Raw genomic sequence first — 276,032 nt, forward strand, 5'->3', positions numbered from 1 at the left:
CAATCAAGCCTTCCACTAGTACAAACAACTCCCCCACAGTAGTAAAGCACATGTTAGGCACACATTTAACCCTTTGAGCGCCCCCTGATGTTAACCCCATCCTTGCCAGTGGCATTAGTACAGTGAAAGTGCATATTTTTTAGCACTGATCACTGTATTGGTGTCACTGGTCCCCAAAAAGTGTCAGTTATTGTCCTGACTGTCCGTGGCAATATCACAGTCATGCTATGAGTCGCTGATCGCAGCCATTACTAGTAAAAAATAAATAAATAAAAATATCCCATAGTTTGCTGGTGCTATAACTTTTGCGCAAACCACGCTTATTGGGATTTTTTTTTTACAAAAAAATATATAGCAAAATACACATTGGCCTACATTTATGAAGAAATTTGTTTTTTTTTTTTTTCAATGTTTTTAATTGGATATGTTTAAGGCTCCATTCACATGTAGGCGTTTTGGGGCGTTTTTGGGGCGTTTTTCTGCTCTAGGATCAGCTCTCAAAACGCCCAACAAGACAAATCCTATTCATTTCAATGGCCCCTGTTCACATCTGAGCGTTTTGAGGCTGTATACAAAACGCCCAACGCTCAAAAAAGTACATGAGCTTCTTTTTGGGCAGATTACAGGCGTTTTCCATTGATCTCTATTCAATCTAAAAACGCCTGCACAAAAATCGCGGTAAAAATCGCGGTAAAATCGCGGTAAAAAACGCCGCAAAAATCGCGGTAAAATCGCGGTAAAAAACGCGCGAAAAACGCTACGCTCAGGTGTGAATGTAGCCTTATAGCAGAAAGTAAAAAATATTGTTTTTTTTTTTTTCAAAATTGTCAGCCTATATTTGTTTATAGCCCCCAAAAAAACGCAGAGGTGATAAAATACCACCAAAAGAAAGCTCTGTTTGTGGGAACAAAATGACATAAATTTTGTTTGGGTACAGCATCGCACAACAGCGCATTTGACAGTTAAAATAATGCAGTGCGGTATCACAAAAAATGGCCTGGTCATGCAGGGGAGTAAACCTTCCAGAGCTAAAGTGGTTAAAAAAAAACGAGGGTTTAATGTCACTTTAATACTCATGCTTCCATCGCTTCATATGTCCCTTCCTGCTTCCCACATCGGCGGTCCTCATCTGTTTTAGAGCTACAGTTGTAATGGGGTGTTAGGATCCTTTAGGGCAGGGGTGAGGAACCTTTTTTCTGCCAAGGGCCATTTGGATATTTATAATATCAATCAGGGGCCATACAAAATTATCAACTTAAAAATTAGCCTGTTTTATTTGTTCAAACATTTATTTAACCCTTAATGTGATGGCTGGAACTGCTTCTCTTTAGTGAGGTGTGTGATGTAAACTGGTATTGATGATGTTGCTACTCGCAACTTGTTTTCCAGGTTTGCATCGGTCAGTCTGGAGTGCAGTCGATTCTTTGCGGTGGTAAGTTTTAAAAAGTACTGCTGGTGGGTACTGTTGGCTGGTACTGCTGACGGGTACTGCTGGTGGGTATTGCTGGGGGGTATTTCTGGCTGGTACTGCTGGCTGGTACTACTGGTGGGTACAGCTGGCTGGTACTGCTGTGTGGTACTGCTGGTGGGTACTGCTGGCTGGTACTGTTGGTGTGTACTGCTGGCTGGTACTACTGGAGGGTACTGCTGGCTGGTACTGCTGGTGGGTACAGCTGGCTGGTACTGCTGGTAGTTACTGCTGTGGGTACTGCTGGTGGGAAATGCTGGCTGCTACAGCTGTGAGTACTGCTGGCTGGTATTGCTGACTGGTACTGCTGTAGGTACTGCTGGCTCTGGCTGATACTGCTGGCTGGTACTGCGGTGGGTACTGCAAGCTGGTACTGCTGTAAGTACTGCTGGCTCAGGCTGGTACTGTTGGCTGGTATTGTGCTGTGGGTACTTCTGGCTGGTACTGCTGTGGGTACTGCTGGCTGGTACTGTTGGCTTGTACTGCTGGCTCAGGGTGGTACTGCTGGTGGGTACTGCTGTGGGTATTGCTGGCTGGTGCTGCTGTGGGTACTGCTGGCTCAGGCTGGTAGTACTGGCTGGTACTGCTGTGGGTATTGCTGGCTCAGGCTGGTAGTGCTGGCTGGTACTGCTTTGGGTACTGCTGGCTCAGGCTGGTATGGCTGGCTGGTACTGCTGTAGGTACTGCTGGTGGGAAATGATGGCTAGAGACTCAGGAGTTGCGCCATGCTGGAGGAAGATAGAGGCGATGCTTCCTGTATTGGTCAGTCTCCTCACAGGCGGAGTACATTTGATTTTACTCCACCTGTGACTCACTCAGGACTGTCAGGACTTCTTTAGGGGTTGCTGGCTTATGATATTAGGCCCCTAAGGATAGCAAATAAATAGTCATGTTAGTAGAGTTAATGCAGGAGAGTTTGACCCATGGAGTGAGCTGAGAGGGGTTCCCGTATTCCCATGTTCATGAGTAAACTTTTTGAAGGAAATCCCCCTTTTGATTGGGAAGAGATAAAAAGGGTAATAAGAAAGTGCTCTATTAATGGGAAAGAAGAGAACGTATTTCAGCACGTTAAAGCGGAGTTCCGGCCTTGGGGGTGAAATTTAGATAAAAATACCCCCGGGATAGTCAGAGCTAGTACATTCCACAATGGATAGCCTCTGAACTGTCCTGAGTTGCACTTACCTTTTAGAAGAAATACTTACCTTGAAAATTTCTTCTCCAGCGCTGCCATGTCAGATGTGGGCAGCTGAAGCCAGCGCATCCTCTTCTGCGTCCTCTTCCATGTCCTCTTCTCCCAGAATGCACCTGCACCAGCCCCGCTCGTCACTTCCGGTGTGGGCGCGTCATCCCTCCACAGCTTCTGGGCATGATGGCCCAGGCTGCGGCTGCAGAGGGAGGAAGTGGAAGAAAGGTGAGTATATTTTCTTCAATAACAAGGTAAGTAAACAAAAAAAAATCGTAATTATCAACTTGTAACTGAGGAGAACCCTGTAATTTCAGAACTTGAAGTTTTGTTTCGCAGCCCTGACATTAGAGGAAGTAGGCCTTATACTTTGCTTCATGGAAGTTCAAAATTTTTCAGCATCCAACACACTTCTGGAAGAGTCAGATGCCTGGATTTCTGGTGTTCTGTATGTTCCATTCACCCACCCCTACGTCACCAGGTCACCAGGTACCCAACACACCCAAAAATGTCAGATGCAGAAGATTCTTCTGCGCTAAAACTCTACAACACAGCACTATGATCAGTGGTGCAGGCATCATTCACAACATATAACTTAACAGTACTCTTTAAATGATGGCAGTACTCTTTAAATGATTTTCAATAGTGACAGAATTGCTTTAAAAGAAGGCTGTCCTAAAAAAAAAAATACTGTTGATTGTATGTAGGCTGCTGTTGCTCCTTCTGAAATTGCCCATAATATGACTTCTAAGGTCAAGTTATTATTATTATGTTTAAATGTTTTATTCATTAATGAAATAATACAAAACGTAAAAGTACATGTCAAGTTCCAGTGAATGTACAAATATGCAAGGTAAAAGTGATATAATGCAAGACTTCACGGTGGTTGTAATAACAATAATGGTCACTCATTATCATTATTATTATAATTAATATTATTATTATTATTATTATTACAAGGGGTCTTTAAAAAGTTTCCGCAATTTTTATATATGTAGTTAAAAAAAAGTGGGTAACCTTTTTGAAGAACCCTCGCATTATTTTCAGGATGTATTTAGTGCCAACAGTTTGCGCAGAATTTTACAATATAAAGGGAGACAGTACAGCAACAATACAATTCAATACAAGAGGGTTAGGATGGCCCTGCTCCTGAGAGTTTAAAATCTAACGAAGAAGGGTAAGTGGAACGAGAAGAACTGATGGGAGAACTAAAAGATACTGGTGTTAGTTGAAGGCGGGTTAGGCTCTCCGGAAGAGAGGAGTTTTTAGGGATCATCTAAAAGTGGACAGAGTAGAAGATAGCCGAAGAGATTGGGGTAGAGAGTTCCAGAGGGTGGGAGAGACTCTGGAGAAGTCCTGGAGGTGAGCATGGGAGGAGACAAGAGAGCTTGAGAGCAGGAGGTCTTGGGAGGAGCAGAGAAGATAGTTTGAGTGATATATCGAGACAAGATTAGTGATATAGCTTGGGACATAGTTGTAAATGGCTTTGTGTTTTGTTATTTTTTACATTTTGATAATTTTTTGAATATTGAAAAACAAGCGCTATGCTATGTACAGTGTTATGCACAGAATAGGTTAAGAGGTTCAAATCAACATTCATCAATAATTTATTCACCACTCCTTCATCTTATGTGTGGTTATTCGTATTCAATGCCAGTGTTTGTCGTTTATTTCAGGTTTTCAGTGAAAATAGGACACGCTATGGGTGCATATGCCAGTAACTTTCACAAGAGCGGAGGCAAAGTTCTCTTAGAGGAAATTGATCCTTCCCACCCCAGTTGGATTACTGCACATGCTGAAACCTGCAAAAGTGAGTAGTATATTTATATATATTCTATTTTTTTATTTATTTTTTATTTTTTTTGTAAACTGGACAATTTATATGGGTGATTAGTATTGCCGTAATAAAAAAATTTAAAAGATGTATACATGCATACCTTGTGTAAATACAATCTGGCCACTGTACAAATAAATAAATAATAACCTCTTGAGGAGCAGTTGCCATAAAAAATATTTTAATAATTGGACTCTTTACAATATGACCAGTCAGATTAGTCACTTTGCATCACAGAATAATTCTGGAAATGAAGATGAAGATCTTGTGGGCGACCGTGACTTAATTCGAAGTATTAAAGCGTTTGTTACCCCAAAACCTCATAGGACGATATGTGCCTGCTGTACCATGTACTTGTTTAAGAAAGTATTCTGTTCTCTTTGTATTGCTTCCTTTATGTGAAATCACTGGTGTCCTCTGCTTTCCTATTAAAAACTGGCCACACTAAGCAGGAGAGCACACTTTGTTCAGTTCTGTAGCTGTGCTGGGAACTCAGTTTGCTCTCCTCCAATAATCAGACTTGTCCTGACACACCCCTGCTGCACAGCCATTCACTGGGAAGCTCAGTGTACTGCTGCTTCTCCTCCCCCCAGCTCTTAGATACATTATTATGCATACATGTGCAAAAAGGAGGATCCCTCAGGGACTTTAAGGCAACTCAAAAACAAGATTAAGTAAAGTTTAAAAGGCAAATACAAATGTATTTGTATACAGTAATAAAACGGAAATTAGTCCAAAACAAATAGCAATATAACAAACAATAATACAAAACATTTATAGAGTACCCTGAACTTTAATATACAACCCGCAATAGCTGCCAGCATTTACTAAACTAGCTAGGGGGAAAACAAAGCGCGTGCAGCTCTTCTGGAGTGGATACCAGAGGAAATGTGATCACGTATAAAAAAAAAAAAAAAAATAGTAATAAAATGTATTTATATGTATTTTTATATCTATACACAAATGTTTTGCCTTTCATTTCTATTTTGAACCGAATGGGTTGTTTTACAAGGTGATCATTAACAATTACTTTAGTTAGAGATTTAACCGGTTGCCGACCGCCGCACGACTATATACTGCGGCGGTCAGCCCCGGCCAGGCAGAGTGACGTATCGGTACGTCACTCGCCTGTCACTGACTTGCGAGCCTATCGCGGGCGGGCGCGCGCCCGCCGAGGCGCGCGCCCGCCGCGGCTCGTTCACAGGCAAGTCAGTGCGTGTGACCGGCGGACTCGATGTCCGCCAGTCACACTGCGATCGCTCCTGTGAAGGGAGAAAGACAGAGCAGCTTGTGTAAACAAGCTGCCTGTCAGTTCTCCCTGTGTAAAAGTGAAGATCTGACCGTTCTACTATGTAGAACGGTTGATCTTTGCTTTTACACCAATAGGAATGTCCCTGCACAGTAGAAAGCACGCCCCTAGGACACACTTAACCCCTCCCTGTCCAATAAAGTTAACCCCTTCCCTGCCAGTGTCATTTTTGCAGTAACAGTGCATATGTATAGCACTGATTACTGCAGTAATGTCACTGGTACCCCCAAAAGTGTCAAAAATGTCAGTCAAGGGTCCGATCTGTCCGCCGCAATGTCGCAGTACCGAAAAAAAAATCGCAGATCGCCGCCATTATGCGTTAAAAAAAAAAACACCAAAAATGACAAAAATCTTTCCCTTTGTTAGTAAACGCGATAACTTTTGCGCAAACCAATCAAAATACGCTTTTTGCGATTTTTTTTACCAAACATAGGTAGCATAAAACAAATTGGCCGAAAAATGTTAAAAAATTTTGATTTTTACTTTTTTTTTGGGGGAATTTCATATAAAAAAATGTGAAAAATATTGTTATTTTTGCAAAATTTACGCTCTTTTTTTGTTTATAGCGCGTGATCAAAAAATTGCACAGGTGATCAAATACCACCAAAAGAAAGCTCTGTTTGTGGGAAAACTTAAGTGGTTTAAGTGGTTAATATGATATTCTAACATAAAGACAAGCCTCTAAACTAAGGGTGGCCAGACACCATGTGTCTTATTTTCACAGCCTTTTGACTTTGTCACTTTGAAAAGTGTTGGGAGGACAGGTAGAATGTCCAATTGCTATTCATTTAAATGAGAGAGATGTCTGCCTATAAGAAGCTTAAAGCTGAAGTCTGAGCATTAAAAAAATGTCATCAAAATGTATTCTGTAAAACCCACAATAATTTAAATCTATTTTCAGTGCGCACAATGTCTTTGCAAATCAAGATACCACATAATCAATGTGCTGAGCATAACATATGGAGAGAGTAGTGCTGAGGGAGGGACCCAGCAGGCTCACAAATCATAGACTACCTGCATAAAACTACAGGGGGGGGGGGGGGGCAAGTACAAGACCAGTCACCCTGAACAAGCAGAGAGAGAGTGAAACAGCAGCAGTGACTGGTCTTCATTACGGGAAACTCCTGTAAAGAAACAACAATTTACACTGAATTACTGCGCAAATATGAAAGAAGTACACACAGCACATCAAGTACGGAGTTCAGCTTTAAATTACACCGGTCCCATGTATAAAAGTGTTCTTATTAATATCTGTTATTATTTTCTCACATCTACTGCTCAGAATAAATGTAAACCATGGCACTTACCTTATTTCAATTTATCTTCCTTCATCCTAACCTTTTTTTAAAAAAAAATGAGTTAAAGTGATAACCTTTATTGGCTTACTTAAAGAGGAACTACAGTCTGCTCACAAAATCTGCTTCCCTCCAACCACTTTGCATATTATTTTATATATACTGTAATTCTGTACTTGCCAAATATGCTGGAGAAATCTGCCTCCACTAAGTCTGGCTGCAGCCATTTTAACTGTGGGCAGCTGAAACTGCTTCCTGTTCACTTCCTGGATTTACACAGACACACACAGCCATACAGACACACACACATATATACAGTACCTCACAAAAGTGAGTACACCCCTCACATTTTTGTAAATATTTTATTATATCTTTTCATGTGACAACACTGAAGAAATGACACTTTGCTGCAACTTAAAGTGGACATTGTCACTTGGGGTGTACTCACTTTATTTCGCAGTGTTTTAGACATTAATGGCTGTGTGTTGAGTTATTTTGAGGGGACATTAAATGTACACTGTTATACAAGATGTACACTAACTACTTTACATTGTAGCAAAGTGTAATTTCTTGCTATGGGGGGCAATGGTCAAGGGGGAGGAGCCAGGACCCAAAAAGAAGAGGATCGGGCTGCTTTGCACTAAACCAAAGCACAGAGCAGGTAAGTATGACATGTTTGTTATTTTAAAAAAAAAAAAACATTTAACCTCCCTGGCGGTATTCCCCAGTGTGGCTCAGGGTGGAATTTCACTGCCATTAGTGGTAACGCCAGGGAGAAATCCCTGGATCCTGGAAGAGGTTACTTACCTTGTCCCTATGATCCCGCGATGTATTCTGGCAGTGTACGGCGGCCGGATCTTCCCCCTGATGCTGTGTGCCCCGGCTTCTGTTCCCTGCGAGCGTTGCGTCACAGGGGGGGTGGAACCGGCGGCAAATTCAAAAAGTAAAACACACAAACACCCTGATATATTTTAATCCTATTGGATTACATTACTATATAAAATAAGTTAACCTTAGTTTGCCCCCCAGTGCCCTTGCCTGCAGTTTTACTGTACTTTATATATATATATTATATATACCGGTTCAAAAGTAGTCTTATACGCCAGAAAATACAGTATGTATATATATATAAATGTGTATACTGTATATATATATATATATATATATATATATATATATATATATATATACAGTATATATAACTTATTTATAGTTATTTATTATATTATAATTTATGATTTTGTGTTTCAAACTTTATCATATCCGAGATGTTATAAAGAAGAACGCACAGTAAAAAAAAAAATCATATGTAAATAGTTGGTTTGGGCTGCTCATTCTTAATAATTACATGTAAAATAATGGTACCGCTTTCAGCTCCTAAAATCTGAAATAATCATACCGCCAGGGAGGTTAATATCACTTTAGACATGACAATGTAATTTATTTTCTTTTACAACATAATAAATCTTAGTTTTCCAGTGTAGATGGAAAATATACATACAGTGTGACATATAACTTGGTATAATAACAGAGGTTCCACCAGCAGTTTACACAACACGTATCATAGTACATATAAAAATCAGCAAAATTCTCAATCTTAGATTACAATGGTATATATCTATATAATATATATGGGGTCTAATAGTAATTGGCAAAGACAAAATATAGCTATAATGTAAAGATATATTTCTTCCTCCAGGGCATGCATGTGTAGAAACCCTGTGTAGTAATTTTAGGGGTAAATAAAAGTGCTGTTCATTTGTCACTTGTAATGGTACATGTTGCATTAGTATGTGATGCTCCCCAGGGCAGTGCCCATCCCCCGCTATTTTTTGACATCCTCTTGCCTTTTAGCTCAGAAAATGGGCATTTTTTTTTTTGGAGATTTAACTACCATTTATTTCAATGGGGTTTGGGTTCAGCATCCAAACATCTTTGAAGTTTGCCAAACCCTGTTCCATTCAAACCCAGGACAGTTCAGCTTATCTCAAGCAAACCGGAAGGTGCTAGGAACAGGGAGAATATGGAATTGTAAAAGAGTCAAGAGACCAAACTTTGAACTGGTGTCTTGAATTGAACTGTGTGACCAAAGACTAGCCAGTACATGGGATAACATGGAGCTGCCTGGGCAGGGAGGCCCCTTAATGTTACATAATTACTTTGATCATAATATCAGTGATTGTTTAGGATATATTTTTGATATTTGTGTAAAGGGAAGTAATAAAAGAGCAATGTAATAGGTATGTGCATATTGTGCACAAGAGGATTTAAAGATCATGTAAAGACAACACTGAGGTGGTCTATCCAAGGTTATTTCGAAGCGTCAGGAGAATGGTGTAGGACAAAATCCCAAATTAAACTTTAGTAGCAGTAATGTAAACAACTCTTTGCAAACAAAATGTAGCACATTAGGAATACATTGTGATGCTGTTCTGTGACCTGATACCTTTCTTGATCTATTAATGGATACATTGGGTCCACAGAGAGACAGACATAACTCCGTCCAAGCCATGACAATAAAGGCCACAAGATGAAGACCCGTGACTCCCACTGACATTCCCCACATATCTAGGGAAAGGATAGTCTGCCTAACAATGCAACCTCCTAAAGTGTTAAATCAAGACCTCTGTTTAATACATAGTCTGCTTAGGAAAATGTTTACAATTGTATATAAACTCCACGACTTTCTTCATGTAGCAGTCATACTCAGTGCAATCAAAGTGAATACAGCACTGTTAGAATTCAGTAAAGCCATGAAAGATGCAATAGGCTAGATGTTCATGCTGCAAGCTCCAAATGGTACAGTAATTGCCACGCTTACAGGCAATTATACTTACTTTGGGATGGCCCAATTGCGAACATTTACAGAGTACAAGAAAATTGCAAGGCATTTTAAGGAAGCAGAACAATCATGTCATAGACTTCCTTAAGGGTTGAGTTGCAATTACAGTGCAAAAGCATATTGCAGCATGCACAGTAGATATACTTATCTATTGTTCTTGAAAAAGAGGAAACCCTAACAAGAGATATTGTCATGCCTAGATTCATGAGAAGGTGGTAGTAAATAACCTCACAGTATGTAAAAAAGGTAGTACAGTGGAAGATTATAGTCCTAATAACTGGGTTATTGAATCCAAGCAGACCAGTAGATAATCATGTTTGTATCTCTATGATAGCTATATTCCAGGCTGCGAGAGTGAGGGAACATCAATAACAGCCCACAAGATTCAAAGTACCTAGTAGTGATATAGCATGTGTGGGCCACCCGCGATCAAGAGTCACAGTCAACATACAACACAATTCCAAAAAAAATGGGACACTGTACAAATTGTGAGTAAAAAAGGAATGGACTAATTTACAAATCTCATAAACGTATATTTTATTCACAATATAATATAGATAACATTACAAATGTTGAAAGTGAGACATTTTGAAATGTCATGCCAAATATTGGCTCATTTTGGATTTTATGAGAGCTACACATTCCAAAAAAGTTGGGACAGGTAGCAATAAGGGGCCGTAAAAGTTAAATGTACATATAAGGAACAGCTGGAGGACCAATTTGCAACCTATTAGGTCAATTGGCAACATGATTGGGTATAAAAATAGCATCTCAGAGTGGCAGTGTCTCCCAGAAGTCAAGATGGGCAGAGGATCACCAATTCCCCCAATGCTGCGGCGAAAAATAGTGGAGCAATATCAGAAAGGAGTTTCTCAGAGAAAAATTGCAAACAGTTTAAAGTTATCATCATCTACAGTGCATAATATCATCCAAAGATTCAGAGAATCTGGAACAATCTCTGTGCGTAAGGGTCAAGGCCGGAAAAACATACTGGATGCCCGCAATCTTCGGGCCCTTAGCCGGCACTGGATCACATACAGGAATGCTACTGTAATGGAAATCACAACATGGGCTCAGGAATACTTCCAGCAAACATTGCCGGTGAACACAATCCACCTTGCCATTCGCCGTTGCCGGCTAAAACTCTATAGGCCAAAAAAGAAGCCATATCTGAACATGATCCGGAAGCGCAGGCATTTTCTCTGGGTCAAGGCTCATTTAAAATGGACTGTGGCAAATTGGAAAACTGTTCTGTGGTCCGACGAATCAAAATTTGAAGATCTTTTTGGAAAACTGGGACGCCATGTCATCTGGACTAAAGAGGACAAGGACAACCCAAGTTTTTATCAGCGCTCAGTTCAGAAGCCTGCATCACTGATGATATAGGGTTGCATGAGTGTGTGTGGCATGGGCAGCTTACACATCTGGAAAGGCACCATCAATGCTGAAAGGTATATCCAAGTTCTAGAACAACATATGCTCCCATCCAGACGTCGTCTCTTTCAGGGAAAGCCTTGCATTTTCCAACATGACGATGCCAGACCACATACTGCATCAATTACAACATCATGGCTGCGTAGAAGAAGGATCCGGGTACTGAAATAGTCAGCCTGCAGTCCAGATCTTTCAGCCATAGAAAACATTTGGTGCATCATAAAGAGGAAGATGCGACAAAGAAGACCTAAGTCAGTTGAGCAACTAGAAGCCTACATTAGACAGGAATGGGACAACATTCCTATTTCTAAGCTTGGGCAACTTGTCTCCTCAGTCCCCAGACGTTTGCAGACTATTATAAAAAGAAGAGGGGATGCCACACAGTGGTAAACATGGCCTTGTCCCAACTTTTTTGAGATGTGTTGATGCCATGAAATTTAAAATCAACTTATTTTTCCCTTAAAATTATTCATTTTCTCAGTTTAACCATTTTATACATCATCTATGTTGTATTCTGAATAAAATATTGAAATTTGAAACTTCCAAATAATTGCATTCTGTTTTTATTCACAATTTGCACATTGTCCCAACTTTTTTTGAATCTGGCTTGTAGAAACTGTAATTGATTAGACAGAATAACGGAATGAACAGCTGCATAGGTTACTCTACATAATTGGGCTTTTGTCTACTCGGTTCTTTTAGTCAGATTTAGATGGCTCAGGGTGATAGGAAGAGAATAAGGTAATCCAAGGATTTGGATTTTAGGGTTACTAAAAATGTCAAGTATAGTAGTGTGTATTGATGAAATAGCTGGCCCTAGATTTGGTGGTAAAGTAACAATGAGGGTAAAGAAAAGGGCAGACTCATATGTCATTAGCTGAAAAATACTCTTAAGCAGAGTAGTCATGAAGCCCTATGTAAAGTAGAGAAGATGGTGGACTAAAAGAGATTATGAATATCCATTCTACTACAAAAGGGTCGCAAACTTTCCTCCCCAGCCAGGTTTGGAGCCACTTTGGATTATGCTGTTGGTGTTTTTGAGACCATGGCTATCAAATGATGCCTTTGGGGCCAATGGTATAGCAGAAGATTGTTGTGTGAGTATTCAAGGTGAATATTGCTCCAAAACGAGGCATAGTTGTCCGGGTGGTGCAGAATGGAGTTAAGATTGTCCATTTACTCCTGCTGTGTCCAAATTAACATAGCTTTAAAAACTGCATTGCAAAACCCTACAGCTTTTATTACAAAAATATCTGGCTCTCATCCATGTTCAGGCACTTTAAGTTTTAGGGTGTCAGTTCTTTCCCCCTCTCCAAAATATACTCCTGCATTGTCATGATTTACACATGCTTCCTGATAAGGAACTTGTTACTAGTTACTGTTTTAAACACATTATGCAGGTATGGTTCACTGTTGCAATCAGTAAGAAACACACAATGAGGAATCCCCTGCAGCCCTTGCTGGAATGTATACATGTAGACTGGAAGCGGTTGCAAAAGGCGCTGGAGAGGCTCAGTAGCACCAAAAGGCAACAAAGCATTAAAGGTAAAGACAAGTACTTTTTTGAAGGAAATTGCCCCCTTTCAATGCAGAATGACTAGCGTGCCCCCTTTCAATGTAGAATGACCAGCGTGCCCCCTTTCAATGAAGAATGACCAGCGTGCCCCCTTTCAATGCAGAATGACCAGCGTGCCTCCTTTCAATGTAGAATGACCAGCGTGCCCCCTTTCAATGCAGAATGACCAGCGTGCCGTGTCCCCATCAATGCAGAGAGATCATCGTGCCCCCTTTCAATGCAGAGAGACCAGGGTGCCCCCTTTCAATGCAGAATGACCATTGGAAAACGAAATGTCATTCAGTTAGGGTTTACCTTAAAGTGGAACTAGACCCTCCTATCCTTTTCAGCTAGGGAAGCTGCCATCTTAGGCTCTGTTTGATCTTCAACTGCCATGGTGCTGCCCATGTGATCAGTTACAACACCATTTGATGGCTTGACAGTTTTGGTTGACATTACAAACAAATGTGACAGTTTGAAATCCTGGCATGCCAGGAATTTAACTGTTTCTTTAAACTGTTAAATCGATGGGTTTAGTTCCACTATGCAGTGGAACTTTAGCCATAACAACTTGATAAAAAATAATGTTCTCTAGCAAGGAACATACATTTCACAATAATAAATATGCTACCAAAATGAGTGTGTGCTGTACATTGCCTCCAGCATGGTTCATGTTTCTTCTTGCTGGAGGCTGCCATTTTACTGACGCTCAGAACCACTGAACAGTAGTAAATCCTAAAGCAGGAATAAACCCATTGATTTAACAGTTTCAAAAGGTTACATCCCTGGAATGAAAGGATTGTTTAACTATCACATTTTCTTCTTTCCTTAATCAAACTGTCAAACCATTAAATGGCTGGTGTTATAACGGATCACATGTGCAGCACCATGGCAGTTGCAGATCAAACAGAAGCAGCTCCCTTGGCTGTAAAGAATAAGAGGGTTTAATTCTGCTTTAAGGCTTTAAGCAGATTGGCCTCTACAAACTCAACAGTGCCTAAATATGCCTAAAAATGGAGAGCAGCTGAGCATGTGCAGAGCAGGTGTATTACTGGGTTTTAAACAGTATAGGCAACTATTTGTAATGTTTTGCATTGCTATACCTGCAAAAGGAGACCAGCCTGATGTGATCTAGCAGGACTTCATTTTCTGACCAAAGTTCCACAAGCATTTTTCATAAGCTCAATAAAGCTAGAAAAAAATGCTGGATGAAAAATGTTGATAATAGCATTTTTGTGCCAGCTTCTAGTAGCATTTTAGTAGCATTTAGGAGCATTAGAATTTTATTAGCATGTTGGCTATACATGAAGAAAATAATAAAAATAATAATAAAAAAAAAAGCTGTTAGTAGCATTTAGAAACAGTTAGGAGCATTTTAGGAGCCATTAGGTGCATTCAGCTGTTTTTTTTCTGCTGAAAAAATGCTCCAAAAGCTCTACAAACATTTTTTTTTCTGCTCCTAGACGCTGAAGATTAAAAAAATTTAAAGTAGTGTGCAAAGTAGTGTGCATGGACACAGAGGAAACACTATTTAGCTTCTAGGAGCAGAAAAAATGCTAAAAACAGCTTCTAGGAGCTAAAAAAAACAATGTGTGCTGCTTCACCACTCGGCTGCTACATTTGCGTTACAGTAAACCCCTGTTATCTCACGGTTCAGTTTTCGCGGTCCCCGTATTTTGCGTTTTAAGACCTATTACTATTGTTTTATTAAATAAATCATTGTTAATTCAATATTTTTGTGTTTTCCATTGCTCTTGCTCTGTCTCTCAGTATCTTCTATGTGTTTAATCACTTAAGCCCCGGAAGATTTAACCCCCTTCCTGACCAGGGCCTATTTTGCGATTCGGCACTGCGTGACTTTAACGGACAATTGCGCGGTCGTGCGACACTGTAACCAAATGAAATTGACGTCCTTTTTTTCCCACAAACAGAGATTTCTTTTGGAGGTATTTGATCACCTGTGCGATTTTTTGATCATGCGCTATAAACAAAGAAAGTGCGACAATTTTGCAAAAATAACAATATTTTTCACATTTTTTTATATGAAATTCTCAAAAAAAATGTAAAAATCAAAATGTTTTAACATTTTAGGCCAATTTGTTTTCTGCTTCATATGTTTGGTAAAAAAAATCGCAATAAGCGTATTTTGATTGGTTTGCGCAAAAGTTATTGCGTTTACTAACTAAGGGAAATATTTTTGTCATTTTAATTTTTTTTTTTAACGAGTAATGGCGGCGATCTGCGATTTTTTTGCGGGACTGCGACATTGCGGCGGACAGATCGGACCCTTGACTGACATTTTTGACACTTTTGGGAGTACCAGTGACATTACTACAGTAATCAGTGCTAAAAATATGCACTGTTACTGTAAAAATGACACTGGCAGGGAAGGGGTTAACTTTATTGGAGAAGGAGTGGTTAAGTGTGTCCCTAGGGGCGTGTGAAGGGATGTGGCTGTTTGTGTAACAACAGAGAAATACGATCCTACATAGCAGGACCGTATGATCTCTGTTCTTACACAGGGGAGAATGACAGGCGGCTTTGTTTACATTAGTCGCCTGCCTTTCTCTCTCTCCACCCGACTATCGCGAGTGACCGGCGGACATCGGGTCCGCCGGTCACACTCGCGGGGGGGTCCGCGAACGAGCGGGGGCGGGAGCGCTCGCCTCCTAGAGCCTCACAGGCTAGTGATGTACCCCTACATCACTTTGCCTGTGAGGGGCTGACTGCCGCCGTATATAGTCGTGCGGCAGTCGGCAAGAGGTTAAATGTGTTTCTCTTGCTTTAAAAGTGGATTTAAAGACCTTAAAATGCTTTTAAAAGTACTGTAAGTTATAAAAACATGCCTAGGATGTATTTAAATAGGGTATTTCTATTTTGCATATTTTCACTTATTGCGAGTGGATCTGGAACGTAACCCCCGCGATGGAGGGGGGTTTACTGTATACCTTTGCCCAGAAATGTTTGTAAGGGCTTCTTTCACACGGCCGCTCCGTGTGAAAGCTCCGCTGCAGGATTTTTATTTTTTTTTTTTCACGGAGCGGATGACATTTGTGTCATCCGCTCCGTATGTCCGCATATCATCCCATCCGTTTACGGATGATATGTGGACATAATGTAAGTCTATGGGCATTGCGGATGTCAGCGGATGACACCGCTGACATCCGATTTTCCTTCCTTTCCGTTTTTTGAACGGATGAAAAAATAGGGTTCTGTTCCGTTCCAAAAAACGGAACAGAACTGAAAGGAAGAAAATCGGATGTCAGCGGATGGTATTCCGCTGACATCCGCAATGCCATAGACTTACATTATGTCCGCAAATCATCCGCAAAAAAATAGGATGATTTGCGGACACACGGAGCGGCCGTGTGAAAGAGCCCTAAATCCTTTCTTTGTTAAAAAGTAACATACTCTGCGCACATTGTACATAGGAACATATGGAGCAACGTGTAATAATGTTCAGGCTGCTCTTTTCTGTTGGCATGGCCCTCTGTCCTTTCTGATAAATAACCTTGTGCATTATTTGACAGAAATGTACATTCTTCCAAATAGAGCTATAGCATCAAACATTGCTCTAGCTGATTCCCTGCGATAAATAATGATTTGACAGTGAATGAGGATGCACTTAGGAAAGAAGGTTTTTCAGCCTCACATTTATCACTTTGAGAGAGGAATGACTAATCAAATGCTTAATTACCAAGTAACAAGGGGACATTAAAAAAGTGATAAATGTGAACATTTTCCCGAGAAACCTGTTCCTCTCTGTTTAACTGTCCAATAACACGAGCTTAAAAAAGGAAAAATTGCAATTGTATTCATGTGCTAAGTTGTAAACTAGTGCTTTTATAGACAAAATCCTTCTCTTTCTGGTGATGCACTTCACTGATATCAAATTAGACGTCTCTCTAAACCAATAAACTGTGAAGGGGAATGAAGGTCCTGTATAGCTCTGGAACATCAGTTACAAAGTGGGGAAAAGTCAACACTTTATCAAGCACCTTTAATGTCCAGAATCATTAGCTGCAGCTACAAAAGAATGAAGTACCTTTAAATCAATGTGCGCACACACACACACACATACATACACAGAAAAGGGAAAAGTGCTGCAATAGGCTTTTCCTGCAAAGTGTGCAGTTTTTGGGAAAAATGCTTACTCAGACAGATTCAGTGAACATGACCAGTTTCTAAAAAAAAAAAAAAAATGTAGAATCACTGAATATAAGAAAAGTTGTTAGAAGTTTGAAACAAAACGCGATTGTTTTAGATACAATCTATCCGCTAGTGAATTAATTGTTTCATGAAAAATGTGGCCAAATGTATGATAGGGAGCTCTAAAAACAAATTTTAGTATCCTGCTTTTAAAGTATTTTAATATATATTACCAGGATTTATAATTAGTACTAGATATTTTGTAATGTATTAACCACTTGCCGACCGCCGCAAGTAAATATACTGCGGCGGTCAGCCCCGGCCAGGCAAAGTGACGTACCGGTACGTCACTAGCCTGTCACCGGCTTGTGAGCCAATAGCGGGCGAGCGCGCACCCGCTGAGGCGCACGCCTGCCGCGGCTCGTTCACTGAGGAGTCAGTGCGTGTGACCGGCAGACCCAATGTCCACCGGTCACTCGGCGATCGTCGGTAGAGGGGGAGAAAGGCAGGCGGCTAATGTAAACAAGCCGCCTGTCATTCTCCCCTGTGTAAAAATGGAGATCAGACGGTTCTACTATGTAGAACCGTTGATCTCTGTTTTTACAATAGTAGACCTGTCCCATCACAGTTAGAAACACTCCCCTAGGACACACTTAACCCCTCTCTCTCCAATACAGTTAACCCCCTCCCTGCCAGTGTAATTTTTAAAGTAGCAGTGCATATGTATAGCACTGATTACTGCAGTAATGTCACTGGTAACCCCAAAAGTGTCAAAAATGTCAGTCAAGGGTCCGATCTGTCCGCCGCAATGTCGAAAAAATGACAAAAATCTTTCCCTTTGTTAGTAAACGCGATAACTTTTGCTTAAACCAATCAAAATACGCTTTTTGCGATTTTTTTTACCAAACATATGTAGCATGAAACAAATTGGCAAAATTTTGATTTTTACATTTTTTTGGGGGAATTTCATATAAAAAAATGTGAAAAATATTGTTATATTTGCAAAATTTACGCTCTTTTTTTGTTAATAGCGCATGATCAAAAAATCGCACAGGTGATCAAATACCACCAAAAGAAAGCTCTGTTTGTGGGGAAAAAAGGACATCAAATTCGTTTAGGTACAGCGTCGCACGACCACGCAATTGTCCGTTAAAGACACGCAGTAAAAAAATCGCAAAAAAAACCCTGGTCAGGAAGGGGGTAAAATCTTCCGGGACTTAAGTGGTTAACCACCTCAGCTCTGTATGATTTTACCCCCTGCATGACCAGGCCATTTTTTTGCTCTTTAGCACTGCACTATTTTAACTGGTAGTTGCGTGGTCATGCAGCACTGTGCTCAAATGCAATTGATATTGTTTTTTTTCGCACAAATAGAGCTTTCTTTTGGTAGTATTTGATCACCATAAAAAAAAAGTAATAAAGATAAAGAAAAAAATAAATGAAAATGTTGAAAAAAATATATATTTTTTTTACTTTCTGCTATAAAATACAGTATATTTTAAATATAGAGTATCTCACAAAATGTACTAGAGAAGGGCTGTCTAAGGCAACTTAGTAATAATACCTTACATATTGAATCCAGTTATTGACTTACTAATATTAGTTCATGTACAGTATCTCACAAAAGTGAGTACACCCCTCACATTTTTGTAAATATTTTATTATATCTTTTCATGTGACAACACTGAAGAAATTACACTTTGCTACAATGTAAAGTAGTGAGTGTACAGCTTGTATAACAGTGTAAATCTGCTGTCCCCTCAAAATAACTCAACACACAGCAATTAATGTCTAAACCGCTGGCAACAAAAGTTAGTACACCCCCTAGGTCAAAATGTCCAAATTGGTCCCAAAGTGTCAATATTTTGTGTGGCCACCATTATTTTCCAGCACTGCATTAACCCTCCTGGGCATGAAGTTCACCAAAGCTTCACAGGTTGCCACTGGAATCCTCTTCCACTCCTCAATGACGAGCTCTTGGTGGAACCTGTCCTGGTAAACCACTGCATGGTCTTGGCCACCATGCTACATCCTAGTTTTAGGTTCTTGGCAAACTTCTTATAGCCTAGGCCATCTTTACAAAGAGCAACAATTCTTTTTTCAGATCCTCAGAGAGTTTTTTTCCATTAGGTACCATGTTGAACTTCCAGTAACCAGTATGAGAGAGTGAGAGCGATAACACCAAATTTAACACACCTGCTCCCCATTTACACCTGAGACCTTGAAACACTATTGAGTCACATGACAACGGGGAGGGAAAATGGCTAATTGGGCCCAATTTGGACATTTTCAGTTAGGGGTGTACACACTTTTGTTGTCAGCAGTTTAGACATTAATGGATGTGTGTTGAGTTATTTTGAGGGGGCAGCAAATTTACACTGTTATACAAGCTGTACACAAAGATATAATAAAATATTTACAAAAATGTGAGGGGTGTACTCACTTTTGGGAAATACTGTATATATATTATTTTATTTTAAAAAATTATAAAATCTAGTTTCTTCAAACATTTTGGCCAAAATGTATTCTGCTACATGTCTTTGGCAAAAAAAAGTCCCAAAAAGTGTATATTGATTGGTTTGCGTGAAAATTATAGCGTCTACAAATGATGGTATATATATATACTAAATTTTTTTTTTTTTTACACTACTAATGGCAGTGATCAGAAACTTATAATCAGGACTGCGATAGTGCGGCAGGCAATCTGACAACAACTGACACTGAGTGGGAACCGGCTAACTGCCACTGAGATCACCAGTGACACAGTGATCAGTGATAATACTATACATTGTCAATGTACTAATGACCATGGCTTGGAAGGGGTTGTTAGCTCAGGTAATCAAGGGGTTAAATGTGTGTCTAACAAGTATTAATGTGAATAATGTGTGCTGCTTTTTACTAAATATATCTTTGTTTCTTATCCCTGCTTAGCAGGATAAGAAACAGAGAGATGGTTCCCTGAGTACAGAGCCTTGTGTTGATCATAAACACAGGATTCTGGGCTGTGATTGGACACATAAATCATTGGCCAATACATTGCAGACAGTGGGTGCTGAAGTAGTTTAAGACTAAGTTCACCTTTAGGTAAAAAAATTATAAATGCACTTATTTTTGCAAGAAAACATTTTTTGATTTATAATTTTTTTTACACAGCAGCCTGCAAAGTATTGCACCCCTCAATCAAAGTCAGATTCCTGTACATTCTCCCTCTACGGGCTATCTGGTGGATCTTCTGTGACAGCAGCTGTAGGGGAAAAGAACCCCCTGCCAGCATTCACAGGGGTGTAAGGTGCTCTGGAGGTGAGGGGAACATACGTTGGAACATGTTATAAGTTACTTCCAAAATACGGGTGTAACGTGTTCAAAGGGTAAACTTATCTTTTAAACCGATGGATCACTCAACCCACTTAACCAATTCCATACCGGGCTATAGTAAAATTACGCTGGCAGGAAGGGCTCTCGCCGCTATTGTGCGCCCCCGGGGACACGCAGTGCGGCGATCAGGGATGAGGCTCGTCCCTCGGACTGAAATTGGCTGTTTACCACACGATCGGCTGTGTCTAATCACAGCCGAGCACATGAGCGGCTCCAGCGCGAGACGCTCGTTCTCTCTGCAATGCGCGGCAATAGGGGATGAGGCTCGTCCCTCGGACAGAGCCCATCCCCGATCTAGGTAAAGAGCTAATGAAATTGGCTTTTTACCACGTGACCAGCTGTCAATCACAGCCGGTCACAGAATGTCAACAGAGAACACGGTAACTAGCTGTCACCGTGTTCTCCTCCTCACACACTGCTCCTGTTTGAGGAGGAGATTGCGGTAACAGCTAGTTACCGATCATAGTGCACCACAAAACACACTGATTGCCCCCCCCCAATAAAGAGGACCTGTCACTAGCCCATCAAAGTACCTGTCACCAGCCCATCAGAGTACCCGAGTACCTGTCACCAGCCCATCAGGTACTCTGATGACAGGTACTCGGGTACTCTGATGGGCTGGTTACAGGTACTCAGGTACTCTGATGGGCTGGTGATAGGTACTTGGGTACTCTGATGACATGTACTCGGGTACTCTGATGACAGGTACTCGAGTACTCTGATGACAGGTACTCGGGCACTTTGAGTACCTGTCATCGGAGTACCCGAGTACCTGTCATCGGAGTACCCGAGTACCTCTCCCCAGCTTATCAGGTACTCTGATGACAGGTACTCTGGTACTCTGATGGGCTTGTGACATGTACTCAGGTACACTGATGGGCTGGTGACAGGTATTCGGGTACTCTGATGACAGGTACTTGGGTACTCTGATGGGCTGGTGACAGGTACTCGGGTACTCTGATGGGCTGGTGACAGGTACTCGGGTACTCTGATGACAGGTACTTGGGTACTTTGAGTACCTGTCATCGGAGTACCCGAGTACCTGTCGTCGGAGTACCCGAGTACCTGTCTCTAGCCCAGAGTGTCCGAGTACCTATCTGCACCCCATCAGATTACCCGAGTACCTGTCTGCAGCCCATCAGAGTACCTGAGTACCTATCTGCAGCCCATGCCTCCTAGATTATGTGTTGGGGTGTTTTCTTTCCAAAATGGGGTCATTTTGTGGGGGTTTCCATTGTCCTGGGGTTCCAGGGCCTTCAAAAGTGTGATAGGTTGTAATGAAATTATATGTGTAATTTATGCTCCTAGAACACCTGACGGTGCTCCTTGGGCCTCTGTATGTGGCTATGCTGTGACAAAGTCCCACATATGTGGTATCGCCATACTCAGGAGGAGTAGCAGAATGTATTTTGGGGTGTAATTTTTGCTATGTACATGCTATGTGTTAGAAATATCTTATAAATTGACAACTTTGTGTAAAAAAAAAAAATGCGTTTTTATTTTCTTTCCACATTTTCCAAAAACTTGTGGGAAAAAAATGACATGTTCAAAAGACTCATTATGCCTCATAGAATATAAATTGGGGTGTTTGCTTTCCAAAATTGGGTCATTTTGTGGGTTATTCCATTGTCCTGGTGCTCCAGGGCCTTCAAAAGTGTGATAGGTCGTTAGGAAATTATATGTGTAATTTATGCTCCTAGAACACCTGACGGTGCTCCTTGAATGTTGGGCCTCTGTATGTGGCCAGGCTGTATGAAAAGTCTCACACATGTGGTATTGACATACTCAGGAGGAGTAGTAGAATGTATTTTGGGGTGTAATTGCAAGTATGCATGTACTGTGTGTGAGAAATAACTTGTAATTATGACAATTTTGTGTAAAAAAAAAAAACAAATAAATAAATTATTTCTTAATTTTCCCAAGAATTGTGGGAAAAAATTACAACCTCAAAAACCTCACCATGCCTCTTACTAAATACCCTGGAATGTCTACTTTCCAAAAAGGGGTCATTTGGGGGGTATTTGTACTGTCCTGACATTTCAGGGCCTCAAGAAATGAGATAGGCCGTCGGTACATCAGGTGTGATCAATTTTCAATGATTGGCACCATAGCTTGTAGACTCTATAACTTTCACACAGACTAAATAATAACCACTAATTTGGGTTATTTTTACCAAAGATATGTAGAAGTATACATTTTGGCCCAAATTTATGAAAAAAAATACTTATTTGCAAAATTTTATAATAGAAACTAAAACAAAATGTGTTTTTTTCAAAATTTTCGCTCTTTTTTCACTTATATTGCAAAAAATAAAAAAACCCAGTGGTGATTAAATACTACAAAAAAAAAGCTATATTTGTGTGAAAAAAATGATAAAAAAATTGATTAGGTACAGCATTGTAATTATCATTCAAAGTGTGAGAGCTCTGAAAGCCGAAAATTGGTCTGGGCAGGAAGGGGGTGTAACTGATCTGTATCTGTGTGGTTAAAATCTATTGGTTTGTTTAAGCGGAAGTGAATAAGAAAGTTTTATTTTTTTCTTCATTTTAGATAGCATAGGGGTGGGTTTTAACCCAGTCAGGTTTTTTTGCCATCTGCGTTCCATTGGGGATATTTTCCTTCACTTCCTGTCCCATAATTAAACAGGAAGTCAGAGAGAAATCCCTGGGTCATCAGGGTCACCAGAACTGGTGTTCCATTGGAAAATTTTATTTTATTTTCCTGCTCTTGTGAACACTTAAAATTGGAGGGTTTTTTTTTTTTTTTCACTTTTGTGGATAATGGTAACCAGGACGAATAGAGAGGGCAAATCTCCCTAACTGGGGCACAGACAGCAATAAAAACCTGACAATGGTTCTACTTCCTCTCCATCTAAAATAAAAAAATAATTAGAAAAAGTTTTGCCTTCAGTTACACTGTAAAGACTGCATTTTAATATACATATTTCCTACCTCCCAGATCTTAAATCGTTTCTCTACACTGTTTTAGTTTTGTAATGTATACATTAGCCAAAAAATACAAATTGTGAGCCAGTATAGGATATATATATATTGCAAAATTAGATGCAATATACTTGTAGACAACATCTTTTTTCTTAACCTTAAAATTTAGTAAACGTTTTTCCAGCATATTGGCTGTTGGCTGTTACTGTCACTACATGAAGGAAACACACAGGCAGTGACTCTAAAAGGGAAATCAGTAGATCTCAGAAGGCAAGATTATATTACAAACACATCTTTGCTTTCCCTGACTACCCTTCATCCCTCCAAAAAGTCTTGGGTTAACCTAAATGTCAAGCACTAGCCCAGGAAGCCAGATATTTCTATTGTACTTCGTGCTTTCTTCAACCAGCTTTTCAATTACCGTTTTTCACTTATCGCTTAGATGCCATCTTCTGATTTATGCAGCCTCCAAAAGCTTTCCAAACTACAGGCATTATACATTCCTTTACATATAGTTTCTTCACTCTACATCTGATGTATAAAAAATATGGCAGGCTTCATTTGTATATTTTGCTCTAAATAATTAGCAAATAATTTTGTAACATTATCTACAGTACCTTGAAAAAGTATTTATACTCCTTGAAATTTTCCACATTTTGTCATGTTACAACCAAAAACGTAAATGTATTTTATTAGGATTTTATGTGATAGACCAACACAACGTGGCACATCATTGTGAAGTGGAAGGAAAATGACAAATGATTTTCCAATTTTTTTACAAATAAATATCTGAAAAGTGTGGCATGCATTTGTATTCAATTATTTAAATAGTGAAATGACATATATGGCAATATGTATATAAATGCACCCGTGCTTCAACACCTATGAGAGGATGTGAAAATAAATTTCTGATTATAAAACAATGTAAAAAGTGAAAGTGCAAAAAAAAACTATACATAAAAAAGTAGTGAACACCATCCAACAAATAAATGATGAATCCAAGTCCCAAAAATAAATAATATAAATGTAAAGTACTTAGAAAAACAAAAATGAAAAAAGACACGTGCAAATGCAATGTTCAATGGTAATAAATAACCAGCAAAAATATCTATTTTATGGAAATCGTTGGCTGAAGAGGTTCATTCCATTGCAGGTAAATCTCAGCTTTTATAAAATAAAATAGGGGTCTCCAAAGTGTAATTTGTAAATTTCAACTTTAATTAAAAATAGTAGTAACTTAAAATCAAGTGGACTCATGCAAGTGTAGCAAAGAAACTGGACCGAGGGGTCCCAGGAATGATAGCAGTGTGATAAAATCCCAAACTTTCGGTCTCGGCCATAGACGGAAAGTGACGTTACCCAGCTCCTTCCGATGCATTGCGTAACAATCACATTACTTTTAAGGGTAATCACGTAATTGTGACGCAACGCATCAGGAGGAGTCAGGTGACGTCTCTTCCAGTCTGCGGCCAAAAGACCCATGGTAACTCTGGAGGAGCTGCAGAGATCCATTTATTATTATTCTTAATTATTATTTATTGTTATATTATTGTAGCACCCTCCTAGATAGGTGCTAGGCAGGGGAATAGCAGGTAAAGCATAGTCTGCTCCATATACTTATCAGGGGAGCCTGATCAGTAGTTAGGCCTGTTACATGTGTCCAGGGTGTGATTCATCTGGGCTGAGGGAGTGTCCCCACTGTGTCCAATAGGGGAGCCTGTTGGACAGGGGAGGAAACCCAGCCAGTGACACACAAGCTTTTGTAGCTATCCCAGTGGGTTGGCAAAAACAGTGGTGCATCCTGGGATATGTTATAAAAGCCAAAGGCACATGTGACAGGGGGTCTTTGGGCGGGAAGCCAGGTCCCAGGAGGAGGGTGACGGCTGTCTCTCCTCCTGTCTGATGTGGAAGGTGGTCACAGGCGGTCGGCCTAGTGAACCAGGAGTGTGGTGCTGAGCCAGGAGGTCCAGGAAGCTGACAAGTGGAGTTTGAGGCAGAAGCAACCTTGGGAAAAACAGTGTTCGTGAGTACCGGGAAGCTTGCCAGGGGTCTGCCCAGGAAGGGGGACCGCTCCAGTGGAGTGTCAGTGGACAGGAGTTCAGCACACACAGCAAGTGAGAATGGGGGTGCCAAGTTAGACCCTGAAGAGTAACATAAACACGATCATACTTTCTATCTTCACGTCAGTAGCAAGGTGAAGCAGCGGCCTTGCCGCACACATTGCAGCTAGTGTTGTGCATAGTTCATAGTTGGTGTATCCCACTCATCCCTTCTCCTACCCCAGTTCTAAATAAACTACAACAAACCAACATCCCCTGGATTGATTAGTGACTGAGCCAAGGACTTTAAATGCTATTTGTCTGCTATCAGTTGCTAAGGGTAACCCAGGGGAATCCAAAAAGTGCAATTCTCAGCAGTCCTCTAGGGGGCAGTGCTACATTATTTATTTTTATTATTATTATTTATTATTGAAAGGAAGCCACAACAAGTCCTGTTTTCAGTTTGTGGGAAGCCATGTGTGGGGACACAGCAAACATGTGGAAGAAGGTGCTCTGGTAAGATAAGTCCAAAATTGAACTTTTTGGCCTAAAAGCAAAATGCTATGTGTGGCGGAAAACTAACACTGCATATCACTCTGAACATACCATCCCCACTGTGAAACATGGTGGTGGCAGCATCAAGTTGTGGGGATGCTTTTCTTAAGCAGGGACAGGGAAGCTGGTCAGAGTTGATGGGAAGATGGATGGAGCCAAGTACAGGGCAATCTTAGAAGAAAACGTGTTAGAGACTGAAAAGACTTGAGACTGGGGCGTAGGTTCACCTTCCAGCAGGACAACAACCCTAAACATACAGCCAGAGCTACAATTGAATGGTTTAGATGAAAGCAAATTCTCATGTTAGAATGGCCCAGTAAAAGTCCAGACCAAAATCCCATTGAGAATCTGTGGCAAGAGTTGAAAATTGCTGTCCATAAATGCTCTCTATCCAACCTGACAGAGCTTGAGCTATTTTGCAAAAGAAGAGTGGGCAAAAATGTAATTCTCTAGATGTGCAAAGCTGCTAGAGACCTACCCAAAAAGACTTGCAGCTGTAATTGCAGGGAAAGGTGGTTCTACAAAGTATTGACTCAGGGGGGCAGAAAACAAATGCACGCCAGACTTTTCAGATATTTATTTGTTAAAAAATTTGAAAACAATTTATCATTTTCCTTCCACTTCACTACTATGTGCCACTTTGTGTTGATTAATCTCATAAAATCCTAATAGAATACATTTACCTTTTTGGTTGTAACATGACAAAATGTGAAATACTTTTTCAAGTCACTGTAACATTATTGGAACTATGTATTTTAATGGGCCGACAGTAAAAACAGTGAAGATTACTTATACTTTCTATATGGATTAAAACAGTAGATGTGAAAACTCCATGCATGTGAAAAGGGATGCTGAAGCTGAAAATTTGCTTATTGGAATCCTCACCTATTCATAAAGTCTCAAATTGGCTTTTTCTCAGATTTTTTTCTCCAAATTTAACACCTCAATAATTCAACTTATCTATAAAGCTATTTTTGGCATTAATGTTCCACTTTCTTTGCATTCCTCCTATATTTTTATTTCCTCAATCTTTTCTAAAAGTAATTTCTTTGGAGAACAATATGTCCATTTCGTTCTACTTTAAGCTAGGAGAATGACTGTGAAAATGGATAGAACTGGATAAAACATGACAGGGTTAGCACCGCTGAAAGGTTGTTTTGCTACCTGTTCCCCCACTGAGGAGATAATCTCACAGATGGCCGTGGTGTTATTTGTCTTAATTACAAAATGGGCAATGGAGACAATGAACACCAAAACCAACTGGCAGGCTTTTGTTAATTTCAGCAAGTTTATGGGAATATAAATCATACTTACAGCAGGTCAAAGGCAGGTCAGGAGGTCAATTGCAGGTCAAATTCAACTGTCAATGAATTCTGAATGATCTCAGAAATGTTCTAAACTGATGTGAAACCGATGCCATTATCACAAACCTAAGGCCATCAACACAGGCCCAAAGTCAAGGGAAACCCAAAATGTATGAGTTGCCACAAGAACAGTAAAAGCAGGAACCTTCAGAGGGTATCATGCCTTTATAGGGAAGCAACCAACATCCCTTATTAAAAATTCCAAAGAATCTTGTTCATGAAAACTTTAAGACTGGCACCAATATATGTTATATTGTATAGCATGATTATGTTTTATTCCCTCTATAGTATTCCTTCTTAGGAATATATCTCCCCGGACAATATCCCCCGGGAAACATCCCCCCCTGGACATAATCCCCCCTGGACAACATCCCCCCGGACAATATCCTCCCTGGACAATATCCCCCTAGACAATATCCCCCCTCTAACCCTAACCCTCTAACCCTAACCCTATGTCCAGGGGGATGTTTTCCGGGGGGATATTGTCCCGGGGGATATTGCCCGGGGGATGTTGTCCCGGGGGATATTATCCGGGAGGATGTTGTCCCGGGGGATTATGTCCAGGGGGATGTTGTCCCGGGGGATATTGCCCAGGGGATAATTTCCTGATACCCTTATAATCAACATATATTACAAACCTATAATATATGTCATGATAATGTCCTAGGAAGAGTAAAAGAGGGAACATATTGTATTCTAATGAGGAAGTAAAGGAAAATCTCCTTTACGAGAGCAGCAAAATAAAAAAAACCTGATAGGGGTGTTAACTATTCCATATTCTTTTCGAAACTAAGAACCAAAGAAGCTTTACATACACTTTAAAGGAAAACTGCCACTATTTAGATCGATATAAGAGTTTGAGATTATCTTCTTACTGTTTTACACGTAGTTCACTTGCAAAGCAATAGAGATGTCATACTCTACTCAAAGGGAACCAGAATAGGAGAAGAAACATGGGCCTTCAGGAATCAGCATGATGCCCTGTATCATGGTTTGTTATGTATCCCTAACTATTATACAAACATACAAATCAAAAAGCAGTGCAACACATGCTGCATTTCCTGGGATGGTTTGCCATTTGAAAACCTTTGCGGGTCTACTGCATACAGTATTATATGATTTCTAAAAGACTTATCCTGCTTAGGGTCCCATGTGGGGTGGGCTCTAAGTGTGGTATTGCTGCAGTGGAGACTTAACTTTTTAGCTGATTAAACCTATTATGCATGGGAAAGCATCTTGAAAAACACGGCAGTGTTTCTGTTTTTTTATTCTTTCCACCACCAGGCTAGAGTAAGCAGTCTATCATCATTATGGGTTTGTTAAATTAAAAAAAAAAGAAAAAACATGAAATAATGGTCCTTTAGGAAATGGTTTCTGTTGCTGTAATTAGTTGACAGCTTTACTGGACTGATTTACTCATGGAATGAATCTGATTGCCATATATGATTTCAGGAAGGTTTTGTTTCTCCCAAAGTGGTTACATTTGGAACTTGATAGACTTTTGTCTTTATTTTTTCTACCTTTGTATCTAAGCAACTATGTAATGCATTTAACAGGAACTTGAGAACAAGAATATGCATTGTGTATCCAGATTCTTTTTGTTGTCTCCTTTTTATTTGAATTCCTGGGTCAATGACACTTAGTAAGTAACTGAAATTTTTAGAGGTAATAGTACAAACAGAGGAAGCATGGCACAACCACGCTGTCATGATGTCACTTTCCATGGTTCTTCTGACGTATTACAATCAACTATGTAAACAACATAATTACTTTAATTACAATTCAAAAAGCCCACATTATTCTGAACTGGTGGTCTAATAACAAGCACATTTAAAATGGTATAATTTAATGCAGTAAAACAGTGAATGTACAGTATACAGTATAAACATATATAATTCAGACAATTGAAGAAGAGTAGGAAGCAGGTAAAGCGACTCTGTTGCTGGAATAAGAACTTTTAAATAAAGCCCCGTACACACGTACCGATCGTCGGCCGTCCGATCGGCCGTCTTTTGTCCCCGGGCTGTCGTGTCCGCTGAAAAGTGCAAAAGACTGCACACGAATTTTGTCCGCCGACTGCAGAAGTGATGTCATGTGATGGTTAACTTTCCGTGTGTTTTTTCTTTTCTGAGCATGCCCAGTCTTGCAAATCTGCTGTCTGTTGGCCGAATTCTGTACTGACTGGCGAACAATCGGCCGTTCTGGTGTCGGCCTACAAAAATTTTAATGCTTGCACGACAGATTCTGTTCGGCCGAAAGTGCGCTGTCTGGTGTCGGAAGCATCATACTAACAAGCCGAAAATCGGCCGATCGTTCGGCGGCCGAATCTTTTCGGCCGACAATCTGCACGTGTGTACGGGCCTTAAGCCTAGTCTTTAAAGAAAAGCTTTAATACTCACCTATCCCACTATGCACTTATTTATGGATGCTAGAATAATTGTAAGATATGTTGTTGTATTACTAAAAAAAACGCCTTTTCTCTCATCCCAACATCAGTCAGTTGGGAGAAACATATATGGAATAATCCATACTCCCATCCCACACATTCGTGTAGAAAGCTCCAGGATAATGGGTGCTGCAGCAACCACCAGCTGGAGACTGGATCATGAAAGCCACAATGAAGATAGTTGCCAGCACACCACAGATTTTCAAGATGAGTCCAAGTGTTTTTTTATTAAAGCATGATCACATCACAAAAAAGAGAGTGCAACGTTTCGGAGTCACGCAGGACCCCTTCGTTATTTGTGATGTGATCATGCTTTAATAAAAAAAATGTTTAGATTCAACTTGAGGATCTGTGGTGTGCTGGAAAATATCTTCAAAGAAACATTTACGGGACTTTCAATGTGCCTTCCAGAGAAAATACAATTCATATATTTTTCACGAAAAATAGTCTTTATTACAGAGAATCACCAATAAAAACATAAATCTTAGTTAAAATGATCATAAAATGTGATTAAACATCCGAATACAATAAATTGTTATGTATGCAATTGTACTCTTTGAGGCTTGAAGCATTGCTTCCACAGGATCCACGCCTCACAGATACAAGATGATCAATTTCTACAAGATAAATGTACTATATAATCATACCAACATGTGACCCAAAATAGAGAAAAACAGAAAAATCAATAATATTCAATATGATCATACAATTTATGCCTAGAAAAAAATATTTATATACACACATCCTTTAATACATCCTGATGAAACAAATTAAATATTCCCTGGCCAAATAATTCCCAACATTTGGGTGGGGGGGGGGGAGGGGATACAAGAAGAGTGGCACCGACCACTCCCAGCACACAGAGAAGAGCAGAATTACCATTCCTCATGTGGACAAATGTGTGTAGCAAGAGGGCACCAACTGGGTGTAAACTTACAGATCACCAATAAGAAGGGCATATGGACAGACACCCTCCTAGGCTTCAAACACATAGGAATGCTCAAATTATTACACATGCTCTCATTTAATAAATCATATGCTGTGTCATCTGTACTGTATATAGAGAGTACATACCCATAAAGGATTAACAACCAGCCAAATTATCTATATCAAAATGGAAGGTCCAAATGTGATAAAATCTGCAATATAAAATAACCGTTTGTAATGCTATGATCCCCATATTTATATTTTCAAAAACCTATACCAATATACCAATACTATATATGCTTGTAATAACCAGCTTGTAAATTATGTTCTATGCCATTAATACAATGATGATAAAACATTATAAAGGAATATACTGGATCCCCTAGTGTAATAAAGATGTACCACTGTTCCAATCTACATGCCCATTAAGCTCATACAACCTCAAAATAGTATAGATTCCAGAAAAATGATAATCGGTCTAATAGTATCAAGATGGCACCACAGCGTGTGTAAGCATCAGTTCTCTCCTTTAAATATGTTGGCAATGACAACGGTCCCTCCTCCAATAACAAATGGCCACTCTGAGCCATGCTGGACCATTCTCTCCCATATCAATGTCACCTCAGGCAGAAGTAACTGCCAAAAGTGATGTCAACTTCTGGCAGTTACTTCTGCCAGAAGTTGAGATCACCCAGAACAGGAAGTGATGACAATGGACTCACCCCACATATCTCTATAGCCAGATAAAAATAATATACATGGCCCGACCTCATAATAAGTAACAAATGTGCTTAGTAATAAGTAAGCAAACAGTTATATCCCTCTGAGACACATAAAAAACTCCCATCTGGTTAACCATAACTCAACCCCAACTTCAGAAAAAATAATCATGCGTACATAAAAATAAAACGGACCCAAAAATCTATGGGGGAGACACATATCAAGACTACAAGGAACAAACCCAAGGAACAGACCCAAGGAACAAAAAACAAAAAAAGCAAAAAAGAAAGAAAATATTTAATATTTACCCATTCCACTGATCCTCGCTCTGTTGCAGACACAGCTAAAGCTTGCTGAATAACACAAAATCACACTTTTGGGAGTGCCAGGATTCCCTCTGTATTTTGTGGTTCAATCCGTAAGCCTCTGTAAAGCAACAACTGAAATTTTCAGATGCTGAAGGTTTGCCACCCCATCGTAGACCAACAACTGATTACTAATAATTAAAATTATTATCAATTTGGCCAGCAAGGGAACAAATACCTTTAGGTAAAGTGGCAGAAGCACCCAATGATTCTTCTGCTGGCAACACTTTCCCTGGCCAGTGTTACAGAGGCCTTATTGTTAACTTCTGTAAAAGTCTGTGGCAGAATGTACAATGGTGATGTTATTTAAATTTTGCTGAACAAAGTCAGACTTCTGCTTTTTTCTTTCTGTCTCTTCATTTACCCGTAATTGGAACAATCTGATTGACCTAATGGTAACAACGAGAAGACTTATGTCTTAATCCAAAAGAGATTTGCTACAGTTGTCAAAAAATGTAACCAGACAATGTTGTTATATTAGTCCATTAGCTTAATATTTGTTTGACCAACAAATTTCTTACCACATGGGTTAAAAAAAATCATGAGTGACCTTTCGTGTGCAATAACTAATATATTTAAGAATCTTATATTGCTTCAACTGACTGCTGTCCTGAATAGTTTATTTGGGTGCCATGTGATTATAAACTGAACAAGATTCACGGCCCAATACAGTTTGCTTAACCTTGGAACTACCGTACTCTGGAACCTGTCCATTTCTTTCTGTTACTGTTTAAAACCTTCAGGGACTGGAGTTTATTTTTTCCCTTACTTTGGAGAGATTTCCTATCACTTCCTGTTGTGAAATCTCTCTATTGGTGCAGGCAACACAGCAATAAATAAATTGAAATAAAAAAGTGGTTTAAGCCATTCTCTGTCTACACTGTCCAAATTAAAAAAAAAAAAAAAAAAAAACTGGCTTTAAATGCACTATAAAATATAAGGAGATGCTAAATTAAACCACGTTTAAAACAGTGCATCCCCACTTGCATCCCTACTTCTCTTATATGTGATGCATATAGTTTGAAAACAAAACTCTGTGTAAATATCTCTTATTAAAGAGGATCCCCAGTATTACCAAAAAAAATGCTTACTAAGGGAAGCTTACTGTGACTCCTTGCAGCCTTCTAGCACCTGTGACATGTCCCAGAATGTTGTAGGCATGGAGGCGGGGGGGGGGGGGACTTTGCTCCGACGGCCTGGATGAGAGAGAGTTGGTTTGGTACCTGCTAAAACTAGGTACCTGCTCCCCTCCTTACTACAAAAAAAAAGCCTCCAAAAGAGGGAGAGGAGCTTGGCAGGAGATGTTAAAGCAGAACTTCCCTTTTAGGGTCATGTGACTGCAAAACTCTGACTCCTTATTAATGTAAATGGGTGACTTCTGCAGTTGATGGGAGAGAACTCTAACCACCGCCTACAATGGCTAAAACAGTGGAAAGCCAATGGGTGACATCACGACTACTGTGTAATTTAGCCCCATTGTCGGATCGCACAATTACATAGAGGATCCAGAGCCTTACGGTCATGTGACAACTCACAAAAAAAGTTTAAAACAAGGTGTTTACTCTGGGATTTCTTACAAACTGTATAGAGCATGTATAAGATTAGTGAGAAGGCGATGTCTTAAACGGAGGTCATTTTAGCCATTTTAAGTGTAAATGAAATGCAGCTGAACTTTTTCATTATTAAAAAGTTACTTTTTTGATGCATCCCCCATCTCTGTTTAGGGAAGATTATACCAGTTTTGATCAGATTGTACTTATCTTTGATCGGATTATCTTATCTTTGATTATCTTCGATTAGACCTATCCTATCTATCTACCTAAATTTGTCAGTTTTCTTGCAGTAAAATACATGGATTGTACAGTTTAAATTGCATACTGTTCCTGTCTTCAAAATAGTGATACATTTTACTCTTTTCCAAACAGCACATTTGGAAAGAGATAACTCGAAGGACTTATGCCTTTAGGCGAGCAATGTAATGTGTTTTTATTGGTATCATTTTACCCACAGCTATAGGGGAAAGGGCAAAGATACCATTCAGATTGCCTTGCTACAATGATTAGCCTATGCCCTGGCCTGATTTACTATCTATGGTTATATTTAGTATATTTAGGGGGGGTGCTGGAGTTAGTTGAAATACTTACCTTTTTTTCTCTGCTTCCATGCTGCAGCAACATCCTTTCAAAAAGATCCTAGGAAATGGTGAGAAGCCAAGATCTTGTGAGAAGACGCTCCTGTACACTCCAGGATTGTCTTCACCCGAGATTTGAGCTACTCAACATTCCATGGGATCTTGCTGGAGAGGTAAGTATATAAGTATATAGTATGCTGTTTGAATCTCTGTTAGGAAAATTAATTTCCTCTGTTTGTCCTGTGACCATCTTCACTAGAATTGAAAGTGAAGGCAAAGTGGCTGTAAACTTCTGACATAACTTCTGAAAAATAAACTATGCATATCCTTCTATACTGCATACTTACTTCAATTCCAAACACTGAATGTGATTCTGTCTGCATGGTCATTTCTGACAGGTTGGGCTAACTCCAAGTAATAGAGGGGGGGAGCGGATCTCAAGCATACATCCTGTGATTTAGCTTTGAGAAAGGAGCCATGAGCGGCTCTGAAATGCATTAGCCATGCCCAGCCTTCCCACCCCCAGTGCTGATGTTACGCCCGACCAGGGACTCAGCGGTTTGTGTACACTGGTTCGTAAAGTGCCTGGCTGGAAGCCTCCTGCATTGTTTGCTATCCGCATGGATACATCTGGTTCCACACATCCTCCCTGTGTCACAGCCTCACTGACCCCTGGAGGGTCTGACATGCGCTCTATTGTCCATCATCTTGTAAGTTGCCAATTGTCTAATAAATTTACAGACTTTTTATGCAAACTGCACTTAGAGTGGTGCTGCTTTATATTTGTGTTTTACACACCTTGTGATTGACTGCCTCAATTGTGCATGTTTCCCTATAAGAATATGTAGGGGAGGGTGTGTCCATTCCCTTCACTCAGGTCACAGATTACACTCAGATCTCCTCTCTGAGCTGTGCAGTGTGTGAAATCAGGTCCCCACTCCTGCCTATGGAGGCTCAGAAAAACTGTGTAAATGCTGGACTTTGAATTGATGTAGAGGAGAAATTGCCGAAGATAAACAGGGTCAACATATGTGGGAGAATTTGTTTTATTTCTGTGTATCACCTGAGGCTAGTCACTTTACTGGATATATGAGCCAATGAGGAGCGAGAGAGCCGAATCTCGTGCACATCGCTGGATCAAGATCAGGCTTAGGTATGTATTTGGAGAGGCTGCTGGGGGAGCTGCATGCAGAAGGTTTTTTTTTTCTTACTGCATAGAATACATTATGGTAAAAAAAATGTGCCTTTACAACCGCTTTAAATTGCAGAGTAATTAAAGGGTCAAATGTAAGTGTTGGGGAGTTTTTTTAAAATCTAATATAAGGTTAGATAAAGTTTAAGGGTTCAGATGCAGGAAAGGTTAACTGATCAATTCAAATATTTGCCCTTAAAACCAACGTACCAGCATTAGACATATCTATATTTCTTTGGACTTACGTATTTCCTTTTTTTGTTTGCATTTCATAAAGAGGGATTTTCTCTGCCTTCATTTTGGCTACAAGCATGCATAACACATTTTTTTTTTTTTATATGTTTTTTTATTGAAATATTTATATATATATTGACAAAGCACAAAGAAAAAGAGAAAGAGGAGAACCTCCGTAAGCAAAACAAAATACAGGTATGAAATCCATACATTAATATACAAACTTGAATAACTCCCATACACAAACAGCTAAATATTCTTGAGTGCTCAGAATTTCAGGGGTTGTTAAAGCACATCAAACTAAGTGTTTAAACGGAGGCGCTCAAGAGGCACAAGAGAGAAAGGGCTGAAGAAGAAAAAAGAAAGAAAGAAAAAAGAAGAGAACAAGAAAAAAAAGGGGGGGGGGACAAAATTGGGAAGGAAAGCAGGGGGGATGGGGGAGGGGGTTCCCTTGGTGTTACACCAGCCTTAGTTTTAGTTTTCTAGCTTGAAGGGACATTCGCCATATACGAGGCGTATGTACTAGAGTGGGTGAATGTTAACCAACAAGAACAAATCTTGCGGGCCAGGAATGCCTGACCACGGAAGTCCATGGTCATGTCCTCCAAGTGATAAGTACGATCAACCGCACACAGCCATTGAGGTATCGAAGTAACAGCTGGCTGCTTCCAATATTTCGGAATTAATGCTTTAGCCGCATTTAAAAGGTGAGGGGTAATAGATTTACGGTACTGTGCAGGGTGAAGTTTGGTATTATGAAACAATGCATAACACATTGAAGTTATTTGGATGCTGCAATCCACAGGTTAAAATATCTTTAGGTCTCCTGTACACTAGCACTCCTGCATTTAGCATTTCTAAATGCAGGATTTATCTAGGAAGTAAAGACAATTTTTTTAATCTCCCTGTGACTCCCCTGCAGCATCCAAAGCCAATGGGAGGAGGAGAAGCCATCAGCTGCAGGGGAGCCACAGGGGATCCGTTTTGCATGGGATCAACTGGATTACTCCCAGCATGCAGTGTGTTACAGGGCACAGTGGGGCCTCCTACCTACATGATAATACACCACTGTAATCAAAATCTGGTATTGCGCAGTTCCTATGTGAATAAATGTGGAATAGGTGGTTCAAAGCATCACATAAAATATAAACAACTGTGAACAAATAAACATTTTGTGAATCCAAAGTGCATCACTAAAGCAAATATAATCTGCTAAGTGACTGAGCAAATGTCCCAGTGCTCTTAGATAATCCACTCAAGTGCTCTGTTCTCCTTGATGTATGGAAAGTGAACCTCTGTGCTTCTACCAGTCACCTCAGTGCTCACAGAACTCTCATCTCATTCCCATAGCCTCATACAGGTATTCCAATATATATCAGATTATCCTTCCATGGGGAATCCTCCTCCTATGTCTCCTCTACACTTGGCTAGAGAGTTTGCACTCCTGGGAAATCACTGGCTGGACTGGTCCATATATCAGAATAATACATGACGTAACGCGTAGTGTGTGCCCGGAGCAGACAATGGACCGGAAGTTATGTGAGATTACGTGAGATAGTGTCTGTGTTTTTACACATTCCAATGTGGTTTTAACTTGTTTTGGATGTAAGTGTAAATTTGTCTTTTAATAAATGGTGAGCTTTTAAAACTTTTTACAATATGGAAGGCATATTGTTTATTTTATTCTAATATATGAACTGGTGCGGACAGTGATATCCCAGGAGTGCAAACTCTGTAGAGGAGACATAAGAGGAGGATTCCCCATGGGAGGATAATCAGATATATATTGGAATCCTTGTTTGAGGCTTTTACCCTATGGGAGTGAGGTGAGAGTTCTGTGAGCACTGAGGTGACTGGTGGAACAACAGAGGTTCACTTTCCATATGTCAAGGAGAACAGAGAACTTGAGGGGTTTATCTAACAGCACTGGGACATTTGCTCAGTCACTTAGCACCTTATATTTGCTTTAGTGATGCACTTTGGATTCACAATATGTTTATTTGTTCACGTTTATTTATATTTTATGTGATACTTTGAACCACCTATTCCACATTTATTCACATAGAAACTGCGCAATACCACCAATATTTTAACTATTTCTTGTAAGTGTAGTTGTGAACATTATTAGGTGTTGCAGTAATTCCCTTCTTTACAATTTTGGTTTTGGTTTTCAACATTTATTAGCAATATTTTATTTAGCTATATATCATCAGGTAGCGTGGAAGGGTAACACTGAGTTAATAGATACATCACTGTACCTTACTGAATATTCCAATATTTGTCCCAGATTTTATTCTTGTAAAGCCTTTAGTACTGGTCTAGTCATTAATGCAAGTAGCCACTGTAGTCAGCTTGATCAAGTCAAATTAACTTAACTGTTAGGAAATAACAGTTTGAAGACTGTATTATTTATGTGCCTCCGAACAGCTACTGGTTAGGGTTTGAGATGAGCACCAGAATTATAGAAGCAATCATATCTGAGAATAAATGTCTTTTTGAAATTCCTCTTTGCATGTATTAGCCTTATTGCTTTATTTGTGTCAAAATGCTTCCATGTTCTCAGTATATTTATAATGATTCAACTCCAATTCTTATTTTTAAGTTATTATAACAGCAGCGAGGAGATTGATAACATCAATCAGATGTCAGTGAGACTGACAATAATATTAATTTAATATATCATTTCCACATTTATTTGACTGTTTATTTGGCTTACTCCCTATTCTAAAAATAAATTCTATAAATGCAACTATGTAATATTTTTTAGCCTACATAAAGAAAAGTAGAAACGCTTATATAGCAATAAAATAATGACTTCCTGGGACCCATGTATATTTTAGGTACAAAGTGCCCATACTAGGCATAAAATCTATCTAGTTATGATTTACAGCATAAAACAACTGAATTCATATTAAGAAAAAACTGCTGGTAGAGAATACACTTAATGTCAGCTCTTTGAATGCAGTATAACTTATAAAGAAAATGTTGTTATTCAGATTCTAATTTTGGCTACATGCAACAGTACAGCATATTTAAAATAAACTTGCTTCAGTATCATATTAGGTAAACTAAAGAAAACTGTGATGACGGAAACACCAAGGAAGCAATTGCTGATGTCTCCTGCAAATGTTAGTTCCCAGGCTGTCATACTTACCCTCCTACTTCAATACTTTGTGTTATGGACCCTGAACATATGTAGTAAGGACCAATGACCTTTCTTTAACCTTCCATAACTGCGTAATGTTCTAGGTTAGTGACACAGAAAGTATTATAGACGGGCAGTCAACATAATACAAATGCAACTAGCATTTGTAGATGAAGGTCAGCAATGCCATCTTGCATGATTTCCCCATGACAGGTTTACTTTTTTTTTCCTTATAAGTTCTATATTATTGAATTTTTCAAAATAGAAGAACCAATACAGTCCACAGATACACACTCATCAACAATCATGACAGGTTAACATTAAAAAGATGCCCAAAGTGCAGATGAATCAATGTTGTGTGTGTTAGACTTAGGTTGTCAATGGTCTCTTCTATTTGTCTTAGTCCATCTGCATGGAGCCCAGGGTCTGCTGCCACTATGCAAGCACTGTCCAGTAGAGTGTCTGCAAAGTTCTGATAACCAGCTCCATTCAATATAGTCAGTAGTATGAGATATAGAGTGTCTCTCTATCAAATAAGCAAATTTTGAATGCCAATGACATTTGTCAAAAGTATTGGGATGCCTGCCTTTACACTTTAATGGCATCCAATTCTTAGTCCGTTGGGTCCATTATTGAGTTTGCCCACCCTTTACAGCTATAATAGCTTCAAATCTTGTAGGAAGGCTGTCCACAAGGTTTAGGAGTGTATCTATGGGAATGTTTGACCATTCTTCCATTTGTGAGGTCAGGCACTGATATTGGAGGAGAAGGCCTGGCTTGCAGTTTCCGCTCTAATTTATCCCGAAGGTGTTCTATTGGGGTGAGGTCAGGACTTTGTGCAGGCCAGTCAAGTTCCTCCACCCCAAACTCACTCATCCATTTCTTTAGGGACCTTGCTTTGGGCACTGGTCCAAATCATTCGGTGGAAGAGATGGTGTGGGGTTTCAGGCGTTGGGCTTGGCCCTTTAGTTCCAGTAAAGGGAGCTCTTAAAGTGTCAGCATACTAAGACATTTTGGACAATTTCATGCTCCCATCTTTGTGGGAACCATTTAGGGATGCAGTAGACATTGCACATCTAGATTTTAGTAAGGCTTTTGACACTGTCCCACATAGAAGACTTATCAATAAACTGCAGTCATTGAGCATGGACTCCCATATTGTTGAGTGGAATAGGCAGTGGCTGAGTGACAGACAACAGAGGGTTGTAGTCAATGGAGAACATTCAGAACAAGGTCATGTTACCAGTGGGGTACCTCAGGGATCTGTACTGGGACCAATTTTGTTTAATATCTTCATAAGTGATATTGCAAAAAGCCTCGGTGGTAAGGTTTGTCTTTTTGCTGATGACACAAAGATATGTAACAGGGTTGATGTTCCTGGAGGGAAACGCCAAATGGAAAAGGATTTAGGAAAACTAGAAGAATGGTCAGAACTCTGGCAACTGAAATTTAATGTGGATAAGTGCAAGATAATGCACCTGGGGCGTAAAAACCCAAGGGCAGAATATAGAATATTTGACACAGTCCTGACCTCAGTATCTGAGGAAAGGGATTTAGGAGTAATTATTTCAGAAGACTTAAAGGTGGGAAGACAATGTAATAGAGCAGCACGAAATGCCAGCAGAATGCTTGGATGTTTAGGGAGAGGTATAAGCAGTAGAAAGAGAGAAGTGCTTATGCCGCTGTACAGAACACTGGTGAGACCTCACTTGGAGTATTGTGCGTAGTACTGGAGGCCATATCTCCAGAAGGATATAGATACTCTAGAGAGAGTTCAGAGAAGAGCTACTAAACTAGTACATGGATTGCAGGAAAAAACTTACCAGGAAAGGTTAAAGGACCTTAACATGTATAGCTTGGAAGAAAGAAGAGACAGAGGGGATATGATAGAAACTTTTAAATACATAAAGGGAATCAACTCGGTAAAGGAGGAGAGCATATTTAAAAGAAGAAAAACTACCACAAGAGGACACCGTTTTAAATTAGAGGGGCAAAGGTTTAAAAGTAATATGAGGAAGTATTACTTTACTGAGAGAGTAGTGGATGCATGGAATAACCTTCCTGCAGAAGTGGTAGCTGCAAATACAGTGAAGGAGTTTAAGCATGCATGGGATAGGCATAAGGCTATCCTTCATATAAGATAGGGCCAGGGACTATTCATAGGATTCAGATATATTGGGCAGACTAGATGGGCCAAATGGTTCTTATCTGCCGACACATTCTATGTTTCTATAGGGATGGCCCCTTCCTGTCTCAATATGCCTGCGCGCCAGTGCACAAAGCAAGGTCCATAAAGACATGGATGAGTGAGTTTGGAGTGGAGGAACTTAGCTGGCCTGCAAAGAGTCCTGACCCCAACCCGATAGAACATCTTTCGGATGAATTAGAGCTGAGACTGCAAGTCAGACCTTCTCGTCGAACATCAGTGCCTGACCTCACAAATGCGCTTCTGGAAGAATGATCAAACATTCCCATAGACAAACTCATAAACCTTGTGGACAGCCTTCCCAGAAGAGTTGAAGCTGTTAAAGCTGCAAAGAGTGGGCCAACTCAATATTGAACCATACAGACTAAGACTGGGATGCCATTAAAGTGCGTGTTAAAGCAGTTTCCCAATAATTTTGACAATATAGTGTATTTCACCTCCATTGACTCCTGAAACCAGTCAAACGGGGGGCACTTAAAGTGATTGTAAAGTCTCCACAATAAACTTCCATGATAGCTTTTCTTATGAAGCAATAATAATGGTAGTGTGTTTTTTTTTCCAGCAATATAATCTCTAAATACCTTCTCCCAGTAGTGCTACTGTGCAATCACATGGTTTTCTTGTATCTTTCTCCTAAGCAGAGAGACTCAGGTGGGAGTGGCTCACATTCTTCCGCTGGTTTAATTTCAAGAGGGGAGGGGCGGCGAGAGGATCAGTTTCACACAGGCCACAGAAATGACAGGAAGGTGGGGGAGAGAGGGAGATACGGATGCTGCAGAGAGAGCAGGATCATGGAAAGTCAATTTACTGACTGAACAGGAACAGGAACACAGGAACAGGCAGGGTCAACCAGGTATTATACTATATGGAAAAGGATAAAAAAAACATTGCAAGAAATTACTTGCACAAAAAAAGGAAGAAAGGATTAAAGGTAGGAAGGATCGGTCGAACAATCCTGGGAAGGATTGTTCAATCTATCGCAGATAGCACTAGTTGATCAAAAAAAAGGATAAAAGTATCGGTCGATCAAAAGAAGGATCAATCGATCACAGAAAGCATTGGTCGATTGAAAAAAGGATTGGTCAGTTGATCGCAGAAAGGATCAGTTGGTCGATCGCAGGAAGGATCAGTCGGTCGATCACAGGAAGGATCGGTCAATCGATCGCAGGAAGGATCGTTAGATTGGTTGCAGGTGGGATCAGTCAATCAACCACAGGAAGGAACGGTCGATCGATCGATGACAGGTTTGGTTGAAGGAAGGATCAGTCGGTCGATCGCAGAAAGGATCGGTCAGGCGATTGCAGGAAAGATTGGTTGGTTGATCGTTCATTCCTTATTAAAGCAATAAAGCTAATAAAAAAAAGTTAGAGACAGTGTAAAAAAAAAGTTTTGAATAAAATAAATAATAAAAATAATAATTAAAAAAATTAAACCACCCCCTTTCCCACTGCTTACGTGTAAACGCGAATGCATACGTAAGTTGTGCACACATATGTAAACGGTGATCGCACCTCACATGTGAGGTATCGCTGCCAACATCACAGTGAGAGAAATAATTCTAGCACCAGACCTCCTGTGTAACTCTAAAGTGCAAAAAAATTAATTAAAGTGTTTTTTTTCCAAAAAATTGCATTTGTAAAATCGTTGTGCACATACCATGTGACATATAAATTTGCAACACCCACCATTTATATAATGTTTATATTATATATAATGTTTGGGAGTTATAAGGGATTTTGTAATTTTATAGAAAAAATATACAGATTTTTACATGTGGCAGAGAAATGTCAGAATTGGCCTGGGTGGGAACTAGTTAACAAGGAGGAGGGGAGGAGTAGCTTTAGGGAAACAGTATTGGTCAATGAAGGCTGGAGAAAAGGAGATGGGCGGGGAGGAGATTGTGTTCTAGCACAGACTGCAGACTACGGAACTGACAGGGAGAGAGGGAGAGAGGGAGAGGGGGGATGCAGAGACCCACAGGAGAGAGCTGGAATAATAAAGGCATGTAAACATACTAAGGTATCAAATATTAGCAGCCATGATAAATGTGGGCAGCTCAGAGATGGGAAGACAGGAACAGGCAGGATCAACCAGGTACTGTAGAAAATGGAAAGTGACAATTGACATGGCAAAATCACAATGCTATAGCTTGTGCCTTAAAGGGACTGGAGCATGAATTTTTTTAGGGTTACAACCTCTTAATCAGTTCTAAATTGTAGGGATAGTAAAACTCTGGAATTCTCAGCGAAACCATTATAATAATTAGTTTCCTTTATGCACTTCAGTAGAACTCTCATATAGAAATCTGTAGAAGGTTGTACAAGTTTGACTAAAAAATCTGGACTATCGCAGTCGTCATGGAGGGCAAAGCATGAATATTTTGTTCCATATAATGAAAATCTGTCCATATACTGTAGGTCAAGCCATAGTGGTGGCCAGGCATCAAGAGAAATCTTAGTAGAGGCAATTTTCTTATTTTAAGAAAAGGGAAGAATATTTAAATTGCTTTTTTCTTCAGTTGCCTTGTTTAAAAGTAACAAATGAGCTTTGATATCTAGGAAAACAAACTTGATGTTAAGATAAAATTTCCCAAGGGCGTAAATGATGTAGCAGTTTATGTCTGCTTAAAATGAATAGAAAGTTTGCAAGGTATTCATTGTGAACTTACTTTTTTTAGTAACTATAATGTGTTCTTCACAATTAAATTAAAATTACAAGTTCATTTCACCCCTCACCTGAACATTTGTATCTTTAGTTTCACTAATGTTTTTCCATTACTGACCATAGGCTTATTGTCATCGTGGAGTGTTTGTGTTGCCAGCAGGAGGTCCATAACTCTAACCTCAATGAAGCTCTAGTGCAGTGATGGTGAACCTCGGCACCCCAGATGTTTTGAAACTACATTTCCCATGATGCTCAAGTACACTGCAGAGTGCATGAGCATCATGGGAAATGTAGTTCCAAAACATCTGGGGTGCCAAGGTTTGCCATCACTGCTCTAGTGTGTCAGGTCTTCACCACAGTCAGTGATGGTGACACACCAGAGTACATCCGTTAGGAAGCCCAGGCAGCCAAATTGCAGATGAAACCAAGCGTAGCAGAAAGAGAAAAAATCTGAGACAGACTGAAATCAAGGCAGGTGTAATTAAAAAAAAACATGGTCAGAGCAGGTAGCAGCAGAACCTGTGGACTGTGGTCCACAAACACTGTTACAAATGTGCACACTATATTAATTGACCTCACTTTAAAGCCTTTCAATTGGGACTAGCGTACAGGTCTAGGAGAAGAGGGAAGGTGAGTGATCAACTGTGACCCATAATTACTGTACAGCAGCAGGTGGTTTGGTAAACACAAGGATAGATGTAATTTAGCCACCTTAACAATTTTGGAAATTAAGTAGCCTTATCACAGCACAGGGTAATACTAAATATTAATATGTGATAGAAATAGCATTAGCTCACATAGCCACTTGCACAAAACTGAGCTCATACTTTGTTTCCAGGTTCACAATGCCAACTATGACATCCACATTGTTTCTCCGTAGAATGATACTTTACTAGGAGAATCAAGGTCATTCAAATATTTGGCCAACTGCCTTGATCTCATTTCATAGCTGCAATTCCCAAATCATTTTGGAAGCTTTCATACTGAGATACTAAATACCAATGCAGGCCAAATGACTCAAATCTGACAGTAAATTGGGGCCACGGTCTTTATTACTGATAAATGGGATTTATTACAATAAAAAATATTGCTTGCAACTTCTGAACTTGCCTATAACTTCTAAAGAGCGGAAATGTTTGTTTTAAAAGCAGACACCAGAGAACAGAGCAAAAAAACTAGTAAGAAAATATAACTGCAACATATTTGTTAAAGAACAAAAAAGGGTGCAGACAAGGAAATCTGCATGTCTACGAGTTCAAAACAGATAAATGAACATCAATTTCCTTGTGCAGTCGACCCCGTGAAATGCCACCTGCTCTGGTTTATAGTCCAACAAATGCAGAGTAGAACAAAAGAACAAAGGGTCTTAACTCCTGTTTCACCAGAATAAAATGCATGAAACTAACACTAGCAATAATAGTTTGAGTTTTTTATGTACTGTATTTACTTTTAGGGAAAGTATATTAAAGCTTAAAGTGGTTGTAAAGGCACAAGGTTTTTTTACCTTCATGCATTCTATGCATGAAGGTAAAAAACCTTGTGTGCACCAGCCCCCCAGCCCCACAAATACTAACCTAAGACCCCTCTCGATCTAGCGATATCCATGAGAGCCTTGCCTCCATGAGAACTCGCATTCCTGTTTGCTCTTGGCAGCAATCAATCACAGCCAGTGAGCCAATCAGGAGATGGAGGGGGCGGGCTGAGTCGCAACTCTGTGTGCAAACAGACACACAGAGCCGCGACTTGTGAGCACGCTTAGTTGGGTGCCCCCACAGCAAGGTGCTTGCTGTGGGGGCAACCGGCAGGGGAGAGGAGCCAGGAGCACTGGCGTGGGACCCGAGAAGAGGAGGATCAGGGCTGCTCTGTCCAAAACCATTCATAGCAGGTAAGTATAATATGTTTGTTATTTAAAGAAAAAAAAATAAGGCTTTAATATCACTTTAAATGTTCTACAATAAGCACATGACAAAAATATTTAAGTAATATTTATATATTTATATTCAAGTAACTATAAGGGCTTATTTACACTTTCTTCGACTTTAACACACATTCAATCACCTATCGCTTCAACATGCTTCATTGGTGTGTTTTTGATGCTTCAGCAAAGCTTTGGCGAAGATTCTGTGATGCTTTTATGAAGCTTTAAATAAAGAAGCTTGACTATTGCCCTGTGTGTTGATTTTCTATATGTTTTAAATGGGCCCAGTAGAACCCCAGGTCATTAGTACCCCTGGTCAGCAGATCCTCAGCATATTAGTATCCCCATTTTTTTGGGCATTTTTTGTGGGTCTTTGGAGGCAGGCAAAACATCTGAACTTCTGTATAGGGGTATATATACACACACACTTATATGTATTTATACAGATACACACATATAGGTGTGATAGGAGAGAAGCCATATGGGTGTTAATTATTTCATTAGCGCAAGCATAGGTTTCTGCTATTTTCACACCTATATATGTGTATGTGTATAAATACATACATGTGTGTGTGTGTATATATACCTCTACACAGAAGTTCTGATGTTATGCCTGCCTCCAAAGTCCCCCAAAAAATGCCCAAAAAAACGCTCGCTACAAAACCGGCAAGGTGTGAAAATAGCGGAGCCATATCCCTGTTCTATATTAATTCTAATACAAACTAACTTTTTTTTCTGGTTCTGGACATGATACAGAGCTGAAACTTCACAGGTACACTTTTTAGACCCCCCAGACACTAAATCCAAAGAAATCTCATTTTTTTTTCAATAATTTTTTCAATAATTGTCTCTCTATCAAAAATGACAATTTTTAAAAACTTTTTTTTTGTGTGATTAATAGTCCCTGGGGCATGACCCTGAACCCTAGGCACTTTTTAGGGGCATTTATTGGGTTTTAGGGCTTCAAAATTTGTGTTTTTTTATTCCAGAAGTTCGGGTCCCATTGATTTCAATGGGGTTCTGGAATCCGAACCGAACTTTCAGGAAATTTGGGTGTTCTGGTCGAACCAAACTTTTCAAAAGTTCGATCATCCCTACTCAGTAGTAGCCATAGCCCTGCTGATGCCCCACTCAGTAGTATTCCCAGCTTTGCTAATCCCCCAATCAGTAGTAAAACCCAGCTCTGCTGATCCCCTGCTCAGTAATAACACCCAGCTCTGCTGATCCCCCACTCAGTAGGACCCCCAGCTCTGCTAAACATCTGGTTTTATAATCCTCCTCTCTCTCTGGTCCCCACTTACCTCCTGCTATGTTGCTCCCATGCTGCACACCACGTGTGGCATCTGCTAGTTTCTCCTGCTCTGGTCCCCCAGCTTAGCTGATCCTCCGGGCCCAGTCCTCACTCTCCAGTCTTGGTCACCTTGTGCTATAGTGTACCCATGTTGCACACCACACGTGTCACCTGCTAGTTGCTCCACTCCAATCCGGACTGTGCTAACCTTGCTGCCCAATGCTGCACACCAGATGTGACATCTGCACCAGACGCTTCCAGAAAATATTCACATGAACCCGAAATGACTGCTGCTAATGTCTTTCTGTTTTGCTTGTTGGTTTCCCACTGCATCCTGGGATATCTCATACTTGCAATACCTCCAAACCAAAGTGAAGCTAAAGCCGAATAAAAGCCTCCCAGAAGCTTTAAGTGCTGTAAATGAGCTTTGTCATAGACTTCTATGGAGGCTTTGAAGATGCTTTGAAGCACCAAGAAAGAGACAAGAGGTATAATTTTTGAAGCAAAGAGAAACAAAGCAAACACAACATGTGAACCGGACTGTAGGATAACTATTTTATTTAGTGACAGGGGTTTCATTGGCATTCAGAGTGCTTTATAAAAGCCTATCTGGTGTCATACTTTGAAGCAAGTGTAAATAAGCCCAAAAACTTGGTGCAGTGACACCGATATTGAAGCTTTCCCTGCCCCCTGCCCCAGCTCGTCAAATTTTCTGAGCCAGGCCTGCACATGCGGTTTATTTTCTACATTTTATTTAGGTGACTGCTTACTAGGAGGATTTACTATCATATTCCCTGCGTAGGAAAAAAAAAACCTCTGAAGCCTCTGCATCTATCTAGTTTGAAAGCATCTGACCAAAAATGTAATTCCTATTGCTGTGGTGGCCTGTAATTTGACATCAAGAAAAGACTCATGAAGACTTTTAGAAAATACGAACACATGAGCAGTAGGAGATTTCTGGGGGCATTTTATACAAAACAGAGTAATATCCCTAGTTACTATGGTGGAAATACTTTGATTTTTTTGGCTGTTTTAGAAAATTATAGCAAGCTGTGTCACAAGTATGCAAGAATTATAGATATACCTAGGCAAAAATTGGTACAAATAATTTTCCTGCATAAAAAAAACAAAAGGGGGAGATTTACTAAAACAGGAGGACACAAAATCTGATGTAGCTGTGCATGGTAGCCAATCAGCTTCTAATTCAGCTAGTTCAATATAGCTTGGACAATAAAACCTGGAAGCTGATTGCTTTCTATGCAGAGCTGCACCAGATTTTGCATGCTCCAGTTTTAGTAATCCCCCCCAATAATGTCTGATGTTTTTTATTAAACCATCCACTCACTGCATAAACCAGTCACTGCAGGACACAATGGCAAAAAGAAACCTAAGAGCACAGTGGGAGTCAACATGCATTCAACTGCAGCACCCTCCTAGATAGGTGCTAGGTAGGGATTTTTAGTCAGGCCTGTTGCATGTGTCTATGTGTGATTCATCTGGTCTGAGGGAGTGTCCCCACTGTGTCCAATAGGGGAGCCTGTTGGACAGTGGCGGAAACCAAGCCAGTGATGCACAAGCTTTGTAACTGTCCCAGTGGGTTGGCACAAACAGTGGTGCATCCTGGGATACATTATAAAAGCCAAGGGCACATGTGACAGAGTGTCTTTGGGTGGGAAGCCAGGTCCCAGAAGGAGAGTGACAGCTGTCTCTCCTCCTGTTTGCTGAGGAAGGTGGTCACAGGCAGTCGGCCTAGTGAACCAGCGGTGTGGCTGAACCCAGAGGTCCAGTTAAACTGACTGTGGAGGTGAAGGCAGAGCAACTCTGGAAAAACAGTGTCCGTAAGTACAGGGGAGCTTACCAAAGGGTCTGCCCAGGAAGGGAACCACTCCAGTGGCTAGAGTCAGCGGATGGGTGTCAGCACACAGGCAGTGTAATTCTCGGCAGCTCCCTAGGGGGCAGTGCTACACAACATTATCAGAAATGTGCCAGATGCAAACCATTCTTTAGCAACCTTCTCATATCAACACAGCAAAGTAAAGTATATTGGCAACGTGATGAATTGTTTGCATTGTTTTAAGAATGAAAAGGTTGTAACTAGGAAACCATAGACTAGTAAGCTTGGGATCTGTTATAAAAAAAAAAATGATTTCAAAGGTTGTCAATGATTGGTTTGTAAAAATATACAGTAAGAAACAGTCTAAAAGCATAGTTTCTTTAGAGGTTCATAAAAGACTGGTCCTGTCTAACACAGTCAGGTTTCACAAGGCTTTACCTTCAAATCTGGATAATGGAAATTCCACTGATATGATTCATCTGGCTTCTGCAAATATATTTGAAAAGGTCCTACATAAAAGCAAATTTCTTCTAAAAAAAAAAACATGTTGCTTCATGTTCCTCTATAGGAACTGGGCAAAAACTAGGGAGACTTTTTGTCCAAAAAAAAAAAAGAAAACTTAATCGAAGAACAGAATCCAAAGGGTATTTGCCATTGGGACATAATAAAGCTAGACTAAAATAGCAGTGTAGAATTTGCATTAATGCCAGTTCTTTTTCATTCTTTTTCTTAATAGCTAATGTCTGGAAACGACAGTAATGTTGTAATTTTTGCTGATGACACAAAATGATCTGGAATTCTTTTAAAACTCAGCATTTTATTGACATATAACAGAGGGATCTTGACATAAAAGCAACATAAGCAGTTAAATAATAGAACTTTATATGAAATGTAAATGATACATGTAAGATTATGCACCTAGACAAAAGGATATAGCTATGCCCCTAGACACTGGGGTTGATTTTCTTTTTTTAAATCAAAGGAAAATTTTATTTAGAAAACTCACACCATAACAACAGGTAAATGTACAATTCGTTTCCACATTTAGGCTTTTATACAGAGTACAAATCTCAACTCTTCAGCAAAATAAAAGTGCACAATCCGAACCACAATACCTATATTCATCCAAACAAGTATACCCGTCCCCTACCCCCTTGCCTCTATTCCATTACAAGGGCCCTTGAGACACTCTTATAAGTTATATTAACAAAACGTTCCATAATCAGGTCAGTGGGGGGGTTGATTTTCTAAAGGAACAAAGAATATTCACTTCACATAGTGAATAAACTGAAGAATTATGCAAGGCAAAACAAATGTTTTTAAACTTACCCTAGCCATGATTGGGTAATAAAATACCCAATCACTAAGTGAACATTTGTTTCACTACTCTTTTAGTAAATCAACCCCATTGAATCTGGTACAGCTCAGCAGAAGATGCTTGGCTCGTGACAGACTTTAGAATACTGGCAAACAATAAGCTAAGCAGCATCATGATTCAATATTCTGTAAAGACTGGAAAAGCAAATAAAATAAGGAATAATGGGCTCCATTCACAAAGTCGTATCTACCTCTGTAAGAAATGCAGTAAAGTACCACAAATAGTTTTTCCAAATTTTTTTTTTGCTTTCACTAAAAACATATCTAAAATACCACATGCGATATTTTTCCAAAATATGCGGTGTTTATCTCATGAAACCATTCTGTATGTGGGATGGACACAGTGGAGAAGAATTACCCCTGTCAGTTTTTATTCCTACAGCATATGTATGAATACGAAAGAAAAAGGTGACTAGAATACCAAAGGGAAGCTACTTTCACAGGACACACATGGTGTATCAAAAACAACGAATTAAATGAGGTAAATACAAAATATCTTTATTAATGTCAAATATTGAATGAAAATAGTAATCACACACATATATAAATACCTTCCTTCTACCAACAAAAAATACAGTGTTGTCTTTTTTATTGGTGGAAGAGGGGTATTTACTGTATATATATATATATATATATATATATATATATATATATATATATATATATATATATATATGTGATTTTTGGTACTATTTTCTTTCAGTATTTGACATTTATAAAGATATTTTGTATATACTGAAAGTATTACTGTAGGAAACACTTGTTTTTATTTTTGGATATGGTGGAGAGGTATTAGAACATCTATTAGGTTTTAACTGATGTCTATGCACTCATTAGGGAGATTCATTCTCTCTATTTATCCTGTTTACCATCATCATTAAAAGTGAATTAAAAAGAAAATCCCAAATTTCAGGTTGTCCACTGAAAAGTAATAGAGGGAAAAATTTTCAATGGGAACACTAGTTCTGGTGGCCTGGGGCACCCAAAAGGGTTTCCCATAATAACCCTCCATCACTTTAACCAAAATGAAAAAGAAAGGGACTCAAAATGCAAGGAGCACCTTTAGGCTTTCTAGAGGCATAAATTATGTAACTAATTTCCTGTCACATTTTTGGAGGCCCTGGGACCCCAGGACAGTGGAAATACCTAGGAAAATGATCACATTTGGAAATAAAATACCACAAAGTATTTTGTAAAAGGTATAGTGAATATTTTGAAGACTTCATTTTTTTGTAACAAGTCTTTGTAAAATGCGAAATTAAAATGAAAGTTACATTTTTTACACAAAGTTGTCAATTTATTAATATATTTCTCACACACAGCATGGACATACTTAGAATTACACCAGAACACATTCTGCTACTCCTTTTGAGTATGGGGATACCACATGTGTGAGACTTTTTCAATGTTTGCACTGAACATTGACCGGACATTGTAATTTGTGTATTGCACAAACCAACCATTGTATCAAAACCAATTTACTTGAATTATTGCCTCTATACAAGTGGGTCAGAGAATATAGCGTACTGTAGTGTCCCCTATAGCAGTCCCTGTTCCTATAAGCCACGCAAGCCTAGACTACTTGTAGGCAGGTTGAATTGTGTTCAGCTATAGTGATTGAGCAGCTGACTCAGTTTGGGGAAAGACTTAAAAGTTCTAGCTCAGTTCCTGGGCTTTTAGTCCTAGCCAGCCCACCCGTGCTTTAAAAAGAAGGACACCTGAGGCCCAAGAGTTCCAGGTTCCCAGGGTCCGGTGTGTTTCAGATTACCTGTGAGTGGAATAATTTGATGCTGCTAAAGACACCAGGGTTTTTAGACATCAGCCACTAATGGACAATGCCATTATGTACTCTCGCCTCACTGAGGCATGCCTGGGCCACTTCACTCTTCCCCTGCTCTTTTTTCTTTCATCGAGTGGCACTGAGTCCATGGTGCCGCAGCATCTTGTGATTTGGAGAGTGTAAAAATGCACCACATTTGCTAAAGCATGGGGGTGCCATAAAGGATTAATGGCACCTTCATGGGTGTGCTAAATAGAAGTGCGTTTTGCCTGCGGTTCAGGGACGCACATGATTTTACAAGCATTCCCAAACCCCACAAGTGTGAACCTAGCCCTAGAGAAGACCTAAATTGTAAAGTACAGTATGTGTTTATATAGCCAAAGTTTGTGTTTACATTTATAAAATTAACTTTTTTTTCAAAGAAAGATACAAAAAATGTGGTCAAATGTATAGGAAAGGGTCCTTTACAGTAAGAAAAAAAAAAAGGTTAAGCTAGTGTTTCCTAACTTTTAAACTACGTATCCCTCTATTAAAGATAGAATTTTCCAGGTAACTCTTAGCGTGTATCACTTTATTTCAAGTACTCATACTTAACATCAGTATATGTATCATACCCTTCTAATCTAATCATTAAATACACTATATGGCCAAGAGTTTGGGACACCTGGTTAACACATTTTTATGCGCTTGTTGGGTATCCTATTTCAAAACCATGAGCATTAAAGTGGACCTTCACCCATCTGCAGCACTCTATTCCCCAGCACAAATATCAGGTTATTTGTTTTTTTTTTCCTACTTACTTTTCCCGCTGTAAAAGTCCATCTTCCGGCATTCACTTAGGCGAATGATGCTGGTTCCCCTGTGCCTCCTGGGATGCATGATGTGCGAATGTCCATCGAAATTAACTTTGCTTGGGCTTCTCATCACTAGTGCCCACTCATCTATAAGAACATTTGTGAGGTTAGGTACAGTACTAATGTCATACAAGGAGATCTGGCTTGCAAATTTAATTTCATTTAATTCCAAAGGCGTTCAATAGGCTTGAGATCAGGGCTGCAATTTACTCCACTTCATCCATACTAAACTCCGAAAACCATGTCTTTATTATTATTATTATACAGGATTTATATAGCGCAAACAGTTTGCACAGTGCTTTACAAAATGAATGCAGGCATTGAAGTTATGATACAATTTGGTACAAGAGGAATCAGAGGGCCCTGCTCGTTAAAGCTTACACTCTATGGATCTGGTTTTGGGCACAGGGGCACAGGGGCACAGTGATGCTGGAACAGAAAAGGGCCATCTCCATAATGTTGCCACAAAGTTGGAAGCATATAATTGCCTAAAATGTCTTTGTATGCTGCAGCATTAAAAGTATTCTTCACTGCAAACATCTGAATTCAATAATGTGGATGGGTGTCCACATACTTTTGGCCAAATAGTGTAGCTAAAACACTTATTCAGATTCAACTGATATGTGATTTATAGCCTGCTAAAACTCTAAATTGTTATGATAAATTCAGTTTAACAAGCAGGAGTAACCCATGAGCCTGTGAGAAGTACCTGCTGGGGTACACGGGCCACTGGTTAAGAACCTGGACATATAACATGTGATATTCTTAACAAATCTAATACTTTCAAAATGGACTGCATGCTATTCATACAATTAGGATAATAGTACAATTACTGTAGAATAGTATGGAGAATGCCTTGATCCAGGAAATGAATTGATGTTTAGGAGATCAGGAGTGATTTACTTATCTCAATGTGAAGCAAACAGCATCAGTGACATTGTGATTTCTGTTTTACCTTGCTCTGCAGCAACAATGAGGGAAAAGCTGAACCTAATGGACATATGTTTTTAACTTACTTAAAATATAGACATAGCTCATGGGAACAATGCAATTACTGAAGGTTGTTCTCAAAACAGATGTATATAGTAAGATGTAAAGTTATTACAGTTCACTCTATTTTTGGGTAGATTGAGACCTGGGTCTGACTGTGGGGGCAGTTATTGTCATTTATGTGGTGTAGGCAGAGCTGATCCTAGGGTAACAGACCCATGGGTGCAGAAATATTTATGACGCCCCCACGTTGGAGTGGTCATCTTACTAACTCCTCCCCTTTTCCTAATGGGACCTGGAGGAGGGTCTCTCCAAGGAACACAGAGAGGGCCTCTATTAGAGAGTCTGTTAGAAAGAGCCCCCACCAGAGGTCATCTCTGTGTGAATTTTAAAGTCTATGTTAGAAAGACCCCCCACCTGGCCCCATTAGAGACTACAATGGAGTCTAATGGGACCTGGAGGGGGGTTTATCTTACAGAGGCCCTCTCTGTGACTATTGGAGAGTCTCTAAAAGAAAGAGTCCCCTCGAGCCCCCATGAGAGACTACATTAGAGTGTCACTGAACAATAGAAAAATAAACCATAATATATGAATTAATAGCACTTTGATGCCCAGACTAGAAGACTTCACTTACCTTAAATAATGGGTACTGGGGCTGGCTGCTGGTCCTGGGGCCTGGCTGCTGGTCCTCCTGATTCCTGGCTGCTGGTCCTGATTCCTGACTGCTGGTCCTGATTCCCGGCCGCTGGTCCTGATTCCCGGCTGCTGGTCCTGGTTTTTGGGGCTGGGTTGCTGGTCCTGTATTCTGGCTGGCTCTGTGGTGTCGGGCTCTGTGTCGCTGGTTTCTGTGTGGCTGGTTTCTATGGTGCTGGCTCTGCGGTGCCGGGCTTTATGGTGCCGGGCTCTGTGGTGGCGGGCTCTGTGGTGCCGGGCTCTGTGCGGCTGTCACTGTAAGAACCGAGTCTCTGTATGGCTCCTCCTCTCACAGGCGGAGTGCATTTGATACCACTCCACCTGTGAGCCGGGACTACAAAGGATGTAGCGTGGGATGGTGGGTACTGCTGATGGGTACTGTTGGTGGGAAATGCGGTCAGTAATACTGGTCTCAGTGTGGGTATATAATTATATGCTGGTCTCTGTGCTATGCTGGCTTCCATGGTATGCTGGTCTCTGTGGTGAGCCGGTCTCTGTGGTGCCTGGCTCTGTGGTGCCGGGTTCTGTGGTGCTGGCTTTGTGGTGCTGGGTTCTGTGGTGCTGGGCTCTGTGGTGCCGGGCTCTGTGGTGCTGGTTTCTGTGGTGCCAGGCTCTGTGGTGCCGGGCTCTGTGGTGCCAGGCTCTGTGGTGCTGGCTCTGTGGTGCCAGGCTCTGTGGTGCCGGGCTCTATGGTGCCGGGCTCTGTGGTGTTGGGCTCTGTGGTGCCAGGCTCTGTGGTGCTGGCTCTGTGATGCTGGTTTCTGTGGTGCCGGGCTCTGTGGTGCCGGTTTCTGTGGTGCTGGCTCTGTGGTGCGGGCTTCTGTGGTGCTGGCTCTGTGGTGCTTGCTCTGTGGTGCAAGGCTCTGTGGTGCTGGGCTCTGTGGTGCTGGCTCTGTGGTGCCGGACTCTGTGGTGCCGGGCTCTGTGGTGCTTGCTCTGTGGTGCTGGCTCTGTGGTGCTTGCTCTGTGGTGCTGGGCTCTGTGGTGCGGGCTCTGTGGTGTGCTGGCTCTGTGGTGCCGGGCTCTGTGGTGCTGGCTCTGTGGTTCGGGCTCTGTGGTGCCAGGCTCTGTGGTGCCGGACTCTGTGGTACTGGGCTCTGTGGTGCTGGTTTCTGTGGTGCTGGGCTCTGTTGTGCTGGCACTGTGGTGCTGGTTTCTGTGGTGCTTGCTCTGTGGTGCTTGCTCTGTGGTGCTGGGCTCTGTGGTGCGGGCTCTGTGGTGCTGGTTTCTGTGGTGCTTGCTCTGTGGTGCCGGTTTCTGTGGTGCCGGGCTCTTGTGCCATATCCTTTATTTGCTCTATAGTCTCGGCTCACAGGCAGAGTGATATCAAATGCACTCCGCCTGTGAGAGGAGGCGCCATACAGAGAAAGCACATGGCTGCAGTAGAGAGCAGAACCACTGCTCACTCTGTACGGCTCCTCCTCTCACAGACAGAGTGCATTTGACATCACTCCGCCTGTGAGCCGGAACTAGAAAGGATGTAGCGGCTCCATTCTCTCACTGCAGCCTCACTGTGTGAGAGGCTCCCGCGAGTTGCGGGAGATCATTCAGGATTATGTGCCCCCCCCCCCTAATGCGGCACTCCACGCACCCGCCCAGGATCGGCCCTCGGTGTAGGTTAATACCATAATGTTTTGGGGCATGGCTTAATTCACTAAGCTATCGTACATGTGTTATTTCTATAATGATCATCCATCATAATAAGTAATTTTCAGCTCTCATTGGCACTCTGAAAATTAGGGTCTTCCATTTTTTTCCCCTTTCCCATACATAAAAGTAAAGTATCAGGCACTTGACCTCCTGATCCATTTCAATGAGCCATGCTGTGCTGTCTGTGGGATGAGTGGAGCAACACTGATTTGTGACTTGTGCAGGCTCTCTGGGATTTAAACACCCTGAATGCCATCAGAGCTCATCAGATTAAAACTGCCCATAGATGAGTTTTCTACATACAAAAATCTAAAAGAAAAAATCAAAAGGTTCTTTCAATCTAATATTTAATGGCCCAATCATTATATCAGAAATTTTCCAGGGAACCCCTACTGCTCATTCGCATTTCATATAATTTTTTTTTTTTTTTTTTTTTTTTTTCAATTTTGGCCTACAAATGATTAGAAAACAGTTTGTACTAAAAATATTTTCCAACATGTTTTTTTATTCATTTTCGATCTCGAAATGGAAATCGACTGTCACAATTAGCACCGTAACTACACGAAAAAGGAAAGCTTGGACTATTGTTTTGGTTTATGTTCCATTTTCTAACAATGTGTGGCCAGGTTACGATAACTGGATTTTATTAAAAATAAAAATTCAGCGCTTAATGTAACAAAATGAAAATACAGTGGTCAGCAGCAGTGTATAATTGCCACAATACAGCAAATTATACTATTTTCATCACAGCACGTAAAGGAGAGTAAGTGGAGCAGTAAATTTGCTTCTAGAATATTTGCATGAATAAAGGAATGAAAAAGGAGTACAATAGTTGAGGCTAGAGTTATGATTTTATTTTTCAGGCAGCTTTTTTCGGGCAAAGTTTTTTGAAAACGGCAGAGTTGCTTTAACGTTGTTTAATACAAAAAAGTATATTAATTTTTAATAGAGTAGTGCACTATTATTGAATGCTATCAGTTTGAATTTTTAGCCCAGCCTTACTGTTTTTTTGTTTTTTTTTTAATCCTGCCATGGACTTTCGATATACTCACTAAAGTATTAAACGTCTCTCCCTTTATGCAACATTCCCCATGACACACAATAACTGGAAAATTCGATGAGAGACCCCTGGAAATAGTAATTCAGGTCTCAACACTGGAAGACATATGAAAAGCTAGTTGGTGATTTAATTTGTGGACATCTAGCCAAGACTGAAATGTCAGTTTCAGATGGATTGATCATTTATATCAGAGAAAGAATTAATACTAGGTTTTCTTTGTAGTTTGTAGCTGGCAATAAAAATATCTCCAACATTTTATTAAAATAATGCAGAATTTATTAGTTTACTTTCTGTCTTCAGTTTCAAATAAGTTCCTTTTTTATTAGGTATCTTATTGTAACACTGAGGATAAAATCAGTTATCGTTCCTTCAATAAATAAGTCTCAGCAAAAGTCATTATTCACAGATATTGGCTTTTCATGCCTATGCAATTTTGTCCTCTTTTTTTGCCAACAGTACAGGAAACTAAAGCAAAGTTGTTAAGGAAAGGGGAAGTAGGGGAATAGGCCTTGCGCTTTCATCGAAGGCAAAAATCAGAGAGGCTAAAATCATTATAATCATTTTATGTCTAGATTTGACCTGTGTTTTCAGTATGCTAAAATTACAATAGTGGGGTTGACTTACAAAAGGATTGGTCCTTTGAGTCTGTTCAAATAGCAAAGGGCATGCTCGCTTACTGAACAAGTTCATATGCAAGATAAACTTTTCTTTTTATAGTTTCCAGCACATGTTTAGGTTTTTACAGTTAACATAGCTTTTTCTCATTGACTAGTATTCATTCTGCAAAGCGACATTCAGTTTTCTAGCTAAGCAGACTTTACTCCTTCAGTAGATCAACTATATTGTTGAAGTTGGAAAATGTATAAGTATTTATTTTCATTTTTAATTACTATGAGCATTAACCACTTTACCACCGGAGGATTTTGCTGTCTTACGTCCAGGCCACTTTTTGCGATTCGGCACTGTGCGACTTTAACTGACAATTGCGCGGTCGTGCGACGCCGTACCCAAACGAAATTTACGTCCTTTTTTTCCCACAAACAGAGCTTTCTTTTGGTGGTATTTGATTACTTGTGTGATTTTTACTTTTTGCTCTATAAACAAAAAAAAGCGTAAATTTTGAAAAAATAACAATATTTTTCACATTTTTTTATATGAAATTCCCCCCCCCCCCCCCCCCAAAATGTAAAAATCTAAATTTTTTTAAATTTTTGGCCAATTTGTTTTCTGCTACCTATGTTTGGTAAAAAAAATCACAATAAGCATATTTTGATTGGTTTACGCAAAAGTTATTGCGTTTACTAACTAAGGGAACGATTTCTGTCATTTTTGGTGTTTTTTTTTAACGAGTAATGGCGGCGATCTGCGTTTTTTTTTGCGGGACTGCGACATTGCGGCGTACAGATCGGACCCTTGACTGACATTTTTGACACTTTTTGGGGTACCAGTGACATTACTACAGTAATCAGTGCTATAAATATGCACTGTTACTGTAAAAATGACACTGGCAGGGAAGGGGTTAATTTTATTGGAGAGGGAGGGGTTAATGTATGCCTGGTGCTTACTAACGTGTGTGGGGGGAGGTGACTGAGTGATACAGGGACAGATCGCAGGTTCAGCTATGCTGAACCCTGCAATCTGTCCATGTCTGTCACTTAGGAGATCCGCCCGCTTTGTTTACACAAGCGGGCGGATCTCCAAACTCGATTCCCCGAAGATCGGGGAAGATCAGGGAAGACCGGCGGTGATCACCGCCGCTCCTCCCCTGGCCCGACTCCCGCTGTGACTGAATACAGAGGGAGCGAGCCTCCGCGGTGCGCGTGCGCTACCCACAAGGGGAGGAGTCCAGTGACATAGGTCTACGTCGCTGGACGGGAACTAACCATTTTGCCGCAGTAGAGCTCCAGTGAGTGGTCGGCAAGTGGTTAAAAAAATCTACACTTTTGTAACATCTAAGCCGCTTATTCTAGTGTATAATTTACTATATTGAAATTTAAAGCAATGGGGTAGATTTAGTAAGGACAAATAGACTAATCACTTTGCAGGGGAAGTTGCACTTTGCAGAGGGATTTTCCCCAGAGGTTAGTAAATGAGGTAAAGCTCTGCTGACTTTCCTCATTAAATCATGTGTGGGCACGAATGCTGTTTTTATTATTTTCCTTGCATGTGATTGGGTATTTTTGCAAAGTGAAATTTCTCCACATCCACTAAGCTCTGGGGAAAACGTGAACAGCTTTTTTTGCCATATTTGAAATCAACCCCAGTGTATGCTGTCTTGTCTGACCCTATTTAAATAGAAGATACTAGACTGCATTAGCCAACTTATAAAACATGGATGCAGCCAAGAATGAATATATGTAGGAAATAGCTCAATTAATATTTTACAGATTTAATTACAGCCTTAAACCATAAGACTCAATATCTACGACACATTTGTTTCCCATGCATGGACACTACTACAAATCAGTCAATGCAAATGAATGCAATGTTGTGCTGTTTAGTATGCATGATTGTGCATGAGCATAGAGGATATCTATGGTTTACATTCTAATATTCGCACTGAATGTTTGAAAAATATAAATATGGTGTGCATAAGCACACAAAAATATTTTTTTGAAGAGCCTGGATTATTGAAAGCAGTGTAGCTGGGAGCTGGTATGGAAACCCATCTTTAACCTCAACCGTCCTAGGAGGTGAGCAATCAGATTGGTTGATGTGGGATAATGCAGTTTGCTTGTATGTAGCCATATTGTTATCACAGATAGAAATAAACCAGATGACTACTAGAATTTCTGCAGCTTTGTAGTAACTAAAGACTAAGCCTCTGCCTGTTAGGAGGAATGGGGGATTCTGTAAACGTATCCAGATATTCCTCCAAATGGGTGAGCTTTGTAAATGCAGTTGAGACTGCCAGTTGAAAGCAAGCATGTACCTTGTCCTCTGGAAATTTAACTTAAGTTCTTAACCACTTCAATACTGGACATGTTCACCCCCTTCCTGCCTAGGCCAATTTCCAGGTTTCAGCACTGTCTCACTTTGAATGACGATGCGTGGTCATTCAACACTTTTTAGACAGATTGAGCTTTCTTTTGGTGGTATTTATTCACCACCGGGTTTTGTATTTTTTGCTCACCAAATGAACAAATAGCAAAATATTTTTTTTAAAAATGTTTTTCTTCGTTTCTGTTAAAAAGTTTTGTAAACAAGTACGTTTTCTCCTTCACTGATGGTGCAGTGAGGAGGCTGCACTGACGGCACTGATGAGGCAGTACTGATGGGCACTGATGAGGAGGCACTAATATGCAGCACTTATGGGCACTGATATGCAGCACTGATGGGCACTAATAGGTGGCACTGATAGGCAGCCTTTATGGGCAATGATGGGCACTGATAGGCAACACTCATGGGCACTGATGGGTGGCACTGATAGGTAATGGTGGGCACTGGTTGGTGGCAATGATGGGCACCAATAGATGGCACTGAAAGGTGGCACTGATGAGGAGGCACAGACAGGCATCACTGATGGGCACTGAAAGGCATCACTGATGGGCACTGATTGGCATAACTGGTGGGCACTGATTGGTATCACTAGTGGGCACTGGTGTGCATCACTGGTGCGCTCTGGTGGGTGGTCGCTGATGGGGCTGCACTGATAATCACTGCACTGAATATCAGTGCAGACCCCCCTGTTAGGAGAGCCACTTATCCGCTCTCCTCTACTCACGCCCTGTCAGCATGAATAGAGGAATGCCGACAACCGGTACTACCTAGTTACGCTGTGATTAGCTGTGATTAGACACCGCTGATCACATGGTAAAGAGCCTACCTCATGGGCTCTTTAACATGATCGGAGATACGGTGTGTCACAAATGTTCGGTGCTAATTTCCCCTCAGGCTTCATTGTAAATTTCCAAACCAGCTATTTAGTGGTTCAGCTGCATTTTTTAGATATGGTTCAGATGCAAATTTTTGGAGCCGGCGGCCATTGGCGTCTTTAACAATACCTGGCTGTTAGGGAGTGGGCTGAGAAGCCAGCCACTGCATCCTTAACAACTGATGATGACTCATCAGCTGTCAGCGGGTTCCCCAATGACAGATGAATGTAAAAAAGAGAAGAATTGACAGAAATGAAAAATTAAGAAAAAAAAGGCATGCCGACCCCCGTTCATACCAGGCCCTTCTCATGCCCATTCTCCATCAACATGCCCCAAACGAAACATGTTGGTATAGATTGGGGGGGACCTACACACTGTTTTTTTCCTATTTTGTGTTTAAAACTGATGACATGTGTGATTCAGATGCTTTCCCATAGAAGTCAATGAGCCTGGAATTCATATCTGAACCACACTGCAGTGCTCAGAAACGCACAGGAGTAGTTTCAAATTCACAGTAAAATCGCACTGCAGCTGCACCATAGATACGTGAACTGGCTCCATAGAAAGCAGGTTTGGTTCACATGTCATGCAAATTGGATGCGGTTAAAAATGCATCCAATTTGCATATATGTGAGCGGAGCCCTGGTTTTTAATAAATGCAGCGCAGTCATTGGATGATTTTTTTATTTCTTTTGTAGTATTGTAGTGGAAAATAGATAAAATACCCAAATAAGTTAAATAAGTTAGGATCTTAGGCTAACCACTAATTACTATCTAATTGTACAATTTCCTTTATTTCTATCCACAACTATAAAGAACCTGACTGGATACAGATTAAATTGATAGTAAAAGGTAGGACCTCATATTCCAAAGATGTAGTAAATCTAAAAGACACTATAGTAAGAATGTAAATTGTATGGTGAGCTTTAGTTTTTCTTAGCTAACAGTTAGCTGATGGTAACTCACCACAGCGAAAAGTAGCTTTGACAAGGAGTTTCCTCTCTATTCTGTACACCACGTATGTGAATGGAGATTTAGACCAGTGGAATTTAGAATGTTAAACCAAATTTCCCAGCTGTACTATCCTTGACTTAAAACAGCATATGTTAGCTTCCAAAAGCTTCAAGCGCTCTTTCTCACTGGTGGTGGAGGGGGGTAAAGACATATGGCTGAACCATGATTTTTCAACCCCTTTAGCCACCCACCAGAATTCTAACATAATAGCCTGACAGGGCTGTACACATGCCATAGCCACAATCCTTAGCTTCATGGCTGCAGCAATTTTAACCTGGCCTGCCAAGTTTGACAAGCGACACCACCTTTCAAACCTCCCACATTGAAATCAGTGGGGCCACACAGCAATTGCAAGCCAATCCCTTTAGTATCAAATTGTATTGTAACTATACTGTCTCCCTCCATTTTAAAAAAGTGCTGCAAAAATGATTGGTGTTATCTAAATCCTGTATACTAATGTTAAATTAGTGATTTGTGGAAGAGGACCCGTCACCTTGTCTTTGCCTAGGCACAACACCATTTCCAAAACAGGCCATTCTATGATAGATCACAAAAGAATTCAATTCTATATGATTTGTATTATTATGTTACAGTAGTCTTTTTGAGATCTCTTTTGAGAAAAGTGGAGAGTAAAAACAATGTAGTTGCAGTAACTTAAATTACACAATAAACATAATACAGGACTTTTTTTTACTATGCTTCTTTTAGATTTACATATCCCAAACAATCTAACTGCCTGCATGGGTAAGCATCATTGTTATCATGTGCTATGCAAACAGATATCTGTAGCCCTTACTTAAAGTTGTTGTAAAAGCCTTAAGGTTTTTCACTTTAATGGAGCAGCATATAAGGGTCTTACATCCTGTCAAGCACATTATTTAATTGCAGCTCTAGATTGCATCAGCAGATTGACAAGTTTGTGCGCTTTTTGAGCCATCCAAGTTCTCAGGAATCAGGTTGCTATACACTTACAATCTTAAAGTGGTTGTAAAGCAGCCCTCAAATTTTCCACTCGCCTGCTCGCATTTTGCGAGTAAAAAATGATTGCGGGCGAGGATGAGAGAGGAGAGGAAGAAGAAAGGCGGCCGGATAATCAGAGCGGGGATCGCTGCACTCTAACATCTTTCATTTGAATTGCCGGGCGCTCAGCTTTACACCCGCCTTCTGGCTCGGCTCCTTTGATAGACAGAACACCGCCGGTACGTGTGACATCTATCATAGGAGCCGAGCCAGGAGACGGGACTACGTGTGAAGCTGAGCGCCCGGCAATTCAAATGAAAGATGTTACAGTGCAACGATCCCCGCTCTGATTATCCGGCCGCCTTTCCTCTTCCTCTCTCTCCTCCTGCACAGGTGAGGCTGCAATCCATATTTATGGTCACATGGATGGGGGGGTCTAATATAGGATTACAAGGCTCAGCATGTCTTATTTATGGTCACATGGTTGGGGGGGGCGTCTCCTATAGGACTACAAGGCTCAGCATTTCATATTTCTATTCACATGTCTAAGGGGGGGTCTCATATAGGACTACAAGGCACAGCATGTCTTATTTATGGTTACATGATGGGGGGGCGTCTCCTATAAGACTACAAGGCTCAGCATTCCATATTTCTAGTCACATGGCTAAAGGGGGGGGGGGTCTCATATAGGACTACAAGGCACAGCATGTCTTATGGTCACATGATGGGGGGTCTCATATAGGACTACAAGGCACAGAATGTCTTATGGTCACATGATGGGGGAGGGTCTCATATAGGACTACAAGGCTCAGCACTCCATATTTCTAGTCACATGGCTAAGGGGGGGGTCTCATATAGGACTACAAGGCACAGCATGTCTTATTTATGGTCACATGATGGGGGGGCGTCTCCTATAGGACTACAAGGCTCAGCATTCCATATTCTAGTCACATGGCTAAGGGGGGGGTTCTCATATAGGACTACAAGGCACAGCATGTCTTATGGTCACATGGTGGGGGGGGTCTCATATAGGACTACAAGGCACAGAATGTATTATGGTCACATGAAGGGGTGATCTCATATAGGACTACAAGGCACAGCATGTCTTATGGTCACATGGCTAAGGGGGGGGGGGTCTCATATAGGACTACAAGGCACAGCATGTCTTATGGTCACATGAAGGGGTGATCTCATATAGGACTACAAGGCACAGCATGTCTTATGGTCACATGAAGGGGTGATCTCATATAGGACTACAAGGCACAGCATGTCTTATTTATGGTCACATGATGGGAGGGGGGGTCTCATATAGCAGGTGTCTTCAAACTATGGCCCTCCAGTTATTCAGGAACTACAATTCCCATCATGCCTAGTCATGTCTGTGAATGTCAGAGTTTTACAATGCCTCATGGGATGTGTAGTTCCACAACAGCTGGAGGGCCGTAGTTTGGGGATCCCTGTCATATAGAACTACAAGGCACAGCATGTCTTATTTATGGTCACATGATGGGGGGTCTCATATAGGACTACAAGGCACAACATGTCTTATTTATGGTCACATGATGGGGGGGGGTCTCATATAGGACTACAAGGCACAACATGTCTTATTTATGGTCATATGATGGGGGGGGGGGGGCGGGGAGGCGTCTCCTATAGGTCGGGCAACTGGTGGCGAGTAGCCCTTAAGGCCTGGCTAGTAGCTCAGGACTTGAAATTTCGAGCCCTGTTGTAAAGCCTTAAGGTTTTTCACCTTAATGTATTCTATGTATTAAAGTGAAAAACCTTCTCTGCTGCAGCTCACTCCCAGACCCCCCCCCCTTTTTCTTACCTGAGCCCAACCTGATCCAGCAATGTGCACAAGCTCAACAGCTCCAGCCGCTGTTGCTCTCCTCATTGGACAGATTAATAGCAGCAGCAGCCATTGGCTCCCACTGCTGTCAATCAAAAGCTGTGACTCGGGAGAGGGGGGAAGGGCTGAGTCCTGCTGTCTGTGTCAATGGACGCAGCAGCAGGCCTCAGGAGCAAACTGGCACTGGTGCCTCCATGAAAAGCAACTCTCCGTGGGGGCACCCAATGAAGAGGAGGGTCCTGGAGTGCTGGCTGGGCACCCCAGAAGCAGATCAGAACAGGTAAGTATAACATGTTTGCTATTTTTATTTTTAAAAATCGAGGGTTAACAAACACTAAAAAAGGGAAGGTAACCCCATTTAAGGCTAGTGATAACATAAAAAAAACAATGATGTACCTTTTATTAAATGATTCAAAGATGGCTAGGAAAAATGTGTCGTTAGTCAATAGACCTGAAAGATGACTTAATTTACATTGCTTTGGAATACAATTGTTTTCATTTCTTTTAAAACATAATCACTACCTTTAAAAGGTTAACATGCCACATGACATCATTGTGGTTTCTGGGCCAGTGTCCAGAACACTCCATAACTGTGCAGTGTTACATATATTTTTTGAAGAGAAAAAAGCATGTTTAGTTTCTTGGATGTCGTATCTGCATGTACTCATGGGAGTCATTAAATATCAGCTAAAAACCTCCATTGTAACAATAACTACAGCTGCTAATGGATCAGACCCAAAATGTATTGGCCTGAGAAAACATGATAGGACTTTCTCATTGGAAAACTGTTTTCTTTTTTGCATTGTTCCTTTTAAACAAATTTAAAATGTTCAGGGTTTTTTTTAGAAAAATGATTTCTACCAAATATACTTAAGCAATCAGGTATTCTGTAATGGATTGCATATTGACAATATGGATGGTGTTTCCTGGGATTCAGGGCAATTGCAGGGCTATAAAAGTTCTTATACACGCTAATGCTATAAGAAATCCATTAAAAAGGAACTTTGAGCACTCCGATGATGAAGACAAGCCTCAAAGCCCAATGCCAGCCCCAAATTTTCCTAGTTTTATATAGAGACAGAATGGTGATTGCATAGAAGCTCTATTGCATTGTAAGTTCCCTGCTAGGGAGATTTCTGCACAGGTATTGTGCAGATTATACTGTAATGTTACCTAGTTACATAGTTACATAGTTAGTGAGGTTGAAAAAAAACACCAGTCAATCCAGTTCAACCTATGATGTGTGTGTGTTTTCTGGTAACCGTACATTGTATACCCCTGTATGTTGTGGTCTTTAAGGTGCCCATCTAATAGTTTTTTGAAACTATTGATACTCCTTGCTGATACCACTGCTTGTGGAAGAGAATTCCACATCCTTACCACTCTGACAGTAAAGAACTCCTTACGTAGTTTAGCCACTTTACCACCGGAGGATTTTGCTGTCTTACGTCCAGGCCACTTTTTGCGATTCGGCACTGTGCGACTTTAACTGACAATTGCCCGGTCATGCAACACCGTATCCAAACAAAATTTACGTCCTTTTTTTCCCACAAACAGAGCTTTCTTTTGGTGGTATTTGATCACCTGTGTGATTTTCATTTTTTGCGATATTAATTAAAAAATGCGACAATTTTGAAAAAAATAACAATATTTTTCTACTTTGACAGTTAAAAAATATCCAATATATTATATTTTTGTCATATATTTAGGCCAAAATGTATTTAGCTACATGTCTTTGACAAAAAAATTCTCAATGAGCGCATTTTTAACCGCTTTATGACCGGAAGGTTTTACCCCATTCCTGACCAGGCCATATTTTGCGATTCGGCACTACGTTATTTTAACGGACAATTGCGTGGTCGTGCAACGCTATACCCAAATTAATTGTATGTCCTTTTTTTCCCCACAAATAGAGCTTTCTTTTTGTGGTATTTGATCACCTCTACGATTTTTACTTTTTGCGCTATAAACAAAAAAAAGAGCGTCAATTTTGAAAAAACAACAATATTTTTCACATTTTTTATATGAAATTCCCCCCCAAAAAATGTAAAAATCAAAATTTTTTATCATTTTAGACCAATTTGTTTTCTGCTACAAATTTTTGGTAAAAAAAATCGCAATAAGCGTATTTTGATTGGTTTGCGCAAAAGTTATTGCGTTTACTAACTAAGGGAAAGATTTCTGTCATTTTTGTTGTTTTTTTTTTAACGAGTAATGGCGGCGATCTGCGATTTTTTTTGCGGGACTGCGACATTGCGGCGGACAGATTGGACCCTTGACTGATATTTTTGACACTTTTGGGGGTACCAGTGACATTACTACAGTAATCAGTGCTATACATATGCACTGTTACTGTAAAAATAACACTGGCATGGAAGGGGTTCATTTTTATTGGAGAGGGAGGGGTTAATGTATGCCTGGTGCTTACTAACGTGTGTGGGGGGAGGTGACTGAGTGACACAGGGACAGATCGCAGGTTCAGCTATGCTGAACCCTGCAATGTGACCCTGCCTATCACTTAGGAGATCCGCCCGCTTTGTTTACACAAGCGGGCGGATTTCCACACTAGATCCCCGACGACACAGGCATGGCACAGGTCATGGTACAGGCATGGCACAGGCATGGCACAGGTCATGGTCCAAGCATGACACAGGCATGGCACAGGTCAGGGTCCAGGCATGTCACAGGCATGGCACAGGTCATGGTCCAGGCATGTCAAAGTCATGTTACAGTTGTCACTTACCTGCTCTTGGGCTGGTTCACTCGACCGGACCGGCTGCTGTGCTGTGGGCAGGTTCAGGCCATGAGAGGACGACACTGGACACCCCAAATTCTATGGGCAGCTCCTCTTCTGCCGATCCCTCTCTGATCGCAGATTATCTCTGCAGGATCCGATCCCGATTAATCACAACGTGAGGCCGCAACCCCCCCCCCCCGCTGGCCCGCCGGCTGATGGCACAGTCTAGACTGGAGGAAGTCTGCGCTCTGCAGGGTCATTTCACCTGCTCTTCTGTACTGCGCTCTGCTTTGCGACATTATACAACGATCCTCTCTATAACAAAGCGGCGGCTTCTCCGGCGGGCGAGTCCTCAGTCCTCCCGGCTCCCACCTCCATTCTCCCCAGCCAATGGCATGGGGGTTTGCCATTCGGCAAATCAGGAAGCGCGTATCGGACGCGCTTCCTGATTGGCCATGAGGAGGATCCGTGTGACAATAGCGAATTTTCATTCGCTATTATCACACAATGGGTGGGCTCGGGACGCACTGCTCTGCGCCCCGGGTCCACCCTTTTTTTTAGCCTGTGAGAGCCTCTGGCTCTAATCACATGGCTAGAAAAAAAATCCCATTGAACTCCATGCGTCTGGCGCCCTGCATGTAGATTAGGGGGCCGGACGCATGGATAGGGGGGGCGGCGCCCCTGTGCCCCTAACACACCGGCCGCCACTGGGTATGATTAGAGTCTAGAAGTATATTTGCTTATTTTTTTGTTTTCCCTGGTATCTCAATTTTGTAAATGAAACGTTTCTATTTTCACTTTATTTTAAAACCTAGTGCTTCTCTTTGTAATGCAAGCAGATCATGTCTGGTTGCAGGATGCTGTATTTAGATTCCTGAAAACATCACAGCACCCTGCCTCAGTACTCCTCTCAAAAACTCTCAGCCCTGATTCAAGCAAGGAGTTGGCTCTTGGGAGAAGTTATTTAACCACTTAAGCCTCTGAGGATTTGGCTGCTTTTGCAATTCAGAACTTCGTGACTTTAACAGACAATTGCATGGTCGTGAGACGCTGTACCCAAATTAAATTGACGTCCTTTTTTTCCCAGAAACAGAGCTTTCTTTTGGTGGTATTTGATCACCTATGCGATTTTTATTTTTCGCGCTATAAACAAAAAAAGAGCGACAATTTTGAAAAAATAATAATATTTTTCACATTTTTTTTATGACATTCTCAAAAACAAAATGTAAAAATCAAATTTTTTAAACATTTTAGGCCAATTTGTTTTCTGCTACATATTTTTGGTAAAAAAATCACAATAAGCATATTTTGATTGGTTTGCGCAAAAGTTATTGCATTTACTAACTACGGGAGAAATGTATGTCATTTTTATTGTTTTTATTTTTAACTAGTAATAGCGGCGATCTGCGATTTCTTTTGTGGATTGCGACATTGTGGCGAACAGATCGGACCCCTGACTGACATTTTTGACACTTTTGGGGGTACCAGTGACATTACTATAGTAATCAGTGTTATAAATATGCACTGTTACTGTAAAAATGACACTGGCAGGGAAGGGGTTAACTTTATTGGTGATCAAGGGGTTAAGTGTGTCCCTAGGGGCGTGATTCTAACTGTCAAGGGGCATGGCTTGTTAGATCATCACAGAGACATACGATCCTACATAGCAGGATCGCATAGCCTCTGTGATGATCTAAGGGAGAATGTGTTTACATCAGCCGTCTGTCTTTCTCCCTCTCCTGAGGGAGATCGCGAGTGGCTGGCAGACATCGCGCTTGCCCCCTACAGGCTCGTGGGCGAGTGACGTACCCATGCGTCACTTTGCCTGTAGGGGGCTGACTGCCGCAGTATATAGTCGTCCTTTCCCTCATAAATTTTAAAATCGTATGTGTAACCGGTGGCCCTGTAGCATGCCTTGTAGTTTTATATATTTTTTTGGTCTTTATGTAGTCTATCTACAGGTAACCAGCAGCATTTTTTTATTGATCCAACTTATATGTAAATTGATCTTATATGTGAATGATCCTTAATTTTGTCCAAAGCTAACATCCAAGGAGGTTGATTACATATTTTCCTAATCATTTGGAATCATTAGTAAACCTCTAAGGGGTTGTCTGGTCTTCTGTTACTGGATATGCGATTATGTGGCATATATCTGGTGAGTGAATAACCAATAGGGAGCGGTGACACTTATTCATATGGTGTGGTGGAAAGCCGAGTTCAGAAGTTCAGAATTATCTCACATATGAACTTTTCAGTTTTTATCTATTTATTTATATGGACTTGTACGATGTTAATTATTCTATCAGTTTTGTTCACGGGTGATCTTTGTGATGCGCCACTGTTCACTTTCATTAATTTTATTTCAAGGAGGTAGCCATGTTTTAATTATAATGTGATGCTGGTGCTAATATGAGCTTTGGTTTTACCATACTTTTTTTATTTTCATACAGTGTCTGTTCCAGAGGTAATGAGATGTTGGAGTAGATTCCTTATGCTTGATCCGGATTCCAATGGGAATGTTAAAAGAAGTCAAGTTTTCATGAAGGATCCATATAGTGAAAAGGTACATGAACGTTTTGATCTAACCATATTTGGAATCAGGCACAATAAGCTACCTGAAACGGTTGACTTACTAAAGGCAAATAGACTGTTTGTTTACTTTGGAAGGAAAGTTGCATTTTGGAAGGAAATTTTCTCCAGAGCTTAGTGAATGACGTGAAGCTCTGCTGGTTTCCATTATTCAATCAAATGCAAGCAAAAATACTGTTTTTTTATTTCCCTTGCCTCTGATTGGGTATTCTTTGCAAAGCAAATTTTACCACATTCACTAGGCTCTGGAGAAAATTATTTTGCAAAGTCCAACTGCCCTTGTTAAGTAAATTTATCAACCTTATATAGAAATGCATTCGTTGTGTTATCCCTTTTAACTTAAAAAATGAATGACAATTCCAAAGTAAGAATTATTCTCAAAAATAAAATATTTATCCAACACTATATTTAATATTACTGTAAGCAGTGAGCAAAGTTATGCCTGGCTAATAATTCTGATTCTTTGTGGCTGCACATGAATTAAATTATGGCATAAAGGTATGATGTTTGCATAGCCAGGCAAGAATTAATTATACCTCCCAAACAATATTTCTCGTTCATTCTACATAAGCAAATAAAGTGCATGTAAGACACGTTTTATACACATTCTATTTGTCCAACTAAAAAGAAGGAAATTGTGAGCTTTTGCAATCAATATTTATATAAGAGTCCTTTAAGGTATTCGTCTTGATCCTGGAAATCTATTCCCTTTCTACCTGGCTAAATAAAGACATTGCTTTGATGGGGTAGTTAAATGCAAATCAGGGATCGGTTTCAAGGAGGAAATTTAAAACGTTACATCAGCAAGGTTGCCAAGCAGAATTTCCGAAAAAAAAAAAAAAAACAGTCTCAAAAGTAGACCCACAATTTAAAATCGATAAAAGGCATCAAATACATTTGCGGCATTTCTGTATGATTATTTAAAGTGGTATAACACCTAAATTTAAAATGTCATATATTGCAGCTTACCAATCCTTAGATGTGGCGGCTGCATTTGTTTTATTTTTTTAGTCTTTTCCCCTCTGTTTTCACCTGATGATCTGTCCAGTAACACACTTCCTGTTTTAGTTAGCCACAGCCCTGGAGGAATGATAAGAGGAGGCACAGCAAACAGCAGCATTGTCAGTCTGGGAGGAGGGGAGTGTTAAATGTGTTTGCAGATTTAGATACCCTAACAAATTGAAGTCAAATTTTAGCTCACACTTTATAATCATTTACAGAAAATAGTTTTGTTCCTTTTGGGGTAAAAGTTTTGCATGAATAAATAAGAGCTGATCATTTTAACCACCCCTGTTAGTGTTAGAGTGGAACTATACTCTCCCAATCAACATTGATTATCTTTAATCCTCATGTTGCTAGCATTAGTAAATAGATAGAAAAGTATATCAAAATTACTTTTTTAAACTTTTTATTTACATTTCTTCAGTTACTTCCTGGTTTCCATGCCTAGGCAAATGATGTCATACATCCCTGGAGTCCTCGGGAGGGGAGGAGAGGAGGAGGGTTTCCTCAGCTAAGCACACTCTCCTAAATGCATACTTGAGTTAAGGGCAGGAAGTAAATGCTTGAAGATTCATTTGCCATTATTCAAGATGGCCACAACCAGAAATGCTATGGGTGTTTTTCATTGAGATTTCTAACCAAAATAACGCATAAAGACATGGATGCATGGGGGAGTTTGCTTTGATTATTAAAAATGAATTAAATAATGTTTTTGGCTTCTGGTGCTCATATGCAGTGAATATCTGCTTTAAGTGGTTTGTCTCGTCCATGTAAAATGATACGTTTTGCTCTTTGTGCTGTGAAAAAGAAACAGACTTGCTGGCTGGATTACCATGTGAAAATAGGAGAAAAAAAGCACAAATACAGTCATCACATTTAAGAATTGGTAAGCTGCAATCTAATAAATGTTTGCTTTTAGGTTTAATACTGCTTTAATCTAATCTTAGAAACAAACATTTAATATTTTGCAGAACCCCTGTCCTTAGTTGTGGTGGCTGCATTTGTTTTTACTTTTTAGCAAATATAGTAAATCCTGTCGCTATTTCTAGAAATTAAATGTCCCTGTATCTCCTTGTGATCTGAATAGAAAGCACACAGAACCGTGTCTTTTTTGTTTAAACTACTAGTCACATCAATCCATTATGTAATGCAAATTAAAAAAATTAGACACGTTTGGAGTCCTACCTGTGTGACAAACATGATGTCCTTTATATAGTGGTAGACATGAGGGGAAAAAACCTCAGAAAGGAAAACCAATGCAGCCACTGAATTAAAGACTGGTAAGCTACACTATTGTATATTAAATGTTTGTGGGTTGAGATACACTTTCAAATCCTGGTGTCCAACCTGCGGCCCATGGGCTGCATGCTGCTCCTTGGTATATGATGTGTGGCCCTCTGACTTTGATTAGGGTAATATAATCGATCTGTACTAGCCTCATGTAACATGTTTCAAGTTTCATATAGTCTAGTGCAGCATATCACCATCCAGCAATGTCTACATTCTCTGACCCTCATTTCCTCTATTAGGTCTGCAGTTTTGGACAGTCCTCTTAAGCATAACTCCCAACTGTCCCTGATTTTGAGGCACTGTCCCTCATTTAGAACAAAGTCCCTCTGTCCCTCTTTCCTCCTCATATGTCCCTCATTTTAGTCTGATCTGTATAGTTGTATATAAAATTAACTATGTATCTTTTATAAAGTGTTTCCCAGTGCTAAGCCTTTCGTCCAATTTCTAAATAGTTGCAATTGTAAACGTCAAAAGCCAGTATAAAGGAATAGTAGCGGTTAAAAAAATATAAAAAACTTGTGGGTTTAACTAATCTTTTTTTAGTGTATAATTCTCCTTCTCCTTCAATGGGGTGTGACAGGGGGTGTCCTATGCCTGCATACTTTTAATATAAAAATATTAATAATATATTAATAGGTGCCCCTTGTTCCCATTTTAAAAAGGTGGGAGGTATGCTCTCAAGTATTACATACACTGAACAAAATTATAAATGCAACACTTTTGTTTTTGCCCCCATTTTTCATGAGGTGCATTTTATTGATGGCAATTTGAATGCACAGAGATACCGTGATGAGATCCTGAGACCCATTGTTGTGCAAGTCTTAGATCTTTGAGCTCAGCCCATGAAAAATGGGGGCAAAAACAAAAGTGTTGCGTTTATCATTTTGTTCAGTGTATATTGAACATTACGTGCAGCCCTTTGGTTACCTGACCATCTCTATGGGGACTTACTCTGCTCTAGCATCTGTCCTGCCTGCTTTTAGCTGTTACCTCCTGCAATACAGAGGGTCTTTCAATGTGTATAAATATGGCGCAAATGGTCATCTGAAATAGTTTTTTCATGAACGAGGGACACGGATGTTGCCATATTGTGTCTGGTGCCGTTCATCTGATTGAGGGAGCTTCTTCCCAGAAATTTGGATTCTGTTTCCAATTGTTAAACAAAATGAATGCGACCTACCTTATTAGGGCGTCACTACATTAGGGTCGGCGTGTTGTGAAATTAAAAACTGGTGGCATCTTTGCAAGTCTTTCATCACTTTTCACGGATTGAGGGATTTCCTTATCTTTCTCAGTGTTTAATGGGACTGTTTACATGAACTTTCATTACATTTATTTATTTATTCATCACTAATTGTGCTGCGCTTTTTTGATTTGAGCCTTTTGGCAATGTCAGGAGCTGCATTTGAGGCCCCCTTTAGCTCATGTTGACAACCACTGCTTTAAAGGAACACTAAATTATTATATTTTGATAACACTAATAATGCAGTTGATACATGTACTGACATAAGCACCCCTGTCACATTTGCTGAACACTTGTCTAAGTGTAAATATGGAGAAAATACATAAAGCTAATCCATTCAAAAAAGAAAGGACTTTCTAGACATGAGCATGAACACAAAATGTATTTTGTTTGTTTAGATTCCTTAATCTATTTAGTTAGTTTAGTTAAATTTGGCTTGTTCATTGAATTCGTTTTTGGAATTCATTTTTGGAATTAGTTTCCTTTATTGTTTTTCGAAATTTCTTGGATTCTGCAGATTTTTTTTCGATTCAAGACTATCGAGCTGAAAAATTTTAAATCAGCCGAATAAAAAAAGTTCAAATTTTTTTATTAGAATGCGGCTGCTGAAATGGTTTCCTACATAAATAACATTTACAATTGAGGCAAAAAAGTTCTATATTTCTTTCTTCAGACCACAGATTTTTCTTGTTCCTCACAGTCTAAGAGCCCTTCAGGTGCTTTTTTGAAGACTTTTATGTGTTTTGCAATGAGAGGCTTCCATCTTCATCTAGCCACTCTGCCATTATAAAAGTAACATCAGTGGAGGCCTGCAGTGATGGTTGTCATTCTTAAAAATTGTCCTATCTCCACACAGGATCTCTGGAGCCAAAATGACCAAACATTTGGTTGTTATTTATACACGTTGATCTTGTTTTTTATTAATAATAAGTTGATTCAAAATATGTGAGATGTTCTAAATAATAAAAGTAATGTTTTATTTAAAATGCTACTATGTACAATACTGTGCAGAAGAAGTTTTAGCGAGCTGAGAAAAAAAATGTCAAGTACAAATGATTTCAAATATATTGTGACAGGAAGTCAGGTAAATCTGGGAATGTAGTCACTGAGAGGAGACACATTCCCACCTGCTTTGAAAAGTTCACTAATTATTATAGGGTGTCGGCTGCCAAAGGCAGCAGGAAGGTGTAAAGAAGTTGAAAGGCCTTCAGCTGTTCAGAATGAGGAAATTAAGGCCTCTATAATTTGTCCAAAGAAAGTCTATGCATTGCTGCCTCCTGTCGCCGTGTGGGCTGGGAGAGGAAGGCAGACAAACTGCTGCATCCTGACGCCATGTGGGTAGAGGACAGTCCTGTGTGCCCCCTGAAAGCTGAGTGAGCATGGGGTAAAAACGAGTGAAGACGTCTCAAAGGTGAGAAGACGAAGTGTTTCTGTGTGAAAGAAAACAAAGGGACATGTTCAATGGACAATGTTTATATGTGAAAAGAAAACAAATGGACATTTGAGTGTCTGCTGTAGGATCAGCAGTGTCGGCCCAACAGTAGGTTGGGAAGACTTCTTAGGTAGGTTCCAGCTGTGAGAAGGTAGACGCCCACAGCGGCCAGGATTTATTTTGTGTTTTATTTTATTTTGATGTTTTTGCTGCATGCACTTGTTTGAAGAAATTGGAAGAATAAACCAAAAACTATTGTTTTCAACCACTCCTCGGCTATCTCCCTGTGTGCCGACCCCCCCAAAGGGGTCACCCATACGCCTACCACCGAGCTAATCCCTCACAATATATATATATATATATACAGTAAAACCTTGGATTGCGAGCATAATTTGTTCCGGAAACATGCTTGTAATCCAAAGCACTCTTATATCAAAGCGAATTTCCCCATAAGAAAAAATGGAAACTCAGAGGATTCGTTCCACAACCATTTATTCATAAGTCCATCAGTTTATAGTCCATATAAAAAGATTATAGCATTAAGATAGGTTATATAACCATAAAATGTCCATCCACAAATAGCCGCTTCCACAAGGGGATTGGAAGCAAAATCCAGCAGGAGCTACAGAGTATCAAAGAGAAGAGAGGCGCCTCTAAGTGTAGCAATATGGTTATATTTAATGAAGGTACATTTAGCAACTCACATGGTTGATGAATAAAACAGGCACATCTAAGTATGCAGGCATCCGGGGTAAAGCTGTCCACATAGACCATCTTCTGCACCGCCGGCTGCCAGTCTGTAATCCTGACCGGGAAGACCATCCTGCAGTAAAGCGATCTGAAAGCGAGGGGCAGCATGGAAGGGATGACGTAGATGGCAGTGCGGAGGATGGTCTATGTGGACAGCTTTAGCCTGGATGCCGGCATTCCTTAGATGTGCCTGTTCCAATCAACCATGTGAAATGCTTGCTAAATGTTGTACCTTCATTAAATTTAACCATATTGCTACACCTAGAGGCGCCTCTCTTCTCTTTTATACTCAGTTGTGACTTGAGGCTACTTGTATATCAAGACATCGCTTGTATATCAAGTCAAAATTTATTTGAAAATTTTACTTGTCTTGCAAAGCGCTCTTAAACCAAGTTACTCTCAAACCAAGGTTTTACTATATATATATATATATATATATATATATATATATATATATATATATATATATATATTTTTTTTTTTTTTTATTGGTTTCTTTTTATAAATTTTACACATGCAAAGTCAACAAACAATTCCGTATTAGAAGTATCACAGCATATGAGTATCTATTCGCCAAGTTCCAGGACTGTACACGAATAGATACTCATATGCTGTGATACTTCTAATACGGAATTACTACTCCTTTTCTACACATGACCCTCTGTCATTATATTTGTTTCAAAATCTCACAGGTTTATTACAAATTACTCAGATTACACAAGTGAGATCCTCCCTTGAGGTGGTCCTTCTGAGCTACTCGTCTGATCTTCGTGGTCCCCGATGGTCCCCCAGGGCAACTACTATACCTCTTATCTTCTTCCTCATTTTTGCCTCTAACTGGCTCATTGGAACTTGGGCATTCCTCCCCACGGTACTTAGTTACCGTTTTTAAACGACAGATCATTCCAATCCTTCGTATAGACGTCAAGGGCATATTAGGTACTTTTTGAACTTTGGGTGACCCCTGAGGAAGGGCTGTTTTTACGCCCAAAACGCGTAGGGTCGTGTTTCCGGTTCAAGGCTACCATGTGCACCTGAGCGTCTTCAAATGTGGTCTGATATATGGTCTGTCAATTGCATGCGATTTTTATATGCCCCATTTTTCTCGTGAAGTTCATGTTCGTGTTATTCTTATTTGTATAACTGTGTTTGTTTTGATTAATAAAATTTGACATTTTAATTATGATATACAGTGTCTAGTGGCATTCATAGTCCCACACCATTGGGGAGTCTTTCTTGTATACAATTATTTTTCCATTAGGGATAGAGATATAAGCAGTGATAAGGGTTACTTTTTGTTTTCCCTCAACTACTGCTTTAAATACCTTCCCTTTCAACTAGCATCATGTTCTCCCATTCTCAAACATTGATATGTACAAAATAAGTATCAATTCCCCTACTTGACAGTTGTTTAGTACTGAGCCCTCTACAATTATTATTACAGTTTTATTTTTGTTATTATTATACAGGATTTAAATACTGTAGTGGCAAAAATATGTGCAGTATTTTACAATGTAAAGATAAATAGTACAGCTACAATATAATCCAACACAAAAGGATTGGGAGAGCTTTGCTCCTGAGATAGGGGCAAGTGATGCAAAAAGTAATAACTGTGAAGGATGAGTTGATGGTGCATATATAAGTACTGTTTTTAAGAGGAGACAGGATTGGTTTCCTTGAAGAGGTGTATGGTCCGATATCGCCTAAAGGCGGACAGAGGATAAGGTACCTGGACAGAATAGGGAATGGAGGTCCAGAGGATAGAAGAGGCTCTGAAGAAGTCCTGAAGGTGATCATGGGGGGAGGTGAAGAGGGAGCTAGAGAGAAAGATGTCCTGGGAGGAACAGAGTGGACAGTTTCTGTGATATTCTGAGTGAAGTTGGTGTTGAAGCTGGGGGAGTGAGTGAAGGGACTGATAGTTGTGCTATTGGTCTTGAAAAAGTCAGGGAAAGGGACAAGTGAGAAGGCGGTTGGGGAGTTAGGGAGCATAGATTAAAGCAAGAAGTAAGCTGTAGTAATTTCATGAGAATAGGGTTCAGGGGGCAGGTAGTTAGGTGGCAAACTATGATGTGGTAACAGGGTCAAAATAAAAAAGTATTGCATGTGGTTATGGACATGGTATGTAAGTGGGGGAGGTATCTGGACACAGCAGATCTCATTATGAATTACGTCAATCCCATATTTAAAATGACTGCCAATCTTCTGGGCAGTGGGGGAGTAAGTTAGTGGAGGCAGTGGGTAATAAAGTAAAGTGAAGGCAGAAAAAAAATTGATAATGATAACTAGAAGAGTTAATGAAAGTGGAAGAATCTGTTTTTTTGGGTAGAACAGAAGCAGTAATTGTATTTTAGGAGAGAAAATTTGTAAACAGACCTGCAGGGATTTAGTTTTACACCACAGTCAGTCCAGAGCACGGTGGCTATATATCTTTTGTTGCCTGTTTGCCAAGGTTGTAGCAGTCAGTGCCTAATTCTGCGCGTGGTGAGGGAAGCAAATGTGTTCAGAGAGAATGAGAGCAAGTTGTTGTAGACAGAGGAGGGCAGGTCAGTGCAGGACAGGGGTGGGGTTTTGTAATAGAGGTAGTCATTAGTAGAATTGAGAGGAGATGGTTTAAAATGGTGAAAGTTTCTATGGTTGACTGTTTTCTAGCTGACGTGATAGGGGGTTGACGACAAGGAGGGGGCAATACTGATAAGGTTGTGATCTCAAGGAAACAAGAAAAAAAAAAGACAAATTCAGTGAGCTTTTAAATAGAAGAAGGGCAAGAATGGAGGTGTGGGAAGCACTTTAAAGGTGCTTTGGGGGGGGGGGGGATATCCCTCCCTTTAATCCACTAGGTCTAGGTGGGTGAGTTCAGTGGAGGCGACCACAGGAGAGGGCAGCTGGAGAGGCAAAATCCTGAAGCAAGTTACAGTAAGTAGGTTAATGAAGTTAAAGATAAAAAGGTTATTAACAAAGGAGAGCTTGTTACAGACTGAATAGGGCATTCCAGAGAGCATATGAAAAAGGGAAAGCTGGGCAGGGAAATTGTAATTAGAGAAAGAGTTGCAGCTACTGCTAGTTGTGGGCTTGAAAGTTAGACGATAGAGGGCCAGGGTTATGGACAATAACCCCAGAATTTAGGGGAAGAAAGAGGGTGAGCGTGGTAAGATGGGAGCAAGATGCCCAAGTGCGTTGGATTTTTTGATGTTGTGTGTGTTCAGAAACAGCAAGAGGTGGTAGGTAGGTAGAGTGTAGGGTGGGGAGGAGGGCGAAATATATAAGCTGTGTGGTGGAGGTAGCCGCTGAAGGAGAGCACTGTTGTTTGTATTTGCTTTTTTTGGTTTTGCCCTAGTCAAATTGTGGAATGGCCCCTTAGGCAAGAATGCCTATACCTGCACCTAATTATGCTGCCCCCATATATTGGACTAAATGTATACTCAGATGAGGGGGGAGGGGGTTGTCAGTTAATCAATTAGAGGAATTAAAAGACAAATGGTTACTAGAAAAACCTTTCCACACTAAACAGAATGTAAGGCATATAGTCATTAAAATAAGATCAGTACTTTGCTCAGGCAAGGCACCAGTAAGGTAGGCCTGCCGCACTATAGATAAGGTTTGCAGCAGTTACGATAAAAAATAGCAATACAGATGCAGCCAGCTGTAGTGTTAACCATACCCTGTTAAAACTTGTTGGAGAAGTTATTGAAAGTTGGTTACCATAGCAAATAGCAAAGCATATGTAGTTTGGTTCCATTCATGCACAGCACATACAGTATATGTTGAGAGTGAGAGAGTAAGAGAGAGAGACATAAAGTAGCAACGGCAACAGTCTCAACATTCCCAGTCCTCATCATTAATCATCAAGTCTTCACTTGGCAAGATGCTTATGTCAATAAAACATCTCAGCTATAGATAACTGGAGCAAATCTAGATAATATGAATTAAGAAGAAAATGACCACATTTAAATGGTAAGCTACGGTATATTCTAATCATAAAAAATAAGCAGGACATAATTCTGATTTAATCAATTGTGGGTCAATGTACCCAACGTATGTATCCAAAACACCTTAGGTTTTTTTTTTTTTTATCTGTACTCTATGGGCATCTGTTGGAAGCCTTGAAGTTGCATTTGTACTTTTCGTAATACTGTATTTGGTTGGTTCCTCAAGCCAAAAGAATTGGGATTGTGTAGGCAGTAGCATAGGTTAAAAAATATATTTATTTAATACAATAAGCATATAAGTACAGTAAAGATAACAGTATTTAATAGCTGTCGCTAGTTTTACTTATTACATAAATTCTATTGAGGTGATCCGTCGTTTGAGCTGTGAAGACATCCGGGTTGGATGTGAGCCAAACTGAACGGTTTCCGACGCATTTCGGCTCTAGAGATATAGCCTTTATCAAGGTATCACCAAAAATTTTCTAGAAAAGTAAATAATTTCAATATTAGTGATTTTATACAATGAAAACAAGATATAGAAAAAATATTTACATTCTTAAACAAATATTCATGCGTTTTTGCTAATGCTTCTGAGCAGATCAGGAAAAAGGACTGGGTTTACCTTGCGAGACTGGAGTGAAGAGATGGGGTCTGTGTAACCACATGGACACCCTCGGGTGCAGCGAGATCCTGTTTCTGAGTAATTCCTGAACATAGGGAATTGTGTCTATTAAATATTGGTAGGTTGATGTGTTCATATCAACTACATTGGGACATATTATTATGTCTTACGTTTTCTTAGTAGGGTTTCAGGGCCTGCTGGAGTATATTTCGGGTGTTTATCCAGGGAAGAGATCCCCGGTGGACGTCTGAATGATGAGCTATGTGGAAAAAAGGGGGTGGGTTTAAATGTTTATCAAAATAGGTGGATGCCAACATATTGTAGGATAGTGTTTTTCCAATGGGGTAGATTGCAGTAAAAAGGCTACCTGTTATACTGTGTAGAGTAGCCTCAATCTTCCAGGAGGTATATATGGGAAAGCTGAGCCTATGTTCTAGATGGGAAGGCCCCCTAGTGTGGTCTCTGTTCAACAGAAAAATAATAATAAAAATAACAATGTAATTTTTGTTATTTTACCATATAGATTACTGTTTGAATAGCCTTAAAGTATGATATCACTTACATTAGTTGAGGATGGGGAATCACCGAATTATTGATCTAGGGGGAAAAGTGTATTATTTTAATACCTTAGAAATCCCTCATTATGAAGCAGTATAATGATTCGGTGTTTAAACAACCCCATTAAAATTGAAGTATGAGAAGTTTCAGGGGGGTACTTACTTTTGCCTAGGTGGCTAGTAGGGTTGAATCCCTGGTGGCTAGCAGAGAGGCTGTTCCAAAAATCCCTGGTGGCTAGAGAATAGGCTGTTCCTCAAATTCCTGGTGGCTAGTGGAGCCAAGATCAGACATCTGCTGGAGATTAATTATAAAATTCCCTGGTGGCTAGTGAAGATGAAGCGACTGATTTTGTATTCCCTGGTGGCTAGGGGAGCCTCAGTCAGGCATCAGATCCTGTTGCAGTCCGTGCAGTTCTCTCCTCTGCCTCGAGGAGAATGGCACTGGACTGTGATCCCCGGCGTCCTTTTGTACACATCGCGCATGCGCGGGACCGCGCATCGCGATGTGCGGCATCCCCAGGGTACCTCCGGACGTGCATAGCTATGCCAGTAGGCATAGTCTGTGCATCAGTCCAGTAGTGTGGAGAGGCTCTTCCAGCGGGTACGCCGCCGACACGGAAGCAGAGTGGTGACCAGCCGGTCACTGACCCTGATGGATGGAGGGATTAGTTCTGCTGAAAAAAAAAAACCCATATGGGGCTTACCGTGCCGGGTGCACTAGGGGGCGGCCACGAACGGAAACCAGTACCTGCCAGCCTGTTCACCCACAGAAGCAAGGCTGTTCCAGAGATCTCCTTCACAATCGCCCAGAAAGCATATAATGCAGCAAATAAATCGCAACTAGCATATTATTTGGTATGAAGATCTACCATTTAGGTATATTCAAACACACGATATTTAAGACATTTCACAATATAATTTATATGCAATAATCAATTTTACCCAAATTAGAAGACAGAAGAGATTTAGGCATTTCAACAATGGGGGGATCCTACATGTCTGTTGTAGGTGGTTAATTGTTTGATAAATATTTGATAAGTACATCAGTTGGGACATCTGTCAAGTTTAAGATGCATGTGATGTTGAGTCGGGGGGTTTTTTTAGTCCGTTTTCCCGGAGGAAAAGCCCTCCAGGAACGGGCGATAACTTTCATGATCGTTTAAACCTGGGAGTACAGTTGCATTCAGTCTTTTGATCCATCGCATCTCGATTTGAAGGAGGACTTTGTTCCAGTCCCCCCCTCGAGAAGGTATGTGGACACGATCCAAAGCAGAGAAGGTAACTTTGGGCATCCTGTTGTTATGCATGGTTTTAACATGCCTGCCGAGTGGAAGATAGAAGTTGGCGATGGACATACTTTGCACATGTTTGTTAACTCGATCGCCAAATTGTTGGCGAGTCTTTCCGATATAAAAACTTCCACACTCGCATTCCATGATATATACGACACCCTTCGTCTTACAATTGACGAAATGTTTGGGATGAAATAGTTCTCCATTGGGGAGTATTTTGGATTTGCTTTTACAAATTACACTGCATTGTTTGCAGCTGCCGCAAGGGTATGTTCCCTTGTCTCGGCAGGGGTCTTTTCTCGGGGCATCATGATATTCACTTTGAACAAGAGAATCCTTTATTGAGCCCGCTTTCCTGAATGTGATGGCTGGTACTTGAGATATAAGTTCCTTGGTGGTATTGTCCTGTGTCAGGATGTTCCAATTTTTCTGTATAATTTTTCTGATTTGTTGGTGTTTGTCGGTATATCTGAGTATGATACGAGGAGTCTCTTTCTCCACATCTTGGGAGGGTTTAATTTTGGACTTAAAAAGTATGTCCAGTCTTTCCTGTGTTCTCACCCGGTTAAAGGCTCTTCTGAGGCATGATTTAGTATATCCTCTTTTTAACAATCGTTCAGTTAGGGCATCCGAAGCTTTTTGAAAATCCTCATATTTAGTGTAGTTACGTTTTATTCGAAGAAATTGACTGTATGGTATCGATTGTATCAAGGGTGCTGGGTGGAAGCTATCAGCATGTAGAATGGTATTTCCAGCTGTGTCCTTTCTGTATAAGCTGGTCTGTATTCTTCCTGATCTGTCTTTTTGAACTTCAGTGTCAAGAAAGGTTACCTTTTGTATATCGTATGACATGGTAAAGAAGAGATTAAAGTTGTTCTTATTCATTTGTTGGATACAGTTTTTGAGTTTTTGTTCAGGACCATTCCAAATGATGAAGAGGTCGTCTATGAACCTGAGCCACAACATAATATGTTGTGAAAAGTCAATGTTATCTTCATTGGATAAGAAGTTTTGTTCCCAAGCCCCCAGGTATAGGTTGGCGTAGGAGGGGGCACAACTGGTCCCCATCGCTACGCCACAGATTTGCAAGTAGTAAGAGCCTGAAAAGGAGAAATAGTTGTATGAGAGTATGTGCTCCAACATTGATAAAATAAAATCGTTAAAGGCTTGGTCCTTGAGGCTCTGTTGTTCTAATACATGTTTGATGACTTTAATACCCTTTTCATGGGGGATATTATTATAAAGTGACTCGGCATCGATAGTCACTAGATAGGCGTCTTCTGGAACTTCCAATCCTTCCACAATCTGTAAGAAGTGGATTGTATCTTTTATGTGGGATGAGAGGTTAGTCACATGAGGTCTGAGGTAAGAGTCTATGACCTGGCTAATTTTTTCGGTGATGTTGCCGTTCCCCGATACTATTGGTCTTCCCGGTGGGTCCTGCGCATTCTTGTGTACCTTTGGCAGTGCATAAAAGGTTGGAGTACGTGGATGTGGTGTGCGAATATATTCCCAGAGGGTTTTGGAGATCGTACCATTATTGAACGATCGGTCTATTTTTCTATAGAATTCCTCATTATAAGTTTTTATGAGGATGTGTGAGATAGGTTTGTAGCATTGCCTGTTTTCGAGTAATTTCAAGCACATAAGTTTATAGTGGGATTTGTCCATCACCACTATGTTCCCTCCTTTACCAGCCTCTTTTATGATTATCGATTAGTTTTTTTGTAGATTTAAGAGGGAGGTTCTTTGTAATTTAGTTAGATTGTCAGTTTTGTGTTGTTTTTTGCCAAGTTTCTCTATGTCCTGGCTAGTTTGTCTCACAAAAAGTGATATTGCAGGGTTAAGGCTTAGTGCAGGAAATTTGCTTGATTTTTTCCGAAAAACTGGCATACTGCTAGTTCCTTCCTCATTTTCCTCCTCACTGTCTTTTTCATGTATGGTTGTATCCTCTTCATCTACCCAATCCTCTAGTCCTCCTTCCTCCAAAAGAATGTTTAGGTCCCTAATAGCGCGGAACTCTGCGGCTGAAAGTCCTGGGTTTTGTGTAGTCTCCGAGGTTGGTTTGTTATAGAGACTTTTAAGTAACAGTTTCCTTGCAAAAAGGTGAATATCTTTTATTGTTTCAAAATTGTCTGTCTGTTTGTTTGGGCAAAAAGAGAGCCCCAAACTTAGAACTTCCTTTTCACCTTCCGATAGATTATACGATGAAAGATTTATAATGGATTTAGTGTCTGAATTTGGACTGATTACTCTTGTTGGTTCTGTGGGTTGGTTAGAGGTTTTTCTTTCCCTAAAAAAGCTTTCGGTTTTTTAGGGGGATTTGTTTTTTCTTTAGTTTTAGAGCGAGTGAAGATGTCGTGGTGTTTTATTGGACCTTGTCTTGCCCTGACATCGTGGTCCTGCTCTTGATCTCTGTCTTCCTCGTCATTGGTTGCATCTCTTGATGATTCGTCTCTAGGTTTAGTGTGCTGGTTTCCTTCTCCTTTTTGTTTAGAGAAGGGTCCCCGTCTTCTGAATCCTGTTCTTTCTGAGCCTGAGGCTTGGGAAAAAGAGGATGAATCAGAAGAATAGTTGTTAATAGTATTGTAGGCTCCTGATTTAGATTGATTTCTGTTTTGTCTTTTATATTTGTTCCATCTATATGCCCTGCCCTGTGTAAAGGCATTTTTGTCTCTCCAATATTTCTTTTCCTTGTTCCTCAAAATGTTCTGACTGTGTTCTTCAATATGAGCTTTCAATTTTGATTCCTGCTCACTGTAAAGAGGGGTGCTGTTAAGCGGTTTTAGTTGTAAGTAGAGAGATTTTATTTCTTCTTCCAATACCAGTGTCTGTTTTCTATATTCCTCCTGTAGCAAACGCATAAGGTTCTTTGAACATGTATTTAATATATCCTCCCAGTCAGTTTTAAGGCTGCTAGTTATATTGTCTAGGGTGGGGAATATCTGGATTCTTAGGCCCATTGGGTTTATATTTTCCTTAATGTAGCGTTCGAATGAGTGAATGTGCCAATATAGAGCAGATTTCTTTTCCATGGTTCTTCTTAAGGTGGAGAAGAGGGCTAAGATGTCAGATTGTTGCTGTCTTAAATATCGTGTGTTTGAATATACCTAAATGGTAGATCTTCATACCAAATAATATGCTAGTTGCGATTTATTTGCTGCATTATATGCTTTCTGGGCGATTGTGAAGGAGATCTCTGGAACAGCCTTGCTTCTGTGGGGGAACAGGCTGGCAGGTACTGGTTTCCGTTCGTGGCCGCCCCCTAGTGCACCCGGCACGGTAAGCCCCATATGGGGTTTTTTTTTTCAGCAGAACTAATCCCTCCATCCATCAGGGTCAGTGACCGGCTGGTCACCACTCTGCTTCCGTGTCGGCGGCGTACCCGCTGGAAGAGCCTCTCCACACTACTGGACTGATGCACAGACTATGCCTACTGGCATAGCTGTGCACGTCCGGAGGTACCCTGGGGATGCCGCACATCGCGATGCGCGGTCCCGCGCATGCGCGATGTGTACAAAAGGACGCCGGGGATCACAGTCCAGTGCCATTCTCCTTGAGGCAGAGGAGAGAACTGCACGGACTGCAACAGGATCTGATGCCTGACTGAGGCTCCCCTAGCCACCAGGGAATACAAAATCAGTCGCTTCATCTTCACTAGCCACCAGGGAATTTTATAATTAATCTCCAGCAGATGTCTGATCTTGGCTCCACTAGCCACCAGGAATTTGAGGAACAGCCTATTCTCTAGCCACCAGGGATTTTTGGAACAGCCTCTCTGCTAGCCACCAGGGATTCAACCCTACTAGCCACCTAGGCAAAAGTAAGTACCCCCCCTGAAACTTCTCATACTTCAATTTTAATGGGGTTGTTTAAACACCGAATCATTATACTGCTTCATAATGAGGGATTTCTAAGGTATTAAAATAATACACTTTTCCCCCTAGATCAATAATTCGGTGATTCCCCATCCTCAACTAATGTAAGTGATATCATACTTTAAGGCTATTCAAACAGTAATCTATATGGTAAAATAACAAAAATTACATTGTTATTTTTATTATTATTTTTCTGTTGAACAGAGACCACACTAGGGGGCCTTCCCATCTAGAACATAGGCTCAGCTTTCCCATATATACCTCCTGGAAGATTGAGGCTACTCTACACAGTATAACAGGTAGCCTTTTTACTGCAATCTACCCCATTGGAAAAACACTATCCTACAATATGTTGGCATCCACCTATTTTGATAAACATTTAAACCCACCCCCTTTTTTCCACATAGCTCATCATTCAGACGTCCACCGGGGATCTCTTCCCTGGATAAACACCCGAAATATACTCCAGCAGGCCCTGAAACCCTACTAAGAAAACGTAAGACATAATAATATGTCCCAATGTAGTTGATATGAACACATCAACCTACCAATATTTAATAGACACAATTCCCTATGTTCAGGAATTACTCAGAACCAGGATCTCGCTGCACCCGAGGGTGTCCATGTGGTTACACAGACCCCATCTCTTCACTCCAGTCTCGCAAGGTAAACCCAGTCCTTTTTCCTGATCTGCTCAGAAGCATTAGCAAAAACTCATGAATATTTGTTTAAGAATGTAAATATTTTTTCTATATCTTGTTTTCATTGTATAAAATCACTAATATTGAAATTATTTACTTTTCTAGAAAATTTTTGGTGATACCTTGATAAAGGCTATATCTCTAGAGCCGAAACGCGTCGGAAACCGTTCAGTTTGGCTCACATCCAACCCGGATGTCTTCACAGCTCAAACGACGGATCACCTCAATAGAATTTATGTAATAAGTAAAACTAGCGACAGCTATTAAATACTGTTATCTTTACTGTACTTATATGCTTATTGTATTAAATAAATATATTTTTTAACCTATGCTACTGCCTACACAATCCCAATTCTTTTGGCTTGAGGAACCAACCAAATACAGTATTACTCATTCAGGGATGATGGCAACCACCTTTACTCTTTAGTAACTCCATAGACACCTAACAAAGCATTTGTACTTTTCTACTTCCCCTTCAGACTATATGTTTTTACTTATTTTTTCTCCCCACCAGAGTCTTGTAATGAAGACTCCTGTGAGAGCTGACTAGTGGTTTAATAACATCAATTTTGTATCTAAAAATGAAAACAAACCACTTACTGTTGCTACATTACAGATTTACTTCTAGTGATAATAGTTAAGGAATCCTTTTACATCCAGTGAGTACCAAACTAATGCAGCCAAGTTCTCAGTGAGTTCAATTAGGTTAACATTTATGAGTAAACATAATAAATGCCTTGTATGGGCATTTAAAAGACCCCTCACATTGTAGACTTTTGGCCATTTTGATGTGCTTTATAAAGAGTATGTATATTCAGCACTATCCCACTGAAATATGTTTGCAGCTAAGCAAAGCCATTGCAGTAACAGTTTTGCTCCTGGAGGAGCCTAAGACATAAATGGACTAGTGCTCTTTGGGTATCCTGAGAACAGGACATCTAAATCATTTACAAGTGATCCTTTGGATGGTATTGTGGTGATGTGAATGATTGGCAGAAACTCCTGGGACCATTGTTATAGTGCATTAAAGGAAAGTTAAGAACCACAAATCACTTATGAAAATTGTAAACAGACATAGGAATCTTTATAAATGACTTGGCTATTTGATATTAAGCCTTAACAGTTATGTTTTTTGTTCCCTAAATTCTTAATAACTTTGAAGGAACCAGTTAGACTCCATTCACACAGGTGTTTAGGCATGCTACAAATCCAAACTGTACAGTTCAGACAGGCTGTCAATGGCCACAGCTATTCAGGACTATGCAAATAGCTACCAGCAGCCTCTCAGTGCAGTGTACGGGCTCAGTGGCTACAGCTATCCGCATGCAGCTGTCAATCGCAATCACAGGAATCTGTAGATTTTTGCTGCTGGAATTCACAGCTTGGCTAAAAGCACTTGCAAATGAAGCCTTAACCTACTTGTATATCTTTAGAATAATTCAAAAAGAGTCCCACTGCTACAAGGGAGAAGTACTAAGTACCAAACCACGGTGCTGCCCCAAGATAATAAATATATATTTTTTAAGACAGATCTGCATTGTGATGCGCATGGGCATGGGCATGGTTTGCATAAATTGTTATGATAATATTAGGATAACATTGAAGTGGGTCAGTGAGAATGGAAATTGGCATAATGGGGACACTTTCATTGGTTTGCAATCACTATAATTTCTGAATGGCATTCTGTTTGTCTATGTGAAGCATTTGACATTCGTACAGTAAAAGCAAATGTAATCCAGATTATCTGGCATTATTGTTGAGACATAGGAATAAATCCGGGGGGAGGGGTGTAATATTTTAAAATATTTTTACCTCTATATACTATGTAACATATCCCTCCTCTACAGCCTAGACATCTGTTTGGTCCATAGAAAGTGTTGGTTTGTTTGTTAGTAGAGAATTTTTCTCCTTTCTTCTCCGCTCTTGGCCAAGGCACTCCTGGTTCCTATATTTTTCACTTCCTTATTACTTTAATCAAGCCCACCATGCTTGGGGTCAGTCAATATGTTTTTACATAGACATGCATCCTAGATACCCTTTGGCATTTCAGTCATCTTTTTAATATAACCAGATCATGTTATGCAAGCATGGGATAGTATTACTGATAGTCTATCATTCTTTTATTTGTATATACTGAATAAGATCAGCCTACTTACTTATAAAGCCCTAAGTAACTTCGGCCCCACATATCCGACAGAACTTTTGAATACCCACATGCATCCTTCAGTCCTCAGCAGTGGCGTACCTAGGGGTGTGTGGCTTGCACTAGGTAGGTACCACAATTCTGAAGGTGCCACCACCAAGTCAAAGTAAGTAAGTAAGTTTCCTGAGTGCATATTGAGGCTGAGCTACACTACATTGGGGGGGGGGGGATACCAGCCTGGGTGTCAAATCTATTCACCCAGGCTTATAGAAGATCTTAAAATGATTCTCTTTGAAGATCCCAATAACAATTTGACCAGAGCTTGGGGTCCACAGGAAGAAAAGTGCTATAGGACCACTATTATTATTTTTATTTTTTTTATAAGCTCCTTATTGTATCTTCATCTCATCACACTATGGTCAAGTACACCTCTATATATTCTATTAACCATCCCTCTTTCAAATACTTCAAGTCTTTCCATATCCATATATGCTTGCAGTCCAAAATGCAGAACCATATGTTTTTATAAGAGTTTCATTAGCTAAACAAATTGTTGTACTTAACAGAATAAGGAATATGAACTGTTATTGAGTGATACAATAAATATACACTGCATAGTCAATATACACTGATGTAAAAATCAAGATAATCAATTTGTTTTGAGCATTTTGCAAATTATTGAGTCTACTGGTTTGATTAAAACCATCATTACATCAAGTCTACTTAAGGTCTTTATAGGCTGTAGTTCTGTGCTTCGTGGCCCAGTTAAACGCAGCAATTTTTTAAAAAGTATTGTATCATTATATAAAATTATCTAAAACTGCCAAACCTCTTTATGTCAGTTTTTAGACATTTTTTTCTTGGGCATTTCTTTGTGTTCTGTGGTGTGTTAAGCAGCAATTCTTAAACTTCAAGATGTTAGCAAGACCTTGAGATCTTGCAAAGCATTTTACAAATTTCAAGCAGACTTTTTTAATCCTAAAATGGGACTTGTCAGGGTAGAATATGGGTACTGTCACTGATGAGGCAATCAAAGGGTCAAAGGTCATCCAAAATCCAAAAATTGCTGGCCTGTTAACTACCTGACCTAACACATGTGCAATTTAACCTCTTCTGTGAGGACTGTCAACAAGTGGTTACCTCTCTCACTAGCAAAATAATAAAATCATCAGTGTAGACCTAGCCCTAAACAAGCTTTTGGTTGCTTCCAGCAAACTTTGGCACTGCACCTGCTCATACCTGTGAGGAGCTTTTTCTAACACTTCTATTTAGAACTGTATTGAGCTTGCTTTAAAGTGAATACAGTCTTTGTCAATATTGGGCAGTGTATCAGGTTCACTTTATTGTGGAGACCTTTGTGAGGATTTTTTCAATATCCACTTGTTCAAATTCCACACTAATCTATAAGATCTTTTGCCGTGGTAGTAATACATTAAATTAAAACATAACAAATTCCAGAAAAATCTAGGTTATATAACCCAAAAAGTGAGCCCCATGTGATAAAACAGTTTTTTATATCCCAGTATGGAAATTGCAAGTGTAAAGGTTCAAAGTTTGTTAAAGCCCAGTAGATGTGTCCAATATATATATGAAAATAGCAATCTGAAACGTGAATCACCCAAGTGCACCTCCACCTTTGGGTAAAAAGTGGCTTCTTACCAGAAATTGTGGACTCTTTATTTGAAAAGAGTTATAAACACTGTATCAACAGAACATCATCTGAGATGGACACCTACCACTCCTCTCCATCATCTGTGGTAAAGCGGTCTCCCAAGTAATGATAAAGAGTGCTCCATTATAACATATAGGGGAAATAAAATCTGATGACGCCAATTGTGATGAAACGCATAGGGTGGAGTTTATGCTTGTGATGTCACTACGCACGCCAAAGCCAGTATTCTTTTAACTTCATGCTTGCTTTATGACTTACCTTGTGAGTGACTAGTATTCTGCTTTGTTTATAATAAACCTATTATACAGTTTCACACTATGTGGTTTTTCTGATTTTATTTCTCCCATATGTTATGATGTAGCACTCTTTACCATTACTAGGGAGACTGCATTAACCACAGATGATGGAAAGGAGCAATAGGTTTCCATCTCAGATTATATTCTATCGATACAGTGTTTATGACTCTTTTCAAATAAATTCCACGATTTCTGGTAAGAAGCCACTTTTTTACCCTAGCGTAGAGGTGCACTTTGGTGATTCACATTTCGGATTGCTATTTTCGTTTATATATTGGACACATCTACTGGGCTCAAAAAACTTGGAACCTTTACACTTGGAATTTCCATACTGGGATTTAATAGACTGTTCTATGACATGGGAGTTTTTGGATTATAGCCACTAGATTTTTCTGGAATTTGTTATGTTTTAATTGAATTTATTACTAGCATGGAAAAAAATCTTATACATACTGTTTACTATCTAATCCAATTGTTTCCTTGCCAGCTGCTCTCTTCTTTTGATCTTCCAGTGCAATAATTTTTGTTCTCAGCCACACTAATCTACTGTTGGAGATCAGAGAGATAGCTGGCACTTAAAACAAGTGACACTACCTTGCATTCCCCCAATAAGGTTTTAGCTGCAGTTGGCCTACACAGTGATACATGTTAGAACCAGAGTATTTATTTTGTTGAGTTTTGGGATACCGGTACATTTTTTAGAGTTTTGGATTTAATATCTAAAACTTAACTAAGCCTCTAGTCTTTTCTTCTACCTTTTTGCGATAGTCAACATGTGTATCACATTAGGTTCAGTTTAGTGAATGTCCTCACATACCGCATGGGTATAATATTGCTAATTGACAGCCTCCCCAGAGAGCAGCTGAACAAGCCTAAAAAAATAATCAATTAGAACTTCCATACATCTGTAGCACAGACATAGGATTCTACTATTTTTTCTATATGTTTTGTCATGTTGCAGAAAATAGAAACAAATTTGAAGGTTTGTCAATAGCTACTGGTGATTTATCAGTAGCTCTGTGAACACAATGCTATAAAATAATCAGCAGTAATGCACTTCTGTGTTTTCACATCCTTCAATACCATTACTTAAATGAAATACTCCAATTTTAGATTGTAAGTGGATTTGCAGATGTTCAGTCGATTGGGTTGTAGCCATAACTGGGACAGGGGGCAGCCAGATGTTCTGGAGCATGCAGTGTTTCATAATGTTGTGCATTGCTCATTAGTGCTGATTCATATATTCCTGATATATGGCACATTTGAAAGTGTGCTAAATCTCACATACTGTGTACAGCTTTAGGGTGACGCACATTGCTCCAGCACTGCTTCTCTGTAAGGTCAGGTTACCTCACTTGGTGTCCAATGTAGAAACACATTTTAGACTATCATTGATAAACTGAAATTTTTTTTCCCACGTGTACATGTAAGACTTTTCCAAAATCATCTTTTTTATTCCTGTAGCACATATTTTATTGCAGTTGTATTGGAAGATTGTACATAGACAAGGGATATGTAGGGGATGGTTAAATCATTTAGAAATAAGATGTCTTCTACAGGTGTGGAAAGATTTAAAGACATAATAGGAATAGATTTTGTTTTTTTATATTTTTATGCATTAATGCTTTTATTATGGCTAGGACTAAAAATAAAAATTATTAACCTGAATTGGGAAGCTTGCATAGGAATGTTTGCATCCAATGCTGTTCTTTTTTCATATGTTTTACAGACTCTCTATCTCTCCTCTGTGAAAATGCTTTACAGAGCTCAGTAATTTAAGTTGAAATGTACCCATTCAGGAGAATGAGTCAGACTATTGACCCATCCCTCCTTTCAGATAACTGTGTATAAAGTTCAGTCAAAGACAGAGAGCCTCAAAGGAAACAGCTTCTGCAGTTTCATGGGTGCATCATCTAGTAATTATTTATGTGTAATACTCATATATACATTTTTATTCCATTATAACAAAATTGTCCTGTCTCCACAGTAAAACAGTGGTTGACGTGTGGTTGATCACATATACCATATGGAAGATTTTACATATGAGATTTAACTTCAGTAGCGCATAAAATATGGGCATGCTGGTTTGCCTGTATGCATAGTAGGTGTTCAAAGGATCATTAACATGTTACGTAATAAAACCAAAAAACACTAACAGCGCTATAAAACAAGGGACATTTGTGCACTCGCACAAGTCCGTAGAACAGTCTATTCAAAGTTCCACATGGAGACTCCTGTATCACCCTGAGTCTCTTGTTCAAGGGAAAGGTGTGAGGGACCTGGATTGAAAGCACCACACTTCCACCACCGCCAAGTGCTCCCCCCCTGTAATGGGAACTCACCAGATAACCGGTGTGAAGAGCGTGTGTGCGCGGTCGCCATTACATCATACTACATACGCCGGACACCGTCCTCAGCACCGTGAGTGGTCTATTTGGAATTGGTGGTCATTAAGCGTACTACATGCCTTCATTAAGTCTAGCTTCTTGTGAGTAGACATCTTGAGGGGAGAGGGGCTCTTTTTGTGTGATTTTAATAAAATTATATTTGCAGAATTACACTATTGTTTGCCCCCACTCTGTTCATTTCTATATGTTTGGGTGGACGGAGTACCATTGTGTTAAGAAGGCAAAGAGATTCGGTTCTGGAGACGTGTATCCTGAGAGAGGTGGTTTATTCTGAAGGGCTCATTCACACCGGTTATCTGGTGAGTTCCCATTACAGGGGGGGAGCACTTGGCGGTGGTGGAAGTGTGGTGCTTTCAATTCAGGTCCCTCACACCTTTCCCTTGAACAAGAGACTCAGGGTGATACAGGAGTCTCCATGTGGAACTTTGAATAGACTGTTCTATGGACTTGTGCGAGTGCACAAATGTCCCTTGTTTTATAGCGCTGTTAGTGTTTTTTGGTTTTTTTTTACGTAACATGTTAATGATCCTTTGAACACCTACTATGCATTTTATTTATTTATAACAGCTGCTTAGACTTTGTGTCAGTTTTTGCATTAAGTTGTCTATCCATGTTCTTGTATAGAGCGCAGGGTGAGTGAATATATGTCCATAGGATACCTTGGCTAGACACATATCTTTCACTCTTATTGTATATGGTTTGCCTGTATGTTCTCGGCTAATTATGCTGATCTTATGTCTAAGGCTCCATGTACATGGGACGCTGGAAATGGTCGTTTAGGAGCAGTTGGGCGTTTTTTTTCAGAAGCCCCTGAACCCATATACATTTTATCTTATCTGTCCATGTACACCAGGTCGTTTACAGTAATTTGCAGGCAGTTGCGTTCAGGGACTTTTTTTAGAACGCAATTATTTGCGTTCAAACGTGTGTTTCCCGGCGTTTCAAACGCACAAACACGTCCGAACGCGTCTGACGCGATGACCCGCGTTTAGCGTTCGCGTTTTTCCATTTTAAAGGGGAATCATTTTTTTGACCTCTAGGAATGCTTCTAAACACAAACGCTCGCAAACGCCGCTAAACGCGGGTACAAACGCGACCGAACGGACATTTCAAACGTCCTAAAAATTCCAGCATTCAAAGGGACTTTTCACAACGTCCCGTGTACATGGAGCCTAAAAACAACTGAAAATTGCTTTTCAGTTGACATTGCTCACTCTGAGAGCAGCATTATCTCATACCCTTTCCTCCTTTTCCTCCCCCATATTTCTCCCCTCTCTTTCCTCCTGTGCCTTTGGGGGGGCGACCCCTCCTTTTCTATGTTTCTTTTTTCTCTGAGCATTCCTCTTGTCCCCCTCCCAAGGTTTTCCTTCTCTACCCATTATAATACCATATGACTGGATGCTGTTTTGTACTTTTGTTAGGTTACTACTGACACACAATATTACTTCATTCGATGCTTACTTTGGTATTACATCTGATGTCCAGCAATTTGTGTTGACAAATTGTTTTACGTTCTTTTCAATAAAAAATGATTGAACAAAAAAAATTGTCCCCAATTTATTAAAGATTCTACTTCAAGGAACAAGACAGAATATTAAACCTCAACTTGGATACAGGTAGCATACCTGCTCCATGTTTCAGTTTTTCATCCAGGCATTGCTGTAATGCACAAGTCTACCATGGCCCCTGTAGCTGGTGGTATGTCTGTAATCTACTGGTCTTGAAACCCTTTTATGTAGCTGTTTACAGGACATATGTTTTAGGGCTCTTTCACACGGGCTTTCCGTATGTCCGCAAATCATCCTATTTTTTTGCGGATGATTTGCGGACATAATGTAAGTCTATGGCATTGCGGATGTCAGCGGAATACCATCCGCTGACATACGATTTCCTTCCTTTCAGTTCTGTTCCGTTTTTTCGAACGGAACAGAACCCTATTTTTGTTCCGTTCAAAAAACGGAAAGGAAGGAAAATCGGATGTCAGCGGTGTCATCCGCTGACATCCGCAATCCCCATAGACTTACATTAGGTCCGCATATCATCCGCAAACGGATGGGATGATATGCGGACCTACGGAGCGGATGACAGAAATGTCATCCGCTCCGTGAAAAAAAAAAAAAAAAAGGACCGCAGCGGACCTTTCACACGGAAAGCCCGCGTGAAAGAGCCCATAGACACACATCTACTGTAGTCTTATTTCTGTTCTGTTCCCATACAGATATCCTTATTAGTGATAAAGGGAGTGATGTAATAAAATTGGAGCAGTCAGAATCTGGTGCAGCTGTGCATGGTAGCCAATCATCCTCTAACTTCAGCATGCTCAATTAATCACTGGAAGATTTACCCCCCTTCACCAGGCCATTTCTTGCAATATGTCACTGCGTTACGCTAACTGACAATTGCTTGGTCATGCAACACTGTACCCAAATAAAAAAATGTTCTATTTGCCACACAAATAGAGCTTTCTTTTGGTGGTATTTGATAACCTCTGTGTTTTTATATTTTGCTCTATAAACAAAAAAAATAATTACAATTTAAAAAAAACAAAAAAAAAACAATACTTTTTACCTTTTGCTATTAAAACATATCCAATAAAAAGATTTAAAAAATCAAATGTCTTCATTAACCACTTCAGCTCCGGAAGGATTTTCCCCCTCAATGACCAGGCCATTTTTTTGCAATTCAGCACTGCTTTCTTTTTTCTTTTTTTTTTTACTGCATTAGTTTTAACTAATAATTCTGCAGTCGTGTGACCATGTACCCAAATAAAATCTATGTTCTTTTTTTCCCCACAAATAGAGCTTTCTTTTGGCGCTATTTGATCACCTCTGCAGTTTTTAGATTTTGCGCTATAAACAAAAATAGAGCGACAATTTTGAAAAAAAACACAATATTTTTTACTTTCTGCTATAAAAAATTCCCAATAAAAAAATGTAAAAAATCGAATTTTTTATCAATTTAGGCCAATTTTTATTCTGCTACATCGTTTTGGTAAAAACAAAAACCCAAAAAGCGTAGTTTAATTGCTTTGCATAAAAGTTATAGCGTTTACAAACTATGGGATAGATTTTTGGACTTTTTATTCATTTTTTTGTTTTTATTAGTAATGGCGGCGATCAGCGATTTTTTAGCGGGACTGCGACATTGCGGCGGAAAAATCTGAGACTAATTGACACTTTTTGGGGACCAGTGACATTAATACAATAATCAGTGCTAAGTAATATGCACTGTTACTGTATAAATGACACTGGCAGGGAAGGGGTTAATACTGGGAGTGATCAAGGGGTTAAATGTAAGCCTAATTGTGCTTGCTATCTGTGGGGGGGGGCTCTGTGAAAGGCACACAGAGATCGTTTTTTCAGCTTAGCTAAGACACACAATCTCACTGTGCCTGTCTGACTGGAGAGCCGCCTGCTTTGTTTACATAAGATCGCAGGAGGCCTACGGCGATCAGGCTTGCTGCTCCTGCAGTCTGGCTCCCGCTGTGTCTAATCACAGCAGGAGCGTGGCTCCGGCGGTGCACATGTGTCCCTGAGACCGCGAGCACATAATCACGTAGATCTACGTGATACTCATACTGCCCCCTGTAGTGCACACTGATGAGTATGAAGAGGCGGAGTGTCTCCATTACTGGGAATGTCCCTCGCGTGATTGTAGTGTGCGTAATAATGTCAGACATCAGCACACTCCATGTCACACAGGGCAGGCTGGATCTTCTAGGGCGGTGGCCACGGCAGATACAGGAGTGACAGGAGGACTGAGGACAGACAGGGGGTGTTTGGTGGACCAGTCCAGTGGTGAGTTATGGAAGAAGATAAAAGTATATATAATATTTTCTACATTTTATATTTAATAAAGTTATTGCTGTTTTTTTTATTGATATTTTTTGTCCCTATAGCCCACAAAGCAGCCCCCTAACCCCCCTCACACACACACGCACACACACACAAAGCAGTCTTTCACAAATTTTGCATATAGACAAGGTGCTGTTGCATGAAAATCTGACTTCCTGATAAATTTAATTTTAGGTTTAATTATCGTGATATAAAATAATTTATGTGGGGGCCTTTTTGTGGATGTGGTTGTTTTTTTTTTGGGGGGGGGGGGCAGCATTTTATTCTTGGACCCAGGCAGCACAATGTTTTGAGCCAGCCCTTGATCCGGTGCACAGGTGCCAGCCTGTAGCAGTTAAAATGCTATAGGGCGGACCTTAAGTGGTTAAGCCTTGACAAAAAAAAAAACTGAAAGCTGATTGGTTTCTATGCCGAACTGCACCAGATTTTGCACATCACAGTTTTAGTAAACCAATGCCACTGATACTTCAGAAGAGTCTGAGAACCCCAATAACGTTCAAACCTAACTAGAGGAAGGGTTACTATGACTGGAGCAAACAGAATCTGGTGCAGCTGTGAATTCTAGCCTTTATTGTCAAAGCTTAATTGAACAAGCTGAAGTTAGAAGCTGATTGGTTACTATGCACCAGATTCAGTGTGCAAAAATTTTAGTAAATCATCCCCTTAGTAAGTTCAAATCTGACTGATCTTAGGAAGCAGACTCATGCTTGTCTCTTGTGAAGAGCAGCCTGATTTTAGCTGCAGTAAAACTTGCAGTCCACTTGTTCCCTAGAATTGCCCTGTTTAAATAATTTTAAGGTATTCTTTTCTCTTAGGGTCTATCAGATAGTCCACTAAAATGTTTTAACAGATGGGAAAGTGTGAGGTGTAATAAAGATTTGGCTCTAAGTTATACCTTAGTCCAGTATATAGTCCTGCCGGGCTGATGGGCCGACTCTGTAACACAGCAACTGCACCCTAATCTGAATAACATAAATAGATTATAATAGGGCCAGATATGTCACCCAGCCAATCCTCTTTGCTTCAGAGCTTTCCAGCATCCTCCATCTGCCCTCTCTTTTATTTAGACAGGTAATCATTTCCACCTGTTATATTATTACACGAACCAAAACCATCCCTTATTCCATTTTTATAACCACATGCGCAATTCATTCCTCTAGTACCTGACTTGCCAATGCAAAGGAACTTCTGATGTGCTGTCAGCATGACTACAAAGTAGCTTTATTTGCTTTAGGCACCAAAATAAGAAGCATAATGACCTAGGATGTCTGAAATGCAGAACTTTCCAACTCTATCATTGGAAAATGTCTTTGTATATATGTAGCATGCCCTATTAAATAAATTTGAAGGCGTTTACACATATTTGCAGGTATAATAACCTATTATCCCTTACATAAAGATAGACTAAATTTGCTCCTCCACAATCCTCAATATATTATTAGCAATATATGTTACCGGTATATGCTGGAACTTGTTGCTTTGTTACCAATGTCTCTTCTGCATTACTGATTTGAATCTGTCCTTCATGTAGCATGCCAACAGTTAGGCCAGCCATGCAATAAGGTGAAATGTGCTGCAGCTCCCTTTTCCTTACCTGAGCCCATCCGATCCAGCAATGGGCATGAGCCCAGCGGTTCACGCCACTGTCTCTCTCTTCACTGGACAGATTGATAGCAGCAGAAAGGATTGGCTTCCACTGCTGTCAATTCAATTTAGTGACACGCTGTCTTTTCCAATAGACACAGCAGTGAGAGCACTCACGGATGCCCCCAGAGAAAGTTGCTTTCCCTGGGAGCACCCGATGAAAATGGGGGGAGCCTGGATTGCCAGCTGGGGACCCCAGAAGCAGAGGATCTGGGCTGCTCTGTGCAAAACCAGAGCAGGTAAGTATAGAGATGTTTGTTATTTTTATTTTTTTTAAAAACAAAGTTTTATAACGACTTTAAGTTGATCTATCAATCGACTTGTGTACAACCAGCCTCTTGGAAAATGTTCTATCGATCAGCAACAATGGCTATAGCCTGCAGTGTATTCTGATGGCAGGGAAGTCTCCCCACAGTCAAAATAAAATAGCAAATAGTGCAGCGGGGGGGATTCCCCTATCCACATCCAGTGTGTGGATGGGGTAATCAGGACATTTTCTTTCATTCCAACCTGCTGGTCACATATATGGTCAAGCTTAAGGCAAAGTTTATTATCCACCCATTGTCTTTGTTTAGTGGACCTAAGAAAAGTTTACATAGTTCCTTTGGCAAAGTCTGTAATGAGCATAGTGTGTATTGAACAGGTGGCACTGAAGATACAGTACTATTTAGTCAACCTATTAGAGTCAGACGAAGTCATTGCCATGTGGTGGGTCTTCTTTAACCACTTAAGCCCCGGAAGATTTTACCCCCTTCCTGACCAGGGCCTATTTTGCGATTCGGCACTGCGTGACTTTAACGGACAATTGCACGGTCAGACGACGATGTACCCAAACGAATTTGACGTCCTTTTTTTCCCCACAAACAGAGCTTTCTTTTGGTGGTATTTGATCACCTGTGTGATTTTTTGATAATGCGCTAAAAACAAAAAAAGAGCGACAATTTTGCAAAAATAACAATATTTTTCACATTTTTTTTATATGAAATTCCCCCCAAAAATTTAAAAATCAAAATTTGTTAACATTTTAGGCCAATTTGCTTTCTGCTACATATGTTTGGTAAAAAAAAACACAAAAAGAGTATTTTGATTGGTTTGCGCAAAAGTTATTGCGTTTACTAACTAAGGGAAACGATTTTTGTCATTTTTATTGTTTTTTTTTTTTTAACGAGTAATGACGGCGATCTGAGATGTGTGACGGACAGATCGGACCCTTGACTGACATTTTTGACACTTTTGGGGGTACCAGTGACATTACTACAGTAATCAGTGCTATACATATGCACTGTTACTGTAAAAATTACACTGGCAGGGAAGGGGTTAACTTTATTTGAGAAGGAGGGGTTAAGTGTGTCCCTAGGGGCGTGATTCTTACTGTGATTGGATGTGGTTTGTGATGTAACAGCACAGATCAACGGTCCTACATAGCAGGACCGTATGATCTGTGCTGTTACACAGGGGAGAATGGCAGGCGGCTTAGTTTACATTTGCCGCCTGCCTTTCTCCCGGTGTAACCGACGATCGCGAGTGACCGGCGGACATCGGGTCCGCCGGTCACTGGCGCATGGGGGTCCGTGAGCGAGCGTGAGCGAGCGGGAGCCCCGTCACTTTGCCTGTGAGGGGCTGACCGCCTCAGTAAATAGTCGTGCGGCGGTCGGCAAGTGGTTAACTATCTTCTCCCCTTTCAGAATTATGATCACAGTATGTCAGAGTGAAGTCTTCCAGCAATTACTTATTTTGTGGGTTTGAGATTGCATGTAACTGAATTCCAAGAGCAACAAAAAAGTAAATGCTGTAAGATGTATTAAGGTGTGTCATAATAAATTAGGTCCTTTAAGAACATCTATCCATTCTTTACATGCCCTTCAATCACTGCAGGACCTTGTCACATTAGCCTACAAAAACTTGTGGAAGGGCAACTTGGTTGTATTTGTCCTGCTTGACCAAAATCCCCTTGCCCTCCCCTAAACATCTGTTACAAGAACTGCTTTTCACATGCAAAAGGTACTAAGATGTAGAGGGAGAGATTGTTTGGAGTTATTGGTGTAATGGTCAGATAGGAAGCACTTAAACTACTACAGCAGGGTCTATACAAATAAGCCTGTCGTTTTTAAAAAAGCTCTTCCTATTTTTTTAGCCTCTCAATGCATTGTTTAAAGCTGGCCATAACTAGTTCAATCCTGAGTGTCAGATCATGCTTTTTTGGGGTACCCCTAGAAGATAACAATGAGTATTTCCAACAACCTGTTGGAAAATCCTTGTGAAATATGCCTGACCCCTTTCCTATTTTCAGCATGAAGGGGGGGGAGGAAAGTGATAATTATGTGTAGCATTTAAGATCACTGAGTAAGTTGCATAATTACCAACAGTAGGTTCCAGCAGTACAACTGACTATAGTTGAAAGATGTGTCCTCCACCTGTTCTCCTTGGAGACATACTTCCTGCCTATTTTAGAAGCTGTCAAATGTGTAAAAGGTCAGTGACAATTTAGGATTTGCATCAACAGGCTTTGGCCTTCTATTGATGGCATTCGTTTGAGATACTTCTGAGGTTGATCAAAATGAAATGACAGGTGCATTTTCCTGCAGTTGACCTCCTTCTGGCCTGCATTTGACCTGCTCCAAGAGTGTTTTGCATTCCTTTATACAAAAAGCTCATCAACACAGGCTCTAGAGGCATTGTCACTAAATTAAAGCGTAACTCCATTTTTATTGAGAAAAAACATTCCCTTCTGGGGGATCTTTGTACATTACAAGGATTATAACAAACTTTGTTGCAGATTCCTACCTTTTGTTATTCTGAAGAAATCATTGTTTGTTCCTCTGTGCTGAGTGGCTCAAATGGGAGTGGTTTCATAATTATCAATCAGCTGTGGCAGCTGCGAAGCACTAATCAGGAAATCTGCTGGGTCTGCATCCCTTTAGACGTGTTCCTATTGGGAGTATCTCCCCAAAAATGACATTTTTGTTGCAGGGGATGCCAGAAATCTGACTTGTATCTTAGGCAGACTTCTGGGAAAATTGGTGAGCCAATCACACAAGCAGGAAATTATATTTCTGGGGTGTGGTCAGTACACATTCTGTGTACAGAACAGCTCCAGGTAGCCATATTGCATTGCATTTTCAGAAAATTACAACAGCTGCAGATTAAAAAGGAAAGGTAATTTTTAATAACATTCAATTACAATATGATTTGTGTCGCAATTCTATACGCTATATTGTTTTTTCTTTATTTGCTATATGTTTCCCCATGAAAGTGGAAATACCCTTTAACCTCCTACCACCTGGCCACTGTATATAAACGGCCGGTTGGGAGCTCTGTCGTTCTGAGTGGACATACCCATGCATCCCTCAGAGCGTGCGCCTTCTCGCGGCCATGAAGCCACACAGCGACGCAATCCCTTGAAGGCTGTGATCATTTTTTATTTATTGCGCTATAAACAAAAAATTGCGACAATTCTGAGAAAAAAAAAACAATATTTTTCACTTTCTGCTATATAACATTCCCCAAAAAATAAAATTAAAAAATATTTTTTTTCATCCTTTTAGGTCAATTAGTACATATTCTGCTACATATTTTTGGTAAAAAAAATCCCAATAAGCGTATTTTAATTGGTTTGCGCAAAAGTTATCGCGTCTACAAACTAGGGGAAAGATTTATGTAATTTTTCTTTTTCTTTTTTTTACTAGTAATGGCGGTGATCTGCAATTTTTAGAGGGACTGCGACATTGCGGAGGACAGGTTGGACCCCTAACTGGCATTTTTTGACACTTTTTGGGGGGGGACCAGTGACATTACTACTGTAATCAGTGCTAAAAATATGCACTGTTACTGTAATAATGACACTGGTAGGGAAGGGGTTAACCCAGGGGCGATCAAAGGGTTAAGTGTGAGCCTTAGGGGGTGTTTTCTATCTGTATGGGGGAGGAACTTGTGGAATCAACACAGAGACCCGTGATCCTAAATAGGAGGTTCACAGGCACTCTGTGTTCATTCCAGAGAGAACAACAGTCTGCTGTGTTTACAACTGCAGACCGTCGTTCTCTCTCCATGAGGATCGGCTACCCCACTGCCTAATGGGGGCGGGCAAGCACCCCCAGGAGCACTCCCACAAACAGGTACGACGCTTCACGCAGCTGAACTAGCCTGCCGCAGTATATCTGCGGTGGGCGGTCGGCAAGTGGTTAATATGACATTTTTGTGAAAAAAAATTATAATAATAATTTCTTAAATTTCCTAAGAATTGTGGGAAAAATTACAACTTCAAAAACCATGCCTCTTACTCTATACCCTGGACTGTCTACTTTCCAAAAGGGGGTAATTTGGGGGGTATTTGTACTGTCTTGACATGTCAAGTCCTTAATCCTCCCAGCGGTAACCCCGAGCGTAACTCGGGGTGGATTTTCTGTGCTAGGATCGGTATCCCCGAGTCACGCTCGGGGTGGATGGGCAGAGCGCGCAGCGTCTCTTACCTTCTCCTGGGGATCCAGCGATGATCTCCCATTGCTGAGATCGCCAGCCGTCTGAGATCCCCGCCGCTCGTCCGTCCTCCGTCGGTGTGATGACTTCCTAGTTCCGTTCCCTGCAGCAGCAATGCTGCATGGGAGCGGAACTAGGGAGGGAAATTCAAACATTGAACGTTGCACAAAACACAAACACACACATAACATTTATATTATATATATATATATATATATATATATATATATGTATATATATATATATATATATATATATATATACATATATATACACACATATACACTTATGTATATATATATATATATATAAAATATAACGCATGAATTATAATCTAATCAATAATATAATTTTATTATATAATATATATATATATATATATATATATATATTATATAATAAAATTATATTATTGATTCGATTATAATTCATGCGTTTGTGTTTCAAATTTATCACATCTGGGATGTCTACTAGAGTCTTGTTTTGGTCAGGTTTAAGAAATGATATAGGCTGTCAGTACATCAGGTGTGATCAATTTGATTGGTACCATAGCTTCTAGACTATAACTTTCACACAGACCAAATAATATACCCTGATTTGGGTTATTTTTACCAAACAAATGTAGCACTATAAATTTTGGTCAAAATTTATGAAGAGATATTACTTATTTGCAAAATTTTTTAACAGCAATTTTCGGTCTTTTTGTATTTGTAGCGCAAAAAATAAAAACCCCAGTGGTGAATAAATACCACCAAAAGAAAGCTCTATTTGTGTGAAAAAAAAATGATAAAAATTTAATTTGGGTAATTTAAATTGTAAGAGTGCTAAAAGCTGAAAATTGGTCTGGGAAGGAAGGGGGTAAAAGTGCCCAGTATTGAGGTGGTTAAACATAAAAAGGTTTCCTACAAAGAAACAGTAACCTATGTTAAAATAGGTCTGACCTACTGTGCCTCTATTGTATACAGTGGATGCCATTTTAATTTTGCCACGTGTACAGCCCTGGCTGGAAGCATCTCCTTGTTTAGGTGGGTGGTTGGGACACTAAAACTGCAGCTCGACTGCCTGTTTTTACCTCCCTCCCATCTGTGTGAATGAGCCCTATGGCCTTGCTTAAACTTGTGCTGGGGGTGGGGGCATAAATTTAGGTGGTGGAGCTGCAGTTTTACTGTCTCCATCCCTGTAAGCTTCACAGACAGCCATATGGGGGTATGCACATGATGCAGCTGTGATGCTATGCATCTAAAAAAAAATTATCCCCACATCACATACTGCCCACTGAACGTGACCCATTTAAGTAAAGTCGATGTTAATAGAATCATTACAGACTGCACTGAATTATGTGGTCAGTTTAGAAAAACACAGAAAGGTGGCTGGCAGGATCAACCAGGTACTTCAGATGGAAGAAGAAAATGAAAATGATAGAGACTATGATTTATAAAAATTGTCACTCACGAGTAAACACACACAAAGAGAATAAAGCCTTTAGAATACCATATACTTTAACTATTGAAATATATATTTTTTAAAGGGAGTTATCTATAAAAAGAACAAAAAATGTAATTCGTTAAGTTTATTTATACTGTATGTATCACTGAAAACATGCCAAGGCATTGCATGGCACTTTTAATTAGCTAAAAACTTGATGTTAGCTATAGTTAAAGATCTTCTTTAAATACATGGTAATTCTGGTCCTGAATTCCTAGTCACTGGCACTCTCTATTGTTAGTGAAGAAAAACTATGATTTATGAGATATCTCCCCCAACATCTGGACCCCTTACATTTATCTTGACCCCTACGAGTTTGCCATCCTCACAGCTAAACCTAAAGCCTAAGGTTACATTAACCACTCAACGACTGCCCGCTGCAGTTTTTGTGTGGCAAGTCGGCTCTGTCCCACGAAACGACATAACTGTATGCCGCTTCATGGGACCGCTAGCGGGGGTGCACACCCATTCGCCACAGGGGAAGCCCATCAGCTGGTCTTGCAGTCGCAACTGCTGCCGGGCACCTGCGATCGCTCCCCATGGTGACAGAACGGGGATCTGCTGTTGTAAACACGGCAGACCACTGTTCCATCAGTTATGAACACAAGAATCCTGTGTTCCACCTATTTAGGAACACAAGTCTCTGTGTTCATGCAGTGAGTCCATCCCCCACACAGTTAGAAAGCACCCCCTAAGCACACATTTTGATGCCCCCTGGTGTTAACCCCTTCCCTGCCAGTGTCATTAATACAGCAACAGTGCAAAATTTGTAGCACTGATTACTGTAGTAATTTCACTGGTCCCCCCAAAAGTTAGGTGTCCGATCTGTCTGCTGCAATGTCGTAGTCCCGCTAAAAATCACTGATCGCCGCCATTACTAGTAAAAAAAATAAAACAAATAAAAATGACCTAAATCTTTCCCCTAGTTTGTAGCCGCGATAACTTTTGCGCAAACCAATCAATATACACTCATTGGGATTGTTTTTACCAAAAACACGTAGCAGAATACAAATTGGCCTAAATGTAAAAAAAAAAATTTGATTTTTACATTTGTTTTATTGGGAATGTTATATAGCAGAAAGTACAAAATACTGTTTTAGTTTTTTGTTTTTTTTCAGAAATGTCGCTCTTTTTTGGTTTATAGTGCAAAATATAAAAACCGTACAGGTTATCAAATACCACCAAAAGAAAGCTCTATTTGGGGGGGAAAAAAGGACATCGATTTTATTTGGGTACAGCGCTGCACAACTGCGCAATTGTCAGTTAAAGTAAGGCAGTGTCGTATTTCAAAAAATGGCCTGGTCATTAAAGGGGTAAATCCTTCCAGTTCAGAAGTGCTTAAACAAAATATTCAGCCCAGCAGTGCTTAAAATACAAAGAAAAAAAACACAATTTTTGCTGTAATACGCACTCTCTCTCTCTGGTGCTGCCCCCTAAAGAATACCCATTTGTGCCAATGGTGTTCTAGGTAAAATACCACCCATTATCACTGAACTGTGAGCCTGGGGCATCAAAGACCTGACACAGCTGTAATACAGAAATGGAAAAAATTGGAAAAAAAATGCAGGTGAGGGGGGCAAGAGAGCATGATTGCAAAGCTTTGTGCCCAACCTGTAGTTAGTTAAACTGAATCCATATGTTGTCCCTGCAGCTTTTGCCATCACATACACAGCATACTTACACGTTATAGTAGACTTATCGTTTAAGAACAAATACTTCTTTTGGGCGACAGGCGCCCCACGATTCTATTTGCGTGATTTTACTGCAATTCATCGGGCAAAAATCGCTGCAAAATTGCGCTACGTTTGGGGTGCCATTGGAAGTGACAGAAATCGTGCGGGCGTCCCACGATCTGTCATGATTCGGGATCGTCGATGATCCGGGACACCAATATGTGAATTGAGCCTAAGTGTTCCCCCTTGATGACATTAAAAATATATTCTTACAATATGTGATAAAGAAAACCAGTAAACCCCCATGACACGAGGAATAATGAGCAAAGTCTAGCACTGCATCAAACTTTCCAACCACCCACTCAGTCTGGCAGCACACAATACATAGAATTATTTAACCTTTCACAGAGAAAAATAAACAAATCTACAATTTCATTTAGTTTCATTCATAAGAGTATATTTCACCAGAACCTTATCATTTTCTGATAAAAGCAATTATTATAGCCCATATATTGACTGCATTGTAATGTTAATAAAGCAATAAAAGCTTAAAAGGCAAGACAAGTATGTGTAATGCTGTTTCTGGAAGTGGACTTTCAAACTCACAAAATCCTAGCAGACAGCTCTGTCTTGCCAAAAATTACCGAAAGTCATCATCTGTCAAGAATGTCAGTGTGTATTTTATTAATACCAATTTCCAAAGTCCAGTATCTTGTTACATTCATTTAGAAATGTCCTTTCAGCAGGTAGATTACCCTCAGGTTTATTTAAAAAGCTAATACAAAGTACAATAACTATGTGCAACCTGAATTAACTCCTAATGAATGTTTCTTTACTGAGCTGATTGGTTGTTATAGTTTATTACATGTTTCACATAGTTTATTTCACTTTTTGCTATACTATTAAATAAAGCCAGTACTTCAGTTATAGACTCCAGAGTCCCTACCCTTAACAGGAATGACTCTAATTTAGTGCTAGTAGGCTGTAATCAACCTGGACATTTTGTCTGCCCGAAGCCTAGTTTTATTTATTGTTTGTTTCTGCCTAATTCTGGGGTGCATCAAGATAAAATAATACTGGGTTATGAAAATTGTATCCCTGGTCAACCACTTTGTTTATTGCCAATGGTGTAGACTAGGAGAGGTTTTAAATATTTGGATGTGACCTTGTGCAGATTACTTCTCCCAGGCTTCTGCCTGGAGGAGGGTGCGTGGTGGAAATCCTGCTGCCTAGTGAGGGCACCCATGTGTTCGTGAGAAAAGGCCAGAGTCTGGGGCCTAGGCTCTCATGTCGGTTTTCCCAGAAGGAGTGGAGCCAATCCTGGAAAGGAGCTCCAGGGAAAAACTTCCACTGGAGCTACCTAGACTGCTGGAATTTGGCTTGGACCGTACGTGTAGTCTGATATCTTCCACAGGGGGTCTGTGCTCGAGAATCACAGCATACCAGTCTGGCTAAAAGGTTCTTTTGCTTGTGAAGGCAGTGAGTATGTTTTTTTTTTCCTGGTGGCTGTCATGTTTTTTGGGTGTCTACGTTCTAACCCTCTTCTTGCTGAGTTTATCCCCTTGACACTTTTCTATTACATTGCCTATTGTCTATTCTGACACTTTTTGTTTATAAGTAAAAATGCTAGAACTTTAGAACCCTATTGAGCATCTGTGGGGCATCCTCAAATGGAAGGTGGAGGAGCGCAAGGTCTCTAACATCCACCATCTCCGTGATGTTGTCATGGAGGATTGGAAGAGGACTCCAGTGGCAACCAATAAAGCTCTGGTGAACTCCATGCCCAAGAGCGTTAAGGCAGTGCTGGAAAAAAATTATGACCGACCACACAAAATATTGACACTTTGGGCCCAGTTTGGACATTTTGACCTAGGGGTGTACTCCCTTTTGTTGCCAGCAGTTTAGACATTAATGACCGTGTGTTGAGTTATGTTGAGGAGACAGCAAATTTACACTGTTTTACAAGCTGTATACTCACTACTTTACATTGTAGCAAAGTGTCATTTCTTCAGTGTTGTCACATCAAAAGATATATTAAAATATCAACAAAAATGCGAGGGGTGTACTCACTTTTGTGAGTTACTGTATATATACAGTATCTCACAAAAGTGAGTACATCCCTCACATTTTTGTTTCCTGTAGATCTGTGAGTGTATTGGATTGCTCTTACCTTGTACCAGGAAGCCGATACATGCTGACAGGAAGAATGAATTAACTACCAAAGCACTCACAGCCGCAAAGGCTGCCGGACCTTGTAGTTTTCCATTCACAGAGAGCTGTAAATGAGTGACGTGCCCAAGTAGGTAGAGCCCCGCACCGCCACATTTTTTTTGTACATTTTGACAGCTAGCGGGGAGGAGAAGGTTCCCCGCTAGCTGTCACAGCCGGGAGCGGAAAGGTTTTTTAAAAGGTTTAAAATGAGAATCCTTAGGGAGCTCTAAAATATTTGTTTGTACTATAGGGTTACATACCCTAGATTTTTCCATTTTTTACTACTTTTTTCTTTATATCTTAAGGTTATTGTTTATTTGTTTTAAATTGCATTGCATATCTAACAAATATATGAAAAGGTTGTGTAAAAATTATAGAATCTACAAACTATAGTACTGTATATATATTTGAGAATTAATCATTTCTGATGTACTGAATGCTTACTTCATTTCTTGAGGCCTTAAACTTCCAGGAAAATACAAATATCCCCCAAATTACCACTTGGAATGTTTTTGGACAGTTTAAGGTGAATAGAAACGAAGGATGGCTGCATCATGGATCTGACTAAGCACGCGAGTTGTGTGAAACGCATCACCTTGCTCCCCCCTGCCTGTACACCATATATATATATATATATATATATATATATATATATATATATATATATATATATATATATATATATATATATATAATCTAACTGCATCGTCTATGGGATTGCAGCTATCCTTCATTTCTATTCACACGTTTCTGTAGCAGTGGCAGGGAGTGCACCCCATCCTACGAGCTGTTCACCTGGATTGCAGCCTCGCCTACCCACTTGAAGCAGCTAAATTAGTTTGCTTAGACAGTCCAAGGTATTCAGTAAGAGGCATGGTGATTTTTTTAAAGTTGTAATTTTTTGTCAAAGCTGTCATTATTTCTCACACACAACATACTTTCAATTTCACAGCCAAAACACTCTGCTCAAAGGCAGACGCAAATGCACATGCATGATTCCACAAGGGCCCATCGTGTCAGGCACACAAATGTGCGCATGCGCACAAATATTCGCAAACGCGTGCGCCAATAGACAATGGTCAAGTGCCATATATAAGTGCAGCAGTTGCACTAATGCTTTGCTGTCTGATCTGCAGCTGTACCTGTGTTCCTGAAACTGATCCCGTTACTCCTGTGTTTGACACGGCTTGCCTTTGACTCTGTTGAATCTCTCCTACCTTGACCTTGGCCTGTATCTGGACTTTGCTGTTGTCTTTTGCTCATCTGCCTGAACTCACATTACCAATCTCTGCCTGTACCCTGACTATTCTTTGCCTACTGTCTATGCCTGCATCTGATAGTCTTTTACCAACCTGGCTTGTCTGACCACGCACCCTGTGTCTCTTCTGCTCTACATGCACCTGCCTGATCCCTGCTGCCACCAGCCCAGAATCTGCTGATCTGCCTATGCCTGCCATTTTACCTTCTGGTCCACCCTGGTGATATATCCACCACACAGAAGACGATCCAGACACCCATACACCACCACGGTCTCATGGCCACTGGTACAACATTGGTGGTCCCTGAGCTGGGGTTGTATGAGAGGTCTTCCCTCTGCACGTCAGGCTCAGCCATCAGGTATGTGACAGGGATAATACAGCCTAGACACGTAGAGGGACCCCAAAATTCAAGGAGCACCTTTGAGCTTTTAAGGAGAATAAATTACTCACCTAATTTCCTTTATATTTCTTGAGTCCATAAAGTGCCAGGACAGGAGAAGCCCACACAAAATGGCCCCATCTTGAAAAGCAAGCACTCCAAGGCATGACGAGTATTTTGAAAAAAGTTTTTGAAAAATGCAGAAAATAAAATGAAAAAGCATTTTTTTTATAAATTTGTCAACTAATAAAATATTTTTAACACACAGCATAGGCATACTCCTCCTCCCAAGTATGGGATACCACATGTGTGAGACTTTTTCACAGCCTAGCCACATAGAGGGATCCAAAAGCCAAGGAGCACCTTTAGGTGTTTTGGGACATAAAATATACATCTAATTTCCTGACAACCTCACATTTTTTGAGATTTTGGAGCACCAGGACAGTGGAAACACACATAAAAGTGACCCCAATTTAGATAGCAAAAACCCCAAGGTATTTGGCCCAGTGAGTCTTTTGAAGACTATATTTTTTTTTCCACAAGTTTTTGGAAAATGCGGAATGAAAAGTATTTTCCACAAAGTTTTCAATGAACAAGATATTTAAAAAAAAAAATACTTACATGTTTCTAACAAATAGGCATACTTACAATTATACCCCAAAACACATTGCTACTCCTCTTGAGTATGGCGATACTGTGATGTGTGGAATTTTTTCAATGTTTAGATTGATTATTTACTGGACATAGTATCTTGTGTATCACTCAAAACAACCAGTTGTATCAAAAACAATGTACTGAGGGAAACTCAATTCACATTGATGCATAAGGCCTTTATCCCATTTCTTCCTTCAAAATCTTCCTCACAATTTTCTACATGCCCACAATGTGGATCTGATGAACCTTCACTAATGCATCCCTTCTGGCATTGCCCCCTGATTTCCAAGTTTTGGGATCAAACCATCGATTTCATCTTCAACATCACAGGACAGTGTCCCTGTGTTCTTTTGCTATTCAGCTATGACCAGTCAGGAATGCCGCAGAGAGATGACAACAGAAGTAAAACCTTTACCCCTCAATGGACACACCTCTGTCTATTGGCAGCCCGCAAATCCATTCTAAGGGTATGGACAGTCTTCTCACCACCAACAATCACCACAGTTAAACATGACCTTGCAACACTCTTCTACAGAGAATAAATGTTGAAATGCAAAAATATACCCCCACTAAACACTTCTTTACCAGATGAAAATTGTTTATTAAGCTTAACATTTAGTCATCTGAAATAGCTTCACCAATGGCTTCCTTCCAATATAACGAGTGGTGCTCTGAAGCAAATCTGACTAATTCCTTGAGCAAATTAAAAATATATACTTAAAGCGGAGTTCTGGCCTGAAAAAAAAAAATTTAGATAAAAATACCCCTGGGGCAGTCAGCAACAATAGCCTCTAAACTGTCCCCGGTTTCACTTACCTTTTAGACAAAATACTTACCTTGAAAATGTCTTGTCCAGCTCTGCCATCTCAGGTGTGGGCAGCTGAAGCCAGAGCATCATCTTCGGTGTCCTCTTCGGTGATCTCGGAGTCCCAGAATGCCCTGCACCGGCCCTGCTCATCACTTCCGGGGCAGGCGCGTCATCCCTGCACAGCTTCTGGGCATGCCCAGAACCTGTTTAGCAGGGAATGACGTGCCTGCATCGGAAGTGATGAGCAGAGCCGATGCAGGCCCATTGACTCCTGGGAGCGATGACGCTCGGCTCCCAGGAGTCAATGCAAGCAGGAAGTGACGGTGGCAGCCGTGTCCGCAGAGGAAGGAAGAGGAAGGAAGGTAAGTATATTTTCTTTAAAAACAAGGTAAGGGAATCAAAAAAAAATTTAATTATCCAATTCTTTTTCAGGTAATTTAGAGCAAGCGGATGGCAAAATTTTGTTTTTATGCTGGAATTCCACTTTAATATGGTCAGCATCAAGGGGCTCTCATGACGTCCATGTGTATATTCCATTTCCCTAGACCCGTGCCCCCCCATTCCTGTTTTGTTTTGCCTTCTTAGTGCATTATTGTTTATCAACACTTTTAAGGGTATGTATTACTCTTTCTAGATGAATATACACAGTATATGTCTTGCCATGTCATTTCACTTCATTTTTTGCAGCAATCTGATTTTAGATTTGACATATCATTGTCATCCAAGCCTCCAGTTAGTGTTCTCCCCAGATTGATTTGGTTGGACAGTTTGCACCGTTTCTTGTTGCAGGGTTTGCTTCCATTATCTGTGACTTAATAATAGCATAAAAACATAATCAGAATGAAGTTTCGTGTTGATTAGTTTATGTCTGAGGTTGGGTGGTTGTCTGAAAGCCAGTATCGGGTTTTATTGGAATATTTCTTTCAGAGTTTCATCCTCTGTTATGATGGGTTGTAAATCTTTGATTGTCTTTCATATCCCTTCTAGTGCTGATCTGTATGTGGTTACTAGAAGTGTACAATTATTTGTTTTTTTTTATCTCTTTGTATTGGAGGAGATTTTCTAATACATTGAAGACAGATGTCATCATTGACAGTGAAGTAGTTGTGTGTAAGAAGGAATTCAATGAGCTGTGTAACATCCTTAGTGCTGTATTTGTGGTTTGGTGAGGATGATAAGTATCTGTGACATGCAGCCAACCCATCCTTGCGAGGGATGTTACAGTACAGAGATTCTACTTCCATAGTGAATAGAAGTGTATTTGATGGTATTTGCTGTTGTGGCACCCTACAGGTAGGTGCTAGGTAAAGGTATAGTGGGCCTTTTCTGCCTAACAGCAGAGCTGTGATTTAATAGTCAGGGTGTCATGGTTTCCAAGTGTGCCTGCTGAAGGGGGAGTCTCCCCACTGGCTCCTGTGAGAGGCTTCTCATAGGGCGGTGGAGGAAACCCAATCAGGGGACACATCCAGGCTTGTAACTACCCCAGGAGGCAGATTGTGCTGCAAAGGATTCTGGGAGTGGGTATAAGTTTGGGGGTGGCACATGACACGATGTCTTTGGCAGGAGCAGAGTCCCAGGAAGGAGAGTGCGGCTGTCTCTCCTCCTGTCTGAGGAAGGTGGATGTCTCGGGGTGTCGCCTGAGTGTCCAGAGCGTGCTGAGTGAGCTTAGGGGATCCGGTGGAGAGAGAGAGGGGTCCAGTCCCAGTAAAGCCTACACAGGTCGTGAGTACTGAGGATGGTCCCTAGGGGTCTGCCTGAAGTCAGAGGGGACCACTCCGGAAGAGGTTCTGGGATCCAGTGCCAAAGGGGGGTACCTAGGTTAAGGACCCTGAAGCTACAGAGGGGGTACCTAGGTTGAGGACCCTGAAGCTACAAAGGGGTTACCTAGACAGTGGACCCTGAAGAGTTCAAGTTAATGGGGGCACCTGCAGTTGGGCCCTGAATTGTACAGAATGTGTCAGTTGCAAGTACAGCTATACAGAGTTCTACTTCCTACTACCTCAAGCTGGTCAAAGCGGGGGACAGTATTCAGTGACTTATACAGGACAACAGTGTCAGCAGTTCTACAGTTCTCAGTCCTGGATCTTCTGGACTAATAGTCGAGGATTCAGCACTTCTGTGTTCTACAGGATATTCACAGCGTTAGTGAGCGCTGGCTGGCATCAAGGAAGCGCCAACGGCATTTTCAGGAGTAAAGTCCCACTTTTATATATAGCTGTATTCAGTTTTGTTTTTATATGTTTGCTGTTTATATTTAATGATAAAATGTTGGGAGGTAGGTTATCTGACCAGGCTAGATGACCCCTACAGCCACACTTGTATAAAGTACTCAAAACCCATAATTGAGTAAAAGTACAAGTGCTCGATCAAAAAGTGACTTGAGTAGAAGTGGAAGGGCTCTTTCAAAAAGTGACTTGAGTAGAAGTACTAAAGTATTCAACATTTTTTGTACTTAAGTATTGCAAGTAGTTTTTTTTTTAATTTTATACTCAAGTACTGAAAGTAAAAGTACCAGTAGTTTTTAAAAAAAATACAGTGCCTTGCGAAACTTGAACTTTGCGACCTTTTGCCACATTTCAGGCTTCAAACATAAAGATATAAAACTGTAATTTTTTGTGAAGAATCAACAAGTGAGACACAATCATGATAAAGATATAAAACTGTAATTTTTTGTGAAGAATCAACAACAAGTGAGACACAATCATGAAGTGGAACGAAATTTATTGGATATTTCAAACTTTTTTAACAAAAAAAAACTGAAAAATTGGGCGTGCAAAATGATTCAGCCCCCCTAAGTTAATACTTTGTAGCGCCACCTTTTGCTGTGATTACAGCTGTAAGTCGCTTGGGATATGTCTCTATCAGTTTTGCACATCAAGAGACTGAAATTTTTGCCCATTCCTCCTTGCAAAACAGCTCGAGCTCAGTGAGGTTGGATGGAGAGCGTTTGTGAACAGCAGTTTTCAGTTCTTTCCACAGATTTTCGATTGAATTTAGGTCTGGACTGTGACTTGGCCATTCTAACACCTGGATATGTTTATTTGTGAACCATTCCATTGTAGATTTTGCTTTATGTTTTGGATCATTGTCTTGTTGGAAGACAAATCTCCGTCCCAGTCTCAGGTCTTTTGCAGACTCCATCAGGTTTTCTTCCAGAATGGTCTTGTATTTGGCTCCATCCATCTTCCCATCAATTTTAACCATCTTCCCTGTCCTGCTGAAGAAAAGCAGGCCCAAACCATGATGCTGCCACCACCATGTTTGACAGTGGGGATGGTGTGTTCAGGGTGATGAGCTGTGTTGCTTTTACGCCAAACATAACATTTTGCATTGTTGCCAAAAAGTTTGATTTTGGTTTCATCTGACCAGAGCACCTTCTTCCACATGTTTGGTGTGTCTCCCAGGTAGCTTGTGGCAAACTTTAAACTACACTTTTAATGGATATCTTTAAGAAATGGCTTTCTTCTTGCCACTCTTCCATAAAGGCCAGATTTGTGCAGTATACGACTGATTGTTGTCCTATGGACAGAGTCTCCCACCTCAGCTGTAGATCTCTGCAGTTCATCCAGAGTGATCATGGGCCTCTTGGCTGCATCTCTGATCAGTCTCCTCCTTGTATGAGCTGAAAGTTTAGAGGGACGGCCAGGTCTTAGTAGATTTGCAGTTGTCCGATACTCCTTCCATTTCAATATTATTGCTTGCACAGTGCTCCTTTGGATGTTTAAAGCTTGGGAAATCTTTTTGTATCCAAATCCGGCTTTAAACTTCTCCACAACAGTATCTCGGACCTCCCTGGTGTGTTCCTTGTTCTTCATGATGCTCTCTGTGCTTTAAACGGACCTCTGAGACTATTACAGTGCAGGTGCATTTATACAGAGACTTGATTACACACAGGTGGATTCTATTTATCATCATTAGTCATTTAGGTCAACATTGGATCATTCAGAGATCCTCACTGAACTTCTGGAGAGAGTTTGCTGCACTGAAAGTAAAGGGGCTGAATAATTTTGCACGCCCAATTTTTCAGTTTTTTTTTGTTAACAAAGTTTGAAATATCCAATAAATTTAGTTCCACTCCATGATTATGTCCCACTTGTTGTTGATTCTTCACAAAAAATTACAGTTTTATATCTTTATGTTTGAAGCCTGAAATATGGCAAAAGGTCGCAAAGTTCAAGGGGGCCGAATACTTTCGCAAGGCACTGTATTTGCTACTCAAGTACTGAAAGTAAAAGTACAAGTACTGTGTTATGTAGTTATTAAAGAAAGAAGTCAAAAGTTTGAACATCATATTGTTTTTTATTATTTCAAATGATTAACCTAAAGGACAATCACAATTCCTTTGGCTGTAACTTTTTGTAAACAAAAACAGATAAAGTATGTCCCTTCCCTCCCCCTTTAAAGCATCCCTCCTTCTCTTCCCTGCATGTTTTTTTTTCTCCACAGCTTATTGGTGCGCAAAATCATATATAAACCAATGTGATATACAAGAATATATTCCAATAATGAAATAAAGGAAGAGTGTATGAAATCAAAGTCAATAAAAAGTCCATATATATAATGCCATAATACCATATATATGTGACATAACAAGATGAATATATTTTCAAAGGTGCAGGAATCAAACAGGTGCTATTCCAAATAATAGGTGCCGAATCCCACCACCTTGTGGATTTCCCCCTTACCCGGCGGATGAAGGTAAGGGCAAAATAATATCCAAATAGACTCTTCCAATGAAACAAAACTGCAAAACCTGTGCTCTCAACTTCCAGTGAAAAAAGCAAAATCAGCCTCTTACCAGAAAAAAGGTCTATGTACGCTTGTGACTCTCCTTGGTTGGGGGAGGTTCTCTTTCCCCTTAACAGCAGATATGTAGACCATTTTATTTATACATACAGTAGCATTTATTTTTGTATGCACTGATTTACACATGACATTATACACATTTTTTTGAACTTCATGAAACCTGCCATCTACTGTTCTGGCAGTGGTAATTTTTATAATTGTAACGAGTAACTATAAAGCACAAAAAAAAAATATCGGAGTAGAAGTATTGAAATTATCGAAAAAAATGTAGTGAAGTAAAAGTGGAAGTAGGAGAAAAAAATTCTACTCCAGGAAAGTACAGATACCGCCTTTCGGTACTTAAGTAAAGTAGTGAAGTAGTTCTACTTAGTTACTATACATCTCTGCCTACAGCAGCTGTGATGGCAAGGATTGGAGACACTGGTACTGTACAAAACTGCCCCATGACTTCATTGGTTTGCAATGCCATAGTAGACAGAGACCATCCTGTTGTGAAATAACTGAACCCTAACTAATGTAGCGCCCAGAGCGGATTGGTCTGGTTGTTTGATATTGGGTTCTATTCCCTGATAGGCACGATGCAGCAAGGCACATGTCATTTCCCATTCACTCGAGTCAGAGAACAGGCTGTGCATGCCTTTTTTGGGGGGGATTTTGGTTTAGGTAGAACTTGGATAGGGTGAGGGTGAGCCTAGGGATACTCCAGTAACTGTAACTTGACAATGAGGACTCTAATGGCACTTTTCCACTGCAAGTACCGGCTAGTACCGGCTCGGCTCTACTCGGCCCTGCTTGGCCCGGTTTGCTTTTCCACTGCGTTACCGCATGGTATAGTGTTGGAACGGTTCGGTACGGTACGGTATAGGTTTGCTTTTCCACTAAAGTAGTACTAAAGTTAAGTGGGTGGGATAACAACGGGGTGGGTGTGATTCTCTGACCAATCAGTGGCTAGTAGTGACTGCATGCAAAGGATTGTGGGATATGGTACCAGTTTGGTACCTGTTGGAACCACAATCGAGTAGGTACTGTTTTTTCAGAGCCGTACCGTACCGTACCGTTCGGTTCCATGCAGTGGAAAAGCAAACCTATACCGTACCGTACCGAACCGTTCCGACCCTATACCATGCGGTACCGCAGTAGAAAAGCACAAAAGCGGGCCGAACCGGTACGGTTCCATGCAGTGGAAAAGCGCCAAAATTCTGCACTAGGACTTCAGAGTGAAGGCACCCCTGTTGATGTGTAAAACTGAACAGCATCAAACAGAAATCCCTCAACAGGAATGCAGTCCTGAATGTAGAGAGTAGTAACTAATGATCTCCCAGGAGAGCTAAGGAAAGTCTTTAGATCAGTCAATGTCAGTACTCCGGCAGCCTGTGTCCTAGATCTTTGGGAGACTTTCTAGGAAAGCCTCAGGAGGACAGAACAAAGGTCCTCCATTCAAGCTATAGGTGGGACCCCACAATAGTGCTTGCAGTTCCAGGTGAATTTCCAAGGGATGCCACAGCCCTCAGGCTGGATTTTTACTCCCCCAGGAATAAAAGTCTTCTGCTCTGGACTTTGACCTGTTTATACCCCTCCCATCCCCCAGCTGATCACCTTATATATAAACCAGAGATTGGCTGGGGACATATTAACATGCAGGCTGGTATCATTGTTCTCCCACCCACTATGTCCCAGGGTCTCCTGGGAGACAGGGGGAAGTATTTGAGCCCATATCTATAGAGCCCAGAGCAGACCTAACCAATCAAATAATGCTCTCCCTGGTTACAGGGAGGCCAAAACTGGATTTAACAGAATATTAGCTCTATGGGGTGCTACACTAGAAATCTATCAGAGATTAAAAGTTACGGTTGAGGATTTAGGGTCCTGTGACCTAGCATTATAATGAATGTGGTGCCCATAGCAACAATCCTGGCGTGCCAATTCATATGTTTGACCCTGGTTACGTTTTTGTATTCATGGCCAGTCCTGCTTTACTTTTTCTGAATAATAACAGATCAATAGCTAGCATACATCATATACTCTATGTAATATACTGTGTATTTGGAATTTTATTTTCTTCTTTCTGTCTAATCAAATCTACACAGCAGTATACATGTCTACATCGTAAATGTGTTACATTAGAGATTTCTGCCAATATGCTTATCAGTTCACACTCCTAGATGCTAAGCATGGGTCTGTCTCTGTGGTGTCTGCACACATCTGGCTTTTACATTATCGCAGCATTCTGGTAAGAAAATGTTTTGGTTCATTTGGATATGAACACTTGAAAGTGATGGTTTACCAGTGACATCATTATATTTATTAAAGCAGAAAAACGGCGCCAAATGTACCATAAACACCTTTAAAATGATGCAAAGAGGACACCTAAACACACCTCATATTATACATGATAGAAGTCATCACAAAAAAAATACTTATGTGTTAAAAAGAATCAAAAAGCTCTGTCTTTATAGCCGAAAAACAATCTCTACAAACACAAATCAGTTTTCTGGGCAACAGTGTTGCAACTTTATATTTGCCTAATAACCTATTGTGTCCAGGCAGAGTTAAACATGGTTTATGATTTTTCACTACGTCTTTTGTTAGTGTGGTGCAAAGTAAACCTAGAACACATGTGGAAGTCAAAATTGTTTATGCAACAATTCCAGAATAAATCGAACAGTTATAGATTTTACTGTAATATTTAAAGCACCCTTTCCTTTGCCAGTGTTTACAGAAACCATTGCCAAATGTGAACTTTTCAGCTTTTAAAGAATTCATTGACACCTAATCAGCAAACAAAAACTCTGCTCCATTCTGTCCTCCAAGATCTAGTTACTACCCTGTTGGGCACCAGTTTACAGCAAATTATCAGGGCACCACTGCGTTACATGCTTGGGAGATGGAGAAGTTCACTTTAAGGACAACTTAAAGTTGTCCTTTAATAAACCTCCCCAACCTCTGAGTACAGCCTACCTGGGATAATATCTCCGTCCCTTATCCAGCGATCTTTCCTCTGACAAGGTCCCCATTGGCTGCTCCTTATATTAACCACTTAAGCCCCGGAAGATTTTACCGTTCCTGACCAGGCCCTATTTTGCGATTCAGCACTATGAGACTTTAACGGACAATTGCACGTACGGCGCTGTACCCAAATGAAATTGATGTCCTTTTTTCCCACAAACAGAGCTTTCTTTTGGTGGTATTTGATTACCTGTGAGATTTTTACTTTTTGCGATATAAACAAAAAAAGAGCGACAATTTTGAAAAAATAACAATATTTTTCACTTTTTTTTTATATGAAATTCCCCCAAAAAAATGTAAAAATCAAAATTTTTTAACATTTTAGGCCAATTTGTTTTCTGCTATATATGTTTGGTAAAAAAAATCGCAATAAGCGTATTTTGATTGGTTTGCGCAAAAGTTATTGCGTTTAATAACTAAGGGAAAGATTTTTGTCATTTTTATTGTTTTTTTTTTATAACGAGTAATGGCGGCGATCTGCGATTTTTTTTTTGCGGGACTGCGACATTGCGGCGGACAGATCGGACCCCTGACTAACATTTTTGACACTATTGGGGGTACCAGTGACATTACTACAGTAATCTGTGCTATACATATGCACTGTTACTGTAAAAATTACACTGGCAGGGAAGGGGTTAACTTTATTAGAGATGCAGGGGTTAAATGTGTCCCTAGGGGCGTGCTTCTAACTGTAAAGGGGTGTGGCTAGTGATGTAACCACAGAGACATACGATCCTACATAGCAAGATCGTATGATCTCTGCAGTTAGATCAGGGAGAATGACAGGCGGCTTTGTTTACATCAGCCTCCTGCCTTTCTCCTTCTCCACCGGGAGATCGCGAGTGACCGGCGGACATCGGATTCACCGGTCACACGCGCGGACATGTCAGGGAACGAGCGGGGGCGGGAGTGCGCCTCCGGCTGCGCGTGCTCGCCCCCTAGAGGCTCTCAGGCTAGCGACGTAGTACTACGTCACTTTGCCTGTACGGGACTGACCGCCGCAGTAAATAGTCGTGTGGCGGTCGGCAAGTGGTTAAGGCAAGCAATCACTTCCAGCGCTATGATGTCTTCCATGGTGGAAAGCAACAAGGACAGTGGTATTTCAAAAACTGGGTGGTTGCAGCCCTCTTCAGATCAATTTGATTGATACTACAAAAACAAACAAATGGAAGGCGCATACACCTTGTGCATTACTGAAAAACATGTATTCAATAATAAACTCGATAAAAATGGGTACTCACAAAATGGCAACTATCAATGAGCCATAGAACCACACAATGCTGAGCAGTGCGGACACTCATATGCCATTTCACATCAAGGTGTATAAACTGACGCATTTCGGAGGCGCACCCTCTTCCTTAGAGCTAAACTATGTGGCTTCTTTTATTGCTCACTGCAGCTTCATTCCTTCCTAAAGGTCAGTCGAACTCAGGAAGACCATTGGAGGCCACCTGCAGAATGCCTACCTATATTAATGCATGGGGCTGCAGCACGCATTCTCAGTGTGAAGAAAAGCTGGCCGGGACCTCGTCAGAGAAAATATCAATAAACTGAGGAGGAAGGTATCCTAGGTGGGCTGTATTCATAGGGTAGTGAGATTCAATAATGGACAACCTTACTAAAGGTGAAGCTGTCCTTTCAGTAAACCAGTTACTATAAGAATATGGCTTTGCTTATGTCAAAATGTAGCTTGACAACTCATTTCACCATTTTATGCTTTGTTGTGAGGAAAAGACTTAATTAAAAAAAAATTATACAAGACAGAATCTTCCGCAGTACTATTTTAAGTGACAGTGTTTTCCAAAATTTGTAATGTACACAATGGTACTTGCTCCTACTGCTCCCACCACGGGTGGGGATATAGCAGAGATATACCATGTGATACCTGGGAAGAAGAATCTGGGTGTTCTGCTAGGTCATAAACTTAATAACAGCGCAAAGGCAGCCTTTGCCTGTCACCTGTACTGACCCTGGCCTGTTTATTGACCACGTTTCAGCCTGCTGCCTGGACTAATCCTTTGTCTGTTTGCTGACCATGTCACTACCTGCCCCCTGACCTGACCCATCTGTATATACCACTGACTAAGTTTCTGCAAGACACCAGTTCCTGCCATCCCTTGCAGACAACTGCACTCATGGGATCACAGGAACTCTATTTTTCTTCCTTTTTTTTCCAGCATCCTGTACTTTCTGGCCAGTAAACGTGGCATTCCCTGAGACAGACACATGCCAGTGGGCTAGGCTTGCTTGGCTTATAGGAACAGGTACTGCTATAGGTGATGCTACACTAAGCTACATGCCCTAACGATGTACACAGAGGCAACCATTACAGTACACTGTTTTTCATGCAATTGTTTTATTTGTGCGATACATAAGATACAATGTCCAGTATTCAGTCCAAACAGTGAAAAAGTCTCAAGCATGAGGTATTACCATACTTGGGAGGAGTAGCATAATTTATTTTGGGTTGTAATTCTAAGTATGCCAATGCTGTGTGTGTGAAATATCTTATTAAATTGAAAACCTTGTATAAAAAAAAATAATTTTAATTTTATTTGCACATTTTGGATTTTGGGCCTCTCTATGTGGTTAGGCTGTGAAAAAAATCTCACACATGTGATATTGCCAATACTCAGGATGACTAGCAGAATGTGTTTTGAGGTGTAATTCTAAGTATGCATATGCAGTGTGTTAGAAATATCCTACATATACACAATAGGTTCACTTTTCCTTTAAATAGTGACAAATTATTAAGATGTAATATAAATCAACAAAAATACTCCACAACTCAGTTTAAATACTAGTGCAACAAGAAAAGGTAGATATCTCTTTAAATATCAGTGAAAAATTTCATAGGTGATCTTAAATGTTATGTGCCACAAGTCCACTTTCAACAAGTGCAAACTTCAGTGTGCCAGACCACCAAAGTGCCCAAACTCCTTATGGGATGAGTAGAATCTCAAAATTATAAGAGATCACTAGCACATAAGGAATAATGGATTCCACGAGCCACAAGCATTAAAGATCATCTGCTATCAGCCAGCCTAACCAACAGAGCTCACAAGCATCATAGAAGAAACATAAGGACAAACCACATTGTGTGATAAAGTTTAAACCATGAACAATTTATTAAAAAAATAACACTCACAAGCATATGAGAGAGCAGATCGTATAGCACCACTGAACACCAGCTGCCGGGTGTAATGATGTCACTGGCCAGGCTCCGCCTAGTGTTTGGCACACTGAATTTGGCACTTGTTTCAAGTGGACTTGTGGCAGATCAGATTTAGGATATCAAGATGTGTTCACCTATGAATGTTTTCACTAATATTTAAAGGGAAATCTACCTTTTCTTGTTGCACTAGTATTTAAATTTAGTTGTGGAGTATTTTTGTTGACTGATATTGAATTTTAATTCATTTGTCACTATTTTAGGGGAAAGCAAACCTTTTGTGTGCATATATTTTTTATCCTGTATTTAAGTATTTAGAGTGCTTCTTTTTTGTATATGGTTAAAAACACACCTAGCCCAGGAATGTCTGTTTTTCTGGAAATATCCTATTAATTGACAGCTTTGTGTAGAAAAACACATAAATAATTATTTTTCAAAAGACTCACCCCGTCTATTAGAAAATACTTTGGGTGCTTGCTTTCCAAAATCTGGGAATTTTGTGGGTGTTTCCACCACTATCCCGTGCTCCATGGCCTCCAAAAATGTGATAGCTAGTCAGGCAATGACATGTGTAATGTATGCCCCTAAAACACCTAAAGGTGCTCTTTGGATTTTTGGCCCTTCTATGTGGCTAGGTCGTGAAAAAGTCTCACATGTGATATAGCCATACTCAGGAGAAGTAGCAGAATGTGTTTTGGGATGTAATTCTATGTATGCCTATGCTGTGTGTTCGAAATATTTTATTAATTGTCAACTTTGTATAAAAAAACACAATTTAATTTTCTTTCCTGCATTTTCCAAATATTTGTGTAAAAAAAATGACATTTTCAAAAGACTCACTATGCTTTTTAGAAAAACCTTTGGAGTGTTTGCTTTAGAAAAAATACTGTAATTTGTGGGCGTTTCTCCTGCCCTGGTACTTCAGGGAAATATGATAGGTAGTCAGGAAGATAGATGCATAATTTATGCTCCTGGAAAACCCAAAGGTGCTCCCTGGATTTCTGGTCCCTCTATGAGTCTAGGCCAGTGATGGTGAACATTGCCACCCCAGATGTTTTGGAACTACATTTTCTATGATGCTCATGCACTCTGCAGTGTAGTTGATCATCATGGGAAATATAGTTCCAAAGCATCTGGGGTGCCAAGGTTCGCGATCACTGGTCTAGGCGAAAAAGTCTCACACATGTGGTATCCACATCTTTGGAAGGAGTAGCATAATGTGTTTTGGGGTCTAACTGTAAGTATGCCCATGCTGTTTGTGAGAAATAGCTTATTAAAAATACAACTTTGTGAAAAAAATATAAAATGTCTTAATTTTCCCAAAAAAAATTGTGACAAAAAATCAAAAATTTAAAGAACTCCCTATGCCCCTTTTTAAATACCTTTGACTGTCTACTTTCCACACAGTGGTCATTTGGGGGTATTTTTACTGTCCTGGCATTTTAGGGCCTCAAGAAATGAGGCAGTCAATACATCAGGACTGATCAATTTCCAAATACAGTATACTGTATATACCATAGTTTGTAGACTCTATAACTGTCACACAGAAAAAATAATATACACCCATTTGTTTTGTTTTTGTTTTTTTCATCGAAGATATGTAGCAGAATACATTTTGCCCAAATTTATGAAAAAAGCTTATTTATTTGCAAAGTTTAACAGAAACTAAGAAAAACTGTTATTTTTTTTTTCAAAATTTTCAGGCTTTTTTTTATATATAGCAAAAAATATAAAACCCAGCGGTGAGTAAATACCACCAAAGGAAAGCTCTATCAGTCTCAAAATAATTATATAAAAGTATTTTGGGTACAGTGCTGCATGAATGAATAATTGCAATTCAAAGTGTAACAGTGCTGAAAATAGAAAATTTCCCTGGGCAGGAAGGGGGTGAAACAGTCCATTCTTGAAGTGGTTAAAGAGTCTCTAAAAAATTAAATAATTGGTTTCAAAATAAGCATAAGCCATCTGCTAAATGTGTAAATTTACCTTTATTTTGTCTGTTTCTGGACCATATATATTTTGAGTAATTAGGTTTCACTTGAGAATGCGTTAATACCACCCCCATTTTTTTACTTCAGCTCCACTATTGTATACTGCATAATACTGAAGAAATTATTTTATTGATTTGCCAACTCTGAGTTATCTTGTAAAGGGTCTACATGCTCACATCTAGTCTACTAGTCTAGTTTACTATTAATATATTTGAATTGTTTTATTGTGTTTGTCTTACACTTTTTCATGGTCTGCAGTTCACTTAGAATTTTTGCTATCCTTCCTGATATCTTGTCCTATTCTTTGTAACTTTTTAAATCATATATTTGTCTTGTTCTGTCAAGGTCAGGGATCAGACTCAAAGACTAGTAGCTATAGCAGTAGAGAGGCTCCAACCAATCAGCAGGATAAATCAACAAGCACTCTGGAGGATGATGGGGGCTCACCCAAGGCATGGGATCTAAGCATTAACCAAGTATTCACCAGAGCTCCTGATGGATTTACTGGATTTTACTGCGTATTAGTACCAGGTCATGGTCGTCAGAATTGCCTTACCAGGAGGTGAGCAAGCTGGGTGGAAAGAAGCAGATATAGGAGGCAGGGATCAAGCAAAAACATAATCAGTAAACAAGCCAAAGGTTAATAACAAATGGTTTCAGGTTGGGATCAAGTGAAAGCGTAGTGGAGGAACAAGCCAAAGGTTGGTAATGAGTGGTAGTAGAGATAAGGACAGCTGCTGGTACACAAAGGAGCAAAATATTGGCTAAAGGGAGCACTATAATCTGACAAATAGTAAGTGCAAAGACTTGGCTTCAATCAGGAAGTTCAAAGGAAGAGTTCAAGGTTCACCTGAAACAATACACAAGGCAAGAAAGTCCAAAGGATCTGACAGGGAGCTGTCCAGCATCTCAGGTGGTTCAGCAAGAACTGAAGCAGCATAGATTATGGGTTCAGAGTCTGATCTTTACAGTGTCTTTTGTATTGTATATGTTTTAGTGAAAAATTGTAGAAAGCAGCACCCTAAATAGATGGACATGGACCACTGGATGAATATTAATAGTACAGGTGGAACTAGAAAACTCAGAAGGCTGTGATGTTGGCACATGAAGTTTGGAAAACACTATCCAACAAGTATATCCAATTAGCCTTGCCTTTAGGATGATTAATGGAAACCTAAATTATTTACCTAAATCTATATACATTTATGCACAATGGATTGAATAGTATTTTGATTATTATTTGTTTGGAAATATTTGATTATTTATAGCACACATATACTTAACTATTTGCTGTATTAAAATAGGCCCTGGATGATAAAACCTTACATACTTTAATCATTAAAACTTGCTGATGCAAGCATTTCTAGGCATTTCGCTGATTTTGTTTCAGAATGTGAATATGCATTGTTTTCAGTGGTCTTTGCTTTTGGGAATGAAGGGGTGACGATGAACATTAAAAAAGGATTTCCAATCACAGTAATTTGCTCAGAAATACACACTATGAACAATTCTACAGGAAATTACATATAGAATGTCCCAAAGCAGCTGGAAAAATGCTCACAATATTGCAAAATGCAGTGCAGCACTTTAAATATGCAGTTCATTAACATGCAATATTGCCAGGCATTTTCAAAAGTTGCTAGTGTGAACAAACCTTGTGTATTTACCTTCAATAATGTAAATGTTATATAATGGATACATTATTTGTATCTATGTTAGGGAATACTGGATAATTGTTACATATTCAAAATTATTGCAATCTGTTACACTTATGGTATCCAAACACTAGATGAAACATTGTTCGAAAACCTGTCATTTGGACAGTTCATTCCTTTTTTTGTCCAGTAAATCCAAAATCAGTTGTGTTGAGCCAAAAAAAAATCTAAGGAAAAGTTTGAAAAACTTTTGCTGAATGGATGATAAATTGAAAGGTTAAAGGGGTTGTAAAGTCATAAGGTTTTTTAACCAAATGCATTATATGCATTAAGATACAATAACCTCCTGTGTGTAGCAACCCGCCTCATCCCCCTCCCCTAATGCTTATCTGAGCCTCCTCTCAAACCAGCAATGCCCACAACTGTCTCAGCCATCGTTAAAAAACCCTCCCTCGTCACTTACCGTGCACATACGTCATGGAACAGCTGAGCAGCTTACCAGTGCGCATGCTCACAGCTCTGTAGGGTAGGGAATTTTCACGGGGTAGTGATTTGTAACGTTACACCGCATCAGCTGTTGCCGCGGGTATATTAAATCATCTCTGCTGCCACATTAAATAATCTCCGCTCCTACCCCTGTGACTTCCCTGATCTTGGCTCCTAAATGTAAAAGCGCCGGGTGTATGAAAATATAAATCACGGAGATCTCGGCTCCGTGAGTTAAATTTTCATAGACCTGCCGCCACTTTTACATTTAGTAGCCGAGATCAGGGAAGTCACAGGGGTAGGAGCGGAGATGATTTAATGTGGCAGCGGAGATGATTTAATGTACCCGTGGCAACAGCTGATGCGCTGGAACGTTAGAAAACCCTACCCCTTGAAAATTCCCTATCCTCCGCAGCTGTGAGCATGCACAGTGGTAAGCTGCTCAGCTGTTCCATGACGTAGGTGCAGAGGAAGTGACGAGGGTAGGGTTTTTTCACGGAACACCGGACTTCCCTCCTTATTGGCTAAGACACAGCAGCAGTGGCGCCATTGGCACCCGCTGCTGTCAACCAAAGTCAGTTAGCCAATAAGAAGATAGAGGGGGGGCCTAACCGCAGCTCCATGTCTGAATGGATACACGGAGCTGTGACTCGGCTCGGGTTCCCCCATAGCAAGTTGCTTGCTGTGGGGGCACTCAAAGTGAGAGAGGGGCCAGGAGAGCCAAAGAGGAACCCGAGAAAAGGAGGATCCAGGCTGTAAAACCAACTGCACAGAGCAGGTAAGTATAGCATGTTTGTCATTTTTATTGAAAAAAAACTAGACTTTACAATCACTTTAATGTGTTTCTCGCCTGTTAAAATTGAACTGTTGGTACTGCACATATGTGACCCTGAAGCAAAAAATAAATGAGAAACTGATTAATTTATGTCCATTGAACAATTTATCATTTAAAACTCGATCATTACATGATGGTGTTCGTTTTCCGAAAGCGCGTTCAAATGATTTTTAGACTGGTGTATGGCTAGCATTGGTTCATGTGCAGCAATCTAACATGTTTTATCTTACTGTTTTGAAATAAAGTTTTATAAAATAAGAACAATAATATAGTAATAACATTACAAAAGGGTAGGTTATCAACAGTGCATTAGAGGTTCTCTATTTATTAGTTATATTTCAAAAAAAATATAACGAGGCAAGGAAAGTCTGTACATAAATATAGGACCATTTGCCACCTTTTACCTTTGCAGATTTAAGGGCAATACTCCTGTGGTTTGTGGGGAAAAAATCAACATAGATTTCCACGGTATTTGCAGTTAAACACCAGAACCTTGATTGCATTTACTTTGCTTTGAGATTCCTAAATACTCTCGGTGCAACCAGTTGCCTTTCGAAAATCACATAATTATTTAAATGGAGTCCACCTGGGTGTATTTAAAGCTTCACCTGAACTCAAATTAAAAATACATGTTTTTGGCAAGCCATAGAGATTGCTAGCGAACATACCAACAAAAACAGCATTATGACGCATTATCAGGATAAACTATTTGGAACATCTGCTTTCGATATTAAGACTGTATCTGCATTAAAAAAAAAAAAACAACACTTTTTTTAAAAGCAGTGTCCTCCATGGCTAAAATTATTCTCTGATGTTGTGGAGCTGCCATACCTTAACCCAATAATTAGTTTTAATACTTTTCATGATTCATCTGCTGATGGGTGGCCACATTTGTTCAGTTGTCCTCGGATGTACTCCAGACTCAGTCACCATTTTTTTCCCTTTTTTTTGTCATAGGAATTCCCTCTCTTTTTCTTTTCAGCTATGCTTTATTTCCTTGATGTTCTAAAAATCCTTTTAATTTATACTTGGCAGATCTAAGGGTGGACATGTTACATTTAATCTACTCTGACTGACTTACTCACGCTAGTCTTGCTTGTGTGTGTATACATAAAATAAAACCTAGCTCTTAGGCACCTAACTCTAAACCAGTTATGGAAATTAGAGGATACTCTATGCCAGGCCCGGACTGGGACAAAAAATAGGCCTGGGCATTTTGGACTGAGCAGCCCGCGAGGGGGGGGGGGCGTTCGTCGGGATGGTTGATGACAGGATTTATTGTTTCAGGATGTGTAGATTCGATTACGCTACCTTTTTTAGTTTAATCTTCAATTTAGATCAGAGCTGCCATATGATGCTGTTTTTTTTGTCTTACTTTAAATCCTGTTTTGATGGTTGAGTCCTAAAAATAGTATGAAGCAGCACAAGATGAGGGTTACTCTAATCAAGGGGTAGACAACCTTTTTGGGCACAGTGTGCCGAAAAATGTTTTCAAAGAAATTGGGAGTGCCAGATACATAAAAAACAACTGTCAACTTCATATAAAGTAACTGCTGTAAACCGCTTGAATAATTGTAAGAAATCAAGTGAGTTTTGCACCTTCACAAATCAGATCACCCCAATTCCTGCACCTTCACACCTCAGATCAGTCCCAATTCCTGCACTATCACACCTCAGATCAGTCCCAATTCCTGCACTATCACACCTCAGATCACCCCAATTCCTGCACCTTCACACCTCAGATCACCCCAATTTCTGCACCTTCACACCTCAGATCACCCCAATTCCTGCACCTTCACACCTCAGATCATCCCAATTCCTGCACCTTCACACCTTAGATCACCCCAATTCCTGTACCTTCACACCTTAGATCAGCCCCTGGTAGGCTGGCACTGGCAGCAACAATTTTATTCAAATCAGGATTTCTTCTGCAAAAAGGCTGCCCTGGCACTGGCAGGCATAGTACTAGACTAGTACTATGCCTGGCTGCCAGTGCCAGGCCAGCCTATTTGCAAAATAAATTTCTGATTTGAATTAAATTGTTGCTGCCAGTGCCAGCCTATTTGCAGAAGAAATCCTGATTTCTTTGAATAAAATTGTTGCTGCCAGTGCCAGCCCAGCCTAACTGCAAAAGAAATCCCTAAGTAGAAGTCACTCCTCTCTCCAGTCCTCCACTTACCTTGGGTGTGCTGTGCGGTGTGGCTGCAGAGTGTTCCCGCTGGACATAGTACAGGAGATGGTCAGAGAATGAGGACATGATACAAGAGATGGTCAGAGACTACAGACCTGATACAAGAGATGGTCAGAGACAACAGACATGATACAGAAGATAGTCAGAGACTGAGGACATGATACAGGAGATGGTCAGAGACTGAGGACATGATACAGGAGATGGTCAGAGACTGAGGACATGATACAGGAGATGGTCAGAGACTGAGGACATGATACAGGAGATGGTCAGAGACTGCGGACGTGATACAGGAGATGGTCAGAGACTGAGGACATGATACAGGAGAAGGTCAGAGTACTGTGCACAAGTTCTAAAGTTTTGCCTGCCTCCAAAAACCCCCAAAAAATGCCAGCAAAAACACACCTGGGCATTTTTTTTTTTTTTGACGCTAGCGTTTTTTTGGCATTTTTTTGGGTTCTTTTGAGGCAGGCAAAACATCTGAACTTGTGTATAGTGGTGTATATACACACATACTTATATGTATATACACACCTAGCCATATATAGGTGTGATAGTAGCAGAAATATATGCTTGCGCTAATGAAATCATTTACACTAATATATTTCTGCTACTATCACACCTATATATGGCTAGGTGTCTATATACATATACGTATGTGTGTATATATACCACTATGCACAAGTTCAGATGTTTTGCCTGCCTCAAAAGAACCCAAAAAAATGCCAAAAAAAAACGCTAGCGTCAAAAAAAAAATGCCCAGGTGTGTTTTTGCTGGCATTTTTTGGGAGTTTTTGGAGGCAGGCAAAACATCACAACTTGTGCACAGTACCACTATACACAAGTTCAGATGTTTTTCCTGACTGCAAAGAACCCAAAAAAATGCCTGCTATTAAACCGGCAAGGTGTGAAAACCGAGAAGCCAACCTCCTGTGCTGAAAGTGTTCTAATACAAACAATCTTTTTCTTATGGTTCTGGACATGCTAGAGAGCTGAAACTTCACATGTACACTTTTTAGACCCACCAGATACCAAAATACATGAAAGTAAAAATCAAAAAATCTCTTTCCTGTCTGTCTCCATGGCAGCCTACGTGTGGGTTAACCCCGCCTCCACTCCAAGGGTATAGGACCCCCCTCCCATAAATTTCAGCTCTCAGGTACAGCAGGTGTTCATTTTTTGTCCTCCTCCAAGGACCTACACTTCTGATGTCTTACTACGTCCAGCTTACCTTAGGATACTTTGGATGGTGTCTGCATGTCCAGAGCCCAGCCACGGGCGGGTGAGTGACATTTAAAATCCCCTGCTCTCTGCGGTTGACTGAAGCTTGATTGGCATTCTCTGACATGGGTCTGAAGATTCGCATTGCTTCCCTTCATGGCAGCGGTATTTGTTATTTATGTACACTTTGTTTGTCTCTTTTTCTATCACTGTACAATTTGTTTGTTTGGCCCAATGGCGCTGGAACGCTTCCTGCGTTCCAGCAAACCCTTCCTGCGTTCCAACAAACCCTTCCTCTTCCTCCTCTGCTTCTAGCGTCCAATCGGTAGACGCTTCGTGGTCCCGCGCATGCGCAGTGCGCCGCGAGCGAAGTCGAGGCTTGGTTCGCACATGCGCATTAGCGATCGCGGCCGCATCACCGCTGACGTCATTCCGGCGGGAGATTTAAACAGCTGACGATTCCCCTGTACTTTGGGAATGTACTGTGGGCGTTGCGGCAGCTTCCCAGTGTCTCTGGATTCCTTGCTACAGGTATGTGCAATGGAGACTTGACTGCAGAGGGGGGGGGGGGGGGCGGAGGGTTGTCACCTCACAATGTATCACTGACATGGTGTCTGATATGTATTACCTTTCTTTATCAGTCTGGTTGTTTGGCCTGAAGTATGGATCCTGCGTCACCGCCCTCCTGTGGCCAGCCCTCTCACAACAGGTGGGTGCTGGCATTTTTCAGAGGGGGGGGCGGGGAGGGCTTGCTGGTCCCTAGGTCATGGCTAAATCCAGTGTCTCCCCGATTTTCTTTTTTTTCCATCAGCTCTCCCAGGCCTGTTTTACCACAAGAAAGAGACCCTGTCAGACCTCGTGGGAGTTCATCCTCCAGATCTAAACGCCGTGAATCTCCATCAGGGAGTAGGCAACAAGGGAGACGCTCCAATTCCTCCCCCAGACACCATACACGATACCAGAGTCACCGCACACACCAGAGAGCCTGTTGGGGTTGTGGGGCGCATGTCCCGGAGGACAAGTCCCTATGTGAGCCATGTTTTGCTCATGCAGCCGGTGAGAGGGGGCAAAAGGATCAAAGATTGGAATCTCTAGTGAAGAGAATAGTACAACAGTCCCTGAAAGAATGGGGTACAGTCCCACCACTTGGTCCCACCACATCCAGTTCTCCAGGGGAAGTGCAGGAAGTTCAAGGCCCCTCTCAACCGAGTATTACTTCTGCAAAGTCATCTGACAGTGATTCGGAAGAAGAAGGGGCTGTAGGCGGCTTTGAGTTCGCCCTAGTTTCACCCCTGATCAGAGCCATTAAAGAAGCTCTCAGATGGGAGGATCCTGTGTCTCCTCAGAAAAAGCAGCGGAAGTTCTTCAAGCACCTTGGTAAGGAGCGTATCAACTTCCCTTCCCTCTCTGAATTACAAGAGGTGATTACTGAAGAATGGAGTAAAGGGGATAGTAAGTCTTCCTTATCCTCCAAACTTGGGAAATTATATCCCTTTAAACCTGAAGATGTCGCCCGTCTGGAATCTGCTCCTCTTGTGGATGCGGCAGTTACAAGATTAGCAAAGCATGTCACTTTGCCACTAGATGACGCGGTCTCTTTCAAAGACCCTTTGGATAGGAAGATAGATCTGGACCTAAAGAGGATATTTGTGACGGCCGGCGTGGCCTGCAAACCTGTGATGGCATTAGCAACAATGTCTAAAGCCATGGAAGTCTGGGTTTCCGATATAGAATCCAAACTTGGAAGTCTCTCGGAAGAAGCCGTAGAAAGTTCCCCTATTCACGAACTCAAGCTGGCTTCAGTGTTTTTAGGAGAAGCATCTATTGATGTTCTGCGTCTTCTGTCCAGATCGATGCTATCCTCAGTAACAGCAAAGAGGGCCTTGTGGCTTCGCCCGTGGATTGCAGATCCAGCTTCTAAACAGGCATGGTGTAAGATCCCTTTTGAGGGTACTTCCCTTTTTGGAAACAAACTAGACAGCGCCATTGCCAAGGCTACTGGCGGAAAGTCAGGTTTCCTCCCGCAAGACAGACGACTATTTGGTCAGAAGAAGCCTCAACCTAGGAGGCAATACACGGAGAGATCAAGAGATGCACGCTCTTACAAGCCTAATAGAGATTTCCGAAGAAACTGGAGAGGTGGTCAATCCTCTACTCGGAGGTCATCAAAAAATCCAGCGCCTGCTGGACAAGATTCCACTAAATCTTTTTGAGATTGGGCCCGTCCAGGCATGTCAGGTGGGGGCACGTCTTCTCCATTTTCAGCATGTCTGGGCGGCCTCAATCACGGACTTTTGGACCGTCAGGACGGTCTCTACAGGCCACAGATGGTCATTTCTGGCAGATCCAGTTCCAAGATTCATCTCAACTCATTTACCCTGTCTAGAAGAGAGAAGAGAAGTCTTGCTCGCCTATGTAGACGCTTTGGTGGCTCAAGGAGCGGTAGCTCCGGTTCCGGAACAAGAGAAATTTCAAGGGGTTTACTCACCCCTCTTCTTAGTCCAGAAGAAGAACGGGGCCTGGAGACCTGTTATAGATCTCACATACCTGAACAAGTTCATAAAGAACGAAAAATTCAAGATGGAAACACTCTCAACTATTCAAAGGGCAGTACTGCCGGGAGATTGGCTCGCCTCAATAGATTTAAAGGATGCGTATTTTCATGTACCTGTGGCAACCGACTTCCACAAATATCTTCGCTTCTGTGTTCGGGATCAGCATCTGCAATTCATTTGCCTACCCTTCGGCCTGTCTACCTCACCCAGAGTATTCACCAAAGTTCTTCTAGCAGTGGTAGCCTTCATAAGATTGAAAGGTATACGTCTACATCATTACTTAGACGATCTTCTGCTTCTGTCTCAAGAAAAGGATCAGTTATTGGCACACAGAGATCAGGTCATATCGACCCTCAAAGAGTTTGGCTGGCTGCTAAACCTACAAAAGAGTCAGCTGGAGCCTACTCAGCGCCTAGTCTATCTTGGGGCGCAATTCGACACCGTCGAGAATTCAATCTCTCTCCCATTAGAGAAGATACCGGTAGTGAGGGAGAGAATCCTTCCGGCTCTTTCCTCTCCTCGGCTGAAAGCCTCTCAGTGCCTCAAAATCATTGGCACCATGGTGTCCACGGCTCCAATGGTCAAATGGGCTCTCTGGCATATGAGACCCTTCCAAAAAGGGTTCCTACAACAATGGAACACAGAAGAGAAAGATCAGTACATTCATATCTCCTCCAGCATGAGATACAGTCTTCTTTGGTGGCTGCAACGCAGGAATCTGCTCAACTGTCATTCTCTGGTTCCAGTCTCATGGACTATAATCACAACAGACGCCAGCAACTCAGGTTGGGGGGCTCATTGTCTGACAGAGATGACACAGGGGAGATGGTCTTTTCAGAGACACACTCCAGTCTCCAATATACTGGAACTCCGAGCAGCCTACCAGGGTCTTCGATCTTTCCAACACCTGCTAGAGGGGAAATCTGTAATGATTCGGATGGACAACACCACGGCAGTGTCTTATGTGAAGAGACAAGGTGGGACACGGAGTCTCTCTCTGCTACGAGAATTAGACCCGATCATGTCCTGGGCCCAGACTCACCTAGTAAACATCTCGGCAGTTTACATCCCAGGTTCACAGAATGTTCAAGCGGATTTTCTGTCCAGGGTCCAGTTGAACCACAACGAATGGTCGCTCCATGTGGAGTCGTTCAAATGGATTCTGTCGTTGGGAGTATCTCCCGAAGTCGATCTGTTCGCCTCCCCTTGCAACCACAAGTTGGGGAAGTATGTCACGAGGGGCAAGTGTCCTCAAGCTTACGGGACAGATGCACTAACCGACAGGTGGGAGTTCAGCAGGGCTTATGCCTTTCCTCCAGTACCCATCATTCTCAAATTCCTGCAAAGGCTTCAAGCGGAAGATGTGGAGATAGTGATGGTGGCGCCTTTCTGGCCGAACAGGCCATGGTTTCCGCTACTCCTACAACTGAGTTACCGGGACCCGGTCCCTCTTCCCCTCAGACCAGACTTGCTTCTTCAGGGAACATCAGTGCACCCCTGTCCTGCAATTCTCCGGTTGACGGTCTGGTTCTTGAGAGGGAAAGGTTGGAATCGCTCGGCTGCCCATCTACAGCCATTTCCACCTTGATGAATGCTAGACGACCAAGTACTAATAGAGTATACTGTAGAATCTGGGCAAGATTCATGGAGTCTGCATATCCTGAAGGTATGTCTTCCTCAGTCCCTGGGATTCAAGAAATACTAAGTTTTCTTCAGGCTGGTCTGGATATGCCCCTTTCAGTGGCAACTCTTAGAGTTCAAGTTTCGGCCTTATCGGCCTTCTCCGGGGTCATGTGGGCCCAACACCCACTAATCCAACAATTTTTCAAAGGAGCAATCAGGCTCAATCCTCAGAGAAGACCTAGGTTCCCGAAATGGGATCTACCTCTTGTCCTAAATGCCCTCTCCAAATCGGGCATAGATTCCTCTTCTTCTATCAAGGACCTGACCATCCGAACTGTCTTCCTGGTAGCCATTACCTCGGCTAAAAGGGTCTCTGAATTAAGTTCTCTCGGATGTAAAGAACCATTCTTGACTTTTTTTCCGGATCGGGTAGTACTGATACCCAGGCTGAATTCAAATCCGAAAGTCACCTCAGTGTTTCACCAGAATCAGGAGATTGTCCTGCCTACTTTCCGTTCATCTAATGAGTCCAATCCTCATCCGTTGGATGTAGGAGAATCCTTAAAAGCCTATCTTCAAGCAACTGCACCATTCAGGCAGTCTGACAACCTCTTTGTCCTGTTCTGGGGAAAGAACAGAGGTAAACCTGCTTCATCTAGGACTATCGCTTCATGGATAGTGGCAGCTATCCAACAGGCCTATAGAGCTGAGGGGCTGGCTCCTCCGGAGGCGGTGACGGCGCACTCTACAAGGAGTATCTCTACTTCCTGGGCGGCTTCGCGGCACGTGGCTCCAGATGTGATTTGCAGAGCGGCTTCGTGGTCATCAGTCAATACTTTTATGACCCACTATTGTGTAGAGCCTGCTTCTCTGTCCTCAGTTAATTTTGGTTTGACTGTTTTGTCTGCAAATAGCATGAATTAAAATTTTCTTTGCTAAAGCATTCCCACCCGTGTGGAGTGAGCTAGTTATTTCCCACACGTAGGCTGCCATGGAGACAGACAGGAAAACGGAAAATTCCTATCATACTTACCGTAATTTTCCTTTCCTGATAGTCTCCATGGCAGCCGGAGTACCCACCCTCTCGTCTTGGATTCGGCTAAGATATGGAACACCTGCTGTACCTGAGAGCTGAAATTTATGGGAGGGGGGTCCTATACCCTTGGAGTGGAGGCGGGGTTAACCCACACGTAGGCTGCCATGGAGACTATCAGGAAAGGAAAATTACGGTAAGTATGATAGGAATTTTCCGTTTTTTTGTTTTTTTTTTTAATTTTTTCAATAATTGGCTTTTTTTATCAAAAATGACAATTTTTAAGAACTTTTTTTGTGTGATTTTGTGTCTGGGGGGTCTAAAAGGTGTACCTGTGAAGTTTCAGCTCTGTAGCATGTCCAGAACCTTAAAAAAAAAGGATTGTTTGTATTAGAACACTTTTAGCACAGGAGTATGGCTTCTCGGGTTTCACACCTTGCCGGTTTAATAGCAGGCATTTTTTGGGTTCTTTGCAGTCAGGAAAAACATCTGAACTTGTGTATAGTGGTACTGTGCACAAGTTCAGATGTTTTGCCTGCCTCCAAAAACCCCCAAAAAATGCCAGCAAAAACACACCTGGGCATTTTTTTTGACGCTAGCGTTTTTTTGGGTTCTTTTGAGGCAGGCAAAACATCTGAACTTGTGTATAGTGGTATATATACACACATACTTATATGTATATAGACACCTAGCCATATATAGGTGTGATAGTAGCAGAAATATATTACTGTAAATGATTTCAGTAGCGCAAGCATATATTTCTGCTACTATCACACCTATATATGTCTAGGTGTGTATATAAATATATGTATGTGTGTATATACACCACTATACACAAGTTCAGATCTTTTGCCTGCCTCCAAAAACCCCCAAAAAATGCCAGCAAAAACACACCTGGGCATTTTTTTTTTTTGACGCTAGCGTTTTTTTGGCATTTTTTGGGGTTCTTTTGAGGCAGGCAAAACATCTGAACTTGTGTATAGTGGTATATATACACACATACTTATATGTATATAGACACCTAGCCATATATAGGTGTGATAGTAGCAGAAATATATTACTGTAAATGATTTCATTAGCGCAAGCATATATTTCTGCTACTATCACACCTATATATGTCTAGGGGTATATATACAGACATATATGTGTATATATACCCCCTATACACATGTTCAGATGTCATGTCTGACATCAAACATGTCCTCAAAAAAGCACTGGCAGTGGCAACCCCTGCAGCATAAAAAATGCTTGGTTGGTGAGAAGCCATATGCCTGTGCCGAAGCAACTCAGAGAAATGATCATTTCTCTATAGCGGTCACCCTGCTATGGAAGGGTTTTGTCACCCTTCCATAGCAGTCACTGTCAGTTAACCCTACACTACACTACGGTCCCCTTACACTTAACACTTTCCCTACAGAAACTAAATTTTTGAAGCTAACTAAAGTGTAAAAGGAGCACTCTAACTACACTAGATATCCCTTTCCTCACACTAAAAATAGCTAAATGACACTTTTTAAGTAAAATTAACAGAACTGCTTCCATTCTCTTCCATGTCCTGTGTAACAATGCTAGTAATATGGCGGGGGCTATCTTATATACTGGGGGGCGTATTCACTAATGATTGGTCTAGGGACCCCCTAGTCACTCCAATCACAATCCTAGCATTCTTCTGCCCTCTAAATTGGCTTTTACTAATGGTTCTGGTCCAATCACGGGCTTTTAAAGCCCATTTCCTGAAGCATTGCATTTTGGTCGGTTCTGGTTGCCGAATTCCGAACTTTTTGGGCAAAAAGTTCTAAATTCGGCCGAACCTCGAACACCCAATGTTCGGGCCGAACCGATGGTCGACCCGAACCGTTCAATTATCCCTACTGAGGACATGATACAGGACAAGGTCAGAGACTGCAGACATGATACAAGAGAAGGTCAGAGATTGCAGACATGATACAAGAGATGGTCAGAGACTGCAGACATGATACAAGAGATGGTCAGAGACTGCAGACATGATACAGGAGAGACTGCAGATGTGATACAAGAGAAGGTCAGAGACTGCAGACATGATAGAAGATAGAAGGACACTAGGGGGTCCAGAGAGCACAGGGAAAGCAGATAGCACTGGAGGAGCTGAAGGACAAGGGGGGGGACTGGAGAGAATTAAGGGGGGGTTTGGAAAGCATTGCAGGGGGGTTGGAAGGCGCAGGGTGTGGATAGCACTGGGGGGGGCGGGCAGGGAAAACCAGGGGGATGGAGAGCATGGGGGGGACTGGAAATCACTTAGGGGGGAGCCAGGGAGCACAGGGGGGTGGAGAGCACTGGGGGAGCCAGAGAGCATAGGGGGAGATGAAAAGCACTGTGGGGACTTGAAGAGTGCAGGGGGGTTAAGGAGCACAGGGGGGGCTAAAGAGCACTGGGGGGTTAAGAGCACTGGGGGTCTAAGAGCACTGGGGGGAGAGTTAAGAGCACTGGGGAGGGGGGCTAAAGGCAAAAGGGGTTCCAACATGCTACTAGCCAGGTGTACCTAATAAAGGGGCTGGTGAGTGTATATGCATGCATGTGCAAACAGACCAAGTAGCACCCCTCAATTTACCCCTTGATCTCACACACCTCGGAGTGCCACCAGATGGAACAAAAGGTAGGAATACCCCATGACACCCAGGGGTGGATCCGAGACGGTGCCAGGCCAAATGCAGAGGAGGTCTTACATTCCGTGATGTATCCCTGCAAGGATGCAGGTTTACACTAGAAACTATCCAACATGTTTTTAGCCAATGGGGACCTGTCACAAATGCTTTGTGAACATGTGCAATGCGGCGTACTTGTTCAGCAAAACTGGGGTGAGATGTTGTCAAATCACCTCAAGCCAATCGCCCCTGAAGAGCGATCTGAACGTGAATTGCTCATCAGAGGAGTGGTGGATTTACACACAGGTCTGAACCTGGCCACACATGGTCACATTTTGATCTGTCCAATATAAAGAATGTCCCAACATTATAGTATGAGGTCCTGTCTATCCATCCAATTGCAATGACAGGCAGACTGAGATTGAAGGCTGCGGGCAGCAATGTGTATAATGGATATGACATGGTACATGACTGGTCGGCCAGATGTGCTGATGACAGATGGGAGAGGTCGGTGCTCTCACACACACTATGTAGGTCATGTCCAGGGCTCAGGTGATCGCATACAGTCAGCGCTCCAGAATGACAGGCAGATGGCTCATCCAGGAGCGGGGCCCGCTGGGAATTGTAGTTCGAATCCCTGCATGGCTCATAGAGTGGCATAGTGTGCAGACTACATTTCCCAGCACGCAGTGCGACCCGGCCAGCCCGGGATGAATGGCAGTAGTGTGATCAGTGCGCCCTCCTCTCCTGGCCGTGCATAGCACTCAGTCCCGGTGACCGGCGGTGAGAACGCCGGAGCTCCGCACATGACCGCACATCGCCGGGGCCCTCCCCCCCCCCCCCCCCCCCGGGTGACACATCGTCATATCGAGCAGGACACCGGCGCGGCGGGAAGAAACACACTTACATACTTCACAGGCAGGAACATACTTTTCTTGACTTAAGTTCCGGCTCCGCGGCCAATCAGCCTTCTGCTCAGGGGGGGTGTGACTCACACCCCCCCTGAGCAGAAAGCTGATTGGCAGCGGAGCCGGTGTAGCTGGAAAGTACACCGGCCGCGGCCACTGCAGTGAGGGAAATGAACGTCTGACTTCTACTGTGAGGAGTCGGACTGAGTAAGAGCCGATGCTGCGGCCCACCGGGAATATTCCCGGTGTGCCCGATGGTCAGTCCGGCCCTGCTCTATGCTTATATTGGATTACCTAAACTTAAATCAGCTGCTGAACACCTAACTATGGCCTGAGCATTGGTAATAGTACTATACCATTATTAACCACTTACGCCCCAGAAGATTTGGCTGCTCAAAGACCAGGCCCTATTTTGCGATTCAGCACTGTGTGACTTTAACGGACAATTGCGCGGTCGTGCGACGCTGTACCCAAACAAAATTGACGTCCTTTTTTTCCCACAAACAGAGCTTTTCTTTTGGTGGTATTTGATCACCTGTGCAATTTTTATTTTTTGCGCTATAAACAAAAAAATAGCGACAATTTTGAAAAAATAACAATATTTTTCACATTATATGAAACTCTCAAAAAAACATGTAAAAATCTAATTTTTTTAACATTTTAGGCCAATTTGTTTTCTGTTACATATGTTTGGTAAAAAAAATTGCAATAAGCGTATTTTGATTGGTTTGCACAAAAGTTATTGCGTTTACTAACTACGGGAAAGATTTATGTCATTTTTATTTTATTTTTTTACTAGTAATGGCGACGATCTGCGATTTTTGCGGGACTGCGACATTGTGGCGGACAGATCGGACCTCTGACATTTTTCACACTTTTGGGAGTACCAGTCACATTACTACAGTAATCAGTGCTAAAATATGCACTGTTACTGTCAAAATGATACTGGCAGGGAAGGGGTTACCTTTATTGGTGATCAGTAGGTTAAATGTATCCCTAGGGGCATGATTCTAACTGTGGGGTGGCGTGGCTTGTGATGTAATCACAGAGACATACGATCCTACATAGCAGGATCGTATAGCCTCTGTGCTTACATCAGGGAGAATGACAGGCGGCTGTGTTTACATCAGCTGTCTGTCTTTCTCCCTCTGCAGCGGGAGATCATGAGTGATCGGTGGACAACGGAGCCACCGGTCACTCGCGGTTGCTCCCCAGGGAACGAGCGGGGGCAGGAGCGCGCGCTCGCCCACCACAGGCGGCTGAGCAAGTGACGTACCCCTACATCACTTTTCCCAGCAGCGGCTGCCTGACGCAGTATATCTGTGGTGGGCGGTCGTTATGTGGTTAATGTGGGTTAATACCATTATTGAAAAGAGAGGCGCAGCACTGTGTGCTTTATACGATTAAGTACAAAAACTAATATTCTATGCCAAAATAATAAACCTATACCTTATGCTATATTATACAAAAATAATTAACAATTGCCCTATGCAAAACAGTGAGCATATAAAATAAGCTATACCAATGAAATGCCATGCACACACTGTATCCTTTATGACTAGTGAGTATATAAAATTGGATAAACAAATCTTACACTGTACCACAATACCCTTCATACATGTATATAAACCATTAGTTGGTGAAAAAGTAAAGTGCTCCCAAAACAGTGTCATCAAAGTGTATCAGACAGTCTTCAGTCCACATAAAGCATCACATTATTCAGTGAAATCATATTCAAAGTGCTCTTTAATCAACATACAATGAGGATGATTTATTAAAACTGGAGAGTGCAAAATCTGGTGCAGATGTGCATGGTAGCCAATAAGCTTGTAACTTCAGCTTGTTCAATTAAGCTTTGACAGAATACCCTGGAAGCTGTTTGGTTTCTATGCAGAGCCCAACCAGATTTTGCACTCTCCAGTTTTAGTAAATCAACCTCATTGTATGATGTGGCAAAAAAACACTTCCAGTGATTGTGAGACTGTGTGTGCCAATCCACCCCACCCCAAGCGAAAGACACACTCTCCAGATCAAAGTGACCTTTTAAAATAATAAGAAGGTCAGCTTGATTTAATGTATAATCCAGCTACACCAGGTGTCCTCCTCCCACTCTCACTCCTCCGGTTATAACATTTAATGCCAGCTTTCTGTAACCTCCATGCCACTGTGGAACAAATACGAAGAAGATCTAAAGATAGTGTGATACTATTTTTATTGAAATTAAAACAATAACAGCCCAAAATGCAAACTTACACTTAGTAGACTTGAAGATGTCAAGTAGACAAAACGCATTGAAAGGAGCTTAACCCGTGATGTCCCTTTAACCAGCTGGAGCGAACGGCCATCTCATTAGAGCATGTACGGGCAAACCGGCATTGAGTAAAGACTACTGCCAGTGAAAACCTTCCCTCAGATGTGTAGACGCGTTCGCTCTACACAGAAACCTCTGCCGGCGAACGCTCCATGCATGGGTCTGTTTGCCGGTATAGATCTAGGTGTATTGCGGTACAGAGTCAATATCATTTTGATATCTATTTGCCTTTATGAAGGGATACACTCTCATGTCTTTCTACTATGCCTGATCACCATAGTGGAAACAGCATGGCTCCTCCCCTGCAGATAGCCTCACATCGATGAGAACAGTCCTATTAGGTATTGTCCTCTGAGCTTTGCTGAATGGGATTCATGACAGTAGTAGAGGAGGGAGTGCATGCACGAGTTTGATCAGAGCAGCATTCACGGTTCTACACACTGGTTTCATTGTGTAATGTTAGGCAGGAAGCCGTGCACACCGTTCTGCTCATGCACGATCATGTGCTCCCCCTTTGGATTGTATATTTGAATGTATACAAATGTGTCATTGGCAGATTCTATGTGAGTATCTTGTGTCATGTGACTGTACATTTGGAACTGATTGGCTGATGTTGTATAGCCATCACTTCCTGTTGATTGCCCCTTTTGTTTTCTCATAAATAAATGGAGCTCCCTGCCTTAAGCAGGTCATTCTTGTGAGCATCCAAGGTGATAGCAGCCTTTGTGTCTGTATTACTGGGTACTGCTGAGCACACTCAATTACCTTATGCAAAAGAGCTGAGAACTGTGCTTTTTAGCACAATGGGATTGATTGCGCTTGGCGTATATTAAAATCCAAAAGTGCACTTATTAGCGCAACAGAGTTATTTGTGCATCAAGTGTATGTTAATTTCTAAGACAGAGCGGAGGGAGATCATGTGACCACACAGCGGAGCTGTGGAAAAAGGTATTTAGGAATATAATCTTTAAAAAAAAGACACAGTGCTTTATATTTGCCTAAAACAGAGGGGATAAAAGCAATTTAAAATAGTGACTTAACAGTCACTGATCCAGCCTTTTTGGAAGGAGATACACGCTCTTATCATTCGCTTTACTACCTTCACCCCTGATTTCCCCCCCCCCGGCCCAATACCTTCTTCACCACACCTCCCTTTCCCAACGGATCTACAGAAAATCCTTGGTGTTCATTTAATCCCCGCCGCCAAAATGTGTATCCCCTGCCACTGGCTTTCTCCCTCCCCGCCCTCTGTAGCAGACTGGCTGCGGAGGGTGGGAAGGATTTCGCGGATGTAGGACCTAACCCATCAGGCTCTTGATACCCCCTCCAAATTCTATGATACTTGGGCCCTGTGGATCGACTTTTCCTTCTTGGATGATTGCCGCCGCCTACTGACCAGTTAGATTTAATACATGGTAACAGATTACTCCTGCTGTCTAGCCTAAGTCAGTGGGAATGCACCCACTTTTCACTATGTCGACTGGCGTACTATTATATCCCCTCTGCCCACCCCCCCTTTCCCTTCTTTCTCCATCCTTTTCCTTGCTCCTCCTATTTTCCTCTCTTCCTCTCCTTTCCTTCTTCCCCCCCTGCTCCCCCCCCCCTGTCGTAGGACGTCCTTTGCGTATGTTTCTTTGTTCTCTTTGTCCTTACCCTCCTACCTATCTCACACTTTCCCTTTGTCCCTTCATCCAATGGGGTGTCGCTTGCTAACACTACTGGATGGCCGCCCCACGGAATCGGACACAGCTAGTTCCCCATGGGGGTGTCCATTCCTGGGGTGCTCCATCTAGATATATTTTTGCGTCCTCCCCACAGCCACTTTCACAAGCTTACAGGTAGTTGGGACAGGGTACGTCCCACCCCCCTCTTTGTTACGTTTCTCTCTATATCCCACTTAAGATTGCTTCTCCTCTGTGTGGAAGCCCTCTTATACATACCACTTACTCTTTTTGGTTAATATAGCGTGGGTACACGCCCGTGTTACTTTTGTACACCATTGTACTTTACTTTTGATTTGATATTGTTTAGTTCGCCCCGTTCTGTTTTTGCATACTGTGTTTATTTTTTGTTTATTGACAACGGGATATGTGTGCAATGTACGATGTTTTCTGTTGTGCAATGTTGTATCACCTTGTATCATCTGGCCTTGCCATCTCGCCACTTGTTGTTGTTGTTGTTCTCTTTCTATTTTTCAATAAAACATTTAAAAAAAAAAAAAAAAACAACCACTTTAAATTGTGTTTATGTAATAATATTAATTTTAGAGCTGGTTCACACTACCACTACCAGAAAGTCGCCCCGTGACTTGAAGAGACTTGTTTAGAGACTTGGAAGAGACTTGGAAGAGACTTGGAAGAGACTTGTGCACTACTTTAAAGAGACAGGCGACTTTGTCTGTGGGGAATGCCTGGCTAATCTCTTTCTTCTTCCTGGAAAGTCTGATAACAAGTCGTGTCAATTAAGATAAGGAGGCAACTCCCATTGAAGTATATGGGACAGTCGGATCACAGGTCGCCTCAAAGTAGTACAGGACCCTTTTCTGAAGTCGGAGCAACTTCAGTAGTGCCAATTAAGACGGCACTGATTGATTAACATTGCTTTTGTTATGTCAAGCTACCTGGGGCAACACAAGTTGCCTCACAAGTCGCACTAGTGTGAATGGGCTCTTAGTGTACTTGTTTCCTAAAAATATGCATTTGATAAACATATGTGTAAAGATTATTAACCATAAAATATTGCAACTGCCACTATTTTATTCTACAGGGCCTCTGCTTTTAAAACAACTATATAATGTTTGACTTTAAAATGTGTGCAAAAAAAAAATGGCCCAGTAGACACTGTCATCACGTAATCATCTCCAATAGAATAACAATATACTAAAAAAGATATATACAAATAAAAATAATTGTCTAAAAAATGATTGGTCAGCAATGATAAATGTGGACAAGTACTGTACATCAATCTGTATCAATCAAATGAAAACAAAACAAAGTGTAGAAGAAAATATGCTGATTTCCTTGTAGGACAGAATAATGCATGATCTTGCTCCCCATCCTGTGGTTAGTCATAGAAGTGCAGTGTGAAAGAAAGATGATCAGATAATAAATATTACTAAGTGCAGCAATCATACCAAATTGGTAATATGCTGAAAAAAAAATATTGGTATTATTATTCTAAATAGCTATAGAAGCAAAAGATAAAACAATACATTTATAAAGTGTTTATTTGTTCTTTGTTCCAGTCAAAGTATTTAATGCATTTATGCTTTCCTTGTAGTAAAGTTACACCTGTAGTGTATCAGCATGCTTACTGCATTGGACTGCCATACCTTACATCTTGATCTTCAATTCTCCATTTATAACAGACAAATCTTATAGCCTCAGGGTCAGTTCCTCCGTTTGATGATCACTGCTCAGAGAGAAAAAAAATCTAAAATTTTATTATTAATACATCTATTGCTGCTTATGGAGTACCTCTCAGGTTTGCACCTGACAACTCCTCCGCCCTCCACTGCCATACCTCGCATATGCAGGTGCATCTAAAAAAAATTTGAATATCATCAAAAAATCTATTAATTTCAGTATTTAATTCAAAAAGTGAAACACATACATTTTATACAGTGTTTCAAGCCTTACCTTTTTTTTTTTTTAAATGGTTATTGTTTACAGCTACTGAAAACCCAAAATTCAATATCTCAGAAAATTTGAATATTACATAAGACCAATAAAAAAAGGATTTTTAATACAGAAATGTTGGCTTACTGAAAAGTATGTACATGTACAGTGGGTACGGAAAGTATTCAGACCCCCTTAAATTTTTCACTCTTTGTTATATTGCAGCCATTTGCTAAAATCATTTAAGTTCATTCTTCTTCCTCATGAATGTACACATAGCACCCCATACTGACAGAAAAACACAGAATTGTTGACATTGTTGCAGATTTATTAAAAAAGAAAAACTGAAATATCACATGGTCCTAAGTATTCAGACCCTTTGCTGTGACACTCATATATTTAACTCAGGTGCTTTCCATTTTTTCTGATCATCCTTGAGATGGTTCCACACCTTCATTTGAGTCCAGCTGTGTTTGATTATACTGATTGGACTTGATTAGGAAAGCCACACACCTGTCTATATAAGACCTTCCAGATCACAATGCATGTCAGAGAAAATGAGAATCATGAGGTCAAAGGAACTGCCTGAAGAGCTCAGAGACAGAATTGTGGCAAGGCACAGATCTGGCCAAGGTTACAAAATGATTTCTGCTGCACTTAAGGTTCCTAAGAGCACAGTGGCCTCCATAATCCTCAAATGGAAGACGTTTGGGACGACCAGAACCCTTCCTAGAGCTGGCCGTCCGGCCAAACTGAGCTATCGGGGGAGAAGAGCCTTGGTGAGAGAGGTAAAGAAGAACCCAAAGATCACTGTGGCTGAGCTCCAGAGATGCAGTCAGGAGATGGGAGAAAGTTGTAGAAAGTCAACCATCACTGCAGCCCTCCACCAGTCGGGGCTTTATGGCAGAGTGGCCCGACGGAAGCCTCTCCTCAGTGTAAGACACATGAAAGCCCGCATGGAGTTTGCTAAAAAACACCTGAAGGACTCCAAGATGGTGAGAAATAAGATTCTCTGGTCTGATGAGACCAAAATAGAACTTTTTGGCCTTAATTCTAAGCGGTATGTGTGGAGAAAACCAGGCACTGCTCATCACCTGTCCAATACAGTCCCAACAGTGAAGCATGGTGGTGGCAGCATCATGCTGTGGGGGTGTTTTTCAGCTGCAGGGACAGGACGACTGGTTGCAATCGAGGGAAAGATGAATGCGGCCAAGTACAGGGATATCCTGGACAAAAACCTTCTCCAGAGTGCTCTGGACCTCAGACTGGGCCGAAGGTTTACCTTCCAACAAGACAATGACCCTAAGCACACAGCTAAAATAACGAAGGAGTGGCTTCACGACAACTCCGTGACTGTTCTTGAGTGGCCCAGCCAGAGCCCTGACTTAAACCCAATTGAGCATCTCTGGAGAGACCTAAAAATGGCTGTCCACCAACGTTTACCATCCAACCTGACAGAACTGGAGAGGATCTGCAAGGAGGAATGGCAGAGGATCCCCAAATCCAGGTGTGAAAGACTTGTTGCATCTTTCCCAAAAAGACTCCTGGCTGTATTAGATCAAAAGGGGGCTTCTACTAAATACTGAGCAAAGGGTCTGAATACTTAGGACCATGTGATATTTCAGTTTTTCTTTTTTAATAAATCTGCAACAATGTCAACAATTCTGTGTTTTTCTGTCAGTATGGGGTGCTATGTGTACATTCATGAGGAAGAAGAATGAACTTAAATGATTTTAGCAAATGGCTGCAATATAACAAAGAGTGAAAAATTTAAGGGGGTCTGAATACTTTCCATACCCACTGTATGTACAGTATGCACTCAATACTTGGTCGGGGCTCCTTTTGCATGAATTACTGCATCAATGCTGCGTGGCATGGAGGCGATCAGCTTTTGGCACTGCTGAGGTGTTATGGAAGCCCAGGTTGCTTTGATAGCGACCTTCAGCTCGTCTACAATGTTGGGTCTGGTGTCTCTCATCTTCCTCTTGACAATACTCCACAGATTATCCATTTCAACTAGTTGCCAAAATACAGTAGTAGATGATTTACAAATTTGAGGAAAATTCTACATTATGGCCACTAGATGGAACTGACGATCATTAAAGTAAGCTAGTAAGCAGCTAGTGTGTGTCTGTGTGTGTACCTCTTCTGAACCATACCAAAATGTGTTATACCTTATCACTTGCGCAGAGTGTGCTACACAATATGGGGGAGATAAAAAGACAGTTTCAGGGACTGCCTCCAAAATCACATATACAATAAAGTAAAAAAACATGACACTAGTGTAGCGCGACACTTTAATGAACATGATGCAGGGAATACAATGGCCATTCGTATACAGTACAGGCAATAGACAAGGTAGCTGTCCCCAAAAGAGAGGGTTACATTTAGGCTACTGTGTAAACTCAAAGTATATTGGATATTCAATCTTCGCACCAGGATCCCAGATGGCCTAATTTTTAAAGGCACCGTACACATTTTTATGAATAGAGTTTTGTTTACACAGTTCCCTGGTGTTTTTATTATAGAGGCATATGTTTTCATCGAGGCATATGTATTCATATTCACATCTGTAAGCATTGGGATATAAAGAAGATTGGTGCCATTAATACTTTATATAAAAGGTGTTTAGTCTATAGTTCAATAATCGATGTGTGATAGAACTATTATTGGAGCACCAATTCTTTAATTGTGGTCTTATGGGCTGTTTATTTAATTTTGTTTTTTGATGTTCATTTACTTTTGGATGTATGTGGGATGGACCGTGAGATACACAGTACTTACCTGAAAACTTTAGAGTTGTATTATGTGGAGTGGTACAAGTAAGATCGGGTGTATGTTCAGTGAAGCCACGTTCTACCATGGTGAATGGGAAGTGTCTCCTGATTGCTTGATGATTTCCACCCATACTGCGAGTATACACCGATTAGCCATAACATTATGACCACTGACAGGTAAAGTGAATATCTCATTGCAATAGCATTTGAAAATTGGTGGGATATATTAGGCAGCAAGTGAACATGTTGTCCATGAAGTGGATGTGGTGAAAGCAGAAAAAAATGGGCATTGCAGTTTGTTGTGTATGGGGCTGTGAAGCCTATGGTGATTCATATCCACAGCCAAAAGCTTCTACAATGGTCACATGAACATCACAACTGGACTACGGAGCAATGGAAGAAGGTGGCCTGGTCTGATGAATCATATTTTCTTTTATATCAAGTGGATGGCCGGGTGCGTGTGCGTCACTTACCTGGAGAGAAGTGGCATCAGGATGCGGTATAAGAAGGCAAGTCGGCAGAGGCAGTGTGATGCTTTAGGCAATGTTCTGCTGGGAAACCTTGGGGCCTGCCATTCATATGGATTTAGGGTTAGGGCTGTTTTAGGTGGTAATAATGGTATGGCTGATCGGTGTATATGGGAGGTATAGCTATGTGACAGGATGTTATGAGCAAGTGCTGTTTGTAGCGCAAAATGCGTTAACATCTGACTGTCCCTGCGGTGTTTGTGATATTTTTAATCATGTTTTGGAAATAAAGATATTGAGAAATGTGGCAAAACCCTGGATTTTTCTCTTTATATGTATCCAGAGATGGGCTGTGCTAGCACCCTCGTAATTAATCTGCAGCAGAAACCATTTGTTGGTTCACCGTGAATGGCACAGGACTTTTGTTTGCTTTGCCTTCTTGTGAGAGCTGATTACATTTGATTTACTTGAAGTGGGCAAAGTTTTCTGTTTTTCAAAATGCAAAGAAGCTAGATTTGGGTCTTACTCATGGTGCAAATGAAGCGCATCCCTATTGCTAAAAGAAGAAGAGTTGCAGGCATAATGGGTGGTGATATAAAGGGGACTGAAGGTGCAATGGGTACTGAGTTATAGGGATATAGGTGTGGTTTGTGCTGAGACAAGTGGGTTTGCAGGTAGATTAGGTACAGAGAGAAGTGTGGATGCAGGTGTAGTGGGTGCTGTGAGAAAGGGGCATGGTGGTGGGTACTGAAAGACAGGAGAAGGGGTGCGGGTGCTATCAGTAATGAGAGAATAGGGGTGCACTCCCAGTGGATTAAGCAGTTTGTACCAGTGCTTTTAGTGGGCCGGTATGCACTGGTACTCAGTACTGCCACTTCCAAATATGGCTCTTGAGCATACCGCCAACTCTCCGTGCGCCTTAGCATACCAGTATGCTCATTTTGGACATCTGCGCCCTCAATTGCCCCCCCTAAGAATATTTCAGACTCCAGAGCCAGACCAGTCACCACCAGTGAGTCCCCCTGCTCCGGAGTCCCAGCCCAGGCCAGGGGGGGTGCTCTGTGGGGACTCTGATGTGGGGCGGGGGCGACAAAATTTATAGGCTATAACAGAGTACCGGCACCTCTTTTGGGCCACTTAAAGCACTGGTTTGTACTAAAAGAAGAGGATTGCAGAGGTGGTTTATGGTAAGAGAATGGAGTGGTGTAAGAGTGGAGGGATTGAGAGAAGGAGGGCACAGGTATTTTGGATAGTTAGTGGAAGAGGGTGTTCAGGGCAGGTGTTTGCACCAAAAGAGGACAGAGGGTGGGATGCGACCAGAGTTCAGGGAGTTGGAAGAGGAGGTAAAGGGAAGAGCAAATATTTTATAATTACCCCAGTGACAAAACAGAAGTGTGATTTTTTTTTTTTATACTATTAAGGATGTGTTTTAATTAGTATTTTATAACTTTCTTAAACAGAAGTCCAGTAAGTGAACTTTTTATATTACATAATCATTTATCCTTCAACAACAGACATATGCCCTGCAACCACTCACTGCCAAGTGTAAAATCCCATTTTATTAATCCTGGGTAGCTGTGAACTGAGCAAAAAGCAATAATTTTTCACCTCCTGGCAAAACAATTCTCCAAGGACAAATAAATGTTATATGTGTCTAGATTAATGAAGTCAGATTTAATCAGTACATTTCCCTCAGCAACAAGAGCATGACTTCTTCAATGGCAGAGAGATCTGCGGCTTCAGCGTCACTAAACAAATGAAGAAAAAGAGGTGTCTATAGACAGGTACAAGAACAAAGCATCTGCTAATTGCAGCATTGACAGCAACCTAATCCAATAACAAGAAATTCCTTTCCTAAATTATTTGGCCTTGGAGATGTATGTATCCCATCATCTGGAAATGTGTACTGTATGGGTTTTTTTTATTATTTACTAGCTATCTTCAAATTGTTTAGGGAAAATGTATAGGATTCCACTGCTAATGAATTCTTTTTTTCCTTTCACCCATATTTTTGTAGATGTTACAGTAAACTAAAGGGATAGTTGCCCTATTCCAATTTGACTGCTAGGAGCTTTGAAGTCTGATGCTGTATTTATGCTGTATTTAAACAAACCGGTATACATATATGTAGAATCTGTGAAGCTATGCTAATTATTATTTTACTGAATGAACAGCAGGATTTATCAGTTAAAGTGGTAAAAAAAAAACCCCAAAGCAAACACTTATTATATTGCAGCTTACCAATTCCTAGAAGTAATGGCTGTATTTATTTTCTTTTTTAGGCTTTCTTGTTTCTATTTTAATTTGGTGATCCTGCCAGTAAAACAGTTGTTTTTTTCAAAAGAATAAGCTCATTTGCAGTTACAGGGATGAGACAAACCATTTAACACTGGCATGGTTACTTTTAATGATGCTTTTATTTATATAAAACCTTTATCCCAAAAGGTTTGTTGTAACTCCTTAAAATGTGTTTTAAGCCATTCCTAACTGTCAGTGGTGTCATCTTCCTGGTTGAGCTGTTTAGGGGAAATATGCAAATCTCAGGAATTGATGGACAAAAATACAAATCCTTTGGCAATTAAAAAAACGAACTCATAGCACCTCAACGCAGCCTCATAATGCCCCTGTATTTCAACACACCACAATACACAGTATTGGTCATGTAATGTGGTGAACTGCGTTTCTGTATGCACCTTTTTGTACATTCTGGTACATTAGACAGCCCATTCAAATGAATGGGCTGCCTTTACACAAAACTCACAGTAATGAACAATGTGCGATACTGTAAATTGTAAGTTCACATTTAGTAACTTTTTATAAAAGTTCCCCAATGCAATTCTAGATAATATAAATAGCTCAGCTGCTGCGACTAAAAAAAGGAGAATAGCAGGAGCTGCATTTTAAAATGAGGACTATTTATGGGATGAGGAACTGTATAGGGCAGGGATCCTCTAACTACAGCCCTCCAGCTGTTGCGGAACTACACATCCCATAAGGCAGGATTTCCCAAACTGTGGGTCGCGAGCTGCATTTGAGTGGGTTGCCGGCAGATTTGGAGCGATCAGTGCTGCCCAGGCTTTAGCAGCGCACTGTGTTACAAGCTCCACCGAGGCGCCGACCCCGCCCCTTGCCGTGCGCGCTGTTCTGTACGGGAGGCGGGGGGTAGGAGTTGGAGTGGAGCTGTTATCAGAGTGCAGTGCATCGCATTGGAGCTGAACACCAGGACCAGTCACCAGGTAGGCCAGACACTGCTTGATGGCTAATTTTAGGCCTGGTTGGCGACCCACATTTGCACAGGCATAGCAGCCCATTGATTCGAATGGGCTTCTATGTCTGTGTTTTCTGCTGAAAAAAGGTGCATGCAGAATTTAAAAAAATGCAGTGGCCCGTGAAATCCATCTTGCTTTTCCACCATGCAGGGAGAGGGTCCAGGAGAGCAGGAGAGGGACCCTAGAAGAGGAGAATCCAGTCTGTTCTGTGCAGATACACTGCAACAGAGCAGGTACGTTTACCATGTTTGTTATCTTTAGTTTTGAAAAAAAACAAGACTTTACAATCACTTTAATATGACACGGCTGTGTGCAGCAGGAATAGAAATGTCTTATTTATGAAATTGGCTAAATAAAAAGTTGTATTTAGAGAAACTAAATGGAAATACAGAATGTCTGACACAAGTTCCCTTATTTCAGCTGCTGCAGCAAGTTCCAACAGACGGAGATGAGATGATAACATTTCAGGCATACTGCAGTGCTGTGTCATGGCTGGCAAAGGCCCCTCAAGAAAGCAAACTCAGAGGTAAGCACATGCTGATATCTTGCAGCTTGCATCTGTACCTTCCAGCTAGCTTTCTTATAGATAATGATGGACCACAGTCCTTCAAAAGATAATAATCTATAGCAATTAGTTATGGGCAAATCTGCGCAGGTTCCATTTCAAATCTTGCTAGAAATTCTGCAAACACGAACTTAGAGGAAAATCCTATTGAAGTCCATGGTTGGGGGGAGATCGTGTCATTAAAATCTGGACAGTTTGAGGGCTAATTGCCGACCTCAATACATATATATATATATATATATATATATATATATATATATATATATATATATATATACTGTATATATGTTGTGGTTTGCAAGTGGTTTACAGGGATTATGGCTGAAGATATCAGACATAACCCTGGTACCAGAGGCGTAACTAGAACCTTCAGGGCCCCGGTGCAAGAAACCATGAAGGGCCCCCCGGACCCCTGGCCGGGGGCCCTTCCCTTCAAGCCTGGGGCTCTTCCCACTGATCCTGGGGCCCTTTACTCTCATTGTGGGCCCTTTATTACGGTCCCGCAGCGGGACCCTTTCACAAGTTTTGCAGTGGGCCCCCTTCCTGCCATCTTGGGGCCTCCCCACAGTGGTGGAATGCCAGGGCCCGTTCGAAAGTGTGACCTTTGCGATCCTGGAAGTTCACCCACTGGTGTCAGTAGTTTTTAATTTTTGGTATTTTAATTGTATTATTTTTTATCATTTCATTTTATTTTTTTACAATGTCACTGACTATGACTCTGTCCATTCAGAAAAGGAAGGAGCTGGTAAATTACATATTTACCAACCCCTTCCGGGTTTTCTATTGTGACACATCCCCTGAAGCAGCCAGCAGGGGAGGGGAGGGAGCACAGTGGGGGGGGGGCAGCACAGTGGGGGGGGGGGGACCGGGGGAGCACACAGGGGCCCAGAGACAGCAGAACACAAGTGAACTGGATAGGAGGAGTGGCGGGGGCAGCATACAGAAGAACCAATGTCCTCCATTTTCCTCCTGCAGCTACAGGAGGAAAAAGGAGGACAGTGATTTCTCTACATGCTTCCCCTTCCGCCCCTCCTATCCAGGTGTACAGGGGAGCCACAAGGGCCCCCTGGAGCATGGGGCCCAGTTGCAATTGCAACCCTTGCAACCCCTGTAGTTAAGCCCTTAGCTGGTACCATTTGTTTTTCTCAAAAGCAGTGGGAGAGGACGCCCTCCCCCTCTGGGCGCTCGCCGGTGTTTCTCAGGGCTTACCGTCTCTGCCAGTTCGCACAAGAAGCAATCTGATAGTGCCGCCGGCTGCTCCCATAGGCGATCAAAGAGTACATACTCTTTTACTTACTCTTTGGCATTGGAGGACTGGAACAACCTCATGACATCACTTCCGGTTCAGGCTGAAAGTAAATTATTCTTTTTTTTTTTTTTAAGCAAAAGATCAAAAAACATATATTTTGTAGCTTTTGCTTTTAAAGGTAAAGAAGAGATTCAGGGTCTTTTTGACCCCAGCTCTCTGCAAAATAGGTAATATTTCTATTACAAGGGATGCAACAGCAAGCATTTTCATCACTTTTGGTTAGGGTAGATATAAACACTGCATTTTATTTCTTTTGGAAAGCATGAGATTGATTGGGTTTTTTTTATCTCATGCTTTCAAGGATACAGGAGAGATCTGGGGTCTTATAGACCCCAGATCTCTCCATAAAGAGGACCTGTCATGCTTTATTTCTAGCAGGGATGTTTACATTTCCTGATAGAAATAAAAATGATCTAAAAAAAAAAAAATGTTGTAACCAAGTAAATAATTGTAAAAAATTTAAAGCGCTCCATCCCCACATGTTCGTGTATATGTAGGTCACGCAAGCATATGTAAACAGTGTTTGCACCACACATGTGAGGTAGACATCAGACATTATACCGAGAGCAATATTTCTAGAGCTAGACCTCCTTTGTAACTTTGAAGTTGTAACCTGTAAAAATTTCCAAAGCAACGCCTATGGAGATTTTTGTTGTGTATGTTATGTACCTATGGACTTGGCGTAGCATCATCTTTTATTTTTAGCCAAAAATTGTGTTACATACAGTGGGCACGGAAAGTATTCAGACCCCCTTAAATTTTTCACTCTTTATTATATTGCAGCCATTTGCTAAAATCATTTAAGTTCATTCTTCTTCCTCATGAATGTACACACAGCTCCCCGTATTGACGGAAAAACACAGAATTGTTGACATTGTTGCAGATTTATTAAAAAAGAAAAACTGAAATATCACATGGTCCTAAGTATTCAGACCCTTTGCTGTGACACTCATATATTTAACTCAGGTGCTTTCCATTTCTTCTGATCATCCTTGAGATGGTTCTACACCTTCATTTGAGTCCAGCTGTGTTTGATTATACTGATTGGACTTGAATAGGAAAGCCACACACCTGTCTATATAAGACCTTCCAGATCACAATGCATGTCAGAGCAAATGAGAATCATGAGGTCAAAGGAACTGCCTGAAGAGTTCAGAGACAGAATTGGGGCAAGGCACAGATCTGGCCAAGGTTACAAAAAGATTTCTGCTGCACTTAAGGTTCCTAAGAGCACAGTGGCCTCCATAATCCTCAAATGGAAGACGTTTGGGACGACCAGAACCCTTCCTAGAGCTGACCGTCCGGCCAAACTGAGCTATCGGGGGAGAAGAGCCTTGGTGAGAGAGGTAAAGAAAAACCCAAAGATCACTGTGGCTGAGCTCCAGAGATGCATTCAGGAGATGGGAGAAAGTTGTAGAAAGTCAACCATCACTGCAGCCCTCCATCAGTCGGGGCTTTATGGCAGAGTGGCCCGACGGAAGCCTCTCCTCAGTGTAAGACACATGAAAGGCCGCATGGAGTTTGCTAAAAAACACCTGAAGGACTCCAAGATGGTGAGAAATAAGATTCTCTGGTCTGATGAGACCAAAATAGAACTTTTTGGCCTTAATTCTAAGTGGTATGTGTGGAGAAAACCAGGCACTGCTCATCACCTGTCCAATACAGTCCCAACAGTGAAGCATGGTGGTGGCAGCATCATGCTGTGGGGGTGTTTTTCAGCTGCAGGGACAGGACGACTGGTTGCAATCGAGGGAAAGATGAATGCGGCCAAGTACAGGGATATCCTGGACAAAAACCTTCTCCAGAGTGCTCTGGACCTCAGACTGGGCTGAAGGTTTACCTTCCAACAAGACAATGACCCTAAGCACACAGCTAAAATAACGAAGGAGTGGCTTCACAACAACTCCGTGACTGTTCTTGAATGGCCCAGCCAGAGCCCTGACTTAAACCCAATTGAGCATCTCTGGAGAGACCTAAAAATGGCTGTCCACCAACGTTTACCATCCAACCTGACAGAACTGGAGAGGATCTGCAAGGAGGAATGGCAGAGGATCCCCAAATCCAGGTGTGAAAGACTTGTTGCATCTTTCCCAAAAAGACTCCTGGCTGTATTAGATCAAAAGGGGGCTTCTACTAAATACTGAGCAAAGGGTCTGAATACTTAGGACCGTGTGATATTTCAGTTTTTCTTTTTTAATAAATCTGCAACAATGTCAACAATTCTGTGTTTTTCTGTCAGTATGGGGTGCTATGTGTACATTCAGGAGGAAGAAGAATGAACTTAAATGATTTTAGCAAATGGCTGCAATATAACAAAGAGTGAAAAATTTAAGGGGGTCTGAATACTTTCCGTACCCACTGTATTGTGGTGGTTTTTTTTGCATTAAAATCAATAAAGTGTATTTTCCCAAAAAATTGCAGTTTGCGCAAGAACTACATGACATAAAAAAAAATTGCAACAACCACCATTTTATTCTGTAGGGCCTCTGCTAGAAAAGTATAAATTGTTTGTTCTAAGTAGCTTTCCAGCAAAGAAAATGCTGATTTTTATATGTGAGGGAAAAGTGTCAGAATGGCCTGGTCTTCAAGTGGTTAAGAAGTAATATACCTGTAACGACTGTAGTGACATCTAAGTATAAATACCCCACCACCCTTTCCACAGCATGACAACACTGCTGTAAATTCACTGCTGAGTGTTGTACCATGTTACAGGAATTTAAAAAAAATGATGAATCTACTGGCAGGACCAATAGGTAATAAATCTATGTTACAGGGGGCTCAAAAAAGAAAATTGTTCTGTTACACTACATCTAAAGGCTCTTTCATGACTTGTGTGAGCCTAATAAATAATACATTTATTTTACCTCTCTTGAGTCTGCCAAATTCTGTTTCATTTATGTTTCACATCCTCTCCCTTTCATAGGTGTGCGCAGGGGGTGTGCCAGGTGTGTCTGGGCATACCCTAATCTCCCTGTGCGGCATAGATTCCCCCTGCTGATATTTCACCAAAGCCCTAAAAAAAAAGTTGTAAAAAATAATAAAGAATGAAATAATAAAAATAAAAAATACTGACAACGTCCACTGCCCTACTGACACCAACCTCTGCCCAACTGAGAACTCCACTGCTCTACTGACACCAATTAATGTTTTAAAACATTTGGGTGCACACCCTAATGCCATAGGCTTCGCACAGTTATGTTCCCTTTAAGACACTGCAACTCACAATAGAAGGGTTTCCTCAACAGAAGCAGTGTTTGTCAAGACTAGGTGCTCCCAGCTGCCGATTGACAAGATACAGGCTTATTTATTTATTTTTTTCCAACAGGCTTATAAATCATTAGTAAAAAAGATGATAGCAATGCCCGCATCCAACTATAATGCAACAGCAATAGATTACATAAAGGACAACTCTGCTTTAAATTCAGTACCGATGTAGCAGTGTTGTCCCCTGATCACAGTAAGGCTCGGTTTCCACTAGTGCGACTTGCGGTGCGACTTGACACATGTCAAGTCGCATGACAAGTCAAAACCCATTGTTTTCAATATGGACCGTTTCCACTGCTGCGACTCAAGACGCAGCGTCTTCAAAATTGCTTCTTGCACTACTTTGGGCCGACTTTAGTGCGATATGTCCCTCATAGAAGGTAATGTAAGTCGCAACGAAGTCGCAGTACACGGTTTTGAACGCGACTTCGTCTCGACTTCGTTGCGATTTGCACGGAAGTTTACAGTAAATTTTTTTTATTGTTATGTTCCGCCCCAAATCACATGATCTCTGCACCTCCCAAGAACATCACTTCCCATAGTTAGCAGAGGAGAGGAGAGTGTTATATACAGCAAGCATGCCAAGATCCAGGAAGAATAAAAGAACTTCTCATGATAATGAGGAGATTATACATCTGGTCAGAGCTCGCCCCTCAATATACGACACCCGAGACCCCTTATATAAGGACCATGTGAGGAAGGAGAGAGCATGGCTGGAGATTGCAAGGATCTATTTTGAAAATTGGGACTGTCTTACAAGTACAGAACGGACTGAAAAATGTAAGTGTTTCATATATGCAATTTATCACATTGCTGCTTGCCCCCATATGTACAGTACAGTACCGTTATTTTCTTTTTTTCAGTGCACTCCTTACAAACCAGATGGCGAAGCATAAAGGACTGCTATAACCGCTATCTCAGAAAATTACGAGAAGCAAGGAGTGGTTCTGGGTCCTCCAGGATTGTCCCCTATGCGCATGCCCAGGAGCTGGAATTTTTAAGGCCGGTGTTGGAGATGCGAGAGTAAGTTGTCAGCATTTTTTTAGATACTGTAGTTGACATATAAAATATATTAATATTCCTAAAATTTGAAATGTATTCATTATATTTCAGAACCCAAGCAAGCTGGCAAGACTCCTCACTTGGTTCTGAACAGCAGGAGGGGTCACAGGAGGCGGCAGCGGAGGAGGAGGAGGAGGAGGGATGCCAAGACCCTGGTGACCCTGACCCTGATGGTGAGGAATCAGAGGGAGTAATATCAAGACCATTGTCCATTATTGATTCTCCTGCTGCGGTGGAGGCTGAACCAGGGCCTAGTACAGAACAAAGGCCTTCACGAAGATCTTCCTCAAGGTCTTCATCAAGGGCGAATCCTAGGGGTGGTAAACCCATGGAGGAGGTTCTGAAGGTGGTGAAGGAAATGAACGCACACATGAAGGAAAGCATGTGTGATGACACTGCTTTCATGACCGTGTTGTTGGGTATGTGCAAGCAGGTCCCCCCTGAGAAAAAGTATGCACTAAGGATGGCTCTCATGTCAACCGCCCAATCTTTTGTGGTTGGGGAGGCAAGCTCTACAGCATGTATGGAAACCCCCCCCCCCCACCACACATATCCCCCCAATTACCAGTACCCACCACCACCACCACCACCACCAAGTTCACAGTATGGGCACCAAGTTAATCGCCCATACTACGATGAGTATGGCAACATGCCGAATATCTCCAGGCCCCGCATGTTGCACCCAATACCGCCCCCTATTGCCTCCACCCTTGGCACACCAAGACCTTACCAACCTGCTCCCATGCAGGTTACGCCTTTCCCGGAAAGGCAATACCGTCAGGGATCTGCAAGTGATTACCCAAGCCCATCTGGCCCATCAAATATTTCTCATTCTGGGTCCACTGAATCTCCAATTATATACCAGGAATTGTAATTTTTTTTGTTTTTGGTGTTGTTAACATTTTACCTGTTAATTTATTTTTTCATTGTTTTGGTGCTGGTATCTCCAAAACATTGGTGATGTTGTTATAAAAAGTTTATTTTTCTCTAAATTTTGAAAAAAAAAAAAAATAAAAAAAATTACCTTGTTACTCTACTCTGTGGTTTTTGTTTGGATTATTTTTGCTTCTATAGTACTGTCAATAATGTGTGTATGCTATATAATTATATCTACAGTAGAAAACAGCAAAACAGAAGGTTAAGCAATGTATTTTTATTATAGCTAGAACTGGAACAATATGCAGACTTTGGTTATAATTGCACAGAAATATAAGGAAAACATAACAGAATTTTATTCAAAATTGGACTGTGTTGGAACGTGTGATACATTATGAAATAGCGTCCAGCTGCCAGGGGACAGAACCAGCAGCAGACATGAAAAAGGATGTGAATCCCTCACGCACAGTAGCACCATTGCTTGTGCCCCTACTGGCACTCAAACTTGCACCCTCCATGTCATTCATGCCACAATCTTCATGATTGTACCCATCACGAAGTGCAACATAGTTGTGAAGAACACATGCTGCTTTGACTGCACATATTGCATTATCCATTTTTAAATTGATAGATGTGTGCAGGAACCTCCACTTGTTAGCTAAAATTCCAAAGGCGCATTCAACAACTCGTCTTGCCCTGGTTAAGCGGTAGTTGAAAACTCTTTTTTCCACAGTCAGAGACCGATTTGAATAGGGCCTTAAGAGATGATGACTGAGAGCGAAAGCCTCATCTCCAACAAAAACAAATGGCTGTGGTGGTCCGTTTGTCCCTGGTAGTGGACAGTCCGGTGGCAGCTGAAGTCCATCTTCCCTCAACATTCTTCCGAATGTGGATCTCGCAAATATGCTCGAGTCTGAGCTGCTTCCATACGAACCTATGTCTACATAGCTAAAACAGTATTTGGCATCAGCCACTGCTAGTAAGACAAAAGAAAAGTATTTTTTGTAGTTGAAGAATTTACTTCCACTGCCAATGGGCTTCAATATTCTAATGTGTTTTCCGTCAATTGCACCAACACAATTTGGAAAATTGCAGTGGTCCCAGAAATATTCTGCTATCTTGCACCAGTCTTCTGTAGTGGGTTTCTTCAGGACCAAATCCTTAAGAACATTCCAGATGGCTCTGCAGGTATCATGGATAATATAGCTGGCAGTAGTTTTGCCAACCAAGAACTCATAATGTAAACTTGTAAAGGTATGTCCAGTTGCCAGGTACCTAAAAATAAAAAAATAATGTTAGAATGATGCATAAACTGGCTTGGACGAAGGTACCTGAGGAAATGAAGGAAGAAGATAGGCAGGAGAAAGACACTGTTGAAAAAAACATGGCAAACATAATCACAACCACTACTACATATATGTCACATGATAATTACATGATAATGTGTCTCTCCAAATGCCTCAGGAGGTAAGTAGGTTGGAAAATTTACCTCAATGTGATAATCAGTCTTTCTATGGGCGGAATACTCCTTCTGAATCTAGTGTTTTGTCTCTCTAGATGTGTGGAGAGCAGAGCCAACAATTCATCAAAACTGTAAAAAAAAAACATATATGGCATTTATCAACATTATCCATGTAAAAAATAACATACATAGAGACATATTTGTTAAAGAGTTGACATGAACATATGTTCTGACCTTTTAATTGACATCCGTGTGTAATTAAAGAATTTGTCTTCATGAGCACGGAGGTCATGATAAAGGATCCTGAACTGGCCTCTCTCTTCCCTTTGGGAGATGACAGGATGGATCCAGAAGCGATGCCTTCTCCTTCTCCTGTCCTCTTCTTCCTCATCAATAACAGCTGCTACAGCAGCCATAATTACTGCTGCTCCAACATACTGCATAGCCAACATGTTTCCTGCAACATACACTACTATTCCAAAACAGGAAATTACATCACTTGCAGGAAAAGGAATTACATCACTAGCAGGAAAAGGAATCTTTTATGTGCAAGTCGCATACATCAAAGTCGCAACAAGTCGTAGCCGCAACAAGTCGTTGTAAATTCGTACACAAGTCGCGCGTTTATCAAAGTACAAAGTCGCTATTGAAGACGCGCGACTTTGAAGTCGCACTAGTGGAAACCCAGCCTAAGTTGCATTAGGTCAGCTTTACTGGCAGTCTCAACAGGTATTTGGGAGGGGCAAAGAGAGAACAGTACATGCAGATGCACTTCTAATTAAAGTTGAGCCCCAGGCAAAAAAATAATTACACAGATGAATATTGGAGAGGAAGGAAGAGGCCACTGCTCTGCTATAACTTGGAGCCAGTGTGCATTGCAGCAAGCAGAAATGACATCACAAAACTGAAGGTTCCACCCTTATGCGTTTTGTCACATCAGGCTTTCTGAAAATGCCTGGATGTTATAAAACATGTAGGGGTGGGACTTATCATTTTTTTATTAATTTTTTTTTATGTAATTTGTGCTCGGTGTAACACACACTGGCACCAAAGTATAGCGTAGCAGTGGCATCTTTCTGTACCATTTAGCAGGCTGGCCATGTGAATTCATTTTTTTTTTCTTATGTGTGGGCAATTTTAGGTAAAGAGGTAAACAATGAAGTCCCTCCTGGTCTATGTCTTCCATGCTTCACTATGTATGAGAATGGTTTGAGGTCAGGGATGCTCATTCTGGCAGCGCTTTGGTGATCTTTTGGAGGAGAAGAAGGTGTGTTGAACCTAAAAGAGCTGACCTTTTCAGAGGTGGAATAAGAGCTAGATATTATATCACAAGTGCATTTAGAGCCTCTTATTTAAATAAGAGGTAAAAATAATATGATGTGAATGTGCAATGTATATGTAAAGCGCTGCGTAAATTGACAGTGCTATATAAGTACCTGAAATAAATAAATAAATCCAGTGAGCATTTTGAAGGGGCCACCCGAATCACGTGTATTCAGTAAACAGACGTAGTGAAGGGTTGGCACTTTTAAAAATACGAACAATTTATTGGAGTTTTTCTGTTGCACATTTTGATTACATATTTGTGAATTTGTGGTTTATAAGTAAATCGATGGCACAATTGCCTTTTAACTATTATATGTTGCACATTGAAAGTGTAAGTTCAGTTTGTCAGATATTGTATGAACGTGTATGTTCCGTTTGTTTTATCACAATAATTGTTGTAGAACATTAAGTCACATGTAATACCAGCACTTTATATATGATTATAGAATTTTTAAAGGGAGGTCATAGTTCTACACTGATGTTAGTCACACAATCCATCATAAATATATCAGCCAAGCGCTCTCTCCGAAGGGGAAGACTGGCGTGCTGCTCTCCTCAGGCAGGGAACTCCAAATGGATACATAAAAGAAAGGAAAAGGAGGCGCAAACACCTAGTGCATTACCCGTGGTACTGTTTAAAATGATTTAATAAAATGCTGAATGCATACTCACAAACATGAAGAATTACATTTTAATTCTTCATGTTTGTGAGTATGCATTCAGCATTTTATTAAATCATTTTAAACAGTACCACGGGTAATGCACTAGGTGTTTGCGCCTCCTTTTCCTTTCTTTTACACAATCCATCATATACATATCATTTTTGATTTTGACAATTTTTTCAGTTGTATTTTTGTAAGCCATTCCGCAACATGGTAAAAATGTAAAAATGAATAAAAGATAGTTTACCTTTTCCCCAGTCCTGTACCTGCAGACACACCTGTGATCCAGTGCTGGTCCTCTTATGAGCTGAATGATGTCCAATTAGTATAACTTCAGACATTTCAGAGAGAAAATAGTTTCAGCCTTAGCACCCAATCATCTTTTTGTTGTTGAAAGCTAGTCCAAGTAATTTTGTTTGCACTGCTGTTCAGTAAAACAGAGTTATTGCTTCAAACCAATTTTCATTTCCCCTTACCTAGTACATTCTGCTTTTGGTTTGACAAAAAATAAATATATTTTATTACATTAAGAAATACATTTTAAACGAAATTGTTAATAAACCAAAAAAAGTGTAATGTGTCAATCTTGCGCTACCTTTACCATACTGGATGTACAAACTGTGCAACAATACTAAAAGGATGTCAGATAGAATAATAACGTATTGATGGGTGCTAGCAGTAATGTGTGTCCCACACTATCTGTGTATTCAATTATAATTGACTTCACTAGGTAGGCATAGCAGTGTCACATTCAGATTATATTTTATATAACATGTTTTATTCGTTTTTGTCAGGCAAAAATTTCACAAATGTATATTTTGTAATTTGTCATTTGCAGTCAATAGGTGGCACTTCAGGCTCATTTTTAAATGTTTTATCTATCTATTCTATGTTGCTCTGTTGAAAAAAGCCTTTGCTTTGCTGAGCTTTAAGCCAAATTTAAAATTAGCTGACAACAAAATATCACCTTTCTACAGTATTTATCATATTATCTAAGTCATTTTTATATTTGATCTATGAGCCTGAATTCTTGTTTATTGAGAATCATACCAGAATAACTGAAAGTTTTTCAAAAATAAGACTGTTTTCAAAAATACACCCATGAGCTGATGTATGCTTGTCTGCTGGAAACAAACAGACATCGTTCTTGGAGTGTTTGGTTTTTCAAAGATACCATCTGCTTTGAAGTACAGTATATTCTTGAATGATTATCTTATATAAGGTTTCAATCATGTAACAAGATAGAGATAGAGATTGTTTTTAGAGTGATAACGAAACATTATCATGATTTTCTGCTAAACTTTCAGTCTCAGTCTCACTTAATTTTAATAAAATATATCTAACACAAAAACATCCAAAAATGTAAATGTTTTTATCCAGGTATATATACACTTCTTAATATATGTTAAAAATATATACCTTTTAATCACACCATGGGCTGACAACTTTTGGCCCAGGGGGCAAGTACAACCCAGAGGACCATGGGGCAGCGACTCAGCCCCCCTCCCGCTCTCCCTCTTCCATGCCTTCTCCCGACCCCCACCTGCCACTTTCGACATCCATGTAAATTAAAACACAATAAAAAAAAATTAAACAATAAATCACGTTTTAGGACTGTTTAAAATAAATAAATAGAGAACAGCTTTTTAATCTGATATTCACAACAAACATATATTAAAGATACATGCATTGCTTGGAAAACATTTTTTTAACTAAAAAAGCAAACATAATTAAACAAAAACCGATAGGCACCGGCGCCTCCCGACCCTTTAAGAGGATACTGGGAGGAGGGGCAGGGTTCATGATCATGTGAGTGGGTGCGCGCGAGCAGCTTATCCTGCTGGACGTCATATGATGCCCAGTCAGGATAACTTAACCACTTTGCGGCTGTCATTCTGCTATATGGTGGGCGGGAAGTGGTTAAAGAAGAACTTCATTAAAATGAGTAACTGATGAAAGAAAGTGAGAGGGAGGAGGGAGAGAATGGGGGGAGAGAGAATGAGATAGTGAGAGGGAGCCTGGAGAGAGAGAGAGAGAGAGAGAGAGAGAGAGAGAGAGAGAGATAGGGGGGAGAACGAGAAAGATGGAGGGGGAGGGGGAGAGAGGGAAAGAGAGGAAGTGAGAGAGGGAGGGGGAGAGGGGGGAGGGAGAGAGAGAGAGAGAGAGAGAGAGAGAGAGAATGAGAGGGAGGAGGGAGAGAGGGAGGCAAGGGAAGGAGAAAGAGAGTGAGGGAGAGAGTGAGAGGGAGGGAGAGGGAGAGAGAGAGGGAGAGGGAGGGGAAAGAGAGGGAGGAAGGGAGGGAGGGAGGGAGGGAGAGAGTGAGAGGGAGGGATAAAGAGAGGGAGGGAGAGAGTGAGAGGGAGGAGAGGGAGGGAGAAAGAGAGGGAGAGTGAGATAGTGAGAGGGAAAGAGAGGAAGGGAGAGAGGGAGGGGGAGAGGGGGGAGAGAGAGAGAGAGAGATAATGAGAGGGAGGAGGGAGAGGGAGAGAGTGAGGAGGGAGAGAGAATGAGAAAGAGGAAAAGGTAGGTGGGAGAGGGAGGGGAAAAAGGAGGCAAGGGAAGGAGAGAGGGAGGGAGAGAGGGAGAGGGAGCGAGAGGGAGAGGGAGAGGGAGAGAGAGAGGGAGAGGGAGGGAGAAAGAGAGGGAGGGAGAAAGAGAGGGAGGAAGGAAGGGAGGGAGGGAGAGAGAGAGGGAGGGAGAGAGTGAGAGGGAGGAGAGGGAGGGAGAAAGAGAGGGAGAGTGAGATAGTAAGAGGGAAAGAGAGGAAGGGAGAGAGGTAGGGGGAGAGGGGGAGGGAGAGAGAGAGAGAGAGAGAATGAGAGGGAGGAGGGAGAGGGAGAGAGTGAGGAGGGAGAAAGAATGAGAAAGAGGAAAAGGGAGGTTGGAGAGGGAGGGAAAGAGGGAGGCAATGGAAGTAGAAAGAGAGGGAGGGTGGAAGTGAGAGGGAGGGAGAGGGAGAGAGAGAGAGGGAGAGGGAGGGAGAAAGAGAGGGAGGGAGAGAGTGAGTGAGAGTGAGAGGGGGGGAGAGAGGGAGAGGGAGGGAGAAATGGAGAGAGAGAGTGAGAGGAAGAAGAGGGGGAGGGAGGAATAGAGTGAGAGGAAGCAGAGAAAGAGAGGGAGGGAGGGAAGGAGAGTAAGAGGGAGGGAGGGAGGAAGAGAGGAAGGGAGGGAGATAGTGAGTGAGAGGGAGGAGAGGGAGAATGAGAGGGGGAGAGGGAGGGAGGGAGTGAGATGGAGGAGAGGGAGTGAGAAAGAGAGGAAAGGAGAGAGTGAGAGGAAGGTGAGGGAGAGAGAGAGGGAGGGAGAGAGAGAGAGAGAGGAGAGGGAGGGAGAAAGAGAGGGAGGGAGAGAGTGAGAGGAAGAAGAGGGAGAGTGAGAGGGAGGAGAGGGAGAGTGAGAGGGAGGAGAGGGAGAGTGAGAGGGAGGAGAGGGAGGGAGAGAGTGAGAGGAAGAGGGAGAGGAAGGAAGAGTGAGAGGGAGGAGAGGGAGGGAGAAAGAGAGGGAGTGAGAGAGTGAGGAAAAAGAGGGAGTAGAGGAAGAGTGTGAGAGAGGGAAGGAGAATAAGAGGGAGGGAGGGAGATAGTGAATGAGAGGGAGGAGAGGGAGAATGAGAGGGGGGAGAGAGAGGGAGAGAGTGAGATGGAGGAGAGGGAGGGAGAAAGAGAGGAAAAGAGAGAGTGAGAGGAAGATGAGAGAGGAGAGTGAGTGAGTGAGTGAGTGAGTGAGTGAGTGAGTGAGTGAGTGAGTGAGTGAGTGAGTGAGTGAGAGGAGAGGGGGGAGAGGGAGAGGGAGGGAGAGAGTGAGTGGAAGAAGAGGGAGAGTGAGAGGGAGGAGAGGAAGAGTGAGAGGGAGGAGAGGGAGAGGGAGGGAGAGAGGGAGAGGGAGAGAGAGAGGGAGGGAGAAGAGAGGGAGGGAGAAAGAGAGGGAGGGAGAAAGAGAGGGAGGGAGAGAGTGAGGGAGGGAGAGAGTGAGAGGGAGGGATAAAGAGAGGGAGGGAGAGAGTGAGAGGGGGGAGGAGAGGGAGGGAGAAAGAGAGGGAGAGTGAGATAGTGATAAGGAAAGAGAGGAAGGGAGAGGGGGAGGGGGAGAGGGGGGAGGGAGAGAGAGAGAGAGAGAGAGAGAGAGAATGAGAGGGAGGAGGGAGAGGGAGAGAGTGAGGAGGGAGAGAGAATGAAAAGAGGAAAAGGGAGGTTGGAGAGGGAGGGAAAGAGGGAGGCAAGGAAGTAGAAGAGAGGGAGGGAGGAAGTGAGAGGGAGGGAGAGGGAGAGAGGGAGGGAGAAAGAGAGGGAGGGAGGGAGAGAGGGAGAGGGAGGGATAAAGAGAGGGAGGGAGAGAGTGAGCGGGAGGAGAGGGAGGGAAAAGAGAGGGAGAGTGAGAGGGGGGAGAGAGGGAGAGGGAGGGAGAAATGGAGGGAGAGAGTGAGAGGAAAAAGAGGGGGAGGGAGGAATAGAGTGAGAGGAAGCAGAGAAAGAGAGGGAGGGAGGGAGAGAGAGAGTGAGAAGGAAGAGAGGGAGGGATGGAAGGAGAGAGGGAAGGATAATAAGAGGGAGGGAGGGAGGAAGAGAGGAAGGGAGGGAGATAGTGAGTGAGAGGGAGGAGAGGGAGAATGAGAGGGGGAGAGGGAGGGAGAGAGTGAGATGGAGGAGAGGGAGTGAGAAAGAGAGGAAAGGAGAGAGTGAGAGGAAGGTGAGGGAGAGAGAGAGGGAGAGAGAGAGAGAGGAGAGGGAGGGAGAAAGAGAGGGAGGGAGAGAGTGAGAGGAAGAAGAGGGATAGTGAGAGGGAGGAGAGGGAGAGTGAGAGGGAGGAGAGGGAGAGAGGGAGAGGGAGGAAGAGTGAGAGGGAGGAGAGGGAGGGAGAAAGAGAGGGAGTGAGAGAGTGAGAGGAAAAAGAGGGAGTAGAGGAAGAGTGTTGTAAGATTCTGGTACCTTCGGTACCCTTCCAGCCCATTTCAACCAGGTTGCCGGTGTATGGGAGCGATCCCTGTTATCGACCCGCCATTTACCCCTGTAGGGGTACGGACATCCGGTAAGCACAGGACCCCAGGAGTAGGGGAGCACCTTATCTTCCGACCACTCACTGCACTCCCGGCTACATAGAGAAAAAAAGAGCACCTTATTCCATCTCTTTATGGACTATAGATTTTTAGGACTTCTGTACCAGCTCTGATTGCACGATTTTTGGACAATTTTGAAAATACACTGAACTTGCTTTTTGACCATTTGAGTTTATATGGTCCTCACCTTTATAATTTATATAGTTTTTTGCACGGCTGCACTTATTTATTTATTAGTTTTAATACTGTCACCAGTGTGGGATGCACACAGTTCACTCACTTATTTATTTCCATTGTTTATGAGTATGCATTTGCACTTTATCGAATAGATGGTTATGACAATTCGGTCTTTTTGCACATCAACACTTTATATCACCACTATTTATTATTATTATTTTTTATGCCTTTATATCTATATATTTATATTTATATATATATTTATGTTGATTTTCTACAAGCATATAAGGCAGTGAACACATTCATTATTTATTTATTGAATTTGCTATAGGATATTAGCACACAGTGTCAATCTTATATACACACACTACACACGCATTGTGTTTTTACATTCCTTTATTTATACCGTCTTTATTCCCACATACATTCTATGTGCATTTACATTGGTTGAACCTGGTCTTAGACTATAGCAGCCTAACCCAGATTTCCCATTAACCTACTTTCCCGGCAGTGCCAATCACTTCCCTTTTGACATATATACCTGACGCTCCCCCATTGGGGGTGCATCTTCTGAAGTGGGCAGCAGCCATTAGTGTCTTATTCATACTTTTTACACACAATTTTATATATAGTTTATCCTAAGCGCGGATCTTTCTTCCTTTCTGCATATACCTGCCTATCTCTTTAAGCCGCATGACGTCATCACTAGGCACCGCTCTGAGCGGCTATTTCAATCGCCGGCTTTCACTCACAAGGTGTTCGTGCAAACCGCTTGTTATACAGCCTTGTCTGACACATGTGATGCACCTAACACAAAAGGTTCCGGCTTCCGGTTACGCGGGTGGAACGCACGGCCATTTGTTTGGCGTCCCGCGGGTTTGCACAAGGCGATAATTTTTCCTGTACAGTGTAAGTGTTATTTGGTTTTGCGTGTGAATAAACAAGTCTTATATACTGCACGATGATGGCCCTTTCTTTTTATGAATCGTGAGAACATAACCTGGAGATAGAGTGAGAGGCTTGTGGTGCGGTACCTTGTTCCTGTTGGCGATCCAGTGAGGGATCTACTCCATTTTATCTACTGATAAGGCGTTTTTTCATCCAACTTCTGGTGAGTGGGGAGCTGAGAGGGGAGCACCACTTCACCTGGATTGAGCACGAGCACTTTTTAATATTATTGGAGCACGAAGCACTTAAATTAAGCACAGAGACTTTTTTTCACTTTAACATTATCATGGACTATATAGTATATAATACATATTTGTATTTATAAGTTTTTTATTTGCACAAGTTTTTTTTTTATGTGGTATTTTCATATATGGTATTCATAACTGATATTTATTGTGTGTACTTGTGTAATATACATATAGTTTTTTTTTAAGGCTGCACTCAGTATAATTTTGCACTAGCACTTTATATAATCACATATATTTTGAGGTGTTTACACATAAGCAGCGCAGGTACATAGTTGTTTTATTGTTTGAGAGGTATTACCTTTTTTACCTGCAGCAGCTTATATTGATTTAATTATTCAATTATTATATAGTTATTTTTATTGATTTTGGAGCATTAACACCCATTTATCCTAAGCGCGAACCCTTTATATTTGCATTACAAAAGGTAGATGCATTACTTGTTTCTCTTACCGAAGTGCAAAAAGAAAATCAGATTTTGAGACAGCAGATAGCCCGTGTATCACAGCTCACTGCTGCTCAACCCCGTGAGCCCAAAATAAACCCTCCACAAGTGTTTACAGGTGATCGGAAAAAATTTTGTGAATTTAAAAACGCATGTCAATTGCTTTTTATTTTAAAACCTTGTACTTACAATACAGACCAAATTAAAGTCTGTACCACTATATCATATATGTCAGGTGATCCACGGGCTTGGGCAGACTCCTTCTTTGAGAAAAACGACCCTCTTCTCAACTCCTATCCTGCGTTCCTAGCAGAACTTTCTAGCCTGTATGAAGACCCAAACAGGCAGAGTACTGCTGACACCCAATTGAGGGATTTAAAACAGGGAAGGAGACCTGTTGAAGACTTCGTAGCAGAGTTCAAGAGATGGACCCTAGATTCAGGGTGGAATGACGCATCTCTACGAACCCAGTTCAGGCTCGGGTTATCCGAAGCCGTACAAGACAAGCTCGCCCGAGCGGATTTACCTGGCACTTTGGATGCCTTAATACAACTCAGCATCAATATCGACAGACGGTTACGAGAAAGGAAGGCTGAGAAAATGGGATTACCATTACCCAATCCTTCTCGATTTTCGGCTGAGAAAATGGGAGTACCATTACCCAATCCTTCTCGATTTTTGTCCTCCGACCCTACTCCTATGGAGGTAGGAATTATACATCCACCATTGTCGTCTGTTGAACGAGCTAGGAGAAAATCTCAAAATCTCTGCATGTACTGTGCATCCGCTGATCATCTGATAAGCGTCTGTCCCCTTGTCCTCAAAAAAGAGGTTGAGCGTTCACATGCATTACTGGGGGGATTAACGACTTCTTTTTCTAATCCCTATCTTTTCATTCATTTGATCTTACAGTGGGACCAAAATAGAATCACTACCAAGGCTATGATCGACACAGGATCTTGTGGGAACTACATTGACACTAGTTTTGTTGCCTTGAATAAAATACCTATTATTTCAAAACCTATCCCTGTCTCTGTCAGTTCAATTAACGGTATTCCGTTATCTTCTGGTCCAATTACCAATCAAACACAAGCACTTCTTGTTACTACTAACCAGTCTCATGTTGAGACCACCACCTTTGATGTATTACCTTCACCACATTTTCCCATTATTTTGGGGCTTCCCTGGTTACACATACATCAACCAAACATTGATTGTAAAACACGGACACTAACCTTCCCCTCTCACTATTGCGAGACCACGTGTAACCTCCAATCTTATAAAAAAATCCTGTCCATGGTGTCGGATGAAATCACACCACCACCATGCTATCAGGACTTGTCTGAAGTCTTCCTTGAGAAAAAAGCTCAAGTATTGCCTCCCCATAGGGACTATGAGTGTTGTATCGATCTACTCCCTAACAGTAAACTACCTTTCGGACATGTTTATCCTCTATCTCAGGATGAACGTTCTCAAATATCTTCACTTCCTATAATACCCCATGATCGTATTATTGGTGTTGTTCGTTCCTTAAAGGAAGAGATTCTGCACAGTCTAGGACTGGATTCACCACCACCACAACTAAGTGCTGATGCAGAAGGCTTCCTCTACTTTGACAACAAACTCCTGGTATGCGTACTAAAATTTTAGAACTATCACATGACGTACCTATGGCAGGACATATGGGTATGACTAAGACATTTAATTTACTCACCAGGCAATTTTGGTGGCCTGGAATGAAGACGTCTGTACAGAAATTTGTTTCCTCATGTGACATCTGTGCAAGGTCCAAAATTGAAACTACAAAACCATTTGGTCTACTTTGCAGTCTACCAATACCCAAAGTTCCATGGGAAGTTGTGTCTCTAGACTTCATAGTAGAGTTACCACCTTCCAAAGGATTTACTACCATCTTAGTGTCAGTGGACCATCTGACAAAGATGGCACATTTCATTCCTATTCGCAGACTACCTTCATCTAAGGAAACAGCGGAATTACTGGTGAAACATGTGTTCAAACTACATGGAATTCCAAAGACTCTCCTATCTGACCGGGGATCACAGTTCATCTCTAAGTTTTGGCAAGCTCTATGTCGCATACTGCGTATTGAGCGGAAGCTTACTTCCCCTTATCACCCACAGACCAACGGACAAACTGAAAGAGTCAACCAGTGTATTGAACAATATTTGCGTTGCTACACCTCATACCTACAGGATGATTGGGTGGACCTCCTCCCTCTGGCAGAATTTGCTTACAATAACGCAACCCACAGTACAACTAAGCAAAGTCCATTCTACCTAAACTATGGGTTTCATCCCAAACTTCTTCCACCACGCATCCTGCCATCAAGTAACCCAGTAGCCTCTGACTATCTTACCCAAATAAAAGACTCTCTGGGTTTACTTAACACCACCATCTCACATGCTCATAGCCAACAAAAAGGTACTACGACCTCCGTAGAAGACCTTCTCCTCAATATGCTATTGGGGATCTCGTTTGGCTATCTACGAAAAACTTAAGGTTAAAGATCCCCAGTAAAAAGCTTGGGCCTTTGTTTCTAGGACCTTTCCCAATTGAGAAGCTCATTGGGAGAGCTGCAGTTCAACTCACCTTACCGGCAGATCTTAAAATACACCCCATCTTTCACATGTCGCTACTGAAACCACATGTTCCCAACCAAGGAATAAGACCTACCATCTCGCCTCCACCTCAAGTACAAGTTGAGGGCGGAGAAGAATTTGAGATTAAGGAGATTTTGGATTCTCGTATCCACAGAGGGAAACTCCAATATCTCATAAGATGGAAAAACTATGGACCCAAGACGACACCTGGTTGGATATTTCTGACGTTCACGCTCCCAGGCTTATACGAAGGTTCCACTCCAAATACCTGGAGAGACCAGTGCTATAGGCCTTCCGGAGCCGGCCTTAAGGGGGGGTACTGTAAGATTCTGGTACCTTCGGTACCCTTCCAGCCCATTTCTTCCGCATTGCGTCCCACCTTTTCAGCTAGGTGGAATGCATATACCTGCCTATCTCTTTAAGCCGCATGACGTCATCACTAGGCGCCGCTCTGAGCGGCTATTTCAATCGCCGGCTTTCACTCACAAGGTGTTCGTGCAAACCGCTTGTTATACAGCCTTGTCTGACGCTGCCGAAGCCTCCAGCTATTTCCCCAGTATCTGGATAGACCGGAGTCTCGCTACTTGATCCTGTATCTCGCTACTGATCCTGTATCTCGCTACCTGATCCTTATCTCATTACCGGACCCCTCATCTCTCTAAAACAACTAGTGATAAGTACCCCACAGGGGATTCCTTCCTATCAACTTACACTATCTACTCTTGCATACTAAAGACTGTTGCTATCTATGCATTACTATTTCTATCATCTGCACTGTTACATAGATTGCTAGCTCTTGAGTCTACTACCATCTATATCCTTGCACTAAGTTAGCAATTCCTGTACACTTCATCTGCTGTCCCCTACCACCTGTTACTTGTACATGATTGCTAACCTATCTGCATACTATCTATCACCATCTGCTAACACTCCTGAACATTACTATTGAGTGCCTATCATTGCTATCACTACTCACGCCTGTCCTTTCAGCACATCACCTCTATACTATCGTATACAACCTATCACTCCAGGAACATCTTATCTGAGTGTCTGTATATTTGCATGCTGAGGCAGGCTGGGCCACAATGATGAGTCTGGAGAGTTGGATATGGTAATTCAACACATCTCTACACGACTACTGAGTGGAAATTCTGCAGCTGCAAATCCAGTTCACTAAACAAACGCCGGAGCGTTACAAGTGTGAGAGAGGGAAGGAGAATAAGAGGGAGGGAGGGAGGGAGATAGTGAATGAGAGGGAGGAGAGGGAGAATGAGAGGGGGAGAGGGAGGGAGAGAGTGAGATGGAGGAGAGGGAGGGAGAAAGAGAGGAAAAGAGAGAGTGAGAGGAAGATGAGGGAGGAGAGTGAGTGAGTGAGTGAGTGAGTGAGTGAGTGAGTGAGAGAGAGGAGAGGGGGGAGAGGGAGGGAGAGAGTGAGTGGAAGAAGAGGGAGAGTGAGAGGGAGGAGAGGAAGAGTGAGAGGGAGGAGAGGGAGAGGGAGGGAGAGAGTGAGAGGAAGAAGAGGGAGAGTGAGATGGAGGAGAGGGAGAGTGAGAGGGAGGAAGAGTGAGAGGGAGGAGAGGGAGGGAGAAAGAGAGGGAGGGAGGGAGAGAGTGAGAGGAAAAAGAGGGAGTAAAGGAAGAGTGAGAGGGAAGAGAGGGAGAGGGAGGGAGAGAGTGAAAGGAAGAAGAGAGATTGCGAGAGGGAGGAGAGGAAGAGTGAGAGGGAGGAGAGGGAGAGAAAGAAGAGGGAGAATGAGAGGAAGAAGAGGGAGAGTGAAAGGGAGGAGAGTGAGAGGGAGGAAGAGAGTCAGAGGAGGAAGAGTGAGAGGGAGGAGAGAGAGAGTGAGAGGGAGGGAAAGAGTGAGAAGGAGGAGAGTGAGGGAGCAATAAAGGGAGGGAGAGAGTGAGAGGAGGAAGAGGGAGAGTGAGAGGGTGGAGAGGAAGAGTGAGAGGGAGGATAGGGAGAGGGAGGGAGAGAGTGAGAGGAAGAAGAGGGAGAGTGAGAGGGAGGAGAGGGAGAGTGAGAGGAAGGAGAGAGAGGGAGAGAGTGAGAGGGAGGGAGAAAGAGGGAGGGGGAAAGAGTGAGAGGGAGGAGAGAGAGGGAGAAACACACACAGAACAAGGAGATGTCCACCGCATCGCTGGATCACTAAACGTTAACATTTCCCCCCGTACAGATACGCAAATACACGCCAGTTTTTATTACAAAACACACATAGGATAGATGCCTCAAGCTAATAAAGAATGTAAAAATTCAAATTGGCTAAACAAGGTTGTAGAAGGGCCTACTTCCCAACTTTGGAACTTGAGAATAAGGACCCACTTCATAACCGGCCATTTTTTCCTATTCAGCACTGTGCTACTTTAACTGACAATTGTGCCGTCATGCAATGCTGTACCTAAATTCAATTTATATCATTTTTTTTAACACAAATAGAGCTGTCTTTGGGTGAATTTGATCACCACTGTTTTTTTTTTTTTAAACTATAAACTAAAAAAATGAGAATTCTGAAAACCCAAAAAATGTCTACTTTCTGCTATAAAATATATCCAATTAAAAATAATTCATAAACTTCATACACTTAGGCCAAAATGTATTCTGTTACATGCCCTTGGTAGAAAAAAATCCCAATAACTGTATATTATTTGGTTTGTGTGAAGTATATAGCATCTACTGTACAAACTATGGGATATACTCTGGAATTTTTTTTTTTATACTAGTAATGGCGGGAATTAGCAAATTACAATGGGACTGTAATAGTGTAGCGTACAATCAGATACTAACAGACACTGAGTGGGAGGGACACTAACTGACAATGACACCAATTCTGACACTAATGCAGTGATCAGTGCTAAAAAGGGTGGCTGGGAAGGGGTAACATCTCAGGGCAATCTAGGGGTTACCCGTGTGCCTGTATAATGTGTGTATTATGTACTGCTTTTACTAAGCAATCTTGCTGTTTTTTCCCTGCATTGTAGGGAATAAAAACACAGCAAAATCCACTGTCAGTGTAGAGAGCTCTGTGCTGTTTACCAACACAGAGCTTTCTTCCGTGAATCACTGAGCCAATCAGCGGGTCCCAACAATCAATCATTGGCCTTGGATCCGCTGATCAGCTTGTGCTGTAACGAATCACAGCACAGCCAGGGCAGCGGATGCACACCCTACCTAGAAGCACTGGTCACATAACCGATACATGATCCAGCACAGAGTGGCCACCCTACAGCAGTATATCTGTGTGGGGCAGTCGGGAAGTGGTGAACTTTACACAGTCTACAGTCCTCATACCCACAAAATACTGCATAATTATTGTAGGTGGTGGTGGGGTGGGCGAGTAGAGCCGGTGGTGGCAGAGTGATGAATCATAGTAGTGGGGGGGGGGTGGTGGAGTAGAGCCAGTGGTGGCAGAGTGATGGATCCTGGTGGTGGTGGTTGGGGGAGTAGAGCTGGTGGTGGCAGAGTGATGGATCGTGGTAGTGGGGGGTGGGAGATTAGAGCCGGTGGTGGCAGAGTGATGGATCGTGGTGGTGGGGGGTTGGAGGAGTAGAGCCGGTGGTGGCAGAGTGATGGATCATGGGGGTGGGGTGTGGGGGAGTAGAGCCAGTGGTGGCAGAGTGATGGATCGTGGTGGTGGGGGGTAGGGGAGTAGAGCTGGTGGTGGACCTGACCCCCCAACTAGTGAATGACTACAAGTCCCAGCATGAACCCGTGAGATCTAAGGGGTCACAGGGGGTCCCCTCCTCTTTGTATGGGTTTCTCTGTAGTGCCCAGCTCCCTATGACACACATGATCCTTTTTCCTGTCAGCCTCACCTCAGACCAGACAATAGCTCTCCTATAGTCCTGGCAGTTATTTAGCCTCCCTTTCCTCTGAACATGCCGCCTGAGATGATGGAGGGGGTGGGTGGAGTTAAACCACTTGGGGCAGAGCAGTAGGGGAAGTTAAATCCTCCTCCGCACTAATTGCTGGGGCCCCGGGCTCGCTCTGCGTTAGGTGAGGTGGCGTGACTTCACTGGTTGCTTGATGCCAGGCACGCCTAGCAACCAGTGGACAGTGGCAGCACAACATAAAACGGGCCTCGGCCGGCCAGAATGCAGAATTCACTTATACTTGGTCATTTACTCTCATCTGTGAGTAAAGCGGTGCTGGCTGAGGCGGCCTTTTTTGGGGGGAACAGATGGGCCCGGTGGCAATTGGCACCCTGCTCCCTGGCCCAGTCTGCCCCTGAATCACACCTCATAGCACAGATATGATATAATATGGCAAAACATCTAAAACCACGGAAACCATTTCTAGCTCACGTTGCACTGTTATTTATTAATCAAAGTGGTATGCACTGCACATTAATTATCAAATTACTAAAAGTCACTTCACTTTCAGTACACCTTGCCCATTCTATAATGATCCAGGCCCGAGTTCAAGCACCACAAACAAACAAATGCAAAGTGACTGGGTGCTCAAACGTGTGTTCATAATCCAGAAATGTATCTGCATAAACCACTGTGTACGCTGCTGATATGGCATTTTGAACTGTTGTAGTCATAAGCCAGACTTGATAGTCTAGCGTAACAATAATAATAGTCTTTATAAATATTCCCAGTTATCGGTTTCTTCCAGTGGAAAGGTTTTTGGGTTTTTGCTATATGCACCCAACCCTATACACAATGGAGTGATGACACATGCGAGTACACAAGTACACCCCTCACATTTTTCTAAATATTTTATTATATCTTTTTATGTGACGACACTGAAGAAATTATACTTTGCTACAATGTAAAGTAGTGAGTGTACAGCTTGTATAACAGTGTAAATTTGCTGACCCCTCAAAATAACTTAACACACAGCCATCAATGTCTAAACCACTGGTAACAAAATTGATTACACCCTAAGTGAAAATGTCCAAATAGGGCCTAAAGTGTTAATGTTTTGTGTGGCCACCATTATTTTCCAGCACTGCCTTAACCCTCTTGAGCATGGAGTTCACCAGCGCTTTACACGTTGCCACTGGAGTCCTCTTCCACTCCTCCATGACGACTTCAAGGAGCTGGTGTATGTTAGCGACCTTGCGCTCCTCCACCTTCTGTTTGATGATGCCCCACAGATGCTCAATAGGGTTTAGGTCTGGAGACATGCCAGGCCAGTCCATCACCTTTACCCTTAGCTTCTTTAGCAAGGCAGTGGTCATCTTGGAGGTGTGTTTGGGGTCGTTAACATGTTGGAATACTGCCCTGCGGCCTAGTCTCCAAAGGGAGGGGATCATGCTTTGATTCAGTATGTCACAGTACATGTTGGCATTCATGGTTCCCTCAATGAACTGTAGCTCCCCAGTGTCGGGCAACACTCATGCAGCCCCAGACCATGACACACCCACTACCATGCTTGACTGTAGGCAAGACACACCTGTCTTTGTACTCCTCACCTGGTTGCCACAACACAAGCTTGACACCATCTGAACCAAATAAGTTTATATTTGTCTCATCAGACCACAGGACATGGTTCCATTAATCCATGTTTTTAGTCTGCTAAGTAAACTGGTTGCGGGCTTTCTTGTGCATCATCTTTAGAAGAGACTTCCTTCTGGGATGACAGCCATGCAGACCAATTTGATGCAGTGTGCGGCATATGGTCTGAGCCCTGACAGGTTAACCCCCTCCCCTTGAACCTCTGCAGCAATTCTGGCAGCACTCATACGTCTATTTCCCAAAGAAAACCTTTAGATATGATGCTGAGCACGTGCACTCAACTGCTTTGGTCGACCATGGCGAGGCCTGTTCTGAGTGGAACCTTTCCTGTTAAACCACTGTATGGTCTTGGCCACCATGCTGCATGTCAGTTTTAGGGCCTTGGCAATCTTCTTATAGCCTAGGCCATCTTTATGTAGAGCAACAATTATTTTTTCAGATCCTCAGAGAGTTCTTTGCCACGAGGTGCCATGTTGAACTTCCATTGACCAGTATGAGAGCGATAACACCAAATTTAACACACCTGCTCCCCATTCATACCCGAGACCTTGTAACACTAACGAGTCACATGACACTGGAGAAGGAAAATGGCTAATTTGGCCAGCCTGACAGGATGGCTGACATGTCCCGAAAAGTGAAACTTGATATGGGCAAGCGTTTGCTACTGGCTACAGGCTGATGTTTCTGGATGCCATGCAGTAATGCTTTGGCCACATGGGTGCAAACCAGGAGGGTTTCCCAGGGGCTTGTAGGGAGAGGAAATGCTGGATACCAGCTAGGTACAGTCTGACAGTTTTGTGGGACAGGCTAAGATGAGTGTGGCAGTAAGACACGAAGGCCAGGGTGTGCTTAATATGACCTGTGCCTGTCCCAGGGCATGTGGCTAGGAATTTTTTCAGTAGGCGTTTCAATCGGTGTGGTAGGCCTTCAGCGTGTTGGGTGACAGTGACTGGTTTATGAGCAGTATAGGGTTGTGAAGGTGGTCTTTTAGCCCATCCTTAGCTGCGACCAAGGTGGGATAGGAAATAAGGTTGGGTCAGCTCCGGGTCTCTGTAAGAAATACAATGGAAAATTGAGGTGGGACAGTGTGTCTGCTGGGAGATTGCACTTGCCAGGCATGTGAGTACAGTGCACGTTGAAATTGTAGTGAAGGGATATCTGCACCAGCCTGCGTAGGAAGGACATGATGGCCAGGGACTTGGACCTGCCTTTGTTGATAATCTCAGCCGTGGCTAGGTTGTCAGTCAAGAAGACTACGGTCTGCCCCGTCCAGGTGTGTCCCCAGTCCTGAGCTGCCTCGACGATAGGGTAAAGCTTGAACAATGAGGACGTTTGGCTTAACCCAGGGACCAGAAGGATTTCCTGCGGCCATGGACCTGCAAACCAATAGGTGCCAAAAATGGGAGCCAAGCCTGTGAAGTCTGCTGCATCTGTTACTATATGAGGTGAGGAGGCTAAAGCTGCTGGGATTAACATGGTTACGCTGTTCCAGTTCTCAAGGAAGTTGTCCAACATTACTAGATCTGCAGCAGCTGCCTGGTCTAGCCTGATGGTTTGATTTGGGTCCTGTGCATGGAAAAAGAAGGGGGAATGCCCCTGAGGAACAATCTTCATAGCAAAGTTCAGCATGCCTAACAATGACTGCAGCTGTCTCTTGGTGCAACTTCGTGAGGTGGTGAAGGCGTGAATGACTATCATAATTCGGGACAGTTTGTTAAGGGGTAGGCTGGCCTGCCTAGAGCAGGTGTCAAGGTTCATTCCTAGGAAGGTGATGGACTGCGCAGGGCCTTCCACTTTATGCTCCACTACGGGCACGTTGAGGTTGCTGAACACTACCCTTATTTGTCTAAATCTGAGGGGGGCTCATCGGACAGTTCGATCAGCAGGAAGTCTTCCAGGTAATGGACGACTTTCTGCCACTGCGCCTGGAGTTAGGATCCAGGCAGTGGCGGGCAGTGTAATGAGGGCGCAGGGGCGCCGCCCCCCCCCCATCCATGCGTCCGGCCCCTAATCTGCATGCAGGGGCACTGGACGCATGGAGCTTATTGGGTTTTTTTTTTCAATCGCCTGATTAGAGCCAGAGGCTCTAATAGGGTGATGCAAAGGGTGGAGCCGGGGAGCAGAGCAGTGCTCCCCGGGCCCACCCATTGTGTGACAATAGCGATTGAAAATTCGCTATTGTCACACCGATCCTCCTCCTGGCCAATCAGGAAACGCGTCCTATACGCGCTTCCTGATTGGCCGCAAGGCAAACCCCATGCCATTGGCCGAGGAGGAGGCGGGAGCGGGAGGACTCAGAGACGCGCCGCTGGGACTGAGGAGAAGCCGACGCCGGTACACTGATGAGAAGCCCCCCCCGCCGCTGCTGCTCCAGGTAAGTAAGTGGGCACGCACGCACGCTGATCTCTGCATTGGGGGAATGCATGCTGGTCACTGCATTGAAGGGGGCAGGCACGCTGATCTCTGCATTGGGGGCATATATGCTGGTCACTGCATTGAAGGGGACACGCACGCTGATCTCTGCATTGGGGGCATGTATGCTGGTCACTGCATTGAAGGGGGCACGCACACTGATCTCTTCATTGGGGGCATGTATGCTGGTCACTGCACTGAAGGGGGCACGCATGCTGATCTCTGCATTGGGGGATTTTATGCTGGTCACTGCATTGAAGGGGCATGTACGCTGGTCACTGCATTGAAAGGGAGCATGTACGCTGGTCACTGCATTGAAGGGGGCATGTACGCTGGTCACTGCATTGAAAGGGGCATGTACGCTGGTCACTGCATTGAAAGGGGGCATGTATGCTGGTCACTGCATTGAAGGGGGCATGTAAGCTGGTCACTGCATTGAAAGGGGGCATGTATGCTGGTCACTGCATTGAAAGGGGCATGTACGCTGGTCACTGCATTGAAAGGGGGCATGCATGCTGGTCACTGCATTGAAAGGCGGCATGTACGCTGGTCACTGCATTGAAAGGGGGCATGCACGCTGGTCACTGCATTGAAAGGCGGCATGTACGCTGGTCACTGCATTGAAAGGGGGCATGTATGCTGATCACTGCATTGAAAGGGGGCATGTACGCTGGTCACTGCATTGAAAGGGGGCATGTATGCTGGTCACTGAATTGAAGGGGGCATTTACGCTGGTCACTGCATTGAAAGGGGGCATGTTTGCTGGTCACTGCATTTAAGGGGGCATGTACGCTGGTCACTGCATTGAAAGGGGGCATGTACGCTGGTCACTGCATTGAAAGGGGGCATGTATGCTGGTCACTGAATTGAAGGGGGCATGTACGCTGGTCACTGCATTGAAAGGGGGCATGTATGCTAGTCACTGCATTGAAAGGGGGCATGTATGCTGGTCACTGCATTGAAAGAGGTCATGATGCTGGTCACTGTGCATTGAAAGGGAGCACACTGGTAACTGTGCATTGAAAGGGGGCACGCTGGTCACTGTGCATTGAAAGGGGGCACTCTGGTCACTGTGCATTGAAAGGCGGCACGCTGGTCTCTCTGCATTGAAAGGGGGCAACCTGGTCTCTCTGCATTGAAAGAGGGCACGCTGGTCTCTCTGCATTGAAAGGGGGCATGCTGGTCACTCTGCATTGAAAGGGGGCACACTATACCTTATTTACTGAAGGCCCCTTTCACACTTTTGCGACCTCAAAGTCACGCAATTTTTTCAGCGTTTTTTGCCGCAAAGCAATGCCTATTACATTTTTCTGTTTGCGCCCCCCAAAGATTTTGAGCACCAGCCGCCACTTGATCAAGGTGAGGGACTGAGCGAACGTATTGAAGAGCCATGGACTGCTCTTTGAGCCGAAGGTCAGTTTGGTAGCGAAGTAGTATGAATCTCTTTACTGTATATGATGCCGTGCTGCTGCTGCCACAAGGAATGTTCAATGGGTAAGAGGTTAAAAGCATCTGAAATGTCCGCCTTAGAAAGCCATGCGCCTGTGCCTACGCTAATGATGGAATGTATAGCTAAGTCAACGGATGTATACTTGAGAGAGAACACTTGGGAAGAAATCAGTGAGTTAAGACTAGGGATGTGGGAGGAATAAGGCGCGGAAATGTCGTTCACCAAACGTAATTTATTTGAGAATTTGCCCTTGACAAGCCCAAAAGGGCTAACTCTCCATGTTTAAATGGTGACTCAGCAAATGGACCGATAATGAATCCCGGTCTAGCTCGGTCTGCAACAGATTGTCAATAGCCTACTCATCAATGGAGGCTGAGCGGAGGTTCCTGCGCTCATGGGTGGTGTGGGGTAGGGTGATGAGCCGTGTGGAACCTGGAAATAAATCCGCTCACCAGGAATACTGCATATGAAGGTGACGGGTGAGAGGAGAAATATGCACAATATTATTTTATTTGTTATATCTACAATTTAATAATTGTGTTAACATACCTTGAACTCTAGATATGAAATTAAATGTTATAGAAAATGATATAAAAGGACCTCTCCAAGATTTAAAAGGCTGATTTAGTTCAATAAATGTTTATTGTGTCAAAAAGGTCACTGGTTAGCCATTTTTGAACTGCCATCTTAGACATAATGTTTAATGTGCTTTTCCATTTTGCTTGAATTAATTTAACTATGGGTGATCCTTAGTTTTTTGACTATGGCTAGTAGTTCTTTTGCAATATCTAATAACGCCATTTGACTGTAATATCCCTCTCTTTCATGTCAAGTGGCTGGGATTTTTAATTTGAATATTATAGCTATCCATTTAAATTCTTTGGTTCTCCAAAGAACACTAAAGCATAGTGTAATGGAACAACAAGAATGGGTTTTTAATATATTGTATATAACAATCTCCCAGATGGTTACATTAAGTGTGCATGAATATTGTAAATATTACAGGCTTATAATTTGATGAGACTTGTTCCCTAATTGTAATATAAATCAGCAGTTCTCGTGGATAAATCATATCTCACTCTTTAGTGGCAGAGAATATAGCATTTATATCCAATCACATAATACTGGAAAACATATCCGCAGGCAAATTAGGTCATTTCCATAACTGGAAAAACAATACATTTATGTGTACATGGGTTTAGAAATGAAAAACTGATTGACAAGAACCAGGATCCTACATGATTGGTGATGGCTTATTTAACACAAATATATGTGAACTTCAGTCAGTTTCTGATAAAATGTTTGCATATATTTTAATATATGCAGATTTTCCATTGGCTGTCCTATGCTGTCCAGTATACCCTCCTGTTCTCCTTCTTGCCTGACCTTTCCACAGTCAATAAAGAGAGTTTTTAAATGCATTGCAGAACACAGGATGTACATTTTCTGCGTGGTTTTGGAACCTGGATCCTTCAGAGCCATCCTTCCACTGGGTCTGCTCCCAGTCAGCACTCACACATCATGGTGAATTTACCAAACTGTAGTGTTTGGTACAGCTGTCAACAAAGTCTTCTCATTTTCTGCATCTGTTTGGTCAGTTCTGACCCCCTGTTAGTAACTGAGGGTCTGAGCAATGGGGCATCACTTGATGTTACAGGGTATGAGTTTAAAAAAATAATGAATAAAGCTAGAGGGGCTTTGGGCTTGCAAGTTCCAAATTACTGGGCACCTGCATGTGTATATGTCACATGTATTACAAAAATTGCCCAGCACACTCTCCAGCTAGTCAGCACACAAAAAAACAATTACTAATCTAAAAACTGTTTTTTTTTTTTCTTGATTTGCTGGATTTGAGCTGCCTTAAATTGGCCATACATTATACAGTTTTCTTATTCAATTTCCTTTAGATTTACCTTCAACTATGTAGTGCAAGGGCCTGCCTGATCACACATACAAACTGAAAGTGTTTGGGTTTAGCCTCATATAATATGGTTTTCGTAAATATAAAGGAAAGTTGTACAAGAAAGTTGTATAATGGATGACCAGCCTTAAACAATGCGGGGCTTCTGATGTGTTGCTATACCTTTTAAGAGGAAAGAGCTGCCTTCTAATAACTCATTCCTAATCTATGCATTGCTATATCTTTAATAATAGAAAAAAAATAATAATTCCGCTGTGCCACTGAAGGAATAAAGTGTCAAACTTCCACTGGAGGAATTACAAAACATTAAACACTTCCAGACTGTCTGCCGTATATATACTGCGGCAGGGCGGCCTGGCTGCAAAAAATCCCGTACATGTACTTGATTTCGTGCAGGAGATGTCGGGGGGCACGCGTGCGCCGCCGGGGCGCTGCTCCCGCTGTGATTGGACAGCTCTAAGAAGCAAATGTGTGGGTAAGTTTACAAAATTCAAGACCATTCAGATTAATAGGAATAGGTTAGAACTAATTAAAATAATTTTGTAGAAATTAATATATAATTTTACATTTTGACCATAGAAATGCTTTAACATCAACTACTTCCGGCCCTTTCACTCTGGGCGAATCGGCTTGCTCGGCGAGGATCGATCTGCTGATCTCAGCTGAGCAGGCGGATGACAGGTCTGTCTCCACTCACTGTACTAAGCCAGACCTGTCAGATCCCCACTCTCCTCTATGGGGAGATTGGATGAAAACGGACTGCCTGTCCATTTTTATCCGATCCTCCAGACGGATGGAAAATAGAGTCACCATCCGTCTAGATTCGGTGGACAGGATCAGATCGGATAGTGGCAGGTATGCTGACATCCATTGCTCCATAGGGGTGAATGGAGGGTCCGCCTGAAAAACTGACATACGGACCTGATCGGAAAGCCTATGTGAAAGGGCCCTTCCTCTGTTCTGACACTCAAAAACAGATAGCGAAACTGCCTCAACTCTCTCTTTTTCAGCTCTGGCTACTGCCCACACCTGCCCTGAACACCCCCTCCCATTGACCAGTTCCCCAGCCTCTGTTACTTGACAATACCCAGCACAGCAGCTTGCCCTATCACTCATCCCCAGCTCCCTATTGCCTTTACTAACCTAAACTGCATGCAAATCATGGTGTCCTCAGGATGATGGCCTGCACAGTTGTCTCCATCCCACTGTTCTCAAGCAGCAGCTAGAGGAAGGTATGACTCCACACTCGTCAACACGCCTGCACCTCCGCCACCTCACCTGCAGACCTCTCTCTCACCACAAGGTTGCAAAAAGTGTCCCCCCCCATACTGCTTGATCTCAAACCACCTAGTCATGTGCACAGCCTTTACTGTGCCAGTGCCCCTCTCCCACCCAACTTGCTCACACGTCTCCCCACTTTTACTTTTACCTGCTCTGTGCAATCGTTTTGCATAAAACAGCCTCCATCCTCCACTTCTGGGGTTCCCCACTGGCACTCTGGACTCTTCCACATGTGCCACCATAGGACAGAGCCCATCCCCGATCAAGGTAAACAGCCAATGAATATTGGCAGTTTACCATGTGATTGGCTGTGTCAATCACAGCAGATCACATGAGCGGCTCCAGCACGAGCCGTTCATTCTCTCCTCAATGCACGCCCCCGGGGACACGCAGCATGGCGATCGGGGACGAGGCTCATCCCTCGGACAGAGACCATCCCCGATCTAGGTAAAGAACCAATGAAACTGGCTTTTTACCACGTGACCGGCTGTGTCCAATCACAGCCAGTCACAAATGTCAACAAAGATGTGGTAACTCACTGTTACCAGGTTCTCCTTCTCACACACCGATCCAGTGTGAGAAGGAGACCTGGAAACAGTGAGTTACCACAGTACTGTGAATATTACTGTGCCCTGATTGCCCCCACCAAATAAAGAGGACCTGTCACCAGAGTACCTGTCACCTGCCCATCTGAGTACCTGTCACCTGCCCATCAGCGTACCCGAGTACCTGTCCCCTGCCCATCAGAGTACCCGAGTACCTGTCACCTGCCTATCGGAGTACCCGAGTACCTTCCACCTGCTCAACAGAGTAACTTCCGCCTGAAGTACCCGAGTACTTGCCGCCTGCTCATCAGTACCCAAGTACCTATCACCTGCCTGTCACCTGCCCATCAGAGTACCCCAGTACCTGTCACTTGCCTATCCGAGTACCCAAGTACCTTCCACCTGCTCATCAGAGTACCTGCGGCCTGAAGTACCAGAGTACTTGCCGCCTGCTCATCAGTACCCAAGTACCTATCACCTGCCTGTCACCTGCCCATCAGAGTACCCGAGTACCTGTCACCTGCCTATCAGAGTACCTGAGTACCTTCCACCTGCCTGTCAGAGTACCCAAGTACCTTCCATCTGCTCATCAGAGTACCTGCCACCTGAAGTACCCGAGTACTTGCCGCCTGCTCATCAGTACCTGAGTACCTATCACCTGCCTGTCACCTGCCTGTCACCTGCCCATCAGAGTACCCAAGTACCTGTCACCTGCCTATCAGAGTAACCGAGTACCTGCCACCTGCTCATCAGTACCAGAGTACCTGTCACCTGCCTGTCACCTTCCCAGCAAAGTACCCGAGTACCTGTCACCCTTCATACAGCCACCATGTCCAAGTCCAAAAAAGTTTTCACTGTCGAAGAGGCATATCAATTTTTAACCCTGACAGATGAGAGCAGCGGGGAGCTCTTACTGTCCAATGCCGAAACCAGTTCTGAATCTGGTTCAGATACTGAGCCCTTTGAAGGCTTTACATCACGGACCGAATTGGAGGAGGAAGAAGTTCGGCCTAAAAGACGACGCACTGAAAACCAGGCAGACACCAGCAGCGCCCAAATGCAGCTTCCGGATGCCTTGGCAAAACCATTGTGGCTGCCTTCTAGCTCTGGGTCAGCGACAATCCCCCCCTTCACAGCACAGCCAGGTTTGCAGGTCAACACCGAAAATTTTGTTCTGATTGATTTTTTTAATTTATTTTTCCCTATTGAGTTCCTTCAAGGCATTGTGGACCAATCAAATCTTTTTGCCCAACAGTTCATAGAGAACAACCCCACCTCATATTATCATGCCCGTCCTTTTGAATGGAGACCCCTAACATTAAAAGAGCTAAAAGTGTTTTTGGGCCTTACCATCAATATGGGGCTTAAAAAAAAACGAGTTGCATTCCTATTGGTCCACCAAACCCATCCACCATATGCCCCTATATTCATCGGTCATGTCCAGGTCTCGCTATGACATTATAATGCGCTTCCTGCATTTCAATGATAATTTGCAGTGCACTCCACGAGATGATCCCAATTTTGATAAACTCTATAAAATTCGCCCCCTAATTGATTTATTTTCTAAGCGGTTTCCCGGAGTTTATGTCCCTGACCAAAACATCGCTGTGGGCGAATCACTGGTCTAGTTCACAGGCCGGCTGGGATTTAAGCAGTACATTCCCAGCAAGAGGGCTAGGTACGGCTTAAAACTAAACAAGCTATGTGAAAGTAAAACTGGCCTTTCGTGTGTACGAAGGCAGAGACTCCGAGCTCCAGCCCCCTGAGTGCCCAACGTACATGGGAATAAGTAGGAAGATTGTCTGGGACCTAGCTTTCCTACTGTTGCAAAAGGGGTACCACATTTATATGGACAACTATTATACCAGTTTGCCCCTTTTCCGCCACCTGTACCTGAATAAAACCTTGACCTGTGGTACAGTAAGAAAAAAACGGAAGTGCTTCCCGCAGCGTCTTGTCACCACTCAATTACAAAACGGGGAATCCGCAAGCCTTAGGAATGAGGAAGTTTTGGCTTTGAAGTGGAGGGATAGTAAGGACGTTTAAATCATGTCCACCATCCACGATGACACCTCAGTGGAACTTCGAAGAAGATGCAGTCCCGTTCGAAAGCCTTGTTGTATCCACGAGTACAATAAGTACATGGGGGGGGGGGTGGATTTAAATGACCAAATGCTGCAGCCCTATCTCCCAACACAAAAGTCCCACTTTTGGTACAAAAAAGTTGCAGTTTACTTTTTCCATTTGGCCATTTACAACACATATGTCACCTATCAAAAATCAACAATAACACCAATCCCCTTCCTCCAGTTTATTGAAGATATTGCCACTGCCCTGATTTACCAGCAAGGATCCCCCCCAGAAAGCATTCGTTCTGATTGTGTCAGCAGACTTCATGAGTGCCATTTCCCTTACCATATTCCACCATCAGAAACCTGAAAAAGACACCAAAAAAAGTGTCGGGTGTGTAGCAAAAAAGGAATTAGGATAGACACCAGTTTTCATTGTGCCCAATGTCCCTCCCAACCTGGCCTATGCATCGGAGATTGCTTCAAACTCTATCACACTGCCCTAAACTTTTAGCCCATATTTCAATCAGACTGCGATTTCCCTTTTTTCAATTTCTGTGCTGAATATTTTCCTGCTGCCTCAACCAACCATATCACTGCCATCAATGTGAACCGACCCTGGCCTGTATATCGACTATGCCTCTGCCTGCCGTCTACATTGTTTATCCGCCACGTTTCTGCCTTTCACGTGAAATAACCCTGGACTGTTTATCGATTATGCCTTAACCTACCATCTATTTCTGCCTTTTACCTGCACTGACCTCGGCCTGTTACGACCATGTTTTTTTCCTGCCACATAGACTTTAGATTTTTCGCCCTGCTACTGTAGTAGTGGGATTCAAAATGACACAGGGGTCTCACTTTTGTGAGGGGCTTCAGAATAGTGTTCTGATATGAGAAAACCAGTTTTTGGTTTTCTCTGGGTATGTAATCTCGGAACATGGAAGTGAACATGAACTGGAGTCCGGAGGCTTCAATCGATTTGGGTGGGAGAAGCCTCTACCCCTGTCCCCATTCTTTCCCGACCGAGGCCCTAAGCTTGATGGCCCTGCCTGCTGCCTGGACCAATACTTTGGCTGTGCTGATAATTTCCCTGCCTGCACTGACCCAGGACTTTTTATGGAACATGTGCCTGTTGCCTGGACCAATACTTGGGCTATATTGACCATATCTCTGCCTGCTGCCTGTACTAATTATGGACAATATTCCTGCCTGCTGCATGGACAATCCTTTCCCTGCTGCTGACCATATCCCTGCCTACTACCTGGACCAATGCTTTGGCTGTGCTGACAATATCTCTGCCTGTACTGACTAAGGACAGTATTCCTGCCTGCTGCCTGGACAATCCTTTCACTGTCGCTGTCTACGTTCCTGCCTGCTGCCTGGACCACTGCACTGCTAAAACCACAGGTAATCTTTTGTTTATCCTTTGCTCAGCAGAATGTATTTTGGTATGTATTATGCTATGTGTTAGGGCCTTCAACAATGTGATAGGTTGTCAGGAATTTATGTGTGTGATTTATGTCCCTAGGACGCATAATGGTGCTCCTTGGATGTTGGGCCCCTCTATATGGCTAGACTGTGAAAAAGTCTCACACATGTGGTATTGCCATACTCAGGAGGAGTGGCAGAATGTATTTTGAGTGTCATTTTTGCTGTGTACATGCTATGTGTTAAGAATATCCTATAAATTGACAACTTTGTGTAAAAAAAATAAAGGTTTTCATTTTTTTCCCACATTTTCCAAAACCTTGTGGAAAAAATGACATGTTCAAAAGACCCATAATGCCTCATAGAATATACGTTGGAGTGTTTGCTTTCCAAAATGGGGTCATTTTGTGGGCGTTTCCATTGTCTTGGTGCTCTAGGGCCTTCAAAAGTGTGATAGGTAGTCCGAAAATGATGTGTGTCATTTATGCTCCTAGAACACCTGAAGGTGCTACTTGGATGTGGAGTCTCTTTATGTGGCCAGGCTGTGTAAAAGTCTCACACATGTGGTATTGCCATACTCAGGAGGAGTAGCAGAATGTATTTTAGGGTGTAATTTCTGCTATTTACATGCTATGTGTTAGAAATATCCTATAAATTGACAACTTTGTGTAAAAAAAAAAAAAGGTTTTTATTTTTTTCTCACATTTTCCAAAAACTTGTGGAAAAAAATGACATGTTCAAAAGACCCATAATGCCTAATAGAATTTACGTTGGAGTGTTTGCTTTCCAAAATGGGGTCATTTTGTGGGCTTTTCCATTGTCTTGGTGCTCTAGGGCCTTCAAAAGTGTGATAGGTAGTAAGAAAGTTTTATGTTTATTTATGCTCGTAGAACACCTGATGGTGCTTCTTGGATGTTAAGTCTCTTTTTGTGGCCAGGCTGTGTAAAAGTCTCACACATGTGGTATCATCATACTCAGGACGAGTAGCAGAATGTATTTTAGCTTATAAATTGACAACTTTGTGGGAAAAAAAAGAAAAAAAAATTTTTTCTTCATTTTCCCAAGAATTGTGGGAAAAAATTATAACTTCAAAAAACTCACCATGCCTCTTACTAAATACCTTGCACTGTCTACTGTACAAAAAGGGGAATTTTTACTGTCCTGACATTTCAGGGCCTCAAGAATGGAGATATGCCGTCATTAAATCAGGTGTGATCAATTTTCAGGAATTGGTACCATAGCTTCTAGACTCAATAACTTTCACACAGACTAAATAATATACACTAATTTGGGTTCATTTTACCAGAGATATGTAGCAGTATAAATTGTGGCCCAAATGTATGAAGAAAAAATCATTTTTTGCAAGATTTTATAATAGAAACTAAAAAAAAAGTGTTTTTTTTTTTCAAAATGTTTGCTCTTTTTTTGCTTATATCACGAAACAAAAAACCCAGTTGTGATCAAATACCAGCAAAAGAAAGCTCTATTTGTGTGAAAAAAATTATAAAAATGTTGTTTGGTTACAGTGTAGCATGACTGAGCAATTGTCATTCAAAGTGTGAGAGTGCTGAAAGCTGAAAATTGGTCTGGACAGGAAGGGGGTGTACCTGCTCTGTATGGAAGTGGTTAAGGGGGCATGGCAGGGGTGTGTCCTATGCCTACATCCTTTTGCTAATAGGTGTCCTTCATTCCCATCTCAAAAAGTTGAGAGGTATGGCATATTGTTTATGTATTCCTCACTAATGTGTATTTGCTGCCAGAGCCCACTGATGGTATCATAGAGATTAGGTGCATGAAATCGCTCTACTTGTATAATATTTTTCACTCAAGGCACCTGTTTCTTGGCATACTTTGCTGTCACAATTTAAAGTGGTGTCTCAAGGCAACAAGAACTTAAATATGCTCAGTTTAAAATGAATATGCAGTAATCTCAGAGATATGTGTGCAGGAAATCTCTCTTCTATAAGTAATATGTGAAGCTTTGTTCGAATTGTAAAAGCCCACAAGGAACTGTGTGATTCTTCATGCAAATTATGGCACATTTTTGTAGATTCAGGAAAAAATTGTTGACAGCTGAGTTTTAGATGACATACATGAGAATAGTTTTACTTCCCAGGTTCTTTCCAAACCTTAAGGCTAAACAGCTTAAGAGTTTCATTTGAACGCTTTTCTATATTCCTACTGCCACAGAGTAACTTGTGTCTGATAATAACAAGCATTACGGCTTTCATTTTGGCACAGCTTTCCTTTAGGCTTTTCAATTCCTTTAAAATCCTCTGTTTTTAGCAACATTCATAAGTGTGAATCAATAAATTATGCTCATGTTTTTCCTATTTCCTTCCTGAACATAAACAGTTGGGTCCTTTATTACACACAGGCCAAAACTAACATCCATGATCATTAGAACATTAGAGAAAGACTCCAGTAAGGGTTAGTTCATGGCCTATGCAGTCAAGAACCCCACTAGATAACAATAAACCACTAATTCCTGCCATAGCCTCGCAAAAAGTCTTCCAATATTCTGCATAGCATCATCGAGTTTGTTTGCAAGAATGTTCCCTGCAGCATCACAGGAGCAAGCACCATTCTTGTTGAGAGCCCAATGCATGTGCACCATGGCTGAGCTCAATGTGCATGCATAGGGCTCTGCACAAGGACAATGGTTGCTCCTGTGATGTTGTCCAGGGGATTCGGTCGCTGTGTCTTTGAGTTGAACCTGCTGGTGTCTCCCTTCTGATTAGAGGGACCCTTCATATCCCGGATACTTTTGTACCCCATTTATCTTGTTTTTTTCTGCCAACTGACACATACCATGTTTTATCTGTTTTGAACTGACACCAGCTGACAAACTCACTACAGCCGTTACCACCCCCCGTTATTATCCATGATCTATACATTTGTTGTGCCAAAATACATTGGCCATTGTGAACTACTATCTGTGTCTACAGGGAGTCTGTACACCAGTAGCTCCAGAAGAAGCTTGATTTTCCAAGCGAAACATGTAGGGCATCTGGCTACATTAACTATTTCCCATTCAAGGGCTGTATCAACTACACTCGAGGATCTACATAGTGCCACTCCTCAGCACTATCTTCAAGTTTGTAGGATGTAAAGTATAGTATGGTGATACCACTATGTCTTATGTATTATGCAATGTTTATGATTTTTTCTTTCTATTTTTGATACACATGTAAGTTTTTTTGTTTAAGTACACTCTGGTACTCTCTATGTATATTTTGTATGTGTAAAAAGTACTCTCCTTTTGTTAGGGGTTTCCTTTGTTTTTATATGTCAATCAATAAAAAAGTTTTTTATCTTACCCTTATTTGTGCCTTTTAAGTCCACCAAATTTCTTCCAATGATTTGATACAACTATTTAGGATGTGGCACATTGTCCCTTAATTCCGTTGCGCCCATACTGTGCTGCTGTATTGGTTGCGCAATTTGCTCATTTAGTTATCATATGCTAGGGTCGCCAGTACAATATGTGTACATTGATATCATATCCCCCCTCAAGCGTCTCTTCTCCAGAGAGAATAAGTTCAGTGCTTGTAGTCTTTCCTCATAGCTGATGTCCTCCATTCCCCTAATTATTTTTGTTGCCCTTCTCTGGACTTTCTCCAGTTCCAGCACATCCTTCCTGAGGACCGGTGCCCAGAACTGGACAGCATACTCCAAGTGTGGCCAGACCAGAGTCTTGTAGAGTGGGAGAATAATATCTTTATTTCTGGAGTGAATCCCTTTTTTTATGCATCCCAGTATTCTGATGGCTTTGCTTGCAGCGGCTTGGCATTGCATGCCACTGCCAAGCCTGTTGTCTACCAGTACCCCCAGGTCCTTTTCCATCCTAGACTCACCCAAAGGTTCCCCCCCTAGTGAGTAGATTGCTTTCTGGTTTCTGGCACCCAGGTGCATTACTTTACATTTTTCAACATTAAACCTCATCTGCCATATAGTTGCCCACCCAATTATTTTGTTCAGGTACTGCTTTTCATTAGCTCAGTAGCCTTTTGATCATGTCCTTGCCTGTTCAATTTTGCCAACATCAGTATCTCTTCATTTATTTTCAATCATCCACATCATGCACTTTTTTATATATATATATACAGTATATATATATATATATTTTTTTTTTTTTTTTTCTCAATCCCGAGGTTTGACCACCTCATCTTTTCATGTTTCACCTTTTCATTTTTTCATCTTCTCATTTTTTCACCCCACATTTATTTTTTGTCAATAATAACATTTGGTTTTTATACAAACAAATATAAATGTAACACCCACACACACCTGTAAGCCTTCTGAACACCTGAGTGATGGTCGATGATGCTTAAATACTCACAATATGCCTGGGATCTTCATCCACATGACTAACCCCCAAGTGAAAGGAGCAAAATGCGTTGAGGACGTGACCTGGTTGGAGTCCAGGCTGAGGTTGTCACTTTCACACCGATCCTAGGGACAACATAGATGTGCGGCTACAAGGACCCCCCTCTCGTCTTGAGTTGCAGCAGGAGCTGGGACGGGCTCCATCCTGTGCCAGCACTCCCAGTGGTGGATGCTTGAGGGTCTGAAACACCCCATTCTAGAGAGCCTGAGCGGCAAGCTAAGTAGTAACAGGTCATAGTGTGTACTGCTTCATAGGTTGGGCATCTTGTAGGCATTTTGTTATGTTACAGCTCATTCCAAAATGGATTAACTTTATCATTTTCCTCAAAATTCTACAAACAATGCCCCATAATGACAATGTGAAAGAAATTTGTTTCAAATCTTTGCAAATTTATTAGAAATAAAAAAGGAAAATATCACATGTACATAAGTATTCACAGCCTTTGCCATGACACTCAAAATTAAGCTCAGGTGCATCCTGTTTCCATTGATCATCCTTGAGATGTTTCTACAACTTGATTAGAGTCCACCTGTGGTAAATTCAGATGACTGGACATGATTTGAAAAGGCACACACCTGTCTATATAAGGTCCCACAGTTACCAGTGCATGTCAGAGCACAAACCAAGCAATGAAGTCCAAGGAATTGTCTTTAGACCTCCGAGACAAAATTGTATAGACGCACAGATCTGGGGAAGGGTACAGAAAACTTTCTGCAGCATTGAAGGTCCCAATGAGCACAGTGGTCTCCATCATCTGTAAATGGAAAAAGTTTGGAACCACCAGGACTCTTCCTAGAGTGGGCCGCCCAGCCAAACTGAGCGATTAGGGGAGAAGGGCCTTAGTCAAGGAAGTGACCAAGAACCTGGTGGTAACTCTGACAGAGCTCCAGCATTTCTTTGAAGAGAGAGAGAACCTTCCAGTAGAACAACCATCTCTGCAGCACTTCACCAATCAGGCCTGTATGGTAGACTGGACAGAAGCAGACGGAAGCCACTCCTCAGTAAAAGGCACATGACAACCTGTCCGAAGTTTGCCAAAAAGGAACCTGAAGGACTCTTAGACCACAAGAAACAAAATTCTCTGGTCTGATGAAACAAAGATTCAATGATTTGGCCTGATTGGCAAGCGCCATGTCTGTAAACCAGGCACCACTAATCACCTGTCCAATACCATCCCTACAGTGAAGCGTGGTGGTGGCAGCATCATGCTGTGGGGATGTTTTTCAGTGGCAGAAACTTCGAATTGTGCATATGGGAAAATCCAAGATGTCATACATAAGGTCACAGGAATGATTTCAAACCACTGTTGTCATCCATACAATATGTTGTAAACACAGCAGACCGTTGTTCTCTCTGAAATGATCACAGAGCGCCTGTGATCCTCCTATATAGGATCACAGTTCTCTGTGTTCATTTCACAAGTCCCTCCCCCATACAGTTAGAAAACACCCACCTAGGCTCACACGAAACCTTTTGATTACCTCTGGGTTAACCCCTTCCCTGGCAGTGTCATTATTACAGTAACAGTGCATATTTTTAGCACTGATTACTGTAGTAATGTCACTGGTCCCCCTAAAAGTGTCAATCTCAGTTAGGGGTCCGATCTGTCCGCCGCAATGTCGCAGTCTCGCTAAAAATCGCAGATCGTTGCCATTTCTAGTAAAAAAAAAAAAATAAAATAAAAATAACATAAATCTTTCCCCTAGTTTGTAGACATGATAACTTTTGCGCAAACCAATCAAAATACGCTTATTTTGAATTTATTTTACTAAAAATATGTAGCAGAATACAAATTGGCCTAAAAGGATGAAAAAATTTGATTTTTACATTATTTTTTTTTTGGGGGGAGGGGGGAATGTTATATAGCAGAAAGTGAAAAATATTATTATTTTTTTCAGAATTGTCGCATTTATAGCACAATAAATAAAAATCGCACAGGTGATCAAATACCACCAAAAGAAAGCTCTATTTGTGGGAAAAAAGGACATCAATTTTAATTGGGTACAGCGTTGCACGACCACGCAATTGTCCGTTAAAGTAACACAGTGCTGAATCTCAAAAAATTTGGTTAAAAAAGAAGGTTGTATTGCACTTACATCAAAGAAGACAGGGATCAGCAAGTATTGTATAGGAATCGCCAGTTTGCGCTTCAACCGCGTTCCAGCTGACAGGAAATGACGTATCTTAAACACAACACCGCCCAACGCCGTTTCGTCAGTCTATGTCTGACATCCTTAGGACTTCAGATTTGTCCGCAGTCCCGCTAAAAATCATTGATCGCCACCATTACTAGTAAAAGCAATAAAAAAAAATTAAAAGTCCATAAATCTATCCCATAGTTTGGAGACACTATAACTTTTGCATAAACCAATCAACATACAGTTATTAGGATTTTTTTACCAAAAATATGTAGCAGAATACATATTTGCATAAATTGAGGAAAAAATAGATTTTTAAATTTTTTTTATTTGGTATGTTTTATAGCAGACAGAATTTTTTTTTTATTTATTTTTTTTAAAAATTGTGTTTTTTTTTTTTTTTTGTTTATAGCCCCAAAAAACGCAGCAGCGCACAAATACCACCAAAAGAAAGCTTTATTTGTGAGGAAAAAAGGACATAAACTGTATTGGGGTACAACGTCGCAAGTATGCGAAATTGCCAGTTAAAATAACATAGTGCCGTATCGCAAAAAATGAACTGGTCATGAAGGGGGGGGGGGGTAAACTTTCCAGGGCTGAAGGGGTTGGTGCAGTCACAGAGAACACAGGGCCTCCAGAAACCCTGCTTCCTGTGAAGACAGCAAACAGAACATCTGCATCCCTCCTTGTCATGCATCCCTGTGCATCCTCTGCTCCTTTTGTAAAAATAAAAGCTTGACACTGCAACCTCCCACAGCCCCCCCCCCCCTCCATGGTTCCTCTGGTACCATTTAAAAATTGAGCTTGCAATCTCCTTCAGCTTCTAGCTAGATTAAAGGAGATGACTGCAGTAGTGGCTGGCGGCTTGTGTTGTGTGTGGATGACAGCAGTTGGAGAGCAGTGTCAGTCATTCACAAAAACTCAAGGTGACAACAGCACATGCCAGTAGCTACTACACTAGTCTATATCAGTTTATGTTGTAGCTGTCAGCATGTGCTATTATTGGCTTGTATTTTTGTGAAGAATGGCCCTGCTCCCCAGCCACTGTCACTATTATCTAGGCACGGCAAAGAGGGCTGCAGAATAGAAAGGGGGGCTGTGGCTTCCATGCTGCCGGTACCTCCATCATAGGAACTTTTCTTTATTAAAATTTATAAAATAAATGTATTGATTATATCAGCAACATCTGCTGTGGGTGTTTAGTAGTCGTCTGTGATCCAAGTCTGATTCATTTTATTAAAAGTCTGCTTCTTAGTTATACAGTAAATTCCGACTTATGCACTGAAGACCCTCTCTGACTAGACACTTTAGCAGAGGCTAAATTAAAATTAAAAATAAAATAATAAAATCTGTGCGTAATGTTTAACTACTTCAGCTCTGGAAGGTTTTACCCCCTTAATGGCCAGGCCATTTTTTTCTATTCAGCACTTTGCTACTTTAACATCTCCTGAGTATGGGGATACCACACGTGAGAGACTTTTTGGCAGCCTAGCCACGCACACAGGCCCCCAAAATCCAGTGACCACTTTCAGGCTTTTCAAAGGGCGTATTTTCTTATGTCCCTTCCTCACTACCTATCACAGATTCAGATTTTCCAAAAAAAAAAAAAAATCTTCCATGGACTCAACAAGCCTCTCAGCAAATACCTTGGGGTGTCTACTTTCCAAAAAGGGTTCATTTGGGGGGGGGGGTGTTTGAACTGTCCTGGAATTTTATACCCAACATCTGGAGCTTCTACCACCAACTCTTCTAACTACTTGATGAAGACCAAGCCTTTTCTGACACTTTTTGTTTACATGTAAAAATCAGTAATTTTTTTTCTAGAAAATGATTTTGAACCCCCAAGCATTATATATTTTTTTAAAGAGAGGACCTAGAGAATAAAATGGTGGGCGTTGCAATTTTTTAAGCCACACAGTATTTGCGCAGCTGTTTTTCAAACACAAAATATTTTTTTAAAAAATGCACAAGAACACAATATATTGCCCAATTGTTTGGTAAAATATAAAGGATGATGTTACACTGAGTAAAGAGATACCAAACATGACATTGTGCACACCTCAACAGGGACAAACCGTGTAAATTTTTAATATGCATAGGCGACGCTTCAAAACCCTTTACAGGTTACCAATTTAGATTTACACAGGAGTTCTAGTGCTAGAATGACTGCCCTTAATCTAAAGTTCACATGCATGGTGCAATCACTGTTTGCATACCAACACAGGGCTGAGGTGAGCGTTTGCCTTTGTGCTCAAGCACGCGGGGGGGGGGGGGGGGTTGCTTTAATTTATTTTATTTTATTCAAATTATTTATTTAGCTTTTTTAATTTTTACACTGTGCCTTTCATTTTTTTATCACTTTTATGTAAATATCCCCTGTGATAGCAATAGTCAGTGACAGGTACTCTTTTCTGAGAAATCTGCGGTCTTTGCCAGATCTCTCCTCTGCCCTTAAAGCATCTTATCAAGATCGGTGTGTTCAGATACCTTCCCAATTTAAAAATGGCTCTGCTTATTTCCAGGGAAACCGAAGTGATGAAATGCTCAAAGCTTCCAGTTTCTTTGACCATATTTGCTTTTTTAAACTTTTTTTGTAACTTATAAAAAGCATAACCGTAAACTTTCCAGGCTGTGATTTTAGGGTCTCTCAAAATGTTCAGTTTTCTGAATGTCTTTCAAGATCCTTGTGTACGAATTGTGTGCCCTAGACTGTGCCGTGCTGTCCCCTATACTAATACTCCACTGTGGTAGCGACGGAAGCAGCCCTTAATGTAGAGACCAGTTTGGCCAGGAGGGACAGAAAAAGTGTGTTTTGTCTTATTAGGTGTCTGCTACAGACACAATATCTTCTTTGGGTGACCTTTGGGATGGGGTACCCGAGATGACATCAGGAAAATGTCTTTCATGCTGCCAGCGCACTGCATCTGGATTTGGGGATTGGGCCACAGCACCTTCTGGATACAACAGGGCAATGATAATCTCTTTCTGAAATTTTCGGAAAGGATCCTGTTGCTTTGTAAATTACAAAAGTGTTACATAAAGCCAATTAAATCGATAAATAGACACCTATTTGTACCGGTGACTAACTTTGCGGAAAAATAAATACAGCTTCATCACTTGGTCGTTGAAGTCCATCCCTCCTATGTTAAGAGTATAGTCGTGGACACAGAGGGGCTTCCCAACAATGCCAGATTCCCTGCTATTTACGACCATAGTGTCTGCGTGAATGGAAGACAGGACGAAAACATCCAGTTTGTGATACGAGCAATTCATAATTTTTCAAGCAACCTCTTTTTAAGTTGGGTATTTACAAGCCGTTGGTGGAAGCACGGGCGATTAGGTGCCACATGAGCAAATTCCAAGATTGTATAATTGTCTAAATAGTAGCACCCTTGTTTAGAAGTTGTCCACGTACAAGCGGTACCTCTTGCAGAAAAAAGATGACACAAAGTCCAATACTATCTTGCCACTGCTACCCATGTAGTCTGGGCAGTTGGAGGGCTCTATTGCACTGTCCCTTCCCTCATAAACTCTAAAATTAAATGTATACCCTGTCACCCTCTCACGGAGCTTATACATTTTGACCTCAGATCCAGTGGCGGCTGGTGAAGTTTTAAGATGGGGGGGCGCAAGACCCCGCCCTTCTGTTTTGACCCCTCCCATTTCTCATAAGCCCCACCCCGTATAGACTCCACCCATTTTGTCCCCTGTATTTTGCTTGCGTGAAGAAATTCTCCCAATATATCACATATTAAGGGGTCTCTCAGTACTAGTATATCCCATAATAGGGAGAGACAGTGTGGTGGAAAAGGGGGCTCGAGAGAGAGGGGGGATGAGAGAGGGGGCTGAGCTAGAGAGGGAGGAGGGAAGGCTGAGAGAGAGAGTGGGGAGCTGGGAGAGAGAGGGGGGCTGAGAGAGAGAGGGGGGCTGAGAGAGAGGGGGTTGAGATAGGGAGGGCTGAGGGAGAGGGGGCTGAGAGACAGTGGGGTTTGAAGGGGGGGGTTGAATGAGGGGGGCTGAGCAAGGGAGTAAAGAGGAACGGCTGAGAGGGGGAGGGCTGAGAGAGAGAGGGGGAGTGACGGGGAAATGAGAGAGACCCCTAACCCTGTCCCTATCTGCAGTCCCTCCACTATTCCATTGTCCAAGTTGTCCAAGTCTCTGTATGCAGATCTGCAGGCCAGGTCTGTGTATAATGACCGTACCTTCCATGATGCCAGTCTGTCTCTTTCTTGATCTGCTTTGATCCTTCCAGCAGCCTGCGCCTCCTATCCGTCCTCTGTGCCCCCTGTCAGCCTGTGCTCCAGGTCTCACGTTAGAGCGCAGGGGAAGTTGGAGGAGTCCGTGCTCTGGAGGCACAGGGTACACTGCGCCCACTGCCTCTCGCTTCTTCTGGGGGCTGGGTCAGAGGCCGAAGTCAAGGAGGAGGCAGTGAAGCTCTTCTCCCGAGTCCCGGGCTCTCGCTGATCACCGCCGTGTGGCGATGAATGGATGCCCGGCTGCCCGCACCCTAAGGACACTGCTGATTGCTGCCACTACAGATCCTGACTCTCAGGGATAACAAGGGTCTATTTGCCCTGCAATACTTGGTTCACACTTGGTTATAGAGTCTACAAGCTATGGTACAAATCACTGAAAATTAATCACACCTGATGTACTGACTGCCTATCTCCTTTCTCGAGGCCCTAAAATATCAGAACAGTACAAATACCCCTCAAATGACCCCTTTTTGGAAAGTAGATAGTCCAAGGTATTTAGTAAGAAGCCTGGTGAGTTTTTTGAAGTTGCCATTTTTTCCCACAATTCTTGGGAAAATGAAAACATTTTTTTTTTCCTCACAAAGTTGTAAATTTATAAGATATTTTTAACACATAGCATGTACACAGCAAAAATGACAACCCAAAATAAATTCTGCTACTCCTCCTGAGTATTGCAATACCATATGTGTGAGACTTTTACACAGCCTGGCCACATAAAGAGACTCCACATCCAGGTAGCACCTTCAGGCTGTCTAGGAGCATAAATTACACACATCATTTTCTGATTACCTATCACACTTTTGAAGGCCCTAGAGCACCAAGACAATGGAAACGACCACAAAATGACCCCATTTTGGAAAGCAAACACCCCAATGTATATTATATGAGGCATTTTGAGTATTTTAAACATGTCATTTTTTTCCACAAGTTTTTGGAAAATGTGGGAAAAAAATGAAAACAGATTTTTTTTTACACCAAGTTGTCAATTTATAGGATATTTCTAACACATAGCATGTACATAGAAAAAAATGACACCCCAAAATACAATCTGCTACTCCTCCTGAGTATGGCAATACCACATGTGAAGAAGCCTAGCCACATAGAGGGGCCCAACATCCAAGGAGCACCATCATGCATTCTAGGGACATAAATCACACACATATATTCCTGACAACCTATCACTAAGGTTGCAGGTCCTTCATATTTCTAACACATGACATAATACACACCAAAATACATTCTGCTGAGTAAAGGGTAAACAAAAGATTACTTGTGGTTTTAGCAGTGCAGTTATCCACAGAGGAGAACATTGGTCCAGGCAGCAGGCAGGAACGTAGACAGTGACAGTGAAAGAATTGTCCAGGCAGCAGGCAGGAATACTGTCCATAGTCAATACAGGCAGAGATATTGTCAGCACAGCCAAACCATTGGTCCAGGTAGCAGGCAGGGATGTGATCAGCAGCAGCAAAAGGATTGTCAATGCAGCAGGCAGGAATACTGTCCATAGTTAGTACAGGCAGCAGGCAGAGATATGGTCAGCACAGCCCAAGCATTGGTCCATGCAACAGGCACATGTTCCATAAAAAGTCCTGGGTCAGTGCAGGCAGAGATATTGTCAGCACAGCCAAAGTATTGGTCCAGGCAGCAGACAGCACCATCAAGATTAGGACCTCAGTCAGGAAAGAATGGGGACAAGGGCAGAGGCTTCTCCCACCCAAATCTCTTTGAAGCCTCTGCACACCAGACCCTTTTCAGGGCATTACAAAACCCAGAGAAAACCAAAAACTGGTTTTCTCAACTCAGAACACTATTCTGAAGCCCCTCACATATGTGAGACCCCTGTGTTATCTTGAATCCCACTACTACAGTAGCAGGGCAAAAGATCAGTCTTGGTGGCAGGCAAAAATCATGGTCGATTAACAGGCCGAGGTCAGGGCAGGTAAAAGGCAGAAATAGACGGTAGGCAGAGGCATAGTCGATAAACAGTCCAGGGTCAGTTCACGTGGAAGGCAGAAACGTGGTGGATAAACAATGCAGACGGCAAGCAGAGGCATAGTCGATAAACAGGCCAGGGTCGGTTTACGTGGAAGGCAGTGATATGGTTGGTGGAGGCAGCAGGGAAATAATAAGCACAGAAATTAAAAAAGGGGAAGGGCAGTCTGTTAGAAACATGGGCTAATAGTTTAGGGAAGTGTGATAGTGTTTGAAGCAATCTTTCATAGGCCAGGTTGGGAGGAACATTGGGGGCAATGAAAACTGGTGTCTTTCCTAATTCCTCTTTTGCTGCACACCCAACATTTTTTTGGCATCTGATGGTGGGATATTGTAAGGGAAATGGCGCTCATGCAGTCTGCTGACACAATCAAATGTTTTCTTGGGGGGATCCTTGTGAAATTTCACTGAGGTGTCACCGTGGATGGTAGACATGACGTACACGTCTTTGCTATCCCTCCACTTCACGGCCAACACTTCCTCGTTCCTCAGGCTTGATGATTACTCCCTTTGTATCCTTGTGGTGACTAGACTCTTGAGGTATAGATGGTAGATGTATAGATATATGGTAGAGGTATAGATGGTGGCGAAGGGGCAAACTCGTATAATAATTGTCCATGTAAATATGATACCTTTTTGGAACAGTGGGAATGCTAGGTCCCAGACAATTTTGCCAGTTATTCCGATGTACATAGGGACATTTAGGGGGCTGGAGTTGGGAGTCTCTGCCTTCGTACATGCAGAATGCGTACACATACCCAGTAGTGCTTTCACAGAGCTTGTTGAGCTTCAGTCCGTACCTGGCCCTCTTACTGGGAATGTACGGCTTGAATGCCAGCCCGCCTTTGAAATGGACCAGGGATTCGTCCACAGAGATGTTCTGTTCAGGGACATAAAGATCGGCAAATCTCTTAGAAAAAAAATTAGGGGGCAAATTTTATATAGTTTGTCAAAGTTGGGATGATCTTGGGGAGGGCACTGGGAGTTAACGCTGAAATGCAGGAAGCACAATATCATGTCAAAGCGGGACCCGTTTTTCCTGTTTTTTTTTTTTTTTTTTTTTACTGTACTGGGGTCTAGTTAATTTTTGATGTGCATTTCGGTTTGCATTTCAGCATGTTCTACTTTTTTTCTGGAACTGGAACGCCCTAGAACTGACCACACTGGTGTGAACTATGCCACTTTCCATGCATTTTTAATGCAGAAAAAACGCACTGGACTGCATGTGGTGTGAACTGGCCCTTAATGAGAGGAGGAAGCAATTTTGTTTCTTTTGTTTCTTTTTGTAGCCAGAATAAAATCTATAATGCATAAAATATCTATACAGTAGTAGTTTATCTTTTAAGGTTGTAACTTTAAATATTTGGTCTCACAGTAAAATCTTAGGAAGGCTCTTACAAATGTTATCAAAGTTTATAATAATTTTGAGACTTGTGCCAAACCCTGATGCTTTAAATAATTCAACTATTTTATTTGTACACTGGGTTCCCTAAGCTGCTGTGCACCACATTGGAGCACCGGCTAAAGATATGTCCTTGTTTAGGTCAATGCTAATACTGTTTCAAAAGAAAGTGTTATGCCATCAAAAAAACATGTATCTTTTAAAACATGTATTTTTTTAAAAAATAGTTGAATTTAGCATAGCTAATACTTTAGATTAGTTAAGGAAACATAGTTTTTATCTCTGTTGTTAAAATGTCTCTGCCACCTAGTGGCAAGTCTGTCTTGCTACATTAATAAAAATGGTTTCCTTTAAATTATAACAATGTTCACATTTATCAGCTAGCAGCCACGTCTCTTTTCAGCAACTGTAACAGTCTCGCAGATTGAACCTATCAAACATTTTTTCAAAGCAGGTAAATAGATGCAAGGAAATCTATGGTCTTTATTAGGGTTCATTCCTATTCATGAGTTGCATTGCATTGATAAAAAAAATACCCTGCTAACTACATTTGGATGCATGCGCCTGCGCTTCACTATTACATTTCCTTTTTGTTGTTTTTTTAAAACATATCAATGCACACCAATGCAACTTGCGTTAACCACTTAAGCCCCGGAGGATTTGGCTGCTCAAAGACCAGGGCCTATTTTGCGATTCAGCAGTCGCAGCAATTGCGCAGTCGTGCGACGCTGTACCCAAATAAAATTGATGTCTTTTTTTCGCACAAACAGAGCTTTCTTTTGGTGGTATTTGATCACCTGTGCAATTTTTACTTTTTGCGCTATAAACAAAAAAAGAGCGACAATTTTGAAAAAATAACAATATTTTTCACATTTTTTTATACAAATTCCCCAAAAAAAATGTAAAAATCAAAAGTTTTAACATTTTAGGCCAATTTGTTTTCTGCTACATATTTTTGGTAAAAAAAAAATAGCAATAAGCGTATTTTGATTGGTTTGCGCAAAAGTTATTGCGTTTACTAACTACGGGAAAGATTTCATTTTTATTGTTTTTTTTTTAACTAGTAAAGTTAACCCTTGACCCTTGACTGACATTTTTTACACTTTTGGGGGTACCTTTGACCTTACTACAGTAATGAGTGCTATAAATATGCACTGTTACTGTAAAAATGACACTGGCAGGGAAGGGGTTAACTTTATTGGTGATCAGTGGGTTAAATGTATCCCTAGGGGCGTGATTCTAACTGTGGGGGGCGTGGCTTGTGATGTAACCACAGAGACATACGATCCTACATAGCAGGATCGTATAGTCTCTGCAGTTACATCAGGGAGAATGACAGACGGCTGTGTTTACATCGCCGTCTGCCTTTCTCCCTCTCCAGCGGGAGATCACGAGTGGCCAGCGGACATCGGACCCGCCGGTCACTCGCGCTGGGATGTCAGGGAACAAGCGGGGGCGGGAGCGCGCCTCTGGCGGCGCATGTTTGCCCCCTAGAGGCTCGTGGGCAAGTGACGTACCGGTACCTCACTTTTCCCAGGAGGGGCTGACCGCCGCAGTATATAGTCGTGCAGCGGTCGGCAATGGGTTAATTACGTTCTGGTGTAAGGGCCAGTTCACACCACATGCAGTCCAGTGCGTTTTTTTCTGCATCAAAAACGTATGGAAAGTAGTTTATATAATTTCCAGTGGCATAGTTTACACCAGTGCGGTCAGTTCCAGGGCGTTCCAATTCCAGGGAAAAAAAAGTAGAACATGATGCATTTTTTCTGCACTGGACTGTACTGGAACATGGTAAAATGCATCAAAAATGCACCAAACCAAAGTACAGTGGGGAAAAAAAGAAGAAAAAATCACCTGGAATGCATCCGGAAATGCATTAAAAATGCACCAGAATGCATCAAAAACTAGGTAAAAACGCATTCGGAACGGATCTGGAGTTTTTGTAGTGCGAACCAGCCCTAAAAGAGAGTAAGCCCTTGGAAAAGCTTGTGGTATTATTTTTACTTCTCTTGCATCCCTTGCCTACTAACTTCCCTCCCCTCCAGCCCTGCGACCTCCTTCAAATTCTTCAACATTTGCCACTTCATGGTGTGTCAGCTGCCTTTGTCCTGAGGTTTGCTGTGGTTCCTTCCTCCAACCCTTGTGTTACTACAAGACACAAGCTGTTCTCATTCAGAACAAAGCAACAGGTACACTTTATTGTCCCAATAGCAGTACATACTCACCTTTTTTTTCTTTTCCCCACCTCTTTGCTCTTCTGCCAATAGGGAAGAAAAATACCTAGTAGTAACAGGCATGGGAAAACACCAAATTCACTCTGCTTCTTGCCATTTGACAGTGCTGGTGCTTAGCGGTTGGGCAGTCAAGCATACAGCACTGTTCCAAGGGGATGGGGAGTAACTCCTTAGCCCTGTGTAACATGAACACAAGTCTAAAGCCTGAAGCAATAGGATCATCTAGAGTGCATGTGTCATACACAACACCTGCGGGCCAAATCCGGCCCTCCAGGCCATTTCATGTGGCCCTCGCACCTCTCCTAGAGCTGCAATATAGCTCCAGCCCTCCTTTGGGCCACCTTGAGACCCCACACTTTCTGCTTCCCAGCTCTGCCCCCAGCTTCTTCCCAGCAGCAACACAAGGTAAGGGAGTGCACTTTGATGTAAGGGAGGTAGGGGGGAACTCTTGACATTGGACGTAAGGGGGGTGGAATACTCTGGACATCTAGTATTACAGGTACAACTGGCCCTTTGAGGGCAATCATATTGCTGATGTGGCCGTCGATGAAGTTGAGTTTGACACCCCTGATCTAGTGGGATTAAGCAGAAGTAAAAACGTGAAGCCGGATACTAGTAATCTGGGATGTAGTTTAACCACGTCGGCAGTCAGCCCCTCACAAGCAAAGTGACGTAGGGCTACGTCACTAGCTTGTGAGGGTCTAGGGAGCGAGCGCTCGCCCCCGGAGGCGCGCTCCCGCTCCCGCATGGTCACGGACCCCCCCACGCGTGTGACCGGCGGACCCGATGTCCGCCGGTCACTCGGCGATCGGCGGGGGAGAGGGAGAAAGTCAGGCGGCTTGTGTAAACAAGCCACCTGTCATTCTCCTCGGTGTAAAAACACTGATCACACGGATCTATTATGTAGATCCGTTGATCAGTGTCCTTACAGCTCAAGCCACAGCCAATCACAGTAGAAAGCACGCCCCTAAGGACACACACAGCCCCTCCCTCCCAAATAAAGTTAACCCCTTCACTACCAGTGTATTTTTACAGTAACAGTGCATATGTATAGCACTGATTACTGTAGAAATGTCACTGGTAGCCCCAAAAGTGTCAAAAATGTCAGTCAAGGGTCCGATCTGTCCACCCCAATGTCGCAGTACCGCAAAAAAAATCGCAGATCACCGCCATTACGCGTTAAAAAAAAAAACAACAAAAATGACAAAAATCTTTCCCTTTGTTAGTAAACGCGATAATTTTTGCGCAAACCAATCAAAATACATTTTTTGCGATTTTTTTTACCAAACATAGGTAGCATAAAACAAATTGGCCGAAAATGTTAAAAAATTTTGATTTTTACATTTTTTTTGGGGGAATTTCATATAAAAAATGTGAAAAATATTGCTATTTTTGCAAAATTGACGCTCTTTTTTTGTTTATAGCGCGTGATCAAAAAATTGCACAGGTGATCAAATACCCCCAAAAGAAAGCTCTGTTTGTGGGAAAAAAAGGACGCCAAATTTGTTTAGATACAGCATCGCACGACCGCGCAATTGTCCGTTAAAGTCACGCAGTGCCGAATCGCAAAATACCCCCTGGTCGGAATGGGGGTAAAATCTTCCGGGGCTTAAGTGGTTAAGTCATGTAAATGGTTTCCATTTTGTACTGGACATGTAAGATAGAAGGAAAATATAAACTTTAGGGGTGCACCTAAGCTGATTAGATGTCGAGAACCCCAGCAGGGGTTAGAATGAGCAGGCACACACACACATGAAATTGACTCTCATAGTGACACTGACAGCAGTGTGCAGCAGCACAGATCCCCGACATGACATGTCCCCTCCTGAGTCACAGTGACAGTCTCTCTCCATGACAGGTGGTCCCTTCAGTCCACTCCAGTCCAAACAGCACTGACAGTCCCAGTCCCGGCTTGCTCCCATCTTGCAGACCCGCACACAAGACTTTGCTTGGCTCCCTTGCACCATGACATAACACAATATGCTCAGGCACTGCCTCCGCCAGACCCATTTCCCACCGGCGCTATCCGAACACACTGTAACAGATACTTGCATGGTCTTGGCCGCCTCCACACCAGAACTGCGCATGTGCAGGTCCAAGCCAAGCGTGATGGCCATATTTTTTACTGGTAACCTTTTCCTGTCACTGGCATTTACTGGCAGCAGAAAAGTACCCGTTTTTTTACTGGCTGCCAGTAAAAATACTAACAGTTGGTAACACTGTCCTAAAATATCTTTGAATTGGGATAGAATCAGGGTAAGCTTCTGGTAAATACATTAATTAACCAGTTCCGGTTTGCCCACCGCATATATACTGCAGCAGGGCAGCCCAGCTGCGCAAAATCACATACAGGTACCTGATGTACACCCGCGGGTAGGGGGTGCATGCACACGCCCACCGTCCCCGTGGTGATCTGATTCGGTTCATCAATTGCAGAACCTTCTGTGCCTGTGTAACGTAAACACAGGCACAAGAAATTATCTCCTCTCCTGGAGCCCTTTTCGGTTCCAACGTGAGAGAAGAAAGCATCACAATGAGTACACAAGCATTACACTGACACTAGTACACGTAGGCACATATTTACCACCTGATCATTCCCCCCCCCCCCAGTTAACCCTTTCACTCCCTGCCACTGTGTCACTATATACAATATACAGATAATTTCCTGATCACTGTATTAGTGTCACTGGTGACGCCAGTTAGCGCCAGCGGAAGTTAGCAGTAATTATTGTCAGTCTCAGAAAGGTTAAGAGTACCTGCCATATATCCCCTAATAAAAGTTGATCACCCCCTGTTAACCCCTTCACTGCCCTGTCACAGTGTCACTATATACAATGTACAGATAAGTTACTGATCACTGTATTAGTGTCACGGGTCTTATTATAGCGTCAGGGTCCCACCACATATTTTCTAATAAAGTTTTAACCCCCTGATCCCACCCCCCCCCCAGTTAACGCTTTCACTCCCTGTCACAATGTCACTAGTAAAGTGTTAGGATCTTTTTTTCTGATCACTGTATTAGTGTCACAGGTGATACCAATTAGCGTTAGCAACAGCGTCAGTTAGGGTCAATCTCAGACAGCGTCAGATTTTAAACCTTTTATTGCCAGTAACACGAACACACACACACTATATACCTCCAGTATTAGTATAGTGTCTGAACGGATCACAATCATTGATCTGATCAGAACTATACTAGCATCCCCAATAGTTTAGTGTTCCCAAAAATACGGCGTTAGCAGGATCAGCCCTGACACCTGCCAGCACCTGTGTTTTGGCCCCTCCGCCCAGCCCCCAAGAAGTGCAGTATCAATAGATCACTGTCATTTCCAATACACAGCACACAAAACCACAGCGTTAGCAGAGTCAGGCCTGATCTCTGCTAGCACTAGCAGTTATTTTTTTTGTAGCGGTTCAAACAGTCCTCGACAACCAAGTGCTTTTTAACCTGTGAGTCACAATAGGTACCTGTAAATTTAGTGTCCAAAAGAGGCCTACAGGATACTGAGCATGACAGATGAGAGCGATGGGGAAGCCTCACTGTCAGAATCAGACTCAGTTTACAAACCTGCAGCAGCACCCTGACAGATAGCTCTGAGGACGGAGTAGAGGTCCCTGCTAAGGTCAGGCATACCTGACCCTGTTCTTCTTTGTGGAGGTGCAACAACCGCATGATTCTCATATGCAGCAGAGAGTCTGGTGAACAGGTGAGCACCAGCGGCCTAGTACACCCTGGCCATAGACAAACCAGCAATGCAGTATCACTTGGTGACATAGCATGTCCCATAAGTGCAGTTTGAGCTGGTGCGGTGGCTAGCACAAGTAGTGGCCCGCAACCACCAAGAATTCAAATGCAGGCCCGTAGAGCCCACAGTGCCTTTCCTGATGCTCTTTCAAATTCTGAATGGCAGCCCACAGATTTCACAACGCCCATTTCCCCATTTAATGACCAACACAGAATTCAGGTGGAAACAGACAATTTTACTCCCCTTGGTTTTTGTTTGAGCTGTTTTTCACGGAAGATCTGTTTGGATCTATTGTGGACCAAAGCAACTTGTATGCTAATCGATTTATGGCCGCAAACCCAAATTTGACCCTTGCCAGGCATTTTGGCTGGAAACCTATAATGGTTCCCGAATTGAAAACCTTTCTGGGCCTATCCCTCGACATGGGCATTACTAAAAAGAGTGAGTTGCAGTCATATTGGTCCACTGACCCAATTCATCATATGCCCGTGTTCTCTGCTGCCATGGCCAGGGCTAGATACAAGCAAATATTGTGGACAACTTCTATACAAGCGTGCCAGTTTTTAGACACCTCTTTCAACTAGGAATTGGCGCATGTGGCACTGTGCGATTTAATCGCCATGGCTGCCCCCAACGGCTTGTAAATGCCCCACTTGCTCAGGGGGAGAGAGCCTGCTTGAGGTGCAATGAATTGCTTGCAGTGAAGTGGAAGGATCAATGGAATGTTTTCATTCTGTCTTTCATTCACGTAGAGACAGCAGTCCAAATTACAACGGTGACGAATGTTGTTGTGAATCCCTCTGTGTCCATGACTACAACCATAAAATGTGAGGGTTGGACTTCAACGACCAGATGACGGGCCATACTTAGTTGCCCATAAGGCCAGACGCTGGTACAAGAATGTGTCTGTATACTTATTCCAATTGGCTCTTTTCAACGCTTATGTACTATACAAAGCGACTGGAAGAAGTGGATCCTTCCTAAAATTCCAGAAAGAGATCATCACAGCCCTTCTGTATCCAGAAGGTGCTGTGGCCCAATTTCCCAACCAAGATGCAGTGAGCCTGCATGAGAGGCATTTTCTGGATGTCTTCCCTTGTACCCCTGCCCAAAGAACACCCCAAAAAAAGATGCTGTGTCTGTAACAAGCGCAGATATAGGCTTGACACTCGCTATTTTTGTCCCTCCTGTCCTGGCAAACCTGGTCTCTGCATCGGTGACTGCTTCCGTCGCTAACACACACTAGTGGAGTATTAGTATAGGGTAAAGTACGACAGTCTAGGGCACACTTTCACACAGGGTCTCGAAAGAAGTTAGATGGCTATCACATTTCGAAGAGTCCTAACCTGGAACGTTTATAGTTACAAGAAAAGTGTAAAAAAAGACAAAAAAAAACCCCATAAAAAAATAAATAAAAAAGCCAAAAATAGTTGTCATTTTATTGTTCTTACTGTTTTACTGTATTTTATGCTATACTGTAATGTTTTATGGTTACTGTGTTTTATTGTTAACCATTGTTTGCTTTGCAGGTATGTCATTCTACTGTTTTACTCTACTGTTACTGTGTTTTATTGTTAACCATTGTTTGCTTTGCATGTAAGTTATTCTATTGTTTTACTGTACTGTTACTGTATTTTATGGTTAACCATTGTTTGCTTTGCAGGTACGCCATTCAGCTGCAGCACTGATTTGCTTATTTTGACAGCAACAGGGTTTGCTCTCACAATACGTAAAATCAGCGGCTCGAGCATATATGGCAAAGCATAGGGGCTGGGGTGGACATAGGGGCGGATTGCCCCTATGCTTAGCCATATATTTTTTCCTTTTTTTTTGGCACACATTGCAATTAAAAAAAGTAGTTTTATTGAGTTAATGTTTTATTGATACCGTCTTTCATCGTTAACCGTTGTTTACTTTGCAGGTACGCCATTCAGCTACAGCACTGATTTGCTTATTTTGACAGCAACAGGGTTTACTCTCACAATACATAAATCTGTAACTCTAGTGCTTTAGGAGGGGATTTCAGCACTACAGTAAAAAAAAAAAAAAAAAGCATATATGCCGAAGCAAAGGGGATGGTGTGGACACAGAGGTTGGATCTCCTCTATACTTCGGCATATATTTTTATTCACTTTTCTTGGCAGAGATTTTTTCATCCACATCCAAATCTGTTAGGTTGTTTTTTTTTTCGTTGTATGCTGTATGCCCATCATTAGAAGTTGGTGGATGCAGAGCATTATTCTAGTGGTGGGCATACCACCGATCGATCAATGTGAATGGATGAATCGGTTTTCTTTTTTCGTTCAGCCCACAGGCTGCATGAAAAAAAGAACATTACAATATATGCCCAACAAGGACCAGCAATGTACTGGTATGTTGCTGGCCTTTGAGTGGTTATACTGGAATGATACCTGCAGGTTTAGACATCATCTTGGTATTGATTCTTTCATGTAAAAGCTATCCTAGTGGCTAATTAGCTGCTAGACTACTTTTACAAGTAGTGGGAGGGGACATCCCCCCCCCTCCCCCCACCTTCCATGGTTTTCTCAGGCTCTCCTGTCCCACCAAGGAACCCGAGAATGCAGCTGGTGGTTCCGCCAGCTGACCATAATGCTGAAATGGAGACCAGACTTTTTGGCAGTCTAGCTGCATACATGACCCAAAACCAATCACCGCCTTCAAGCTTTCTAAGGAGTGAAATCAACAATTTACGCAATTAGAAAGCTTGTACTATAGGAAAAAATTCCCCTGTTTGTGGGACTTTCAAGGCACTCAAATACAAGTGTACACAGTATGCTAAAATTTAACAAAATTTTATTGAAAAATACAAAAATGACATAAAAGAATGGCAAGTTAGGTAGAATACATCACATCAGCAGATATTGAACAACCACAACATTCCGGGGTAGAGACCCAACTAGTTTCGGAGTGAAGACAGATACTCCTTCTTCTACTCAGATACTACCCTGGGTAGTGGTATTTTCTGCAATGATGATTGATGCTATAAACCTGCCATCATAGTATTAAAATCAAGTGATCAACATGCTCGACCGAGTCCACAAACTTGCTGTATAAGGGATGTGCCCAATAAAGTATTTCCTCAATTAGTATGTTGCATAGAGACAGAGGGCTTGTTATGATGTATAAATCAGCCTATGAATGTGTTAGGGGAGGACAACTGAAACCCACAATCGGCCATTCTGCTTGTTAAAGCAACAGACCAGCAAACCGATGGTATTAGACAGCCTCCTGTGTTCACGGCATATGAGCAGTGTAGCAAGCTTTAGAAAGCTTGTAAGCGGAGATTGTTTTTCAGGGTCCTGTATGTGGCTACACTGCTGAAAAGTCTCACACATATGGTATCCCTGTACTCAAGAAGCAGCAGAATGTTTTTTGGGATGTAATTTGGGATTGTACATATACCCATGGCATGTGTGAGCAATATATAATTTAAATGACAACTTTGTGTGAAACAAATTAAATATCTTTAGCATTATCACAAAACTTGTGGCAAAATATAAAATATTCCATGGACTCAACATGCCTCTCAGCAAATAGCTTGGGGTGTCTACTTTCCAAAATGTGGTCATTTGGGGGGGGGGGGTTGTGCTATCTTGACATTTCATGGCCTCTGCAACTGTGCTAGGTAGTGAGGAAGTGAAATGAGCAATTTACGCCCTTTGAAATTCTGAAGGCGATTATTGGTTTCAGGGTCCTGTACGTGGCTAGGCTCCCAAAAAGTCTCACACACGCGGTATCCCTTTACTCAGGAGAAGTAGCAGAATGTATTTTGGGGTGTAATTCCACATATACCCATGGCATGTGTGAGAAATTTATCATTTCAATGACAACTTTGTGTAAACTTTTTTTTTTTTCTTTGTCATTTTCCAATCACTTGTGACAAATAAAAATGAAATATTCAATGGGCTCAACACACCTCTCAGCAAATTCTTTGGGGTGTCTACGTTCCAAAAAGGGGTAATTTGGGGGGGGGGTTTGTACTGCCCTTTCATTTTAGTACCTCAAGAAATTATATAGGCAGTCATAAACTAAAAGCTGCGTAAATTCAAGTAAATGTACCATAGTTTGTAGACGCTATAGTTTTTGCGTAAACCAATATATATACGCTTTTTGAATTTTTTTTTTTACCCAGGACATGTGGCTGAATAAATTTTGGCCTAAATGTATGACAAAAATTGAGTTGTTGGATTTTTTTTTATAACAAAAAGTAGAAAATATCTTTTTTTTTTTTTAAATATTTGGGTCTTTTTTAATTTATATCACAAAAAAACAAAAAATCCCAGTGGTGATCGAATCCCACCAAAAGAAAGCTCTATTTGTGGGAAAAAGAGGATGCAAATTTAGTTTGGGTACAGCGTTGCATGACCGCACAATTACCAGTTAAAGCAGCGCAGTGCCAAATTGCAAAAAGTACTCTGGTTAGGAGTAAAACCTTCCGGAGCTGAAGTGGCTAAATTAGCTGCAGAGCATCAAAAATAAAATCAAAAATTAACTTTACTGGCAAATTTCAGACAAGTCCTGTTTTTATTTTAATTGTCTGTACAAATGAACAAATGTCTATATACTAGAAGCCATTATTATGTGTATTTTGTTATTTTTTTTCCTTGAACAGGGTTCTACCAAACTTTGACCTCAAGTACGCTGACATACGAGTCTCTACAGATTCTGCTTTCTGATTTATACCCCAATAAAGAACCAAAAATGATCAGTGACCTTTGCCACCTTATGTTGTCAGAAATTGATAAGGAGAATAAAGGTGAGTACGGTTTTTGCAAAATAATTTTGGTTTAGCAGCATGAAAAAATGAGGCATAATTAAAATGAACACCACTCTTAATGCATTTCACACCCAGTTCCCGGGAATGTCTGACTGTATTTTGATGAGCCTGGGCCATACATCATACACTGTTCCTGGCAGCTCTGTGTCCATTTCCCAGAAGTTGTGTATAATAGAAGAAGGCTAGAGCATGAGACCTGTCATGGGAATATAATGCAGATTTATGTCTACCTTCAGCCTCATCTAGATAAAATTCATATATAGATGCTTTTTGCCACCCGCGGTGCTTATTACACCACAGGAGCTAGACGGCTGTTGCCAAAAAAATGATGGGAAAATAACACATTTATTATAGTAATTAGAGTGGCATAAAGAGGAAAGCAATTAATAGGTTTATAATGTATCCAATCTGATGGTGGTCTAAAAGAACACTGTGCTACTTAGAAGGTACAGATTGGGAGATGCTAATAAATAAAAGCATAATATAAACGTTTCCAGGCACTAAGACCGGTTGGGTAGTGATGGAAACCCAGTTAACCTAATGTTTTAATTAAAAACAGGTCTAATAGTTTCCATACATTTGCAAACAATAAATGGAGAGCTCGTAGAAAGGTAAATCAGGCACCAAAGTGTGTTTAAGTGCTTACTGTTGGTGTTTTTTAGTCACTATTGCATCAAACAACAAAAAAAAAGAGACTGACCTCATTCACATGGATGTACTTTCCCTGCAGACAGTCCCATTCATGGCAATTGGGATGCAGCAGGTGTGTGCAGGTCTGGACCCACACACAACCGCACGGCTGTAAAATTTTGTTATAAAAATGCCCCAAAGAAAAAAACCCAAAACATTATATATGTTTTGTTTTTTTTAAGCAGAGACCCTAGAAAATAAAATGATGAGTGTTGCAATTTTTTATGTCACATGGTATTTGCGCAGTGGTGTTTTAAATGCAAGTTTTTGGAAAAATACACTTTAATTAATTTCATGCACACAAACACAATATAATACTCATTCTTTTGCTAAAATATAAAAGATGATGTTACGCTGAGTAAATAGATACCTAAAATGTCACACTTTAAAATTGTGTATGCCTGTGGAACGGAGCCAAACTACAGTACCTAAAAAATCTCCATATACAACATTTTAAATGCATTTACAGGTTACCAGTTTAAAGTTACACAGGAGGTCCGGCACTAAAATTATTGCTCTCGCTCTGACATTCGCCATGATACCTCACGTATATTGTGAACGCCGTTTACGTATGCGTGCGGGGCCTATGCGTGCATTCACCCTTGTGCGCAAGCACGGGAGGATGGGGGCACAAGTTATTGCTAGCTTGTATAAACTAGCAATAGCTTGTAAACAAACCATTGAAACCAGAAGTGACATAATACCGGTCAATTTCGGTTTGTGATAACATAGAGGTGATCGGAGACAAATAGGTCTCTGAACACCTCGATGGTAAGCCAGTACAACCACCGGCTAAACATTTGGGTATCCTGGTGGGACAGGAGAGCACAAGAGAGTGGCGAAAGGTGATGGGAAGGGTCATTCCCTAAAAGCAATTCATAAGCTATTTAGCCGCTTGAAGGGCCTTTACATTTTAGGGAAGCGCCGGCTAAAAAAGAAAAATATCGGGATGATGCCTCTAGCTGTAGTCATCTTCCCAGCATAAGCCCTGGAACCAAAAGGAATCGAAAGGGGTTAAATGTTAAGGCCACATTTAGGGAAGGTTTTTTTCCTTTTTTTTTGCAGGAAAAAAAATGGGCATTTATTATTTTTTCCCAGGGAAGCCTGTGAAGCACTGCAGTCATGATTAGTGGATCGCAGGTGCAATGTCAGACTCCAGTAGAGACATCCTCAAGCTTTCTGCCCGTACCTATGGGCTTTCAGTTAGAAAGCTGCAGGAAGTGTTAGTGGACTATGAGTGTGCTTGTCATCACACTCAAAGTCCATTGAGAACTACATGTCCAATTGGCAGAGTGGAAGATCGGACATGTAGCTTATTCATTCACAGATCTCCGTGAATGAATGATGCAGCTGTACAGGCAGAGCCCAGCACAGCAACACCAATTTCAAAAGTGACAGTGGATGTAGGGGGAGAGGAACCCTCAGCTGCTGTCACAAGGAAAGTTGAGGGGGGGCAATATTAGGGGGTAAGGATTGCTAGAACATGTTACACTCTAAATGCGGGTGTAAGATGAATTTATTCTTTAACACTCTCTACATACTGCTACACAGATGTAGCACTATTACCATCTTACCTTAAAAAAGGCCACAGTGTAGGCAGCAGGTCAATCCCCATTTACAAATGTAAATCCCCAAATATTGGATATGGAAAGGTTGGGAGACAAGGATTTCGGGCACTTGAATTTTCATAAAATTGCTTTTTATTAAACAAACATTTTAAAAAGACATCTAATGATACAAGCAGATGAAAAAAATCTACATTGAACATGAGACCAGAAAACGGTCAGCAGTATCAGATATAATTTTGCATGAGGTACTGGACCTTCATATAGTATAGGAATAGTTATGTACAGAACAAGTTGTATTATGCATACATCCAATGTAGTATACTTCAAATCCCCAAATATACTGTGCTATCACTTTAAATATAAATTGTGAATATAGTGAGCCAATCGACTGAACACATAATACTATACAAAAAATAAAGTGAAACAACTGAAATATGAAATCATTTTTGTGGTGCAACCAAAAAAGTCCAAAGAGCTTCCTTGGAATAAAAGAAGGAGAAAGTAGAAGCTAGGTGCTGTTCCGCCAACATCCCTGTAACGGAACAGGGCACCCCAGACCGGGTACCTCAGTTGACAGATGCTCCTAGTGCTTTCCAAGGGCTCCAAGCACTCCACCAGACACCGTAACCACTTCAGACCCCACAAACCGCCGCAGCTTGGTTAGGGTCTTGCAGTCTCTTACCCACCCTGGACCTCTGACAAGGCTCCAGGTTCCTGTGGGTGAACCTCTCTTTCCCCAGAGAGTGCAGCAGAACAAGCTCTTACACAAGCTCTTACAAGAGCTTAGTGATTCTCTAAGGGAGTATGGAAGAACATAGCAATCCCTTGCAGCAGATTCCCCCAATAAGAGACTCTAGATGAGGGTGAAGGAACTCTAAACAACTTTATTGAACAAGACTTATATACAGAATTTGGAACATCCCGCCCCCAACAACCGCTTTCCTATCGGTCAATTGTAAAGTACCTGTGGTCCTCCTTCAGGTCCTCCTTAGCCATGCAAATGAGGACTTGAAAATGAGTCAGCAGGGATTGGTCAGATAGCTTGACCAGAAGGACTGCCATGTGCAATGAGACATAAGCCCCCAGGGGGCAATCAATGTACACAACAGCTAGACACAGAACAATGGGAGGTCATTAGCACTTACAATGAGACAGGGAAATCCACATCCCAATACACAAACAAAAGGAAAACCTTGCTGACATTGAAAGATATGTAATATACACAGCATTTAGGAATTACAGATTTCATGGCAAATGGGAATAAATCTTAATATTTATATATGGAGATATTGCTGGCAAATATGAAGTAATCCAAACCATTACTTATCTGTCTTTATATTCCAGTGATGGTGAATACCGTCACATATCTTCCCCCCAAAGGTAGACTAATCCAGGTACCAGACCTCCAATCGGTCTGTGCCTGAGTTAGTCGGGTAACAAGTCCCAAAGAGTCCATCCATCATGGCAGCTTCCTTGACAAAGTTCCACATAGTTTGTAAGTTTGTCTTGGCAAGGCGCATGGAGCTCTCATAGCCGATCAGTCTGTGAAAGTCTGGTTTGGGCAGGCCAGACTGGGCTTCTTGGGCACCCTGTGTTCCTAAAAGACACAGGGTGATTTAGACATAAGAGGAGCCTAGTAGGCTGAGAGAAGTACTTTCCAACCTCTCTAAGGTAGGCTGTGTTCCACAGGCCCTCCAAATGTCTGCACCCACCCAGTACCCCAAACAAATTGTCCGGGACAGAACGTCACTCACCCAGCCAACCTCTGCCACTCTTGTAAAACATCCCTGCCGTGGAGAAGAAGCACGAACTGGCCTTTCTCCCAGGATTCCTTTCAGCTGCTGGAGAGAGGACAGGGTGGATGGGCTTACTTCCTCGTGCTTTTGGGGATCTTGGCCGACTGTCCAGTATCCCTGGGGTTTACAAATGAGGACTGTAGCTTTTGTGGGTGCTGGGCAGAGGTCGGTAACACTCTGCCCTGTTGCCAGCTCTTCTGCTGGGTTGGGGTTGGCGAATACTACCCCCAGGACCTGGTTGGGGGTCTGCTGTAGAGAGGAGGGATTGCCTACCTCCTCCTCCTGGTATTCCTGCGGGGCAGGTTGGGGATCTGGATCGGCTGTCCAGCATCCCTGTAGGTCTGGTACAGAGACCGCGGTCCCATCTGTACCATTGGGTTCAGGGCTGTTGTCTCCCTGTGGTTGGGGAGAAGGATTAGTTATCTCCTCTCCCTGTAAGGTACACTGCTGCTGCTTGGAAGGAAGGACGACACCTTTGGCTCCCTGTAATTCCTGCTGTAGCTGGGGACCTGGGCTGGCTGCCCAGACTCCCTGTAGGGCCGGTAGAGAGACCTCGGTCCCATCTCCACCTGCCATCGGTGGGTCTTCACAGTACCACCAGTCTATACTGTCTCTCCAACTGAAGGGTTGTGGGTCTGGATCTGCTTGCAGAGTAGATTGGGGTGGAACGGAGCAGAGCAGGCGTTGGTAGTCCTGCTCCAGTTCCCACTCCATTCTGACCAGTTGAATCAGGTCTGACTCCAAGTCATCCGCTTTGGGGAGACCCAGTAGGGCTTCCCTGGTGTCCTGGATTTTCCAGCGCCAAAACTCTGCTGGACATCCAAAGTCCCTCTCCACAAAAGCCTCCCACAGCAAGCCCGGCCCACTATAGTCCTCACCTTCCGGCATATTGTCATCAGCCATCCAGAGGTCATGCCGGATGGCGTACCACTTTAGTGCCCGGTAAGCTTCGTCCAGCCACAACTCCTTCCAAATCAGGTTCCACAGCTCCGTCACCCACTCATCCAGGGGTTGCTCTTCTAGGAAAGGTAACCGCAGGGCAACGTATACCTGGAACTGCTGGTCTTCGCTGGGAAGGTTCTCTCTCCGCCTCCACTGCGCATTCTCGAAGGCCTCATACCACATTTCCTTTCTAGTGGCATCTCTCCAGTCCAGTATGGCTTCCTCTGATACAGGCCCATCCTGTTGGACCAAGTGTTGCTGCAACCTCCAGATAAACTCCTCCTCATATGGGGACGCTGCACGGGTGTTATCTCGCTCCATAACGTTACCGGTGTCTCCGAGCTGCTTCTCCTCACACTAGGACGCCATCCCACCGCTTGCCACCAATGTAACGGAACAGGGCACCCTAGACCGGGTACCTCCGTTGACAGATGCTCCTAGTGCTTTCCAAGGGCTCCAAGTACTCCACCAGACACCATAACCACTTCAGACCCCACGAACCGCCGCAGCTTGGTTAGGGTCTTGCAGTCTCTTACCCACCCTGGACCTCTGACAAGGCTCCAGGTTCCTGTGGGTGAACCTCTCTTTCCACAGAGAGTGCAGCAGAACAAGCTCTTACACAAGCTCTTACAAGAGCTTAGTGATTCTCTAAGGGAGTATGGAAGACCATAGCAATCCCTTGCAGCAGATTCCCCCAATAAGAGACAGGACTCTAGATGAGGGTGAAGGAACTCTAAACAACTTTATTGAACAAGACTTATATACAGAATTTGGAACATCCCGCCCCCATCACCCGCTTTCCTATTGGTCAATTGTAAAGTACCTGTGGTCCTCCTTCAGGTCCTCCTTAGCCATGCAAATGAGGACTTGAAAATGAGTCAGCAGGGATTGGTCAGATAGCTTGACCAGAAGGACTGCCATGTGCAATGAGACAGAAGCCCCCAGGGGACAATCAATGTACACAATAGCCAGACACAGAACAATGGGAGGTCATTAGCACTTACAATGAGACAGGGCAATCCACATTCCCAATACACAAACAAAAGGAAAACCTTGCTGACATTGAAAGATATGTAATATACACAGCATTTAGGAATTACAGATTTCATGGCAAATGGGAATAAATCTTAATATTTATATATGGAGATATTGCTGGCAAATATGAAGCAATCCAAACCATTACTTATCTGTCTTTATACTCCAGTGATGGTGAATACCGTCACAATCCCAAAATACAAATGGAATAGATATTTAACCCGAATGGGACTTTAAAGCCCCGTACACACGTACCGATCGTCGGCGAACGATCGGCCGTCTTTTGTCCCCGGGCTGTCGGTGTCTGTTGAAAAGTGCAAAGACTGCACAAGAATTTTGTCCGCCGACTACAGCCGACTGCAGAAGTGATGTCATGTAATGGTTAACTTTCCGTGTGTTTTTTCTTTTCTGAGCATGCCCAGTCTTGCAAATCTGCTGTCTGTCGGCCGAATTCTGTACTGACTGGCGAACAATCGGCCGCTCTGGTGTCGGCATACAAAAATTTTAATGCTTGCAAGACAGATTCTTTTCGGCCGAATGTGCGCTGACGGCTGTCGGAGGCATCATACTAACAAGCGTACAATCGGCAGATCGGTCGTCGGCCGACGCTTGTCTGCCGACGATCGGTACGTGTGTACGGGCCTTAAGGGCAGAAACTCTCTTGTCTCTTCTTGCTGAGCTAAGGAAAAGGGATTCAGCTAAATTAACCACTTTAGCCCCGGAGGATTTTCCTGTTTAACATCCAGGCCACTTTTTGCAACTTGGCACTGCGTGAATTTAACTGACAATTGCGCGGTCATGCAACTCCGTACACAAACAAAATTTACGTCCTTTTTTTCCCACAAACAGAGCTTTCTTTTGGTGGTATTTGATCACATCTGTGCTTTTAATTTTTTGCGATAATAATTAAAAATTTTGCGATAAAATTTACATTTTCTACTTTGACAGTTAAAAAATATCCAATATATTCAATTTTTGTCATATATTTAGGTCAAAATGTATTAAGCTACATGTCTTTGACAAAAAAATTCTCAATGAGCGTATTTTTAACCGCTTTAAGACCGGAAGATTTTTCCCCATTCCCGACCAGGCTATATTTTGCGATTCGGCACTGCATTTTTTTAAAGGACAATTGCGCGGTCATGCGACGCTATACCCAAAATAAATGTATGTCCTTTTTTTCCCCACAAATAGAGCTTTCTCTGGTGGTATTTGATTACCTGTGCAATTTTTTTTAATTTTTGAAAAAAAGAGCGACAATTTTGAAAAAAAAAAAACAATATTTTTTACATTCTGATATATAACATTCCCCAAAAAAAATTAAAAAAATCAAAAAGTTTTAACATTTTAGGCCAATTTTTTTTCTGCTACATATTTTTGGTAAAAAAAATCACAATAAGCGTATTTTGATTGGTTTGCGCAAAAGTTATTGCATTTACTAACTACCGGAAAGATTTGTCATTTTTATTGTTTATTTTTTTTACTAGTAATGGATGCGATCTGCGATTTTTTTTGCGGGACTGCGGTATTGCGGCAGACAGATGGGACTCCTGACTGACATTTTTGACACTTTTGGGGGTACCAGTGACATTACTACAGTAATCAGTGCTATAAATATGCACTGTTACTGTAATAATGACACTGGCAGGGAAGGGGTTAACACTGTTGGTGATCAAGGGGTTAAATGTATGCCTCATGTTTACTGACGTGTGTGAGGGTAGGGGAATGGGTGACAGAGACACAGATCGCAGGTTCAGCTATGCTGAATCCTGTAATCTGTCCCTGTCTGTCACATAGGAGATCCGCCCGCTTTGTTTACACAAGCAGGCGGATTTCCTCACTCAATCTCCACCGATCTGGGAAGAGCGGCGGTGATCACCGCCTCTCCTCCCCTGGCCCGACTCCCGCTGTGTCTGAATACAGCGGGAGCGAGCCTCCGGCGGCGCGCGCGCACCACCGAGAGGGGGCAGGATCCAGCGACGTAGGTCTACGTCGCTGGACCCAGGAGAATCGCTTTGCCGTAGTAGGCTCCATGTGAGCAGACAGCAAGTGGTTAAACTACCATATGCCTTCTGTGTTCTTGGCAGGCATTCTTCCATGGCTATCTTTCCAGGCTTTATTTAAATGTACATGATATATCTGCTCCTCCTTGGGTCTAGCTGGTACACCCAGGGCTCGCCCAAGATATTGTGCTGCCTGGGACCAAGAATGAAATGCTGCCCCCCCTAGAAAAAAAATCACGCCCATCAAAAGGCCCTCACATACATTATTTTATATAAATATAACAATTAGAAAATATTATGTATACTGTTATCTTCTTCCATAACTCACCACTGGACCGGTCCACCAAACACCCACTGTCTGTCCTCCTGTCACTACTGTGTCTGCCGCGGACACCACCCTAGAAGATTCAGCCTGCCCTGCGTGAGATGGAGATGGATTGCGCTTATGCCTGACGTCATTGCGCACACCACGATCACTTGAGGTACGTTCCCAGGAGGAGACGCACCACCTCCTCATATTCATCAGTTTGCACTACAGGTGGCAGTATGAGATGGAGAAATGCTGCCTGTAATGCGCCGCAAACAGATGACACAACAAAACTGCTGATGCCACCCCTCTCATAGTGCTGCCTGGGTCCAATGGACCCAGCACGACCCATGGTTGTGCTGGCCCTGGGTACACCTTGTATTTGGAACCTTGCAAACTCCTCTAGTATTTCATTGTGTCCTTGTCATTTGGCCAGGATTTTACTTTACACTGTGGGGACTAAAATGAGGACACGATCCCTCAGTTGAAAAGTTCCAACCATTGCCAACCTAGTGTGCACTCCACTCTGGGCTTCCTGAGTCTTCAACAGATGTTCTGGGACCAGAGGCTTTACTGAGGTAATTCTATCTTGCAAAGTCTAGACTTTCTTCACAAGTTGAAAGGAGTATATTTACTCTCCCAGGTTTCCTTTGCAATATCTAGGGGATGCTGCCCATACAACAGTTCAGAGAACTAAAACACCATGCAAACTGGGGGACTTCTTTAATCTGAAACAACAAATAGGGTCACCCCTTTCTCCCCTTTCTTTGTCAACCACATTTAGCAATATGTTTGCAGATTTTATTAAACATTTTTACCAAACCATCCAATTGGGAGTGGTAGAATGAAACATGCAGCTGTTTATTATGTATCTATTGTCAAAATGTAAAATCATAAATAATTTACACATTGTATTTCAATTATTTCTAGTCTACTTCTATTAAGCTGAATGATCTTGAAGTTTGTAAACTTACACTATGTTGTCAAAAGTATTGGGGAGCCTGCCTTTACATGCAAATTAACTTTAATGTTATCCCAGTCTTAGTCCGTAGGGTTCAATATTGAGTTGGCCCACCCTTTGCAGCTATAACAGCTTCAACTTTTCTGGGAAGGCTGTCCACAAAGTTTAGGAGTGTGTCTATGGGAATGTTTGACCATTCTTCCAGAAGCGCATTTGTGAGGTCAGGCACTGATGTTGGACAAGAAGTCCTGGCTCTCAGTCTCTGCTCCAATTCATCCAAAAGGTGTTCTATCGGGTTGAGGTCAGGATTCTGTGCAGGCCAGTCAAGTTTCTCCACCCCAAACTCACTCATCCTTGTCTTTATGGACCTTGATTTGTGCACTGGTCCAAATCATTTGATGGAGGGGATTGTGGTGTGGGGTTGTTTTTCAAGGGTTAGGCTTGGCCACTTAAGACTCTGTTAAAAGAGTACTGAAATCAGAATATTAAAGGGCAATAATCACTGACACTATTTGTAGTATTGTTGAAATATTTTTTTCTTACTTTGAAAATGTATGAATATTCTCATTATACCCCTGTATCTGCAACTGTTGTTTATTAGCTTGTCATAACAGCCAGAAAATGGCAGTGATACATCAACTTTTAGCTGATTGCAAAAATTAAAGAACACATCTCAGGGCACCATTTAGACATGCATGTTCCAGGGAGGGAGTTGGCCACTAGATGGTGTAGAATTTAGCTATGCAGTCTTCCTAACAGTTGTTTGATTGCATTAAATCAGATGTGTTTCTGGAACAGTAATTGGGCGACTGATCAGCATGTCACAGCTAACGTCTGTACCATCCAGTGGCCAGCAGGGCAAAACATGTTTGTCTAAGGGTTGCAGGGAATGTACTCTTTGACTCTGGCTCATCTCTCATCATCCACTGCTCTCAGTTGTCACGGTTCTCGCCATGCCTTACAGACTGCCAGGTGTGGCCGCCGTTAAGTACCTGACATGGGATTTGAACCTGGGTACTTTGATGTTCTGTCCTGTGGGGGGGTAATTGATCCTCTGGGTCGCTAATCTGCCCCTCTACTGCTGTGGTGCGCTCTCTAACTTTCTGAAGGTCTTGTCTAATGAGAGACACAGCTTCTGTCAGGCCACCAAACTGCTCTTGCAGATGATCTACTGATGCATTACATTTGTGTATAGCCCGCAGTATATCAGCCAGGGTGGGCTGAGCAGCGTCTCCCAGGTCCCCCTCCAATCCTCCCATGGGCTCAGAATCACAGTCCACGTCCCCAGGTGCACAGTCAGCCAGCGTAGAGGCCCCTGCACTATTAGGGCTGGGAACAGCACCCGCACCCACCTCCTTCCCCGCTGGTCCAGGGGACTTCTGAGCATAGTAACGCATATCGGGCTGCGGCTCCTTCTGCGTGGTCTTGGGCGGCTTGCCAGTCTTACTGGAGGTGGCTGGCTTGTCCGGGCCTCTGGCAGGCCGCTGTGGAAGGCCCACTGCAGCACCATCTTGGGGCCCTGTCATCGCGGTGTCCTCTCGCATCTTGCGGCGCTGCATCCCCCGGGGACCGCAGCAGAATGAACTCCGGGTACTCACAGAGAGGCAGAGCGTCGGTGGTGTCTGGGTGCGAAACGAGGGAGACCGGGAACAGGATATATAGCGGATACGAACGGTAGCTCAGTGAGATACGTCCTCTCACATGTCACTCGTTGCCATGCCCCCCCAATATTGAACCCTACGGACTAAGACTGGGATGCCATTAAAGTTCATGTGTGTGTGTAAAGGCAGGCGTCCAAATACTTTTGACAATATAGTGTATATATGTGAGACAGGTAAAGGAAGGTATTTTTTTTTACATATGCAGAGGTTCCATATATAGGTAAGTATACAGTAGGTACCAATCCAAAAACTAAAAGCACATAACAGGTGTATGTAATAAGGCAATGCAAAACAGTATGGAAATTCAAAATATAGTTATGCACATCAACAATTATTGTTTCTGTTTATTTAAGTTGTGTGAATGAAAGATAAATACTGATGATTATGGATAATTGTACTTTACACGTTGCATTTAGCTTGTTTAATAAATCTATAATTAACTTTGATTAGGAATAAGCAAGCCAATTAGTGCAAGTCAGGACAGTTCGTTTTGCATCAGTGTTTGCAGATAGTAAGGGATCCGTTTTGAAGCACGTGTATAGCTCCTAGCCTGTCAATATGGCATAGAGGGACACTTTTGAGCAGAGACAAATTATGAAACCGACACACTCGTCATAGTACTTTTCCTTTATATTATCATTTACAAAGAATGCAATCATTTTAAAGTTAAATTAAAAAGTTTAAAGCAATATAAACTACTTTGGCTGTACAGTACAATACCCTACACAGGTCAATGCACCAGAGCAAAAAAGGGACATTTGAGAAGAAAAGAAAGACAAATAGATTTGGTTCCAATCAGTGATGTATTTAGGTTTTGTGCTGCCTTAGGCCTGACTAAACTGGTGCATCCCCAAATATAAATATGACCCACCCCTTCCTGTAAAGGCCACACTCCTTCCTGTTTATGACCCGCCCTGTCATCTGTAAACCACAGACCACAACCACAGTCTATCAGTGCAGCCTTATCAGTGCTGCCTCATTACTGCCCATCAGTGCAGCATATCAGTGTGGCCTCATCAGTATAGCCATCAGGGGCCAGGAGAGCCGAAGAGGGACCCGAGAAGAGGAGGACCTGGGCTGCTCTGTGCAAACCAACTGCAACAGAGGAGGTAAGTATAACATGTTTGTTATTTTTAATAATAAAAAAATGAGATATTACAATCATTTTGATACTATGTAATAATAAATGAATTAATTAAAAACCCCAAACCTTAACCCCTAACCCTTACAAAAAAAAATTATAATATGAATAATTATAAAATAATAATAAACACCCAAACTCTAACACAAATAAACACATTCATATTATCAATAATAATAATAATATTAATAATACATTAATATTATTATTATATTTTATATTATTTGTAGCGCCACCCCTGTAGGGGCCGCTAGATATTACTTGTCCTTCTGTGCTACCCTGACCCTGGGAACTTTCCAGGCCATCTGACACTCTAGGTCAGGGATATGCAAACTGTGGCCCTCCAGATGTTGCAAAACTACAAGTCCCATGAGGCATAGCAGGATTCTGACAGCCACAAGCATGACACCCAGAGGCAGAGGCATGAAATGACTTGTAGTTTTACCACAGCTGGACGGCCACAGTTTGCATATCCCTGCTTTAGGTTCTGACATAGTGTTTCCTCCCTAAATGAAACATAGACACACTGCAAACTGAGTTCAACAGTATATTGTATTAACTAGAAAGCAAAAAGGGGTGTATAAAAGCGTCAATCAGTCAAATCCTGGGAAAACACCCCAAAACCTGGTTGAATTGAGCACTAAGCAGACTGATTTGTACAAATAGCAAAGAAAACAGTGAATAACAGTAACACTCCCATGTACAAGCAGTATAGACACTTAGCAATGAGATTATCAGAGTGACTTCAACTGATTACACTACCACTAAAAGGGAAAAAGGCCAGCCTACAAAGACTCTGATCCTAATGAGAGATTGAGTTATGGTATAATTAGTCACTCTAACCTTTGAAGGCAAGAAAGTGGTAGTAGTCCAGATGTTAGGCCTGAGGGTTGTCTTCATCGGCAGGCTTGGAGCTCAGATGTGAACAGGGAATCCTCAGTGTATAATATAAAGGGTTAATATTAAGCAGAGGAATGCTAGGTATGGCAATGTGTCAGTTCCCTTGATAATCCAGTTTATGTTTTCTGCATGCAGTGTCCATAAGTGATATGTTACTGACTGGCAGGGCTGGGACAAGGGGTGGGCAGGAGGGGAACAGGAAAAGTCTGCAGAAGTGGAGATTAAGTCTGATATATCCAGAATACAGTATTTCGCTTCCGATGTTCTGACGAAAACTCCAACTTGCCGAGAACTCTAACCACGTCACTTCCGGTGACCGTACATCATGAATAATTGGAGATTTCGACAACTTGGTATTTTCACAGAACAAACAGCAGCCTTTACACTCCTGTACACACTATGAGTGGTCAGTGTTAGTCCGCCTGTTAGTAACCAAAAACATGGCTGCCTCCAAGGCGGCGACAACTAGCAGGCAGACTAACAATGTCCACTCATTATAGCATGTACTATATTGTAAAGGGTGCTGTCTGTTCTGTGAAAACACCAAGTGGTCGAAATCTCAGATTTTTCCTGGTGTACAGTCACCGGAAGTAATGTTGTTGGAGTTCTCAGCAAGTTGGAGTTTTCGGGAGACACTGGCTATATATTACTATTATTATTATTATTATTATTATTATTAATAATAGTTCATTTTTTTGTTTGGGTGTTTATTGTTGTTATTATTATTATCATCATTATTATTAATAATGTATGTAATATATTTTTTTTAAGGTTAGGAATTAATTATGTATTTTTTTATTATTACATAATATTAATTTCATTTATTTATTATTTATTTATTGTGTATTTATTTTACATTTATTTATTCATATATTATTATTATTTTTTTTTTTTTACATTATTGCTTTTGAGCAGAAAATTGCACAAAAACATGCAAATCGCGCATTTCCATTAATATCTATGTGAATAACAACGCGCCAAAAACGCGCAAATCTGCCCAATTTGACCTACAAAAAAAGCTCCAAAACGCTGAGGTGTAAATGGCCTGACAAAGCATATGCTGCATCACAGACTCTGTGATCTGTTTACAAATCACAAGTTGCAGGGAAAACCCAATTATGTGCAAGGAAAAGTAAAATGGCATTTTTATGTGAACAGTCTATTTCAAGAAAACAGTCTACTTGATTTTAGTAAATAAAACCCAATTTGTTTACTTATTGAATATTTAAAGAAAAAAAATTTTACTTTTTCACTAATCTTATCTCTTTTATTTCTACATGGCAAGGAGCAATTGATGAAGACCAGTTTGTTTCCTGGGTCCAAAGTATGCCTCAAGCTAAATTGTCTTCAGTACTACAATTCCCAATATTACCACCAGATGGAACATCTTCTGCAGAGAAAGCTTTACCTAATATATCTGTAAGTTTAGCTAAATACATATGTACATTGTTTAAAAATGTAAATACAAAGTCATACTGACCGTAGGCCTTCCTCACATGGGTGTTGTGGCCTTTGCAGCATGAATGGATCAGTTGTTTATGTAGCTGGAGCCGCCCGGAGCTGCGTGGCGGCAGCCTATGTTACACAAAAAATGGCCCATTCAAGCTGAAGGAGCCCATGAGGTCTAACAGCATGCACCATCCTGCATACCTGATACGTCAGGCTGGTTAGCTCTGGGAAAGTTGGGGGGGGTGCACATTGAGTATTCATTTTTTTAACCTAAACAAACTTACATTAAACCCTAGAAGCGCAGCACACATTTAAAACATTTCTAAATTTGTAAAAAAAATACCTTGAATGTCAGATGAATAAGAAGGAAGGTAACAGTTCCACTTTTTTAAACAGGGTGAATGGTACATTAAGAACCTTCTCCTAGTGAAGAACAGATGTTGCTGGCTAAATAACGTTTTTTTTTTTTTTTTTTGGTTGAATGTCCACTAAATTTGCTTTATGAATTATGTACACATTTACCAAAAGAACTTCAGGTGAATACTGGGTGAAACGGCCATCAAAATGTTTACAAAAAGACTCCACAGGTCAAACTATAATAGATATAATCAGATTGCTGATCATATGCATAATGACTAAATCCTTTAATTTTCTATTGTAGCATCCTCCTAGAGTAGAGTAGGCTGTTAGGTAAATGTAGTTAGCTCCTCTGTAATCAGTGAAGCAGGTATTGATTGTTTAGGCCTGGTCAGTGTCTCACGGGCTGCTGCTCTGATTACTTCCCCTGTATTCTAGAGGATTCTGGAATTCTAGAGGGAGGAAGACTAGTGTGGGCAGCCTGAATGTTTATAGGACTCCAGCAAATCCCTGGGGAGCCATGACCAGTAGGTAGTGGGAAAGCCCAAAAATATCTGAGGCAGGAGGTTCCTGGATCCAGTCCTGTTGGAGGAGACTCCTGTACATGGGGCTCTGCCCTTAAAAAGATCATTATAAAGAGCCATCAGGAAGACTTTGAGGTCCCAGCTAGGCTTAGCTAGGGGCCTATTCACAAGCTTGAAGTCCTGGAATCAAGTTGGGTCTGGAGGTGCTTACTGGAGAGAGCAAGGAGGAAGTGGGTGGGAAAGAGTCCAACTGGTCTCTGGTAGGTATTGGCAGGAGGAAAGAGTCTGGTAGGTATTGGCAGGAGGCAACCAATGATCCTGTGGCCGAGTGAGTAAATGACCCCCGTGCTGGAAAGTCATTGACTGTGTGTAGCTTTTGTCTCTAGGAGTACTAGCTATTTCAGCATAGAGATTCTGTGGGACATTCCCTTTTCACGGTTCAGCAAGTTCAGGGGAATAGGACTAAGTTCACCAACGGTTCTTGCGGGGGTGCACTACAAACAATTACATCCTTCGGAAATCATTTGCACTTAATAGATGGCTAAGTCAATAAATTATTAATTTTGTTGAAAAGTAATGATCAGTCCTGGTGGAACCCCAATCAAATTGTAAGTAAGCCAGCAATATTGTGTTTGTTGTGTCAAATTAACTTTTCCAAATGAAAGATTACTTGAAACACCTGAAACTATGCTTGATCACGGTATGTGTATAGCCACTATTACAGTAGATCTTCATATTTTCCATCTGGTAGGCAAGCACAGATGTGGATGACAAGTGGAGAGTACGTGATGAGCAGCTTCAGCAGGTTGCCTCCCTAATGGCTAAAAGAAGAAGAGACTGGAGACTCCTAGCAAACAACTTAGGCTTCCTAGAAAAAGACTCCATTTTCTTTGAGCAGAACCATTCTGAACTCAGAGAAAAGGTAATAACGTTACATTAAATGAATATATCACACAGAATAACTACCTTAAGAAACTACTACAAATAAGTGTAAATCTATTTCTGCCATGATATACTCCTTTTTCCTTATAGCAAATACTGTACATGATTGCATTCAAAGATTCACACTAGCCAAAATTGAAAATGTAACCTTTAATTAAAAAAAACGCTTGAATAAGTTTTCAGATTTTCCTACAGGTAGTGTTGTAGGTCAGCGCCAGCATTACCTGCTCCTTTTTGCTATTAGTTTGGTGATTTGGGAAACCTTGCAGGAGAGAAATTATAAAACACACCCATAGCAGGATCTTGATGTAAAGGAAAAGCTGGCTGAATCCAAAGGAAGTCCCAGCAAAATACCCCCTTTCTCCAGCATCATCCCCGGGGACACATTTATCCACCTATGTGATGCATTACACACAGACATTTGTAGACAATTTCAACTATTTTCAACTAGCATTCAATTGCAAAAATGACTGAATGAATCAGAGCAAACTTCTACTAATTGTTACATAGTTAGTTAAGTTGAAAGAGGACACAAGACCACAAAGTTCAAAAAGTTTAATTATTTTACAGTTTTGATAGGTTCCAGTGGTCCATATAGTCATTTTTACAACTACTGTAAACACTTATTGATTGTGGTTAACATTGCTTGAAAATGCTTCTATTTAAGCTCAGAATTATTATTGTGATGGTTCTCACACTTTTTAAAGTTCTGACCTCAATTTTTAGTGCACAATTGCTCTGGGACTGAAAGTTCCTTATTAGGTAAATATTTTGAAACCTAAGACTGGGTGGTCTCCTATGCAATGTATTGCATATGTGGCAAACTGGGGATCTCAGTTGGGGCCCAGACCCTAAGTCTGAGCTGGTCTTGTTAGCAGGCATTGTCTTCTTTAGAAATGAATGATACATATAGTAAGCCTTCAACATTTGTAGTACGGGTAAATTAAGCAAGTTCTTTCTGTTTTAGGATAGAGCACACAGAACACACACACACAAAGATTGCACATTCTAGAGCGGTTGCTAGGGCGCACAAAATGTAATGTCCAGTCCACCTTGCTTTTCCATGTGCTCCTTGCTGCAAAGGCCAGTTATAGGTGGGAGCAGTGGCCATTTGTTTGCACACACAATCGTAATGTCCAGTCCACCTTGCAAATGGTAAGACAAAGGGAAACAAGGAGCCAGCGTTTTTTTGTGGAGAGCCCCCCCTCACCAGCTGGGAGGAAGTGCAGCATTTGAAACAGGAGGAACACTGGTATGTACGTACTACTCAGAAGATATGGATTTGCATAGGGGGGTTTTGGAAAACCTTGCTGGAGCTTAGTACATCTTTGCTTTGGGACTGACCATTTCATAATATGTATACAGTCTGCAACCAAAGAAAGGGTGGTCCCAATATAATGTACTGCATATGTGGCATTCTGGGGGCCTCAGACTCTAGGGGTGAGCTGGTCTGGTTAGCAGACATGGTCTTCTTTAACAGAGTAATGAAACATAGGGCACAATAGGCCTGAGTAAATAAGCAAGCTTTTAAATGCACATAAGAGTTAACTTTAAGGAAAGTTGTGCACAACATAAGCACCACTTTATTTGGTGAATAAAATGCATGCGTATTTACATTTACCTATGAATAAGCCAATGATTTTTATTGATATCCCTGATTCATCTAACAAAGCACTTTGCTCTTACTCCTAGATTCTAGACATGCTGCAGACATGGAGGAATACTTTTGGCAAGGAGGCCCAGTTACAGACACTACAGAATGCTCTAAAACAAACGAGTAATGCTGACATTGCCAATGAGATCTTCAATCTTAATTTTTAAACATTATAGACTTCATTAGACTCGGTGATGAATCATTGCCTGACACATCGCTAATAAATCAAGAGGCAGTATCAATTATAGCATTTTCATTTAACGGATGAGTTTGGAGGTTTCCAGAGTAAGTCTCCTTGGGTACCCAGTCTTATTTCTGGATTGACCAGAAAAAAACAAATCAATTCTGGTCTCCACAGAATTGTTTTATTTATTACGAGTATTTATACAGTTCTGACAATTTACACAGCACTTTACATCCATTATACTTACAATCTAAGGTCCCTGTCTTATGCATACCTACAATGGCAAGTTCACCTTTTCAGCATGTGTTTGGAATGTGGGAAGAAACTCACACAGGCAAAGAAAGAACATGCAAGGATTCAAACCAGGGATACCAATTCTGCAAAGCCAAAGTGGTAACTACTAAGCTTCTGTTCTTCCACATTAAACTAAAATGGCTTCCTCAACCCGTTCCTCCTAATCAGCGATCTCCAAACTGCGGCTCGGGGCCAGTTTTTTTTTTTTTTTTTTTTTTGCTTTTATTCGGCCCTATTTTATCCACTGATTCCAACAATGGGGCATAATTCCTCCCACTGACAGCATTGAAGGAGGCACAATTCCTCCTACTCAAATCTCCATTGGTGACGCTTTAGAAAATGTTATCGGTTACCTGTTTAGAAGTACTAAGTGGATCTTGTGCTAGAATTATTGCTCTTGCTCTAAAAATCACAGCGATATCTCACATGTGTGATTTGAACACTGTTTACATTTGGAGGCGTGACTTATGTATGCGTTTTCTATGGCGTGCGAGCACAGAGGGATGGGGCACTTTAAAACATTTTTGTTTCTTACTTTTTTTTTTTTTTTTTAACACTGTCCCTTTTACACTGTCCCTTTAAAAAAAATCCTGATCACTTTTATTGCTGCCATAAGGAATGTAAACCTCCCCTGTGACAGTAATAGGCAGTGACAGGTACTCTTTATGGAGGAATCTGGGGTCTATAGGACTCCAAACCCCTCCTCTGCCCTTCAAAGTATTCAATACTCCAAAATCTGCATTTTTTAATATTTTGGATTTTTTAAATCTGGCGCCGCTGGCTGCCGAGTAAACCGATTCTGGCTTTGTTCATAACGTGTTCAAAAAGTGCTGGTAATAGGGTCTTCCAAGCAAGTAAGGCTCTAGGAGAGACTGTGAATGAAGCCACCCAGAAATGTCCACTCACTTGCCTGTCCTTTCAGCTGAATAACAGGGTCCTTCCAGCAGACTAGAAGCCAAGGAACAAAAGACAACTGGATAGTGTGGGGAAAGTTTTGAATCTCTGTCAGGTTTTATCATTGTTTTAGTCCTTACAGGGGAGATTCACCCTTTTTATTTTTCCTGGTTATAATCAAACTCGTCTCTTAGTAGAAACAAGAGCCCAGACCAAAATCTCATTGAAAATCTGTGGAATGACTTAAAGACTGTAGTCCACAAACCTTCATTATCAAATTTAACTGAGCTTTAGCAGTTCTGCAAAGAAGAGTGGGCAGATATTGCAAATTCTAGATGTGCAAAGTTAGTAGAGACATATCCCAACAGACTAAAGGCTGTAATTAAAGCAAAAGGTGGTTCAACAAAATACTGTCACAAGGGGGATCTTTTTTCAAACTCGTGATTTTGATTTTTTTTTTTTCTGACATGTTTGTGTTAGATCTTTCACGTCTCATGTTATAGGTTGCATTCAGTAAATACAGCTGGATAAAGCAAAAACCGTGTCTGTCTTCATTTCAGGCTGCAAAGCAACAAAATGTGATTATTTTAAAGGGAGAGATTTTTCTCTATACCCACTGTACATGCACTTGGTCCTCCAGAGAATGGGTTAAGGCCCCTAATTCATGCAGGGGATTAATCTTTTATACTGGAGCCCCAAGCCTCAAATAAATTAGGACATATAGTCTCTGCCCCTTTGGAGGTGGGGAGGGGCACAAGTCAGTGATGTCCCTGCTGCCCCTATTTTTTCTCTAATAATGGAGCCTATAGTAGATGCACTCTGAACTGACTTCAAAGTGAAAGGTCTCTAGGTGCATAAACGACCCTATTAATACTGAAGGAATTCTCTGTTTTCTCTGTCCTTAAAAAAAATTAGGGGAAATCACTAGTTCTCCATATTGATTCAATATCGATCCCTCACTAAAGCTACATTTCAAAGGTGGAGGATGTTTCTATTATCTCTCAAAGGTAAAATAAACTTAAGAGTATGTTACTTCCTCTCCTTTTGAAAATGCCCTTGTGTGGATGCAACTATCCCCTTTTAAACAGCCTGACAAACAAATATCCACATTCTTGCACAAAAATAGACCTCCCGAAATGAAGCCAGCCATACATGGATTAAAATTTGTCCGATTTAGCAGGGACCGGCCACATTTTGATCCATGTATGGGCAGGCTGGTTTTACAGAAGTCGGTATGCTGATGAATTTTTCCCGAATAATCAGTGCTGCTGGCACTCCTCAGTGTATTCTGACAGTGGGGAAGTCTCATCCGTGTTGTTATGCAATTATTCAGCAGCAAGGATTCCCTTATTCACTCCAAGTGCCTTTGTCTAGCTATAATAAGACAATCACAGCAGTTTGGGGGATGTTGTTCGGTTTTAGTGGCGCAGCAAGCCTGGGCTTTTATGAGGCCCTGCTGCTGCTTTTGCATATAGACTTCTACACACCATACCACCTTACTCATACTATGATAATGACAATTAAACTGTGGTATAGAACCCACATTTAAACCCTCTAATAACCAATGATCTTCTCATACTCCTTTGTAGAATAATCCTAACCTCCCCAGCCTACTTAAGATTCTGGAGCCAGTCATTTGGGCATTAAAGGAAATAAAGGACCTGCTTGTCAATGATAAACTTCTCTCCTTTGCTGAACGGAAATCTCAATATTCTCTTCCTAACTGCTACATGTTTCATTATATCCAACTGCACTAGGCCTGCACTTTTGACCTCACAAATAGTAAGGCTGACCACCACGAGGCTGGAATCCTTTCAAGTTGAGTCTTTACCACAAAGTCCATTCAAATATCTATAAAGCTTTGCAAAATGCAGTGCTTCTGGTCATGAATGAGTACAGAGAGTAATGGTCACAAGATGTCACAACTGTAGATAATGATGACTTGGACAATTTTTGGGATTACCTGTTCACGCAATTAAATCTCAATCAAAGACAGGATTTTGCAATGGAAAATTATGCATTGTTCTTACCTTCCAGCAGCAAGATTGGGAAAGATTTCGACCAGTTCTTCTAGCACTTGCTGCAGACTCCCCTGTGCAACAGTGGACTTTATTCACATTTTTGGACATGAGGTTGAAATAAGCGACTACTAGACTCAAGTGGTTTAATATATTATATATTTTTTGGCTGATAGCTTGATCCCCCCAAGATTCTGGGGTTTGTCTTTTTGGCTTTTGGGAGCCCCCAATCCGACCAGAAAATTATTTGGCCTATTAATATTTTATACCAGGAAAGCAATTCTGCTCCTCTGGAAACCCCAAACTCCAGCAACACTGTCCAGAAGGAAATTCTTGATTATCTCTAATCTCCCCCTACGTAGAACCACCTATAAGAGCTATATTTGATAAGATATTGTCCCAGTGGCTGGTGTCCTCAAACACTGCAATGTTGAAATAAGGTATCCTGCTGTTAGGAGATCCATTAGTCCTCAATTTAAAGTGGAGTTCCATCCTAATTTTGAAGTTTACAGCATCAGTTACATTAAAACATCCTGAAAAAGAATTGGATAATTATTATTTATATTTTTTTTCACTTACCTTATTTTTAGTGAAAATTAACTTACCTTCCTGTCACTTCCTCCTTCTGTGCCCGCGGCCGCCGACTTCACTTCCTCAGGAGTCAATGCACCTGCACCAGTGTCCTTCATCACTTCCGGTTCAGGCGCGTCATTCCCTGCTGAATGAATGAGAACAGCTTCTGGGCATGCGCAGAACCAGCTGTGGGATGACGCGCCTTCCCCGGAAGTGACCAGGCATGGGACTCCGACATCCAGGAAGAGGGACACTACAGCTTCAGCTGCCCACACCGCACCGATGGCAGCGCAGGACAAGAAGTTTACAAGATACAAGATTTCATCCTGCAGGTAAGCTAAACAGGGGACAGTTAAGAGGCTTTCATTGCTTAAATGCACTCGCCCTGACTGTTCTAGGGGTATTTTTATCTAAAAAAAAAAATTTGGGTGGAACTCCGCTTTAACTGTACAATAATACTAACCAGTAGAGATATGGGATGCTTGCCTCAAATTTCCCTAAAAAAAACTGTTCAGATCATACCTCTGCTGTTGAAATGCTTGCATATTTGACTCGATTAACCTGCATTTGGTATAACTTTGTGATGAATATCATTCACTGTCCTATGTGGTCCTAGACAGTTGATTTCCCTTATATCACTACCCCAAATAACATGAGGAGTTCTGAGTGGCGAGAGGTTTAGGAGTGGAGAACAAAAGGTTTGGCTGTCACTTAAAAAGAAATAAAAAGATCTTAGAGCAAAAACATTTACCCCATTGCTGTGGGTAAAAAAGCAGAACTTTTTAAAAGTGGTTAGCTATTAGCAGGACTCTGGATACTATATCTAAAGATCTACTGTATATTGTAATCAAAGAGTCCTTTTATTTGTGTCAGATCCTGATGGTTAAGACTCATCTGTATGTTATCTCCTACTGAACTTTCTCCTGGGGGGCTTAGAGAATTGGATGCTTTTAACATTTCTCCAGCTGTTCACACTACCTTGTTTCTGAGGTCAACTGACTCAGAAAATGCTGTTAAATTTGCCTGGAACCCTTCACTACAATCAGTATGCAAGACTAAAGTGACTACCTAATATATGTAAAATTATGAAGGATGGGGCAACCAGGGTTTTATGTGAAAATTTGCTATAAATCCTAAGAAATTGTATTATGAGGTTTATTGATGTACCAATGCCTTGAACAAGCTTCCTAGAGAAAGGTGCTTGTAATTTTTTTTAATTATTATGAAAAAAGTGTTTAAATATAATTTTTTGAAAAATTGAAAGTTTTTTTAATGAATTACAGTTTTGTATATGTATGACATCTATTTAGCACCTGAAAAGTATCAGCAAGCTTCTATGTACTTGGAATTTTGACATAGCTAGGAATGTCGCCTCAGATAAAGATTCACTGACTAAGATGAACGAACAGGTCTCAGGAGAGAAGAGGTGACAGCAGACAGCAAAGGCAAAAAAACTTACTGAAGGTGTCTTTGTCTGGTTTGACCTCACTTTTTCTGTCTGTTCATTCAAGTTGTTAGTCCTTCTATCAGACAGGGCACCAAATAAACTTTCCAGGACACAGGAACAAAGATTCCTTGCTATGGAAGTTAAAATGTTATTTAACACGTGCAAGTGCAATCAAATATAAATATTGTTCTGAAGGAATTTTATGTTCCATCAAGGAGGTGTAAAAAATGCAGTGTGTTGTATACTACGTTGTATACATATAATGTGCAATATAGTGTTAATTTCGTCGACTAAAACCGACTAAAACGTTTTCGTCGACTAACACAATTCAGATGACTAAAATACGACTAAAACTAAAATGGCATTTTAGTCTTAAGACTAAAATACGACAAAAACTAAAATGGCATTTTAGTCAAAAGACTATAACTAAAACTAAATCGAAATTTGCTGCCAAAAATTAACACTGGTGCATGCTCAAAGCATAAATAATAACATATTAGATTTTTCACTCCAGGACCAGCAGTAGTATATAATGAGTTTGGAAATTGTAGAGAAATGCTTAAATAATGCATTACAAATTAAAATTGAACTACACCCATTTGATTATAGATGACTAAAATGAGTTTTAGTCGACTAAAATGTAGGGCGTTTTAGTCGACTAAAATATACTGGAGTTTTAGTCGACTAAATAGGACTAAAACTAAAACACTTGCAGAAGACTAAAATAGGACTAAAACTAAAATGCCATTTTAGTCCTAAGACTAAGACTAAAACTAAATTGAAATTTGCTGCCAAAATTAACATTGGTGCAATAAACCATATATGCAATAAAGGTGCTGAATACAAGTGCAGAAAAAACAAAAAATCACCCAATGTCGTTGCTACAAAGTGATATAGGTGCTCAGTGTTTCTTCGAAAAATTATTAGAAGTAAACAAAATTGATCAATCATTAGTGTCCATAAACAATTGTGTCCATAAACAATTGTGCTAAGTGATGTATTTTCTTTGTTTCCACGCTGGTGAAAAAAAAAAAACTGATCCACCACCTAGTGAACAGTGGCCACTCACCAGAAGCAATCAGGCCTCTAAGACCTATAGTGCCTGTAGTATTCCTCACTTTGGGAAACAATTCCTCCTAGAGGTAGGCCAGGATCTCATACAGTCCAATGATGGGTGTTTCTCAAAAAAGTATAAAGAAGCCCTTCATTGTGCAATGTACTTTATTAAAATTGATAAACAAGGGTAAAGCATTTACTCACATTTTGGGGAGCCTCCAATGGCACTATCTGTAGGCAAAAATACTCAGGAATGAGGAAGCGCCGCTCTGCTGATGGCGTGTGTTCCAAGATGGGTTCCACCCAACTCTGACCTGCCGCAAACCGGAAGTGATGTCACTAAGAAACGTCTATGCATTTCACCAGGAAGTGGCGTCATCAGGAAGTATCATCTTCCTGATGACGCCACTTCCTGGTGAAATGCATAGAGGTTTCTGAGTGACATCACATCCAGTTTGCGGCAGGTCCGAGTGGAATGGTTTCAGTGATGCAGCCCTCCTCAAACTGGTCTTCCGAATACTGTAAAAACATACACAAGAGGGCGCAAACATCTAACCACAAAAAACATTTATTAAAACACAGTGTTATACTCACAAAATTGGTCTCTTGTCTAATGCCACTCAGTGGAAAATGTCATGCATTTCAGGGGACAGACCTCCTTCCTCAGACACCTGTCTCACCTGCTGCAGCTGTTTACTTGATAAGCTTGATTTTATTCCAATATAGTGAGTATAACACTGTTGTGTGTTTTAATAAATGTTTTTTGCGGTAATACACTAGGCATTTGTGCCCTCTTGTGCATTATTTTACCTATTTTCTGACAGATCAGACAAGCCATATAAATTATAGACTTTCAACGGATGTCCTCTGTAGAAGACTGCTAATAAACAGGTACAACTTATGTAGAAGGATTTTTTAAATATCTTTGTATCACCTAAGGCGAGTCATTTTACTGGGTATATGTGAGGGTTTACAACCACTTTAATGATACTTTTGCATCATCATTGTGTAACTGGATTTCTTACTATTTAAAACTGTCGTGTTAAGAATGTACAGTATAATACTTTTCAGCCTGAAAAAATATGTCAAATTCAGTGTTCTGCGGGAAGGATTCAATTTATGCAAAAATTACCTATGCTGACATATCAAACAAAGCTTTCCTGCCCCTGGAATAAAGAGGGAAGATTATGAGAGTGAAACATTCCCTTTGGAAAGTATTTTATAACAAAAATATCTGGCTTTTGGCAAATAGCATTCAGCTGTCACGTCTTTCAGTTCAAGTCGGGAAATTAAACAGTAATTCTGACTGAATGCTATAGGCAAAGGGTAGTCAAAAAAATACTTTCAATTTGACTCTTGCTAGCATGTCACAATCTGAAATGAGACTCAGAGTCCAGTAGGTGAAACAGCATGCAAGTTTAAGTTTATTTAATAGCCAGATTTAGGACACAAACAGCTAGTAGCAGTGTACAGGAGTAAGCAGAAACACAGTTAGTGATTAAAGTGATATTGAACACACTGTTTAATTTACCCCTTCTCTTTATGTACAGTGAATGGATGATGACACTGTAATTATTTTAATTAAAACAAACATCTAAGTACCTTTTTTCAATAATCAATATACATGTAACCCAGCTCTTTCTTAGTCCATCTGCAGGGAAACATCGACTGGAGGAGCTTTTTAGTCCTCTGCAGCTGGCAACTTGTTCAAAAAAGCAGCCCTTGAAATACAAGGGAAAATACAAAGTTAGTATCAGATGACTGATTTAAATTGACATACAAATACGTATTTGAACACAAATTCTTATTATTTTTGTGCAAGAACACGGTGTTGGCTGTCTATGGGGGGGGGGGGTCTGCTTATCACAGCCCACTTCATGCCCCTCAAGTCTGTGAGCCTGTGTCTATTGTTGGTATATGCTTACAATTACAGGAAGGTGAAGCCTCCAACAATCTACATGTAATATCCCGCTTCCATAATGTTTAGCTGTTTAGTGGGCATGGAGGAGGAGGGAGGCAGTGGGCTGCCTTTTATCCCTGTGTATACATCCACATCTATAGTCAGGTGGCCTGCACAAATAAGAAAAAAGAGGAAATTAACAGTTTAGAAGAGAAACTGGAGCATGCTCAGTAGAGGTGGAAACGACTGGTTTACACAATCTCAGGCTGCATCAAGAATACAAGGAGGGAAGGACAGTGAACAAAAGGATCAACCAGGTTTTTTGTAGAATACAGAAAACAAATCTTATAGTGACAGCGTGAGTATGACCAGCAGGTAAAACAGCATGTACAGACAGTTTTTATTAATGAGAATTTAATGGCACTTTAAGGCCCCATGCACACGGGGCGTTCAAAAAAACGTACGTCCAAGCTAGTTATAACGCCGGGAAAAACCGGCGTTAAAAACGCGCGTTAAACAGCGTTTCTCAAATTATGTTAATGAGCGTTAAGCCGCGTTAAGCCGCGTCAGCGCTAAATAGCGTTTTTTTAAAAAATCAGTCCTCCTCCATTTTCCACACCCAAAATAACCACAATGCAATGTGTGGAAGCCATTTTGGTAGGAGAGAGAGAGAGGAGAGAGCATTTTCAGATCGGTTGAGAGTGTTTCTTGTATTTTCGGAGTATTTTTTGCATTTCTGAGTCATGGATCCTGTTATGCAGAAGGTTGATGAGGCGATCCTGCTCATCATCTTGAGAAGGATGCGTAGAAGGAGACAGTTGGAGGAGGAGAATGAGAGGAGCATACGGCGAAGGTTCTGGGTGCATCCTGTCCTGTTTCCAGCGTCTGTCCGTGGGGTACTTTACCACCATGTACACCCAACTCCGCATGTATCCGGACAAGTGGTACAACTTCTCACGTATGTCCGTTCCGCTTTTCGATGACCTGCTGGAGAAGCTCAGGCCAAGGCTATCCAGGATGGACACGAACATGCGAAGCAGTGTGTCACCGGAGGAAAGGCTGCTTGTGACACTTCGGTAAGTGAAATCATTTGTGGGTGTTTTGTATAGGGTTAGTACTTGGGTTAAGAGGGTTAGGTGGTGAGGTCCTAGTTAAAACATTTTCAATGTATTTTTGAAAGATAGATGTAATATGTAATCATTTTTTATTTTTATTTTAGGTTTCTTGCTACTGGCCAAAGCTTTGTCTCCTTACACCACTATTTTCTGCTCGGTGTCTCCACGGTGGCCAAAATTGTTAAGGAGACATGTGCGGCAATATGGGAGCAGTTGAAGGAGGTGGTCATGCCGGAGCCGACTGAAGAGATGTGGGAAGCAGTTGTCGACGAATTTTGGGAGAAAACCCAGTTCCCCAACTGTATCGGTGCCCTTGATGGAAAACACATCAGGGTGAAGAAGCCCCCCCATTCCGGCTCTGCATACTTTAACTACAAGAAATATTTTTCTGTGGTACTCCTGGCATTGTCTGATGCCCATCTTCAATTCCTTGCTGTTGATGTAGGAGCATATGGCAGCCAGGGTGATGCCCGCATCTTTCGAGAATCGGCCTTTGGACGTCGGCTACACGAAGGACGACTCAACATACCAACAAGCAGGCCGCTACCGTGTACTGAGGAACCAAGCTTGCCATTGGTCATGGTGGCCGACGAAGCATTTGGACTGGCAGAAAATCTGATGAGGCCATACAGTGGCTATGGACTGAGTCACACCAAACGTATATTCAATTATCGGCTGAGCCGAGCTCGTCGTGTTGTGGAGTGTGCGTTTGGTGTGTGCTCAGCAAAATGGAGGGTTTTGCTGTCATGTATGCAACTGGATGTTGACAATGCCACCAAGGTTGTCCTGGCCTGCTGTGTTTTGCACAATTTCCTAAGGAGAAGCGACAGGAGCAGCGTTGAACCAGAGCCACGTAACCCCATGCACCGCGTGCAGTTTATGGACTTACGAACAACAGCACGAGTCATGACCATCAGAGATAAGTTTGCGGATTTCTTTGTCTCGCCTGATGGGGAAGTGGCATGGCAGGATAATTTTGTCTAAAATCATTCATCTTGTAAACTTTGTGATATCTTCACCTACAGCTTTTATTAAACATGTATGTCAGTTCTTTTGATGTCTATCATTCTTCCATTGTTCTAGTTCAATGTTGCATGTGGCAAGTGTGTGCCAGCCCAATGGCCTGTGCATACACTTGCCACATGCAGAAGAAGGAGGGGGGTTTCCTTCTGCATGTGGCAAGTGTGTGCCAGCCCTGGCCTGTGCATACACTTGCCACATGCAGAAGAAGGAGGGGGGTTTCCTTCTGCATGTGGCAAGTGTGTGCCAGCCCTGGCCTGTGCATACACTTGCCACATGCAGAAGAAGGAGGGGGGTTTCCTTCTGCATGTGGCAAGTGTGTGCCAGCCCAATGGCTTGTGCATACACTTGCCACATGCAGAAGAAGGAGGGGGGTTTCCTTCTGCATGTGGCAAGTGTGTGCCAGCCCAATGGCCTGTGCATACACTTGCCACATGCAGAAGAAGGAGGGGGGTTTCCTTCTGCATGTGGCAAGTGTGTGCCAGCCCTGGCCTGTGCATACACTTGCCACATGCAGAAGAAGGAGGGGGGTTTCCTTCTGCATGTGGCAAGTGTGTGCCAGCCCAATGGCCTGTGCAGATGTACTTCTATTTCAACATACAACTTTAAAAAAAAATGAGGCAAAATATCATTTCAAAAAAAGGTTTTTATTCAAATAAACACAAAAAAAAGAAAAAAATCACAAATGCTGGTAGGTGTATCCTGACTGATCGTCCTGGCTTGACCGCGGTGACTTTGAACGTGGATAGCTGATGTCAGGATGCGAGTGGGTGGCTTGGACATGTCGTTCCTGCGCAACCTCATGGTGGTAAGGGGGTCCAGGTAAGTTTGGGGGAGGGAACTGGGTAGGTGGTTGGGAGAAATCAATGGAGGAGTGGGGTGGGAAATAGGAGGGCGTGGACAAGACACGTGTTGGGTGGCGTTGCGGAGGGGACAAGGTAGGTAGGTGGCGTTGCGGAGGGGGGCGGTATTGAAAGTGGGGTGTTAGCGTTGCTGAGGTCACAGAGGGCATTGGGGGATCAAGAAAAGTGTTGAATGGATCGTTTGATGGTGGCGGGCCACCACTTAGTTTTGCATGCCTATATTGTGTCATGATGGCGAGCACACGATCCATACAAAGCTTTTCTTCAGGTCCCCCAATGTCCTCCAGGATGTAGTATGCAGCACGGCAGAAGGCGGCGCGTGAGTTGCCAGGATCGAGGAACACATCCCCACTGCGCCTCTCCTGCCGCACTTCCTGCAGCAACGCTAACACCCCGTCCTCGTTTTGAGGGACAATACCGCCACCCCTCTGACGCTGATTGCGGCCACGGCCACGCACAGCGCCACGGCCACGCACACATACCTCATTGCCACGAACGGGTACCTCGCCACGGCCACGCCCCACACCACTATCGGGAATTTCTTCCACAACACATTCCTGGTCCCTGGATTCCTGTTAAGAAAGAAAAAGGTTCAGTTTGTCACATACATACAATGAAGAAAAGAATGGCAGACAGACTAGACAGACACTAACCTGTATTGTGGATTCATCGCAGACATGAGATCCACTGGATTGGATCGTCATGTCACTGTTTTCAGTGGCAGCACTGGGGGGTCTGTCCTCTGGTTCTTCAACCACCTCCTGACTAGCATCCTGAGTCAGGTCCGCAATATTAGATGTTGTCCTGAAAAATATGTAAAAGAAAATGGCTGCAGAATAGCAATACATTCACAGAAAACGATGCTCTGAGCACCCCTATATGTAAGTCAAAAATACAGTATGTGCGACTTACTCTCTACTGCTGGCTATCATTGCTTGACGCAGGAATGCCAGGTGGTTGTGGTACACGTGTCTTCTTTTGTGGGAGGCAGCTGCACCACTTGTGTTAGCTTTTTCCTCCTCTGTCAGATCCCTCCTGACCCGATCACGCAGGGACTTCCACCTCTTTTGGAAAATTTTGCCTAAGAAGAAAAGTGAAGTAAGGTTAAAATATGCATTCTTTGTAATTATACAGCACACAAGTCATGCATTTCTGAAAAACTTACTTCTTTCCTTCTTCTCTGCGGTGCTCAATCGGTCCCAGCCTGGTGTTAGGGCTTCAGATATATCCATCCAGGTTTTTGATTTTTTAATCCTGTCACTATAGAAGGGATGGGAGACATCCCACAGCTCTGGATGGGCCTCAACTGCAGAGATAAGCTCTGTCTGACCTATATCAGCAGCCATTGTCCCTCTCTCTCCTGTATGTCCACACAGACACACCCACCCACCCACACGGCTGAGCAAAGGACACTTGGGAAATGTAAAAATGCATTTCCTGTGTTTTTACTCCATTACAGTGACCAATCACATTTCTGAAAATTTCTACAGCTTAATAACGCCGGACGCTGGAAAACGCTGATAAAAACGTTAAATAGCGTTAAATAGCGTCAAGCGCTTTTAACGCTCTAACGCTGGGCCTCAGAACGCGCAGGCCGTGGGTTCTTGTTGCAGCTGAAAAACGCTTAGGCCACTTACAGCTTAAAAACGTCTTTGTGTGCATGAGGCCATAGAATAACATGGAGGGGCGTTTTTAGGCTGCAAGAGGAAAACGTCTGACGCTGCTTACAGCGGCGTTAAAAACGCCCCGTGTGCATGGGGCCTAAGTTTAAGTTAGTAAACAAAGGTATCAAGTTTAAAGTGGAAAGCATTAAGCATACCTGGAAACGTTAAAAACACTAATCCTTGAGAATGGGCGCAGCGTGGTGGAAGTAGCTAAACGTGGTGCACTAAACGTGTCATGGCAAATGTTGGATGAGGCAAACTTGCGCTTGGGGGAGGAGAGGCTTACAATTTTAGCCTACATATGGATTTCAGGTGCAGGGGTATGAGGTGGATAACATACATGAGGGGTGCAGGAATCAGGTGGGTAATATGTACAGTGCAAGATTTAGAAGTATATACAGTCCAGCACTCAGCACCCCCTATGATTAATTTCCCCCACCACCCTTTTATACTGTACATAGCACACCAGTACCATCTATGCATAGAAATACACAGTGTACACAGCCCCCAACTGTTCCTGATTTGGAAAAAAAAAAGTCCCTCTGTCCCTCTTTTCCACTCATCTGTCCCTCATTTTTGATCTGATTTATTTAGTTGTATATAACATGCACTTTTTATCTTCCAAAAAATGTTGTGTTTCCCAGTACTAAACCTTTCATCCTTTCAAACCTTTTATCCAATTTCTAAATTGCTACATTTGTAAATGTCAAAAGCTATTAAAGAATAGTAGTGTTAAAACAAAACAATGGTGAGTTTAAAGCCTCGTACACACGCAACGATTGCTGGCCGTCAATTTTCGGCCAACGTCCGATCGGCCGATTGTCGGCTTGTTAGTATGATGCTTCCGACAACCGACTCCGACTTTTAGGCCGAACACAATCTGGTGTGCATGCTATAAAATTTTTGTTGGCCGTCAACAGAACGGCCGATTTTCCGTCAGTCAGTACAGATTTCGGCAGACAAAATTCAGATGAGCAAGACTGGGCATGCTCAGAGAAGAAAAAACACACGGAAAGTAAAGCAGCACATGACATCATTTCTGAAGTTGGTTTTTGTTGGCCGAGAAAATTTGTGTGCAGTCTAGGCACATTTCAACCAACAACACTGGGCAAAAGACGGCCGATCGGTCGGCCGATAATCGTTGCATGTGTACGAGGCTTAACTAAACATTTTTTTGCATAATTCTCCTTTTAGGGGGTCATAACAGGCAGTGTGCCCTATACATTTTGCTAATAGGTGTCCCTCTTTCCCATCTCAAAAAGTTAGAAGGTATGTCTAATTAGCCTTTTTACTTCTCAATGTCCCCAATCCTACCGGAAGGAAAGCCTGGGGGTAACAGTGGGATACATGTTTCCTGCTATGTTGGTGGCAACTGACCCTCAGTCTACTTTGTTTCCACACTGCTCTCCCTCCCCTTCAGCAAATGCAGAATGCAGTGTGTGCAGAATTACATCATGTATGCTACACTGCATTATTTACATCAGCACCATCATTTTTAAGATGCAAATGATTCTGGCAATGACCTGGAAACCAGTGCAAAATTCTAACATTGCCAGGTCATTTCTATCAAGTCCCTATGTTTGGTGATAAGCATGGTAGGTGAATTGGCAGCCAAGGGTACATGTGTAGTGGTAAAAAGCATGCAGTGTAACAGCAGCAGCAAGAAGTAAGGTATTGGCATATCTGGCAAACAGATATATATGGTGATTTTCTCAGACTTACATATAACATCAGCTTCATTACGTGAACATTTCTCAAATACAGTAATTGATATTGGAAATGTTTACACATGCTGTCCTCTAATACATTGGGAAAATATATACTATTGTTGTATATTGGGCAAATGTTAACGAGTTGGTTGGGCAATCTACACATTTTGGCTGTTTCCATTGTTTTAAATTGTCATTTTAAACATTGGGTCCAAAGCTATGTCAATAAGGTTCAACAATAGCTTAACCGTTTGACCATATTGAATATGAATATGATACAACAGTGTCATCTAGAGTTTCAATTGGGAAATGTTTTGCTCATAGAAACTGATGCAGAAAGGGATTCTCTCATGAGGGAATGTCTATCAAAACATGACAAATAGAAGGCCAGCAGCAAAGGCTGAGAGAGGGGAGGGGGTCAATAACCATAAGAATAATACAACCAAAGAAGGAACCTCACCTGGGAAGGACACTGAATCTACACAACAACATAACCTGAGAACCTAGAGCACTAGTTGCCTACAGCGATCATAAAGTCACTATAACCTGACCAACGTGACTATTTAGTGTATGATTATGTAACTTGTGCATGTGTTGTATGTATATCTGTAATGCTTTGTATATCTTGTAAGGTTTTCCTACAATTGTAAGTAGTTTGTATGTTAGAAAACAGGGGGCAGAGAGCTTAAGTTACACTCTGCAGAGCTCAGTGGGGAGAGCTCTGAGAGCTGATTGGAGGTAAGAGACACACTTCCCTCCACACAGCACACAGAAATATAGCTGAGACTGTCAATCAGCTGGAGATCCCTCCTCTGTCACGTTTTTTCTTTTAATGTCCTGAAAACTTGTCAGAAGTACAAATAGCAGAAGAACAAAGCAGCAGACAGAAATTACACTCAGTGCTCTGGATTGACACACGTTTACATAATAGAGGGATATCTTTGTTCATATTTAGTTCAAAATGTTTATTGAAGTTTTACAAAGCCAGAAAGTAAATAAAGAAAAGTTAACACATGGTCAGCCACATAAAATAGCCAACATAATATTAACCACTTACCGCATACTAACGTACCCGTACGTCTGGTAACTTTGCGGGGTTATACCGGGATGATGCCTCTAGTTAGACGCATCATCCCGGTACCGTGGTTTAAAGCCGACGGTCGGCTTTCCGTCGGTAATGACCGATGTGGCTCGGGAGCCGCTCGATCGTTACCCGGGTGAGCGGGAGGGGACGCCCCCCCCCTCCCGCCGCCTTCCGTGGCTTTGCTCGGGGCTCCCGTCCCGCCGGCTGGATGGAGTCCCGATGAATGCCGGAAACTGCATCGATCGGGTCTCCGATGACGTAACCCGGAGGCGGCGTCCATGACGTCACTTCCAGGTTACTGTGCTGCAAAAGGCGGCAGATTTGAAAAACGGCTGTATGCAAAAATGCCGTTTTCGGCATTTTGCATACAGGGAAGTGTAGTGGAGGGGTCTAGGGTCTTTTAGACCCTCGATCCCTCCATAAAGTGTAACTGTCACTACATATTGGTGTCACAAGGGATGTTTACATTGCTTGTGACAGCAATAAAAGTGATCAGATTTTTTTTTTTTAAAAAACCTGTAATAAAGTTAAAAAAAAGAAAAAATAAATAGGAAAAAAAAATAATTTTAGCTGCCCCGTCACCATTAGCTCGCGCACAAAAAAAAACGTATACGCAAGTCGAGCCGCGAATGAAATCGCTGTTCAAACCACACATGTGAGGTATCACCGCGATCGCCAGAGCGTGGGCAATAATTTAAAAAAAGAGCTACACTCTAAACTGGTAACCGTTAAATAAATTTAAAGCGTCGCAGATTGAGATCTCTATTGACCGTAGATTGTCGCCATCCCACGGGGGGGGGGCGCAATTTTAAACCTTAACATGTTGGGTATCTATTTACTCGGCGTGACATCATCTTTCACAATATACAAAAAAAATGGCGTTTTAAAAACCGCTGCGCAAATACCGTGTGACAAAAAATTTTGCAATGACCGACATTTTATTCTCCAGAGTCTTTGCTAAAAAAATATATATAATGTTTGGGAGTTCTAAGTAGTTTTCTAGGAAAAAATACTGGTTTTAACTTGTAAACAAAAAGTGTCCGAAATAGGGCTGGGGCTTAAGTGGTTAAGTACTTACTAAACAGTAGGAAAAAAACACATACTGGAAGCCATCATGTTTCTCACAACCGAGAGCACAGTATTTGCAAAAAAGGCTGACAATAACGGCTATAACATCAATCCAGAAGGCAGAAAAAAGAGAAGAAAGAAGGCTCTGGCAGGAAACCTGAAGAAGAAAAAAGAAAAGAAAAGAAGAAACCGAGAAAGTATTGGAGAGCACATAAGACCTAGTATACCCAAATGATACAATCACAGTTGAGAAGAAGGCAGTGCCCAAGGTTCCCACATTTGGTCAAACAACGCTTGTTTATCATTGATGCCACTAGCAATGTACCATAAGAAGGCCTGGCTTGCAGTCTCTGCTCTAATTCATCCCAAAGGTGTTCTATTGAAGTTGAAGTCAGGACTCTGTGCAGGCCAGTCAAGTTCCTTCACTCCAAACTCTCTCATTCATGTCCTTATGGACCTTGCTTTGTGCACTGGTTCAAATCATTTGGTGTAGGGGGAATTATGATGTGGGGTTATTTTTCAGGGTTTGTGCTTGGCCCCTTAGTTCCAGTGAAGGGAACTCCTAAAGCAGTTCCACTCATTTTTTTCATTTATAAAAAATCCAATGCCCATCCCCATTTTGTTGTTAAAGGGTAACTTTTTTTTTCCCCTAAATACCTTTAATTCATTATCTTCTGGAGCACTTCCGGCTCTGGCCGCCTAGGCGATGACGTAATTAGTTGCTTTCAATGGACACCTGGGATATCAGGGTCATGTATCCTAGGAGTCCATGGGAGTCGCCTAATACCGAAATCTCAAGCTATTTCCCGACCGCAAATGACCGTGATGTCCACTGAATGTAAGTTGCAAAAGCAACCTGGGGGGGGGGGACCTCCGCCAACGCAGCTTTTGCTATGGCAAGGTGTCAGGAGGAAGGAGCGCTACTCAAAGCCATTACTGCACAGGCCTGAGATTGGGAGGTGCATGCTGGATAGCCAGCTGCATGAATTCCCAGAAAGTGATACAAGAGGGCTTTGGTTGCCCACAGTGTGCATGGATCCTTCCAGGCCCTGAGATCCAGGTAGTTTTACTCTATTTAGGCATACATTAAAAGGGCTAAACTATAAATGCTATCTAAATGTTGCATATAAAGTGAACCAAATTACAGCAGAGTATTAAAAAAAAATTTTTGACTTAGGGGACTGGAACTCCGCTTTAAGGCCTCAACATACAAAGATAATTTGGACAATTTCATGTTCCTAACTTTGTGGGAACTGTTTGGGGATGGTCTCTTCCTGTTCCAACATGACTGCACACCGGTGCACAAAGCAAGGTCCATAAAGACATGGATGAGCAAATTTGGGGTGAAGGAACTTCACTGGCCTGCACACAGTCCTGACCTCAAGCCTATAGATTACCTTTGGGATGAATAGGAGTGGAGACTGCGAGCCAGTCCCTCTCAACCACATCACTGCCTGCCCTCACAAATGCGCTTCTAGAAGGATGGTCAAATATTCCCCTTAGACACACTTCTAAATCTTGTGGACAGCCTTCCCAGAAGAGTTTAAGCTGTTATAGCTGCAAAGGACTTGACAAAGCGCATGCGCGCGAAACATGTCATCACGTCAATGTCTCCTTCATGGGTTCCAGGCTGGTTAATGGTTGTATTCATTAGAAGTAGAAAACTGCACTCTGACTTGAAGATGAATAAAATATTTATTAAAGAATCCAAAAATCCATAGTTGAAAAAAATATCAGAGACAGGGGACAAGACATAGTTGACGCCTTTCACGAAATTAAATTTGCTTAATTATAACTGATTAATGGTTCCTTCCGGTTAATGGCTCCGGGTTGAGACTTACGCCTTTGCCTCTGGTTGCGGTTACATCACGCTGTGAGCGCTGCGGGGCCGGCCTGGCTCATGCTTGCATTTGGCTTGCACACGGCTCCCCACACCTCATTCCATCTACAGGGGATCGGCCTGTTTTCACCCAGTGGACCCAGCAGTCATCACCGATCATCATCGGATCACACCGGTCTGGCACAGCAATATTTTTTATCGGCCTAGTGTCTCCTATTGTATTTTATTTCTGACATATTCCAATAAATTGTTGTTTATATCCATCGGCTTATTCATCAGCATTCTGAAAACACCAATATCTGGCTAGCGCTGTTCACCTCCTTTGGTTATTTGTTGGCTGGTTATTATAAATCAATTTGACAGCAGCACAGATTTGGTTTGGAATTCCTACTCTAAAGGGGCCGCAGTGCTAGCGCTGGAACATTTGTTGTAATTTTGGGGTGAAGGAACTTCACTGGCCTGCACACAGTCCTGACCTCAACCCTTTAAATCACCTTTGGGATGAATAAGAGTGGAGACTGCGAGCCACATCAGTGCCTGCCCTCACAAATGCGCTTCTAGAAGAATGGTCAAATATTCCCATAGACATACTCCTAAATCTTGTGGACAGCCTTCCCAGAAGAGTTTAAGCTGTTATAGCTGCAAAGGGTAGGCCAACTCAATATTGAACCCTACGGACTAAGACTGGGATGCCATTAAAGTTCATGTGTGTGTAAAGGCAGGTCCCAAAACTTTTGGTAATATAGTGTACCTTATGTTTCAGATGACATATGGAAAACAGAAGGGGACTTCCACGCACCCGCAATGGTGATTTTAGCTGCCAAAATGACAAAGTAAACCAGCAACCGCATAGATCATAGCAGACCTGGTGAGGGATGCTTTGTTCATATTTTATGTCTGAGGACTGAAAACATGAAACATGGTGTCAGTAAGAGTAAGTTTTTGGGCTTCAGTCCTTACCACATCATCATACATGCACTTTTTGCAGTGATATATAGTTTATTATTCCCCACAGAGTGTCCTTTGAGACACGTAAAGCACCACTTTTGATTTTCAGTGGGGACCCCACTCCCATAATAGTCCATCCACCATTGGATGTGTTGTCTTCATGCCACTGCCACAGCTCCTGGAGATGAGTTCCCCACCATGTCTTCGGCTTTCAGCACCCCATTTGGAACCTTTAGCTGACCTGTGAGTAACCAGGGGGGATCCCCCCCCCCCTTTCTCTCTTCCTTCTCTTCCTTTTATTTGTATTAAACATCAGACTACATACAGTATATATATGCACTTTATTGCAGACATAAGCATATGTACCCTGATGAGTGGAAAGAACCCATGAAACGTGTAGAGCCCTTTTCATTGCTACACCATTACTACCATCGGATCAATTACTCACTTTTACAATCAAAATCCACCAATGTATTTTTAGAGAGAGGTCTAGGTCACCAATTAACACCACCCACACCACGGTGGTGCGGCGATATGTCTACATGTACTATGTGTTATTAACCTCTTAACAACTGCCCGCCACAGTTGTTAACAGCTGCAGGTCAGCTCTGTCCCGTGAAACGATGTAACTGTACGTTGATTCGCAGGACCGATAGCAGGGGTAACGCAGTGCTGTATCATAAAAAAATGGCCTGGTCATTAAGGGGGTAAATCCTTTCGGGGCTGAAGTGGTTAAAGTCCCAAACCTTCCTGCTCCTTTATCACTAAGTTTTGTTATTGTTAACACGGTCACTTTAAGGGCCGTAAATCTGGCCCTCACCAAACATTCCCTTTAAGTGAATCTTCCAAGTACATGTTTTATGATAGTGATTGATTCACCACCAGTAAATGCTTGGTGAAAGTCACATTAGAAATGTTCATTTGTGTGCTCTTATCTATTACCAAACTTTTGGAATTTCATGTACTACAATGAATTGATTGTCTAGTAGGTGCAGAGCAAAGGTTGTTGGAGGCATATATTAGCCAACATTCTCTTGTACTCAGCTTCCCTAGATAGAATACAGGCAGTTCAGGAATTTGTATCTGCTGTCCCAGGTACCAATGAGATATTTGGCGTGTGATGTTTCTCAGATCTCATCAGCTGATTTCTCTTCTTTACCATGTCATGCAGCTGCATCACAAGCAGTACATTTCCATCCAGCTAGTTTCCTAGCAACCATTTCTGATAATAAACCTGTGCAAGCCTTAACTGCTCTGTAAACACTTAGAATGAACAAAATACCTTGAACCGCAATGCTGGTGTTTCCAAATGTCCTCTGCAGGTGCCCATTTCTCACAAAATAGTACCCCTAGTACATACAAATATATTAATACCATTATTTTTGGTCAATCTACTCTATTTTGTTCTGAGATTTTGCAGGAGCTCTGCACCTTGGCCTGTGGCTGAATGAGGGAATTGGTTGCAACCCCTACAACAAGGGTTGTTACCCATAAAAAAGGCCTGGATTATTTCCTAGTTGTACATAATATAAGTGGGTATTAATATTTATAGGTAAAGTTGATCCAGGTAATATCCGTTTGCAGGGCTGGCCTTTGGGGTGTGCGAGCTGGGCGCCACGGGCAACAAGGGCGCCGTGCGGCCATCACAGCTCGCAGAAAATCAGGCGATTCAGGCCACACAGCGGAAGGTGAGCGGCGACCGCGGCCTGGACAGGGTTAACACAGGCCGCGGGCCGCCGCTCACCTCCCGCTGTGCGGCTGTGCCTCCGTCATCTACTGATGCAGTGAGGCGAGCTGTGTATTACACACAGCTCAGCCTCCGATCCTTCCACGCTGACAGATCTCTCCTCCCTCCCTGCACTGACGCCAGAGGAGAGATCGTCAGCTGATGTAAGGGGGCCCTGTGTGTGGGGTCTCTGATGTGAGGGGGGCTTTGTGTGGGGGGGCTTTGTGTGGGGGGTCTCTGATGTGAGGGGGGCTCTGTGTGTGGGGGGGGTCTCTGATGTAGGGGGCTCTAAATTAAGGGGGGCTTTGTGTGGGGGTCTCTGATGTAAAGGGGACTCTGTGTGGGGGGTCTCTGATGTAAGGGGGGCTAAGTTATTAGTGATCATAAAAAAGAAAAGTCAAATAAAGTGCAAAAAAAGTGCAAGAAAATGCGTGCAGGGAGGGGGTGGCGCTACAGGATTAGCCACAGGATTAGCTCGCACAGGGCGCCTGAACACCTAAGGCCGGCCCTGTCCGTTTGCCTCTCAGGGGATCAGGAAGGAATTTTTTCCCCTGCTGTAGCAAATTGGATCATGCTTTGCTGGGGTTTTTTTTGCCTTCCTCTGAATCAACAGCGGGTATAGGATGGTGTATATAGGACTGTATGGTTGTGTTTTCTTTACAGTTTTTTTGTTTTTTGCTATTTTTTTTTGTATTTGTTATTTTTTTTGTATTGGTTGAGCCAGCTGTAACTATGAAACTATATAAAGCCTGCGATCACTGTCTGCAGACTTCATAATACTGTGTAACAATAATATTACTATGTATTTTATTTACTATTTCTATGCAGACCAATGTCCTTTTATCCGCACATAATTTATTTTCAGCAAGTGTTAAAAAAAAAAAAAATGTAACACTTAGGTAATCCTAATTACCCCTTAACAGCTTCTTCTCCCTCTTCCTCCTCCCTTTGCCTATTTTTTACTGTAGCAGGATTCCCAGCCGTTTTGCTTGATATGGGTCCGCTAGGGTTACCGCTAACAACAGCAGCACAATTAGGCATATTCTCCAAGTGTGAGCACTGAGACAAGAATCAGTCCAGTATCTTTGGGTTTTTAGGTTTATTGAGAACTTGGATGGGAGAAGGGATGAGTGGGATACTCTTCTGGCTCAACTATGCATAATATTAGGGGGACAACTGAAAAAATGCTGACTTGACACTGGCTGAATGCCAGTCAACGCCGGTTGGCGCTAATGAACACTGACTTGCGGTCTGTTAGCACTGAACTGACTCCTGTCACTTTCTTAGGGCACAAAGTCCTTGTAGAAGCTCCCTTACCACTTTCCTTTAGGGTAACTACTTGTGCATCTGCTGCAGCGCTTAACACTTCATGGCCCGCACCGGCACCCTCTTTACACACACACTTCTCTTCAGGGCTTAGACTCAGGCACCCCCTTTCTAAGCTTTCTCCTGGTTAGCTGGCTCCTGGATCCCTCTGACCTTCTGGTGTTGTCCCCTATCCTAGGCAGACCCCTGGACAGTTTACAGTACTTACAACACTGCTTTCCTGGAAACTTCTGCCCCAGCAGCTCCACTCGGTCCACAGCACTCTGGATCCCTCTCTGCAGCTCAGCTCAACCTTCTGTCCTCTAGGCTGACCGCCAAGGACACCTTTCCTCACGCTAACAGGAGGAGAGACAGCCAACACCCTCCTCCTGGGACACCGCTTCACGCCAAAGATGCCCTGTCATGTACTCCCCTCAGACTTGTATCCCCTCCCAGGATGCACTGTGGCAGATTCTGCCCTCTGGAGTAGATACAAGCCCTGGTGTGCTATTGGCCAGGTTTCCTGCACTGTCCAATGAGAGCCCTCATTGGACACAGTGGGGAGACCCTCCAGACTCAACAGACACCCCTGGAAACACATGACAGCCTAGCTGAATGATCAGGCCCCCCTGATAAGCAGACATGGCCATATAAATGCTTTTTCCTAGACCCTACCTAGGAGGGTGCTTCATCACATTTTGCTGTTTGTTCATTTTGCATTCAAAAAATACAAAATCTAAAGAAAAAATCGTATTTCATTTGCATAGGTCTGCACAGCCTATTACATTCAGGTATGCACCCAAAGCTCAAAAACATATGCCTTTCTCTGCAGCCTCAACTGCACTGGACAGTGAATGAATGGGAAGTGCTCTATGCTGAGTGGTTTCCTGTTTACTGTGATTCAATTATAAATGGACACAGTGAGTGAAAGTGTTAATTTAGAAAAGGTAGGGGCTGATAAATTACATATTTGCTAGCCCCTTCCCCTGCTGTCCATCCTAAAATATCCTTCACAGCAGGCGGGGGAGAGGAGAGGTGGGAAGCCAGCAGCACTGTGGGCAGGGAGGAGCCTGGGCAGTAGGGGGAATCTGCACTGCACGTAGTAAACCTGGCACACCCCCTGTGTACGCCCGTGTTCATTTGTAAATGACTGAGAGCTTTGTTGTTTTCTGAGCTGAAGAAAAAAATGTATTATTATTGACAACTCGGGTGTGTTTTACCATGCTCATATCTACATTATGAGTAAACCACCCTGCTTTAACAACTCAGATTAGGCTATGGTCACAAGAGCCAAAAAATGTTATTTCAATTTATTTTAGATCCACATTTGGACCACTTTTCAGAGGTGTTTGACAGGCGATGAAAAGACAATACAATGCATCTTCATTGTCTGGTTTAACCCCGTAAATGCGTGCACTGAACATGGTTGCAGGGTGGTTGCAGTGCATCCCTATTCGCTTTAATGGGGCACAGTCAGTGGTGGACCTGCCTGCTAAATGCAACAGGTGAGATCATTTATGCCATGGCTGTGAAGCAAAGTATCGTAATTACAGCATGTGAACACCCCTGAGATTGACTGTGTTGGTGACCCGGGGTAGTCAAGGCCAGATTAAGAGCATCATGGGCTTGGTGCTGAGGATTTTGAAGGGCCTTAAGGGCCATGCCTCAGCATTCGCCCTGAGGAGGAGGGGGGCAGCTGCGCAGGCCTAATACAACATGGGATGCCCTCTCTGAAGCCCATAAACACATCCATGCATCAGCAACTGTCCCTCTGTGTCCGGCCTTCGTGCTGTGTGGGGAAGTTCGGAGGGAGCTGCCTGGGAAAACGTGCTTTCACTTGTAGCACAGAAGCCAGACTTCTGTGTTTGCAAGTGACAGTAAAGAGCAGTAACAGTGAATCTGGCCAGCCCGGGCCTATACTAAGGTAGGGGCCTAGAGCTGCAGCTCCAATAGCCCCTAGACATCACTCTCCTTCAGGGCTACCAACTGGCTACCAAGCCTAGGCACTATTACAGAGGAGCAAGTCACATTCTTTCCTATATCTGAAAATGTTGGGTATTCTCTCCAGCTGCAAAGAAACAAGTTATGTTGAGTATACAGTAGTCGGGGACATTGTCATCTTGTTCTGCCTAGCCAAGGTGACTGTGTCTCATTAAAGTGGTTCTAAAGGATGAATGTTTTACATAAAGCCCCCCCCAATCCTTACCTAAGCCCCATCCTATCCAGAAATGTTCATGATAGCCTCGGCTGTATGGGGACTTTCCCTCCTCACTGGCTGAGATGGCAGCGGGAGCCCATTGGTACCCACTGCTATCAATCACAGCCAGTAAGAAAATGAGGAGAGAAAGGGGGAGGGGGGGGAGCAACAGCTCTACGAGTCTTATGGATGCATAGAGCAGCGGCTCTGGATCAAGCATGCAGTGGTGACCCCAGAGGAAGTGGATTTCTCTGGGGAGCACTGCTCGAGGGGGAGGAGCCAGGAGTGTCGGTGGGGGACCAGAAAAAACAGAGGATCGAAGCTGCTCTGTAAAAACAGAGCAGGTAACTAAGGCAGTTTAATATCACTTTAAGATAAGTCAACCCCCATTTTCCCTATAACCTCAGTTTGGTTTTTCATGGACCAAAACGTAACAACCCCAACTATAACCCAGTTTTGAGTGTCAATTGGAGGTGTATAAACATTGTTTCTTAACATGGTTAATATACCACTAATCCTCCCATACAAAGGTACAACATAAAGAGAACCAAAATTAATAAGCATTTCTGCTAACCGGAGGAAAAACCTTTATCCACCACAGCGCAAGACAATGGTGTGAACAGGTACTATTGAAAGCAACTGATTTTTCATATCTGTGCATTTTGTCTACACTGGAAAATGTAGAAAAAGTCATAAAACATATCTGGTATGAACAAGCCTTCATGATTGCATGACAGGTATGACTTTGTTAATTCACAGGGTAACTCTTCATCTTAGAAATGGACTCGGGCAGGGGGTAAGAAGACTTTGCGCTGAGGAGAGAAAGCATGTGTACCATAGACGGGTCCCTACTCTGATATTACACATAAAAATGTGGACACCTCCAAGGACCCCAACCGCCATATCACTACAACCCCCCAACAAGTCCACCATCCACAGGGGGGGAGGGTGGGAGGTTGGTAAGCTTCTTCGTCATCCGTTGCCTCAAACTGCCCCTCAGACTTCACAAACCCACCTCCACACAGTCAGTGCCCTAGCATTACTTCCACCAATCAATGCTTCAGCCCCTTATAACGACTCCTGACCATGTTATAATTTAACCCTCTAACTGCTGTACTACCCTAGTCATGCCTGCCCTTCACCTATTTTTTTTTTTTTTTTGCTTCGGGTCTCTCTCTTTTGCTCATTGTCTGCAATAACAAGTCTAGGTGTTTCATTTTTATTGTTTTATTTTTGGAGAACTTGGATAGGGAAGGGGATTTAGTGTGATACTCCAAAAAACAGAACTATTCACAATTAAGGACATCTAACTGATCTCTCGGTTAAGCTCTGGTGAAGTCCTTGCTGAAAGCAGATAGCAGACTTTTCCTTTAAAGTAGTTTCAGTAGCAGGCAAAGTCCCCCAGTAGTGGCAATAGCAGGGCAAAGCTCCTCAGGTACCAGACAGTTATATTGTCTGTCTGGTAGTCCAAAAGTAGTAGAACTAAGCAAAGTCCTATGCAGTAGCAACAGTTAGACAAGCTCTTCGGGGACATCAGCCAGTGTTCCCTTTTTCAGACCCTTTGCTGACTATATAGCACACCAGAAGGGGTTAAAAGGACAAGTCTATAGATCATTTACATTGTCTGTACTCAAACAATGTCCAGGGACAGCTGCTAGCCTCCTTCCAACTTCCAAGCGACACTCTATACCTGTGATACCAGACCAGATCTTGAATAGACAGCCTCTTCGGCTAGTGTAACCAGGGTTACTCTCACTAACTTCAGGCCCTCAGGACTGCCATCTGAGGCTATATGGCAGCACACTCGCTCTCAAACCAGGTCCTCAGGTCACCCACCTGAGGCCATATGGCAGCATGTGCCAGGGGAGGCAGTGCCTCTCCCTTATCTGGTGCAATCCTCTTCTAGGAAAGACCCAGTGTCAGAGAACAATCTGCAGAAGAACTGGCATATCTGTCAAAAGCCATCAGAATCGCGCACTGGCGAACGGAAATTCGCCATTGCTAATGCGCATGCGCACACGGGCAAGAACATTCTAGAAGATATATGCACCGCGCGTATACGCAAAAGCGCATGCAATGCGTGACAGATCCTGGCACCCAGTAGCCTATTTAAAGCTAGCAGCAGCAACCACTAATTGCTGGATGACTGCTATTCCTGTGCCTTGTGTATACTGATCTTGGACCTCGAGTTGCCGACCCAGATTGCCTTTTGATCTGATTCACCTTGATTCCTGGCTCTGACCCTTGGCTTGAACTTCTGACTTTCTTCTGCTTGATCCACTGTGTTTGACCTTGGCTTGGCTCACTGTCTCTGCTATTACCTGTTTACCCCTGTATGACCCGTCTTGTTCCAGTTTCTGCTACCTGCCTATACTTTTGACTTATTTACCATGTATGACCCTTGGCCCGACTTCTGGTTCTGATCCCTGCTTTGCCCTGCTGTCAAGTACGCCCAGAACTGCTGAGGACACCTTCCCTACAGCGCATCCTGCCTGTTCCTGCTGATATCCGGTGCTTGGCTCTGAAGACTATTACAACTGGCAACCCATGCTTCTTTGGGCACTGCATCCCCTGTACTACCTTCAGGAGTGTTCTGCACTTAACCACAAGGGGAGCCCTCTCAGCACTCCAGCCTCTGACCAGGTACATGACACCCAGAGTCTATGTGCTCCTAGAAGACAGGCATTCAGCATGCATGGGGCACCTCATGCTCCCATCTGCATGGTTTCTGCCTATTATCCAGAACTTTCCCTACTTGCTTGAATACAGGGAAACTCAAGACAACACGAGCAGCACCAGAGCATATTGAGCAGGCTACACTAGACAATCACAGCTCTCTGTTAATCAAATAGCAATTCATTTTACCTAGCTTTTCCTCTGTTAACCACTTAAGCCCCGGAGGATTTGGCTGCTCAAAGACCAGGCCCTATTTTGCGATTTGGCACTGCGTGATTTTAACGGACAATTGCGCGGTTGTGCGACGCTGTAAGCAAATGAAATTGACGTCATTTTTTTCCCACAAACAGAGCTTTCTTTTGGTGGTATTTGATCACCTGTGCGATTTTTATTTTTTGCGCTATAAACAAAAAAAGAGCGACAATTTTGAAAAAATAACAATATTTTTCACATTTTTTTATATGAAATTCTCAAAAAAAAAGTAAAAATCGAAATTATTTAACATTTTAGGCCAATTTGTTTTCTGCTACATATTTTTTGGTAATAAAAATCGCAATAAGCGTATTTTGATTGGTTTGCGCAAAAGTTATTGCGTTTACTAACTACGGGAAAGATTTATGTCATTTTTATTGTTTGTTTTTTTAACTAGTAATGGCAGCGATTTGCAATTTTTTTTGCGGGACTGTGACATTGCGGCGGACAGATCGGACCCCTGACTGACATTTTTGACACTTTTGGGGGTATCAGTGACATTACTACAGTAATCAGTGCTATAAATATGCACTGTTACTGTAAAAATGACACTGGCAGGGTTAACTTTACTGGTGATCAACGGGTTAAGTATGTCCCTAGCAGTGTGATTCTAACTGTGGGGGGGGGGCGTGGCTTGTGATGTAATCTCAGAGACATACGATCCTACATAGCAGGATCGCATAGCCTCTGTGATTAGTTTAGTGAGAATGACAGACGGCTCTGTTTACATTAGCCGTCTGTCTTTCTCCCTCTCCTGCGGGAGATTGTGAGTGGCCAGCGGCCATTGGAGCCGCCAGTCACACTCACTGGTTCCCCAGGGAACGAGCGGGGGCGGGAGCGCGCCGGCGGCTGCGCGCGCTCGCCCCCTACAGGCTCGTTGGCGAGCAACGTAGGGATACGTCACTTTGCCTGTAAGTGGCTGAGTGCTGCAGTAAATAGTCGTTAGGCGGTCGGCAAGTGGTTAAGCAGGGAAACCAAAAACGATTATACACTATCCCTAGCACTTACGTAGGAGGGTGTTACATCAGTGTAAAATCAAACTCCCCCCCCCCCCCTACAAACAGGAGATAAAAAGGCTTTGCCCTGAGAATGGAAGGTGTAGTGAGGCGCTACTACTATACCATAGATAGACATATAGGAGTGTAGCGGACCCCCAGAACCCCCTAGGGCCTAGTGATGACCTTCAGAGGCAGAGAGGGCTACATACCTCCTGTGGGTGTGGATTGTCAGGCATGGTGGGTAGTGATGCAGGTAAAATAAATGCTGGGCGCCAGTCACTTTTATGCTGAAGTAAAGGAATAGTTTATTTCTTCTCAACAGGACAAGAATAAACCGGGGGAGAGAGGGGTAGGGTCCAGGACACCCTTTAAGAACAGTCTATTAGGCAGACTCCTATTACAAAAGACAGGTATTCAGACAGCGGTACAGGATAGCAGGCCTTGAGAATTATTAGGTATCCATGAGCTTCAGATTGATCTGGGAGACATCTTCTCTCCACTAGACACAATCCCTTTCTGTGGTCTGTATTGTCTGGACAGCTGTCCTCCATAAGATACAAGCAGGTTACTCACACAGGTTACTGGATGTCTGTGGATGATCTTTCCCTTGTGGGTCGCTGGCTCTCCTCAGCAGAATCCCAGGTATCTGACCAGGCCTCAGGCTTCAGGCCTAGTCAGCAGCAAACAGCAGCACACACCCTCCCCCAAGGGGGGTCCGGGCGGGAAGAGACCGATCATTGGACCTCCCATCCTTTAAATAAGATCCCCCACAATGCCGTAGTGACACTGTGATTGGCTGAGGGACACATGGACATTAACAGTTTGTTTAACTGTAATTCTCACTCTAGTGCCAGAGGCTACAGTGCCACCTACTGACGGAAGGGAGAAACACAGTCAAACCAGGTCAAGAAGGGAAGTCCAATTAATCACAGAATAATTACAACCAAGCTAGTTAAGGCTCAGCAAACTAAATTTAACAGCAACCTTGCATAAAGACAAGGGTGCTACACACTCCCCCTGCCAAGAAGACTACGTCCTCGGAGTCTGCCGAGACAGAGACTCTCAAGCCTGAGAGTGGATGTCCTGGTAAAAATGGATGGGTAAGGGTGAAAAAGGGAAAGGATGAACTTTGGTGTACAAATACATGTGGCATTCCACACGAAGCAAAAATATGAAACAATATGCACATTACAATACTTCCTAACTGACTAACTGACTGTCAGTACATCCTACAATGTTATAAGGCAAAAACCATACTCACCAAAGGCACTGTCTCACCTCAGCCGAGAGAGAACACTGTGGGTATGAAAAATTAGCAACATACTCATAATATCAATTACTATACTATAGACATATATACATCTAAAATGTTGTTTAACCTCAGCCGAGGTTAATAAGCAATAAGCAAACACATTTTATCACATCCTAATACTCTACTCAATTTACCATGAATATATACAAAATATTTGTATGTCAGAGGGAAGGCGCCTATCTCCAGGGGTAGAAGAAGAGATAAGAAGCCCCCCAAATAAGGGCACATCCCCTGAAACATACCAATACATCAGAGAAAATAATCCACTTTAAACTATTTTACTAATAGTATAGAATTTTACTGCTCACTAGGATAGACACTCTCACGCCATCTAGTGGAGAAAAACAGAAAACACTTTGCATCATCAAAAAAAAAACTTTTCAGTCCATGAGTTTCAAAAATACAGGTAAAAGACTTGCTGGTTTCCTATAGCACAGCCTACCTGACTAACTAACTTACATTACAAGGTCTCTGTGACCCCAGAGTCCCAATAGTCTCTTGTGGATTACAAATAAGCTCTATACACCAACCATTGTCTTTGCTAGCGAAGATCATTTCTTGCTGGCTCTGTTACACCAAAGTCCAGCAGGCACTTTAACTTATTGCATAGGTTTCAAAAATAGGAAAACATACTCCTTTCTAGGAAAGTTCGAGTCCAGTAGTTGTACCAAACTGATGATAGTGTTGCAAACAGGCAACACCAATAACTGAAAGATAGCATCAGCCATTTTCTCCAGGAGGCTGAGGCTAGTTTTCTTCGCACCTGGATGAGAAGCATGCTGGCCATTCAAAAGCATAAGCCAGCAGGTATTTAACTTGAGCTTGTTTGCATGGCTACTTCCAGGAGCAACACAGCCACACAAAAATATGCAGAGGACTATCATCATCATGAACTTTGCTGATTCACTTTTCCAGAGCAAACAAAGTCCCACTGCACATGTAATTTCATCTCACCTTTTTCATAGCAAGACACACTGACAATGAAGAGCAACAGGTCAGCATGTCACTTTTCAGGGCACCTCCTGTAGCTGCTGGCAATTCAGAGCACAGCCCAGCAGTAACATAGCACAGACAGGAGTGTCCCCAAAGCAACTTTCAAAAGAGGAACAGCTTCTGGTGAGACGGATACAGCTTCAAACTTGACATCACACAGCTGTATTCCATAGGATTTTGACACAGAAATTCAAGCTTTATACATCACCAGTAGTATCATGGATCAGGCAGTTGAATAGGCTTCCCAGAAGATCCAATAGTGGTGATGTAATGCCTTGCATCAGCTTGATTGGGCCTCCTTATAATGACACAATCCGGGTATATATGCCGACCATAGTCCCAGGTTTTCAGAACTTTAGTGTACTGTTCTGCTTGTCTGGGTGACAACTCAGAGATTTTTCGGTATGCAGGAATTCTCAGGTAATCTCTGATTGCACTGTCAATCCATTGAGCCCGCTTGTCTTGAATTTCAGCTACAAGAGACTCTGGCACATAAGGATACAAATAGCCAAATTCTTCAGCTATTTTCTTCATCACAATTCGCTGAAACTTAGACAATTTTGACAAGATTCTAGGGTCTCCATAGCCAAGCAACACAGGCGTATCGGGAGCACACTTGACAGGATACCCGGCAACTGTATCTGGTCTTGGAGGGACACTTGCAGGACCAGATTCATGACTTGCAGGCAAAGGCAAGGTAGGCCTAATACTGGAGGTAATATTGGGTGAATGGACATCCTCCTTTGTAGGCTCAACTTGCGGTTCAGTCTCACTATCAGACCAATTTTCACAAAATGACACAGTGTCAGAGAACAGTTCTGAGATTCGGTCAGACATTATATCAGAGTCTGACTCTGCAGAGAACTCTTCAGCTGGGAGCAGGTTAGGCCGGGAAATTATAGCGACAGACTCTCCTGACTCTGCTCCCAAGGAAGACACTGGTCTCACAGTCCCAACAGGTACGCCACCCTCACCCACATCAGGCTTACCAGGTTCAGGCGATTTCTTTTCCGGTGATCCCATCATTAAAGCAAGTAGGCGACCTCGACCGCGACCACGGCGGGAGGTCACTGGGATGTCCGGCATTGGAGCGGTCACTGTAGCTGAAGAAGTAGAAGGAACAGGAGCTTCAGCAGGTAGAGCAACAGTAGTAGTGACCACTGGAGCCGGTCCGGAATCAGCAGTTGCAACACATTTGAGCCAGTCCACTTGCAGGACCCCGGGTGATAAGGCCGGTGAGACTACCTCCAACAGCGATTCCCCGCAACTTCCGCAGGTGATCCAGGGCCGAATACTAGTAGCCAGTCCAGAACATTTCACACATGTCAGCCCGATCGCTTCGTAGCCTCCAGCCGTGTACAGCACCAGGTTCCCTTTAGGTGTGTACCGCACCCCGGTGTCAGTGATGACTTCCTTCAGCCCAGCGGGGCTAGAACTGATGCCTGGCACAAACACTCTCAGGTCAGAAGAAGGAATTCCAAAGTGCGCCATCTTCACACTCTTCCAACACGTGCAGCCAGGTAACTGCGCACACAAGCGCGGTTTAATTTCCTCCGCGTGGGAACAGCGACCCCTCCCCCTGCCAAGGGATTGGTCCAGCCGTTCAGCAATATCTTCAGCGCCCGCCTCTTTTCCTTTGCGGCGCCAAAAATCTTCTGGAGTCTGCCTTAACCCCTTCAGCCCTGGCGTAAAGTGACAAAAGACCAGGCTGACACTCTCCCCAGAGCAAAGAGACAGTTAGGTTTTTCCCACGTTGTTAAAAGGACAAAACACAGTCTTTGAGGTACAAAAGATGTTACTTGCCACTCTCCAACGGAGCCAAACGGTGATTCCTGCGCGTTTGCTATAGGCGACCACCACAAAAATACCGCTTCGCCCCACGTTGGGCGCCAGATGTAGCGGACCCCCAGAACCCCCTAGGGCCTAGTGATGACCTTCAGAGGCAGAGAGGGCTACATACCTCCTGTGGGTGTGGATTGTCAGGCATGGTAGGTAGTGATGCAGGTAAAATAAATGCTGGGCGCCAGTCACTTTTATGCTGAAGTAAAGGAATAGTTTATTTCTTCTCAACAGGACAAGAATAAACCGGGGGAGAGAGGGGTAGGGTCCAGGACACCCTTTAAGAACAGTCTATTAGGCAGACTCCTATTGCAAAAGACAGGTATTCAGACAGCGGTACAGGATAGCAGGCCTTGAGAATTATTAGGTATCCATGAGCTTCAGATTGATCTGGGAGACATCTTCTCTCCACTAGACACAATCCCTTTCTGTGGTCTGTACTGTCTGGACAGCTGTCCTCCATAAGATACAAGCAGGTTACTCACACAGGTTACTGGATGTCTGTGGATGATCTTTCCCTTGTGGGTCGCTGGCTCTCCTCAGCAGAATCCCAGGTATCTGACCAGGCCTCAGGCTTCAGGCCTAGTCAGCAGCAAACAGCAGCACACACCCTCCCCCAAGGGGGGTCCGGGCGGGAAGAGACCGATCATTGGACCTCCCATCCTTTAAATAAGATCCCCCACAATGCCGTAGTGACACTGTGATTGGCTGAGGGACACATGGACATTAACAGTTTGTTTAACTGTAATTCTCACTCTAGTGCCAGAGGCTACAGTGCCACCTACTGACGGAAGGGAGAAACACAGTCAAACCAGGTCAAGAAGGGAAGTCCAATTAATCACAGAATAATTACAACCAAGCTAGTTAAGGCTCAGCAAACTAAATTTAACAGAAACCTTGCATAAAGACAAGGGTGCTACAGGAGTATCAAACAAATGCAATCAAAGAACAAGATCAGCACTAATGGCAATTGCAAAATTCCACCCATTGTGAAGTGAGACAATATATGGGTCAAAGTGAAATAAGCAAAACTCGGAATAAGTATAAAAATGATAACCATTGTTGATGACCAAACGTGCTAGTAAAAATAGTGCACTGTAGAAAATATCAGAATAAAATAATGTCAAACGTACAAATCTTATCCGATGACAAAAGAATAGCAATAGTGCTATATGTGAAGTGTGTGCACTGGGTATACAAAATGGGACTGTGACATAAAGTGCTCAGTGCAAAATCAAGAAAAATAAATATATTCTTGTACAGAACAACCAAAAAGTGGGTGTCAAAAAAATGTTTAAAATATTGTTGATTAACCACTTCTGCCCCGGAAGATTTTACCCCCTTCCTGACCAGGCCCTATTTTGCGATTCCGCACTGCGTTATTTTAACGGACAATTGCGTGGTCGTACAATGCTGTACCCAAACAAAATTTAAGTCCTTTTTTCCCACAAATAGAGCTTTCTTTTGGTGATATTTGATCACCTGTGCGATTTTTATTTTTTGCGCTATAAACAAAAAAAAAGTGACAATTTTGGGAAAAAAAAAACATATTTTTCACATTCTGCTATATGACATTCTGAAAAAAAAAAAAAATCAAAATTTCTTTACATTTTAGGCCAATTTGTTTTCTGCTACATATTTTTGGTAAAAAAAAATCGCAATAAGCGTATTTTGATTGGTTTGCACAAAAGTTATCGCGTCTACTAACTACGGGAAAGATTTATGTCATTTTTATTGTTTTTTTTACTAGTAATGATGACGATCTGCGATTTTTGGTGGGACTGAGACATTGCGGCGGACAGATCGGACCCCTAACTGACATTTTTGACACTTTTGGGGGTACCAGTGACATTACTACAGTAATCAGTGCTAAAAATATGCACTGGTACTGTAATAATGACACTGGCAGGGAAGGGGTTAACCCTGTTGGTGATCAAGGGGTTAAATGTAAGCCTAGGGGAGTGATTCTAACTGTGGGGGGACGTGGCTTCTGAGATGACCATAGAGACATGCGATCCTATATAGCAGGATCACATGGTCTCTGTGATCATTCCAGGGAGAAGGACAGACAGCTGTGTTTACATCAGCCAAACGTCCTTCTCTCTCAGCGGGGAGAGATCGAGGCAATCAAAGCCGCCTGACACACGCGGCGGCTTCTCTGCTGACGAGCGGGGGCGGAGCGTGCCGCCTGCGGTGCGCGCTCGCCCCCTAGACTCACAAGAGCGTGCGCCGTACATGTATGGGGTTTCGTCCAGGAGTGGCTGCCTGCCGCATTATATCTGCGGCGGGCGGTCGTCTAGTGGGTAAACCAAATACATGAATAAACAAATAGTGTCCATAATCTAATGGTGGGGTGACATCAAATCTTGTGCTGTCCTTCTTCCCCTGGTGAGGTTCAGTGACACTTCAAATTATCTGATCCTCCACCCGGTAGGTAATAGCCACTTACCAGAAGCAGTCAGGCCTCTGGGACCTACTGTGCTTGTAGAGCTCCTTTATCTTTAAAGCGACCACCTCCTCCTAGGTTGATTTTCAGGGGTACATCTATCCATAAAGATTCCTTTGGCCTTATAGCGACCACCTCCTTCTAGGTTGATATTCAGGGGTACATCAATCCAAAAGGACTCCTATGTATTTGGCTCAAGGGGACATGTATGCAGTGGATCTCAAAAAATGCAGGGAAAATATCTCATGGTGCAGTATGTTTTTATTAGGTAATAACAAAGATAAAAGATAAACACTCACATTTAGACCCCGTTCACACTGGGGCGACCTGTCAGGCGACCTGGTCGCCTGACAGGTCGCCGTAGGTCGCCTGCCATAGAGAAGCTGTGGACCCGTTCTAATAGGAGCGACACAAGTCGCTCCAACTTAGAAAAAGGGTCCGGAGTTTCTTTGGGGCGACCTGGAGTGACCTGCATTGACTTCAATGTTATGAAGTCTGTGCCGGCCGCTCCGAGGTCGCGGTGCGAGCTGCGCACCGCGACCTGTGAGGTCGCCCCGGCAAGTCGGATCGCCCCATTGTGAACGGGGTCTTAAAGGTGCCTCGAATGGCACTTGCTGAGAGCATAACATTTGTGTAAGTACAGTATAGCAGGAACCGCTGAGACGAGTTCCACGCTCCGAACAGCCGCAAACCGGAAGTGACATACTGGACCCTCAATGCATTTCGCACAGGTATGGCGTCATCAGGAAGTACTCCTTACACCTTCATATATTTGCCCTGAGAAGGAGTGAAAACATTATGTATCCTTGCGGGGTAAGGCTGCACTCTTCTAAGCAAATTAAAGTTTTTTGTATAGTCAAAACCTCATTTCCATTTTGGATAGGGTATAGGATAGGTAATTCCACTGTCAGGTCATTTTTTGCTGTCCGTGTCCCACTAGGGAGATTTCCTTTCAATTCCTGTTCTGGAGACCAAACAGGAAATAAAGGAAATATCCGTAAAGAGATTCCCATCTAAAAAAGTTGTCACTAGAACATTTTCACTAATTGTTATCCTCACCTCTTGCTTTGGATACAAAAAACATTGTGGATTTCATTTCACTTTCTGTTTTGGTAACTGAGGCCATCAGGAGAAACAGTGGAGACACAGACAGAAATCAAAATTTGACAGATAGCCCAATTATTCTCCACTACACCCAAAACCAAAAAAAAAGAAAAATATTGCATTTACTTTACAAGCAGAGATTCAGACTAACACAAATACCCATTCTTGCCTGATTCTGTATGTCTAGCACCCTCCTAGATAACTGTTAGGATTAGGTAAATTTAGTTCTGGCTCACTGTATTCAGTAGAGCTGCTGTTTTAGTCAAATGTAGTGTTGCCCACTGTAATCAATAAGACTGTGTTGATTATCCTGGTCTGTTCAGTGTTTCAGCTGCTGCAGGTTTGATTGCTTCCTCTGTTTTCTGGAGAGCGGAGGATCCCTCTAGATTCTAGACTTTTCCAGAGACTAGAACATAGGTGTGGAGCAAGGCAAATGAGCAGCATGAATCCCAGGGAGGGTGGCCCTGAAAGCTGCTGGGAGTCTGTATAAATACTCTGAGACACAGAGCAGTCTTGTCCTATCCTGGAGAGTGGATTTCCAGCCTGGAGGGATGCTTCCCACTGGGAAGTCCTGCCATGTGCTTGCTGATAGTGAGGCCTCATATGGGCTAGCTGAGGGGCCTGGATGCTGACATTACAGAGAGCTGACTGAGGGGCTTTTAGTCTAGTATCACAGAAAAAAGGTGTTGCATTAATGTTGGAAGGAGGCAAACAAATTTCCAAGGACATTTTGTGAGTACAGACTGCTGTGAGAGATCTTAGAGACTTTTGGGCTGCTACCACCCATCTTGTGCTAGAGAGTCAGCTGTGTGTTTGTGTAAAAGGGACTGGTGTCGGCTGGAAAGGCTCAGTCTATCTAATTCTCCAAAGAAGAAGCTTTTGTGTTTTAACTGCTACTTCTACAAAGCCAAGTCCACAGCAATAGCAAGGATGTTTGCTTCAGTTCTACAGAAGGAAGATTACTGTCCTCATCTTGTACATAGTTCTTTTTTGAGTACCCAACTCAAATTTCCCAACCCTTTTCAAGTTACCCTCCCCCCCCCAAAAAAAAAAACAAAACACAAAGAAAAAGCACCTGTACTTGACATTGTACCAAAGAGTGACTGTGAACGTGTGCCTGGCTGCAGCGGCAATTACTTCAAAAGAGAACCTGGGCACTTTCCAGTGGCTCTAGGGGGGTAGCTCTTCATATGCTTCATTGTTCCTTGTGTTTAACAATCTATTCCTTTTTACTATCAAAAAATCATGTGAAATCACCAGAGCTCCCCTTACATCCAAGAGAGACCCTCACAGCTCAGAGCCCTTCATCTGCTGGGGAGCCACAGTCCAGGCTCTTGTTGCAACATTTGTGGCCCTGGTAGTTCCACCGCTGCTGCAGGGGTTGATCAAATGCTGATTTTCCAGCAGGACCGTTTGACAGAAGCTGGTCTAAAGCCTGGCTTCTGTTGATCAAAGAGGGGTGCATATAGGTTAAAATTCATCTGGTTCCTGCTGAACTGGCTAGATACTTTTCTACGTAGCACTACCCCCACACCTCACAGTGGCTTGTTTTTGATGTTTTATTGGGGGTTGATAACTTGAATGGGGTAGGGAATTATGATATGCCCAACTTGAAAAAAGTCAAGAGCTATGTACAAAGGGACACTTCCTCCCTATTTACAAAATGTCCTTTTCTTCCTTCCTCCTGCACAAACTTGGTTTTCAGAGCACAGCACCTGCTGCTCACTCCCATGGGAACTAGCAGGATATTAGTCCCTGGACATAGTAGGGCAATGTGAGTGAACAGCATGATATTCTTTTTTTTCTGCTTCTCTGTGGCCACTGATCCCACCTCATTTTGCTTGCAGCCATCAGTTACGCCTGGCTGATCTTACTCCCAGTCCCTGACCTTCTTCCCCAGTCCTGTCTAACTGGTACACTTCCCCAGTCCTGCCCCACTGGAAATTCCATTGCGATTCCCCAGAGCAAGGCTGAATACTAAGCCCACTGCTGTCTTCAGAGAGCACTGTTACAGTTGACAGTGTCTCCCCTTGTGTTGTCCCTGCACAGTGCTGATCTCTACTCACTGTCTGTCTTTACTCTGTCCCGCTGCCTCTCCTGAAGGTTCTCCTCCAACTGCCTCCTGTAGTGGGATCCTTCTAGGCCAGCTATCCCGGGCCTCTGGCCTGAGGTACCGCCCGTCCCTGGCAGAAGTTTCTTAAAGGGCCACCGACAGCCTCTCATCAGCACTTCATGTCTATCTTCCACCCAACTCCCCTGCTGGAATGGCCCATGTCTATTTATTGGGTTGTCTCAGTCCCCTGCCAGCCCACTTCTGGGGATTGGCTGAGGCGCCATAAATATTCATGGCAGGTCCTCCTAACTACCGCCCTCTAGTTCTAGAAGGTTCTCCAACCTTCCAGACAGCCTCTCATCAGCACTTCATGTCTATCTTCCACCCAACTCCCCTGCTGGAATGGCCCATATCTATTTATTGGGTTGTCTCAGTCCCCTGCCAGCCCACTTCTGGGGATTGGCTGAGGCGCCATAAATATTCATGGCAGGTCCTCCTAACTACCGCCCTCTAGTTCTAGAAGGTTCTCCAACCTTCCAGAAACCATGGGGAGGCACCAGAGAGCTGCAAGGATGAGTCATCCAGCCCTGGCCTCCAGTAACCATGACCCAATTCAGTGACTCAGGTTATTTTTGGCCAAAAATATGTTTCACCTACTCTCAACTCTAGTAGCAGGAATCTCCAAACTACGGCCATCCAGCTGTTTACACTGACCACCAGTGTAAGGGGGCATTTCTACACTGACCACCAATGTAAGGGGACATTTATACACTGACCACTAATATAAGGGGGATTTACACTGACCAATAATTTAAGGAAGCATTTCTATACTGACCACCCATGTATGTGGGGATTTGCACTGACCACCGTTGTAATGGGAGACCCTACACTAAACACCAATGTAAATGGTGAATTTATACTGACCATCATATAACGGGGGATTTTACACACAAGCAATATAAGGGGGATTTTTACACTGGCCACCAAAGTAAGAGGGTTTACAATGACCACCAATTTCAAGGGGGAATTTACATTCACCACCAATGTAATGGGAAATTGACACTGACCACCAATGTAACAAGGGACTTCTATATGGAGCACCAATGTTAGTGGGAATTTTTTAACTGACTACCAAATGTAAGGGGGGATTTACACTAACCACCAATGTAAGGGGGGATTTACAATGATCACTAAGGTAAGGGGAGACTTACACTGACCACTTATGTAAGGGAGGAGTTAGGCTGCATTCACACCGGGCGTTTTGAAACGGGGGTAGATTTTCCTCGATTCTGACCATGATTTCCAAACCCCTAGGTGTGAATAAAAAAACGCACAATGCCCATTTCATTCATTCATTCATTTGAATGGCACAAATTAATTTGAATGGCACCTAAAAACACGGTGTGGTTCTGCCGCGATTATCGCACGATAAATTGAGCTGCAATCGAATCACATCACATGAAGCATGAACTTTTTTTGAGCGACAAGCTTCACGCAATGCGATGCGGTTTGCCACATGTTGGGAATGTAATTTGTGCAAAATCGCATACTTTCCCAACACTCAGAAAACGTCCTTCCCTTTAACAGCTCTGCTGCAGTGCCGTTAATTGTTAATGGCACCCCTATGCATCTGCTAAGGTGAGGGATTTTGCGCAGTGCAGTGCAATTTTGAAAAAGGGTCAGAGACTTTTCCCTGCGTTTCTTGCACATGGGCCAGTCCTTGAAACGAATGGGCTACCTTACAAGTGATGTGTGGGAATGCCTGTACGCAGGGCCACCGATAAGGGGTTCCACCGGTCCTCCTGTATGTACCTCTTGGATTTTTCTCTTTTATTTCCATCTGACAGTTTTACTCAGCGCTGGGAGAACAACTATCTCTATACTCCCAGATTTCTGACCCAGAGATGCTTTTTTCTCATACAACAGCTGCTCTGCCCGCCCCACCCTTCCACTGTCCATTCACAGAAGCCTTTGTTTTTTGTGAATGGGTTCACATAATAGAAAGCGCTCTGTTATTGTGCAGGAGGAGGGGAGGGGAGGAGAGTGGTCCCTGTGTGAGAAAGCAGAATCTCTGCTGTCAGAGCACTGGAAGTATAATAATAGCTGTGCTCCTGGGGCTTAGTAAAACTGTCAGATGAAAATTACCAGCTTCTCGACCATGCTATAGCCAAAAGACTGCTACAGCGCAGTTGTGCAGTTCTAGAAGGGTGTCAATAGACGTCCTCCCAGAACCCTACCCCCTGTGCGCCTCCTGCAGCGTGCATCAGGCGTGCTCTGCGACAGATAAGGGTAAAGATCAGGGTAAAGGGCCAATCACAGTAACCCTTTACCATGTGGTCATCTGTGTCCAATCACAGCTGATCACTTGCCAGTTATCGGGCAGTCCTTTCTTCCTACATTGTGGAGTTGATTTACTAAAATCATGATTGATTTTCAGTGCAGCCCAATGAGTGCCAATTGGTGTCCATCAGGGCAGCCTATCAGTGCCCATTTGTGCAGCCTATCAGTGACCAGCAGTGGCACCTATTAGTTCCCATTGGTGCTGCCTATCAGTGCCGCCTATCAGTGCCTGCTCATCAGTGCCTATCAGTGCAGCCTCATCAACGCACATTAGTGAAGAAAACAAATGACCTATTTGCAACAACAACGATTGCGGCGATCTTACCTGGAAGTGGGAGGGGGTAATTTGACAGATATCCGCCCCCCTTCCCCCGAAACGGCAGCGGAGGAAGGAAACAAGTGGAGGTTAATGAAGAGGGGGGGGGAGGACTGGACAGCTTTAAAAATGCACCAAAAACGCATCAAAAATGTACTGGAATGCATCAAAAACTTGCATGCAGAAAAGCATCCGGAACGCATCCAGACTGCATTTCTTCACTGGGAACTGGCACTAAAGTTGGGTACAAGTTGGGTTGGGTATAGGAAAATCGGGTGAATGATCGTCCGATTTTCCTTGTTGTTTCACAGCAAATCGAAACCAATGAAAGAAAATTTGTACGAAAATTCTCATACGAAAAAGGCTTTTTTTTGTTGTTTATTGTTTCTGATCATGCGCAGTCTTTCGTTTCTGATTTTTCATTTAGGAAAATCATACGAAAGCAGTACACATTAAGAGAAAATCGTTCATTCTGTTCCCATATGAGAAAAATGTTGGCGCTTTCCCTTCGGAAATTTTCATTCAGAAGATCGGAATTGGCTATAGAAAGTTTTGTACACACTTTACGAAGATCGCACGAAAGTTCTTTGGATGGTCATTAGGAAGAATTCTCCTTACACTTGTGGACATTGGGAAGAATTACCCCATTGTACACTGCCTGGCCGAAAAAAAAGTCACCACCCAAAAAAAGGTCACACACTCTAATATTTAATTGGCTTTGATTACGGCATGCATTCGCTGTTGCATTGTTTAGATAAGCTTCTGCAGTGTCACAAGATTTATTTCCGTCCAGTATTGCATTCATTTTTCACCAAGATCTTGTATTGATGATGAGAGAGTCGGACCACTGTGCAAAGCCTTCTCCAGCACATCCCAAAGATTCTCAATGGGGTTAGCTTCTGGACTCTGTGGTGGCCAATCCATGTGTGAAAATGATGTCTCATGCTCCCCGAACCACTCTTTTACAATTTGAGCCCGATGAATCCTGGCATTGTCATCTTGGAATATGCCCGTGCCATCAGGGAAGAAAAATCCATTGATTGAATTACCTGGTCATTCAGTATATTCAGGTAGTCAGCTGACCTCATCCAATAGGATAGTTACTGCATGCTTAGTTTAGTTAGTTGCTTAGTTAATTCCAGGTGGCGACTTTTTTTTGGGCCAGGCAGTGTAGCTAAAAATATCAGTGGGGTCAGTGGGAATATCAGTGGGGTCAGTGGGAATATCAGTGGGGTCAGTGGAAATTTATCTGAAAGGCAGACATTGCCCATTTCTCAAGGAACCCCTAGCAACCTCTGGAGGAACCCTGGGGTTCCATGGAGCCCTGGTTGAGAAACCCTGTTATAGTGTGTATGGTACAAGCTAAGGCTCGTACACGATATAAGAAAATTGGGCAAACATTTTCGTCCGATGAACTTTTGTATGGAATATGGTATAGTATAGTGTGTACACAACTTTCTATAGCCGATTCCGACTTTTCGTATGAAAATTCCCAAAGGTACAAGCTCCAAAAATTTTCTCGTACAGGAACAGAACAATTGATTTTCACTTAATGTGTACCGCTTTCGCACAATTTTCGTTCTAGAAAAATCAGAAACGAAAGACTGTGCATGTTCAGAAACAATAAACAAAAAAGCCTTTGTATGAGAATTTTAGTTCCTCGGTTCCTATTCCCTGTCAAAGAACGAGGAAAATCAGACCATTGTCTGATTTGTGTTGTGTACCCCACAAGGCAGTTTTTTTTTTCCTTTTTGCATATACGATTCTTTTTCCGATCCCAGGAGGAATGCTGGGATTGGGGCTGAGCTGTAGGGCTGCTGATAGGGGGGGGACCACCAGTCCTCCTGTAGGGGGTCCAGGCACACAGGGGGGCCCCAACAGCACGGGGAATCGGTGCAGTCGGGCTGAGGGGTTGTTACAGAAGGAAGCCCTGTGCAGCTCTCTGCAGCAGCTGTAAGTCAGTTCCCCCCCCCCACACCAGCTTTCAGCTGCTGCAGGGAGAGACACAGACACAGAGCATCACCCATGTAACTGCCTCTCTGACACCAATCCCCCTCCCTGATCTGCCTGCTTCTGATCCCTCCCTTGTGCCCCCCTTTCATTGTCTCCCCCACCCGCAGTACTGCAGGCTTCCGTGTCCTGTAAAAAAAAAAAAAATGATAAAATATACATATATATATACACATACATACATATATATATATATATATATATATATATATATAAAATTTTAAAAAATTGTAAAATAAAATAATTGTAAAAATTTTTAACATTTAAAAAAAAAAATATATATATATATATACATTTAAAGCGGTTGTATTTATCCTTGAGTCTGTTATCTGTGTTCATTTTCATTTTTTCTCTTACCCGCTTCCTTTCCGAAATATCGATTTGCTTTCTTTTTTATTACCTTACCCACGCATGCACTTTAAACCCTAATTTTCCGGCAAGCTTTTGCTGCTGGAAAAATGCAGGGTGATCCCGCGAGAGTAGGGAAATAAGGAAGCAACAGGATCGGCTCCTATTCGCTGCATAAAGGTTTCCTTAGTAACCGTAAACCAAAACGAGGCTTGGATACGGCAAGTAATGCGCATGCGTGGGATTACGGCCAGGGAAACATAACGAGGCGAAAACAATGTACTGCACAAATGCGGAAGACCTCAGTTGTGATGGCGGCGCTAAGGAAAAGGAAGAAGCGTTCCAGAATATATTGATTTATTAAAGTAAGAACTATTTTTAGGCATACTTATAGCGGCTTTGTCATTGAAAATATTTAATGTGAATGGCATAAGGTTAAAATGTGGTATCAATGTCTGAGTATAAAAAAAAACAAATTTAACAAACAATTTAAAAAGGGCTAAGGCCCCGTTCACACTGGGGCGATCCGACTTCCCGGGGGCGACCTCGGAGCGGCCGGCACGGACTTCATAACATTGAAGTCTATGCAGGTCGCCCCAAAGAAGCTCCGGACCCTTTTTCTAAGTCGGAGCGACTTGTGTCGCTCCTATTAGAACGGGTCCGCAGCTTCCCTATGGAAGGCGACCTACAGCGACCTGTGAGGCGACCAGGTCGCCCCAGTGTGAACGGGGACTAATTCACACCGGTTCTCTGTTATGTTTGTGTCTGCTAAATATGATTTTAGTTTTTTAGTGGAAATATTGCCTTGATATATTCGGGGGGTAGGCTGTATGGGGCCCCCATGATTTCTAACAGCAGCCCTGCTTGCACCCACCAGGCAGTTGCAATGCTCTGCAGGCTTGCAATTGTAATCAATGCACTTTT

The 276,032-nt window shown here is 42.2% G+C and overlaps 1 protein-coding gene and 2 pseudogenes across 4 annotated transcripts; 2 read left to right on the forward strand and 1 right to left on the reverse strand.

The window, feature by feature from the left end:
* Window positions 1–4,333: 4,333 nt before the first annotated feature.
* Window positions 4,334–231,949, forward strand: LOC309554979 (uncharacterized protein). 2 transcript variants are annotated; one of them, XM_082256770.1, is made up of 7 exons: window positions 4,334–4,461; window positions 69,710–69,822; window positions 152,465–152,570; window positions 213,422–213,565; window positions 227,876–228,009; window positions 229,672–229,842; window positions 231,555–231,949. In XM_082256770.1, exons 1-7 carry the CDS (start codon window positions 4,353–4,355, stop codon window positions 231,681–231,683), a joined length of 906 nt encoding a protein of 301 aa, XP_082112896.1. In that variant the 5' UTR covers window positions 4,334–4,352; the 3' UTR covers window positions 231,684–231,949. The 2 variants fall into 2 exon arrangements, with proteins under 2 accessions (XP_082112896.1, XP_082112897.1); XM_082256771.1 differs by lacking the exon at window positions 213,422–213,565.
* On the reverse strand, window positions 166,647–173,337 carry LOC309544523 (annotated as a pseudogene). The gene is made up of 3 exons: window positions 173,288–173,337; window positions 167,172–167,238; window positions 166,647–166,721 (listed from the first exon to the last, which is right to left on the reverse strand). The product of its transcript is annotated as an uncharacterized misc_RNA (transcript).
* Window positions 231,950–240,625: 8,676 nt separating the features above from the next.
* On the forward strand, window positions 240,626–241,981 carry LOC309544264 (annotated as a pseudogene). The gene is made up of 2 exons: window positions 240,626–240,958; window positions 241,102–241,981. The product of its transcript is annotated as an uncharacterized misc_RNA (transcript).
* The last annotated feature ends 34,051 nt before the right edge of the window (window positions 241,982–276,032 follow it).

The sequence above is a fragment of the Pelophylax lessonae genome (genome assembly GCF_965119305.1).
Source record: "Pelophylax lessonae genome assembly, chromosome: 1".
In the NCBI taxonomy this organism is placed as follows: Eukaryota; Metazoa; Chordata; class Amphibia; order Anura; family Ranidae; genus Pelophylax; species Pelophylax lessonae.

Coding starts and splice junctions, on each gene's coding strand:
- LOC309554979 (XM_082256770.1), top strand. CDS start 4,353: ATGGGTGCATATGCCAGTAACTTTCACAAGAGCGGAGGCAAAGTTCTC. Junction 152,571..213,421: donor TCAAGAAAGCAAACTCAGAG/GTAAGCACATGC, acceptor TTCCTTGAACAG/GGTTCTACCAAACTTTGACC. Junction 228,010..229,671: donor AAGCTTTACCTAATATATCT/GTAAGTTTAGCT, acceptor TCCATCTGGTAG/GCAAGCACAGATGTGGATGA.